The sequence below is a fragment of the Gorilla gorilla genome, chromosome 17, assembly GCF_029281585.2.
Source record: "Gorilla gorilla gorilla isolate KB3781 chromosome 17, NHGRI_mGorGor1-v2.1_pri, whole genome shotgun sequence".
In the NCBI taxonomy this organism is placed as follows: domain Eukaryota; kingdom Metazoa; phylum Chordata; class Mammalia; order Primates; family Hominidae; genus Gorilla; species Gorilla gorilla.
This window is the reverse complement of record NC_073241.2, coordinates 58,060,185-58,348,542: the sequence shown is the minus strand read 5'-3', so window position 1 is coordinate 58,348,542 and position 288,358 is coordinate 58,060,185. Positions and strand designations below refer to the sequence as shown.

The 288,358-nt window shown below is 35.2% G+C and overlaps 1 pseudogene; it reads right to left on the bottom strand.

The window, feature by feature from the left end:
* Positions 1–42,675: 42,675 nt before the first annotated feature.
* On the bottom strand, positions 42,676–42,773 carry LOC115931468 (uncharacterized; annotated as a pseudogene).
* Positions 42,774–288,358: the final 245,585 nt, after the last annotated feature.

Genomic DNA, 288,358 nt, shown 5'->3' with positions numbered 1-288,358 from the left:
CTGAAACAAACCACTCTGTCTAGTTTTCACAGTCATTCTTCTGTTTCAGTAATGCCTGTCAAACTCTGCAAGTACTAAAGATGTGCTCTAACCTAATGGCTCTACCACTTTTAGTTTAAAACATTAAAAATTATCTGATGAGAATACTTTTATTAATAATTTATTATCTAGTGGTATTACAACGCAATTTGCTTAGTCTTACCCAAGGGAAATCTGATTCCATACATTTGTGGGGGAGCTAGAAACTCTGGATTTCTGATAAGCCGCTCTGGTATTCTGATGCCTGTGGTTCCATGATCTCATTCCCTAAGAAACTCTCCTAAGCCTCTATCCCAGTAGACCACTGCTTTCTAATTTCTACCATTTGCATTTTTCTTGGTCTCACATCTCTGTCTCCAACTTTTGCCTATCTTTCAGTGTTTTTCTACTCCAAATCCTCTCCCTGAGAGCAGAGGTGATAATCAAATAATAACTGGCAAATTCTCTGCTCTGACCAATCAGAACACAGGCTACCCCAGTCAGAATAGATGTCAGCAGTAAAGAACAGAACTGCTGTGCTGTGCCTACCAGCTAATATCAGGCTTCAAGGAATCTACCTGGAGCTGTCATGTTTCTGTAAACATTAATTTGCATTTCTGTAAATATCAGTTTGTATGCAGTATTTTTTTAGTAATTTATTGAGATAAAATTCACTTACTATAAATTCACCATTTAAAGTATTACATATAATTGCACATAGTGTTTGCCATCTGATGTTTTACTGATTTGTGAATGTGTATTGTCTTCACTAAAATATAATTTTAATTATTTTTTAAGAAGACGTATGTCTTCTTATCTAGAATTTTCAATTGTTACTTAGCTAGTTCCCTCCACCTAGTAGATGTTCAGTGAACATATTTTATTGAATGATTGAGTAGACAATGTTGATTCTTAAATACTCAAGTTATTTGAGTGTATAGCTATGTTTCAATAGTTGCTATATTCAGGGGTGTAAATACATTAAAATAGAGCAACAATCACAGCAATTTTTTTAAAAAAGCACATTGTTGACTAACCTTATAGATGCAGGCTTATAAAGATTTAAATAAATCTGGGAGCAGAAATTTTACTATTTTAATACAAAGCAAACAAAAAAATCAAAAATAAGAACACTCGATACATACATGTACACATAATATATAATAAGGATATAGAGTATTTTGCATTTCTCAACTGAGAATCAAACTGAGTAAGATATATGCTCCTTCTAGTCAGTGTCTAAAGCAGACTCTTTAGACATGTTGCTATATCACAAATCTTCTGGAAATATCAATATTCCAACATAAGCATTCTCAAGAAGCCAATTTTGTTAGGATGCCCACACAGCATTAAAAAATATACCTCAGTGAGCAGCACTGAGAGAAAAGATAATATATTTTGCAGTTTAACAGTTATTTTTTCTTTCTTTACCAATATTTTAAGGTAATTTTAAGACTGAACTATTTGGTGTACACACTTTTAAATCTAGGACACATTTCTTAATCTCCATAAGTCTGTTCTTACCAGTTTTTCTAGTTATAACTCTGCTGTCAAGTATACTTTATTCCACTGGGACTGAAATCCTCTACACAATCTGTGTTAAAAAATATTCATAAATCATCTAAAACACAGCTGCCTATATTTCAGTCAGGCATAACAAAAATACTCCAGGCATAGCTTATATTTTTGTCTCTACCAAGTTAAAAGAAAACAGGGCTAATCAGAGCAAGTCAATAAAGTCTGTCTTCTGTGTCACTAGCTCCACAATGTTTTTCTTATCAATACTTATGTTTTTTCCTATCAATATTTACTTCTCTCCATCATTCAGGTCTTCAATTTTCTTCACCCTTTATCACTACCCCTTTGTCATATCTGGTAGGGATATAGTTGTCATTTAGGTGGTAGAGAAAAAGAATTTCAAACAAAGACCATTGTTTTATCTTTGGTTATGTAGATTCCTTGAATGAATATCTGACCTACACACCCTGAAGATGAATGCTTTAATCCTTTTAGGGCCATGCACAACAATGTAGATTTTCATATTAAAAAAAAACAAAACTCAAGAGACTGAGTTTTGAAATTGTCGGGCTTTGGGTTATTACTGAAAGTTCAAGGAGTATGGAAAGAGCCCTGTATCATTTCTTTCAGGGCTTTTTCAAGTTCTGAAGCATGTCATTTCTTAATTCAATAAATATTGTGTCAAACAATGTTCCTTCATTAAGAATGTAGCGGTGATTATGATACACAAGGTCTCTACTGTTATTTGGTTTATAAGATTAGAAAGGAAATATATCTTATGAAAGTAAATGAATATGCAAGATAATTTCAAATATGAATGAGTGCTATATTGATACCCCTCCGTGGCCCCCACCCCTAAATTAATGTAATAAATTGCCTTTGAGAAGAACCCAGAGAAGAAGCGTGAGCATTTTACACAGAGTAGTCAAGAAAGTTCTTTCTATAGGTGGTGACATTGGCAGTGAGCCCTGTGTAATGACGAAGAAAGATAAGTAGTTCAAGAGAATAAAGAGGCTTCCTTTCAGAAGTTCTATCTTGAGGAACAGCAATTGCAAAAGCTTTAAAGGGAAATAAGCTCAATATATTGGAGAAATAGCGAATAGGTCAATGTAGCTCAAGCATAGTGAATCCTGGGAAAGATAGAATGATAGATGTTGTGGAGCAAAGGAAGGGAGATATCTTGTAGTATCTTGTGAGTCGAGATAAGAAATTTGGATTTTTATTATCTAACTAGGATGACAAGCCATGGAAAGGTTTAAATTAGTGAAATAGCATAATCTGATTTACATTTAAAAATATTGCTCAGATTATGTATGGAAAATGTATTGCAGGTAGGGGAGTTGGAAACAGGAAGATCAATTAGAAGACTATATCCAGGTGAGAGATGATGGCTTAAACTAGGATAATACAGTGGAGATGAAAGTAGAATATGAGTGAAATACATTTAAGATCTGCCAAAAGATGGTTCGATAGCTTTAGAATCAAACATACCTTGGCTTGAAGCTTTCTCTAAAACTGACTATGTATGGGACATTGAACAAGTTATTTAATTTTATGACAGTCTATGCAGGCAGCTCCTCAGTTATGAACAGCACCAACATGTGGTAAATTGTAAAATTGATGAAAAATTCTTTTCGTCCCTGAATTTATGGCTTGTGGTGTGATTTTGCAGGTATTTTTATCAAGAGGTGGGACCTGTTTCTTCACCTCCTGACTCGGGTTGGCCATGTCATATTTATTGGCCCAGAGAATATTAGCATTATGATGTGAGCAGAGACTTAAAACCTTTTGCACAATGATGTTTTCTTGCTATTAATGCTGTTTGGATCCCTGCCACCACCACATTTGACAAAGCCACAGCTAGACTGCTGTTTGAGGGTGACATGTGGCCTAGCCACTTCTGTCGTCACAGCACACAGCCATTCAGTTCCCAGCAGCAGTCTTCCAAATGACTAACAGGTAACTCTATTGAATGAGTGAGGTTGGTCAAGACCAACAGAAGAACCACACAGTTGATAACAAATTGATAACCCATGGAATTCATGAACTAAATAGTTACTTCAAGCCATTAGGCTTTGGGGTGGCTGGTTAAAAGCAATTGGTAACTGACACACAGAGTCACTGAGAATTAGGGTAGGAGATGATTCAACACTAATTAGAGTTTGTGAGTAGAAACACTGAAGGTGTAAAATTCTCCATGGTGATTTACAATATTTGTCAGAAGACAACAATAAATCATTACATTGATTGACAGTGAAGGGAAATAGCTCATCTCAATGCTAACAGAGACAAATAACATTCCTTTTTAAACATGTTCCATTTCGAACATTCCTACTCACTTACAAATTCTCACTTACTGAATCTGAAGTTTGAGGGTACTGAGAAGAGTAGACACATACTATAGAATGTCAACCTAGAAACCATATAAGAAATGTTATTTACTGTGACTATTTAAATTTATAATAAAACATTTTAGATTTCCATTTTTTCTTCTCAAAGTTACACGAACCAAAATTTTCCACCACTCCTTTTTTCAACTGCAATGGAAAATATGTTTTTTGACATGAAAACTTTTGTGGATTTCTCTGGAGGTTTACCTTTTATAAATAAAATTCTACTTCTGGGAAAATAGAAATGAAACTTCAGAAAACCAACTAGCTAAATATCTTTCACCATAGAAACATTATATTAATTCTACATGTCTATGTATGCTTTTGTGTAATTCCTTGATATTACAAATATACATCAGAAACAGAAAGAATGGCATCTGGATTTCTCGATCTAGACATTACCTATTATTTTGGCTTGAGCAAATCGTTTATCTGCTCTGCTTCTTTATTTCACATCTGTAAAATGAGAGTGTTGAGTTACATTCTCTAAGGTACTTTTTGCTTCACAGATTCTATGATTTATGATGCAGCTTCTTATTTTTAATTTTGTAACCTCTAACATATACTAACCATTTAATTTGACAATGCCACTACTCTCACATGAGTGTTTCTTGTTTGTTTATGTAATTATATGCACATAAGAAGACTCATTCATTAAGTTCCCATCTTCTTTGTGGCTGTATGCAGTGAATGACCCAGATATCAGTTTATCTCCTCTGTTCAATATAAGCCTCTTCCCAATCCACATTATGTGGTCACCTGTCCGCAAAATGCAACCAAGACTGATCACCACAGGCGCACCTTCAACCTTGATATTGATTTACCATCTTGATTTATAAAATATATCATGGTTTCCAATAAATGTTATTCAGCTGTGTTTGATTGCTTCAATGGCTGAAGAGTTTCCTTACTGATTTCTTTTAATGGCAATCACATTAAGCATCCCATCTATTTTAAGCAATTTTTTGGAACACGTGAATAAGTTTCTTGCATTCCATTCTTTAAACTATTTTTATAAAGGAACAAAAAACTATAAAACCATTTTTGTGATATAATATTTTGATTCTTGTATTACTTTGTGTTCTTGAAAAAGTTAAATTGTCCAGAGAGAAGAGTAATTATGATATAATACCAAATAATTGTTGTGGGCTTCTTAACTAATGTTGTCCCTAAAAGTGATAATAGATTAGCAAGCACAGAGACAGAATAGGAGACCTGTTGTTAGGCCTGATTTGAAAGGGTTCAAAAACGCTAATCAAGATAAAATAATTACATCAACAGCTCAGTTTACAATGTGGAATTTTCTTTACTAATGTAATATATTGTTTAAAGCATTTTCTCAGAAAACAAAATTAAAATGCATTTATCTAACCTATACCATTAACTAATGTACCATATTAACCAATTTAAACCTAGTTTTTAATAGCATTTTCAAATAAACTTTACTTGCTGGACATTCAGTATGATTTAATAGTTATTAAAATGGAAGAAATAAACTTGATGAATTAACGTCAATGCACAAGTTTATACATTAGGAGTAGAAATTTGGACTGGCAGTTTAGGCCTACTAAGCAAAGTAAAAATCTGTGCAGCTGGGGGCAGCAAAATGTGTATAAACAGACCTTTCTTATGGAATGTAAGTAAATCTAAGGGGTGGCAAAGCTCACCCTGGGATCTTCTAATTATGCATCTGTTATTCCAATGCTCAATCCCATCCAGGATCTGACTCAGAAACCCTAGGCTACAGTGGTAGCATCTGTGTCTTTGAGGAGCTCCACAGAAGATTCAGAGATTCACCCTAGCTTGAGAGCCACTAATACGGACAAATTACGACAAAGGAGAGGAAAGTGATCCAAGACAAATAAGACTCTGAGACTAAGCAAAAATTAAGCTCCTTATTAACTAGTATCTTCGTGTGATCTTTGCAGAAGCAACTGCAGTCACATGAACACTCTTACCACAGCAACAAGATGTTAAATAGAAACTTAAATGAATATCAAAGTGCAGCCAGAATTATTGTCTTAGTCTGTTTTGCACTGCTCCAACAAAAATACCTGAAAGCAGATAATTTATAAATATAAATTTATTTTCTCACAGTTCTAGAAGCTGAGAAGTCCAACATCAAGACACAGGCAGGTGGCAGGTTTGATTGTCTGGTGAAGGCTGCCCTCTGCTTCCAAGATGGACCCTTGTTGTTGCATTTTCTGGAAAGAAGGAACACTGTGTTCTCAGATGGCCGAAAGCAGAAGGGTAAGTAAGCAGAACACCCTGTGAAGTCTCTTTTATAAGGGACTTAATCCCATTGAAAAGGAAGGAGCAATTTTGGCCTCGTCATCTCTTAAAGGTCCCACCTCTTAATACCATCACATTGCTAATTAAGTTTTATCATCTGAATTTAGAAGAGGACACATACAAACCATAGCAAGCAGGTCATGGATACGAAGAGAAATAGATATTGTCAAGAAGTAAATATGAGTTAGTAAAAATAAAAAGAGAGTCTAGTTAGAGGTGTTTTACATATGTGTGTCTGTGTGTGTGTGTGTCATATATAAATTAGGGAAAATTAGATCAGTGGAGATTTGTGCTTTTTAACCAAGCACAAATTTAAATTTAGACAGTAAATGGTATAAAATTTTAAGAGATGGAAATCAGTGGGAAGTGTTCTTAGTTAATTGCTTCTATTTTTATTCAGGAAAACACAATTGTCATACCCAAACTTGTTACCCAGCACATAGAATAAGAGGTCTCTCATTTAATTTCTGGACCACACCAACTATCTGAACAGACATTTGATACTGCTCCTTGTGCTCAGACAAAAAAAAATACTTTTAAAGATTAAGTTGAACATTATTTTGGTCTTACTTTCTTCCCTGTAATTCCATGTCTCTCTCTTTTGTATTAAAGATGCTATCCAATTATATTTCCTATCTCATTAAGGCTTTAGAGGGACATTCTCAAATTTCCTTACCAGAGCTATTACAAAGTAACCAGCATGAGAGACTGCAAGAGAAAACGTAAGCTATAAAGAACTAGAAAATACCTAATGCTTAGTTCCACTGCCTTGTAAGTTATAACTTACATAAATTTCCTGGGGCAATTGCCTTGCTCTGCTGTGGTTTCCTACCCAGGTTGCTTTCCAAATTCATGTTCAGAAGGAAGCATTGCAATTTGCAAATGGCCAAGAGGCCCCAACCCTGATTCTGTAGGATTGTCCCTTGCTGAGTGAGCTTTGACTAGATGGCAAGCATTATGTTAAGTGATAGGTAAATATTTATATGCATGACAACCTTACCAGGGAGGCATAATTGGTATAATTTGCCAAGGATGTGTATTTACAGCCTTGTCTTGAAACATGGTTTGAAACTTCTCTATAATGTTGCCTGGGGCGTGGTGATAGGTTTGTTCTGCTCTCCCTCATTATTTCTATATGTTTTGTAAGGAAGTGCAGTATATCTCACTGTCAGCCATTACAAGATTGGAAGCTATTGAAGGTCAGAGATGTAAACTGTGCTCTCTCTTTCATACATACTATTATATAGTAGGTGATGCACAAATATTGAGTAATTGCCACCAGCCTCCTCTTTCCTGTCATAATACTAATTGCATCCAGGACTGTTCAATTCAATTCAACGAACATGTATTGACAACTTCTCATTTTGCTGGCATGAGACCAGTTTTAACTTGAGCTTTCTGCCCCAAGGCAAATTCTAAAATATTTCCCCAAATTGAAAGTAAAACAGTATCAGATCCCTTTGCCAGTGATCAGCAGGAGCCAAGTTGGAATTAGTAGCAACAACGAGATCAGCCCTGAGAGTCAAGAAAATATTGCTGTCTCTGAATTGAGATTTTCACTCTGGCGTTACTTCAGCTCACCACTCATCCAGGCAAACAAAACTAAGCCAAGGCATTAGATTGGCTAGAACTGCAGCTTCTGGACCGAGTCTGGTAAAAAGTCCCCATTGCACATGAGTAAGTGAATGGCACTTATATGGTGAGATCTCTGATTATTTACTATTTTTTTTAAAACTAGGCTTATCTATTACTAATTTGTATATTCTTGGGCAGGATTTTATCTATGAAAATGAATATTCTTAAACGATGACTGAAACCCAGTGACTGATTATTGTGATGTTATCTTTTGAAAAATCTGAAATTACTTTCAAAACCAGTTTATAAGCCACATAAAATAGGTAAAACAGACACATCTTTTGTTATCAACCATGCAAGAATATCAGTTTTCTTGCTCTGCTATAACAGTTAATTTTTTTGTTTGTTTTTGTTTTGTTTTAATTTTATTATTTTATTTTATTGTTCCATAAGTTATTCGGGTACAGGTGGTAATTGGTTACAAGAGTAAGTTCTTTAGTGGTGATTTGTGAGATTTTGGTGCACCCATCACCTGAGCAGTATGCACTGCACCATATTGTAGTCTTTTATCCCTTCCCCCCTCCCACTCTTCTCCTCAAGTCCCCAAAGTTCATTGTATCATTCTTATGCCTTTGCATCCTCATAGTTTAATGAACATTGCCATGCTTGATTTGAATCTGACTTGACAACCCTGGCTGAGAAAGAATATCTGACTGTTAAAAAGCAATAACAAGAGCAAAAATATTCTCAAAATACATAGATTTGGAATGTATAATTGTATGGGTTTTTAGTGCACAGACATCTATTTATCACTTAACATTCATAAAGGTAGGTAGTGCCGCCCGTAGAGACAGGAATGATTAGAATTTATTCAGACAATATACAAACAAGAAAACCAAGAACAGAATTAAGAGAAAAAATTAGGAGAAAAGGAAAATTGAGTCAGTTTAGCACAAGCCCATAAATACAGAAAGCCATAAGTTAATGATTCTTATGATCATGATAACATCTGTTAAGTCCACGAGTGGGGAGGTATCTCAGGAAAAATACTACAACTGACTGGGATTAGAAGCAGGGCATAGGAATAATTTCTCAGGGACTCAGTGAAAGATACCCTTGTGTAGGCAACAGGTTAGACATGTTTTGATACAAGGCTAGTCAGTACAAACATGTAAAAGTGGTTACAAGGCTACCGATGAACAAAAAGGTTAAGATGAAGCCGGGCCACTATGCAATGCAGACTAACAAGAGTCATCCCAGACGCATGGGAGGAATTATCTGAAGGCACCCAGATCAAAACTTTTGGCCCTATTCTCTCCTTCTGTGTTTGTAAGCAGTGTGACCACACCACCCTATTTACACCACTGCTTGAAGCTGATATTCCCTTTCCATTCCCAGCCTCAAGACCTGTCATATCCAAACTGGATAACTGTAATCTCCTCTCCCTTAGGCTTCCTAGTGTGAGCAGATGCTGTGATATCTCAAATTGTTATTTGTTACGATCAGAAAAAAATACATAGTTTACGAAATATTCTTTGGTAAGAAGAAATAAATTCCATGCCTTTTTCTTTACCAGTGAAAAGTTATGTGAAAGCTAGGACCATTAATCAGTTTAACTTGAGAAGATCTCTGCTATCTAAAACCTCATCTCTCAAGATCTGAAATAACCTTAATTATGGATGGGATAGAAGTAAACATAGCCTATGCATAAGTGTTCACAGGAATGCTGGATCTGAGAGGAAATGAAAAGTAGTCACATTCGACATTTATTAAGATTCTACTATTTGCATTGAAAAACATCAAGATGAATGATATATCATTCCTGCCATCAAAAAACTTCGCTGTAATTGAAAAAAAAAATTTAAGTCCAAAGTGACAAATGGCTTCAGCTAACGGATAATGAAGGTTTTATTAGCAAGTATATGAAAAAAAAAAAAAAAAAAAGTGGACTTAGACTTTCACAGTTTTCAGAAAAAAAGCAGTTTCAAAATAAGGAAATAGCAGCAAAATATCAGATTACTATATGCACTTATTTTTGAAGAAATATTTCTTAATTACCTTGCATATGTTTTACCATGGCAAGTAATGGTCTGGGGCTAGCTATGATACAGGGCTGAGATATTTGGAGAAGAAAAGAGGGTTAATAGACAGTAACCCAGAAAAGGAATTTAACAAATTAGGAAAAAATAATTTTTAAACAGGTGTTATATGGTCAAATACTTTTAAGAAATGCAACATACATTATTCTTGTATTCTGTTGAAAATGTAATGCATATAACCATTTAAAATTCTAGAGAAATCTTGAATAAACCAAATAGGTGTCTTGGTTCCAATGTATTATTTGAACATAAAACAGAGCTGCTATTTTTTTCTTTTTCTATTTATAACCTATGAAACTAATTTATGCAGAATACATATTTGTTGCAGAATACTCCTGTAGCTGTTACAAGCAGAAACTCTCCTTCAGTCAGCACAGCATCCACATCCCAGGCTCACTGCTGATTAACAGTTTGACCGGGGAAAGTTTCAAAGCCTTCAGCTTTTGTTCCATTGCCTTCCAAGGGTATTAGTAGCATCTACCTCAGAGGTGTTATGGGAATGAAACGAGATCAAGAGAAAGGGTGCTGAGCTCACTTCCTGTTAAAGTGAACACTGGTCATTCTATTAATAACACATGAAGCACTAACTGTTATGTTAATGAAAAAGTATGTGAAAGTTTTGTAGAAGACTGGCACTCTATAAATTACTCAGTCTTTTATATTTGTATGGAACAATAGTGAGGAAGCCTGAACAATGGGCTAGAAAACAATGAGCTTTAGTCTCTTTTCTTCAATCTCCTAGAACTCTTTGCCACTCCCATCCTCTCATGTACACATTGCCTCCTATATTTTATCATACACTAATATAAATTATGAACTTAGAGCTTCTTCATTGACTCCTTTCCTCAACAACTCAAATTTTAAACAAATTCCTACCATGTGCCAGCCATTGCATTCACAATGCCGAGGACAAAAGCAACAAAGAATTAAAATATTTTAAATCCTCCCAACCCCATAAAGTCTTACCATACCAGGAAATAATGGAGTGAGCCCTCGTGCTACATTCAGGATTCCCTGAGTTGAGACAGCTCTTGCTATCATCAGACTTGAATCTTGGGAAAGCTATTTAGTCAATGTGAGCCATAGATTCCTCATATAGAATATAAAGCTATCTACATATATGTTTCAAATTCATAACACATGACAATTTCCCTCTGCTTCTCTTACTATGAAAATACCAAAGTTGATTTTTTCTTAAAAACTAGTGCTCTGATTACTGACCAGCAATACTACATCTAAAAACTCTATACTTAGAATATAAAATTAATTCTTTAAGTCAAAATTTTTAAAAAGTGTATATTTGGTTCTGTATGATGATGGTACTATTTGTGGACTCCAAGGGTTGCATTGTATTTTGCAGCCTTTACTAAGCTTCTGAAATGCAGTGTAAATGATTCATTTTTCTTTGAATTTCATAGCATCTGAACTAACACCGTACACTTCTGGAAATCTTTGATAAATAAATGAGAAGATTTAGTAAAATAGAGATGATCAAGAAGGGTTTTTCAAATTGAAAAGATTTTTTGCAGTTCTTTTTATCTGTTTATCCTGCCATAAACTTTCTATCTTGTAATAAAAGTTGAAATGCTGTAATAACTTAAAGAATATTCAAAGTTATAATTCAAATTTTATCTTGGAACAAGGTAGTATACAACAAATAAAAATGTTATTATTTTTAGAATACATTTTTTAAACTCTAGCTTTATGCTATCTTATTTAAAAAATAATCATGTTTCTGTCATTGCCCATTGTTAACACTTACAATTTTACTTTTAGTTGTGAATTAAAATAACTTCTTTCTAGTAGAAAAATAATTTATTCCTTTAATTCTTACATGAATAAAATTCATTAATTATTTGATTAAAGACATTTGAAGGTGATGAAAAAATTAAGAACAACAATAATCATAGCTCTCAGATGCTGGCATCACACTGTGGTTATTCAATATACATGAGCCCTGGGAATTATCAATGTTTGTATTAAGAAAGAGCCATCAGAAAACATTGCATTTCTGAATTCCTCTTCCAAAATAACGTCATTTTTCTATATCATAAAATGAAGATGTGTTATAATAACAAAACTATCTCAAAGTAATGCTTTATACTTGCTCAGTAGGTATTTGACTTTTAGTTATAATCAATATCACCTGAGAGAAGGGAGCAATTTAAAGAACCAAACCAAACTTCTTATTTACAGATTAGGCCCAAAGGGATTGCCCATATTCTGATACCTAGTAGGCTTGACACTGAAATCCCTGTCTTGGTTGCAGCCTTCACTGCCTATATGCTATGTTCTGCTGCATCTTTTGATTTATAGCCCTTTGCATTTAAACTTTCTACCTGTAGATATATTATTTCAGATCATACAGTTTCCTATGCTTCAGGTTTTCATTTACATGGCTATTAAGAAATAACATATTTCTCATTTAGCATTCCCCATTGGTAGAACTCATAATACTTCCCATTTAAATACAAACTCTGTAATAGCCAAAATATTTATTATAGAAAAGCCACTTTCTATTCCACTCAGATATTATATTCATACATGGCGGGTTTTCTCCTTAGGCAAAAAGAGTTAACAATTCTGATAGAGAGAATGCAATTTAAAGACCATTTAAAGTGATTTAGCTTTTTTTAATGTTCAGTTTAAATATCAAAGGGGAAAAATTCATTCCCCAAAACTAGTATTTTAATTAGAGCAAATTGAGAATTTTGTTCCAGCTATTAGGAGAGAAGTTCCTGTAAATTGGCAATAATGTGTAAAAACTTTCCTTTTGCAAAATAAGTATGTCATTCAATAATAGCCCAGAAAATGGGCTGAATTCACTAAAATAGCATCCTCCTGTGTCTCTTTGCATCTCCTTATCTCTCTCTTTCTCTCCCTGTCTCGGTCATTGTGTCTCGCTTTCAATCTGTGTCTTTTTCAGGGCTATTTCACCAACTACTGTGAGCTGATCATGTACAAAGGTGTGCATAAAGTAAATGATGTTCTTTGGTTCTGCAAAGAAATGAAGTCTGTCTGTGACTTTGAGCAGTGTGCTATAGACTGGCAGCTTGCCATCTGGAAAAACTGACACTTGGCTCCCCTGGGCCCACTGAACAGCACTGCTGCAAGATAGCATTAGTAGCTGACAAAAATGGAAATGGGAGGCACAAGCTACTTGACACAAATAAAATGGCACAGTCAGTTTACTTGTAAAGTACAGGGGAAAAATAACAGGAACTAATGGCATTTCAAAGAAGTTTTACAAGGCTGGGCACAGTGTCTCACGCCTGTAATCCTAGCACTTTGGGAGGCCGAGGGGGGGCAGATTGCCTGAGCTCAGGAGTTCGAGACCAGCCTGGGCAACATGGTGAAACCCCACCTCTACTAAAAATACAAAAAATTAACGGGGCATGGTGGCACGTGGCTGTAATCCCAGCTACTCGGAGGCTGAGGCAGGAGAATCACAATCCCGGGCGGCGATGGTTGCAGTGAGCTGAGATCGCGCTAGCCTAGGTGACAGAGCAAGACTCTTGTCTTAAAAAAAAGAGTTTTATTCAACATCTTTCCTCAAAGAGACACTTTGAGAAATTCAAGCGAGTGAAACTTTTTAAGTTTTGACTTGCTTTAAGGAACAAACTGAGTTTACTAATGAGTAATCTAAACTGATCGGTGTATCAGTGTAGGTACAGTACATTGTAGCTAAATATCACATCAAGAACTGTGGGTAATTCATTTTTTCATGTCTACCCTGAAACATAATAAGCACTTAAACTTTGATTAATTGATTGATTTTCTTTACACACTTTTTTTTATCTTTCGTACTTCTAAGCAAGTGTAATTTTTAATGATTTGCTTTTCGCCAAAGATATAACATGAAAATATTTCTTTTAAAATATTTTCAAAATAATAATTTGCCTGTATTTAGAAAATGTAATGAATCCACTATTTTCTTAAACCAAAAAAATTATTTGATAATCAAATTAAAAGTTCTATCAAATACCACAAAGTAAACATTGCAAAGCTTTTTGCCTAATTAATGTCATTCAAAATTTGCTTATTTCCTGCATTTTATAAAACATTCTCATGAGTAACTGTTGTTTATATTATTAAATTTAATCAAACCAGCAAATCTTTTGATTAAATTAAATGCTCACTTCAAGTAGGCAAAAATAGTATATGAAATACTATATAATATAAAAATGTAGAGTCTGGAGTTTACTTCTGGGCCCCGACATTAGGTACGTTTATTGTTTTATAATGCTTCAAAGTTTACAAGTCATTTAATAATATCAGGTATTTACTGACTATATGTGGTTTTCTAAATGCTTATAATTCATTAAGTTAATTTTCCCCATGATCTTATGAGAGTATCAATAGTATTATAATTAACTTCTAGAAAAAATAAAATAAAAGGTTAAAGTAATGCTCCTAAATTACTTCAAGTATAGGCAGAAGTCCAAGCCAGGTACTTTGACTCCAAGTCTTAATTCTTTCTATTAGCTCTATCTTCCTGCTGCGCTCTTCTCTTTTTGCATATAATTTTTTCACTTGAGGCTCACAACATTATTGTTGTTATCATTCACATTTTCTAGCTGAGGACACAGGAACAGACATGATGAATTTTTTCCCAATTACTCTGTAATCACTAGTAAGTGGGAATAAGTTGAGAGGCTCAAATCCAAGCTTGGCACTATGTGTTCCCCAGCTTTCCATTTTCCTGGGAGGGACAAGGACAGGAAATAGTTGTATTGTGCTTTAGAAAATCCACTTTGGCATTGACAGTGAGAAGGAAATAGAGACACAAATTCACTGAGAATATAGAATCAGCTGTATTTGTCAATGGATTGAATGTGTTTCATGAGCAAAAAAATTTAAAGATTATTTGCCACAACTGTTAAACTGAGACATGAGTATAAAAGAAATTTTTAAACAATCAAAAGAACAATTTTTTGGTAGAACCTAATGGAAGCCCATCATTGGTGAGATGGGAAGACATTATATAATTACTATAAAATAAATGTTGATGACATTCCTGGCAAAGGCAACTACTTTGTTGACTTACTTGAGGTGTTGTTACGTGTCTCTTCTAGAGCTTCATAACTTGACTTTCTAAAAAGTCAATATTACTTATTGAAATGAACATTGATAAGGAAATAACAGCCTTGGATTTGCATTTCAGTTCCGCTGCTAATTAGCTTTGTGATCTTTGTCAAATTCCTTTGGCCCATTTGGGTCCTCATTTTCTTATCTATCTATGTAATGAGGAAAGTACAGCAGGTGACATGTTAGACATTAAATTTGTTGGCATTTTTACAATGAAAGCACTGGAAATTGTTTTGAATTTTGTTTTGTTCTGTTTTGTAATATTTAAAATTAAAATATAAATATAAGTGGTCTTATGTTTTTTTAAAGACTCATAGAATCTGTGTTTCTTTAAAGCTACCAGGACCCTTAGATGTAACAAAATAAGTAATCATTCTCAAAGTATAATTGTAAGCGTGCAAAAAATTTCTATGCTTCCAAATATAATCTCAAAGTCTTGGTCACTGGACAAAATGCCCATATTTGAGTCATTCATTTTAGTAGAGATTGTGTTAACAAAGAAATTCTCAGGTTAGGAAAGAGGAAAGTAAGCTCCAAATAAATAGAGTTGCAAGTTAAAAATAGGACACTAAAGTGAGTGGCAATAGCCTAAGGCATAAGAAGAAGGGTATTACAGAAGAAATGCATAAAAATCGAAATAGCACAATAAAAACGCAATGCAGGTGGTACACAAAATCTTCCCGGAGGTGGCCCTGAATGTATTTAAATCCAGCAAGAATGGAGTTCACTATGGACAAGGGCAGCATCAACTGCAGCCATAGCCTTGCTCTATTTGTTGCCTGTACAGTCATCAACTCCTTTTCTATCTTCACAGCACTTAACGTCTCTTCAGGTTAAGAGTAATAATATTTGAAGAAAAAATGTTTAATCACGCTATGGACAATCTCTCTGTACCCTCAAAATTCATGTATTAAAGCCCTAATCCCAAATTGGGTGCTTTTTGGAGGTGGCATGTTTGGGAGGTAATCAGGTTTAGATGAGGTCATGAGAGTGAACCCCCTGTGACGGGAATAGTGTACTAATAAGGAGATGAAGGGAACGGATCTCTCTTCTCCTCCATGTGAAGATAAGTGAGAAGATGGCCCACTGTGAACTAGGAGGGCCCCCACCAAGAACCCAGCCATGCTGGCACCTAATCTTGGACTTCCAGACTTGAGAACTTTGAGAAATACAGCTATTGTTTAAGCCACTCAACCCATAGTATTCTGTGACAGCAGCCAGAACTAAGATAGATGAGGAATTCATTTTTACTCTATTTCAATACTTAATATTTAGATCACATGTTTAATACATTCCCTACTTTCTGCAACTCTGAAGCAAGATTGAAAATCACCATGTATTTTAAGAGGTTTAGAGATAATTCCACAGCTCTCTTGATAATCTCTCACAGTAAGGTGTTACAACAGAGATAGAAGAGGTTTTGGATTTACACAGACTTGGATTTCATTCCTGACTTTATCAATTAGTAACTGTGCAATGCTGGAAACTATACTAAGCTGTCTAAGACCTAGTTCTCTTGTCTAGTGGTCGTTTACATAGAGTCCTGGTGAAGAATAATCTGAGAAACATAAAATCATTCAAGCAATGTCTTCTCCATCCAAGTTTTTACTAATGCTATTAAATTTTACAACAAATCTATGAGAAATATGAATCCTATTTACACATCCTTTACCTTTTTTCCCCAATTAGCATAAAAAATAAAAATCAAATAATCCTCTCATTTCTCTGAAAAAAATATTTCCAAAGAAGCCCTACTTATCTTCCACATTTTTAACAACTATTGATTTCTTGGGGTTCACATACATATACATGAGTATGTATAAAATGAAGTGAATGCCTGCTGCATATCTTACCTTGTACTTCCTGGTTATTATTTTTATAAGTGAAGAAGAAAAAAATCAATTTAAGAGCCACAAATACTAATCTAAAATATCCAAATCTTCAAGAAGTACATGCCACAAGATGATGTTTTTCACTCCAAATCTAATCATAAGTTTCCAATCTACTATGCACTTTAATAATGTTGTTAGGTAAAGCTTTGAGGATGATTTCTAGCAGAAGAATGTCTAATTCGTTTAAATTTACTTTGGAATTCACTTTTACTTATGTTATTCTTTCAGTTTCATCTTTAAAATCATTTATAATGGTAACTTCATACCGAAAAATGAGAGCACTTATTGTTCCAAATAACATTACACACTTTATATTAAATAATGACATAAATAATAGGTCATTTAGAAACACAAGGAATTTTAGTGACTTTTCCTGGCTGGAGATTTGCTCCATTCTTCAAGCTCTGTAAGAGTTATATGTAATATTTTATAAATTATTTCCATATGTAATTTGTATTATTTTGATGTTCTACATCCATACAATCTAGTGGAACTATTACTGCTATGAAAAACTTAATTGATAAAGTCTGATACCTCTTCACCTTTAATTTGGTGGTCGGTAGCCTTAACGGCATGTGAAAGTCACCTAGGAAACTTTTAAAATACAAAGGCTCAGGCCACACCTCGTATCAACTACATCAGAATCTCTGGAGGTAGGATCTATTTTTAAATCTCCTATAATAATTCCCATTATATAGCCAAAATTGAGAACCATTAGCTAATTTGACTCCACTCTGCTTACTTCATCTTCCCCACACTACTTTAATTAGGCAATTACTCCCTGCCTTAATCAAAAAGAAAGAAGCAAAGATGCAATGAGCCACTCAACAGATAGTAGAGGTCCTAGTGCTTAGAAAAGTAAGATCCAGTCCTTGGAAAGGTTAGATCTTTGCCAAAATCAGCTGTAGATTTATAGTGACTGAATAAGCTGCTTAAATATATAGGATTATGGATATATTGGATTTTTAAAAACATTTTGTAACGCACTAAAAGTAACTATTAATGAAAATTTTCAAAACTGATGTTATATATTTTTTTATTGATATATAATGTATACATGTGTGAATATATGGATATATATTGTGTGTATATATATCCATATATACACACAATATATATCCATATATTTACATATATATACACACATATATATCCATATATACACACACACACACACATATATATACACACACACACACACACACACATATATATAGGATCTCTTTTTTTTCCTAGAAAAGTTTTGCTCTGTCACCGAGGCTGGAGTAACTGGGACCCATCCACCAAGTAGATGGGACCACAGGTGTGTGCCACCATGCTTAGATAATTTTTTTGATTTTTTGATAGAGATGGGGGTCTCCCTATGTTGTCCAGGCTGGTCTCTAACTCCTGAGCTCAAGCAATCCTCCCAACTTGGCCTCCCAAAGTGCTGGAATTACAGGTGTGAGCCACCACACCCGGCCATAAGTATATATTTCTAACATGGAGTTTACATAATAAATCAGTAAGTATATTTTTATGTGCTTGATTTTAAGACACCAGAATATTTGAAAACAGCCTCTAAGTGCTGAATACCTTGTGACAATGACTTTGAAATATAATCTCCTCACCTCAGGTTAACTCAGTATAGTACAATTTTTCTTTTTTTTTTTTGAGACGGAGTATCTCTCTGTCACTAGGCTGGAGTGCAGTGGCACAATCTCGGCTCCACTGCAACCTATGACTCCCGGGTTCAAGCGATTCTCCTGCCTCAGCCTCCCGAGTAGCTGGAATTACAGGCATGTGCCACCATGTCCAGCTAATTTTTGTATTTTTAGTAGAGATGGGGTTTCACCATGTTGGTCAGGATGGCCTTGATCTCCTGACCTCGTGATCCACCCACCTCAGCCTCCCAAAATGCTGGGAATACAGAGATGAGCCACTGTGCCCAGCCAGTATAGTAGAATTTTTTAAGAAAAGGACCAAAGTTTGAGAGGAGAACCTTAACAAAGACGGAGTAAAGCAAAAGATAAATTTGAAATATGTAAGGAAAACACAGATATAACACTAGATATACTTCCTTGTATATTTTATCATTTTACCTCTGTCCTGAGATCACCATTTCAGGAGAGCTGCTACTTACTTCCAGAAAAAGTAGGTAAGTAGTAAGGTAAGTATTAGCTAGTAGTAAACATCTGTCAGAACTTGGACACAGTGAAAAGGCTAAGGCCAGAAATTCCTCAGTTTTTAGCTTCATGGGCTGCTGCTAGGACTAGATCATAAGAAAACGTGGTTTTGTGGGGTAGTGCTTTTTTGTCATTATGTAAGGGCTGGATCTCACGTGAGACCTTAAAGTCCCTCCTGTCTCATTTGGATTCTAGCTTAAGGGGCTTTCCCCAGTACTTTTCTCCTTGAGTTGTGCCATTGTTCATTTCTGGCCTTCCATGGGCAGTGGCCATCACTCTCCATCCAACACATCATTTCCCCCCGCTGGCTGTAACACAAGCTACAAAGAGACAGTTTGATCAGAGGTCATGTGGAAGTGATTAAAAAGACATTTACTTATGCTCCTATCTCTCTAACAGCTTCCCCTAGTAAAGTAGCATAAATGCTCATGCCTAGAATAGAAATCGTACACTTGAATATAATCAGATTCCCTTTACCTTGGGGATAGAATGAGCTTGAACTTGCCCAGAGTTTTGAATGTGCTACTAATAGTATCTACTTTAGCTGTAAGTTGATTTACTTTAATAACACATATGGGCAGTGTGAGAAGAAAGAAAGGAAAATAACCCAAATTAGTAAGATATGCCTTCATTTAATGCAAACAACAAAAACAGAAAACATTCGAGAAAGGTAAATTATCTCTTTCCCACTTGAGCAGTCAATTATGAAAGGTTGTTCTTGTAACATAGATGACAGTTTCAATCTATTTCAACCCAACAAATATAAGTTGAAAAATACAGTGTGTTCGATATTAACTTGAATAATATTGCTATGAATATTAATAGGTATTAATATGAATATTATTAATATGAACATGATACTAATTAAAAAATAAGCCTGCCCTTGAGGAGCTTTCAGTATTGTGATGCACAAATAATTGTATCTCTTGGTGAAGTGGGATATTGAAGACATTTTAAAGGGAATACAATTTAAGAAAAGGGACTATTAAGTGAACCAACTGTAAGCATCAGTAGATTGAAACATCCTGCTGTGGCTAACCTCTTAAATTCTCAAAGGAATGCTGAAGATGTAGAATCCAGGTAGACTTGTTTTCACAAATACCAAACTCATTTAACATGCATAGAGAAAGCTTTCTTCATAAAAGTTGAATGTGCTTTATAAATTAAGTGGCAGACAATCTACAAGATTGCAGTGAGAAAGCCTGAGTTCTTTCTGTAATCAAATCATTTTCTACCAAAGTAAGAAAAGTTTGTCTTTTCTTACTTATTGAAGGATGACTCAAGGCCAAATACTACCTTCCTTGTTGACAAATCACTAGGTATTTAGTCTGGAATAGGGTCACTGAATGTGGAAGTTACTTTAGTTTCTAGACAATTTAATTGAAGAGAAGAGCCTACCTTTCCAGTAATGTTTTCTTGTCAACCACTCAGTAGCAGCATTTGAAATTTGATTCCATTTTGGAGGTGGAGTTAAGAATTATTTTTAAGGATTAGAATTTTGAATTAACTTATGACCTACAAAAATGTGCTTTAATTTTGGTATAAAGGAAAGAAGGAAGGAAGGAAAGTATGTTAATTAAAAACAAATTAAAAAAAAAAAGCGTAGATTGTAGGAAGAGTTCTGCCTCTACCAGCCAATTCTTGGATAGGTCTCTGGTCATATGTTGAGATTACCTGACATGATTTTTTGTTAAGTACAAAAAAGATTGGAAGGTAGTTAATATTGATGGAACATATTCTAGTTCCAAAGTAAAAGTCATCCTAACTAAAGAGAAGGTAGGCAAGGCAGGGGCCCGATAGCAACAGCTGAAAATTGTTCTTACATTAACTTTGTAAGAACAAGGTAGGAAAGAATGACACAAAATATTGTATGACATTAACAAAAACCACATTGATTTCTCATCTCATAAGCTTATTCCCCTAGGCAATACATTTATCCCAAATATTAATTAGGAGATTCACAGCATGTGAATATAAATGTAATGAGGTAGACTGGGGGCTCTGTGACAGAAATGGAGTGGAAATGGCTCTGTTACATCAAAGGAAGAGGGAGAAAATAGGCATATGGGGCCCTAAAAGATATCCTGATTTTCAGGAGCCTCTACTGCAACCCACCTACTTCAACAATTGCCAGAAGATGTGGCAAATATTGCTTGCTTGATAAGCCTTAAAATATATCCCTGAATAGCCAGCGTGGTTATAACTCCGAGTCAAGAGAGTCCTAATACTAACAGCTCAAGCTACACAGCTCAAACAGTATAAGCCACTTAACATTTGCAACACAACATTTTAAGCAATGAGAAAGCATTGTCATGTTGCTCAATAGAAGGCAATTATTTGCAATGATGTGAAATCCTGAATCTTTTGCTTCCATTCAAGACCAGAGGTATAACAAAGAAGAAAAGTCCATTGTTTCAGGGAACGATTGTCTCAACGCACAGGTGATTCTAAAGAGCCTAATCTGTAGTAACTGCCCTATGAAAGCCTTTTTCCAACTGCTGCAAACTGCAAGGAGAAACGGGGCCAAGTTTTGTTTGCTATTTCTAAAAATGTCTCACAGCTCTGAGAGCTCTCTTGTTCTGATATCATTCCTTCATTTAATCAGCAGCCTCAGTGGACATACATGGTGCCATTTCAGCTCATGTCTTTCCCATTTGATATCTGACGGGTCTGAACTTCTCCATAATCTCAAAGAGCCAATAGCAGGACCTGTCATCCAGGCAGCGAAACTATGAGTATTTTAGCGACTATCACAGAGAACCATTATTTGTCCAGTGACAGAGACTCATGACGAATGTTTCTGAAATGACACTTGAGATGACAGGGGGTGAAAATCCCCAAGTCAGAGACCGTAGTTCTTGGGGTCTCCAGAGCAGCATCATTGTCAGTTAAACTGGGTATGTGCAAAGATGTTGCCACATGGACAGCCCACAGATCAATTTATTATCACAGGCCGTGAAACTCACTTGTGGCGAAATCAATATGAAACTTCAGGCTCCCTGATAAAGAATCAGAGACAATTTTATTTACTCTTTAACTTTGCAAATGTTACCTTTAAGTCCAATGAGGAAAAGCATATGTCAGACTTTTCTATGAAGTTATACAACAAAAATAGTGTCCAAGTCATAGTTAAGAAGTAATCTATTTTCAGTGCTAACGAGCTCAACATTTTAACCTGATGCTTTGATAGAGAAATAAAGGTAGGTTTTAATGATGAACAAAATAATGCTGATAGATTAAATGTCATGTGGCTCAAAAATGGAAGAGATCTGAAAAGTAGCATTCATGTAAAAATAAAGATATTATGCTGTTATTTTACACTCATGATATTCAAGTATTTTAATCACTGCAAAATAATTATAAAGTTTAAGAAAAGCATATTGCAGGAAGTGCTGATTTCTGAGAGTAGCCTGTCATCATAATAGCTTGATTAAACAATAGCAAAAAGTAACAATAACTATTTAAAAGTCAATGTTTGTTTTGCCAAGCACTATGCTTAGGGATTCTTCTGTGTGTGAGTGTGTGTCCATGTGTGTATAAATCTTTACAATAACCATTTAGATAGACACTTTAATATCATCATTTCACAAAGGAAGTAATTGAAGTACAACAGACTAATGGCACAAGGATGCAAAGCTAGTAAGTATTGAGCCAATAGAGGAACTCAGGCAACCTAACTCCAGAGCAGGTGCTCATAGGCATTATGGAATACTCAAGACATTCAGAAAGACCCTTTTCCTTCCTCAGGCAACTATAAGAATTTTGTATCAGAGCTTAAATATTTTGGGGGGCGCATTACCTGTAAAAATAGTCAGTTCTTCTTCTAATGGCATCTGATATCACTTTCAAAAATGCTACTGTAGCCAAAATCATACTATGCGTTAGCTTTATAAGGGCCTTGAAATTGCTGAACTGGTAATAAAATTGAGAGTGTTCTCTAAGGCAAAACGTTTGTATCTAGGACAAACACTATTACCAACTTAGCTAATTCCAGAAATATTCCAAACAATTTTCAGCCAAACCTTGGTATTTTGTATTTCTCAAAGTTAATTCCAGTGAAAATTAGCAAAAAAGGGAAGGAAAAGAAATAAAAACATCAATTTGCTTTAACAGCCTTTGTAATCTCTCTCTCTCACACACACACACACAAACACAAAGTGAATCTAAATTCAGGGTTGATTTGGCAATGCTACTCAAGTTCCATTGCTCAAATTAATCTATATTGATTTACTATTACATTACTGCCCCTTTCACTTTGGAGCTTATGATGTAATTGCACTTGTTTACTAAATTAAAAGCAGTTTTCACAGAGGTGATGTTTAGAAAACAGATGGATTCATACCATACAAAAAGCACTTCCATGTATTCTGGCATTCTCTACAGAATGAATGAAGAACTGACCATAAAATGCATACTATTCTATGTAAAAACAAATCAACACACCTCCCATAAGGCATCAGCCTGGATTTGTGATCAGAGGATTTCCACAGAGCAAATCATCCTTGCCATCTTGACATGAGTATTAGGGGCATTTGAAGAGAAGTATATCAGTTTTCTTACAATGCATATTTCTTTATCCAAATGTCTGGCTTTCTGCTTAATACTACTGCTCCCAATTTTATAAGAAATTCAGACATTGGATATTTTTCTACTACAAAAAATGTGATGCTTTAAACACAGCTGGCTAGTAACATATGGAGATGAAAGAACACTAAGCTATAATCAAATTTATATCTCCTGTTTATTAACATAAGGTTATAGCTGAGTGGAATTTAAAATCCTAAAATCAAGAACATATTTACTCTGAACAAGGAAACGGAATAGAAAATTTATAAACTTGCTTCTGTTGGTATTCCCAATTTTCTTTAAAAGCAAAATTTAGCCACAGGTATGTTTTGCTTTATTTCTTTTCCCTTTTTTTTAGGTAACTGGGCGAAGTACATATATGGAATACATTCACTGGGGTATGGCTTCTTTCATAAACGACAGTGTTCTGAAAAATATAACATTATCTCTCTTATGAAAAATTCCCAAATTTTTATTGGAAGCCTGGATCAAATGTGTGTGTGTGTGTGTGTGTACACACATACTTATACAGATACTTCTATTTATAGCACACATTTTATATCTTTATCTATTGTTGAGTAATTGTGAAAAATAAAGGGTTTCATTACCTATCCTTAAAAAAAAAACTGATTTTTATTTGCTTTCTTTTCTCCTAGAACCTCAGGCCAAGTGTTCTTGACAGCTCATCCACAGACTCCCACTGGTAAAGCAGCATGAGGATGGCTTCTGTTATTTTATTTCAGAATTTTTTCCTGCAGTGGCATGCCAGTACCAGCTGAGGATCATGTATGCAATATTTGCCTTCTTTCATCTTCTACCTAGGATGGCTTTAATTCTCTTCGAGGAGAATTTATTTTAGTTTTTCCCAGTAAGAGAATCCACTTCTCTTGCCCATATTCATAAATTATCATTAAAAATTAAACTTGGTACAATAAATATTAACATGGTTCCAGCTTCTCCATTGTTACGCTCAGAATTCAGTTCATTGGCAGGATCTAGGCATAGGATCAGTCCAAAGTTGGGCCAAGGCACAAGGAAGGTTGCACAAGTTTAGAGCATCATTGAGAATCCATATGGCATCAAATTCTGACCATCAGAACCAATCATTTTAGTCAAATTGCTGAGACACAAATTAAGTCCAGGAATTGGTAGATAATATATTTCCTCATATATAGGAACTAGACATAAAAATTCATATAAATTTCTTCAACATATTTTGTATACAGAATAAGGTAAGCAACTGTATATATGAAATTAGATTGGGATTTTTGTTAATTGCAAGCATAGTTGAATTCAAGAGTATGTATGATGTATCCAACCAAATCAAAAGGAAACTAAAGCCATTATTCATTCATTTATGCAATATGTGCAATTATTTGTTTCATACAACAAATATTGTTGAATATTTACTATATATAGAAATGTTGCCTTGTACAAGGTGGCAAATATGACAGACATTCTTTTTAGCAAGGAAGACAAATAAGTTATTACAATGGCAGGTGGTAAGTTTTAGGAAGCACATGGGTCGTGAAAACTCTAGAATGTCTATACCAGAGAATATTACATAATGCTTAAGATTTCCTAATTACCTTAGGAAAAGAAGGGGAAAAGAATGGTATATGAAGTAGAAACAGTCGTTTAAAAACCCAGAAGCAAGAGGGAGCTTGGCAAATCAAAAAACTAAAAAAAGTCAAACACAGCTGGAATAGAGAGTGTGGAGACGAAAATAGGAAGATATCAGTGGGAAGAAGGGATGAGTAGAGTAAGACCTGGAAAGAACTCATAAGCAAAATTGAAAATTTTTAACTTTATCTGAGGAGTCCAGGAAACTTGTTAAACTGTTTAAGCACAGACATGAAACACACAAACAAAAACCACTAAATGTACACCAGCACTGAAATAGGGTTCAAATTTATACAAGGGCATGGAAACTAAAATTCTAAAATGATGATTATTTTTTAAACAGCTCTCAAGTCAGTGAAAGCCCTGGATTATTTACAGGAAAGTAAAAACTCAAAGCAAATTTACTCTATAATTAAAAAAATAATAACTAAAAATTAGGCCAAAATGTAAAAAAACCTTAAAGCACACAATGAGTGTATCTAAATGAGTGAGAAGCAACAAGCATAGTAACCTGTAGGCTACAGTATAACAACAGCAGTTTTGAAGAAGACTATAAAATACGTATATTTAAAGTTACTGAAGAGACGAAAGAAAGATCAGAAACCATAAAGACATCTTGTTAAAAGGAGAAAAAAAAAGCAAGCTTAGAAAAGAATCATAAAACATTAACTTGTAGAAATGAAAAAAAATACCTTTGCAATTAAACATTCAATGGATGAAAGCTAGAGCTGAAAAAAGTACCCATAATGCAGCACAAAGAAAGGATGATGAAAAATATGAAAGATCAGTTAAGACATAGAAATTGGAATGAGAAGTTAACACATGGGTTAAATATGTGGCCCAGGAAGAATAAAAAGAAATAAATAGAAATAATTATTATTTAATGAGAAAATTGCTGAGAATCTCCCAGAAATGTTGAAAGTCCTAAATATTGAAAAACCGTGAGTTCCAATAGAATCAATAAATATCAAGTAAGACCTACACCTATTGCAGTGAAATTATAAATAGTTTAGAAAAGAAGAAAATATGAAGAGCAACAAAATAAAAATTACCTCAAAAGAAGAATGCCTGAATTGAGAGGAATTTTCCCTAAAGCAACAAGTGAGGTCAATGGAATGCTATCTTCAATGTGCTTCAATTGTAAAAGTAGAATATAATACCTTATAAATTATCATAAAAACCAAAGGCAAAGTGTATTTTCAGACCAAAGAAAAGAGCCTATGCATTTACTACTCATATAAACATTTAACAACTAACCATAAATTTCTGAAAAAAAAGGAAATTAAACCCAGCATGTCAAGGTATTGCACTAAAAGCAAAGGTGAGGCAATTATGAAAACCATGGATCAGTAAAATTTGCAACTAACTGAGGACATTAAATTCATGCATCTAAAGTTTCTGAAAAAAATATTACAGAGGAATATAGTCAGAGTTAAAATGTTCTCAAGTCTGTGTATTCTTTGTAACAGAGGGAGAAATGCTTGGCATATTTTAGGTTTAATTCAATTATGTAGGTTCAAGAATTATACTAATTGTGGGGTAGAAATAGACTGTATAACCTTTTAGTTAGCAGAAAAGGAAAAATTAAAAAAATTGATAAATTCAATTTTTTATGTGATGAGCAAAGAAAGCTCATCATATACAGAAGATAGAGCATAAGAAGAATTAATTTCAAATAAATTTGGAACTCCAAATTCCAAATATGTTAGTAATCATGACAAAGTTAAGTGAGTTAAATTGGCCACTAAAAAGGCATAAATTCCCAGACTGGATTTTTAAAAATCCACTAGGTTATATATAAATGTCACATTTAAACATAATGACACAAAAATTGAAAGCAAAGGGATGGAAAAGTATATCAGACATATACTGGCCTCCCCCCAACAACACAAAACAAAATAAAAATTTAGACAGAAATAGTAATGAAAATAAAACAGATCTTTATTAAAAGCAAACAAAAGAGCAAAGAAAAAACATATTTAGTGTAACCAAACAAACCAAGAACTAAGAAAATAATATTTCTGAACCTCAAGGCCTGAAAAACATAGGCCACCAAATAACAATAAAGGTGAACACGGAAATGTGCATGGCAGTCCCACTTCTGAGAACATACCATACAGGAATCACTACTCAGGCATACAAGAAGACACATACAAAGTTGTTAATGATAACAATGCTTACATGGGATTGAAAACAGTCTAATTTCCCACAAATGTGAAAATGGATAAATAAGAGATAAATATTTGTAAATTGGAAACCAAATTTGAGAGGGAGAATGAATAACACACTAAATCTGAATGTCAATGAGTAAATTTGAATAACAATGTTGAAGAAAAGTATATTCATTTTGATATTTCTATAACTTCAAAACACATAGAGCACTGTAAATTGTTTAAGGATGCAGACATAGATGGAGAAGGGAAGGGAAGAATATACAACAGCTTCAGAATGGCTATTATGCCTGAAGAGAGGAAACTATATTGAAGATGACTGACAAACCACAGAATTCTCGGCTGAACATTTTCATTACATCTCACATTTGGACAGACAGCATTAAGACGTTTTATAAGCCTTCATGCTCAGAAAATCTTACCTTATCAGAGAACTAAAGTTAAAACAAACACTAAATTTCTTTAATCTTTGCCTTTCCTGAAACTAATCCCAAAATAGCCAATGAGTAAGACTCTAGCAGTAGTCAATGAAATGCCTCAGGACTTATAATATTACATCAGCTTTCTCACAGTATCAAACTGATAACAAATTTTATCTATCAGTGACAATCCCACTTGCTTTAAGGGGACATAAACATTGAAATCTTTAGAAGTGCATTTATTGCAAATCTAATCTAAAATAGTTAATTTAAAGCACATTTAAAGAATAGTGAATGTGTTTTCATTTAATGTTTGGTTTCAGCATCCTGGCAAAAGATGAGAAAAGAAAGAGGAAAAAAGCCTTGATCTCTAGTTCTCAGGCAACCAGCTTGTTCCAAAAGGTCTTTGTTGTTAAATAATGTTCAGCTCAACACAGCCCACAGATTCTAATTAACAAGAATCCCTTGACAAATGGGGATAAAATTGGCCTGCTCTATGCTTAGAGGTGTAGAGTTATTTGCACTGTATCTTTAAACAAAGTTTACAGGCCAATGGTTTGGTAGAATTCATAGCATGCTTTCAAAGTTTTAGTATTGCAAAATTTGTGTCAACTGCTGATTTTTTTAAAAGAATGTGGTAGTACAGTTCTTTCTAGCTTTGCTCTGCAAAAGCCTCACCTGGGAAGGGTCGCAAAGCGGCACATGAACAACCAAGGCTTGCTGATTTAATTAATACTAATGTGGAGCTTTAGGGGAAAAGGTTCACAATGGATGGATTTTTCTGCTGACTAACTTCGTAGTTTTGATTGATTTTTTTTTTTAATCTAAGAGGCTTTTGAACCAACTAGAAGTCCTTCATAATTTGGCAGACCATGGAAGGAGAGCCTCTAATCAAATTTTCCATTTACACCTTTGCCCAGTACCTACAGGTGTGGAGATAGGGGAGAGGGGAGGGGAGGCACAAAAGTGTTCTTCTGGAAAGGCATCCAAACAAAGTGTTGTCAGAATTGCAAGCTGCTGCAAGTGAATAGAGAGCATCATCAAGTTGGTATTATAGAAGCTTATCTTTTGACATTTATATTATGTCAATTTCATTCTTTATTAGACTAACATATTGGTCTGTTGAGAATTATTTCATTCTATCTGACTGTTATGCCCATGAGGCATAAATTTTGTTTAGGTTATTATTATATCTCCTGGCATTCAACATTTGTGGGGTTAAATGGAAAAGAAAGAGAAGGAATAGTAAATAGTGAAAGAGGAAAAAGGAAGGAATAATGACAGAGAAGAAAAGGGAAGGAAGGAATTGTAAATAAAGACACTTGATTCAATGTTGTACACGTTGAATTAGAAGGATCTGAGGAAGACCTAAAAAGGTGCTTAGCAGGAAGCTGGCAATGTGTGTTTGAGCACAAGAGGGAACTACAACTATTTATAAGACCAAAGACCATAAGAACAGAGGTGGACGGAAATTACAAGAATGAAATGGTCATCCAGGAAAACTATGGCATGAGAAGAGGCCTGTGAATTGAAAGCCAAGCAAACATTCATTTAGTAGATATTTACAGAAAGAGAAGAGTGAAGAAGGTGATTAAAGAAATTTGTCATTGTTTCATGGAGCACAAGAGAAAGAATGCCATACAAGTTGTCATCTTGAAAAGCAGAAGCCTACTTTAAGCTTTAAGTCACAGAGCAGAAAAATATTGATGGTAGTGGTAATGGTAGATAAATTGGAAATATAAATCTAAAAAGGTGGAAGTAGGATGCCATAACAAAGGGCACACGAGCAACTGGGAATTAATGGATGCCAAGTATTATAAGGCACGAGGCGATGTAAGGGAAAGGTGATAATAGAACCACAGTAGTCTGGGCAGATCATATAGTTCACTCTGTAGCAATGATTTTATCTACTTTTTAGGGGTTCCATCATCTTAGCATGATGCAAACATTTCTATCTTTTTATTCTGAAAGGAATAGGGAATCCATGTAACTCACAGAAACTAAATTTTCTGTATTCTGTAATTCTGTAAATTCTGTAAATTCATGTAACTCACAAAAAAATTTAGTTTCTGTGAGTTACATGAATTTATCTCACAGAATAATGATGTCTCACAGAAAACTGATTGATGAACAAAAATCAATTCAGGCAATGTCAAATGAGTTTATTTCAAATTATTCACAAGACTAAGACATTACTTATAGCCAATATACTAAATATATACTATTTACATATAGATGTGTTGGTAAAATATGAACATAATTACCTCTTACTATTGGTATGTGAAGTGTTTATGTAAAATTAACATAACAAACGTGATATGAAGGAGAATAGTTATTTTCCATAGGTGTCCTTATTTTTAAGAAAATAGGTTCAAAACTACTATAAGCTTTGCTTGGGTCAAATAAGAAGTAAACAGCTATCTTAGTGTTTCTGGGCTGTGACAACCTTAGACTGGGTAACTTACAATAGAAATCTGTTTTTCCTAGTTCTGGAGGCTGGGGATCCAAGATCAAGGCACTTACAGATGTGCCAAGTGTCTGGTGAGGGCCCACTTTCTGGTTCATAGATGGCACCTACTCATGGCATCCTCACATAGCGGAAGGGTGCAGCTAGCTCTCTGGAGTCTCTGCCCCGATAGGCTAATCACTTCCCGAAGGCCCTACCTTCTATACTGGCACATTGGGCATCAGGTTTCAATAAATGAATGAATTCTGAGGAGACACAAATATTCAGACTATTCATAACACCAGCCTTTGCTGATTTTTAGTTTACCTCACCCAAGTTTCTTTTATTATTTCCCTAAACATAAGTTTTTCCATAATTATCATGTTAAAAGTCAATTCTGTGCCACATAAAAGTTTGAAGTCAAGGAAGCATCAAAATTATATATTTTCCTTTTTATCACTAATTAATAAAGCATTAAAATATCCCCCTAATCAAAATAACATGTGTAATATATTCTGTTGTGCTTCACTGTAATCGGCAGAGGGCTTGGCTGTTTACATTCTATTCCCTGGGTGATACTCTCACTTCCTCTTCTGATGGGCACCACACAGCCCTGCTCCATGACATCCCAGCTATCCTTCTTTCACTGCTAAAGTACCTGCTCCTTATGTCCCTATAACCTGGTTGGATTTCTGGCCACAATCCTCTCATCTCTGCTGCCTTTCATCATCTGTGCTGCCCCCTGTACCAGAAGTGTGTGTTCCCTATTCTGCCAGCAATGCTTTGTTCATGCCAATCCTTACTCCTTTCCCACTCTTGCCTCTAGGTAGCAACCTCGATGCTTCAACAGCATCCTCTGATTACCTCAATGAGTAGTCACTTTTTCCTTCTTCAAGTTTCTTCTCCACTGACTGTGTGTCTCTTAAAACAAAAAGATAGAAAGGCAGGGAGGGAGGGATGCAGGCAGGACCAACACCCATATCAACACTGTGAGTAATGTCTTGCACCTTTGCTGTGTGTGGATTGTGTCTCAGTTGTCCTATTGGATTAAAAACTGGAGAGCAGAGGCCACTTTCTATACATCTCTGTACTCTGAGATTTGCCTTAGTAGATGCTTTCAGAAGCTTTTAATAACATTTGTAAATATGGGGAAATTGACAGGCAAAACTTTCTTTCACTTTTTCTTTATGACACTTTTATTTTATTTATAAATCATAAAATGAATTCATTTACTTATTAATTATGTATTAAGCATCTACCCCTTGACAGTACAGCCTCATATTGGGGACATAAAACTAAAAGAAGTAATGTTAAGTTTATTGTGATAGAAGTATTGCAGATTCCTAGGGCCGTCACAGGAGAGGTATATAAATCAGACTAGGAATTTAGGTGACTTTCTAAACCAAGCTGGATCAAAAGCATAGCATATGCTCAGAACTAGTAGCAGAGAATCATATATGTTATTGCACAGTTGCAAGTATGCTATTTATTCCTTTACTGTATTTCTAATAAGTATGTGATTTATTTAGATTGAAACAATAATCCTAACTTTACATTTCTACTTCCTAAAACAATTTCTTTTTCTCTTTAAACTGACAGAAAGATTCCTGCCCATACAAAAATACATGCTATGATCTAGCTTTGATTAATGTTTGCAGCCTTTTAAAATACATTTTTACATTTCACAGTAGCTATTTCTAAAGTAAAAAAATGCTAAGAATACTTGAATCATATATTCTATTAAAGCTATTCACAGTATGGTAACTAAAAATTGAAATAGCTAGTACAAGATTAATGTACATTTATCTACCAAATTTAATTCCCTATTTATCTTAAAATCAGAGCAGTAAAATGTATACATATTTCTAAAATTGATATTACATAATTTTTACAGTAAATTATAATTTTTTGACAAAGATATGTGAAGTTTACAGTTTATTCCAAAAAGAGTTCTTTTTTTCCCATAGGTTATTGGGGTACAGGTGGTGTTTGGTTACATGATTAAGTTCTTTAGTGATGATTTGTGAGATTTTTGGTGCACCCAACATCCGAGCAGTATACACTGCACCCTATTTGTAGTCTACCATAAAGAGTTTTAACAGAGTCCCAGAAATGGTGATGATAAAAATATTTAATAGCATGCTTCACGAGAAAAATGTTAACCAATCAACACTTCAATTATGTTCTTACATTCTCAAATTAGTATAAAATTAAATGCTGAGTCTTTTTTACTGCTCAAGTCTTGACAAGACAAAGGCCAGGTGTCATTATCCACAACACTGGATGAGGAAACTGAGATTATTATCTTGAACAGTTGAAGTCTTCAATTTTCTCATAGAGTAAAAATAGAGCATTTAGGGCAGAGCTGTAGTAAACCATAATTTTAATATAGGTAGTGTTCAAGGTGAAAATAAGTTTGAAATAAAGAGATTGGAGTTGGGCCAATGAATTTTTATTTGGAGTGAATCTATTTTTGGTAACCAGGAAGCAGTAACTTAGATTACATATTTATATGGAATGGTTTCAGGGATGATTTATGGAGATTATGTAGGGAGTGGTATAGCTGTAGATGAGATAGTTAGTTATTTGTAAGACTGAAATGAATTGTTAGCCAGTAAAACTAATATTGGAAGTCCTTATAGGTTCTATAATCTAACCATTATTTTATTATTATTATTAAACTATTTGCTAAACATAAAAAAAGACAAGTTCAAGCTGTGAGAAATACAAATTTATATAATAAATAGGCTCATAATTTAATGAGGATGACCCTACCTTAAATAAAGGGGGATAAATGTGAGACAAAATAACCATAAGATAAGACCATAAAAGTGCATGTTACTGATGTAATCCAAAATCCCTTGGAAGTTCATTGGAAAGACAGAGCATAAGCTAGAGCGGACACTTATAGCTACCAAAAGATGACATTGGTTCTTGGCCTTTGAGGCAGATATGGAAGATAATGTAGTAAGGTAATAGGCAAATAGGATTTAAAAAATTCAAAAACTATATGAATGGATTTGAGTAGATGAATTTGAGAGGATTTTAAGGAATGTATGAAAGATAAGACTGAAAATATATAGTGGAGCCGTACTTGAAGGTCCTTAAGGATCATGTTCAAGCATTTGGATTTCCTTTATTAGGCATGGCTATTTGGGGAACAAGCAAAGCATGATTAGAATTATGCCTTAAGGAGAGTGGCCTATCAGCAGAAATTGAAATTGGATTGGAAGAGAAGCAGTGCTGAAAGTGGGGAAAATACCTGGCAGCCACTACAAAACTTAAGAAAAGTAATAGGGCAGAGCTTTACTTCTGAACTTTTCTCTGAACTTTCTCTTGCTTAATCTGCTTCAGTAAATCCTTCTAGTAGCTTCCATTTTTTTAAAAAGTAACACCTGTATATAACATCTCTACCATTTACAACAGAGGTTCTCATTCTTGTATGTATGTAGGCATCTAGGAATCTTTTGTAAAAAGGCATACTCAAGATCTCACCATCAGGAATCAGGAGTTCTAGGGTAGGATTTATGGAGGTTTTTTAACAATTCCCCGAGCATTTTTGATGTAAGTGACCCTGGAATCATAACCTGAAATACATTGCCTTAAAGAATTTAAGCGTTAAGTTTTTTTCAACTGGATATTCATTATAGGAAGCCTTTCAAAAATAACCAGTTGAAAAAAGTTCTTTGTTATTGAACTTCTGACCTACACTATTTAAGGGTAAAGTAAATTGAATTTGATTAAAATATGAATAAATTATTAACTCAGCCATCACATATAATAAATAGGAAAATATTTATGAATTGCAAAAGCTTATCATTGTATATTACTTACTGTCCTAAAATAAAAAATTAGCTTGTCTCTGTGGAAATACAAATTTTTCTTTTTCTGCTTTCATCATTTTTCTTAGGAACACAGAAAAATGTAAATTCTTGAAGTAAGACTTGGAAATGGATGCTGTACACTTGGCAACAAAACCATTGAATGCTTTCTGTGCTGGATTTTAAAACAATACTGAAAAGAAACACCACCCCCACCCCCAATGAATTTTAGCTCACTCCTTTTAATTCGCATACACTCACAACTCACTTGTAGTGGGCACTCTCAGTGTTCAGACCAAAATGCCTCAGCTTCTAAGGGCTTTACTTCTTTCCACTTACACTTTCAACTTGTTTTGGAGGAATGTCCTTGAACTACTAGAGCTGCTTTGCCGACCACTGGTGGGAGCCACAAGTGCCTGGCAATTTATGTCCCTCCAGGGTAGCTTTTAGCCAAGGACTGGTGCAGAATTATAAAAGCCTAGCTCCCTTGACTGAACTGGGGACAAATTCTGAGGCCTGATCTATACTTCACAGCTTCCCTGTACAATCAGGTTGAGACTGAGACTTTGCCTGAAATTTTACCTTTGCTTGGCTTCTTTCAATATCAAGTGCTGCTTTCTCCATTCCTACATGGGTTTCTCCAGGAAGCATTTTCTTAATAAATAACATATAGCTGATTTCTTATCTTAGAGTGTGAGTATAAGGAACCCAGCCAAAGTACAATATTCACTGTACTCTCTACCAATATCTCATCTAGAAGAAAACATAAATAAATAAAAAGACAAGTGCATCAACATTTTGGTGTTTTACTGTAAATATGGAATTCTTAGTCAGAAAGAGTCTCTGTTCTTACATTGAAAGGACAAGGATTTATTAGTGAAGTTTGAATGGAAAAGGTATCTTATTATTGTGTTTACCAGATTCAGTGTACTCCTATGGTTTAATACTAAAATAGATTTGGAAGAAGTTGCAACATGCTGCCAACTAAACCCCCAAATGTCCTAATATGTTTGATTGTTTGATTTGTCAGTCTTATTGTCTATTTACCCTGGAAGAGTAATAATTAAGAAAAGGAACCTATTTGGAAAGGGAAGTAGTAGGAGAGTCAGGTGATGTTTACAATTTTGTCTGCAGACTTCTTTTTTAATTCAACATTGAGTGAATGCAAACACTTTGGAGATATCACATTGAAACTTTGTAGAAGGCTACTAGATCTAATTCCTCAAGGTACCATTTGATTTTAGTGATCAGAGTATACTTATATCAAGCCCTGTCACTGCAATAAATGCACTTCTCAGAAAAATTGTCTGATGAAATAATCATAAATTTTAGGAGTATATATGATCAATGCAATATATGATCAATGCAAATCTTTCAAAAATACTCATTTTTCAGCATATGCTTTAATTTTTACTTAGGTCTTCTCTCAAATAAATCACTTTTTTTCACTCTACCCACAAGTCTTATTCTGGCTAAGCCTAGAGTGGATCCTTCCCCTTATGCAAAGTATTTTAAGTATCCTGACATCTAGTGCTCACGTATGCTTTTTTTGTCCATCTACTACTTCTTTTAAATTCCTGTCTCTTTCTTGGATGCTGACCTTCTGGAATTTATCTATCATCTTGACACTAACTTTTTTCCTAATGCCTACTTGGACTTACTTGCTACCGTGGTACATGTATATATGTATATACCAAAGTAAAAATTTGCATAGAATCTACTTAATTCTCAGTAGGCCTTTACCCAAATATCATGGCTACCCTCTTGATAACTGTAATTTCCAGTCAGACACTGTGCCATTGCTTACAGCTCAAGACCAGTGTTTTCTAAAGTGAGATCTGTGCCATAACTGGTATTCGAGGATAATGATAGGTATTACATGAAAAGAAAAAATGTTGAGTGAAAGATCCTAATATATAATGCATTGAAAAAATGCTAGTTTAAACTAAGTAAAATGCTACAAGGCATTTCAAATATGTAACACAATAATGCAAATGTTAAGTCTTCAGTAGAGAAATAGACTTACTTATGTATTCTATTAAGTAATCAAACCCCCTTCCTTATCTTTTTACAGTTTTATTGAGGTATAATTGACATGTAATAAAGTGACATACGCATACTCTTACAAAACCTTTGCCACAGTCAATTTAATTAATGTATCCATCACCCCCAAAAGTTTCCTTCTACCCACTTAGAATCGCTACATCCCACCCTTCTAGCCCTCACATCCCTGGGCCATAATTGATCTGCTTTCTGACATTTTAATTTGTATTTTCTAGAATATTATATAGATGGAATTATTTGGTATGTTTTCATTCATATCTGGCTTCTTTCACTCAGCATAACTATTTGGAGACTCGTGTATGTTTGTATGTGGATCAATAGTTCTTTCCTATTTAGTGCTGTGTAGTATTTTACTGTATGGGTAGTTCACAAATCTTTATTCACATGTTGATGGACATTTGGGTACTTTCCAGATTTAGATTATTTTTAAAAGGCAAAAATTTTCAAATTTTTAAAATATTTTTATATAGATGTATACTTTCATTTCTCATAAGTGGAATGGAATGAATGAGTATATGGTAGGCATAAATTTAATATTTTAAGAAATTTCCAAACTATTTTCCAAAGTTATTTTAGCAGTTTACATCAGCAAAGCATGAGAGTTCCAGTTGTTCCATGTTCTTGCCAATACTTGGCATCATTCGTCTGCATGATTTTAGACGCCATCATAGGTATATAGGGGCATCTCACTCTGGTTTTAACCTGCATTTACCTAATGACAAATTATGTTAAGCACCTTTTTATGTGCTCATTTGCTATCTGATAAGGTTTGGATATTTGTTCCATCCAAATTCCATGTTGAAGTGTAATGGTGGGGCCTGGTAGGAGGTGTTAGAATCATCGGGCAGATCCCTTATGAATGGCTTACATCATCCCCTTGGTGATGAGTGAGTTGTAGCCATGGTAGTTCACATGAGATCCAGTTGTTTAGAAGAGTGTGACACCTGCCCATACCCCCTTGCTCTCCCTCTTGCCGTATAATACCTGGGTCCCACTTTGCTTTCTGCTATGAGTAAACGCTCCCTGAAGCCTCACCAGAAGCTGATCAGATGCTAATGTTATGCTTTCTGTACAGCCTGAAGAACCATGAGCCAAATAAACCTCTTTTCTTTATAAATTACTCAGCCTCAGATGTTTCCTTATAGCAATAAAAAGCAGCCTGATACACTACCCATACACTTTAAACATTTTTAAATTGACAAATAAAATTGTATATATTTATCACATACAATATGATATTTTGAAATATATATCCATTATGGAGTGTATAATTGAGCCATTTATCTTCTTTAATGAAGTATCTTCAAATTTTTTGCTGTTTTTTATTGTAATATGTGTTTACTTATTGAGGTTTAAGAGTTATTTATATATTCTGCATTCAAGTCCTTTTTTTTTCAGATATGTGATTTGATAATATTTCCTCCAAGACTGTGGCTTGTCTTGCCTTTTCATTCTCTTAATAGTGTCTTTTGAAGAACAGAAATTTTTAATTATAATAAAGTTCTATTCATCAATTTTTTTCTTTTATTGATTGTGCTTTTGATATGATAGATAAAACACCCTTTCTCTAAACACATAGTTCTCAACCATGGGAAATGTTTCCATCCACAGAACATTGGCAACGTCTGCAGACACTTTTGGTGTCACAAGAGGGACACGATAGGCATCTTGTGGGGGGAGGCCATTAATACCAATAAATGTGCTATGACACACAGGGCGGCCTCCTGCAATAAAGAATTACACAATTCAATAGTGAGGCATTTGAGAAACTTTGGCCTAACTCAAAGTTATAAAAAATATTATTTTATGTTTTCTTTTAAAAATTTCATATTTTTAGGTTTTATATTTATGTCTGTAATGTATTTTGAGTAAAATTTTGTTTATTTTTAGAGATATGAATTGGAGTTTATGTTTTTGCAAATAGATATCCAATGTTTTCAACACTATTAATAGAAGAACTATAGTGTCTCTGCCGAATTACCTATGAATCTTTGTTGAAAATCCGTTGACCATATGGGGACTGGTCTATATCTGGACTCTATTCTGTCCCTTTGATCTACATGTTTATCTTGACACAAAATTGTGATTGCTGAAGATTACAGTAAGTCTTGAAATTGATAATGTAAGTTATTCTTTTCAAAGCACTTTGGCTATTTATCCCTAAGGATTTTATATTTCTCAATGCTAATGTATGTTTGTGTTATTTCTTTGATTTCTTTTTTTTTTTTTTACTGTGGTAAAAGTTACCAAATTATAAAGACCATCAACACTATGAAGAAACTGGATCAACTAATGGGCAAATAACCAGCTAGCATCATAATGACAGGATCAAATTCACACATAACAATATTAACCTTAAATGTAAATGGCTAAATGCCCCAATTAAAAGACACAGACTGGCAAATTTGATAGAGTCAAGACCCATCTGTGTGCTGTATTCAGGAGACCCATCTCATGTGCAAAGACATAAATAGGCTCAAAATAATGGGATGGAGGAATATTTACCAAGCAAATTGAAAGAAAAAAAAGGCAGAGGTTGCAATCCTAGTCTCTGATAAAACAGATTTTAAACCAACAAAGATCAAAAAAGACAAAGAAGGGCATTATGTAATGGTAAACGGATCAATGCAACAAGAAGAGCTAACTATCCTAAATATATACGCACCCAATACAGGAGCACCCAGATTCATAAAGCAAGTTCTTAGAGACCTACAAAGAGACTTAGACTCCCAAACAATAATAGTGGGAGAGTTTAACACTCCACTGTCAGTATTAGATAGATCAACAAGACAGAAAGTTAACAAGGATATTCAGGACTTGAACTCAGCTCTGGACCAAGCAGACCTAATAGATATCTACAGAACTCTCCACCCCATATCAACAGAATATACATTCTTCTCAGCACCACATCACACTTATTCTAAAATTGACCACATAATTAGAAGTACACTCCTCAGCAAATGCAAAACCATGGAAATCATAACAGTCTCTCAGACCACAGTGCAATCAAATTAGAACTCAGGATTAAGAAACTCACTCAAAACTGCACAACTACATGGAAACTGAACAACTTGCTCCTGAATGACTACTGGGTAAATAACAAAATTAAGGTAGAAATAAAGAAGTTCTTTGAAACCAGTGAGAACAAAGACACAACATATCAGAATCACAGGGACACAGCTAAAACAGTGTTTAGAGGGAAATTTATAGCACTAAATGCCCACAGAAGAAAGTGGGAAAGATCTAAAATCGACACCCTAACATCACAATTAAAAGAACTAGAGAAGCAAGAGCAAAAAAATTCAAAAGCTATCAGAAGACAAAAAATAACTAAAGTCAGAGCAGAACTGAAGGAGATAGAGACATGAAAAAACCTTCAAAACATGCGTGAATCCAGGAGCTGGTTTTTTGAAAAGATTAATGAAATACATAGACCTCTAGCCAGACTAATAAATAAGAAAAGAGAGGAGAATCAAATAGACACAATAAAAAAAAGATAAAGGGGAGATCACCACTGATCCCACAGAAATACAAACTACCATGAGAGAATACTATAAACACCTTTATGCAAATAAACTAGAAAATCTAGAAGAAATGGATACATTTCTGGACACATACACCCTCCCAAGACTAAACCAGGAAGAAGTAGAATCCCTGAGTAGACCAATAACAAGTTCTGAAATTGAGGCAGTAATTGAGGGCCTACCAACCAAAAACAGCCCAGGACCAGATAGATTCACAGCCAAATTCTACCAGAGGTACAAAGAGGAGCTGGAACCATTCTTTCTGAAACTATTCCAAACAATAGAAAAAGAGGGACTTTGCCCTAACTTATTTTATGAGACCAGCATCATCCTGATACCGAAACCTGGCAGAGACACAGCAAAAAAAGAAAATTTCAGGCCAATATCCCTGATGAACATCAATGCAAAAATCCTCAATAAAATACTGGCAAGCCAAATCCAGCAGCCCATCAAACAGTCAAGCCAAAAACAATCAAGTCAGCTTCATCCGTGGGATGCAAGGTTGATTCAACATATGCAAATCAATAAATGTAATACATCACATAAACAGAACCAATGACAAAAACCACATGATTATCTCAATAGATGCAGAAAAGGCCTTGGTAATAAGAGCTATTTATGACAAACCCACAGCCAATATCATGCTGAATGGGCAAAAGCTGGAAGCATTCCCTTTAAACACCAGCACAAGACAAGGATGCCCTCTCTCACCACTACTATTCGACATAATATTGGAAGTTCTGGCCAGGGAATTCAGGCAAGAGAAAGAAATAAATGGTACTCAAACAGGAAGAAAGAAAGTCAAATTTTCTCTGTTTGCAGATAACATGAATGTATATTTAGAAAACCCCACCATCTCAGCCCAAAATCTCCTTAAGCTGATAAATAACTTCAGCAAAGTCTCAGGATACAAAATCAATGTTCAAAAATCACAGGCATTCCTATACACCAGTAATAGACAAACAGAGAGCCAAATCATGAGTGAATTGCCATTCACAATTGTCATTCACAATTGAATAAAATACCTAGGAATACAACTTAAAAGGGATACGAGGGACCTTTTCAAGGAGAACTACAAACCACTGCTCAAGGAAATAAGAGAGGACCCAAACAAATGGAAAAAAACATTCCATGCTCATGGATTGGAAGAACCAATATCGTGAAAATGGCTGTACTGCCCAAAATAATTTATAGATTCAATGCTATCTCCATCAAGCTACCATTGACATTCTTCACAGAATTAGAAAAAACTACTTTAAATTTCATGTGGAACCAAAAAAGAGCCCATATAGCCAAGACAATCCTAAGCAAAAAGAACAAAGCAGGAGGCATCATTCTACCTGACTTCTAACTGTACTACAAGGCTACAATAACCAAAAGAGCATGGTACTGGTACCAAAACAGATATATAGACCAAAGGAACAGAACAGAGGCCTCAGAGGTAACACCACACATCTAGAGCCATCTGATCTTTGATAAATCTCAAAACAAGCAATGGGGAAATTATTCCCTATTTAATAGTGTTGGGAAAACTGGCTAGCCATATGCAGAAAACTGAAATTGGACCCCTTCCTTACACCTTATACAAAAATTAACTCAAGATGGAATAAAGACTTAAACATAATACCTAAAACCATAAAAACTCTAGAAAAAAACCTAGGCAGTAGTACTCAGGACATAGGCGTGGGGAAAGACTTCATGACTAAAACACCAAAATCAATGGCAACAAAAGCCAAAATTGACAAATGGGATCCAATTAAACTAAAGAGCTTCTGCATAGCAAAAGAAGCTAGCATCAGGGTGAACAGGCAACCTACAGAATGGGAGAAAAGTTTTGCAATCTATCCATCTGACAAAGGGCTAATATCCAGAATCTACAAAGAACTTAAATAAATTTACAAGAAAAAAACAAACAACCCCTTCAAAAATGTCCAAAGAATATGAACAGACACTTCTCAAAAGAAGACATTTATGTGGCCAACAGACATGAAAAAAAGCTCATCATCACTGATCATTAGAGAAATATAAATCAAAACTACAATGAGATACCATCTCACGCCATTTAGAATGGCAGTCATTACAGGAAACAACAGATGCTGGAGAGGGTGTAGAGAAAAAAGAATGCTTTACACTGTTGGTGGGAGTGTAAATTAGTTCAACCATTGGGGAAGACAGTGTGGCAATTCCTCAAGGATCTAGAACTACAAATACCATTTGACCCAGTGATCCCATTGCTGGGTACATACCCAAATGATTAGAAATCATTCTACTATAAAGACATGTGCACATGTATGTTTATTGCAGCACTATTCACAATAGCAAAGACTTGGAACCAACCCAAATGCCCATCAAGGATAGACTGGATAAAGAAAATATGGCACATATACACCATGGAATGCTACGCAGCCATAAAAAAGGGGGAGTTCATGTCCTTTGCAACATGGATGAAGCTGGAAACCATCATTCTCAGCAAGCTAACAGAGGAATAGAAAACCAAACACTGTATGTTCTTATTCCTAAGTAGGAGTTGAACAGTGAGAACATATGGACACAGAGAGGGGAACATCACATACAGAGGCCAGTCAAGGGGTTGGGGGTTGGGGGTTGGGGGAGGAATAGCATTAGGTGGAATACCTAATGTAGGTGACAGGTTGATGGGTGCAGCAAACCACCATGACATATGTATAGCTATGCAACAAACCTGTATGTTCTGCACATGTATCCCAGAACTTAAAGTATGTAAAAAAAAAAGATACATAACTTAAAGTTTACTGTTTTCACCATTTTAAGTGTACAGTACAGTGACATTAAGTACATTCACATTGTTGGGCAACCATTACCACCACCCATCTCCAGAACATTTTTCATCTTCCCAAAATGAATATCTGTATCCATAATGCAATAACTCCCCATTCCCTCCCTGACCCAGCCCCTAATAACTACCTTTCTACACTGTATCTCTATGAATTTATCTATGTCAGGTACCTTATATAATATTTATCTCACACATATGTAATGCTTCTCAAATTTTCATGTCATTCTGGTGCATTCTAGTCTACTCTGTATTATTCCAATATTAGTAGGTGTACTGTCAAAGTGAGCAGTGTTTTTATTTTTTTAGAAAATTTCTTATCAGTCATTGCTAGTCTATAGAAACATAATTGATCTTTGTCTATCCACCATGTATCCTGTATAATTCAGTATTTGCTATTACTGTACATAGTGAATTACAGGACACATATCTTGTGTCCTGTATCATTCACTGTTTTCTTAACACTTAATAAAATGACCATATTTCTCCATTGAATTACTTACACATCTTTGTTGAAAATCAATTCACTATTCATTCTTATAGGCTGTTTTTGTAGAGTCCATCAAATTCTCTACATATATGATTAAATCACGAGAAAAATATTATACTTCATGCTTTCCAAAAGGAATGTCTTTCATTTGCTTTTCTTGTCTAATTGCATTGGCTAGAACCCCCTTACAATGTTGAATACAGGTTCAGGGCTACAAGTGCAGGTTTGTTATATAGGTAAACTTATGCCATGGAGTTTGTTGTACAGATTATTTTGTCACCCACATACTAAGCCTAGTACCCAATAGTTATTGTTTTCAGATCCTCTCCCTCATTCCACCCTTCATCCTCAAGTAGGCCCCAGTGTCTATTGTTCTCTTCTTTATGTTCATGTGTTCTCATTATTTAGCTCTCACTTATAAGTGAGAACATGTGGTATTTGGTTTTCTGTTCCTGTGCTTGATTGCTAAGGATAATGGCCTCTAGCTCCATCTATGTTTTCACAGAAAAACATTATCTCATTGTTTTTTAGTGTTGCATAGTATTCCATAGTGTAAATGTATCACATTTTCTTTATCCAATCTGTCATTGATGGGCATTTAGATTGATTTCATGTCTTTGCTATTGTGAACAGTGCTGCAATAAACATACATGTGCAACCCTAATTTCAGACAAAAGAGACTTTAAAGCAAAAAAGATAAAAAAAGACAAAGAAGGGCATTACACAATGGTAAAAGGCTCAATTCAAGAAGCGCTAACTATACTAAATATATACGGACCCAATACAGAAGCACTCAGATCCATAAAGCAAGTTCTTAGAGATCTTCAAAGAAACTTAGACTCCCACAAAAGTGGGAGACTTTAACACCCCACTGACAATATTATACAGATCATCAAGACAGAAAATTAACAAAGATATTCAGGACCTGAACTCAGCTCTGGATCAAGTGGTCCTGATAGATATTTACAGAACTCTCCACCCCAAACCAACAGAATATACATTTATTCTTCTCATTGCCACACGTCACTTACTCTAAAATTGATCACATAATCACATGTAAAACACACATCAGCAAATGCAAAAGAACTGAAATCATAACACTCTCTCAGACCACAGCACAATCAAATTAGAACTCAAGATTAAACTATTATTGACATTCCTCAAAGTTAGAAAAAACTATTTTAAAATTCATATGGAACAAACAACAGCATGAATAGCCAAGACGATCCTAAGCAAAAAGAACAAAGCTGGAGGCATCATGATCCCCAACTTCAAACTATATTACAAGGCTACAGTAACCAAAACAGCATGGTACAAGAACAGATGTATAGATTATTGGAACACAATAGAGAATTCAGAAATAAGATTGCACACCTACATCCATCTGACCTTCACAAACCTGACAAAAACAAGCAATAGAGAAAAGATTCCCTATTTAATAAAGTGTGCAGGGAAAACTGGCTACCCACATTCAGAAAATCAAAACTGGACTCCTTTTTTACACCAAATACAAAAATTAACTCTGGATGGATTAAAGACTTAAATGTAAAATCCAAAACTATAAAAACCCTAGAAGAAAATCTAGGCAATACCATTCAGGACATATGCACAGGCAAAGATTTCATGGTGAAAACACCAAAAGCAATAGAAAGAAAAGCAAAAATTGACAAATGGGATCTAATAAACTAAAGAGCTTCTGCAAAACATAAACTATCATCAGAGTGATTGGACAACCTACAGAAAAAGAGAAAATTTTTGCAATCTATCCATCTGACAAAGGTCTAATATCCAGAGTCTACAAGGAACTTAAACAAATTTATAAGAAAGAAACAGCCCCATTAAAAAGTGGGCAAAGAACATGAACAGACACATCTCAAAAGAAGACATACATGCAGCCAACATACGTATGAAAAAAAGCTCATCATCACTGATCATTAGAGAAATGCAAATCAAAACCACAATGAGATACCATCTAATACCAGTCAGAATGGTAATTATTAAAAAGTCCTTAAACAACAGATGCTGGTGATGTCACAAAAAGAGAATGCTTTTACACTCTTGGTGATAGTGTAAATTAGTTCAACCATTGTGAAAGACAGTGTGCAATTCCCCAAATACCTAAAGGCAGAAATACCATTTGACCCAGAAATCCTATTAGTAAGTATATAGTCAAATGAATATAAATCATTCTATTACAAAGATACATGCATGTGTGTATTCATTGCAGTAGCAAAGAAATAGAATCAACTTAAATGCCCATCAATGGTAGACTGAATAAAGAAAACGTAGTACATATACATCATGGAATACTATGCAGTTATAGAAGGATATAAGATCATGTCCTTTGCAGGGACTTGGAAGAAGTTAGAAGCCATTGTCCTCAGCAAACTAACACAGAAACAGAAAACCAAATACTGGATGTTCTCACTTATAAGTGCGAGCTGAATGATGAGAACACATGGACACATTGAGGGGAACAACACACAATGGATCCTGTCGAAAGGGGGATGGGGGAGGCAGAGCATCAGGAAGAATAGCTAATGGATGCTGGGCTTATACCTAGGGATGGGATGATCTGTGCAGCAAACCACCATGGCACATGTTTACCTATGTAACAAACCTGCACATCCTGCACATGTATCCTTGAACTTAAAATAAAAGTTGAAGAAAAAATAATTAGAAATTAAAAAGTCAAGACTTTAAAAATCGCTCAAAACTATGCAATTACATGGAAATTAAACAACCTGCCCCTGAATGACTTTTTGGTAAATAATGACATTAAGGCAGAGATCAGGAAGTTCTTTGAAACTAATAAAAACCAAGATCCAACATACCAGAATCTCTGGGATACAGCTAAGGCAGTGTTAAGAGGGAAATTTATAGCACTAAATGCCCATATGAAAAAGTTAGAAAGATGTCAAATTAACAACCTAACATCACTACTGAAAGAACTAGAGAAGCAAGAGGAAATCAACACCATAGCTAGCAGAAGACAAGAAATGACCAAAATGAGAGCTCAACTGAAGGAAATTGAGACATGAAAAAGCATTCTAAAGATCAACAAATCAAAGAGTTGTTTTGAAAAATTTAATAAGATAGACAGTCTGCTAGCTAGACTAATAATAAAGAAAAGGAAGAAGATCCTAAAAAAAACCACAACTAGAAATGACAAAGAAGATATTAGCACTGACCCCAGAGAAATAAGAATAACCATCAGAAACTACTATGTACACCTCTATACACACAAACTAGAAAACCTAGAAGAGATGGATAAATTCCTGAACACGTACACCCTCCCAAACTGAGCCAGGAAGAAATTGATTTCCTGAACAGACCAATAAAGAGCTCTGAAATTGAATCAGGAAGAAATAGCCTGCCAACAAAATAAAGATCAGGACCAGATGGATTCACAGCTGAATTCTACCAGACATACAAAGACGAGCTGGTACCATTCTTACTGAAACTATTCCAAAGAATTGTGGAGGAAGGGCTCCTCCCAACTCATTCTGTGTGGCTAGCATCATCCTGATACCAAAACCTAGCAAATACACAACAAGAAAGAAAACTTCAGGCCAATATTCTTGATGAACATTGATGCAAAAATTCTCAACAAAATACTTGTAAACCAAACCCAGCAGCATCAAAAAGCTAATCCACCATGATCAAGTAGGCTTCATCCCTAGAATGCAAGGTTGGTTCAACATATGCAAATCAAACAATGCAATTCATCACATAAACAGAATTAAAGACAAAAACCACATGGTTATCTCAACAGATGCAGAAAAGCCTTTTGATAAAGTTAAACAACACTTCATCTTAAAAACTCTCAGTAAAGCAGGTACTGAAGGAACACACCTCAAAATAATAAGAGCCATCTATGACAAAACCACAGCCAACATCATACTGAATAGGCAAAAGTTGGACATATTCCCCTTGAAAACAGGCAGGAGACAAAGATGCCCTATCTCACCAGTCTTATTCAACATTGTATTGGAAGCCCAGCTAGAGCAATCAGTCAAGAGAAATAAAGTGCAACCAGCTAGGAAGAGAGGAAGTCAAACTATACCTGTTTGCAAATGACATGATTCTATATCCAGAAAACCCTACCAACTCGGCCCAAAAGATCCTTCAGTTGATAAACAACTTCAGCAAAGTTTCAAGATACAAAATCAATGTATAAAGATTACTAGCATTCCTGTACATCAACAATAGACAAGCCAAGAGCCAAACCAGGAAGGCAATCCCGTTCACAATTGACACAAAAAGAATAAAATGCCTATTATTTTACTAATTATTGATCCAGAGAAGTTAAATCTTTGACTGTATTTGTGGATTTTACTATTTCTCTTTGCAGTTCCAACAGGCTTTTTAAAATATGTTTAAAACTCTGTTAACATTTAGGGTTGACATTTAGGGTTGTTATTTCCTCTTGGTAAATTGATTTCTGTAGCATTATGAATTGACCTTATTTATCCCAGATGATAGGTTCTGTTTTAATAATCTGTTTTGTTTTAAACAAATGTAGCTAATGCAGATTTCTCTTAATAAATATTTATGTAGCATATATTTTAAATAATTTTATTTTAACTCATTTATGTCTTTATATTTAAAGTGGATTTCTTGTAGACAGCACATGGCTCAGTCTTTCTTTTTAACCCAATCTGACAATCTGTTTTTAATTGGGGTATACAGACCATTTAAGTGTAATGTGATTACTTATATGGTTGGATTTAAAGCCATCCATCTTGCTATTTCATTGCTGTTTTTTTTCTTGTTCCCTCTTTTCTTCATTCCTTAGATGACTTGAGCTTTTTATTTAATGATAATATTTAATTATCTAAGCTGACTTTTCAATTATTGTAACCTTTTGTTGTGTTATGTTAGTGGTTGCTTCATACTTTGATATATATCAAATCATATACCAGTTCACATATAATTTAATAACATTACAACAGTATACTTCCTTTACTCCTTGTTGGGACTTTATGCTACCATTGTCATATATTTTAATTCTATACAATTTATAAACTTCACATTATATTGCTATTATTTTTTGTTATACAAGTATTAAAATATGTTAAATTAAAGAAAGGATTTTTTTCTATTTAATCATGACATTACTGTTTCCAGTGCTCTTCATTTGTTTGTGTACCTTCAGTTTTCCACCTGGTGTCATATTTCTCCTGTTTGAATGACTTCCCTCCACATTTCTTTAGAGATAGTCAACTGGTAATGAATATGTTCTGCCTCTGTATTTCTGAAAGATTATTTTATTGTCATGTTTGTAAAGTATTTTTGCTCCAAAATGGATTCTATGTTAACAGTTTTTACATTCAGTATCCTAAATATGTTGCTCCATTGCCTTTTGGTTGCATTTTTTCAATGAGAAATCTGTTTTTATCCTCTTTTGTATTCTTCTGAACATAATGTATCCTTCCTCTGGCTACTTTTAAGATTTTCCTCCTTATCACTGGTTTTAACTAATATGATGATGACAAGTTTGGTGTAGTTTTATTCTTGTTTTATTGCGATAGGGTTTACTGTATTTTGGGGTCTGCAGGTACGTAGTTTTAATCACATTTTAAAACTTAGCCATTGTTTATTCAAATATTTCTCTGAACTCCCTCATGCTTCTTCAGGGACTCCATATTCATATCTATTAGGCTGATAAAGCTGTCCCAGAATGCAATGAAGTTCTATTTAAAGTTTTTGTTCCTTTTTTTGTTCTTTCCCTTTTGAGTACATCCTATTACTATATTTTCAAGTTTGCTAATGTTTGTGTCGCTACATCTAATATGTCATTAATCCTATCCAAAGTATTTTTCATGTCAGACACTGTAGTTAACTCTAACAGTTGGCTGCAGGGTATTTTGACATCTTTCATAGCTCTGATTAACATATTCAAAATTTGTCTAGCTTCTTAAATACATGAAACAGTAATAATTATTTTAATATTCTTATCTATTAATTCTCTCATCCATATCAATTCTGGTTTAGATATGATTGTTTAATTTTCCTCCTCATCATGGAAAATGCTTTATTGTATCTTTCTATGTCTAAAAGCTTTTAGTTGGATAAAAGATATTGTGTGTGGGATTAAAAAAATCTGTATATATATTACAGTTTTGTTTGGGAGGCAGTTAAGCTGCTTAGCAAAAGTGTGATCTTCTCTGGCTTTTCTTCTATGCCGTGTCATGAAGAATCAGTGCAGCATTTAGTCTAACGTTAATTATTCCCACTACTGAAGCAAAACCTCTGAGATGACTCTATCCAATGCAATATGAGTCATGAGGTTTAGAAAACACTGTCCACTCTGGTACTCTCACCTGTCGACTCAAGCTGCCTTGTCCTTGCCAGACTCTCAGCTATATCTTTTTAGCTAAAAGTGACCTCCTAGCTCAGCCTGAGTTTCCCATCATGTGCTGCAGCATTGAAAGTTTCCTTAGCTGATATAAACAGACACGTCTCAAAAGAAGACATTTATGCAGCTGACAAACATATTTAAAGAAGCTCATCACCACTGGTCATTAGAGAAATGCAAATCCAAACCAAAATGAGATCCATCTCACACCAGTTAGAATGGTGATCATTAAAAAGTCAGGAAACAACAGATATTGGAGAGGATGTGGAGAAATAGTAAGGCTTTTACACTGATGGTGGGAGTGTAAATTAGTTAAACCATTGTGGAAGACAGTGTGATGATTCCTCAAGGATCTAGAACTAGAAATACCATTTGACCTAGCAATCCCATTACTGGGTATATACCCAAAGGATTATAAATCATTCTACTGTAAAGACACATGCACACGTAAGTTTATTGTGGCACTGTTCACAATAGCAAAGACTTGGAACCAACCCAAATGCCCATCAATGATAGATTGGATAAAGAAAATGTGGCACATATACACCATGGAATACTATGCAGCCATAAAAAAGGATGAGTTCATATCCTTTGCAGGGACATGGATGAAGCTGGAAACCATCATTCTCAGCAAACTAACAAACACAAGAACAGAAAACCAAACACCGCATGTTCTCACTCATAAGTGGAGTTGAACAATGAGAACACATGGACACAGGGAGGGGAACATCACACACCCGGGCCTGTTGGGGGGTGGGAGGGGGCTGGGGGAGGGATAGCATTAGGAGAAATACCTAATGTAGTTGATGAGTTGATGGGTGCAGCAAACCACCACATCACCTGTGTACCTATGTAACAAACCTGCAAGTTCTGCACATGTACCCCAGAACTTAAAGTATAATAATAAACATTTAAAAAAAAGAAAGAAAGTTACCTTAGCCAATACTCTGGAGTAGTTGTGCGGCTAACCTCTCTTGTTTCCTGTCTCTTGGAGATTTTGTGACCTGATTGCCAATATCTTGAGAATTATCATTTCTTATATTTTGTCTGTTTTTCTATTTTAAAAGTTGCTTCAGGTAGGAGGGTAAATTTAGTCCCTGGTATTCCACCTAGGTCAGAAGTAGAAGTCTTCTTACCTAATAATCTTAATATTCCATGTAACAGACCAAACTAAACATTCCACTGGATAAAACATTGGCCCCTAAAAAACCGCTCCTTTAATGTCCATTATCATAGAATGCATAGGAGCTGAGAGAGTAAAACAGTATTGATAAGGCCTTTAAACATCATGGGTGTTTATGAAGCTCTTCTTACATAAATGTATTAACTTAATAAATACCCATGAGTAACATAAGTTACATCACATTTTAATGAATAAATCTTATTTTTCAGCATTGATACTATAGAAAGACACTCCTACATGTGTGTTTATAATGAAAATATATAGAATAAAATTTATACCAACATGAATAATAAATTTTAATTTAGCTTAATGATTTTTCTGTAATGTGAGCTGAAATTTTAGATGATCTGAATTTTGCTAAGATCAAGAGAATGTTTAGAAAGATAATAGGCACACATAGATTTCTTACAAGTATCAAAAAACTGAAAATCTTAAAAAGTAAAATATTTTAGGAATTTATAGTAATGTATAAAATATAAAAAAGAAACATAATTTTAAGAATTTGATTTACAAATTTTGATATTAAGCATGCAATACAAAAAAGAACTCTAATGTCTATTCTTTGTAACACTAGAAGTCCCTGTAGACATTAAAAATAAATAATTAAAAAAATAATATTTGCAATATATTGCTGAATCTTCAGTAATTACATCAGACAATTATCCTTGGTTTAGCTTCTATTAACAACAAATATGAGTTATACAGTTAGAGTATTTTTACGATCTTGGATATCTTCATTGATCTACATTGCTATAGCAAATGCTATAAATTACTCACTATAAATTACTATGGCAAATGCAGCTCAGGAATATCATACCTTTATACTTGACTTCATTATTTTCTAACAACTTATAAAATCAACCACAATTACAGAAATTACAAAATTGTCAGTTATAATCTCTTTTAATAATCTTTTTTAGTTAATGTTTTCTCTTTTAATTACCCCTTTTAGTTGGTAGCATTCCACTTACATAACTGAAAACTAAAATTTAGACAATTTAAAAAATGTGTTCCAGGTCATACACCTATTAATTATTTGAACAGTTATTAATATGGTTTCTCTGTGTCCCCACCCAAATCTCATCTTAAATAGTAGCTCCCATAATCCCCACATGTCATGGGAGGGACCCAGTGAGAGGTAATAGAATTATGGACGTGGGTTTTCCTGTGCTGTCCTTGTGATAAAAAATAAGTCTCACAAGATCTGATGGTTTTATAAAGTGCAGTTCCCCTGTACATACTCTCTTGCCTGCTGCCATGTAAGACATACCTTTGCTCCTCCTTTGCCTTCTTCCATGATTGTGAGGCCTCCCCAGTCATATGGAACTGTGAGTCGATTAAACCTCTCTTTCCTTTATAAATTACCCAGTCTAATGTATGTCTTTATTAGCAGCATGAGAATAGACTAAGACAGCTATATAAACCTAGTTCTTTTGTCCAAGATGCCAGGTATGTTTCTTCTAAGGCACTGATTGAGTTCCCCATTTTCAAAAAAATTATGCATCTTTATCAGTATAAAAGTATTGCAAGAAACCTATTTTGTGCACTCCATTATAAGTATATATACCAATATATTCATGTATTATGTTATTATAAGATATACAAAATAAAATTAAAACAAATGTGACAGAAATAAAAATTTTAAAATTTCTTATATAGCATCTTTCCTCTAAAGTAGATTTTCCTGCATAATCTGTAGAGTACAAGTTTCTCATTTGGTCGACCACTGCTTAGGAATGAAGGAGCCAGCACTTGTTCAATGTGCCTCATTGGGGTTGTGCTGTTACATTAATTATTTCATGTCACCCTCATAAGAAATCTGTGGGCTAAAATGTATACCATCTTATACATTGTTTATTTCAAACAATAACTTGAACAGCAAAAAGTTATTAGGTAAAAACTGTGATCTACATAAATTATGGGCATTTATTAATAACAATGTATCAATATTGTTTCATTAATTATGACAATTGTATGATACTAATGTCAGCTCTTAATAATAGAAGGTATCGGAGATGGGCTATATGAGAACCTTCTGTCCTATCTTCACGCTTTTCCTGTAAACATAAAACCATTGTAAAGGAAATAAATTTTATCAAACAAAATTAATCAACAACTACCATATGGTTCCTTTAATTACTATATTTCATAAGAAGTCCTAAAAGAAAGAGTGAATAGAAAACAGAAAAATACAGTGTTTCCCTTTTAAACTCCTGGAGGAGGAGGAGGAATGTTTCTAGAATGCAGAGTATACGTAAAAGCACAAAATCTCAGAATAACAAAGATGAAAATGTTTTATATAAAGCACAAAGAAAAAAATTAAGTGTGTGGATAATTGAGAATCCTAATGAAGTATGCAAAGGAAATATACCATAACAAATGATAAAATTGCATGAGCAAAGTATTTTCTGACTTATAAATTGATCTTGAAAGTACTTAACAAATATCTTTATTGTGTGCCAGTTACACATACAAAGGTCAACAGCTAGAAATATCAAATAAAGATCTTGGATTACATAATGAAGAAGTTAAAACTCTATAAAAATCCAAGCAGAAAATAGACTTTGAAAAATATACAATTAAATTAAAGAGAAATAGAAATGTAAAACAGGCTTCTTTTTTAAAATACCAAATATTTTGAAACCCCAGAATTCAGTAATCACTCAAGTAGTCTACATGTAAAGTAAATAAATATGTTTACGAATATATCTTTCTGAGAAAGAAAAAATAATGTTATTATGCACAAAAGTATAATTTCAGTTTTTAAGAGAACAAAATAGACAAATAATGAAGTAGACATCAAAAGCAGTTTTGAATCAGGTTAATATGACTAATTTTTATAGGTATAATAGTAGTCTTATTAACAAATTTGTCACAAATTATGGAAAACAATATTTTCCATATTGTGAAAAATTAATAGTGTATAAAATTTTAAATTATATCAATAGTTATAAAAGAGTAAAGGACTACAAACTCAATTGTCCTACTTAGCAAGAATTAATAATTTTCTCCTTAATTTGTATAATTACTTAGATGCGGATTAAAGAATGATTTTGAATTACTTTATTTAAAGAATTTTAAGTATTTAAACCAAATTTACAATACATGTAGAAGCTATAAATGAACAGAATATGTTACATAAGAACAAGCAAAACCAAGGTAAATAAAAACAAAATTTTAAAAATCAGTATACAACTAGACAGAACTAAACAAAACAATTAAACAAAAGACAGAAATAAGGTAATAACACTCAATTTATATTCTATAATTTATTTATTTACTCCAGAAAACAATATGACCAGCAGTATTTTCTTCATTTTACAGAAGATGAACATAAAACATCAGTGAAGTTAATCTAAAAAAAGTCCATGGTAAATGGCAAATCCAGAATTTGAATATGTGTGCATGTATGTCTAATTTAATCAAAATGCACTGCTGCCAGCCATGACTATTTCTAACTGAAAATTAATGTAAATGGTTACAATTCAAATTTAAATATAAAATAATATAAATTTAAGTTATAACTAAAATTCAGGAGTAAGCTACATATAAATGATAACCCTAAACAGATAGTGCATTACATTAACACTTTCAAATAAACAAAGATGCAACCCACATCATATGTCATTAGGGAAAGCAAATTAAAACGAGACTGAGATATCATTATAGACTTATTAGAATGGCCGAAGTTCAGAACACAGACAACACCCAATGCTGGTGAGGATGTTGAGTGAAAGGAGCTCTCATTCATTGTTAATGGAAATGCAAAATGGTATTGTTACTTTGCAATATTTCACAAAACAAAACATATTCTTATTATACTATACAGCAATTACACTTGTTGGTATTTACCCAAAGGAGTTGAAAACATACATTTTAAGTTGAAAACATAAGCCCATCCAAAAACCTGCACATAGATATGTATAGCAGTTTTATTCATAATTGCCAAAACTTGGAAGCAACCAAGATGACCCTGAGTAAGTGAATGAATAAATAAGCTGTGGTACATCTGGATAGTGGAATATTATTCAGTGCTTAAAATAAATGAGCTATTAAGCCATGAAAAGATATGGAGGGACCTTAAATGCATATCACTACATAATGTATGGTTCTGACTATAATAAAACATTGCAGAAAAGGCAAAACTAAGGAAACAGTAGAAAGATCAGTGGTTGTCAAGAGTTACGGGGAGGAAAGAATGACTTGGTAGAGCACAGGGGATTTTTAGGGCAGTGAAAATACTTTGGATGATAGTATAATGGTGAATATATGTTAGCATATATTTATAAAAACCAATAGAATGTACAATACCAAGAATGAACACTAATGTAAATGATGGACTCTGGGTGATAATTACATGTAAATGGAGGTTCATCAGTTGTAACAAATGTTGTATGACTCTGGTTGAGAATGTTGAAAATGGGAGAGGCCACACATGGTGGGACAGGAAGTATATGGGAAATCTCTCTATCTTCTGCTTAATTTTGTTATGAACTTAAAACTTCCAAAAAAGAAAACATCTATTTTTTTAAAAAAAGAAGGGGTTTCCATAGTGATTAAAATAAACTAAAATGGTGCTATAATGTCAATATTGATTCCCCATGTAAAGTAATACTAGATTCAAAATTATGAAGAATAAGGTATTCTTAATATCTTCTTTTAAATACATACATTAAAAGTAAACACCAAAATTGAGAAAAATGTTTTGAGACTACATCATATGTTTAAAAAAATGTGGCAGAAACACACATAGAAATTAATGGCATTGTCTGCAATTTTGTCATAAAGATTATAATGTAATTCTATGAATCATTAGAAATCTAAAAGTCAAAAATTAAATTGCCACACAGATAAAATTACAACAATAATTATTTGATTTATAAGTGGAAACATGATTAGAAGGTCTGGGAAACAGGGTATATGAATAGGCTGTGGCCTTGTTTGTGCCTCTAAATCAATACTTAATCTGTAGGGATCTGGAAACACAGTCACAGAAACAGCTTACTGGGTGGAGATGGGAAAACACGGAAATACACATATACAAGTTAGTCAGTCAAAGACAGGAGATTACTTTATCTATCTTTGGGGTTTGATGCCTAATTAAAGTACAGATTGATTCTAACAGAGAAAAAAATCTCTCTATTCCAAAGCTATTTCTCCTTGCACAAAGCCAAACACTTCCCAGGAAATTACTACTTCAGAGACAAAATGGATTTTGCCATGTATTTAAATATTTACACTTGTTTTGAAACTAAAGAAATTGATCAGTAATAAGTACCCAGCTCTACCTGTGCTGGTATATAGAGACCTTTCTCTATATAAGAAGAAAAAGAAAACAAATCCAGAAATATAGTAACCTTCAGCATTGAAAAGAATAGGACAAAATGAGAATAAGAGCAAAAAATGCTCTGTAAGAATAGTCATGACAAGAAGAAGAAGATAATTATTTTTGTTTTAAGAAAATTAGAAAGTATATTTCATTGGTAAATCCAGAACTGGTTCTTATGAAATGGAGTAGTAACAAAATGAGGAAGTTCTTGGAAAGGCAAATTACAATTGCAGGTTTTTGTTTAAAAAGCAAACAGTAATAAATTGAATAAGGCAGAAAAAATAATTGAATTAAATAAATGAGAATTCCAGGAAAGTCTCATAATTCCAAGCATAATAAAACAAAAGGAGATAGAAGTTAGGAAGAAAATGAGGAGTACTAATTTAGGAAATCTTACATATAGGATTTCAAATGGAGAGAATGGGGCTGAAAATGGAGGGAAAAATGAATAATCTAAGAAAAAATATATTTTTAAATTTCTGAGTATAAGATATTTAAATCTTTATTTAAAAAACACAGTAAATATCTGTCAAATAAGTCACAGTCTGTAATATTTCTAAATTGCATGAATACAAAAAAATTATAAAACCATTCAGACTAAAAAATAAGATTATCCATGTAAAGAAAATACATGAAGACTAATTATTTACATAATTAAATCTTAGAAGAAATGGGATAATTTCAAGCATATATTTATTCAGAAGACATGTCATTTACATTATCTTTCTGAAAAAAAGTATATTTTAAAAAGTAATTATATTTGCATTTCTTTGAATAACACTGCACATATTTGTGTCCCAACTAGACCTTCTCTTCTATGGCCATGCCTGTGCAAAACTCTTGCCAATATTACGAATAGATTTTTATCTTTCTTGTATAGACTTGTTAGAGGACTCCCACATTTGATTGCCCAATGTGCAGTAACATTCCAATACGCTGAAACAACAGGAGTTGCAGCAGAGAAAATGTTTAATAATCAAAAGGCAACTGAGGAGATGGGAGGAAATCTCAAATTCACCTATTTGAGTTTAGGCCTGGGTTTTTAACGGTTCGTGATGGGTAGGAGTTTGAGGCATATGGGTCACTGATTGATCAGAGCATGTAGGATGAAATTATAAAGATGAAGACTGCATTCTTGTGCTGAGTCAGTTCCTCCTCTGGTGTCTTCAGACTAGCTGGTATCCACAAATCTGTGGGAATGCAGGATCTGGAAATCATCTCAAATGAAAAATCTGAGTTTTCTAACATTTAAGATGTTATTTATAGAAACAATTAAGGTAAGTTAGTGTCTCCTGACAGAGTGTACATGACTTTCAAGCAGTGAGTAACTATAAGAAAGTGAGCTAAAGGGAAAGCTGGCTAATGCTTAGCTATGTTTCTATTCAAGGCTTATGCTTTTGCTAAAATGTAATAATTAACTTTTATTAAGTTCATGAGGAATGGTTTCAGACTTGTAGAAGTTTTTTTTATATTCTGGAAATATTTTATACATGTTGCAAAAGCGGCACGGCTTTACCTGTTTTTATTGTATACTTTCATACATAAATTTTTTTTTTATTTTAAGGAGGTTGCATTTAGCAATTATTTTCTTTATGATTTTGCTTTTCTACCTGTTAAAAAATCATTTCTCCGCCAGGCACAGTGGCTCACACCTGTAATCCCAGCACTTTAGGAGGCTGAGGTGGGCAGATCATTTGAGGCCAGGGGTTTGAGACCAGTCTGACCAACATGATGAAATCCCATCTGTACAAAAAATAAAAAAGTTAGCCAGGTATGGTGGCACACGGTTGTAATCACAGCTACTCAGGAGGCTGAGGCATGAGAATGGCTTGAGCCTGGGAGGTGGAGTTTGGAGTGAGACAATATCACATCACTTACTCTCCAGCCTCGGCAACAGAATGAGACTGTCTCCAAAAAACAGAAATCCATTTTTTGAGGTTGCAAAAAATATTTTGTTATATTTTTTCTATATTGCCTTCTTAAAATTGTAAAGATATTCTTTTCATATTTATGTTTTTAATCTACCTGGAATTTATTTTTGTGCATGATGTAAAGAAGAAATTTAATCTCGACCTTTCTCTTTACATAGAGATAATTATGTATTCCAGGACAACATGATAAAAAGTTCCCATTGGTCCACTTCTTTAAAATATGTTATGTCTTTTCTCCATTTGTTTCTGTGTCTCTTCACCAACACTCTACTCTCTTGATTACTATACTTTTACCAAAAATCTTCATGCCTAGTAGGGCAAGTGTTCCTCTTTAAAATTATCTTAGATACTTGTGATTCTTTGCACTTTCATATAAACTTCAGGTTAAAATAATAAATATAAATAAATACATATACATTTACAACTACAAACACACATTGAATTTTGATTAGAATTGCATTGAATCTATAGATAAATTTTGAAAGGATTTATATTTTTTGATTATTGAATATTTCAAGCTATGAATATGGTAGATTATTTAGTTTTTTGTTTGTTTGTTTGTTGTTTTGTGTTCATTGAACAGCTTTTGTATGGTAAATTCCTAAATAACTTGTATTTTTGTTATTTGAAACAAGGTTTTTTTTTTCATTTTTAACTTAATGAAAATGTGTATAGAATGCTTCTGCTGTTTGACTATTAAGCCTGTATCCAACAGTTTGAGAAAACTCAGACTGTATTCAACAGTTTGATGAAAGCTTATTATTTTGGTTGTTGATTTTGTTTCCAATCTGCATAGGATTTACTTATTTGCTTCTGCACCAAACACCCAACATTGAAAGAAAATGTGGTAACAGTCATCTGCGTCTTGCTCCTAATACATAAGGAAATGCTTTCAACACTTCACTATAAAATATTGTGTTTACTTTTATGTAGATAGCCTTTATCAAATTAAAGGATAAAATAGTGAGACATTTCTTTAAAGTAACACGAAAGCCAGAAAATAAAAAGACCAGTGAATCATGAGTATTCATGCTTTTGCCGAGGGGGGGAAAAAAAGAAACTATGTAGTTGCTATAGTTACCACTTTAAATAATACATTATTAAAAATTGTTCTCTCATTAATTGGCTTTCTGGAATAGTTGACATATCTCTAGAGAGCATCTGTTAAGTATAGGTTACACTAGCTTAAATAGTATTTCCAAAAAAATGACTTGTCAAAGTCTCAGAGATTTATTTATGCTTAAAGTCATATCGTTTAATATCTAGCATTTCAAGTCCTCGTTCCTAAATAGGTGGGTCCTACCACCATAATAAAAGTTGAAAACAAGGAGGGAAACATCACACAAATTCTAACATCTTTCTTTAGAAATTAATATTTCATATACTTATTGATTAAAAATATCTCAAGGCATCAATTTATGCCTAATTAATTATTTACAAGATACTGGGTGCAGTCCAAAATCTAAGATTTTACAGGGGGTGTATGCAACATTTTGAAATGAAAAAAATATTTTTTAGGTTAAAACTTGTGGTCCACAGGAAGAATTACTAAGTATGTGTAATCCCTGAAGGAAAAACATTAGAAGTAGAAATTATACTTGCCTTATTAAAAAAAATTTGGCTATGTTACTACTAATTATATAAGTGACAGCAATTGTCACAATTTATATCTTTAATAATATATAAGCAATCTACTTTTATTAATCTCATTCTTTAGATACTTCTCTCAGGAACTCTTCTGTTACCTTCCATTGTTATTTTCTATGTATAGGGTGTTCATGAAATGGAAGCTAAGTAAGTTGGTTATATAGAAATAAACAAAAAATAACTTTCTGGAAAAATGGTAAATTAAAATAATTTGCTTCCAGATACTTTGTTTCTTACATTCGGTTCCTATGACTCTTCACTATAGTGGATTTCCTTCCATATTTTTTTTTATATTGTCTGTTGATTCTTTACAACAATCCCATCTCAGTTTTTAATTTGACATGGTCAGAGTGGGTTTCTATTTCTCATAAGTAAAGGAAAGGAAATGAAAGTGCTTCTGGCAAAACACCATCTACAATACTTATATAAATAATTTGCCCATTTTGATATTATCGATATTTTTATATATCTCAATATAATAATATTTAATGGTGCCATAGAAACAGAACCACTTATTTAGACTAAAAATTACATAGATAATACATTTTTAGTTATCATATAAGTAAATAGTGTAGTATCTAGTCAAGCTTGGTGCTGAGATAAATAACTATACCACATAAATTACTTTTAAATAAATAAATAGTAATATTTATCAGGGAAAAGCATGTATAATGAGTGTGATAGAAACCAGTTGTGTTCATTTAATCTATTTGGGTGCATTAATTCTAAATACGCTTTAAAAGAAATTCATGTTCTAATTAGTCTCCTGCAACCCATTATTATCTTTGACTATTGCATCTAAAATCCTGAATTATAATTACTATTGCTAAGGTACTTACCAACTTTTAAGTTTGTTTAAACTCTTCTCAATAATATATTGAAAGTGCCTTTTTTAAGTTATCATTATCTTTTTAACTTAAGTTCCAGGTATTCATGCCACTTCATTTTGTCTAATTCAAGCAGCCAATAATGACAATGATTTTTTCCCCCATCAAGAATTCTCCTACCTGATATTTTAAAGTGCCATCCTTTATAGATTTTCTCCTGATTATTATCAGCTCTCCACTGACCTTTACCCTTCTCGAATAAGCAAAGGGCTTACAGTAGTGCGTGAATTATAAAAAGCATTAAATAAACTTTCACTATTATTAGTAGTACTACCAGCATTTTCTTTCTTTCTAATAAAGATGAATGCCCTTCAAGCACAGAAATTTCTCCTATTTGAACTTTGAAACCATAAATACACCATCTTACTTTCCAAAGGAAAGCCCATTCCATTGTTATGTGTCCCTACTCTTTAAAAATGAATAACAATTTTGCATTTATTAAATTAAATTTAATCCCCTTCCAATTTTGGGCTCTGGTCCTAATTATGGACTCTGGAATTGTGTATTTTTTTAAAGTAATCCCTTTCTCACATTACACATTTCCTTTATTTAAAGACAGCCATCATGATACTTCTGAATATTCTCCAGTTTAAACACCAGTAGTACATATGTATTTTCTCATTGCGTGTCAGAAATAAAACTGACAAGACAGAAATTTGGCAGATTGCTTTAGAAAAATGAGGCTGCAGCAGATATCTGAAGAGTGGATTTCCTCCATCAAAGCAGTATCTTGTTTCTGCTCTTCTATCTCTATTACAAGCACCATGCATTTTCCTTTTTTTTGCTTATTAGTTTGTAGCTATCTCCCACATTGCTGTTAATTTAACCCTCACCAAAATTCTTTCCACTTGCTTCCACCTCTGATTTTTAGAGTATCCAGTCTTAACATTCTTCTTATTCTTATTATTTTATTTTATTTTATTTTTTGAGATGGAGTTTTGCTCTTGCTGCCCAGGCTGTAGTGCAATGGTGCGATCTTGTCTCACAGCAACCTCCGCCTCCCGGATTCAGGAAATTCTCCTGCCTCAGCCTCCCAAGTAGCTAGAATTACAAGTATGCGTTACCATGCCCATCTAATTTTCTTTTTCTTTCTTTTTTTTTTTTTTTTTGGTACTGATGGGGTTTCACCACGTTGGTCAGGCTTGTCTCAAACTCCTGATCTCAGGTGATTCGCCCGTCTCGGCCTCTCAAAGTGCTGAGATTACAGGAATGAGCCACCACACCCAGCCTTTCCTATTAATTCTACAGAAATCTACTAGTCTCCTTTTACATTATAGTCTTTCTTTTCTTTAAATTTTTTGGTTATATTTGTAGTTTTCTAAAATATCCTGTCTTTTAAATTTAATTCTACTACTTTCTTTCCTCTTGCCTTGTCCCTTATCAATGTAATAATCTTTTGATTGACAGACAGCTTTCTTTTCAAATATATTTTTCTTCAAGGTATGTTATAATTTTTGATTATTTTGTGAATTCTCGTATTTCACAGGTCAAACCATGTTTTCTGAAACACAATATGTGAATTCAACTAAAGCATGATTGAGCAAAAGAAGCTTCTAAAGTAATAGCATTTCACATTACCCACCCCAGAGTTATAGATGACTTCCACAGAGCAGGTAGTATTTATAAACACAGCTGTAATAGAAGAAATGATAAGTAAGATATTAGTAATTTGAGTCAAGCAGGTGTGTTTCGTTTCAAAACAACCAAATATAAGCAACCTCAAAGCGGCAAATAGGTTGATTTTCTTTTCAAATTTAAGTTCAAATTATTTGTTTGGAATCTGAAATTAACTTCTCCCAAAAGAACCATTCCTGTATGTGGCAGTTTGTTTCTGCAAATCAGCTCACAATTTATGTTTAACCTATTTTATAAAGAAAACACTGTAAAATTCCAAGAAGCAATAATAAAAAATGTATAAAAATTGTCCAGTCACAAATTTAGTGAATACATTAAACCTAAGAAAATAATAATTACTTATCTTAAAGGCCAATATTGAAAGAAAAGATTGACAGGTGGTCCATTTTGCTGGTTACTATGTATAATACAAAAATATTTAAGCCATATAGATACACCTGAAATGTGCTTATCAAATTTTGAAATCATTAAGGAGCCAAGCAGATCAGCTTAGCAATAAGAATTATGGGGCATAAAAAGCCGTGTAACATAGTCCCTCCTCACTGTTGAGGCAGTGTAGGAGGTGAGGCTTGGCACTCTGTTATGATATAAGAAAAAAGAATCTATGTGGTAGCAGAGAACTGAAATGGAAAGAGAGGAAAATTCCACCAAGCTTGCTGACTCATGGCCAACTATATAGGCTGCTCTCCTACAGATGGTTAAAGCTCCATAAAGAAAGGATGCATGAAGTGTGGGAGGGTTCTCCAGGGCCTGGAATCAGCATCAGAGTGGCAACTAAGAGTCTAAGTAACAAGGGATGTGGAAAGAGGAATCAAGTGTGAGAAAGAAGAGATGTATTCTCCAAGCTCAAGGTGCCTACCACCTACTAAGAGGATGGGCTAAAGTATTAATGATGATACCAAGGAGTAAGCTGCCTCCTGTCACTAATTAGACCCCAATCACAGACCATCATATATAGAAATTAAGAATACATTTTTTAAAACATAGAGGCAGTGTGGCATACAAAAACAAAAACAAAAAGGAAAAAACAGTAAGAATGTCTCAAGACCCAGAGCTAATTTTTACATGTTGTGGTATTGAGCATATTTCTCTTTTTTCTCTTAACCTCTGTTTGTTCCACAAAATATGGCTAATTCTGCCCACTCAGTATAACTTACAGTTATGAGATTCAAATAAGACAATAGAAGTAAAAATGTTTATGATAAATTGTAAAGTGCTAAAAAACATACAAGGCCATACATTAGAGGAAAAAGTAATTATTTCTGATAACCTCACTGGATAGTTTTTGAAAAGTGAGCTCCCTTATTTGTTTAAAATACAAATCCATTTATTAAAATGATTATTATATAATAGACATGTTTAGGCATACATCTATTTTATAAGTAGGATTTCTGACTGCAAATATATAAGAGAATGGTACTCAAGTTAAAAAGCGTACTTTTGTTCATCTGTAGCATTCCTAGTTTCAATTTGATTGTTTTAGATACTAAATATTAGCCATAAATATTTGATTGTTTTTCCAACTCTCCAATATCTTCACTCCACCCAATACTCTACTTGCAGACCAGGCTGAACTCAGTTTCAGAACTATTCTTGACTAAATCAAGAAGCAGCCTCAGTACATCTGTGCCTCATTTAGGGGGTCTGGCATTCCCCCACTCTTCTTCAACTGGCCAGAGGCAGCTTCTATGTGGTTTCTGGGACACAATGCCGTGGGGGGGCCTTCCTGTTGGCTCTACAGATCTGAGGAGCTTGTCTCTCCCATTCACTGACACTTTCAACCCCTGTTTCAAGTGCACTCTTCATTACCTGCATCCAGCACAGCATATAGTACTAAGCACTCAATAATTGTCAGTTTCCTTCCTGTTCTTCTACCTCACCTTCAGATGAGGACTAAAATCCACCTTACTTGCCAGAGATCCTCGAGACTATAGTTTTACCTTAAAACGTAAGCTTTAGTCTTGTTATCTTTGTACAAAGTTCTCGAGCCTGTTTACCTGGAAGGCAATAACTGAAAACACAACCTAGATTTTTGATACTATGTACAATCCCTGTTTTTCCATCTGTAACCCACATAATATTTTCTTCTATATGAACCAAACTTCATAAAAATTACACTTTGTTCACAGGTCCGCTTGTCTGAAATTCCATTGTTTGGAACCCCAATCATTTGGCAGGTCTAACGTCAGCCCCTCCAATTCATCTTCTCAGTCTTTTCAGAAAAATCACCATGCCCACAATAAATTATTAGATATAATACCCAAATCCAAACTAATGAAATATATATACACATGCATGGGTATACATATGTATATGTGTATATACATACCTATATTTATATGCATATACATAAATATGCATATAAGTACATATATTCATATTATATAGTTACAGGTCTTCCTTTTTTTTACAAAAAAACTCAGAGACTATCGTGAAATGTAGTATAATTGCCATTTAAGAGAACCTGAAGATTTAAAAATAAATATTTTTAAAATCTGTTGACCCTTAGAAGAGTTGTTCTTGGAAAAGGACCAAGCACAAACACACACTAGGCTTGGCAATAACTAATGCTATCTGCCTGTCATTTTTATAATAACCGAAATTGAGTGAATGTGCCTTTGCAAGGAAACAATGATGATGGCATATTTCTACAAAGGGCAAATATTTGTAAAATTGTTATTTTGAAATTAGTGAACTTTGGCTCTTCATTTTTATATTCGATATACATAAAAATCTGGAAATGTCATAGCTTCTCCGAAAGTGCTTTCATAGCAAAAATTAATTGTTTTGCTATATATCTGATAAACGTAATGTTACAAGAATGAAAGCTGTCTGAATATTTTACATAGATGTAGCCATCTGTTACATAGAACACTATGAGCTCTATTAGTTCATGAGCTTAGTCTGAATTGTTTTAAAAATAAATAACTCATATATTTAAGCAATAAGTTCAACAGAAATACAAGCAGAGAGAAAGTATTAGAGAACACTAAAATGGTTGTGTCTTCACTAGGCAGTGGCAGTGATTTATTACAGGGCTCCGTCAATCTGAAGACCTCTAAAGATGGAGTCAAAACTCATCTGTCTTCCTGGTAGATAGAATGTGAAGCAGCTTAGAAAAAGGCAATAGAGAAGGGCAAGGTCTGTGGTGAACTGGAGAATGCACACCCCATCTAAAAACAGTTTAAAGAGATTTATTTGGTTGGTTGTTTATTTGTACATTTATTCTCACAAACATGAACACAGAGACACCCATCTCAACTGTTCTGACCAAACAAAATGTATCTGTGAGCCAGATTTGACAGATTTGCAGCAAAATTAAGCAGCAAATATCCAATGGAAAAACATATCTAAAGTAAAAGTATAGATCCTTTTAAAAAATTGTTTTATTAAGATCTACGTTAAGCAGTAAGTTCTGTTAGATTGTGATATAAAATTAATGATAAAAATACTGTTATTTTTACTACAGAAACAAGAAAAAGTTGAAGAAAATACAGAAAAAAATTATCAAAAGTGTTTACAAGAGTCATTTTGTGATTTGATCTAGCCAATATATTATAGGCTTGCAACTCTCCTTTCTTGAATCTAAACACATTTTCTCATTAGGAATAATTTATGAATGTATCAAAATAGCCTTATAAAATTATCACTAAATTGTGGTGCCATTTCTTGAAGCATTACTGTTAAGAGAAATTACATTTTAAAACAAGTATGCATGTGTGTGTGTGTGTGTGCACGTGCATGTGTGTATGTATTTATTCTGCAATTCCAAAGGAAGGTTTATTCAAAAAGTATAAAAAGTAACTATTATTTCTATCTCTCAAAAAAGAGTGTGAATTATTTGCTAGCTTACAGAATTAAATAGAAGATAAAACCTTTGTAAGTTGTAATTATGGTACTTTTTTTGATATATTACTGTAAGGTTCAACAAACTGAATGTTATCTTATTTCAAAGATAAAGTAAGCTTTTGAGAAGTAAGAAGCAGTTTTAAGTTCACATAGTGAGTAGAGAAATGAGTTCAATTTAGAGTGTGATTTTCCTTATTTCAAAGCACATACTTTTTACCTATTTTGACTACCTTATAATTTTGTCTGTGGTATGCACTATATTAACATTTGTGGTGAAATTTTTTTTTCCTATTTCAGGTTGAACTAAATTAGCTATCATTAGCTCAGACAATAGGAATATTTTTGGTTTTAATACGTATTATATTCCAGGTTTAATTAATTGAACTTTATTTGACTCATTATTTTGTCATTTTTGATAATTGTTTAAGTCCATGTATTTCTGAAAAAAATACATAAAAATAATTAACTTTGGAAACCAGAAAACAATATTTAGTGATAGGATTGTGTGGAGGCTGTTGAGGAACAGAAAGGTTGCCTTCTCTAGGGATAGACATGTCCAATTCAATGAGAACTTCCTCACCTCATCTGTGTGTAAGCAAGGCACAAATATTGAAACAAATATATTTGAACCAATTATATAGTCAGTTCAGAATACTGGAAACAGCCACCCTTCTCTGATGACTTTTATCTTTAGAATTCATATTTTGGGCTCAATAAAAAATAATTATTTTCTCTTTTTTTTTCACTCTGAATACAATCATACCAATGTCTCTCCCATTTTATGACATAGATGCTGATTCCAGGTGGTTAAAAGCAGAAGGTAGCTTCAGCATTATGTTTAAATTATATCTCAAGAGCTGCACGAAAGGGATTTTTTACCTCTACCAAATTAAATCATCTTTGTTAGTTACATGTGACCTCTCTCAAATTCTTTGAGAATAGCTAATTGTGAAAGGCAAAAAATATATGTTCAGAGAGATTTAAAAATTTTAAAGCTCTATAGGAGTTTATGAATTTTAAATATAAACAATTATATGAGGATAACTGCAAATAAATCAGTGTGTTGTACTGCATTTTGAGTAAGGAAACATTGAGTTGTGCTAACTTTTCTTTCCACCTTTACTTATATTTGTTTAATTAAGAGATGAGTAACAGTCCTCTCACCCCCAAAGAAATATCGGTCTCCCAAGACTGTCTGAATGAAAGTTTAGAAATTTATAAACACACACACACGCATACTCTTCATTACCTGCATCCAGCATACGTGTGTGTGTGTGCATATACGTGTGTGTGTGCATACATATATATCTCTTTCCCAAATCCTCTTGGAGACTCTTCTGTGCAGAATACCTTCAAGCTTAATTTCCAAAGTACCAAAACAGATATAAACAGGTAATTGCCACATAATATTAGAATGAATATTCTAAAAAAATAATTACAACCTAATTAAACTATGTATTTCTCTCCTAGGTCAACGTAATTTAAATAGAATCAAGGAAGGAAGTAAATGTGTTCAATTCTCACATCAAAACCACCTCACAGTGACCACTCAGGTGTGGAATTTTCTAATTAGGAAAAGTGCTCCAGACTAAGAGTATCTCTCTAGGAAAAAGAGTAAGATAAACAGCAGATATTTCTCTTCTATGTACTTTGCTATTGCCATAATGTTTAACTAGAAAAATATATGAGCTTTGAGGTCTGAGTTTGATATGTTTATGAATAATATGTGATTAATTACATTTAAACCTGAGGTCTACTTGCTTTCTCAATTAATAAATATAATTATATGCCTCATAATGATATTTTAGTCATCAATGGACCTCATAATCTCATATACGATGGTGGTCCCATAAGATTATAATACAATATTTTTACTGTAACTTTTTTTATGTTTAGATGTTTTGACACACAAATACTTACCATCATATTACCATTGCCTACACTATTCAGTACAGAAATGTGCTGTGCAGGCTAGTAGCCCTGGAGCAGTAGGCTATAGCCTATGCCTAGGTGTATAATAGGCTATACATCTAAGTTCATGTAGGTGCACTCTATAATGTTTGAATAACGACAAAATTGCCTAATGATGCATTTCTATAATGCATCTCTATACAGCAACTGTCTTCTGCAGAGGCCAGAGCACTTACAAACCAAATGTGTTATCAATTAATGTAAGCTGCATATTTAACAGCATTACTTTATTTAAACATTCAATATTTTTCTTTCTAAACAAATTATTTTAACTTACTAGTGTTGATATTCTTAATTATATTGTCATTTCAACATGGTTAAATGTTTTATCTTACTCATTTAAAAATAATTTTTCCTACTCTACACCAATTTATATTTGAAAATAATTGTTTTACTATACATCACATGGGTAATAATCTTTATTTATCTAAAATGTAATGAATAAATAACTTCTCATTAACAGATTAAGAAAAACAAATTGAAACTTTTCTGTAAGTATTATTTAAATAAACAGGTTAAAGAAATATACCCTTTAAAAATAAGGAAGTTAATATGTTATATATTCAATGAATATCCTTGTGTAAACTTTAGAAATGCTGTTAATACTTTGCAAAATATTGATTTATAGACCATTTGGGAAAAGGAAGGGATGATTTATTATTTATTTATCAGAGATGGAGATAGAGTAGCATTTTAGATATTTCAGAAATGGTTTTCCACTTGGATGGTAAAGGCAGTGAATGAAATTTGTGATTGTATTTTTTTGCATTGAGGCACTATGTGCTTTATTTTTAATTTGGTGCATAGAAGCATAACTGCACAAGCACTTCTAGTCACCAATCATTTTTGTGATCTGTAATGCAGTAATACATTTTAATATGAAGGAAGGTAAGGAATTAGGGTTACCATTTCATGTGCCTATATGATTCATCAGTTCCTGTGAAAGGAAGTGGTGTGAATAAAAAGTAGCTAAGAAGTGAATAAAATAGCAAAGGGAAGAAGGAAAGGATTCAAGAAATAGAATTAGAAAAGACTTTTAGTGAAAGAAAGCAAAGCTAAAGTGGAACTGTAGCAGGAACAGAGGTTCATTTAGTCTGAATTAAAGGCCCTTAACAATTTGTGGAAACTCACATCCTGTCACAGACTAAATATAAATGTGTCCTCAATTTATTAAGTTATATATATATATATATATACACACACACACACATATATATAAAATATGGATATTATATGCACATATATGTTTATATATCACAATATCTATAACCAATTAATAAATATTTTTGAGCTCCTATTATAAATAAGACATTGTCCTAAGAACTAAGGATATGCTTGATGAAAACAATGAACAGCTAAAATAGATGAACAATAAAAACCTAAACACCTAAAGGCAAAATGGATGATGAGTTTTCCAAGGATATCCATTAGAACTAGACAAACATTTTGAAGCGCTGTGTAGAATTAAGAAGTAATTTTGGTATGTAACATTTTTCATTTAATTTCTACTTTCCCTTTCAGTTAAAAGTATAAATTCCACAATAAAAGCTACCATCTTAAGAACTCATTTTGTACTGAGAATCTGCAGAAAATTATGGACTTCACCTACTGTTCTCCAGAGGATATTGTTTCCTTTATATCATAAACAGAGGATTGCTTCTTCATTGCCAGATCTCAAAAGAAAAAGAAACTGGTCTTTCTAAGGGCATGGTTTCATAATAGTCAACGAGAAAAATATTAGCTAAAGGAATTGCTGCTTTTTGTAAAAAGTTTTTCAACTTTAAAGTTTCTTTATTTAAAAAAAAAAAAATCCCTTAACCGCTAGCTAAATCTGGAACACTTTTTAAAAAAACCTAAGGATCTTCAATTACTATAAATTTGGAAGACCTACAGAAGTCATTGTACATCATTTTTATGCCAATAGATCAACACAACACTGTTTTACTATTAAAATGCATTCTTTAAAATCTTGTAAGTTTAATGTTCATCAAAGGGGAGGAAAAAATTATTAGAGTTTTATCAATGTCTTTATAATAAACCCAAATAATTTTTTTAAAAAAACTGTGCTAAACTCTTCTGAGAATTAGTGGCTGGTTCATGCCAAAAAATGGTGATATGTAAATTTGTGAAATTTGTTTTAGCTTTCCATATTTGCATCTTATGTAACCAATCACACACAGACATTGCTTTTTCAGAGTGTAATTTGTAATTCAGATATAAAATCAGTGTGTTCTAATAAATGTTTAATAACTGCAGCTTAAGGCAAGGAGGCTGATTTTTAATGTTTATGTAGGGCTAATACTCCCAGCGTGGCTAACCTGAAGTCACCAAGTAACATCACTGGTAATGCTGTTGGGAAGAAATGCACACAATCCTAAGTCACTAGGATTCAGCACAGCACTGGCATATTTGATCTAATATAAGTTGCTGTCCAACATCATTTTAGGAACCACTAAACAAGAAATAATGCTGCCAACTAAACTATGACAAATACAAAAAAAATTATTTGACTTTTTTTATTATGCACTTATTGAAAAAACTCTTCAAAACATCCTCTGGCCCCAGAAGTGTTTCCTATCTGCTATTCAAATTCAGAGAAAGAAAGAGACATAGAGAGACAGAGACAGAGAGAGAAACAGAGCAAAAGAAAGAGACAGAGAAGAAAAAAGTCAGGATGGGTGTGCTATCACAGCCTATCGACACCAGATCTAAGTTGCTGCCCCCCGAAATCTTGGTTGCCTTGCGATGTGCTTGCCTTGTGTAAAATTCATTCCAAGGATGTTAAGGCTCATGCTTTACAGACAGGGGTTAGTACAAAGGGACTGCATTGACCAGACCAGGGAGGTTCAAAGTGGAGAGGGGCAACTGCCTAGCCCTTACCTTAACAGTGGCTGGGCTTCCCCCTTGGGGGAGTCAGGGTTGGCAGCAGCAGATATCAAATGCAAAGTAATTGTAAGACACCATATCACAATTTCAGAGTTGTTGAAATCTGAAAAACATAGCCTTGGAATCAATAAGATATGATGTATTAAATGCAGCATTATTGATAGCTAAAAATGAGAGAACACTTAATATGTACAAAATGCTCTGCAGATATTTTAATTTTCTTTGCATTAAAAGCGTACTTCAGAGACTTCCAGTTTCAGGTCCAGCATGTAAGCAGCATGGAAGCCATCACTTCTGACTTCACAACAAGAAAAAAGAAGCAAACTAAAAATTAACAACTCTTCAAAGATTCATCTGAGAACTGAGATCACAGAGCAAGCCACCGCCCCAACAACTGGAGAGAAAGACAAGCAAATACAGAGAATCTCAACTTATGGGAGCAGAAGCCAAGGAGGAAGAAACTCCGTGGGAACCAGTGTCGAGGTAAGAAAACTTAAACTATAATTGATGAATTGCTGGAGGCTTGGTGTGGACAAGTCTGAGAATTAAAATCTCCAAGGGAACCCAGTGAGTTTCACTGCCAGAGGCCCTACGAGGAAGAAAGTAGAAGGCAGGCAAGAGAGAGAGGAAAGGTGAGAACAGAGATGGTAAAATTGGAAAAAAAAAAGGAAGGAACACTATAAAATAAAAGCATAAAAATAAATCTGTTGCTGATTTAGAACACCATTCTAAAATTTTGGATCAACAATGTGCTAAACAACTGCAGCATTTGTGAAATTAGAAACAGTCTTTAAGGTGAGAGCAACCAATATCCATTTATTTAGATAAATTATTATTTGAGTAGCAACATGTCTTGTGTGCAAAACCTTTCCTATGTGTTCAAAGGAAATGATAATGAGAAGGAAAAACTAGGGCTCATTTCTTTCCTTTATTTCTACAGTAACTAACATCTACATGCTTCAGATTGCAAAATGAGATTACAAGGCAAATAGAATATTTTTCTCCTATTAAATAGTTACAGCATTGAAACCTAAGAAAACTCATATTCTAGGGGAATGAAACCACAAAAAGGAAACAGAAGCATTCACTCAGACTGCATAGACTCAAAACACTCTGGAAAGCAATTTAATCTGAAGAACATTTAGAACCTTGATTAAAGTCATTGGTTCCTGGCCATCACTGATACCATTATATCAGTGAGTCCAGGTTCACCGTCAGCCACATCAGAACAATACTGCCTTCAGGGAAATTTTAACACCCATCCAGTTATATCCTAAAACAGTTTCAATACACAGACTTCAAAATTATGATGATGAATATATGAAAACAGAAAAAGTATATAGCACATTGATGAAAGAGCTCCAAATTTTGCTGTCAGCTCCAAACCAATGAGCAGAGACAAACTGCTGTGCCCTAAGGAATTGCTAGAATAGCAGATAAAAATAGGAGAAGAATAAGCTTCTTGAGAAAAGCCTTTCTAGAACAAAAAGTTTAATGTTATTCTTATGTTCATCTCTTTTGCACCGTTGTTTAAATTGCACAAAAGTGTTAAAGATTGTTTTTTGTCTCCCCACCCCAACTTAAAACAGTTCTCTTTCTCTTCAAAATGTCACAATGCCCCCAGGTTAACAAATATACAAATATATGAGTATCCAGTGTATACCACAACACTATGATCCTTTGTTAATTAGATGGAATTTAAAACCACAAAATATAAAGAGATAAATGAAAACAGCTTCATGTTTAGATATATATCTCCTTCTAAGTATATCATAAAATTAATTACTTCAAGTTAGCAGATGGATCAGGTTAAAGTCATAATTTAAGTTTAAGGCCAACATCAAAAAGGTGAGGAAAGAGGGAAGTCTTGTGTGTTAAGAAATAGACATTGCGAAATAAAACACTATAGATTGTTGGAGCCAGGTTAAGTACACCTAATTTTGGCCTAAATCAGACTTCCAAGAACAGTTTTCTAAAACCTGTATTTATGAAAATGATTAAACACTTATTAACTAAATGTGCTTCTCCCAAAATCTATAATAAATAGGTCAGTAGTCAAGATGTGAAAAGTAAAGGACTGTGCTTATTTCATTAAAAAGCACGGTCGTGATGCAAGCTCGAGGCATTGCATTGTATGGAAATAGCATCCATCACTGCCACATCTAAACACAGGAAAAGAACAAATAAATAGACTCACTATGCTGGATGGGATCCTGATAATCCGTATGTTTCCACCAGCTTTCAGCTGTGCTGAGCTGCATTCTTACCATGCTGCAGGGGAAAATGTTTACCTTTTCTTTAAAATCTATGGTATACCAAAGAAAAGAATAAATCAATCTGTTGCCTCTCCTCACACTACTTCCTGGCTTTTGACAAGTCATATTTAGGAAAATTGTTTTAAAATTCTAAATTCAAGATTTTTTTTTCTGTATGCAACCCATGTTCATTGTAGAGAAATTTTTGTTTCATGGTTTGCATAATGGGCCTAAGAATAACCATAACACTTTGGAAGGAACTGAGTTATTTGAATTGTTAAGCATTCACCATTGATGTGTGACTAGGTCAACTCTAGATATAAAGAAAACACTAACAGACTGAATCTTTGCTTGGACTCAGAAAATAGTTTGCCTTGTTTCTCTGGATATCTGAGTAGAAATATTTCCTCACGAAAAGAAAAATATAAGATTATTTCAGAAACAAGTCAGAAAGGATTCTCCTTCAGGAAATAGAGGGACAAGAAACTGCTGAAGCCAGGGTAATATTTAAATGCTACATACTCACTACATCTAAGCAGCCACTTTTGAGGATAGATGCCTTCCGCATCAGAACATATGCTAGCTCAATGCAGCACTGACTGCACCAGTGGATGCCAGTTGATATCCTGGCCAGATCATTGGTTCCAGGATAGCCCAGTTTATCACTTGGATGGGACCAGATTAGATACCAGCCCAGCCAACATCAAAGTCCAGTGGGATTGATGGACACTCACCAGTACAATGAAATCACTATATGCAGGTTTGTCTCAAAGCTCTGGATTGCCCACCTAAATTGCTTGAGGTGCGTGTTACAAGTGCAGATTCCTGAGTCTTGGTCAGACTTTCAGAATAAGAAACTATGAGGCTTCTTCCAGGAATATGAGATATTATTATGCATTCTGGATGATTTTGATATTTGCTAATTTAGAGAACAAGTGTACTATATGTATGGATCAACTTAACAGACATATTCAGGAACAAAGTTTCCAAGTAAATTATCTCTGTAGAGAAGAGTAATTGGCATTATTTAAGCAAAACTGACATAACCATCACATAGCCAAAAGAAGCAAAGAATATGTAAGTGTAAGAATATCGTTCTATGTTAAAGTGACAATAATAAAATTATATTGTGCTCCCTAAGTATTTTTCTATATTTTTCAAGTTATTAGATACTTCCATCAACTCTCTGCTTAGTATGATATGTTTCCTAAATTTCTAGGTAGAAACTTAAAGCAATTAAAATATTTACTCAATTACAGGAATATAACTAATGCATGTAATTTAAGTTTAATCCTTTTGCAATTCTCTGTGAAACTGAAAATAAATAGAGTGTTTTATTAAGAATTCATCTAATTCATGCCACCACATCTGGTGAACAAGAACTGTCTAGTCCCTGGACATATGTGCTCTGTTATAACACTGGTTAATTCATACTAGAGAGAAAAAAAAGATTCCTAAAGTTCTATTTCCCTGTTCTGATTACATACATTCAAAGTAACTGCACAGTTGCAAATTCCAAGTTTTCCAGATTATTTGATAGTGGGAAAGTCTGTGTAGTGAAGGAAATGTTTATAGGTGTGAAAGTGGTTAATCTCCAGTGTAAAACTCTTAATTGGCATTGTCTTATACAACAGTCTCCCATGAGATTATTTTGTGTTGACTCCATTATATTGATTGACATTCAATAGCTGGGCAATAATCATGTTTTCATACCTCTTGTCTAGAGTAACAAGTCCATTTGATGACCCGAGGAATATACTGCTTAAGAATGATTTCTACTCATCACTTCGTATCCCTAGATGGCATCACTAACTCTTCACTTTCTCAATGCATTATCTCTTCCATTGCTCAATAAATTTGTAAAGGCTCCAATAATAAAAATCTTTAACATAATAATATCAAAAATATCAACTCGAAAATAATTGCATGGGTCCCTGTGCTAAGGTACCATTAATGATATAATAAACCTTTTCAAAAGGAAACCATTCCTTTTCTCTTCTACTTTTACTTTAGCACCATGTTACTTGTTTCTAACATGTTTTAATTTTTCCTAATTTTGATTTGTGGAAACTTACTGTAATATATTTGGGGTTTTGAGATGCAAGCATCAATTTATTTTACTATCATCCTGTTTAGCAATAGTCACATGTACTTCTTAAACAATGTAAGAATATATATCTCATCTGTCCAGCCTAGAGTAATTTTCTTTTCTCACCATGATGCACTTTAATATTTAGAATCTACCAGCTACTTTTAAAATTTATTCATTCATTGATTTTTTTTCCAGTAAACATTCATTCATTCAGTAAACGTATTTAGCACTTACCAGAATAGCAGGTGCTGAAGATTGAGTCAAACTATTGGTGAGGACTTCCTTTTCTGTTAGCATTCACAAAAGAAATAATATTTTAAAACTAAGGGTAAATGCATTCATTTGTTCATTGCAAAACATTTGTTGAGTACTTACAAGACTGCAAACTATTTTCTAGGCCTTAGATACATTGTAGATTTTAGGATCATATAACCTAGGTATTTCTACATCCATGTCTGTTTCTTCAACAAATGGTAGATTCTGGTTATCTCTAAGGAAATCAGGAGATACGGTCCTCTTACATGTGTCTGGTCTCTTGCATTATATAGTATTATGTATAGTATATACAATATTTATATTGTGCTTACATATACTATGCTTTTGGAATGTAGCCTTTCTGATATTTTGCCAGTGACAACCCCTGAAATGTGGGTTCTCATTTAAGGCAATTCAGTATCCTTAGATTCTAAGTGTCAGCTATCCAGCACAAAAGATATTGTATTGGGTATGCTTTAAAATACACAAATGACCTTATAAGAATGTGTCCTAATAGCTATTTATTTCATTCCTGATCTTTCCTTCTCCAATTTGCACATTGCCCATTCTCCACAAAATGCCATACCTTCCTACAAGTGTCTGTATTCCACAAAAGCCTACTGCTTCCCTGGGGAAAATTTAACCTCCTCCCAACAATAGGAAGCCTTTTCTCTTACTTTTTCCTAAATCCTAGGCCTGAAGTTGAACTCAGGACTCCAGTTGTGTGGCAACAATAGTCAATTCGGTCAAGACTTGCAAGGTCTTAAGTGAAACATGAACTTCAACCTATGAGCAGAGTTTCCTGAGAGGAGTAGTTATTGGTAACAACTCTCACATATATAAATATTCGCTCAGATAACACAGTCTCATTTCATATCAAGATTTCAGTTACATAATATAGATATAATGGTCCTCCATTATCGCACAAGGCATTATTAGGTTTTTTCCTGCTCATGCTAAGGCTCAGTGTTACACACACACACACACACATAAAAGTATCTGTAGCTTGCTGATGCTTTGCTCATTTACCCAATTGTACCCGAACAAATAGAAATTGGCTATCTACTGTGTGTCAAACACTGTTCTAGGATCTGAGTATCAATAGTGTCTAGAAGATAATTAAAGTCATAGTCTTGAAATAGATTTGGATATCAAACATAGATTTGAAATAGATTTGGATATCAAACAAGAAGAGTTACAGGCCTCAAATCATGACATGAAGAATTATAAGCTTTAAAAGCAATATAAGAGGCTAAGCCTGAAGAGGAGGCTAAGTTTGTTGTTGTTGTTGTTGTTTTTAGAGACAGATCTTGCTCTGCCATCCAGGCTAGAGAGAGTGTAATAGTGTGATCATAGCTCACTGCAACCTTGAACTCCTGGGCTCAAGTAATTCTTCTACCTCAGCCTCCCAAAGTGCTGAGATTATAGGCATAAGCCACTGTGCCTGACCAACATTTTTTTAATATAGGTATACAGTCCAGCAAGTAAAGAAATAGAAAATGTTCATTAGATTCACTGACCTGAAGATTACTGGTGATGTTGCTGAGAAATGTCTGGTCATGTAATGGAGGAGGTGGTGAAGCCAGACTGGAATAGAATGGAGAGTAATGAGGGATGAAGAAGTAGACTTGGTGAATACAGAAAACTCAGTTTAAGGGAGAAAGAAAGCAGTGGCTATATGGAGACATGTTGATGAATTAGTTTTGCTGTTCTTCTCTTTATTCTTCATAAAAGCTAACTTGTATTAAGGACTTACTCTGTGCCATGCACGCTTAAGCACTGTGCATGGATTATCTTATTCAATCCTCTTAATCACTCACAAAGGTAAATATGAATTTTATCCTTACATTAATAAGTCACAAATGAGTCTACTGCTTACAGAATTGATGCTTGAAATGAAATGCTAGAATTTCACTAATGCGGCCCACAAAAGCTAGCTACCTTAACCACCATACTCTCTCAAAGATAGGTTCTGTGGAGCCCTGCTACCTCCTTATATTGTTTTCTTCTTACTCAAGTCACACATTTGAGCTTCTTGTTCTTGGATTGTATTCTGTGTCTAAGCTATTAGCAAGATAGAATAAGACCCGACTATTTCCTGCCTTAGGAAGGCAGGATTCATAATAAGGAACATTATCTGAGCAGCAGAGAGGTTTTTAGAATATCCTGAGAAGCCACACAATGGGCAAATGGCCTCTAAAGCCCCAAAAGATGTTACACAAAAATAAAGAAAAAAATGACACTATAATACATTTTTTTCATAAAGAAATTGAAATAGTATGAAAAATAAGTATATTTGGAGTCAGAGGATCAAGGATGGGATCCTAAGTCTTCCACGTGGTAATGGCATGACTTCAAAAAAATTAAACATTCTAAGGTTTACTTTCCTCTTCTATAAAATAATTTAAAATGATACGTGAATTAGATGTGCTATATAGGTAAAGAAGAGGAAAAAAACTGCTGATTTTAAAAAAGCTACAGGTTCTGCACTCTAGGGCTTAACTCAACTCTGTCTTCAGTAAGTTTTTCATGTGAATATTTCATTGTAGAGATGGAAAACATGGACTTATTCACGGCTTTTTTAGAAACTGAATACAGGGAGTAACTGCGGGTTAAGACTGTACTTAAGAATTCTGTTTCATAAGCAAGATGTTATGATAGTCTTTTTCTCTGAAAATATAATTATAATAATGTTTTAAAAACTTGCAATGTCTTAAATAGGGTTTGTTAAATGTGCCACGTTAAAAAAAAGAAAAGAAAAAGCCTTCTTATTTGGGGGAAGAGGGCAGGTTGCATCTCAATAACACAGAAGCAGAACAGGGAGAAAGGCAAGGCGGAAGCTCAGTCTAAGGCACAGCACAGCAGAAACAATGCACCCAGGAGCCATTTAGTTTCCCTTTTCTGCTTTGTAATTCTATTACCTTCTATGAAAGATTTGATCGCATGTATTCAATGCACAGCCTTTTATTCAGTGTGTTGTTGTGATTAAAGAGAAAAGCCTGAACCCACCTCTAGCACAAAGCTGACTAGGGATGAGGGCTATGCACGGAGTAGTCATTACCACACAGATGGTCAGGCGAGCTGAGGGACAGACTCAGGAGTCACAGTGAAGGGAAGGGTAACAATAAATTGCTGTGAAAAGACAGATTCTTGCTGCGATTTTTAGAAACAACTCCTGGGGGAACTGGACCTTTTGTGCTTACACAGAATGGGTCTATGGCAGACACTGGCAGTGTCCCCTTAGTCCCTTGGGCCTCACTGGTCAATCTCTGTGCAACCACCTCCCAGCTCCAGTATATTTTGCAGCTAACTACTTGTACCTTCCACTCTCAGAGGACTGGCACCTCGTCCTTACAGAGAGCCACACGTGCAGGGGATTGAGGTAGGTCACCCAGCCATAAGCCCTAGCAATGACTGAAGAGTATGGGAGCACAGTTCCGCTACTTGGTTGAAAGTCTGGACAAAGCCCGGCTCCCCAAGGAGTTCCCTGAGGGTTCCCACTGAGTCTGGGATTCAACTGAACTCAAACGATGGTCTGGCCACCTCATCCCAGTCTGGAGTCTCCTGCTAGCCCCTAGGGAACTTCCTTAACAAATTGCTTGCACCTGTATCCTTGCCTCAGAGTATGCTTTAGGGAGAACTACTCTAAGACCTGGGCTCTGCTCAAGCTGATTAGGAGAGTGAAAGGAAGTTGCACCCATTACTGGAGAACTTAGAGACCTTGGACCCTTGGGATTAGTTAGCTAAAGATGCCAAACCTACAGTGGATATCGATCATCAGATCTCCTTTCCTGTGCCCGCCAAAATACTTGTGTAGAAAATTAATCAGTTCCTGGCTTTCTCTCAATAAAATGGTGATAGTTTGGGGATTGACTTAGTGTTTTATGGTAAGATATCTGCAAAACATTTTTAGGTGCTTTTTTAAATAAGGAATTTTTCAAACACAAATATTTAAATCAATATTTAAATAGATTGTGGATATACCTTATTTCAAAAATGGAAATTGGGAGAATAATTTTCAAAATTAAAAAAGTTAAAAATCCAAAAGCTTCTTATTTTTTATGGTATTTACTATATATTAGTCGTGTTTTTAACTACAGTTCCCCTCTTTTGCATGGTGGCTATCTGAAAATCTAGACATGAGGTCCTAGATTTCAAAAAACGCAAATAGATATTTGCCAAATAAATAGACAAGGCTGATTGTACATCATGGTATATTAAGTATATTTTATTTTCCTCCTCTCTGCCAAAAATTGACTAGTTCTTGTATTCATCATGTTTGAATATACATAGACCAGAATTATATATGTACACCTTACTTTTTAAAACAAATATAGTTATATTAAATAATTTGAAAGCTGAACTTTAAAAGTAATATCCATAATGTACTGCTTCTCTTCCTTCTCCTATTTTCTTTCCCCTTTTCTTTCTTCATGTACATCACCATAGACCTATTACATGTAGATTATTTGAGTGACATAATATTATCCTTTTGCAATATATTAGTTTACTATTACTCATGAACAATCCAATTATTGACAAAAAATATATAGCTTTCATTTCAACCTGATTATCATCCAAAATTACATCTAAGCTTGTCTCTATCACAAATATTTTTAATGTTATTATGTTATGACAAAATACAGTGCTCTATTATAAGCTTCCAGCATCCTACAGAAAATAATGGACATCACTAAAAAAAAAAAAATACAAGTTTTCAAGTTAAAAAAAGGACCAATAGAATTTAACATGTTATAATAGTGTTTTAACAACCCCACAAGTTGTTCTTACATTTTTTAGCATGGTTATAAAGGCAGTTAGGGATTACCTTGGTGTTCCTCTATCTCTTTAGGATGAAGTAAGAAGGAAAGGCACTAGTATCACTATAAGAGGTATACATTTTTTCATACTGCTGCACCTTTGATGTCAAACACTTAATATTACTACCTGTGATATTAAACTTTGGTTATCTCTACCTGTGACATTCAAAGTTAGTGGCCCATGAGGCTACCACCAAAAAAAATGTATTTGCTGGCTTTAGCAGCAGCTCCTGCTTCTCCTGGAAATATCATTTCCTGGGCTGCCAAAATAGTACATATCTTGGTGACAGATAGGATGGACTTGACAATTAAGGCATCAGCTTGCTGGCTTCTCTGATTTCTCTGCTTCTCCTCTGCACATACTTCTCCTCCACATGGCTGCCATCAAGAAGGAAGACCAAAGAGACCAATCTTTACCATATTTTCTGGAAGGCTTTAACTAGAAGTTCCCAAGCTGAAAGGGAATGATCTGCACATGGCATCCTTTGCTAAGACCACCAATGTGTAGAAGAGATGTTAACTATGTTTAAACAGGCTGACACATGTAGAAAAAACTCAACTGGAAATTCAAATAAAGATGCTTCTTGGAGGACAAAAATAACTAAGTCACTTAGAGCCAATTCTTCTAATTAGGATGTCTTTCTCAAGGAACAATTTTGAAACACCTGTGAGTAGAGGAAGCGGTCAGAAACATAACTCCTTTTATTTTCTGCTTCAGTTTATTTTGTAGGCAGAAATATGCCCCCAAAAACCCTAAAAGGAGAAAATATTTACTTTGTTATATTGACTTTCTTAGAGTTAGCAATATGATGCCTGAACACTGAATTTAATATGGCTCATCATTTTCTCTCATAAGATGGAATTACTCAGCTAATTGATTATCTTTTTTTTCAAACATTTTTCTAGCCCACTGGCCTGTTCCCTGATTGTTTCCTAGGGAAAAGTTGGCAGTCATTGATGTATTCTAGAGTAGCAGCTATCAACCCATTGGAATTCAGTAATATTACACTATGATTGTGTATTGATTTAGAGACTACAGTAGAATTACCACTTTTGGGTACATTTTTTTTTTCTGTTGGCAAGAAAAATAGTTTATGGACTTTGGAATAGCACTGTAGCTTTAGTTACTGTTTGAAAATTCAAGAATTACTTTTAAAATATTTATTTACTCTAAAAGGAACAACACCAGTACAAATATTACACAAAAGAAAACATCTGTACCTGAGAAAACTATGCATTTTTATATAATCAAGAAAAAAATTAATATTAAAGGTATCACTTTATAGACAAAATGCAAAATAAAAATTCTACTACTATTGTAGAATTCGGAAAAATTGAAATTTTTGACATTTTATTCCTTTAGACCACAAACACTTAACAAGCACCTTCTTTGGTTTATACAGTTACTCTAAGTGTCAGAGGCACTTGAACGAAAGCAACTTCATCTTGAATAGGGCTTGGGTGAAATAAGGCCGGGACTTGTTGGACTGCACCCTCAGTAGGTTAGGCCTTCTTAGTTACAGAATGAGATGGAGGTAGGCACAAGATACAAGTCACAAAGACCTTGCTGATAACACATGATGTGATAAAGAAGCCAACCAAAACCTGTCAAAAGCAAGATCATGATGAAAATGACCTCTGGTCATCCTCACAGCTCATTGCACGCTAATTATAATGCATTAGCATGCTAAAAGTCATTCCCACCAGCCCCATGTCAGTTTACAAATGCCATGACAACATCTGGAAGTTACCCTATATGGTCTAAAAAAGAGAACCTCAGTTCTGGGAATTGCCCACCCCTTTCCTGGAAAACTTATAAATAATTCACCATTTGTTTAGCATATAATCAAGAAGTCACTGCACATATATTCATTTGAGCAGCCTATGCTGCCCATGACTATGAAATAGTCATTCTTTCATTTCTTTACTTTTCTAATAAACTTGCTTTCACTTCACTCTATGGACTCGCGCCCAATTTTTTCTTGCATGGAGTCCAAGAACCCTCTCTTGGGGTCTGGATCGGGATCCCTTTCTGGTAACATAAGGTTGAGAGATACAAGAATAAATCAAACACAGGTGTCTCCCCCCTACAAAGAACTTATGTACAATCAAGCAATAGAAATGAAAATGGTATACAATCAAAATTCTAGATAGAAAAGGGGAAGAAATTAAGTTTAATTTCCTTTTTTTTTTTCTTTTTATTATCTTTGTACACCACAAGTAAAATCCTAAGGTCCCTAATTGACTGAACAGACTCCCTATTAGCCAAGGGCAGCCCAGAGGAACATGAATAATGAAATTCCTCATTGTAACAGGATGGGAGGTGAGACATGCTTCATCATACTCCCTCTCTTTTAGAGTTTAGGCACAGCTGACCAGCATTAATGTTAAAATGGAGATCATAAGACTAAGAACAGACTCTTTGTTGAAATAAGATACCAATGAATAAACAAGACCTGGGACTATGCAAGGCAAGGGTTAAGTCACACCCTACAAACCATAAACTCTCATAAAATTTTTGTTTTGTTTTGTTTTTAACAACCACATATTAATATAATCTGATTTACTTTCCAGCCTCACTCTGGTATAACATCTCATGATAGATAACAGACCCTGAAGGAAATCAATATATTTTACCCCAGAATATATTTCTTTGACATATTTTGAAATGGCTACAACAAGGCCAGCAGGTTGAAATGGCCATGCAAAGCCATCTTTTGTGAAAGAATTTTGCATCTGTAGAGAATCCTCATTATGTAGCCAAGCTTTTCCTTTCTAGGCCTTTCCCCAATCTAAGAGAGTCTGATACCTTTAAGGTCTGAAAAGTGACATTTACCATCTATTCTCTCTGAACACTGTTACCTGTAAGCCTTCATCTACATAACAAGGGCCTTGGCTCACACAACCCTTAATATTTTAACTCAAGCATTCCTTTCTACTGACTTCAAGTTCTTAGACAATAGCTTAACTGTCAACCAACTGTCAACTAAAGAATCCCCCAAACCCATCTATGACTTGTAAGCCCTCTGCTTTGAGATGTCCTGCCTTTTGAGACTGGACTAATGTACACTTTTGTTCAAAGGAAATCTTTAGCCAAATTAAATTTGACAGTGTTTAATTGAGAAAAGAACAATTCATGAATTGGGCAGCCACCCAAGCCAGAGTAGGCTCAGAGAGACTCCAGAGCAACCACATGGTGGACAATTTATGGACAAAAAAAGGAAAATGACAAGAGAAAATGGAAGTGACGTACAGAAACAGCCAGATTGATTACAGCTTAGTGTTTGCCTTATTTGAACACATTTTGAACAGTTGGCCTCCTTTGATGGGCCAAAACTCGATGATTGGCACATCAAGTAGATTACGGTCTGTTTACAACTCCAATTAGGTTATAGCTCACTATGCAAGAGAAATTCTTAAACTCAAAATATGGAAGAAGGCAGCATTAAGCTAAACTCTGTTTAACCCCCTCCATTTATTGATTGATATATTTTTCTTTTACTTCTGTGTCCCTAAAATGTATACAACCAAACTAACCTGATTGCCCTGGGACCACTTATTCAACACTTCATGGGTTTCTGTTTTCTCTGGACCACAGTCACTCATATTATCTCAGAATAAACCTCTTTAAAATATTTTATAGAGTTTGGTTTTTCTATTAACACTTTCAGAATGGTATATCTCACATGTTCTTTATCGGTAGAGAGTAAATCTTTGCTTACTGGTGGCACAATTAGGAGTTAACCCTGTGTTAAATAGATATACAAAGAATCCTAAGTCCTTGGAAGGAAAATGAATTATACAATGTGGTGTGTTAAAAACCGTAGCAATATCTGAAGTAGATGCATTTAGCAATATACTCTAAGTATTCAACTTGAGCAGTTGGTGTGAAAAATTAGAGAATAAAAGAGTTCCAGAACATACTGTATAACACCATTATGGTATAATTAATCAGTAATACTGATATCTAATAACTAGTGTGTTACTCTAACTACTGGGCAAAAGGAAACCATTATGTTTGTAGGCATGGACATCACTAACCCAAATGTTAGGCTGTTGTTTAGATTCAACATTCCTAAGGACTACTACTTTTTGCCATATTTGTTAAATCCAGATGGATCATTTTGGTTCAGTGTGCCATCCGATCCTTTGTTGTCATTATCATTTTTTAAAAATAAAGATATTTCATTAAAAATTTGATTTGTGACTGACAGTTTTAACTAAACCTCTCACTAAAGGTTTACAACCCAATTTTAATACCCAAATGAAATAAGAACTGGAAACTTGATTAAATCCTAAATTATACCAAAAAAATACTGACAGCCAAAAGGCTAAATCCACTTCACAATGCCTCAAAAATTGTGTCTACTCAAAAGATGTACAAAACATTTACTAGATATCCACAAAATCTAGCAAGTTCTGTAAAAGCTCCAAAGCCATATTTTGAAACAATTTTCATGTACCCAGAAGGCTTAAAGATATATTAAAATTCTATATCAAAATATCATTATTTTATCCTAGTAAACTACTGAGACTCACCTGCTTCAAATATAAATAAGGGTGGTAGACTAAGAGCTTTTACATTGTTGCAGAAAATGTCAAGTTATTATCTGTTACAGAAATTCTAAGACTTTTCACCTTTCCTTGTATTTTTATTCTAATTAGGTTTTAGAAGATTGTTTATTGTATCTATTTGGAGGAATGTGTTTCATGCTGTGTCCTTCATTAAAAAGATTAAGTACTTGATCAATCCTTAACCTCTTAGTGCATCTCATTAGTTTGGTAATTTATTCATCAAAAATGCACTCCAAGATGTGGTGGGATTGAAGAACTGGTGTTGATCCAAAAAAGCATGCTGTGTAGTGCCATGAACCTCATCACTTAGGGTAATGTGCCTGCCTGAGAAAAAGGAGCAGGATTTCATTATAATAGAAGAGGTATCTAAATGTTTATATTTTTCTGCCACAAACCTAAGTAAATCTTTTGAGATTTGCCCCTCTGTAAACTTTTTAGAAGTAAAAATGATTTAGTGCATATAGCATGTGGACAGTTAAATTTACAGAAGCCAAGAATTCCAAAACCTGTTTGAAATCAGCATTTCTTTTTAATGAGTTACTTGTATAAATTAAAGGAATATGAAATAGAATACTTCTCAGGTTAAAGAAACATCATTAAACTGAAACCTTCTTAAGAATTTTAATAGATTAAATTTCTCCTCAATTTAATAAGGGAGTTATATATTTTATATATGACTGTGTGTGTTACATGTATGTGTGTATGCTTGTGTGTGTGTGTAGAGAGAAAGAAATTTATTCCAGATTCAATGGAAACAAATTAAAATTTATACTCACAAACATACATGCATTCATATATATACTTTTAATTAAGTTGCATTATTTTGGTCCTCTTTAATCTGAGGAATTGTATAGTCAGAAATGAATATGTATGAAACACATACACAGTAACATATATACTTTTATTTAAGTTGACTACTTTGAACCTCAATAATTCTGAGGGAGATTATTATCAGGAACCTCAAATCCAGGCTTTCCTAATAACAAATCCAAGTTAAATTTTTCTATTATATCTTAATGCTACGTGGTCCTTAGAATGCTACTCAGCTCCAAAGCAGTATATTTTTAGTATGCCGTTAATCTTTTCTTTTCTCATTTTAGTAGACACATGCCCATCTGCTACTCATCATTCTTACTGGTTTAGCAAGGCAAGGAATGTGTCTGATCTGATTCAAGCCTCACCTTGAATAAAATCTGAGAATCCCTGTGGATATCCAAAAAAAATTAAAGAAAAGAAAGTAGACAGGAGGAAAAAAGAAATAGAGGGAGAAAAGGAAGAAGAATGGGAGGTAGTGTCAAAGACAGGAGCCAAGCAAGTAAGGAAACTGATTTTATTCAAAGCTTTTCCATAGGGAGGGAGATTTAAAAATCAGGGTCTCAGCAGGAAGAATTTGACAAGTTAAATAAAGGTGGGGTGATCCACAGTTGGGATTCTTATTTTTTTTCCAATCAGGGAATTCTTAGCTAAAATAGAAATATTTATCCCTGTGTCTAGCTAGTTTCACAGGGGACAAAAGTTCTAATCTCAGCTGATCATTCATGAGACCATAAAGGGGAAGTTGAATGGTCTGTCTGGTTTTGTTGTCAGGTTGAGGCAAAGTGGGGGAAGGTTGTGTTTGGCCTTATCACAGATAAACAACGGAGCCATCTGCAGATCTTACAGGAGTCAAGAGAAAGGATCAACACGTGGTCACATGGGGAAGTTAGTTCTTCTAGATAATCCATTTCCCATAACATACAAAAGAGGATTTTGGATAAAAAAAAGACTAGGGGGATTTCTTAAGCATCATTGTTTTCCAGAGCATGAGGCTGGCATGAAATTCAACATTATCAGCAGAGAGGCTAGACAGGAGAAAGAAAAGAAAAATTCAGCTTTCTATTTAGGAACACTTCATTCTTTCTCTATGTTAAATTTGGTGAAAATTAAATTCGTGTTATAAACTAAAACTTTCTCTTTGTATCCTCTTACTTATTTAAACCTCTGTTAATTTCCAAAGGGATTTTCTAAATTTACACAGTTAGCTGCTCTGAGAGCCAGGACCAGTATTTGTACTGCCCGACTCCTAATGTAGTTCACATTGCATTACAGTGTGCTTGTAGTCACATTTTGGAAATGAATAGCAATATTTTCTTAATATGACCATTAGAACAGTTTAAAACTAGAGCAGAAGGGCCAAAAAATATCGAAAAGCTGTTTGTGGCTAAAGGACTTAGAGCAAAACCTAAAAATCAGCAACATTACTGAAAAATACGCAACAAAGAAAAGATCTACTATATGTAGCAGTCAGTAAAAAATAGTGACAAAGTAAGACCAAACCAAAGATATTAGCACTTTGAACAGATTAATATTAGCTTCGATTTCCTAAATTCTTGTTTTTAAAGTTCATACAATCTAGCCTAATATTGACAATTGCTCACCTAGAATTCTTCACACAAGAATCTGAATCTGAGGTCAGGTTGCTTTGACAAGAGGTCTAAGGCAGCTAGAGTTCTCCTAAGGGCTTTGCATACCTAGTGCTGATTTGTTTTAGTCAAGCAAAAGAAGGGCAAGGGTGCTCTTGGCATATCAATTTCAGCTCAACAGTGGCCTCTGGGTAATTTTCTAAAGCTGAGAGTCTGAGGCAAAGAAACTTGAATTCTTTACTTTCCTTAATTACAGAGTCATACTTAGGGCAAAATCATACCTGGTCAAAATCAGAAAACCAAAATCACTCACAAATCCCAACATCTTTTAGATTATTTTATTTATTATTGAATTAATTTGTTATTCCTTCACTCATAGGTGTTCTTGAAGACAAGATATTAAAGAAAAAAGAAAAATATTCTTTAAAAATAATATATAGAAACATGAAATATCAGTATGGCTAGTAGAAATGGAAAATTAATTAGATTAACTGCATTGGCATCATGTTTTCATATAATTGATAAGAAGATTAAGCTTAGTTTTCTTCTCCTACTAAACAAAATAAACCTAAACAACTTCCAACTTTCCTACAACAGCAATTTATTAGAAAAAAAAATTGGGGTTCACCTGAGAACTGAAACCATGTTTTTCTGTTCCCATGCTAATTAATTCTGGGACAAAGTATACAATCTTTTATTTAAAAAAAAAAAAAAAAAAAAAAACCCAGAAAACTAAACAACCTAAGCAACACTGAGACCAGGTAAAACTAGCCTAGCTGCTTTGTCCAGGAAATAGTTGGTCCTGGAAGCTTTAACAGTGAATTACTAACAGCGTACTTGTCATTTTGCATTTGAAGACTTTCTTCTTGCTGTGGCTGCCAATCCAAAGCTACTATGTTACAAACTCTGCCAATCTCAAGCACTATGCCGTATTGCATAACCCACCATAAAATCAACAGCCCAGGTCCTAAAACCCTTGAAAGCAACCACTCAAGTCCGGAAACACCATAAATATTCCCCCTCAGGGTTTTCACTTCTGAGGCACAGCTAAGATATTGACAAAGGGGTATTTACCCTACTGTTCTAAGTCTCATTAACTTTGTTTTGTTGAATCAACAGATTTTCCTGGTGATATCTTTGGAGTATTGTCAGCCAATGTAGCAATACTATTTACCATATTTAAAATATCTGAGTCCCAGCGTCAGAGGCGTGTGAACCAGAGCAACTCCATCTTAAATAGAAGCTGGGTAAAATAAGGCTGAAATTTACTGGGCAGCATTTCCAGACGGTTAAGGCATTCTAAGTAACAGGATGAGATACGAGGTCAGCGCAAAATACAGGTCATAAAGACCTTGCTAATAAAACAGCTTGCAGAAAAGGAGCCAGCCAAAACCCATCAAAACAAAAATGGCAATGAGAGTGACCTCTGGTTGTCCTCACTGCTACACTCCCACCAGGGCCATGACTGTTTACAAATGCCATGGCAACATCAGGAAAATACTCTATACGTTCTAAAAAGGGGAGGCATGAATAATCCACCCCTTGTTTAGCATATCAAGAAATAACTATAAAAATGGACAACCAGCAGCCCTCGGGGCTGCTCTGTCTATGGAGTAGTCATTGTTTTATTCCTTTACTTTCTTAATAAACTTGCTTTCACTTTGCACTGCGGACTCACCCTGAATTCTTTCTTGCGTGAGATCCAAGAACCCTCTCTTGGAGGTTTGGATCAGGACCCCTGTCCCGTAACATCAATACTGTTACATGAAATTGGGTATTGTGATAATTTTTTGTGTTGTTAACTTATAATTTTGTATATTTTGAACAGCAATTAAAGTAGTTCAGATTAAAAATTGCAGGTGTTTAATCTGCATTGTTAACTTATAATTTTGTACATTTTGAACAGCCATTAAAGTAGTTTAGATAAAAAAATTGCAGGAGTTTATACAGTTTTAAACTTAAAAACTTTTTTTTTTTTTTCAGATGGAGTCTCACTCTGTCGCCCAGGCTGGAGCGCAGTGGCACCATCTCGGCTCACTGCAAGTTCCGCCTCCCGGGTTCACGCCATTCTACCTCAGCCTCCCGACTAGCTGGGACTACAGGTGCCCGCCACCACGCCCGGCTAATTTTTTGTATTTTTAGTAGAGATGGGGTTTCACTGTGTTAGCCAGGATGGTCTCCATCTCCTGACCTTGTGATCCGCCCGCCTCTGCCTCCCAAAGTGCTGGGATTACAGGCATGAGCCACTGTGCCCGGCCTAAACTTACAGACTTTTACAAAATGTTTATAAATTCTTCTAAACTTTTTTTTATTTGATTTAGCATATCAAATCAACTGCAATATCAAGTCATGTCATGGTCAAGAGGCAATTTATAATACAATGACAATTTTTCTTTTTCCTTTTTTTTTCTCGGCTTAAAAAAATAGCTGTCCACCTGCAAGAGTCTTTAGTTCCATCTATAAATTAATTGCCAAAAAAATCACAGATGGAATTTTCATTATCTTGTGAAGGTGCCCATATATCGAATTGATTTAAAAAAATAGATAAAAATAGTAGCCAACAATGAAAGAAACTGAATTGCCTGTCAATGCATATTTCCAAGAGGACTGAAGATGGCAGGTGACAGGTATGCTATAGAAGTTATTGAGAATGTGAGCTTCACATAAGCAAGAACTTAGTCTGTTTTATTCACTAATATATCCCAAATGTCTTCACTAACACTTGCAATATAGCTCAATAAATACTCAACAAATGAATGAACAAATCAATCATAAATAGTCTAGGCTGGGTGAGGTGGCTGATGCCTATAATCCCAGCATTTTGGGGGGCCGAGGTGGGAGGATCACTTGATCCCAGGAGTTTGAGTCTGTATTGAGTCATGATTGTGCCATTGCACTCCAGCTTGGGTGACAGAACAAGACCCTGTCTCCTAGGAACCAGAAACTTAGACTATACAGTATTTAAATTGTAAGAATCCATCCACTTAAGATAGCCCCATGTCTTCCTGCTTTGGTTCCTGTGCTTTATCAAGACCTGGCCTAGTCTTTATCTGCCCCTTCCTGCACGGCAAGAATTCCCCAGGCAAAGGGGACAGTCCTATAAGAGCCTATGGCACTCCATGAGAGCACACTAGAGAATTCCACACCTTAATAGCCCTTAACTTACTTCCAGGGACTGCAAGAGCTGTATCTCAAGGTACAAATGTGGGGCCTGAGGATTAGCCATGGCCAAAGAGCAGCTCCTGGTGTGGCTGAGGATAGATGGTACCTGTATGTACACGATGTGCTATCATCTCCCATGTTTGCCCACAAACATCTCCTATGTTAGGGAAACATCACCCATGTTTGCTCCTATGTTGCTTCACCCCCTAGAGTGCACACAGACAGAGATAAGAAGGGGTTGGCTATGAGTCGGAGGCTGAGAATCTGGAGCTGGCTATGCCTGTGCTATCATGTACTAACACAAAGCTTTAAAAAATCTGAACATTCTAAATGGGACCTGGCTTCTCAGGACATTATGAAGGAATAGTTATCAAAATAGGAAGATAAATAAAGATATTTTATTTAACAGGTTTTTTTATTTATCACTTGTAAGTGTCAGGCCTCTGAGCCCAAGCTAAGCCATCATATCCCGTGACCTTCACGTACAATCCAGATGGCTGGTTCCTGCCTTAACTGATGACATTCCACCATAAAAGAAGTGAAAATGGCCTGTTCCTGCCTTAACTGATGACACTGTCTTGTGAAATTCCTTCTCCTGGCCCATCCTGGCTCAAAAGCTCCCCCACTGAGTACCTTGTGACCCCCACTCCTGCCCACCAGAGAACAATCCCCTTTGACTGTAATTTTCCTTTATCTACCCAAATCCTATAAAACGGCCCCACCCCTATCTCCCTTCACTGACTCTCTTTTTGGACTCAGCCCACCTGCACCCAGGTGATTAAAAGCTTTATTGCTCATACAAACCCTGTTTGGTGGTCTCTTCACACGAATGTGCATGACATTTGGTGCCGTGACTCGGATCGGGGGACCTCCCTTGGGAGATCAATCCCCCGTCCTCCTGTTCTTTGCTCTGTGAGAAAGATCCACCTACGACCTCAGGTCCTCAGACCGACCAGCCCAAGAAACATCTCACCAATTTCAAATCCGGTAAGCGGCCTCCTTTTACTCTCTTCTCCAACCTCCATCACTATCCCTCAACCTCTTTCTCCTTTCAGTCTTGGCGCCACACTTCAATCTCTCCCTTCTTTTAATTTCAATTCCTTTCATTTTCTGGTAGAGACAAAGGAGACACGTTTTATCCGTGACCCAAAACTCCGGCACTGGTCACAGACTAGGGAAGGCAGCCTTCCCTTGGTGTTTAATCATTGCAGGGACGCCTCTCTGATTATTCACCCACGTTTCAAAGGTGTCAGACGACGCAGGGACGCCTGCCTTGGTCCTTCACCCTTAGCGGCAAGTCCCGCTTTTCTGGGGAAGGGGCAAGTACCCTAACCCCTTCTCTCCTTGTCTCTACCCCTTCTCTGCTTTTCTGGGGGAGGGGCAAGTACCCCTCAACCCCTTCTCCTTCACCCTTAGCGGCAAGTCCCGCTTTTCTAGCGGGCGAGAATCCCCAATCCCTTATTTCCGTGCCCCAACCTCTTATCTCTGTGCCCCAATCCCTTATTTCCATGCCCCAACCTCTTATCTCTGCACCCCAATCCCTTATTTCCACATCCCGACCTCTTATCTCTGTGCCCCAATCCCTTATTTCTGCACCCCGACCACTTATCTCTGTGCCCCAATCCCTTATTTCCGCATCCCGACCTCTTATCTCTGTGCCCCAATCCCTTATTTCCGCACCCCGACCTCTTATCTCTGTGCCCCAATCCCTTATTTCCACACCCCAACCTCTTATCTCTGTGCCTCAATCCCTTATTTCTGTGCCCCGACCCCCCTTCCCGCTTTTCTGGAGGGTAAGAACTCCCAAACCCCTTCCCTCCGTGTCTCTATGCTCTCTTTTCTCTGGGTTTGCCTCCTTCACTATGGGCAAGCTTCCAACCTCCATTCCTCCTTCTTCTCCCTTAGCCTGTATCCTCAAATACTTAAAACCTCTTCAACTCTCACCTGACCTAAAATCTAAGTGTCTTATTTTCTTCTGCAATGCTGCTTGACCCCAATACAAACTCCACAGTAGTTCCAAATAGCCAGAAAATGGCACTTTCAATTTTTCCATCCTACAAGATCTAAATAATTCTTTCGTAAAATGGGCAAATGGTCTGAGGTGCCTGACGTCCAGGCATTCTTTTACACATCGGTCCCTTTCTAGTCTCTGTTTCCAATGCAACTCACCCCAAATTTTCCTTCTTTCCCTCCCACCTGTCCCCTCAGTCCCAACCCCAAGCATCACTGAGTCTTTCTAATCTTCCTTTTCTACAGACCCATCTGACCTCTCCCCTCCTCCCCAGGCTGCTCCTCGCCAGGCCGAGCTAGGTCCCAATTCTTCCTCAGCCTCCGCTCCTTCACCCTATAATCCTTTTATCACCTCCCCTCTTCACACCTGGTCTGGCTTACAGTTTCCTTCCGTGACCAGCCCTCCCCCACCTGCCCAGCAATTTACTCTTAAAAAGGTGGCTGGAGCTAAAGGCATAGTCAAGGTTAATGCTCCTTTTTCTTTATCCCAAATCAGATAGCGTTTAGGCTGTTTTTCATCAAATATAAAAATCCAGCCCAGTTCATGACTCTTTTGGCAGCAACCCTGAGACACTTTACAGCCCTAGACCCTAAAAGGTCAAAAGGCTGTCTTAAGCTCAAAATACATTTTATTACCCAATCTGCTCCCAACATTAAATAAAACTCCAAAAATTAAATTCCGGCCCTCAAACCCCACAACAGGATTTAATTAACCTCACCTTCAAGGTGTACAATAATAGAAAAAAGTTGCAATTCCTTGCCTCCACTGTGAGACAAACCCCAGGCACATCTCCAGCACACAAGAACTTCCAAACGCCTGAACCACAGCGGCCAGGTGTTCTCCAGCACCTCCTCCACCAGGAGCTTGCTACAAATGCCAGAAATCTGGCCACCAGGCCAAGGAATGCCTGCAGCCCAGGATTCCTCCTAAGCCGCGTCCCATCTGTGCGGGACCCCACTGGAAATTGGACTGTCCAACTCACCTGGCAGCCACTCCCAGAGCCCCTGGAACTCTGGCCCAAGGCTCTCCGACTGCTTCCCAGATCTTCTTGGCTTAGCAGCTGAAGACTGAGGCTGCCTGATCGCCTCGGAAGCCCCCTAGACCATCACGGACGCCGAGCTTCGGGTAACTCTCACAGTGGAGGGTAAGTCTGTCCCCTTCTTAATCAATACCGAGGCTACTCACTCCACATTACCTTATTTTCAAGGGCCTGTTTCCCTTGCCTCCGTAACTGTTGTGGGTATTGACAGCCAGGCTTCTAAACCTCTTAAAACTCCCCAACTCTGGTGCCAACTTAGACAATACTCTTTTAAGCACTCCTTTTAGTTATCCCCACCTGCCCAGTTCCCTTATTAGGCCGAGACACTTTAACTAAATTATCTGCTTCCCTGACTATTCCTGGATTACAGCTACATCTCATTGCTGCCCTTCTTCCCAATCCAAAGCCTCCTTTGCATCCTCGTCTTGTATTCCCCCACCTTAACCCACAAGTATAAGATACCTCTACTCCTTCCTTGGCGACCGATCATGCACCCCTTACCATCTCATTAAAACCTAATCACCCTTACCCCGCTCAATGCCAATATCCCATCCCACAGCATGCTTTGAAAGGATCAAAGCCTGTTATCACTCGCCTGCTACAGCATGGCCTTTTAAAGCCTATAAACTCTTACAATTCCTCCATTTTACCTGTCCAAAAACCGGACAAGTCTTACAGATTAGTTCAGGATCTGTACCCTATCAACCAAATTGTGTTGCCTATCCATCCTGTGGTGCCCAACCTGTACACTCTTTTGTCCTCCATACCTTCCTCCACAACTCACTATTCCATTCTCGATCTTAAAGATGCTTTTTTCACTATTCCCCTGCACCCCTCGTCCCAGCCTCTCTTTGCTTTGACTTAGACTGACCCTGACACCCCATTAGGCTCAGCAAATTACCTGGGCTGTACTGCCACAAGGCTTCACAGATAGCCCCCATTACTTCAGTCAAGCCCAAATTTCGTCCTCATCTGTTACCTATCTCGTCATAATTCTCATAAAAACACACGTGCTTTCCCTGCTGATCGTGTCCGATTAATCTCCCAAACCTCAATCCCTTACAAAACAACTCCTTTCCTTCCTAGGCATAGTTAGTGCGGTCAGAATTCTTACACAAGAGGCAGGACCGCACCCTGTAGCCTTTATGTGCAAACAACTTGACCTTACTGTTTTAGCCTAGCCCTCATGTCTGCATGCAGCGGCTGCCGCTGCTTTAATACTTTTAGAAGCCCTAAAAATCACAAACTATGCTCAACTCACTCCCTACATTTCTCATAACTTCCAAAATCTATTTTCTTCCTCATATCTGATGCATATACTTTCTGCTCCCCAGCTCTTTCAGCTGTACTCACTCTTTAAGTCCCACAATTACCATTGTTCCTGGCCCGGACTTCAATCCAGCTTCCCACATTATTCCGGATACCACACCTGACCCTCATGACTGCATCTCTCTGATCTACCTGATGTTCACCCCATTTCCCCACATTTCCTTCTTCCCTGTTTCTCACCCTGATCACACTTGGTTTATTGATGGCGGTTCCACCAGGCCTAATCGCCACTCACCAGCAAAGGCAGGCTATGCTATAGTACAAGCCAGTAGCCCGCCTCTTAGAACCTCTCATTTCCCTTCCATCGTGGAAATCTGTCCTCAAGGAAATAACTTCTCAGTGTTCCATCTGCTATTCTACTACTCCTCAGGGATTATTCAGGCCCCCTCCCTTCCCTACACATCAAGCTCGAGGATTTGCCCCCACCCAGGACTGGCAAATTAGCTTTACTCAACATGCCCTGAGTCAGATAACTAAAATACCTCTTAGTCTAGGTAGACACTTTCACTGGATAGGTAGAGTCCTTTCCTACAGGGTCTGAGAAGGCCACTGCAGTCATTTCTTCCCTTCTGTCAGACATAATTCCTCAGTTTAGCCTTCCCACCTCAATATAGTCTGATAACAGACGAGCCTTTATTAGTCAAATCAGCCAAGCAGTTTTTCAGGCTCTTAGTATTCAGTGAAACCTTTATATCCCTTATGGTCCTCCGTCTTCAAGAAAAGTAGAACGGACTAAAGGTCTTTTAAAAACACACCTCACCAAGCTCAGCCACCAACTTAAAAAGAACTGGACAATACTTTTACCACTTTCCCTTCTCAGAAGTCCGACCTGCCCTCAGAATGCTACAAGGTACAGCCCATTTAAGCTCCTGTATAGATGCTCCTTTTTATTAGGCCCCAGTCTCATTCCAGACACCAGACCAACTTAGACTGTGCCCCCAAAAAACTTGTCAACCCTACTATCTTCTGTCTAGTCATATTCCTATTCACCGTTCTCAACTACTCATACATGCCTTGCTCTTGTTTACACTGCCAGTTTACACTGTTTCTCCAAGCCATCACAGCTGATATCTCCTGGTGCTATCCCTAAACTGCCACTCTGAACTCTTGAAGTAAATAAATAATCTTTGCTGGCAGGGCTATGCTGAATCTCCTTAGGCACTCTCTAATCAGATGTCCTGGGTCCTCCCAATTCTTAGTCCTTTAATACCTGTTTTTCTCCTTCTCTTATTCCATTTAGTTTTTCAATTCATACAAAACCGTATCCAGGCCATCACCAATAATTCTACACGACAAATGTTTCTTCTAACAACCCCACAATATCACCCCTTACCACAAAATCTTCTTTCAGCTTAATCTCTCCCACTCTAGGTTCCCACGCTGCCCCTAATCCTGCTCGAAGCAGCCCTGAGAAACATCGTCCATTATCTCTCCATACCATCCCCCAAAATTTTTGCCATCCCAACACTTTCCCACTATTTCGTTTTATTTTTCTTATTAATATAAGAAGACAGGAATGTCAGGCCTCTGAGCCCAAGCTAAGCCATCATATCCCCTGTGACCTTCACGTACAATCCAGATGGCTGGTTCCTGCCTTAACTGATGACATTCCACCACAAAAGAAGTGAAAATGGCCTGTTCCTGCCTTAACTGATGACACTGTCTTGTGAAATTCCTTCTCCTGGCCCATCCTGGCTCAAAAGCTCCCCCACTGAGTACCTGGTGACCCCCACTCCTGCCCACCAGCGAACAAACCCCTTTGACTGTAATTTTCCTTTATCTACCCAAATCCTATAAAATGGCCCCACCCCTATCTCCCTTCGCTGACTCTCTTTTCGGACTCAGCCCACCTGCACCCAGGTGATTAAAAGCTTTATTGCTCACACAAAGCCTGTTTGGTGGTCTCTTCACACGGACGCACATGAAAGTAAGTATTCAGGTACAAAGCATGCGTGCATCTCCTTGAATGTCACAGGTGGGCCTGTGCCCAACACTCATTTCCTTTATTTGCCCTGAGAATGAAGACATCACAGAGATTCTGAGTGAGTTTAACTCTCTGTAAGATGAGTTTAACTGCACATAAGTTTGAATAACTACTCTTGTTTTCCTTTGATATGCCCTTTTCAGTCTCTTCATGCCTCAGGGGTAAGTCCTCAATTACCCCCTATGAGGTCTTCTTGGGCAGATGCTCACAATTGTGTGGCATTACCTCCACAGTGTTGAAGCTACAGATTCCCAGAAACAACCTCAAGAGAATCTGAATCATCATATGTGTACGGGGTGGGAGTAATGAAGACGAAGTATGTGAATTTCTAGCATGCATCCCAGATGACTCTGTTGCCTATGAACTCTCAATCACATTTTGAGAAACACTATTTTAGGGAAAGTAATAAATGACGATAGTTTGCCTGCCTTAGTTTGTGGCTTAGGCAAGAAGACAGATCACACATATTCTTGAGGTTAACATATGGACCAATTCAGTTCACCAGTGTGAGGCCCCACCACATCTAATACGCAAGCCAAATCCTTAGTTAAAGTCTGTACTTGTCTTGAAGGTCATCCTTGGTCAGCTCTGGGGTGGATAGCTCCCAGGAGCCACCTTTTCCACTTACTCATTGTAAAGTACTAAGAACTAGAAGGTCAATATCAGGGTGCAGTATTTGGAAAGGAACAATGAGGCACACTTTGGGTATAAAGAAGATGATAAACTCTTAGCAATAATTGAGTAGTTAACACTTTTTCTGGATTGTCCCCTGGGTCTTTAGTTTCTTTTAGTCTTTGGTTATAATAACAATAATGAACAACTATGTACAAAACTATGGGATCTGTATGCTCTTAAAGTTTTATTCTTCTTCTCTACATTTCTTAAGCTCATTTCGATCATAGCATCAAAGTTTGAAAATCAGGGTAAAATAGCCTGGAAAATTATCCAACATCTTAGTCAGTGAGGAAAAATTATACAAGAAAGACTCCATCCTGAAACCTTATCCTTTCTTGTTTTGCTTACATTGATTTCTCCAATTTCATGCTAACATGTAACTTTTTACAAAAGAAGAGTATTTGAAAGTATGAGCAAATTGATCAACTTGTACTTGGCACACCTCCTTGTCATGCTTTTGAACATGAGTTTTATTAGTCAAGAGTTGTATTAGTCAAGCGTTTAATAAAGTTTACTTAAAGTTTCTGAAACTTTTTGAATTTTATATATCTTCCTTCAGAAGCCTTGAAGAATATGGAAGCATCAGAATATTAGACACATGATTCTCTACTCTCTAGAATCACTTTTTCTCCTCCTATTTCCTGGTCAGTCTTAGTCATATTTGACCCTCAATTTAGATGCTAAAATAAACTTTTCTGCGGTCCTGTTCCCACTATTAATAAAGAAGTCTTAAAGAATGTCTTTGCTTAAGTGAACTTGAAATTTTCTCCCCATAAAAAATAATATCACCTGACACAGTGTTGGGTACTTAGACATTCAAATATTGAATAGATTTGTACTGAATTCAAATAATATGATTGAGTCTAGGATCACATCACTGCACTCCAGCCTGAGTGACAGAGCAAGAACCTATCTCTAAAAACCAAAAATACCAACAAAAACCAAAAACCAAAAAGAATCTCAATAATTGATATGCAAATTTTATATTAATGTGCTTTCCAATCACATAAATATCATGGATTCTAATTAACTTAAGAAAATTGGGCATCTTAAAAAAATTGAAAATTTGGCTGGGCGTGGTGGCTCACGCCTGTAGTCCCCGCACTTTGGGAGGCCGAGGCAGGCAGATCACAAGGTCAGGAGTTGGAGACCATCCTGGCTAACATGGTGAAACCCCGTCTCTAATAAAAATACACAAAAAATTAGCCGGGTGTGGTGGCAGGTGCCTGTAGTCCCAGCTACTCGGGAGGCTGAGGCAGGAGAATGGCGTGAACCCGGGAGGCAGAGCTTGCAGTGAGCCAAGATCACGCCACTGCACTCCAGCCTGGGTGATAGAGTGAGACTCCATCTCAAAAAAAAAAGAAAAAAGAAAAAAGAAAATTCATATCAAAAATTAGCAATCAATGAGTCAATTGTTGCTGTTTTCAAGAATATTTATAGGTATGTAAATTATATAAATAAGCAAATGTTTTAACTGCTTATTGCTGGCATTACTCAGTTGATATTAGAATTGTCAAATAATTCCTATTGTTGGGCAGACTCATTCTTTTAATAAGCAGAGTAAAATTTTTATTGATTTTTATCTCTGACTTAGAGAAGGTCTTCATTGGAAGATGCATATATTTGAGTTGAAGATGTGAACAAGAAATCTTGTTTCTTATCAAGGTCCTAAAGTTATTCATTCCAGTTATTTCAAAAGTTCATTTATATCAGGCATAATTAATATTAAACGTGGAAATGTATTTTCTGGAATCATTGGCTTGTAATATTTTTAGGTAAATGAGGTTTCTTAAAACCTAGAGGAATATTTTAGATTCTTGAAATAATTTAGGTAGCACGTCTTTTCTTTAATCTGTTTTAACATAGGTATAATTGAAGTAAAACCTGAAATGATGCACACATACCATCAGCAGCACACACAATCTGGAATCTTCCAAATATAGAATAGCTATTTTAATAGCACTACAATGTGTGGTTCATAGATCAAAATTCAAGGAGTCGTTTAGATTTGTGAAGCAATGTATTGTCAGTGATATAGAGCTAGGACAAATATTCTTTCTTCAGTTCTCTGATTAAATCATCTGTTCGTAATACTCTAAATAACTGACTTGCAAGGATCATATTACTATAAATTAAACATTTCCGTTTATGTCCAAGGACACTATTTTACTCAGAAACATGATAGTAAGAATAGTCTCAAATTTTGACAAAGTAATTGTAGTAGGAACTTGACTTGGGTTCCTAGTAAAGATTAGACTATTTCAATACTATTCTCGAAATAAAACCAAATTATGTGCTTTGATAAACAGTCAATGTTTCCAGCATTCCTGCAATATTGCCTTGTGTAATTTATTCTATTGTACACAGTACATTTTTAGGCCTGACTTTAGTAGGTGTAATATGATACAGAAACAAAAATCACTCTAATTTTTACATTAAAAACTAGTTTATTTAAAAGATGACCTGAGTTTTTTTAAAGCTACTCTAAGCAGTTGAAGGCTATCCATACTGAAACTGTATATTAATAGGTTCCAAAGTCTCTTTTTCTATCTGGATGATCTAAGAGCTGTAATAGTCAATAAGGCAATAAAGTGGAAAAGTGCTGTAAATTATTAAAATTTTGTTTCCTACATGGTATATAAATTAAATTAATATTTAGTTCACTGCTGTCAATTTGATAAAAAATCTCTATTCATTTTATGGGATACTGTGAATAGGTTTGACTTCATCCTTCATCCCTTTGATAATCATAAAATGTCATTTTGTTACCTATTTCCTAAGGTTAAACCTATTATGTCTGTCTAAATAAACTTGTATCAATAGCCTCTTTTATGCTCCTCTCTTTTATACAGAAATTAAGTTTTATAAACTTTAAATTATAATAATATTACATATAAAAATTTAAGCCCAAAATAATGATTTTTTTAAGCATGTGTAAGTCTTCTAAGAAGTTAATTCCCTACTGCATACTGTTGGTGGTTTCTTGCAATAGTTTCATAAACATCTTTGCTTTTCAAAGCAGACACCAAATCTGAGTTATGCCTCGTTTTTTAATACAGCTCAGGGACATTGTGTCATTAGTCACTGGCAGGGATGAACGACTATTGGTGCTATAACATCACGTTGACTAAAAAGAGTCATCTACACCTTAACCTTCATTGATGGAAACTCATCAGATTTATGAAGGTATTTCATGTTATATGTTTTTAATAGAACACTTGTAGGAAATTCTGTATCTGCAGCGCTTGCTCCCTCACATCATTCAGCCGTCTGCTTAGTTGCCAACTTACCAGAGAAGCCTTTCTTAACCATCTGATCTAAAATAGCATCTTCTTAACCATCTGATCTAAAATAGCATCTATTCACTCCCATGTCCACCAGCATCCATCTTTCTACTCTGCTTTATTTTTTTCTACAACACTTATTACCACCTAAACTAGTATTTTTTGTTTATTTACTTCCTCAACTAGAATAAAAGCTGCATGATAACTGTCTTCAAAATTGTCTGTTTTCTGCACTTTTGTACCCCAAATTATAGAGCATTGTCAATTACATACAGAGCATTCAAATAAACACTTATTGAACAAATGAATGCATAAACTCTATGAAATATTTCATAATTTTTGGATTTTTGTTTCTCAATTTAAAAAGTTTGGGAAGGGAGTTGAGCACATAGACGTTTTTCTTTTCTTTTCTGTTTTTATTTTTGTTTTTGAGACAGGGTCCCATTCTCTCGCCCAGGTTAGAGTGTAGTGGAGTGATCACACCTCACTGCATCCTCTACCTCCTGGGCTCAAGGCGTCCTCTTGCCTCAGCCTCCAAAGTGCTGAGATTACAGGTGTGAGCCACCATGCCTGACCTAAAAGCTAACGTTTCATTCTGCAAGTAGGTGCCCTTATCTTATCCTAGTGAACACTATACCATCAGTATTGATTGGTTATGTCTAAATTGTCTCCTTGAAAGTGACAGGGAAGCTTTGATTACAGATGGCTAAGGTGTAGAAAAATGCAGACATCCGAATGTTATATGGCTAGTTCACATTCCCTGATTTACTGATGATTAAAATAGGATACTGCATGTGAAAATATGAAATGAAGTGATTGTGTTATACCCTCTAGTGGATGCTATTGGTGATGGGCCCAGCTCCTCCTTACCAACAGGTGCAGTGTTCCCATAGCTGCTGTACATGTTGGCTAATAAATCAGATAACTTCTATCCAGAGAATTTCACTCAGCCAAATATAATTTCAGGAGGCTTTTCCCTCCCCCACAAATTAACTAATGACTGATTGTCAGGGAGTCTGAAAGTAGTTTTATTTGCCTCATGTGGGGCTAACTCTGCCCTATAATTTGAGCTCTAAAGTGTTCCTTATAAGAGAAGACTAAAGCTAGTCTCCAGCTGAGACCACACTTTTATTTCTTTCCTCCTGTCCTGTTCTGCTTTCTTACTCCCAGGCTCTTGTGAATAGCCCCCACTAAATAAATCACCAGAACAAGAATTAGGTAGAAAATTCTGACTCAGTACAGCCACAATCTCGACACTTTTTACTGATTTTCAGTGCTTTGTGTATTGGTCTGAAGTTTATATATTTGCTTGATTATTTTAAGTCCACCTATAATCAAAATTGATTCAAAGCATATGGTGAAGATAGACCTACAGGCCAGAAGCAGATGGACAATAAATCAGATGTCCTGTTAAATCCAGGACTATGTGTGTAGCACTGTAGACCAGCAATTAGCTGAAATTCGCCCAAGGAATTCTGATATAATGTCACCATATATTATCTAGCTTTCTAATAAACTGTTGCAACGTCTGGATCTGTATATAGGTATATCCAATATTGATATAGAGAATGTTGTCAATATTTTAATTACTAGTTCATCAGAAAATACCTTAATCTGTAAATTTCCTTTATTCAGTTTGTTTTAATGATTAACCAATTGGGATACGGATTTCTGGTGCTGTAAACCCCTGGAGCAGAGCCCTGAGGCACTTTGTCCTGGAAGCTTCTGAATAGGATACAATTCTTGTGGCCACGTGAATACTCAAGCAGGAATCCATGTGTGGTATACTCCTGCATAAATTTCTGAGCTTGTTTCTGGTGGATTTTCAAGGATAATTACTTTAGATTATTCTAATATGGTACATATTAAATTGCTCTATATTAAAATTCTTTAGGGGAACTTTTCAATAATAAAAATGTCTAAGTCCACCACCAAAATGTCTGATATAATTTATCTAGATTGTGGCCTAGCACAATATTGTTTTAAAAGTCCCACAGATTATTCAAATTGTTCATCCACAGTTGAGAATCACTTCCCAGGATGGTTTTCTAATCAAAGAGTATGCATGCTAAATTCCCCCATAACAGGAGGTTAGCCCCTCTTACATTGGTAGTACTTTGTTTTTTCAACTTTATCACACACCAATATTTTGCAGTGCGCACTTTAAATGTTCTACTAATTTCATTGTCAAGAATCCCCTCCTATTTACAATAATCGTTCCCAACTGAGATTTTTTTGCTTTTCAGGAGATATTTGACAATGTCTTAAGACATTTTTGATTGTCGCAACTCTAATTGTGCTACTGGCATCTAGTGAGTAAAGGCCAGAGATTCTAGTAAATATCTCACAGGGCACAGCTCTGTCCCCATACACCAAGGAAAGAATCACCCATCCCAAAATTTTAATAATGCCAAGGTTGGGAAATTCTGATTTATGTAAAATGATTATTTCAGAGCTTTATCTTGGAATTTCAATAAAATATGTGACAATATCACTAGTCACAATATTTCTTAAGGCGCTGTGAATGTCAAAATGATTCAAATAAAAGGGATCCCATCACTAATAAAACAGATGAAACTAAACCAACAAGTATTTAATCAGGCATTCAATTATCTTCATAGAATGAAGACTTCCGTGCAACGACCGATGGTACTGTCAGAGATATACTTTCAAAAGTCACTAGTTGGACTGAACGAAAAAAATATTTGGATCTCTCAAATTCTCTGGAGTGTACTTCTACTTAGGGTCATCTCTTTGATTTGATTCAAGATAGAAAGAGTAGAAGCCACTTAGAATGAATCCTAGATAGAAAGTTACCAACATAAGACTCTTCATGTGCCTTCAAGTAATCTTTAAAGCAGATATGTTCAGGTTCCAGCAGGAAATCAATTCATTCATTATTGTGGTAGTGGATTTACGCTGCCTGCTATTTCCTAATCCTTCTCTCTTACTCCTGTAAAGAGTACAGGTCTCAGATGCATACATAATTTACGTCTCCTTGCACTATTTTCCTTGTAGAATGCCACTAACCACCCACCCCAACACCCATGTATTTGTAGTGAGGCTTTTAATTAACTGACTTCCATTCCACTTGCCCCTCCCGGCCACCAGCAAAGGAGTAGGTGCTTGGCACAAGCTGGACCAATCTATTCTACCTTGCAGACTTTGTGAATAAAAACTCATGAGGCAAAAGCCTGAGGCATCAGAAAACTTTCTCTAGGGAGCAAGGTCCTACATCTCCTGCCTAACCCTAGTTCCTGACCCTTTTCTTGATCCTCAAGACCTGTGATTAATACAATTTTTTCCAATAAAAAACATTTGTATATATATGAATCAGCCAGAGCTTCTATAGACCTTTGCACTAGTCATAACCACTGGTTTTATTCTTAGTGGCCCCCAAGCATCTGTAGTGTGCTGCAAGATAGGTAAGACAGAAGCCATTTGCCTCAGGCATCATCTAGAAAAGTTGGAGTGTTCAATTCTACACCAAATTCTTTTTCTCCCCATGGAGAAATTAGAAACTGATTATTATTATTTTTTTTCTCTCTCTTTCTTGCTCTACACTGAGCCAGCGAGCAGGAGGCTTAGTGGATGGCCCACTGTAGTTCAAACTGCTGTTTTTGTTCTCTGTAGGCCCCAAGGATCGAACATGAGCTTGATCTCATCAGAGGCCCAAGGCCAGTGACATAGGAACTAGTCTCTCAGGAAGCACCAGGGAAAGCTAGGATAGTGGGTATATGGTTCAACTCTTTCCCTTGTCAGATGGAGGCCCAGAGGTGGAGGCTTCCTCCTGATTATATAGTACTATGCCAGGGGTAAGGATTGTGATGAGAGAGTATTTCTAATTTTTTCATTGAATTTGATGTGGCTGGTTGTGTGCTAAATGATGCAAGAGGCTTAACTGGTTTCTAGATGTATTCACAAAGAGAATTGATCTGTGTATTGTTATTGAATCAATGTGTCCATGTAGGAATGAACCAGAGTCCTACCATCTTGCTTTAAGGTAATCTGTCAGTTTTTAAGTTATTTAATTTTTATCCTTTGAGTCTTCATTCTAAATTTTCTTAAGTTTGTCTTACAATTCAATAATTTTTGTGTGGTGCGTATTTGAATCCTCCATTAAGATTTTATTTAGAAAATTGTGTTTTCATCTTAATGTATTCTATATGATAAATCATTGATCATGCTACATGATTGTTTCAGATTTATATATGAGACATCCTCTAGTAGTCAGTGGAGAGTCAGAACATTCACCATTTTCCAGTAGTAATGAGGCCACACTGCCAGTGATATCAATTATGGCCATGTAGAGAACAGTAACAGAGCATTCCAAACCCTCACAGCCACTGCTGGTATCAGAAGTAGTCCAATGGTGCGCCAAGAATTCCATCTCCTACCCGTACTAATGGGAGGGCCCTTCCCATCTCTGGTGTTAACCAAGGCCAGTTAGGGATTCTGCATTTCCATCCCATTCTGGATGTAATGAGGCAGTACTCTCCTTCTCCTATAAGCATGAGGCCAGAGAAAGCCAAATAAAATAAATATTTAAATAAGACTTAGAGTCAAACTACACAATACCCGACATATCCAGATTTTAGTAGAAAATAACTTTTCATGTAAAAAACCAAGATCACTAACAATTACTCCAATATCAGAAAATAGCATATTGCTATAGTCTCTACAGAAATGAAGAAAAATAGGCCGGGCGCGGTGGCTCAAGTCTGTAATCCCAGCACTTTGGCAGGCCGAGGCGGGCAGATCACAAGGTCAGGAGATCGAGACCATCCTGGCTAACATAGTGAAATCCCGTCTCTACTAAAAATACACAAAAAATTAGCCAGGCATGGTGGCGGGCGCCTGTAGTCCCAGCTACTCGGGAGGCTGAGGCAGGAGAATGGCGTGAACCCGGAAGGCGGAGCTTGCAGTGAGCCAAGATGGCGCCACTGCACTCCAGCCTGGGCAGCAGAGCAAGACTCCATCTCAAAATAAATAAATAAATAAATAAATAATAAAAATAAGGCAGTACTATAAACTATTCTACACATACAAATTGGACAACTTGATTAACTGGATTAATTTCTTAAAATTGCAAAGAGCCAAACTTATCCAACATGAAATAGATAATTTGAATACATCTGTAACTATTAAAGAAAAATTATTAACAACTTCAAACCTTAAAAAAAGATATCTCCAAGCTCATATAGTCTACTGAAGAATACCATTGAGATTTAAGGAGGAAAAAAATCAATGCTTTTGCCCCAAGAATAAAAATATAGCAAGGATATCCACTGTCACTAATTTTACTTGATATAGTACTGAAAGTTTTTATAATGAGGCAAGAAAAGAAAATAAAAGGCATATGAATCTGAAAAATATTGTCTCTATTTACAGATGACAGGATTGTCTATGCAAAAATTTCTAAGAAATCTAAGAACAAAGTTTTGGGAACTAATAACTGAGATCAACAATGTTAGAGGATGCAAGATCAACACATAAAATCAGTTATGTTTCTGTATACTAGCAATGGACACGGAAACACCAAAATTAAAGGTACAATGCCACTTATCAACCTTCAAAGTAAAAGTATAAATCTAAAAAAAATGTATAGGACTTGTATGTTAAAACTAGAAAACATTGATGAAACAAATCAATGAAAATTTAAATAAATAAAGAGACATGCTGTTTTCAAGGATTGGAAATTTAACGAAGTTGTCCATTCTCCACAAATACATGTGTTTTACAAAATTTCTATCAAAATATTAGCAAAATGTTTTGTTAATATGGACATTATTGTTCTAAACTATACAGTTGGCCCTTGAACATGTGCAGGAGGTTAGTGGTGGCAACGCCCCCCCACACTGTATAGTCAAACATTTGTGTAACTTTTGACTTTCTAAAAATTTAACTATTGATAGCCTAATTTTGACCAGAAGCCTTAGCAAAAACATAAATTGTGTATTAACACATTTTTGTTGTATGTTTTATATGCTGTAATCTTACAATAATGTAAGCTAGAGAAAATAAAACGTTATTAAGAAAACCACTAGGAAGAAAAGATATCTTTACTATTCATTAAGTGGAAATGGATCATCACAAGGGTTTTTTCCTTTGTTGCCTTTGTATTGAGTAGGCTGAGGAAGGGAAGAAAGAGTTTGTCTTGCTGTCTCAGGAGTGGCAGAAGTGGAAGTGGTAGAGGTGGAAGGGGAGGCAGTAGAAGCAGTGACATTTGGTGTAGCTTTCATTGAAAAAAAAATCTCCGTTTAAGTGGAACTTTGCCCAATTGATTTTTGATGAAAGTGTAAAATCAATTCAATGAGGGGAGAATAACCTCTCCAACAAATGGTGCTCAAACATTTGGACTTCTTTAGGGAAAAAAAAGACTAGATGGAAATTTCAAACTTCACACAAAATCAACTCAAATGGACTTAAATGAAACACAGAGAGAGAAGTAGGGGAAATTTGTTAAGATCTAGGATTAGATTGAGTTCTTACACTTGAAGCATAAAAGAAAAAAAACTGGTAAGTTGGACTTTGTCAGTATTAAAATCCTTTGCTCCTCAAAAGACCCTGTAAGGAGGACAGAAAGACAATTCACAGAGAAGGATAAAATGTTTGCAAACCATTTATCCAACACGGGAATAGTGTCAAGAATACTTAGAGAACATTCAAAAGTAAGATGGTACATCCACTGTGGAAGCATTTGTCAGTTACTTAAAAGTTAAGCATACAACTATCATATGACCCAGCAATTGCATATTTGGGCAGTATATATCCCAGAAGAATGGAAACTTATTTTCATGCAACAGCCTGCACATCTCTCCAGATAATTATGCTAAGAGAAAAAAAATTCATCCCAGAAGTTATCTCACATTGTAAGATTTCATTTATATAACAATGCTGAAATGGCAAATTTATAGAAGTGAACAAGTTAGTGATTGTCAGTGGTTAAGATGAGGGGTAATTGTGTTTATATAAAGGCAATAAGAAGGATGATTGTCCTCACACCTGTAATATCAGCATTTTGGGAGACCATGGCAGAAGTATTGCTTGAGTCCAGGAGTTACAGACCAGCCTGGGCAACATAGAAAGACTTCATCTCTACAAAAAATTTAAAAAATTAGCTAGCATGGCAGCACACAAGCAAGTGGTTCCAACTATTCCAGATGCTGACGTGGGAGGATTGCTTGAGCCCAGGTTGTTGAGGTTGCAGTGAGCTATGATTGTGCCATTGCACTTCAGCCTGGGTGACAGATCAAGACTCCTGTCTACCTCTCAAAAATGAAGAAAAAGAAAAAAGGCAGCCTTTAAAGAATTTGGATTATAAATGAAAATGATTTGATTTCCCTAAAATGAAGACTCAGTTTTAAATAAAAAGTATTTATAATACAACTCAAGATTAGTACAAATATACAATTTTATAGATTTTCTAAAAATTTTTTAATATGAGTATTATTAGAAGTATTTTAGTTTACTCTTTAATAAGCTAAATTCCTATCGTTAATGGTAAGAAACTTTCTTAATTTGGTTACAATGAGTAATTCTTCACAACACATTCTTTCAATGATCACCATTCATGAAAATGTGTAATTGATTATGTACTATTTATACTTCATGTAATTGATTATATATTATTTATACTTTGCTGGAGAGGAGTTGATCACAGCCCCAGTATTCTTTTATATATCTCTTAAGTTTGTAACTAAACTTTCAGAAGAGTTATCAATATAAAATGACAGATCCAAAGCAACCACTTGCTATTTGGTAGAGGAATCAGGTAAGATTAAAAATGCGAAGATATATGGTTCTTCTCTTTTTCCTTTAGGGTTTAAAACACTGTTTTTCTTTATTTTTTAGTTTATTAAAGCAAGTCTATATATTAGTTCTGTTTTATTTACTAATATTACAGATGAAAAACATTACTTTTTTTTCTGAGTATTGCTGTATGAAAGAAGGATGTTGCTATTTAAGGAAGCTTCTTATTAGCTTAGTGTTAGTTTTTAGTGTTAGCTAATTTTTAGTTATCATTAATAAAGGTGAGAGCATTTTTACAGTTTGCAAAAGCACATAACTAACAGATAATTGAATAAAAATGGCTGATGCTCCATGAGTATACATGATTAAAACACATAGTAACCCACCGATGGACAGACATGGGAGACAGCTGGTTTTATAATTATGCCCTAAAAAGACCACGTGCAAAAACATAGTTAACAACCCCATCACCCCCCCAAAAAAAAAACAGAAAAGAAAAAGAAAAAAATACTAATGGGGAATACTAAATGGAAGAAGTGAAGCAACAATTTTCTCACATGTTTTAAAGAACCAAAATCTATTTCATTTTTGTTTCAAAGCAATTTTCACAAAAGAAAAACAAAATTGCCATTTGATAGAAAGCATTTATATAAAAGAATATTATTGACATCTGCATAAGGCAAAGCAAATGAAAGTACTTTGGCTACAAGGCAAACCAAATGAAAATGCTTTGACTACAACCAGAGTTTATTTGGTCATCACGAAAAAAATTGTCTTTGGCAAAAATCAGCATGGTGATACTGAATCAAATGTGTATTTAAAGATGGCTGTTTTATACATGAAAGTGCTATAGTCATTTTCTAGTTAAGCATATTGAACAGAGAACATTAAGCATACTAATTGTTAAGAACAGAATAGAGTAATATTTCTATACATATTTGGTAACATATTCTTTTTTTTATTTATTTTTTTAAATTATACTTTAAGTTCTAGGGTACATGTGCACAACCTGCAGGTTTGTTACATATGTATACATGTGCCATGTTGGTGTGCTGCACCCATTAACTCATCATTTACGTTAGGTATATCTCCTAATGCTTTCCCTCCCCCAGCCCCCCACCCCACAACAGGTCCCAGTGTGTGATGTTCCCCTTCCTATGTCCAAGTGTTCTCATTATTCAATTCCCACCTATGAGTGAGAACATGCGGTGTTTGGTTTTTTGTTCTTGCGATAGTTTGCTGAGAATGATGGTTTCCAGCTTCATCCATGTCCCTACAAAAGACATGAACTCATCCTTTTTTATGGCTGCATAGTATTCCATGGTGTATATGTGCCACATTTTCTTAATCCAGTCTATCATTGATGGACAGTTGGGTTGGTTCCAAGTCTTTGCTATTGTGAATAGTGCCGCAATAAACATACGTGTGCATGTGCCTTTATAGCAACATGATTTATAATCCTTTGGGTATATACCCAGTAACGGGATGGCTGGGTCAAATGGTGTTACTAGTTCTAGATCCTTGAGGAATCGCCACATGTCTTCCACAATGGTTGAACCAGTTTACAGTCCCACCAACACTGTAAAAGTGTTCCTATTTCTCCACATCCTCTCCAGCACCTGTTGTTTCCTGACTTTTTAATGATCGCCATTTTAACTGTGTGAGATGGTATCTCATTCTGGTTTTGATTTGCATTTCTTTGATGACCAGTGGTTATGAGCATTTTTTCATGTGTCTGTTGGCTGCATAAATATCTTCTTTTGAGAAGTGTCTGTTCATATCCTTTGCCCACTTTTTGATGGGGTTGTTTGTTTTTTTCTTGTACATTTGTTTGAGTTCACTGTAGATTCTGGATATTAGCCCTTTGTCAGATAAGTAGATTGCAAAAATTTTCTCCCATTCTCTAGGTTGCCTGTTCACTCTGATGGTAGTTTCTTTTGCTGTGCGGAAGCTCTTTAGTTTAATTAGATCCCATTTGTCAATTTTGGCTTTTGTTGACGTTGCTTTTGGTGTTTTAGACATGAAATCCTTGCCCATGCCTATGTCCTGAATGGTATTGCCTAGGTTATCTTCTAGGGTTTTTATGGTTTTAGGTCTAACATTTAAGTCTTTAATCCATCTTGAATTAATTTTTGTATAAGGTGTAAGGAAGGGATCCAGTTTCAGCTTTCTACATACGGCTAGCCAGTTTTCCCAGCACCATTTATTAAATAGATTCGAATCCTTTCCCCATTTCTTGTTTTTGTCAAGATTGTCAAAGATAACATGGTTGTAGATGTGTGGTATTATTTCTGAGGGCTCTGTTTTGTTCCATGGTCTCTATCTCTGTTTTGGTCATATTTGGTAAAATATTCTTATTACAAATGTTTAAATTCATTTACATGATCAGCTTATTTATATTTTTAAGCTTATATGTATAATAATTATAAATTATTAAACATATTATCTTCAATGTCCCCTTTCCATGGTCTCTATTCCTAAATTTTATCATGAAGTGCTGTTTTAAATCATTCTAGCACCATCAAACAGGAAAATTCAAGAGTTTTTAACTAAAGATTCATTACTTTCTTATTTTTCTGTAAAGTTTTATTCCTTTTATTACTCATAATAATTTAAATATAAAACTTTTAAATTTTCTCCATTTTCAAATAATATCCTTTGCAGAATTCCTATTTTTACTTTCGGTTTTTAAATATCAGCAATTCACCTTCAATGCTCAAGCTTTGCATATATATTTTTAAAATACCATTACATTTTGCTAAGCAATCTCTAAAGACACATATAGAAAACTAATTTATGTGTTCTATGAAATTATCCCCAAAAACTATAGTACAAGATGTTAATACTTAATTGGGTCAGGATTATCTCTACCAAATTATCGATGTACATGGATGAACGCCAATACACTATTTTTATAATATTTATACTAATGAAAATTTTATAAAATTTATAATAATGAAAAGTTTTACTTTTCTTCTTGTTTTGACCCTTCATTGCCCCAACTAACACACTATTTTGTATGCCTCTAGGTCTGTCCCTGCCTTTTATTTGGACAACACCCATTATCACAGAAATGTCCTTCATCATCTTTAAACCAATTCCCAAAGAACATCAATTGTCATTTTTCTCTCAAGTTACAGGAAAAGTGAAGGAAATTAGACTAGACTCTCAGCAGGCGAGTACATCATTTTTCAGCTGGTTGATACCAATCTTTTGCCAAATCTTTCGCCCAGCTTTCATATGTACACAGAACCTAGTTTAATAGAAGAAATGATACAAACAATGAGGTGAGACGCTATTTATAAAATAGTCTTTTATTCACTGTCTAGAAAATAGAGCTCCAACTGGAAGTTTAAAAATGGGGTATTACCTCTGCTGCTTACATTGCTGAACAATAATAAGTTTTTATACTGGAAGATAAACCAGAACAACTGAGAATCACTCTTTCTATAGAAAACGTTTATAGAGCAAAATCTGCAGAAGATACAGGGAGAAATTAAGCCTGATTATATCCTCCAAAATGAAAAGGGGAAAATGTTCTAAATCCTACACAAAGAGAGTATGTGGTCAGATAAGTTTAACTGCTGCCGAAAACAATTTAATCAGCCATTCTTTCTAAGATGTCTATATGACTTCTGAGAAACAGAGTACTTTTGAACAAAGATTAAATTGCCTCCACTGTGAGTGGTACCAGCTAGTCATATCCTGATGTGTCATAGAGGACAGACAGGGACTTAAACCCAATACAAAAGGAAGAATATGAAGAAAAAAAATAAAGGAAGCATTGATGATCAAACAGTTAATTGTTCACAGCAGTGATTTTTTTAAAAAATCCCCTTCTACAGCTAAGCAATAGAATGACCCCTAACAATGTGCAACAAAACACCGCAGAAAATTGTTTACCTTGAAACAAAAACGAAGATCATTCATTTCAAAGCAAAACTGCAGCGCACAGCATTCTATGGTAAAACTCAGATAACCATGTAAGCATTAAAGAACAATTCCTTTGCTCAATAGAAGGGGAAAATATTACCTAGAGAGTTCTACCTCTGGCCTACTAAGTCTAAGCATGTATTAAAGGCAGGAGAACTCTGAGGAAAGAAATATTAAAAAGCAGAGACCAGCAATATTTGACAAGAGCTAAATTCTTTAATCCAGTTCCTGTAAGATCCCATTTAGATTTCCACGTGAGACATAAACAGCTATGGAAATCGTTTTCAAAAATTATTAGGTCTACGAAATTTATCTACAGCTTGCAAAATTTGCATTAACCAAGTTCACATGTAACAATTCATATTTATTCTTTCATCCTGCCTAACCAATTCTAACTTCTATAGTTTCCCTCAGAGTGAAAGAACATTCAAATATAGTTTACATTCCTGTGCACAAGAAATTAAGAATGTCTTGCTAGGTTAGGGTACACAAAATATTAAAAGCACATTATGTACTTTTAATATATAAGTACATACATGTATATATAAGTACATACATGTATATACATGTATATACAAATGTGTCCATGTACCTACAGACTAATGTATCAGAATTTGTATTTAAATGCAGTGTGAAATATTGCATACATATACAAAATGTGTATAACTATGTCTATTTATGGTTGTATATGAATATGTATTTAATTTGTGTGTGTGCGCTCGGTATGAGTATGTGTGTATACAGTTATGTATCTATTTATATCTATCTATCTATCTATCTATCTATCTATCTATCTATCTATCTATCTATCTATCTATCATCTATGGAGAGAGGAGTCCATGCCCACTGAATAAGACAAATATGTTTGCTTCTTTAGGTAATATGTTCATCACGATTCTGCGCAGACACTGAGGTTGTCATCGTGGCATCATAAACATTTAAAATTTTAACTGATGACTTGCAGATATACATGTTTATTCCCCTGCTTCCTGATTGATTATATATTGTAAAGAAAAGCTTGCTTTATTTATAGGTGAGCTCTTCAAACATGAGACAATGAAAAATTTTGAGACAAATTAGAAATAAAAATAATAAAACAGCATTTTTTAACCAGCCTAAGTTAATTTTTATGGATCAATTTTCCTTCTCTCACTCCACTGTAAACAGATACGCATATCTCCATGAAGATAAGTAACCTTTATCCAGATAGATCATTATTTGTTACCTTGAGAGGTAATAAGGTCAATTTCATTTATGCCAAAAATTGTTTGTAATTTAAAATTATGTAAGTGGAAAGGAAATAAAGTGATGAGAATAATCTCAAAGGAATTATATAGCAATAAAAATAAACTAACTGTTGATGGATAATGTAAAACACATAATCTTCAGATTACCTAGCTACACTTAGCATATTAAAGTAATAATTTCGAGAGGCAGATATTAAGACAAATATTAACCAACTCGGCATTTCTGGATTGAGAGAGGAAGATAAAAATTTCTTTAAAATGTTTATTGAAGATATTTGAAAATCACTATGAATATATAAAGCAACTAATTCTGACCAAGAATAATGTCTAGCATTCAAGAACTTACTTACCTTGGGCTGGCTAACATTATGAATATCTTAAATGCATTAACTCGTTTAATTTTCACAAGAATCTTGTGAAATGGATATTATGTTTAAACCAATTTCAAAAATAAGACCATTATGTCACATGGATATATATATGTGTGTATGTATATATGTATATCATCTACATTTTTAGGTAAGTAATTTGCTATTGTGTACAGTATTTAATTTCAATGTTTGTTTTTACCTAACATTAACATATACATAAACATTCATACGTATACACACCTACATGCACCAAATCCAGATATTTTCCTGGGTAAGAAATTCATTGTCCTTACTAAGATAATAAAATGTTTTCTTAGTCTCTCGTGAAATTTTTAATGAATGTGCTATACTAGGGCTTCATGTTTTATAACTCTCCATCTAATTCTGGAAACTATCTCTGAACTTATTCCGGATGTATTTAGAATGTACAATTTTATAAGTTTTGACACATACATACATATCTGTGAAACTATCACTATCATTAAGATAATAAAAATATCAATACCCTTAAAGTTTCCTGATATTCATCACCCCCAAATGTTTCCTCATGTTCTTTGTAGTTTCTCCCTCCCAATCCTCCTTGCCCACTTCTGCACAGCCAACTACTGTTTACTTTCTGTCACAAAGTCATTAGTCTTGGTTATTTTTTTGGTGTTCCAACAGCTGTACAGTGATATCTTATTGTGGTTTTAATTTTGCATTTCCCAAATGACAGATGATATTATTCATTGCTTCATATGCTTATATGCTATATGTGTCTCTTTCATGTGTGAGTTTTAAACAGTTTTTTGACACCTTTGAATTTATTATTTAATAACAACTAAATTACAAAGGGCTTTGTATGCATCAGGCACAGTTCAAAGTCCTTCCTTATATATACTAATTCTTTTATTTCTTTTTCTTTTTAATTTTTTTATTATACTTTAAGTTCTGGGTTACATGTGCAGAACATGCAGTTCTGTTACATAGGTATATACTTGCCATGGTGGTTTGCTGCACCCATCAACCTGTCATCTACATTAGGTATTTCTCCTAATGTTATCTCTCCCCTAGCCCCCCAACACCCGACAGGTCCCAGTGTGTGATGTTCCTCTCCCTGTGTCCATGTGTTCTAATTGTTCAACTCCCACTTATGAGTGAGAACATGCGATGTTTGGATTTTTTATCTTGTGTTAGTTTGCTGAGAATGATGGTTTCCAGCTTCATCCATGTCCTTGTAAAGGACATGAACTCATCTTTTTTATGGCTGCATAGTATTCCATGGTGTATATGTGCCATATTTTCTTAATCCAGTCTATCACTGATGGACATTTGGGTTGGTTTCAAGTCTTTGCTATTGTGAATAGTGCTGCAATAAACATACATGTACATGTGTCTTTATCATAGAATGATTTATAATCCTTTGGGTAAATGCCCAGTAATGGGATTGCTGGATCAAATGGTATTTCTAGTTCTAGATCCTTGAGAAATTGCCACACTGTCTTCCACAATGGTTGAACTAATTTACACTCCCACCAACAGTGTAAAAGCATTCCTATTTTTCCACAACCTCTCCAGCATCTGTTGTTTGCTGACTTTTTAATGATCGCCATTCTAACTGGCGTGAGATGGTATTTCATTGTGGTTTTGATTTGCATTTCTCTAATGACCAGTGATGATGAGCATTTTTTCATATGTCTTTTGGCTGCATAAATGTCTTCTTTTGAGAAGTGTCTGTTCATATCCTTTGCCCATTTTTTGATGGGTTTTTTTTTCTTATAAATTTGTTTAAGTTCTTTGTAGATTCTGGATATTAGCCTTTTGTCAGATGGATAGATTGCAAAGATTTTCTCTCATTCTATCAGTTGCCCGTTCACTCTGATGATAGTTTATTTTGCTGTGCGGAAGCTCTTTAGTTTAATTAAAATTTTTTGTTTTCTCTTTTTCAGTTTTTATATTCTTGATGCAGAATTTTTAATACACTGGATACAAGTCCTTTTTCAGGTAAATAATTCATTATTAAGTATGATATTTTGTTTTATTTCAATATCTGATTCTTTGTACCTAACATGAATTCCTTTTTTGTGTGTGTGTATTTATCATGTATCTTGCAAGCTTGCTAAATTCACTCATTAGTTCTAGTAGCACTTTAGTAAATTCCATGTGATTCTCCACAAAAACAATTATCTTGTCTGCAAGTAAACCACCATGGCACACGTATACTTATGTAACGCATCTGCATGTTCTGTACATGTATCTCAGAACTTAAAGTAAATTTAAAAAAAAAATAAACCTAAGCTTACGTCTTTTTTTATATAAATGTATTTTATTTATTTTTCTTATGTTATTGTACTAACTAGAAGCTCTGGTACAATGCGGAAAACAAGTAGGGAGAATAAACATGCTTGCTTTATTGCTAATCTTAAAAGGAACGCAGTTAGTTTTTTCTCATTAAGTATTAATTAGGCAGACACCCTTTACAAGCTTGAGAAGCTTTCCTTGTATTCTTAGTTTGCTAAAAGTGTTGTTGCTTTTTCTTTAAGTCTTGAGGGGTTTTTCTTTATTTTAATTTTGTTTTGGTAAAATGCATTTGCACATTTGTTGAGATGATCATATGGTTTTTAAATTTGATAATGTAGTAAATTACATTGATTTATTATGAAACGATAAACCAAACTTGCATCCCTGGTGTAAATTCCACTTTGTCATGATGTATTATATTTTTTTATATATTGTTGAATTTTATTAGCAAAAATTTTGCTAAGACTTTTTACATCTATGTTCATGAGGAATATTGATCTATGCATTTTCTTTCTTGAAATATCTCCATATAATTTTTGCATTAGTAATAGTATTCGTAATAGAATACTTATTTCTTCTCAATTTTGGGGGGAAAATACGGATAGAACATACATTGTTTATATAGAGGTCACCAGTGAAAACATTTGAACCAAGATTGTTGTTTTTTTAAAAAAAAATTAACAACAAATTATATGTTTCTTATAGATATAAAGCTTTTCAGGTTTTAATTTCTTGTAGAATGAGAGATTGTGGTTTGTACATTTTAAAAAATGTCTTCATTTTACTAATTATATATATATATTTGAGTAAATGTTTTCATAATACTCCTGTATTATACTTTTTAATGTCTGTAAAGTATGTAGTGGTATCATTTCTCTCATTCTTGGTATTTATAATTTATATTTTTACTTTGTTTCTTGATCAGACTGGCTAAATCAATATTATTGATCTTCTCAAAGAACCTGGTTTTGGTTTTCTTTAATTTATTTGTATGTATGTTTTGTTTTCAATTTTATTAAATTTCACTCTAATATTTATCAATTTTTTCTATTGTATAATTGATTTCATTGGCTCTTCATTTTTTTTTGCTTATATCATAGAAACTAGGGCCATTTTCCTGTTTTAAAATAGGTGCTTAGTGCTGTAAATTTCTTAAGTGCAGCTTTACCTGCATACACAAATTTTGATAGGTTGTTTTATGAATTTTATTCCATTCAAAATCATTTCTAACTTTCCTTTGAGTTCTACTTTGACTCATAGATTATGAACAAAAGTGTTATTGAATTTTCAAGTATTTGGAAATTTTCCTGAGATTTTCTGTTGTTGATTTCTAATTTAATTATATTTTATGATAAGAGAATTTCTTTAGTATGATCTGAATTTTTGAAATTCTATTGGGACTCATTTTATAGTCCTAAATATGGTCTATTTTAGTAAATCGGGTTTTTTTTTTTTTTGGAGAACCTAAATCGGTGTGCATTCTGCTCTTGTTGGATGAAGTATTCTGTAATATCCATCCGGACAAATTATTTTATAGCGTTATTCAAGTCTGTTATGTACTTGTTCATTATCTTTTTATTTCTCCTATCAGTTACTCAGAGGAAGATAATAACATCTCTGACTTTATTGGTAGATTGTCTGTTCTCCTTTCCATTCTATGAGATTTCGCTTCATGTATTTTAAAGCTCTGCTATTTGGTACATAAACACTTAGGATTTTTATGACCTTTTATAAAATTTAGTTTTTTAACTCTGATATATTCTTTATTCTAAAGCGTACATTCTCTGATGTCAAAATAGTAACTACAATATTCCTTTAGTGTTGGCATAGTATTTTTTGTTTTTCTTACTTTTCACCTATTTGTGTTTATATATTTAAACTGGATATATTGTACAATTTATATAGAGTTGAATCTTGCATTTCTATCCACTCCAACAATCTCTGCATTTTAATTGGATGTTCAGAACATTAATATTTAATGATTATTGCTATTATTGGGTTTAAATCTACCACCTTTCTATTTTTTATTTAAAGCCAATTTTACTTTATTTCTTCTATTAACCTTTAAATCAATTTTTTATCACACAGTTGATGCAAGTTTATTGTAGAAATATAAGAAAATAGAAGCCAATATTTTTTACCTAAATTTTTCTTGATTTGTGAAAAGTCTGATCTATATTTATGAAAGTCTTTGAGTGCAGTGCTACAGGAGACAAAAAAGACATCATTGATCAACCTGGTTCTTTTACATTCTGTTTTGTGATATATAACAGAAAATCCATGTCACTCTCCCTGGGTGGACTTTTTCATTAGAAATAAGAAAAAAAAAAGCTAAATTATTATGGTTGGACTCTTCAGTTTAATTAACGACAATGAATCAAGGTTTTTATATAAGCTGTCATAATTAGATTTTGCTGCCAAATTTTGAGAGCCTAGAGTAAAGAAAATATATTTTTCTTTGAAGAAATCTCCTTTCTGAAATCTAAAAGTAATACTTTCCAGTTATGGGAAATTAACTATGTACCAGACATTGTGCTAAGTATTTCATACATATTTTATTTAAGCTTCATAAGTAGCTCAAGATAAGTATTACCCACTCTTTAACGAAAAGTAAAATTAATACAGAAAGATGAACTTGTTCCATGTCACAAATCTTTTCCTCTTAACCCTAGGCTAGATTTTTCCTCTTCTTTTTCCTTTGTGTTACTTTCTTTTTCCAGCATGAGCATGGTTCTACTTCATCTAAATTAGAATAGGAATTTCTTCCAATTTCAGTGAAAAACAGATGATATGAAAATAAGTCTACTTCCTGAACACCTGAACATCACCAGTGAAATGTCCTACAGTTGAGCGACTCATGGTGGCAGAGAAATAGATGAAGTGCTTCATCTCTGTTCTAACTGAGGCTGAGCCAATATATTGTTCTGCTTCTGGAGATTATTTATTCCACCTCTCTGGCTAGGCAGTCTGTGGTATGTTCATACAATGAATCCTTTCTACTTGTCTTCATTTCCACCTACTCCCCAGTGCAATTCTACTCAAGTTTATGAATTTCCACATTACTGTTCTTCATTTAATACCTCCTCACAAGTCTATGTCTTAAAAGAGGGCACATATACCCTTTCATCTCCACACTGCTATATATGGAGTCCTTCTTCCAAATCTTGTTTAAATCTTGCAGATAATATTTACTCACTTATTTTTAACAGCTCTGTTGAGACATAATTGATATGCAACAAACTGCACATATTTAATGTATGTGATTTCATGAGTGTGGAGATATGCACACACCTATGAAACCATCACTGCAATCAAGGTAATAGACATGTCCTTTATTTCCAATACTACCCTTGTATGCCCTACCCATTTTTTTAATAGTAAGAACTTTATATGAGATACACTCTCTTAAGAAGAGTGCACAATACAATATTGTTAACTCTAACAATATTGCTATGTTGTACTGCAGATCTCTAGAACTTACTCATCTGGCATAATTAAAATTTTTGATTTTTTCTTTTTGGTCTTAACTATTCCTTCATTCCCTTTTCCCATGTTTGGACTGTGTATTATTTATTATTCAATTTTATCGCCTTTGTTGACTCATCAACCATTATTCATGTTTAGTTGTTCTGTAGGATTTATTGCGCATATCTGTAACTTATCTGAATGTATATTAAATTGATATTATGTTACTTTACATATGCATAACAACTTCCATTTTTCTCTTCCCAGCCTTTGTGCTATTGCTATCATCTTATTTCCACATGCTGTAATCTCCACAATACATTGCTCTCATTTTTGCTTGAAACATTGAATTATGTCTTCAAAATATTTAAATAATAAGAAAAAAATCTCTGTATTTATGAAGGTAGTTATCATGCCTATTGCTCTTTCTTCCTTTAAATCCTGGTTTCCAGTCACTGTCACTTTCCTTCTGTTTAAAGGACTTACTTTAATACATTTTTGCAAATCTGATTGTGATACATTCTTTTAGCTTTTTTATTTCTGAAAATGTCTTTATTTCACTTTCATGTTTGAAAGATTTTTTGGTGGGTAAAGTATTCTAAGTTGATTTTTTATTTCTTTCAATACTTTAAAAATTGTGCTTCACATCCTACTTACATTACCTCCAAAAAGAAATCTGTTGTCATTCTTATATCTGTTCCTATTTATGTGATATCTGTTTGTTTTTCTCTCTGCCTGTTTTAAAGATTTTCTTTACATTCTTTGTGGCTGGCTGTTGCAGTTTTATTATTATATGCCTTGTATAATTTTCTTCATGTTTCTTGAACTTGCAGTTAAGTGATTCATTCACATTCTTGGATCTGTAGATATTCACTTTCATCCAAGTTGGAAAATTGTGAACTAATATTTTTTACAAATTTTTGTTCTACCTATTCTTATTTCTCCAGGACTCCAACTACACATATATTTAGCTTTTTCACAGTTCATTTATGCTTTTTTATGTCTTTTGTTTAATTCTTTGTGTGTATGTGTGTTAACGCTGTGGATTGATTCTGTTTCTGTCTTCAAGTTATCAATTTTTCTTCTGTAGTTTATAATCTGCCATTAATGTCATCCAGTAAATTTTTTTCATCTCAGGTATTAGAAATTCAATCTTTAGAAATCTGATTTGAGACACTTTTATATTTCCATGTCTCCATTTAATATGTCCAATATATCCTCTAGATTTTTGAACATAGGAAACACACATATAATATCCTTTTAAATATTTACTTTTTGCATGCCTGGCAATTTTTTAATTAGATCCCAATCATTGCACATTTTGCCCTGATGAGAGCTGATTATTTTTGTATTCCTCAAAATATTTTTTGGGTTTAGTTCTGGGCTGTAGTTAATTTAAAAAGGGTTTGATTCTGTTGGGTCTTATTAGGCATGACCAAAGAAGCATTTCCTCTAGGATTAATTATTCCCTCCCAGAAGACATAACCCTTCTTAATATTCTAACCAATGCCCAGTGAGTTATAAGGGTTTCCACTCTGGCTGTGGGGAATAAGTACTCTTCTCAGCTTTGTATGATTTGGCCATTGTTCCCTTAGTCCTTTCATGTGGTTCTTTTCACCTCAAGTATTTAGTGACATATAAAGATTAATCAATACTCAAGAAAATACTTGAGGAGAACATTTACAAATCTCTAGAGTTCTCTCTTTATTCAGCTTTCTCTCCCATATTCTGTCCTGTCAATTCTAGCCCCTTTGGCTTCCCTGAACTCTTAGCTTAGTCTTTTCAGTTCTGGAAGACAGATAGTCTCTGCCAGGATATTGCCCTCCCTGGCCCTGCTCCACAGCATAGAAACTTGCTCTAGACATTAAGCTGAAGAAATCATAGCTACATCCTTGTTTGTGTCCTGTCTCGCAGAAATTACTGCCCTTTATTGCTTGATGTACAATTGCTTAAGAATTGTTGTTTCATATACTTTTCTTATTGTTTAGTTGTTTCAAGAAAGAGGGTAACTCTAGTTATTATAATTCCAACTCTGCTAGAAGCAGAAGTTAAATACGTTTACTTTTTAAATAATGAAACTGCATTGTATATGCCATTTTTTCATGTTTCTTTTCACTTGTATAAAATTTCTTTGAAGTTAATCATGTTTACTGATGGTTTAAAGAAGATTTTTAAAAGAAACTATTTCTGTTCCTTTAGAAAAGAGCAAAAATTTTTATAGAGTCTTCCAAAGAGCATAATGTCTGGAAACACAAAACCAAGAGAAAATAAAGATTAAACCTATTAAAAGGTCCATGGATAAACCTTTTGTTTTAGTTTACTGAGACACTTCTGAGAGCCACCATGATCAATAAATGAACATATCTTTGTAATTTCCATATTTTCTCTACAGTCAGTAATTTGGCATGTAAGGCATGGGATCCCTTTCAAGGACAAAAGCAGATTGGCACAAGTGTGATTAGAATCTAATTATTTGGAGTTGCATGGACCAGAGATTGAAGAAACCACATATGTACTATTATACACTTTGAGTTTATTTCAACAAGCAAAAGGTCCTTTAAATGCATTACAACTTCTTCCTGTACATTCATAATACAGGATGTCAAAACTGTAAAGCAGAAGACAGTCATTAAACTACCACTCCAAGTGTGTGTGAATCATGTAAGGGCAGTTCCATTGCAGGAGAGATTGTGCAATGGCTCTGTTTTAAGACACATTAGCGATAATCTTTTGAAGTAAGGAAAACCTAGATATTTTATTTGGAAAAAGCATTTATTTAGCATCTATCTATCTATCTATCTATCTATCTATCTATCTATCTATCTATCATCTATCTATCTATCTAATATGTATCTATTTTCTGTGTTTGATACCTCACTCCTTGGATTTGAAGCCCATTGGAATTGCGTACCTTCAATGAAACAACTTAATTTCTTCATGTTTCTATTTTCTCAATTTAGAATATGAGAAAAATCATCAATTTTTTCAATAGACTAAAAAAGAAAATTGATGGAAGCCCATAACACAATGTTTGGTCTATTTCTTCAATAAATTTTAGCTATGAATTCCTGCTGAAATCTTGATCTTAATCATTACTAATTTTCTATGATTTTTCTCTCTGCCCTGTGTCAGTCCAGAAAGGAAGCAAGTTTTGCTCATTTCTTTGTTTATTTTCATTCAACCGCACTTAACACAAAATTATTTAATGTTAGCATACTTGATTAATGTCTTGAGAAAACAGAAAGGCATTATATTACAGCACTGCCCAGCCAACATTTTTAGAAATTGAATTTTAACTGGTCATAAATATCTGTTACTCATTCTAGCTTCTGAGAATTCTTCACAGGTAGCTATTTCAGAACAATTGCTCAGATCCTCTTCCCATCTCCCATCTGACTGTACCCACACATAAATTCTGCTAATTTCTCACACAGAACAGTCTAGCTCCAACTCACTCTTTCTCTTCAGCCTCATATTTTTGTCTACATAGCTTTATTAAGTGTACGTCTAAATGATTCCTGAAATGGATTCCGTAATTAGCTTTTAACTAATATTTATCTTATCGAAGGAAGGAAGTAGGAAAGCAAGAGAGAGAGGGAGAGAAGGAGAAGAGAAAGAGAGGGAAGGAGAAGAGAAAGAGAAGGAAGGAGAAGAAGGAGAGCAGAGAAGGAAGTCTTGAGAAATCAGCCCACTTCAATGTAAACAAAATCATTTTAAGGAAATCTCTTCATTTGATTCAATATAAATGCTGTGCTTTCTTGCAAAAGGCATCCAGCTCAAAATGATCTTTTTCACTGATTAAAGCATTTTGTCTGAACTTGCTATATGAATTGTCATCAAAGTGCCAAGATGCTGAGCTTCTTCCCAAGTTACCCATTGTATGCGAGTCTTCAGTAGAGAACACTTGATAATAATGCTTTTCCCAAACAACTCATTGCAAAAAAGAGCTGGATCATCTGACCTCTAAGGTCCTTTTCAACCTTGAGATTTTACAAGGCCATGATTTCCTTGTGTGTATACAAACCTCACAGAAAATTTAGAAATTTTATTAGGTCTTATTCAAATTCATGGAAAAGGCTAAATCAATGCTGAGTTTTTAATATTTCACTCAAATGGATTTATATGCAAATGTTAGCATAGACGTAGCCTGTCTGTATTTATTGACTTGATGACTATTATCTATGTGGACTTCTTTAAAATATTCATTATCATATTATCTAAAAGAGCCCGAAGTGTGAAGACTATTTAGGTTCAGCATTATCTATGAGTGGGTGTATTTGTTTCATGTGTTTAGAAAATGATCATTTGAAGGCTTACCGTAGTTCTTGGAACACAATATGTCTCCTTGAATTCACCTTTCAAACATTAAAATAAAGACACAGTTACCTGGTTTATCTTGCCCTGGTTAGGATTCTACCAGCGCTGCAGTATTGGGTATGCTACATTTATTTATGTCTTTTCCCGGGGCTTCTTTCACTAACTGTTCATATTTTTCTTTCTTTGTTATTTTGTGCCCTGTCGCATAGCTCAGTCAATCAGTTATTGCAGTCAGGGCTGATGCTGCAGGATTCAAACAAAGGCCCACTAGCAACAAAAAGAAACAATGGCAAGAGCAAGCTGTAGTCTGTATATCACTGGATCAGCTGATCAATCCATGATTGAATTGTTTTTAAATGTAAGTCAATTCAAGAACAGGGCTCAGAGATACATATTTGAAGCATGAAAGAAAGGGAGAGGTGTGGTTTCAGAAGGGTTTTCTTCATAACGGTGTTAAGCTGACCTTGCATTTACAGATAGAGGATCAGGGAAAGCTATACGAAATTGTGAGCAGTATGAATAAGTGCTGTTTATAGGATGCTGTTTTAATACCCTTGCTAAAGCTGAACAATAGTAAGAGACAAAGCTCTGAAAAATGCATGCCTTTCCCTGTGATTGATCCTTTTATCTTCCCATTCCTGCAAGATGATAAAAAGCACTTACAGGGCAAACAAGCATTAGTGCCTTTATTTTCCTCAAATATGAGAAATCTTCCTTATTTAGAATTTTGCTATTAAAGCATTCACCATAGGATGTTATTTTTCTCCTAGTTTAAAAATAGAAAAGAATTTAAGACTGTGAAGTGAAAAGCTGACTTTTGTATAGAAGCCTTTCATTTTATTTGTATTTGTAACTAATGAACTCATTCTTGGCATAAGGGTAACTGGAACGATGGTAAAAGTAAAATAGACTTTGAAGGAAATGGGCTTGGTTCAAATCTAGATAATATTAGATGAAAATACCCAGGACCAAATAATAAATGGGGAAAAGTAAGTGTTCAGCCTACATTGATTCCCACCACTCTTGTTTTTACTTTGCTACTTCTAGGCTTCTCTATTAAGCCATAATTCCATCATTGCACATTGTATATTGAATGGGAAAAATGGTATTTATTTAATATCGACATTGTATCGAATAGCGACCTAAATGCTTGTCACTCAATTCTTGCAGCTATTTCTCCGGATACCCCCACCTTCCTTGCTCAAGAAAACTGCATTATGGAATCATTAATAACATGCTCACTGCACTTGGCTTGTAAGTGCCAAAAATGAGGTGTGAAACAGATATGATTAAATCCAAGGATTGTGTTTCTCTACCTCAATGATTCTCTCAATGTTAGGGCAAATCAAAATTCCTTGGAGAGCTTGTAGAAAGACAGGTTGTGAGGCCCCATCTCCAGAGTTTCCATTCAGTAATCTTGGGTGGGACTGGAGAATCTGTATTTCCAACAATGTCCCAGGTGATGTTGATGCTGCTGGATTGAGCACCACACTTTAAGAATCACTGCTCAACACTGAGCTGCCTCTCATCAGAAAGACCCACTTGGGGTATTTTACATTTTACTGTGGACAAGATTTGCAATTCAAGGCTAAATGTTTGAGAATCATTTGAAAGATGAAATACTACATGCTGATGAATTAAATTTTATTAAATTCTTATTTCATATGCATCTAGAAATTTGCATGCTATGGGGATTAAAATAATGAATAAAATATAATCCTGGTCTTCCAAGAGCTCATCAACTAGCTGAGATTACAGTCATAGATAAATACTTACATCTATCATTAGAAAGGCAAACATCGTAAATGCTTTAGCAGAAGTCTTTTTAAAAATGTACTTTGGGAATATGAGATAGGAAATTCTTCCTTAAAAAAATTGCAAAACATCCTTACATGCAACTGGTTTCACGCTCATGCCACTTTCTCCTGTCTTTTGCCTTCGGATGAAACTAAATATACTCCATTTACTGTGGCTACATCTTCAAATCCCACTTACACCTAAGTCACAAAATAAGACTTTCACATCAAACACACTAGTAAAGTTGCACTAGGAAAATTCACCACAACCTTTTAATGGCAACACCTAAGAGTGTGAAAACACCTCTTATGTTTCTGCAGCATTAGACATGATTGATCCCTCTCTTCCCTGTACTCAACCACCTTGGCACAGGTGACCCCATCCTCTCCCTTCTCCACCCACCTGAACTTCTCAGCTCATTCCTCTTCGTTGGAACAAAACTACTCTTGCCTCCATCTAGTCTTTATGAATTTTCCCTTGGCTCTCATACCAACCAAGTCACCCTCCATCCTATGGAGGAATGATTTTTATTAAAATGCAAGTCTATTCATCTTACTCCCCTGCCAAAAAACATCCATTGAATCCCAGTTGCCTAAAGGCAAACAAGGCTTCTAATCATCTGCTCTGATTCTCCGTCTGATTCCTCGCTGCTGTCTCTAGTTTCCCTTCTGAAAGCTGCACCTAAGCTCAAATCATACTTGCTAAATGAAAATACCCATAGGCCCTAAAAGGGGCCACACTATGGTATGTTCTATGGCTTTAATCATTCTTACTTCTCCTTAAGAGTCCCATCCTGGAACTGCTCAAGTCCAAGATCTCCTTTCCTAAACACGTTTTCCTAACAAACTCTGCCACTTGAAGAAATTATGTAACCTTTCTGTTTTGCCATCAGTACAATGAGGATGATAGTATTGACCTTACAGAATTCTTATATTCTGGACCTAACAGTGCCTGGCAGAGCATGTCATCCACAAATGGTGGCTACTGTTGTGGGACTCTATTTCACCAGCCTTCTGTCCTGTGGTGGAGAATCTTCAGGTATTCTATCAAATCTCCATATAAGACTGGAAGATTACCCATCTCTAGCAACTCATATCTGTTTTGGGGGACACTATAGACAGGGCCAGCTACATATTTGTAAGGCCCAGTGCAAAACAAAAAGGCAGGACTCTGAGAGGGGCAGGGAAATCAATATATCTTTTCATGGCGGGACTACTTCAATGCACAGATGACTGAAGACCCTCAGGAGATTGCAACCTCTGCTCTGGGGACACTCACCAACCTAGATCATGGGTAGGTGAGAGCCAAACCCTTGTGGAAGCACAAGGCTGGAAGGAATGGCCACTTTCTTGCCCTACCATCAAGAGGCCAGTGGCAGTGCAACCATGCCCTTTTCACTCTCTGCTTGCCAATGCCCAGCCTCCTCCAAGTGTGGAGGACTACGATGGAAGGTAGGCCTCCCCCCATACCGTTGTGTCAAGAGAGAAGTTTGGGGAAGAGTAGCCTGGGTCAAGTGGGCATAAGGGGCTATGAAGCAGGTCTCAGAGAACCTTTTCCCAGGGAGGAGGTCGGAGGCAACATGTCTGGTGAGCTGAAGCTCCAACTGCCCTGAACATGCTCCCTAGTCTTACCAGGCTTCACGTCCAAAACACAAACTTAAAAATAAAATTATTAAGAATTTGCAAAAGGCACTGCAAGCATGTGACCTTTCTGAGCACAGGCCTCCAGATACTGCACTGCTTGAATGCCCATGAAGAATGCCCTGAGCATGTGTATCCCCAACAGATGAAGAAGTGTGTCTCACTCTACGGACCACACTGAACTGAATCCTGAGAAACATGAGACTAGTGCTTCTGCTCAATGATGAATGACCAACATGCAGGCATCTGTGAATTCTGACCTCCACTCTCTCCCTAAAAAACAGGTGACAAACAATCTCATTGCATAGAGGAAAGCCATGTAAGATAGCAGTTCACACAGTCAAACCAGCTCCTCTGAAAGGTGGGGTGTGCAGGCCTTGGCTGTTTTATTTTGTGGCTCCCCAGCTCTGGGCATAAAAATTATTACTCAGTCTAGAGTCTGGCAGTCTCCAGATGCTCGTTTAGATTCTTTATATATCCATATAAAAGTTTTCAGTTTTCTTTAGGCATAATTAACAAATAACAATTGTATATTTTAAGGTATTTAAAATGAGGTTTAGATATAACCTTTATGTTGTGAAATGATTACCACAATCAAGCTAATAGACATGTCCATCACCTCATTTGTTTACCTTTCTCTCTGTGTGTGTATGTGTGTGTGTGTGTCTAGTGAGAACACGTAAGATTAATTTTTTTTTTTCGAGATGGAGTCTCACTCTGTCCTCCAGGCTGGAGTGCAGTGGTGTGATCTCGGCTCACTGCAAGCTCAGCCTCCAGGGTTCACGCTATTCTCCTGCCTCAGCCTCCCGAGTAGCTGGGACTACTCCACCACCATGCCCAGCTAATTTTTTGTAGTTTTAGGAGATGGGGTTTCACCGTGTCAGCTAGGATGGTCTGGATCTCCTGACCTCGTGATCCGTCCACCTCGGCCTCCCAAAGTGCTGGGATTACAGGCATGAGCCACCGCACCCAGCCCACTTAAGATTACTTTCTTAGAAAATTTCAAGTACCTAACACATTCTTATTAACTACAGTCATCATGCTGTACATTAGCTCTCCAGAACTTACTCATCTCACAGCTGCAAAACTGTATCCTTGGTTTAACACTTCATCTCCCTCCCTCCATTTCTGGTTATCATCCTTTGACTCTTTTTCTATGAGTTTGACCACATATAACTGAGATCACGTAGTATTTGTCTTTCTGTGTCTGGCTTATTTTGCTTAGCATGATATTCTCCAGGTCCATCCATTTTGTTGAAAACATAGAACTTTGTCTTTTTTAAGGCTGAATAATATTACATTGTGCATATACATAAGGAGTGTGTATATATATAGTGCGTGTGTGTATATATATGACATTTTCTTTATCCATTCATCTATCAATGCACACGGGTTACTTCCATATCCTGACTATTATAAATAATGCTGTAATCAATACATATAAGGATTGCAGAGATTTCTTCAAGATAATGATTTTTTGGAGCTATATATATACACACACTCACACATAAACATAAACATGTATATATACACATGTATCCCCAGAAGTGACATTTCTAGAAATATAATAATAATATTTTAAAATTTTTTAGGGTGCTCCATAATGTTCTTAATAATAGCTGTGCCAATTTACATTCTTGCCAACAATGGATAAGGAAGGTTTCCCATTTGTCTACATTTTCAAAAATGTTTCTTATCTTTTGGCTTTTTTGATAATAGCCATCCAGTGTGAGATGACATTGCATTTTGATTGAAATGCCCTTGTTAAATAATGACGTCGAGCACCTTTTCGTATACCTCTTGTACATTTCTTATGTCTTATTTGGAAAAATGACTGTTCCTATCCTTTGCTCATTTTTTAATCGGATTTTTTGATTATTGAGTCGTAAGTTCCATTTAAATTTTAATATTAATCCCTTGTCAGATGTGATGGTTAATATTGAGTCAGATATATGATTTGCAAATATTTTCTCCCATTCTGTGTCTTGCCTTTTCATTTTATTGATTGTTTCCTCTGCTCTGCAAAAACTTTTAATTTATTTCTAGTTTAGTTGTTTATTTTTCTTCTCTTATTGATTTGGTTAAGACTTAAAATAACATATTTAATTGGCAATTATATTACCCCTTATAGGAACATCCTCCACTTTCCATCCCTGACCCTGGGTTGACTTATTATTTTAATATGCAATTTAACTGTACGTTTTTAATAAAATCTAAAGTTAACCACTTTCTTTACTGTATTCCCAAACATTAAGTGGCATTGTTTTCATTCATTTTTTAAAAAATGATTTATTCAGAATTAAGTCATTACATTCCTCAATTCACTGTAAATCTTCATAGGTACAGTATTACATTGAATCTTTCTAACCTAAGATACACATGGCTGAGTTAATCACATTGTCCATCTTCGTGAATAGACAAGAGGCTTCTTCTTTGCTTCTCTCTATCCTCTATCACTGGGTTGCTTTGCCACCAGCTTTATGCTTCATCTCTCCCCTCTTTTTTTATACTAACAGATATCCACACTAATAAATTTAACATGTCCTTTGATTCAGTCTTACATATATTTAGTACAATATATGTTAACACTTGAAAAGCACACTATGTTTTAGTAATATTTTGTGTATTTTAAAATAATTGTTCATTGTATTTCCAAATTCTAATTTATTTCACTTCATGTTGAGGGCTTCAAAATTATTTATTTTATTTACATACTTCTGCTTTATTAATTTTGCCACAAATTTCACTATTTTAATTTACACTTAATCCACACTGCTCAATTTTCCCTATGTGGATTATTTTTCTTTTTTGCTGATTTTTTTATTGCTACTTTTTAAAACAAACATTTTATGACAAAACTCTAAAGCCTTTTTACCAAAATAATATTTATTCTATCTTCATATTTACATAGTACTTTATGCCCATAATGATAATCTATTTTTAAATTTTCCTTGAAAATTTGAAAATATTATTTCATTGTTTTCATTTTAACTGTTTATTTCTGTAATATATTAAATATAGATTACAAATTAAAAACACATTACATATTAAATACATACAAGAATATTTATAATGCATGTGTAGGATAAAATGCATAAAAGCTGAGTGAACAGTAATATATTCACTGCAGTCTAAGAAATAGAAATTTAGGTGTAATTAGAGCTTTATACCTTTCCATTCAAAAGATATGCAATCCTGACCTTTGTGTTTTTCATTCCTTTTATTCCTACTTTGTGGGGTTTACTTCATATGCCTACATTCAATAATGTTTTAAATTTTCCACTATTTTCAAATTTATATAAATGGTATTAGCTGTACTTGTTAAGGACTTCCATTTTCACCCCACTTTATATTCCTCGGAGTCATCCATCTTGATTCCTATAGATGCACATAATTTATTTTCATTATTGTGTAGCATTCATTGTAGTATTGCTGTAAAATGTATTGATCTATTCTCCCATTGATTATGCTGTTTTCAGGGTTTTGGTTTTACTTTGTTTTGACAATGAAAGCTGTTATAAATATTCTTGAGCATGTCTTCTGAGATACATTTGGAAGGTTTTTCCTGGGTAAATGCCTAGGGTGGATTGCTGGATCAGTGTGTATGCCCATCTTCAACTTTGCTGGATGACGTTAAGTTATTTTTCAAAGTGATTTTACTCATTTATATTCCCACCAGCAGAATTCTTGTTGCTCACATGCTCATCAACACTTTCTATTTCTTGACATTTTATTTTTTATTAAACTGATGATAAAATTATATTTTACTATAGTTAACTTCTACTTTGCCAGTTAAATATTTTTAACATTTTTCGTTGGGGCTATTCATATATCCTCTTATTAGAAGGCTCTGTTCAATTTTTTCACATTATGTATCTTTTTGTTAATCATTTTTATAAAATCTTTAAAAATCTATATTAAGCTATTATAAAAATATACATATATGTGTATGTAAGTACATACACACACAAACACATTTGTATATTATGAATGTCTTCTTCCACTTTTTGATCACCTTTTGGTCTACTGGTTAATATATGTTAGTAATTTTAATGTAAGTGAAATGCTCAAACTTTTAACTTATGTTTTATGTCTTTGTATTTGGTTTGACGAAATCATTTTTCCATTTCAAGTTTATATAGTCTACTGTGTTGTCTTATGAAGGCATTACAGTTATACATTTCACAATAGAATCTTTAGTTCTTTTGGAAATGGATAACAAAAGAAGGATGATATAGCGTTCTAATATAATTTGTCATATAAATAATCAGTTTTACCAGCACTGTTTATTTAATAGTTCATCAGTTCTACAACTAATCTTCATTGCCATCTTTGTCAAATCGAAATTGTCCAAATATATATGAATGTATTTCTTTGTACTCTACTTTCTCATTGATCAATTTGTCTTGTTTTGCCCCAGTACACAATTTCCTTGTCAATCTCACTTAATAAACTTGGATATTTGGTATGGTAAGGCACTGACCTTTTTTTCTTTCTCAGGAGCATCTACGCTATTCTGTACCATTTGTTCTTACATATAAATTGTTAATTTATTAAATTTCATTTCAATTTCCATTACTATATTTTGAAATTTTTATTAGAATGAAAGTGAATATATAAATCAATTTGTGAAGCATTTGCAATTTCAAAATAGTGTTTTTTTCTCTTTATACGCATGGTACATATTTCCATTTATTTAAATATTTCCATTTTATTCATTTGGACTTTGAGTACATCTTTTGTGAGATCCTAGTTGATGAATACCAGTAACATAATTTTTTCGATGACACATTGTTTTCTCTGGTATAAAGAAAATCAATGATCTTTAAATTAACTGTGTATTGATAATTTGGCTAAACATATAAATTTTAATGATTGATCTGTAAATCACTGTGGGTTCTTTATATACATAATCATGCTATCTTTGAATAATGAGAGTTTTGTTTTCCTTTATAATCATGTAATTTTATTATTTTCTTGTTTTACCATACTGATTAGATAGCAATCTTTCTTGATTTTTCATGAATATAAAGAGAATTTAAAAATATATTTCACCCTTACACATAATGTGTGTATAGGTTTTTGTGGCTGTCGTTTATCAATTTTTTCTATACATATTTACCAAATTTTAAAGTCATAACTGGATGTTAATTTTTACTGACTATGATGTTTTCTACATCTTTTGAAATTACTAAAAATCCAGGAATCAGTCCTCACATAAATGGTTCAATGATTTTTTAAATAAAGAAATAGACATCTCAGTGAAACAAATTATACTAGAAAAACTGGATATCCATATGCCCCCAAATGAACTTCCATCTGTACCTCACACTACATAGAAAAATTAACTAAAAATAAATCTTAATGCAAATATAACATCTATAATAACACACCTTCTGAATTGTGCAAAGTTTTCTAACATATAACACCAAAAACACAGGATACAAAGGAAAAAAATGATGTTCTATTGCATTAAGAACGTATGCTCTTCAAAAGAAACTGCTGAGAGAATTAACAAACAAGACGTAGATTGGCGAAAACACTAGCAAATCACACCTGCAATAAAAGATATGTCTGAGCTCAGAAAAGGCTATAATAAGAAAATGAACACCTTTTAAAGAATAGACAAAAGCTTCAAGACAAGTCACCAAAGACAATATATAGGTGGCAAATTAGCATATGAAAAGATGCTCAACCTCACTAGTCATTAGAGAAATGCAAATTAATACCACTATGAGCTACCAGTACACACCAATTAGAATGACTAATATTTAAAAGACTAATCATTCAAGATTGTCAAGGATGTGGAGCAAATGGAATTCTCTTGTACACTGCTGGTGGGAATATAAAATGTATAACCACTTCAGAAAACAGTTTGGGAGTTTCTTAACATGCTCAGTTAAACCCTAGCCTATGACTTAGCCATTTAGCTGCTAGGCATTTACCCAAGAAAAATGAAACCATATGTCCACACAGAAACTTACACATGAATGCTCATAGCAGCTTTATTTATAATAGGAAAATAAGGAAAAGAGCCCATATATCTGTCAACAGATAAATGGATAAGAAATATCATGTTATATCCATAAAAAAGAGTATCACTCAGCAATAAAACAAAAGGAACAACTGATACATGCAACAATGTGGATGGATCTTTAAATAATTGTGTTAAGTGATAGAAGCCTAACAAAAAAGATCACAAGTAGTATTATTCCATTTACATAAAATTTAGAAAACACAAACTTACCAACAGCGATGGTTGGTTGCTTAAGGGGTGAAAGTCAGGAGGGGTAGGAGGCATGGTTTACATGAGAAAACTTTTGAGGGAGATGAATATGTTTATCACTCTGGTTGTGGTGAGGACGCCACAACTGTATATATGTCTCAATTTATCAAATTGTACATTTTATTATGTGTAGTTCATTGTATGTCATTCACACCTCATTAAAGCTGTAAAAATAAAACCACTTATTGGTAAAATATGGAATGCTTTTACTCTAAAACTGAAAAAAGAGCGAAACATCCAGTTCTGTGACTTGTATTCAACATTGCACTCCTGGCTATAGCTAACGGCAACAAGGAAGAAAATAAAAGTATTTCTGTGTAATTCAGTGAAGGAAGGCAAATCTTTTCGTTATATGGTGCTGAATAAATTAGATAGCAATATGAGGAAGAAAATGAACCTTGACTATTATTCACATTGGACACAAACATTAATTTGAGGTAGATTAATTAATTTGATTAATCTTAGTAGTATTAAAATTTGAAGAATTGTAAACTTCACTTTATCAATATTAAAAACTTCTGCTCCTCGAATGACAAAGCTAAGGAATAAAAAGTAGGAAACAGAGTAGAGAAGAATATATTTGCAATGCATTTATCTGACAATAGACATGTATCCTAAATATACAAAGATTCTTGTAAACCAGTGATAAAAAGATAACCTTTTTTTTAAAATAGGCAAAAGATTTAGAAAGGCATTTCACAAAAGATAACATATAAATGGCCAACAGGCACGTGAAAAGATGCTTAACAATTATTGGTCTTCAGGGATTTGCAAATCAAAAACCACAGAAACTATTAAGCACACGTTAGAATGGTTAAAAAACGTGAAAACGACGTAATATCTAACGCTAGAGAAAATATGGGGTATCTAGAAAACGTCCGTAATTTTGGTAGCAGTGTAAAATGACACAATGTGTTTATTAAACATACACTGACTATAAGATTCAGCAATTCTACTCTCAGTCCTGTTTCAACCAAAAGAAAGAAACTACGAACAATTTGTCCAGGGAAAGTTTAATATAAAAATAATGAAATATAACAAGAGATTATAAGTAAAGAGAACTCTAGCGAATACAGGAATAGCAGATAGAATAGGCAGCCACTACCCTCAAGGGCCAAGCTAGAGAATTCAAGAACCTCAGGAAAAGGTGCAGTCCAAGCTCACTGGGCAAAGAGCGGAGGTTGCTGTGTCTGTGAAACCCGCTGGAAATCGACTCCTTGGAGCTGGTCTACAAACTATTCTCAAGGGTGCTGGGGAAAGCTGTTCCTGGAGCGATGTCTCATTGGAAGTACTTGCCTACAAAACTGTCCAGGGCAAAATGGCCAGGAAAAGGTGTTGGTTATTGGGTGCTGCTGCCTGTCATGTAGGGCAGGAGTTGGATGCTTTAGCTCCATGTGTTGTAGGAGGTGAAGGCTGGAGAGAAGTTGTCCACAGGTAGAAACCTGCTAGAGGCACCCTCTAGCAACCTCCCTTCCTCCTGCAATGTGTTCCTGGCGCCCTCTATTGACAAACTTTAACATCGTGTCAATTGAAATGACTGAGATCCATTTTCGCAAAGCAGTCTACATTTATGAATTTGGAACTGAGAGTTATAAATCAGTAGCCGGCACACATTCCCAGCTATTTAGCCTATAAAGTAAATTAAAACTTACATTTATCATAATAACTTTTAACACAGATGTTTATTACATATTCATTCATAGTAACCAAAACAGGGAGAAAAACTGGAAATAACAAGAATGTTAACTAACAGAAGACTGGATAAACACAATGTGGGATATTTACACAAAATCATACTAGACAACAGGAAGGTACCACATAATAGACGTGATAACTTCAAAAACATGTTGAGCAAGGGAAGCAGGATGCAAAGCAATACGTATTGTATGATTCCACTTACATGAAGTCACAGAACGGGAAAAACTAATCTTTGGGGCAAGAAATCAGAATAGTGGCAGAGGCTGGATCAGGAAGGGTGAATGGGAATTAACTGCAAAGGGGCAGAAGGGAACAATTTAACGTGGTAGCAGAGTTCATTATTTTGATTGCATATTGATTAAATGACTGTATACAGTTGTTAAAACACATCAAACTGTACCCTGAATATGTGTGCATTTTACTCTTTATAATTTTGTGACAATTAACAAAATCTATAGTACATCTGAAAAGATAGCCTGAAGAGTTTAGATGAAAATTGCTAACTAAAGTTGTAAGAAACAACAACAAAAATGTATACATTCAATTTTTTTCCTTACTGAAAAATTCTGACACAAAGAACTTTAGTATGATTCAGTATTATTTTAGTTTTAGGTCACACAGTTTCATGTCAAAATGCAACATGAACAAATTTTTTTAGGATGATTGAAAAAACTATACTGTGTTCTATATCCACTATTATGCAGCCTCTCTCTCTCTGTCTCTCTCTCTCTTTTTTTTTTTTTTTGAGACGGAGTTTTGCTTTTGTTACCCAGGCTGGAGTGCAATGGTGCGATCTCAGCTCACTGCAACCTCTGCTTCCCAGGTACAAGCAATTCTCCAGCGTCAGCCTCCCAAGTACCTGTGATTAATGGCATGTGCCACCATGCCCGGCTAATTTTGTATTTTTAGTAGAGATGGGTTTCACCATGTTGGTGAGGCTGTTCTCAAACTCCTGACCTCAAGTGATCCACCCGCCTCAGCCTCCCAAAGTGCTGGGATTACAGGTGTGAGCCACCATGCCCGGTCCTGTAGCCTCTCTTAATTGCTAATTTTTAGTGGTTTTTATATCACTAGAAACAAAGCAAATGGGCACATGTATGTAAACAATTTTTATTTCTGTTGAAAGATTAATGTTTTAAGCCTTCAAACAATAAACAGCTAAAAGGATTTGCTAACAAATTCAAACTTCCCTAAAATATGAAGCAAAGTAGAACATGGGCCACATTTGCACTGTTTTTTAGTTATGAGGCACGATAAAATGAATCATAAAGGTTATCCCATTATTGTGACCTATATAACACACTATTGCCAAGGGAAATAAAAGGGAGTTTAATCTATTTGAAGGTATAGTCGATGAAGAGTTTTTTAGAAAACTGTTAAGCTGATGATAGCTATGAATAATTATACAGAATAAATTTATTAGAGACAGAGTCAGCATAATTTTTACAATATAATAATATGGCCATTAGAATTACAAGAATCTGTCTAGCACATATTTTTAGAAGAAAAATCAACACATTTGTTGAACTCATTTGCTGGGCTCAATTCCATTTGCCAATGTGCACATTGCCAAGACATGTTTTTGTAGAGTAAAACATGAATAAAGGTGGGCTATGGATATAACTGATGTAAGTAAAGCAGTAACATCAAGTAAATGTTTGTTTTTATGTCAAAATAAAACAAGAGTTAGAGTGGAGATGAAAGTCTTGATATTCTTGTATTTTCTATCTTTGTTGAAATGTGTGACCGTGATCAAGGTTTCTGTGGTGACAGGCAAGAATATTATCAGAGTCATGATATAGATACATTGCCTCTCATATATCTTTTTATTATTTAATATAATCATACAAGGATATGCATGAGGAATAAAGTTACAGCTATAATTAAAGAACACAGCAAAAACTGTGTACCACTAGCAGACTTGTGAAGGTACAAACTTGCCAGCCTAGAAAATGCTAACAAAGGTACTAGTATTCTGTAAAGAAAAACACAAACATTTGCTACTATTATTTCTATGTGTCATTTGGTTATTTTTCTTGCTTTCTATACCATTGTCTTTTAGAACTTATAGCAAAACTTGAAGATGTCTATGTTGAACCCCTGTAATGGAATGTAAATTGATTTCAGTAAATTAGAATGTGTATTTTATATGAAAGGTTAAGTGAGATCCACATTTTGCTTTTCATTTTCAATAGATATTTTCAAATATGTGAGCAACTGAGTGAAAAAGTATTTGTATAAATGACATGTCTCTATAGGTTCTTGTATTATTATAAGACTTTTTTGGATTTTGGATTTGTATTCTTAAAAAAATCATGAAATTATTTTTTCAAGCAAAATCTAATTTTTAACATATAAATATTCTGTATTAAAAAGTTACCATAGAAAAATCCATATATGATATTGAATAGTTATTTTAATATTCTTAGGATTTTATGATATCACAAAAACTCAAAGATGATATTCTAAATGTGGAGCATTCAAATACTATTATGAGGACAAAAATAGGGGAACTCTAAATGTTATGCTAATGAAGGAATTAAATATTTCAAGATTCTTATTAATTCTTTTTAGTAAACACAGTTTTATATAAAATTTATTTATTCCCCGATTACATCATCATCATATCATCATCTTGGTATAAATTAGCAAGGAGATATAAAATTACATAGAAATCATCATAAACAAGTTGCTTGCAAATACATTAAAAGACGTATAGGCAAAAACCTCAAAAACCATGACTAATATGTGATATTTAACCTGTTTCTGCTGTATGCCATAAAAACCTCCTTTGAGATTTACCTAATTTTAGCAATCAACCAAAAGACACTACAGGAAAATGGAAAGTTGAATTGCCTTTCTTGGCCTAAAGTATTATTATCATTAATATTTGTAATATAATAATGTTTTTAATCCACATTTATTTTCTACCCTCAAGTATTGTTATTGAAATGTGTATTCTAAAGCATTTGCCTTAATTGGGTATTTACTATTCATATTAAAAAGCGAAATTTGTATTTAACATAACTTGTTCTTAATGAATTAATACTGACTCCAAGAACTCTGTACACTCTTTTCTAAAGGTACTCACAAATAATCACTTCAGTAATTTATTCTCAGACTGGCTAGCCTTTTGCATAGTTCACTTTTCCCTAGTTTCAGAATCCTTTTTTCTTCTTTTAGGATTAATGAACAGTTTCACATTGTCAGTTAATACATATATATTTTTCTGTCTCTTTTTTCCTTTCTCCGAACAGTCTCTAGGATTAAGAATATTCACTTTCCAGTTACATCTTTTAACTCTTCCAGTAAATTTTGATTCATTGTATCTGAGTCTTAAGAATTGAAATGATTTTAAACTGCCAATTTTTTTATGATCTCACATACCTAAATATTGAATTTTCTCTTGAAGGTACTTATATTGTTTATTATTTGTAGTATTATTATTATTATATAAGACATAAAACAGGAGTTTAGTATTTCTACAGTTCTCCTGTGATATCTTTTTTTTTTTTTTTTTTTTTTTTGGACGGAGTCTCGCTTTGTCACCCAGGCTGGAGTGCAGTGGCGCAATCTCGGCTCACTGCAAGCTCCGCCTCCCAGGTTCACGCCATTCTCCTGCCTCAGCCTCCCGAGTAGCTGAGACTATAGGCGCCCGCCACCACGCCCAGCTAATTTTTTGTATTTTTTTAGTAGAGACGGGGTTTCACCGTGTTAGCCAGGATGGTCTCGATCTCTTGACCTCGTGATCCGCCCGCCTCGGCCTCACAAAGTGCTGGGATTACAGGCGTGAGCCATGTGATATCTCTTTTTAACCTATGCTCCTCTACACACTCTTTTAATAAATTATTGTTGTTCTTCTTCTTATTATTATTATTATTGAGACGAGGTCTCTCTCTTTTGCCCAGGCTGGAGTGAAGCGGCGCGATCTTGGCTTACTGTAACCTCTGCCTCCCGGGTTCAAGCGATTCTCCTGCCTCAGCCTCCCGAGTAGCTGGGATTACAGGCACCCGCCACCACCCCCAGCTAAATTTTTTTTTATTTTTTATTTTTAGTAGAGATGGGGTTTTGCCATATTGGCCAGGCTGGTCTGGAACTCCTGACCTCTGGTGATCCACCTCCTCGGCCTCCCAAAGTGTTGGGATTACAGGCATGAGCCACCACACCTGGCCATAAATTATTTTCACCTTCTTTATGATTCTTCCTGTGGAATCATACATACTTAGAAAAGCATTCTATTTATCTCAAGCATCTTCTTTATTAATTTTATTATAGATAACATTAATTATTGATTCAAGTTGCATTCATTTAAGGAACACAATTTGATCAGTCTTGTGAATTGTGTACAGTCATAAAAACACAACCATAAACAAGATACAGAACATTTCCATTCCCCACGAAAGATTCTTCATGCTCTTTTTAAAGTGCAAAGCTCATCTGTGTCTGGAACCAGTCACTGATTTGCTTAAAGCCACTGTGAATTGTTGTGTAACTTACATAAGTTGAACAAAATAGCATGTACTCTTTTGTTTGGCTACTTTGATTAAGAGAAATGATTTTTAGATTCACATAATAGTATGTTTATTATTTTATATTATGGAGAAATATTTCTTTGTATGGCTACACCACATTTTATTTATCCATTCCTTTGTTGATGAGCATTTGAGATGTATTCAGTTTAGGGCTATAATTTTAAAATTCTACAAATGTCTCTGTGAGGACATATATTTTCCTTTCTTTTTGGCAATACTTAGGGATGGCACCACTAAGTCATGTGGTAAGTGAATACTCAACTTTTTTAGAAAGAGTCAAATAGTTTCCCAAAGAGGTTGTATCATTTTACATTGCCATTAACAGGATATGAGGTCCAGTTATTTTACATCTTGACCTTGCTTGCTATTGTTGGTCATTTTAATTTGAATCATTTTAATGGATCGATAATGGTAACTCATTGGGTTTTAGTGTGCATTTTCTTGATGGCTAACGATGTTGAACATCTTTCCCTGTGCCTATTGGCCATTTATATATCTTCTTTTGTAAAATACCTGTTCAAATCATTTGTCTATATTTTTGGATGTGGCATTTTTTCTTATTACCATTGAATTGTCAAGATTCCTTAAATATTCTGGATGCGTATAAATGTCATAAATATATACATAATATTTTCTTTATAGAATATTCTCATTTTTATTTTAAGGATGTCTTTGAAGGAGAAAATATTTTAATTTTAAAAAGTCAAATTTATTATTTTTCACTAATGATTTATGTCTTTTTTTTTTGAGACGGAGTATCGCTCTGTCCCCCAGGCTGGAGTGCAGTGGTGCCATCTCAGCTCACTGGAAGTTCTGCCTCCCGGGTTCACGCCGTTCTCCTGCCTCAGCCTCCCGCGTAGCTGGGACTACAGGCGCCCGTCACCACGCCCAGCTAATTTTTTTGTATTTTTTAGTAGAGACGGGGTTTCACCATGTTAGCCAGGATGATCTCGATATCCTGACCTTGTGATCCGCCCGCCTCGGCCTCCCAAAGTGCTGGGATTACAGACGTGAGCCACCGTGCCCAGCCTATGTTTTAATTGTACTATTTAAGAAATTTTGTCTACTCCAAGGAAACCTAGACTTTTCTTTCTATATTTTCTTTTTCTTAACTTTTATTTGAAGTTTGGGGTACAAGTGCAGGTTTGTTACATAGGTAATTTGTGTCATGGGGGTTTGTTGCACAGATTATTTTACATCCTAGGTATTAAGCCTAATAGCCATTAGTTATTTTTCCTGATCCTCTTCCTCCTCCCACCATTTACCTTCTGAAAGGCCCCAGTGTGTGTTGTTCCCCTCTACGTGTCCAGGTGTTCTCATCATTTTGCTCCCACTTGTAAGTAAGAGCATGAGATACTTGGTTTTCAGTTCCTGTGTTAGTTTGCTAAGGATAATGGCCTCTAGCTCCATCCATGTCCCTGCATAGGACACGATCTTGTTCTTTTATGACTGCGTAGTATTCCATGGTGTATATGTATGACATTTTCTTTATCCAATCTATCATTAATGGGCATTTAAGTTGATTCCATGTTTTTTCTATTATGAATAATGCTTCAATGAACATACATGTTCATGTGTCTTTATAATAGAGTGATTTATACTCCTTTGGGTGTATACCCAGTAATGGGATTGCTCTGTCACATGATATTTCTGTCTTTAAGTCTTTGAGGAACTACCACAACATCTTCCACAATGACTGAACTAATTTAAACTCCCACCAACACTGTATAAGTGTTCCCTTTTCTCTGTAACCTCTATAGCATCTGTTGTTTTTTGATGTTTTAATAATAGCCATTCTGACCGGCGTGAGATGGTATCTCACTGAGGTTTTGATTTGCATTTCTCTAATGATCAGTAATGTTTAGTTTTATTTCATATAATTGTTGACTGCATTCATGTCTTCTTTTGAGATGTGTCTGCTCATGTTCTTTGCCCACTTTTTAATGTTTTTTTTTCTTGTAAATTCATTTTTCTTGTAAAGTTCCTTATAGATAGATGCTGGATATTAGACATTTGTCAGATGCATAGTTTGCAAAAATTTTCTCCCATTTTGTAGGTTGGCTATTACTCTGTTGTTAGTTTCTTTTGCTGTGCAGAAGCCCCTTAGTTTAATTAGATACCATTTGTCAATGTTTGCTTTTGTTGCAATTGCTTTTGACATTTTCATCATGAAATCTTTGCCTGTGCCTATGTCCTGAGTGGTATTTCCTAGGTTGTCTTCCAGGGTTTTTATAGTTTTGGGTTTTACATTTAAGTCTTTAATCCATCTTGAGTTAATTTTTGTATATGGTGTAAAGAAGGGGTCCAGTTTCAGTCTTCTGCATATGGCTAGCCAGTTTTCCCAGCACTATTAATTGAATAGGGGATCCTTTCCACCTTGCTTGTTTTTGTCAGGTTTGTCAAATATTAGATATTTGTGGATGTGCAGTCTTATTTCTGGGTCCTCTATTCTGTTCTATTTGTCTGTGTGTCTGTTTTTGTACCAGTGCCATGTTGTTTAGTTACTGTAGCCTTGTAGTGTATTTTGAAGTCAGGTAGCATGATGCCTCCAGCTTTCTTCTCTTTACTTAGATTGCTTTAATTATTCAGGCTCTCTTTTGGTTACATATAAATTTTAAAATAGTTTTCTCTGCTTCTGTGAAGAATGTCAGTGGTAGTTTAATAAAAATAGCATTGAATCTATAAATTGCTTTGGGCAGCATGGCCATCTTAACGATATTAATTCTTCCTATCCATGAGCATCGAACGTTTTTCCATTTGTTTGTATCATCTCTGATTTATTTGAGCATTTTTAGTTCTCCTTGTAGAGATATTTCAGCTCTTTAGTGAGCTGTATCCCTAGATATTTTATTCTTCTTATGACAGTTGTGAATGGGAGTTTGTTACTGACTTGGCTCTTGACTTGACTGTTGTTGGTTTATAGGAATGTTAGTGATTTCTGCACGTGGATTTTGTATCCTGAGACTTTGCTGAAGTTGTTTATAAGCTTAAGAAGCTTTTGGGCTGAGACTATGGGGTTTTCCAAATATAAGATTATGTCATCTGCAAACAGGCATGGTTGACTTTCCCACTTCCTATTTGGATGCCCTTTATTTCTTTCTCTTGCCTGAGGGCCCCGGTCAGAACTTCCAATAAAGTGTTGAATAGGAGTGGCAAAGAGGGCATCCTTGTCTTATGCCAGTTTTTAAGGGGAATGCTTCTAGCTTTTACCCATTTAGTATGATATTGGCTGTGGGTTTCTCATAAATGGCTATTATTATTTTCAGGTACGTTTCTTCAATACCTAGTTTATTGAGAGTTTTTAAGAAGAAAAGATGTTGAATTTCATCGAAGGCCTTTTCTGCATCTATTGAGATAATCGTGTGTTTTTTGTCTTTAGTCCTGTTTATGTGATGAATCACATTTATCGTTTTGCATATGTCGAATCAACCTTGCATCCCAGGAATGCAGCCTACTTGATTGTGGAAAAGCTTTCTGATGTGCTGTTGGATTCGGTTTACAAGTATTTTGCTAAGAATTTTTGCATCAGTGTTCATCAAGGATATTGGCCTGAAGTTTTCTTTTTTGTTGTATCTCTGCTAGGTCTTAAAAAAAATCCTATCTTTAGTTTTCTGATATGGTTTTGCTCTGTGTCCCCACTCAAATCTCACCTTGAATTTTAATAATCCCCATGTGTCAAGGGCAGGACCAGGTAGAGATAATTGAATCATGGGTCAGTTATCGCCATGCAGTTCTCATGATAGTGAGTGACTTCTCACAAGATCTGATGGTTTCATAAGAGGCTTTCCCCATCACTCAGCAATCATTCTATATCCTGCCACACTGTGAAAAGGTGTCTTCTGCCACAGTTTTAAGTTTCCTGAGGCCTCTCCAGTCATGTGAAACTATGAGTCAATTAAACCTCTTTTCTTTATAAATTACCTAGTCTCAGGTATCTCTTCATAACAGTGTGAGAACAAATATAGTATATTGGTACCACAGAGATTGGGGTGCTGCTATAAAGATACCCAAAGATATGGAAGCAACTTTGGAACTGGGTAACAGGCAGACACTGGAACAGTTTGGAGGGCTCAGAAGAAGACAGAAAAATATGGGAAAGTTTGGAACTTTCTAGAGACTTTTTGAATGGCTATGACCAAAATGCAGATAGTGATATAGACAGTGAAGTCCAGGCTGTGGTTGTCTCAGATGGAGATGAGAAACTGACTGGGAACTGGAGTAAGGGTCACTCTTGCTATGCTTTAGCAAAGAGACTGGCAGTTTTTTGCCTCTGCCCTAGAGATCTGTGGAACTCTGAACTTGAAAGAGATGTTTTAAAGTATCTGGCAGAAGAAATTTCTAAGCAGCAAAGCATACAAGAGGTGACAGAGTATAAAAGTTTGGAAAATGTGCAGCCTCACCATGAGATAGAAAATAAAGACCCATTTTCTGTGGATCAATTCAAGCCAGCTACAGAAATTCACATAAGTAACAAGGATCCAAGTGTTTTTCACCAAGACAATGGGGAATATGTCTTCAAGGTATGTCAGAGACCTTCACAGCAGCCCCCCTCACCCATCACAGGTCCTGAGACCTATGAGGGAAAAATGGTTTTGTGGGCCAGGCCCAGGGGCCTTCTGCTCTATGCAGCCTCAAGACATGGTGGCCTATGTCCAGCTGCTTCAGCTCTAGCTGTAGCTAAAAGGGACCAAGGTACAGGTTGGGCCATTGCTTCAGAGAGTGCAAGCCCCAAGCGTTGGTGGCTTATACATGGTGTTGGGCCTGCAGGTGCACAGAATTCAAAAATTCAGTTGTGGGAACCTCCACCTAGATGTCAGATGATGTATGGAAACACCTGGATGTCCAGGCAGAAGTTTGTTGCAGGTGTGGAGCCCTCATGGAGAGCCTCTGCTTAGGGCAGTGAGGGAGGAAAATGGAGCCCCCACACAGTCTCCACTGGGGCACTGCCTAGTGGATCTGTGAGAAGAGGGTCATTATTCTCCAGACCCCAGAATAGTAGATACACCAACAGCTTGCACTGTGCACCTGGAAAGGCCCCAGACACTCAGTGATAGCCAGTGAAAGCAGCCAGGAGGAAGGCAGTACCCTTCAAAGCCACAGAAGCAGAGATGCACAGGACATGGAAGCCCCACCTCTTGCATCGGCATTTCCTTGATGTGAGACATGGAGTCAAAGGAGATCATTTTGTAACCTTAAGGTTTAATGACTGCCCTATTGGATTCGGGACTTGCTTGAGTCATGTAGCTCCTTTGTTTTGGCCAATTTTTCCCATTTGGAATGGGCGTGTTTACCCAATACTGGTACCCCCATTGTATCTAGGCTGTAATTAACTTACTTTCGATTTTAGAGTCTCATAAGTGGAAGAGACTTGCCTTGTCTCAGATGAGACTTTGGACTTGGACTTTTGGGTTAATACTAGAATGAGTTAAGAATTTGGGGGACTGTAGGAAGGGCATGATTGTGTTTTGAAATGTGAGGACATGAGATATGGGAGAGGCCAGTGGTGGAATGATATGGTTTGGCTCAATGTCCCCACCCACATCTCACCTTGAATCCTCATATTTCAAGGGTGGTACAGGGTGGAGATAATTGAATCACAGGGGCAGTTTTCCTCATGCTGTTCTTGTGATAGCAGGTGAGTTCTCATGAGAGCTGATGGTTATATCACGGGCTTACCCTTTCATTTGGCACTCATTCTCTCTCCTGTTGCCCTCTGAAGAGGTGCCTTTCAACATGACTATATATTTCCTGAGGTTTCCCCAGTCTTGCAGAACTGTGAGTCAATTCAACTTCTTTTCTTTATAAATTACCCAGTCCTGTGTATTTCTTAATAACAGTGTGATAATGGACTAATACATTTTCCACTTAAGTTTATGGCCTATATTTAGTTAATTTGTCTATGTTGTGAGAGGTAAGAATTTAAATTTAGTTTTTCCCTTATGGATATTTTGTTTTTAAGATTTCCTTTTCCCTGTTGAATTGTCTTGGCATCTTTTTAAAAAAATCAGTCGATAATATATGTGTGGATCTTCTTCTGAACTCTCTACACTCTTTTATTGACCTATGTGGCTCTTTTTTTCTCATAGTACACCATTTTATTCATGTTCTTCATTTTTTAAAAAAATGCTTAAGTGATTCTAAATTCTATGGAATTTTATGATCACGTTTTCAATTTCTACCAAAAACACTGCTGAATATTTTATTGGGTTTGCAATGAACCTTTGGATCAATTAGGGGAGAATTGTTATCTTAAAAACACTTGGCCTTCCAATTTATGACCACAGTATATGTGTCTACATATTTATTATTTGATTCCTTTCACCAATGTTTCATAGATTTTGGAAAGAAATAAAGGCCTACACATATTTTTTAAGATTACCATCAGGTATTTCAAAAATGTTGGTGCTACTGTAAATAGTACTGTATAGGCAGTCCCCAAGATTATTCCCAGGTTCAGTGATTGATGAGGCGGACTCTCAGGACACAGCATATAGTTGTATCCAGGACTGTGATTTATTACAGAAAAAAATGTATAAAGCAAAAGGAGGCAAGGGAAAAGGCACATGGGAGAAAACCAGGCACAAGCTTCCAAGAGTCCTTTCCTGGGGGAATTACAAAGAATATGCTTAATTCCTCCAACAATAAATTGCAACAACCATGGATAAAACATTGTGTATCAGGGAAGCTCACTAGATATCAAATACACAGGGTTTTTATTGGGAGCTGATCATGTAAGCACCTTCTGCCTGGAATGTACCAATTCTTGACTCCCAGAAAGAAAGCAAATATTCAATATGAAACATATTGTTTTCAGAAGCAATTTTGGTCTTGTGAATAATGCTTCTCAGGAAATGATGGGAACCCTCCTGGAATCCAATTTCTCAAAATTTAGACAAGAGCTAACATTGCAAATAGGTCTTTCTAAGGATAAGAGTCTCACATCTGCTGTGTTAACTCATTTTTGCACAAGTGGTTTTAAAAATTTTTCATGTTTCAATTGCTTTTAACTAGTATTTACTAATACTGTGACTTCTACGTAATATCGACTTGGCATCCTGCAACCAAGTATGGCTCACTTATTAGTTCTAATAGGTAATGTTTATAGATTCTTTGGAATTTTCTATGTCATATATAGACTATGAGAATCATATTTCTTTTATTCAAATTTGCACATCATTTTATGATGCTATCTGGATAAGGCCCAGTATTTTCACCATTAGTATTGTGTTAATTGTAAAGTCATTGTCAATGTGCTTTATCAGGTTGCGGAAGTTTCTTTCTATACCCAGTTTGCCAAGAATTTTAACCCATAATGAAAGTTAGATTTTGTCAAATAGATTTTCTATTGAGATGATTATATATATTTTTTCTTCTTTGATCGGTTGATATGGTGAAATACATTGATTGATTTTTGAATATTGAGCAATCTTGCTTTCTCAAGATAACCCTATTTGGTCATAATATGTTATTTTTTAATATATTTCTCAATTAGATTTTCAAATATTTTGTTACGGATTTTGGCATCTATATTTATGAGGTTTATTGGTATGTAGTTAATCAGGACCAGAACAACAATTGATCTAGGACTAATTATGCCCCACTATAAAGTAAGAACTTTCTGGGTATCATCTTCACTGTTCAGTGAATAATGAGGCTCTGTAGTCTAGGTACTGGGAAGAGGGATTATTCTCAACACTTTCTGTGAGCACCAAGCACTAGTCTCTCTAACCTTTGTCAATGGTTCTTACCCTAGCCTTTGGTATTTTTCTCATGTATGCACTAATTAGTACTCTCTTGTGCTCTTAAGATAGATCCTCTGCAGTTCTTTGGAGTTTTCTTTCTGCAAGTTTCTCCTTGAATATTCTCTTCAGCAAACTCTAGCTCTCTTTGGTCTTCTGCAATCTCAGTTCCATATTCCCACTGGGCTCTCCTTGGCTTACTCCTCCTTGTACCCCTCCAAGAAACACTATCAGAGTGCTCACCTCACTTGCTTCCAGTCTTTCAGGGATTATTGTTCAATACCTCATTTTCAGTATCTTAAAAACCATTGTTTCACAATATTTTATGTTATTTTTCTTTGTTGTTTCAGGCAGGAGGGTACATCTCGTCCCTGTTTCTACATCTGGGTCTGAAGCAGAAGACCCAATCTAGTTCTTAACGTTTATTGTAAGTGGATTCTAAATCATGTTCTTCTCACTTAATTTAATTTCTACAATATTCGAATAAAAATATCAAAAGTAGAACTAAAATACAGATATTACATACCTCTCATCTGGTTTCATTTTATGATTTAGTGGTAACCAGCCTTTTACTTTCCTAGTATCAGCACAAATATTGAGCTTATTATTCTCCCATTGCCAGTTTGGATTAAGTTTTAGGAAACTCTTTAGTTACATAACAGATATCTCATCAAGTGAGCTGAACTATATCTTTGCTGAAGGCATCAGTTTATCTTTCCTATCACTCACTAGGATGTGATGATCTTTGTGAAATACTTAAAACAAATTAGAGAAAGTTATTATCTACACTTCTAAGTCCTGTATTGCTATTCATACATTTCATTCGATATGAATATTTTTAGGATAAATATATTTATATTATTAATAAAAGGTATTTTCTCTAGAGTTCCTAATAAAATAAAACCTAAAGACATCATGTATATGTTAAGTAAAGCAAAAAAAAGCCAAGCTATAAGTTCAATTCAGCAGAAATAGTAATATTCCCAGGAGACACTTTTTAAAATAATAACAAAATATAGGAAAACTCAAAGATTACATGTGGGCAAATAAACAAATAAATAAAAGATACTTTTTGTATGTGCTGACAAAAATAGAATGTTAATTATAAAATAAAACTGTATAAAAATGGTTCCAAATAGTTTTTAGACCAATTCAGTAGCCCCGCCCAAGCCCATGTTTTACTTTCATAATTAAGTTGTCTTTCATTCACCATTTAAAAATAATATCATTTACTTCCAGTTGTGCTACTCATGTATCAATTCATATTTGTACTTCTAAGCAGAAATATGAATATCAAGACTTTCATTTCTAATCATATGAAAGACTAAATAACATAATATTTCTCCCTCAGAAAACAATTTAAAATGCTGGATAAAATATTCTTCTTGCTTTGGATAGGCACCTCTGGCCCATAATAATAAATAGGGTTTCTAAATGAGATCATGTGATTACTTCACATGAAAGAGGTTATTTAAATTACTAAAACTTTCCATTTTATACCCCAGAGAGTTACATTGCTTACATGACATTCTCCAGGGACCCATTCTCTATAGTTTCTGAATCTAATTAATCTTTTAGCCAAGGATATGTTGCTAAAGGCATTCCAGAGATCAAGTCTCTATCCCTGAGAATATATCATTAGACCATTTATTTAAATATCTGATTGGCAAGATTAGCTAGATCATTTTCTTTCTTCCCATTTCCCAGTAGCATCCCCTCAATTCTCATAAAGAGCATGAATGAATCATAAACTAGCTGTTAATTTTTTAAATTGTATTTTTTATTTTTTATTTTCTGAGAGAGTCTCACTCTGTCACCCAGGCTGAAGTGCAGTGGCATGATCTTGGCCCACTGCCACCTCTGTCTCCCAGGTTCAAGTGACTCTCATGCCTCAGCCTCCTGGGTAGCTGGGATTACAGGTGTGTACCACCATGCTTGGCTAATTTTTTTTCTTTTGATTTTTAGTAGAGATAGGTTTCACCATATTGACTAGGCTGGTCTTGAACTCCTGGCCTCAAGGGATCCACCTGCCTCGGCTTTCCAATAAGCTAGCTGTTTAACTACTTCCTAAAATATATCAACTCCATAGGAACATATATCAGATATAATGCAAAGTGGGTATGGTAGAGCATTTTAAAGTTTGCTTGTATTCGTAATTTTAATGAATAAATAGACCCAAACCTGTTTCTATCTAATGAACCCTCAGAAAAGGCTGACAGGGTCAGTCAAGTAAATGTTACCTCTACTTCTCTATGGCTCTGCACATTGTATCCTCACTGGACCTTGTGTCTTTCTGAAAATTGTGTCCTCAGTATTCCACAAATGTACAAAAAGCTTTCTCAAATTCTCAGAACATTATAAAATATGTAAATCCTTCTACTAGTTATTTGTGTATGCAACAAGATCAACACACCATAAATGCTTTCTTTCATACAACTCACAAATGAATATCATTTTTTCATCTTAGATCTCAGTTGAGTTCCCTGCCCCTCTCCTGAGAGGCGTATTTTCCAGTATCTGATTCTCATCTCATGTACGATTGCTAAATATCGTTCAGATAATTTTCATATTCTCTGAAGTCTATTTTCCATGACACAATTCAATATATATTAATTAAGAAATTAGGTACATTGTACAGAAGAGAGGTGGAAATGCTTTCTAGGAATGGAGGAAAAATCAAGATAAAAATGAACAAAAAAATCTAGGTTTATGAGGATTCAGAGTTTCTAATTATAATCTAGAGATCAGGAAAGGCTTTGCGAAAAAGGAAAATGTAAGCACACTTTGTAGAATAAGTAGGATTTTAATGGAAAGAGGAATCAAAATTCCAGGCAGATTTAAATGTGTCTCTGAATGTATAAATCACTAAGCACAGGATGTAATCTTGGAACAATAAATAGTATGGGGGGTTGTGGTGGGAAATAAAGTGGTAAAGTGATAAGATGGTGGAGAATCATAAATGTCAGTCTAAGGAGTTTTGGCTTTATTTTGAAGTTATGTATATTTACCAAACTATCCTGAATAAGATGAGCCTTCAACAGTTAAACGTTAGAATTCTCATTTAAGGAAAACAAATCAAAATAACATTTGTTGAGTGCCAATCAATGTCCCTGGCACTTACATTTATTCTAACACATTTAATCCTGGCCCTAATTCTATGCTGGAAGTGTGATATATAATTTACTTTCTTAGAAAAAGCACTCATAAAAGGTTTATCACTTACTCCAAGTCACATAAGCAGTAAGTGGATAAAATTAAAGTTGCAACCTATAGAGCCATAAAAACTTTAAGGAGGCTTTAGCAGCAATTCAGGTGAGAGATAAGAGGAGTCATAACCAGGGGAATTGTGGGAAAGTTAAGGAGGTGATAGCTTTCAAGATATTCCAGGATTTTCATTAATGATGCTTAGAGGATGAGGAACAGTTAGAAGGCACTAAAATGTCTCTTATGTCTTTATTATTGTTGTCCCAGGTAATGCAGTAGAAACCCTGGCTTGTCCTGAAAAGTGAGCTTTGCCAAACCCCACTGCTGTTGACCAAGCTCTTTACCCACTTTGGACATATCTGGAGTAGTTGTTGTAAGGATAGGAAAATATTCATAGTTTGGAGTACTGTGTGCCTAACAGGTGACACTGAATAAGGCAAACAATTACCATTAGGAAAGGGCTGCTTAGTTGTTCATCCGTTCTCTAATCATCAAACCTGGAGGAAGAAAATATTACAGTAATGTAACCACAACCTAGTTGCCCACCCGTATTCACTCCATGACAACTATTTCTCAAAACTGTAGAAGATACATTATGCATTTTTCTAGTTTTTAATTACTGAACTTGTGGTGTGGATAGTTTGCAAAAGTAAATAGATTTATTATGTAGGGATAGGACAGGTGACCTGATCCCCTTTCCCCCTTTAGGTTTTAAACTATAAAAATTATACAAAGCAAACTGATGATCAAATGAAAATCATGGGATATGTTAGTGATGGGACAATGAGGTGACCATAAATCTAAAATTAAGGTTTAATAAAGTCAGATCTGGGAAAGTGGATGGGATCGAAGGCTAAAATGGGAGTCTCCTACTCCCTGCCTAAATAAACATTTGTTCATGAGGTGTCACCTCACACCTGTAAGAATAGCTTTTAGCAAAAGGACAAAGGATAACAAATGTTGGTGGGGATGTGGAAAAAAGGGAATCCTTGCACAAAGTTGGTAGAAATGTAAATTAGGCCAGGTGTGATGGCTTATACCTGTAATCCCAACAATTTGGGAGGCTGAAGCAGGCAAATCACTTGAGGCCAGGAGTTTGACTCCAGCTTGGGCAACATGGCAAAACCCTGTTTCTACTAAAAATTCAAAAATTAACCACATAGTTGGAGCTCACTTGTAGTCCCTGCTATTGGGGAGCCTAAGGCATGAGAATTGCTTGAACCCAGGAGGTGGAGGGTGCAGTGACCTGAGATTGCATCACCACACTCCAGCCTGGGCAACAGAGTGAGACACTGTCTCAAAAAAAAAAAAAAAAAAAGAGAGAAAAAAAGAATTTTAAATTACTATAGCCATTATGGAAAATAGTAGATGTTTCTCAAAAAATTAAAAATAAGAAACTTCCATATGATTATAGATTCAGCAGTCCTACTACAAGGTATATATGTAAATACAATAAAAATCAGTATGTCAAGGAGGTATCTGCACCCCCATGTTCACTGTAGCATTAATTCACAATAGTCAAAATATAGAATAAACCAACGTGTCCACGAACAATTGAATGGATAAAGAAAATGCAGTATAGGTACACAATGGAATACTACTCAGCCTTAAAAGAGGAAGATCCTATCATTTGTAACAACACGGATGAAACTGGAGGATATTATGCTACGTGAAATAAGCAAGGCACAGAAAGACAGGTAGGTAATTTTACTTATATGCAGAATATAAAAAAGTTGAACTTATAGAAGTAGATCGTAAAATGGTGGTTAAGAGGGGTTCGGGGAGGGTGGGGTGGAGATGGGTGGATGTTGACCACACAGTACAAAGTTTCAGTTAGACAGGAGAAATAAGTTCTGGAGCTCTAATGTACAGCCTGGTGACTATAGTTAATAATGTATTATACACTTAAAAATAGCATAGATAGTAGGCTAAATGTTCTCAGCGAAAAAAAAAAAATGAGAAGTACGTGATGTGATGGATATGCGAATTAACTTGATTTAATCATTCCATAATATATGCATATATCCACATCACTTCATACTCCATTAATATGTACAATTTTCATTTGTCAACTAAAAATAGATATTTTTTTTGAGAGAGGGCCTCCTCTGTTACCCAGGCTTACTGCAGCCTCAACTTCCTGGGCTCAAGTGATCCTCCCACCTCAGTCTCCTGAGTAGCTGGGACCATAGTTGTGCACCATCACATCTAGCTAATTTTTAAAAATTTTTTGTAGAGACAGAGTCTTACTTTGTTGCCCAGGCTGGTCTTGAACTCCTGGCCTCAAGTAAATCTCCTGCCTCAGCCTCCCAAAGTGCTTGGATTACAGGTGTTAGCACTAAAAATCGATATTTTTTTAAAATCTACATTTGTGCACACACATGTGTGAATAGTTGGGTGCACAGCACAGATCTTGATTTACCAAGCTCATTCTATCATATATTGATTTGCTAGAAAGGAGAGAGAAACAAAGAGAGAAAGAGAGACAAAAGAAATTGTCGGTTTCCCTTCTCACTTATGAGACTTTGCTCATGTGATCCTCCTGCAAGGAAGAAGGAGAGAGAATAGAGCCAGCTATGTTTGACCACAGGCAAGTTAAGTGAAAAACACAGCATGGTATGAACAAGTAATATTTTGCTGTGATCCATACACTCACATATCCCTTAGAAACCTAGGTCTCTTAATCTTACAGATATTATAGTTAACACCAGGCAGCTTATCTTGGCTTAAGTAATAAGGAGTTTTAGGTGCTCATGCAACTATGAAGACTAGCAGTCAGGTGGATTTAGTGTTGATATTATTCCATAGGTCTATGTTGTCACTAAGAATATAGCTTATTTTCTTACTTCCACTCAGCTTTTCATGGGTTCAGTTATGCAATAGCCATCTTCTTTTGTGGTTCCAAGATGGCCACCAACAGTTTTGGAAACTGCTTGACTTCTCATCCATATGCAGAGAGAATTGAAGGAAGAGAGAGATGCCAGAGAAAAATCAAGATGGAGATGAAGAGGGCACATAACTGCACATAGGTCACACAGTGATTCTACTCTTGGAGAACAGTGTCATACCAATTACTAAATTAATTCTTATGATTAGGAGAAAGCCGTTGCTTAGATGTTATTACCAGGTTCACTTGACCCCAAACCTGAAAAAGAGTTTAAAAAATATGCTGATTTGTTTAAGCCAGAAATGTTCCAACCTCGGAACTGGGTGATCTCTCCCATCTGAACATCAAGACTGGAAAATGCAGGGTTTTCCGAAAGGAGGAAGTGGAATGGGTGCCAGCAATATTAACTAGAGTGTGCACTGCAGCTAATTAACTTGGATTCGTGATGACTCACTTCTCTTGTGAGGGGAACCGAGAGACCCAAAATGTCCTCTCAAACATTCTCCACTTGTAGAGAGGAAAATGGAAACTCTAAGGGGCCATGAGATTTCCTTCCCTATCCAATAACTAATTATATTTTGTCTTAAGATGTAAACAAATATGATGTGCTACATTTTTATGTAGGAAAATAGTTTTGTAGCAGTTATATAGTAATGGTAGATAGCAGTATGCATGCGTTATCTTTAGATTGAAAGTTAAAGAATAAAAATTTAAAAATTAAGAAATGCATAGCTATGTGCACTACATTGGCCAAGGACCATAGGTAATTTTTTATTATTCAAAGTAATGTCAGTTTGTTAATCTTTGAAGCAATTCTACATGTCTTCATTAAATTTTCATTGTAATCTATGTAACATTTATGTTTCATAAATGTCAGAAAATGGTCTTGCTTCAATTTGTGCTTGAACTTTCTACAGCCAACAATTTTCTCTACCAACACCTACTAGAAAATAACTTCATCCCTAAATATAACAAGCTTTTCCCTTTGGTTTGTATTTTGTTTTATGACCCAATTAACTTTAAATTAAGTAGGCTTTATGATGAAAGAACACCATCAAATTGGCTTATAAATAATGTTATAAATAGACTCCCAAAGGATGAACAATGAAATCTGTTACTGCAACCCATTTTAAAAAACCAGCTCTTATGAGCTTGATATAAATGGTTTTCTTACCAGTTGGAGACTGCATTCTATTTGCAACAGTCCAAAGTGTGATGGACAATTAATTTTACTTTTTCCTCAAAAACAGGAATTTTTCATGACGTGTCGTGAATATGTACCAAGTCTAACTCAGACCTTTGGGGACTGTGGTATGAGCAATCTCATTAGTCTTCAGTTTTATTTATACTGTATACTTTACATCAAGAGCAACTATACTTATAGAACTTACTTTGGAAGAAATGTCTCTACCTTTAGAAAGAAAACTTTTCAGTACATAATTTTCTAAGTAAAATTTACATATATATACTTAACGATTTATAATTTTTTTTTGAGACAAAGTCTCTTTCTGACACCCAAGCTGGAGTGCAGTGGCACAATCTTGGTTCACTGAAACCTCTGCCTACTGGGGCTCAAGCAATTCTCATGTCTCAGCCTCCTGAGTAGCTAGGAATAAAGGTGTACAACACCACACCCAGCTAATTTTTGTACTTTTTTAGTAGAGAGAGGGTTCCGCCATGCTGGCCAGGCTGGCCTCTAACTCCTGGCCTCAAGTGATCCACCTGCCTCCACCTACCAAAGTGCTAGGATTACAGCCATGAGCCACCATGCCCGGCCTAAACTTTTTATTTTACAATAATTTTAGATTTACAGAAAAAAATGTTAAGATAAAGCAGAGAGTTCTTATATAGCTTACACCAAGCTTGTCCAACCTGTGATGCATGGGCCTCATGCGGCCCAGGACAGCTTTGAATGCAGCCCAAGACAAATTTATAAACTTTCTTAAAACTTTGAAGGTTTTTTGTGATTTTTTTTTCTTTCTTTCTTTTTTTTTTTTTTTAGCTCATCAGCTATCATTAGTTTTAATGTAATTTATGTGTGGCCCAAGGCAATTCTTCTTCCAGTGTGGCCCAGGGAAGCCAAAAGACTAGACACCCCTGGCCTACACCATTTCTCCAGTTATTAATATCTTACTTTACTATGGTACATTTGTCACAATTAATGAACTAATATTGATACATTATTATGAATGTGAGTCTATAGTTTACTTAGTTTATACCTAATATCCTTTATCTCTTTCTGGATCTCATCCCAAATACCACACACATTACATTTAGTAATTGTGACCCCTTAGGCTCCTCTAGGCTCCAACAGTTTCCTCAGCCTTTCCTTGTCGTTGATGGTCTTAATAATTTCGAGGCACAGTGTATTTTGTAGGCTGTCTCTATATTGGAATTTGTCTGATAATTTCCTCATGACTAGAACAAGGTTACAGATTTGCAGAGGAAGGCCATAAAGTTATACATGACATTTTTATCATATTAAATTAAGGGTACATATTCTCTATATAAGTTTTGACTTCATATTGACCTCAATCACATGGCTGAAATAATGTTTGTCATGTTTTTGCATTGGTAGAGTTATTCTTTTATTTCTCTTTTCATCTTGTACTCTTTGGGAGGAAGTCACTATGCATGTAAAATGAAAGTTTTATTTCTGCTTTTCCAACTTATATATATTTTTTAAAAAAAGAAAATTGGCCTTATTTTACCAGCTATAATCTCAAACAAACGGAACTGGTAAGTGTGGGCAACTTGTGTTGTTCAGAACCTCAGGTAGAAAGTTTTTAATATTTCATCCTTAAGTATCATGCTTTCTTTTTTAGACATACTTTCTTATTTTTATTTATTACTTATTGCTATAATTTATAATTTATTATGTTGATATACCTTATTATTCATTATTATATATTTATTATTTAGTTATTTTTGATATACTTTATTCGTTATATATTATTTATTATTTTTATATACTTTATTAAATTAAGCAGCTTCCTGATGGTGTCAGGAAGTTTTAAATTATAAATAGATATTTAATTGTTACAAAATTTTTGTTCTATATCTATGGATATATTCATATTAATTTTTTAATTTATTCTATATATGTGATAAATTACATTGATTAATTTTTCAATTATGAAAACCATTCAATTTTTAACATAATTTTAATTCAGCTTAATATATAAACTTTTTGAATTTTATTTTCTAAAAATTCAATTACTAGTTTACTTAGAATTATCCTCTATGTTCATCAGAATAATTGGCCTAAAATTTTCGTTTGAAAATAATTTGGGGCAATCTTATAAAGCAAGGTCAGTAGTATTTCCTCCTTTTTTAATTCTTTGGACAAGTTTGTAATATAATCTTATATATTCCATAAATATTTGGAAGACTTACTACTACAACCATCATCCATCCTAGAGATATTACTAGGTGACAGTTTTCAATGATGAATTCTATTTATTTAATAGTTAAAAAAATTACTTTTTTTCTTTGTGAATCAATTTAAGTAAGTTTTGCACTTCTTGGGATTTGCCCATTTTATCTAAATTGTCAAATTTATAGCATAAGATAACATAGTATATGTTTTTATGTCTTTAAAATTTATGGTGATGTCTCCTTTATCATTTGAAATTTGGTATTAGTTGGTCAATTTCTTTCTTTTTTATCAGGTGTTCAAGGAGTTTATCAATTTTTATTAGCCACGAATATGAGCCAATATTTAGTTTAGTTGATTTTCTTTATTTTACACATATTTTCTGTTTCAAAGATTTATGCTCTTACATTTTTCCCTCCTTGTACTTTCTTCATTTTAATTTTAAAAAATAATTTTTTCAGATACACATAGATTCTTGTCCTTTCTTCTTTCCTAACACATGCATTCATGGCTATGAAGTGCTCCCAAGCATTGCTTTTGTTGCCTTTTTTTTTCATTTTGACATATAATATTTTATTACCACTCGCTTTAAAATATTCTAAAAATCCATTGCAATTTATCTTTTCGCCTATAGCTTATATAAAAATATGCTGATTTCAAAATATTTTGGAATATTTACTAGAGATGGGGAGCAGAAAAATAAAGCTCTATGTCTCAGGGACATAGATAAGAGAAGAAACCATCCTGGGACATACCATTAGTTTTCCTTCAACTGAAGGAAGGACAGAATCTCTAAGAAAGCCTCATTCCTGAGTCCCAGAGACCCAGTGCCTGCTTAAGACGGAGGCTTAAACAGAACAACAGAATACACGTCACGACTACCACTAGGCTTACAGGTGTTGTGTAACAGTAACACTTGTCTACTCATGGGACAACAGAAAGAGCATGTGGAGACTTTTTCTGAGGCCCAGGTGCAATGAGAAGACCTAAAGCTAAGGGTGGAACTCAGATGGAGAAAAATCATCTGACGAATGAGCCCCGTTATCAACACAAGATAAAAGTGGATACAGTTGAACCGTGTGATAAACTGATGGTAACAAAAGCAGCAACAAAATCCAAATGTAGATGAATTTTTGCTTAGATTGAATCAACTCCCACCTAAAGACCTAGCAAAAGTTGAGGAATGCCCAATTACATGTAGTAAATGGGTTGAAATGTATTAATATAAATTATGCAATGATTTAACAAAATAAAGGTGGAAATAAAGACAATTTCAGCTAGATAGCAACTGAAAAAATTATCATTACATCTACAACACAAGTCAAAAAGTTTAAGATGAAAAGAATATAACAGCAGATAGAAAACTGAATATGGAGATAGATCAAAGAACATCAGAAAGGAGAGAGGAAACCTAAAAGGAGAAAGGGAATGCTATCTGTTGAGAAGAAAGTAATCACTCCCCAGGACCTCTGACAAGAGGAGGGGTTTGCAGGGAGACAAGAACATAGCCCTTAGATTTTATTTGCTTGGCACCGGGAATCTGTGCTTTTTATATTCGATGAGCCACTTAGTATGTTTCTTCCATTTTCCATAAGGGTCCTGCTTTAAATTACGCTTAAAAAGATATTAAATAGAGCTCGTCAAAAAATGTGCACAGAGACTGAACTCATTTTAGAGCCACGGGTTCATTTTCTGCTTTACCCTAATGCTTTATTATCTATTCCTGCTGAGAACCACAACGTCATGAAGTTTTTGTACTAATTGTTTTCTTCTTTAGGCTTGCAAAAAATAAGTCATTACCTAAGCGAATCTAAAATATCCTTCTTATGAATAGATCCATGCCAGAGTTTTCCTTTTGGTCCCTTTTCTTTTTTTTTTTTTTTTTTTTTTTGAGATGGAGTCTCACTCTGTCACCCAGGCTGGAGTGCAGTGGCGTGATCTCGGCTCACTGCAACCTCTGCATCCTGGGTTCAAGCAATTCTCTGCCTCAGCCTCATGAATAGCTGGGATTACAGGTGCCCACCACCACGCCTAGCTAATTTTTTTTTTTTTTTGTATTTTTAGTAGAAAAGGGTTTCACCATCTTGTTCAGGCTGGTCTTGAACTCCTGGCCTCGTGATCTACCTGCTTCAGCCTCCCAAAGTGCTGGGATTACAGGTATGAGCCACCGCGCCCAGCCTGTTCCCTTCTCTTAAACACAGTTTTACTAAATGTTATCTGCGTCTATGATACCCAAACTGTACCTGCTTTCCTTAGACAGTTTTTAGTACATTTCAACTTTCTTGGCTCTGTTGACCTTAACTCACTGAGTTTGTCCTTTTTGTGTCAAAAGTTCCTGATCAATTATTAGGTGAAAATTGTAAATGACTCTAAATTAGTTTGAAATTACTCATTTTGACATGAAACCCTGAAAGTAATATGTAAACCTTATCATTATAATCATTATTATCCATAAGTGAATATATACAAATTCTTTCAGAGCACGTATGAGCCCTGCTGTGTTAAGTGCACTAACATCATCCTTTTAAAAATCGGATGTCTCTATTTTTGCTAATATATAATCTTCTTCCTTAAAATCTGAAACCCAATTAGTTTAAGATCTTTTTCCCCTGCAGTTCTTCCCTCTTCAGATCTTCAAACAACTTGTTTACTTTAAAATTTATTTACTAGAAATCACTACAAAAACAAACACAAAAAAGAACTTCTAGAAGATAACTAACCCTATGTTTTGGTAACTGTTGGTGAGCATGCATGAGTTAGAAGAATTTTATTATTTATTTGTTAAATATTAACGGACATTTTGTTTTCTATATTGATTTGGAGAGTGAAATAAGATAGACACTTGCATGTAGGGTCAGGTCTAACACTTTATTGTACTCTTTTTGAATAATAGATTTAAAAATACACTCATGTTGTAGATTTAAAAGTGAGATGGTAGGAATCTATTTTTTTTTCAAGAAAGTTTTTACAAAAAGATAGCTTAACCTGAAAAACCCCGTTTTCCACCTCATTTGGGAAGAAGGGTAGAGCGCAAATAATATTTCTCCAACCTATGCTGAACGCACAGCTGAAGTCACTTTGATTTGTTAATAAAATATTCTGTAGCTTTCAAGTAGCAAGAGCTCTTTCTTGACCCCAGAATTTTTTACATTTTCCTATTATGTGGATTGACTGTTCTGATAGACCGAAGTGACTGATGATGGCTGGGTCTCACAGGGTGGGAATGAATTTGATTGTCTGTGAATTGGGAGAGAAATGAATACTCAGAGCAATTGTCAGTTACGTTTTCGGCATCACATTAGCTCCAAATCCAATAAAGCTTTGAAGCCTCTAATAATTTTCAAATGGTCATTGAATGACAGTTTTAACTAAATTGAAGTGGTAGAAAGACAAAAATGAAAGTGATAGGAAAATAAAAGGTCTTGGATATTATTTCTGATCCTCATCACTTTTATTGTCTAGCTCTGCACCAGAATGTAATGAAACATTTCCATACACAGAAAGGGTTTCCTACAAATGTACTGGAGATATTTCCCAAAATGTCTTCTCCAAAGGACTTAAATATAGTAGAGATAATATGTTAATAATAGATAGTAAATAGTTTCTGAAACATACCTATGCATGCATGTATACTCATGCCTTGATAAAAGTATAGATTGCCTAGTTTTTAAAAATCTTTTAATAGGAGAGATTTAAAATATTAGGAAGCATTCAGTCATAAAATATGACATGGTATGGGAGAGAGTAACAAGAAAAATTACTATCCAGACTCTCCCAGGAATGAGAACTTGGCTAGTCACCAAAATGTCACGACAAAGTCACATCAGTTTTCTTGGTCCTTTCTAACTCTCTGATCACTTTTGTGTTTACTGAACAAATTTCAGCTTATAATTTGTCTTCAAACATAAATTGGTACACAAAGTATTCTCAGACCACTAAACATGAAAGATCTGGTCCATTCGGTAACTACAATTCTTACTAGATATTCCTTAGTATCTTAATTTAGACAATAGTCTGGTGTATTTGGAATCCATTGAAAGAATTCTCCTTGAGCACATGGACACAACTGAATTTCTGGACATGAAAAGTAACAATCATGTCTTAGATTGTTGTGATTCCAACAAGGTACTGCAACTCTATAAGGCCGTGCCTAAGCAAACATTTGGCATCCTTTGATTTTTGTCAGGATATTATCACAAAATTCTTATTTCAAAATTCTCTGAAAATCTACACATAAATTAAGGTCACTCTAGCCTCTTAAACATGTCTTTCGAAAATATTTCCCCATATTCTCACATACATTCCCCAAAACTTGATTTTAAAGCATTATAATGTATATGTGTGAGAATCTACATTTTATCAATTTTATGAATAACTAAGACAGCACGAGTATACATGAATGCATATGTATGTTTCAGAAGGTGAAACACAAGAAAGAGAGAGACAGAGAAACTATGATTTGAGCAACCTTGAATATCTATGCCTCCAACTGTCGTACACACCCACCACAACAGTACCAAGTAGGACAGACAGAAAAACAAGATATATGGGCTCAAAGGAACACTGATATATAGTAAACAAAAATACAAATCAAATAAAATAACTCCTTCTTATCAACAAAAGAAGAGGCAGGGGGTAGTGAGCCATCGAGTCAGGTAGTTCCATCAAGAGGTGAGAGAGTACAGTGTAGCAGAGTGGTTAAGAGCACAGGCTTAAGACTGAGATTGTCTGACTTGCATCCCAGCTCCAACCTTGGAAGACTTATCAAAGCTCTTTTTGACTCAGCTTCTCATCTCTGTGATAGGGATGACAATAGTGCTTCCATGATGTTGTGGAGATAAAAGGAGTTTGTATAGTGAGAGCTCCTGGCAAGTAGTAAACATTTAATTACAGTTAGTTCTTATTATGGCGATAGCACATCCTAGGAGTTTGCAACTCTTAAAGGCACCAGGTTACAAATGACAGATTTAGGTTATTATGAAAGCTGCTGCTTTCCTGGAAAAATTTGGAGTCATCTTTGTTTAAAACAAATAAACAAAAACCATAATAGTTAATAGTAATAGTGAGGAGAGTAAAGACAGATATTTCTCTACCTGAAGATCCTATATGAAAGCATGGAAATCTACATACAATTGCTTATATGACTAGGAGATTCTTAATAAGAAGCTCCCTTTCCCCACCAAACTGTGAATGTCACCAGTAAAAAACACTATATTTCCCTTACTTAAAGGCTCTGTATGTATCTGATAGAACATACATTAACTTAGGTTTTCATGTTTTTTGTGCTCGTCAATAAAATAAAATATTAGTATTCTAAGGTCTTTTCTTAGAGTAAACTTTAGATATAGAAATGTTGTCATAGCAGATATTATAATATTTCTTTGATATTTGTGACATTTTCTTGTAGATTACAAGATTCTCCCAATACATAGAACAGTAGACATATTAATGCAGTCCAGTTTCTTTCCACAAGCAATCTATCATCCAAAGCAAAATAAATGACTTTCAATGGGAGATTTAATCATAAACCAAAGAGAAATGGAAGCTTTAAGGATAAGATTTAAAGAAAAAAAAAGGACTCCATAGCTGGAGAGGAGAATAGGGTATACAAAAGCGTATCCTGCCCAATTTTGTGACCCTAGATTTTCCGCATAGAGAGGTGGTGACCAAGGAATTGATCACTATTTGCTACTCACCATCTTTACCTTGTTAAATTCAAATTATTTGCAGCATAATCCCCCATGCTTCCCTGGAAGCTGATGTATCCATGGCAGGGACAGAGTAGCATTTTTTGAATATCAATAGGCCAAATACTAACTCTTTATGAATGAAAGAAGGAACGATCCATGGAGCATGAAGGGAAATAAAGAGATGAGAAATCCTAAGATATTCCACCGTCAATTATACCAGAAACACCCAGATAAAAAGTCAAGTGCATCAGGGGTCCCCAACCACTGGGCCATGGGCTGGTACGGTCCATAGCCTGCTAAGAACCAATGCACAGCAGGAAGTGAGTGGCAGGTGAGCAAGCATTAGTGCCTGAGCTCTGCCTCCTGTCAGTTCAGTGGCAGCGTGAGATTCTCATGGGAGTGCAAACCCTATTGTGAACTGTGCATGTGAGGGATCTAGGTTGCATGCTCCTTATGAGAATCTAATGATACATGTAATGTTCTTGAATCATCCCCAACCCCTCCCCCACCGCCCACACACACACACACACACACACACACACACACACACATCTGCAGAAAAAATGTCTTCCATGAAACCAGTCCCTAGTGCCAAAAGCGTTGAAGACAGCCGAAGTACCTATTTACCCAAGCATGGCTACATTTTCACCTCTTCTGCCCCTGGAACAGCCATGACAATGCCAGGAACTTACAATTTCTTTTAATATTCCTATTTACTTCTTTTCTGAGGATTTCCTATGTTAGGTTACAATTTTTTTTTTAAAAAAGGACTGAAGAACTTAAAGTTCTTTACACATAACCCATAAAATTCTGATAATCATGTCTGTGTACTTTCTTATATAGTGTGTAACTGCTCATTTTAATAAGAACTTTTCTGACAAACATTTAAATGTTGTATTTGCAGCATAATCATGGGGTTTTAATCTCTATCATCCCTATACCCTGCTTTCCCACACTGGTATTATTAACACCAGTCCAACACACGCCAGCAAAGAAGAAAACAATCCCATTATAGGAGTCACCTCCCAAGAGTATCCTAGTTGCTGACTCCTGGCCAGACTCTCTTCCATAAAGCAATTGATTGTCAAATATTTATTATTTGGTTTCAAAATCTCCCCTTCGCCAAAGTATAAACTTTTTTTTTAACACAAAAGGCCTGTATTTTTTTTCTAAAGAACCTTTAGAATCTTGATTGTCTATTAAATTATTTTTCTGTTTTGAAAGGCTGTTGCTAAAGTTGCAACCCCATATCGAAAGGCGAAAGGCCACTTAAAACTTCTACTTTGCCAGTTAAGTTAATGAACGGAAAGAGAAACCTGCCCCTTATGAAACATGGTTAAAATCTGATATAATAAGTTTTTCCTAAAGACATATGAATTTTAACAAGCTACTGAGTTTCACCTTAGGTCTTCCTTTTCTTTAACCATAAAAAGTTTCTTCTATCTTTTTCTTAGCCAATTTACTGGTATTGAACTAAATAATGTGTGTTTCAAGTACTATGTGTAAATTAATAGGGAAAAGTCCCAGGTTAAACTGGTTGCATGTGTTGTTTTAAGAGAAATTTATATTGTAAATAATAATTTTTATTAGAAAAAAATGGCATAGAACCAGTTAGCATAACTTCTGAATAGGGAGCAATGTATGCCCCAAGAATATGCTATTTAGTGATAATAATGGCAATAAATTACCATTTGCTAGAGTATATATTACATTGTATCTTTTATCTCACACATATTTGTATATTTCAAGCCCCTAAACTTGCATAATATAGAAAAACTGACATTCAAAGCAATCTTTATGAATAGTTTTCCTGTTTCATAGCTTCCAGGTAAGAGCTTCCATCAGCTGCAGAAAAGTCTTTGTCAACAGAATCCACTTGATCAAAGAGTTTTTGTCAGTTATTAAAAGAGGAAAAATCCACAAATTTGTGACTGCATGTTATTTCTTCCATTTTCTGTTTGCAGCTTATACACTTTTTATGCTTTCAAATTGTAAGAATAGTTTAACATTGTAAATACATTTTTTGGCACATCATTGAGGGAGCATTGGGTACATTTGCATTTTTTCTGTTCTTTAGAGGTTCATTGATGATTTTCATCACTCGCGATTCACCTAAAAAAAGTGTAGCCTTACCTTTGCCTCTACAGTTGTTTATCATTTCTAGAAATTTAAGTTACCTACCTCAGAATGATTTACTCAGTAGAGTTAAATAACTGTCTTCTAGTTCTTTTCACCATATGCAAAAATGCTATTGCGTTTAGGTAACAATCAGTTTGCTTAAGAAGATCCCAAGACATTTACAAAATGGAAATAAATTCCCTTTTCTGTGGGTGAACTTAAAATAGTAGTGTGATATGGGAGAAAGATCTGAAAGCTTTTTATGGCTACTTTTCTATAAAGTAACTGGAATAAAATAAGGTGCTATGTAAGGAAAGTAAAAATAATCACTCAAGAAAAAAATTCCTCAATTTTTTCTTTAAAAAACTAGCATGTTCTTTCTATTTTGATCGTGACAGTATTGTGGTAAAATTTGATGACTTTGATACAAAGTTTTCCATGTGACTTTAAAATAAATCCTGATAAACTGATTTGCAATTTATTTCAATGGTGCATTCAAACATCTCATTTTCTAAACATTATCATGTAGTACAATTATTAGAGAGAACCTAGCATCAGAAGAGTAAACTGTCTTCTGTAGGGTTTCCATGATTACTGTGTGATTGAATCTGCTCTAGGTAAAAACTGGCCTGTTTCACAAGTCTTCAATATTTCCCCATAACTTGAACAATTCAATCCAAGCTGCTGAACATGGATCATGACACCACGATCTGTTCTGCATGTTCGGTCTATGCACTAGTCATATCTCTATCCTCTGTCATGTCTAAGCTATTTTGGTTCTCAAAACTCACTGTATGCATCACCTCACATCATTTTCACACATGGTTCCTCTGCCAAGTAAGCTCTTGGCGAATTGTACCTATCACTGTTATTATTTTAATTTAAAGTTTTTTCCTAGCAAAGCAACACATTTTTTTTTATTTTTTAAAAAGTGAAATTATATAGAAAACAAAAGATTCCCCTTTTCCTACCTTCCACACACCCTCAACTCTTGATTCTTGGAGTAGGGCCAGCTACATAACTGGTAGGAACCTGAGCAAAATGAAAATATGGGCCTCTTTTTCTAAAAGAAGGAAAAAAAGGCTGTTAAGGGTACTCAGATAGAAGCTGTTGTTCTTTCTTTTGTGGTCTCTCAACTTCTGGTATTTTATTTTGGTTATTCAATGGCATTTTATAGAAAGAAAAATTAAAAATGTAAATTGCTAGCATGAACTTCACCATTCATCTTCGTATATTATGCAATGGCAGTATTAAACGCATGTACACAGTCACTTACATTGTCCCAATGTAATTACATAATACTTTTGTTAAACTAATAATGTTCCATATTAGGACTTTAAATCTTACTTGCTGCTGAGCAAGGTAGTATGTTACAATTACATAATAATTTCTTGTATAACTATCTGGTTTCATTGGAATTAATAACTACCTTACTTATGTGCCTTTTTCTCCTAATTTAACTCCAGAATCTTCGATACAATTTTTTCTTGACTTGGAAGGTAATTATCAGTAAATTTTTAAAAACTGGAGCCTGCATTTGTAGCTCTCTAGATTTGTACACATTCTCTACGACTTTCTACTAACATTTTCTTGGAATTCTTTTTTCCTCCTGTGTTGAATCCTCTGTTTGCTGATCCATTTTTTCCTTTTATCAGATTATAGTACAGTAAATGCACCAGTGAGTTCCTGAAAACAATATGGGAAGTAATGTTCTGAGATCTTGTACTCTGAAAATATCTTTTTTCCCAAAATTGATTGGTAGTTTTGGTAAAGAACTTAAGATTAGAAATCATTTTCTGTGTGAACATTGAGGACAACAATCCATTGCCTGCTAACATCAGATGCTGCAGTTAGAAATACAATGCCTTTCTTAATACCAGCTGTTGTAATAATTATTTTCTCTCTGAGGACTTTCAGGATGATAGTGCTTTTTTTTTTTTTTTTGGTCTTTTGGAATTTTAAAGATGTCTTTCTACTATTTTCCTGCCTTCATTGCTTTTGACAATAAATCTGCTGCCATCATTATATTTGTTTCTTTGTACATAGCTTGTCTTTTACCGTAGCTGTTTTTAAAATCTTCTCTGTATTACTGGTATTGAGAATTTTGATTATGATGTGACTCAGTCTAGTTTCCCTTTCTTCCCCCATGTTTCTAGAGCTTAGGATTCATTGAGTTTTGTGGATCTGTGGTTTTTAACTTTTCACCAAATATAGAAAATTTACAGCCATTATTCTCCAAATACTTTCTCTTCTCCCCTACTCCTTTCATAAATTCCAATTACATATATCTTAGGCCACTTGAAGTTGTCTTATATCTCACCAATGCTGTGTTAATTTTTTAATTTTTTTCTCTATGCTTATTTTGGATAGGTTCTATTGCTATATTACTAGGTTTGTTGATCTTTCTTCTGCAATGTGTAATCTGTTGTTAATCTCATTGAATGTATTTTTTATATCAGCATTTTCAGTTTTTACTTTTATGAGTTTTTTTGCCTGTCTCTCCTTAACTTTTCAAATACGTAGAATACAGTTTTAGTAGGTATTGTGTATGTGTGTGTGTGTGTGTGTGTGTGTGTGTGTGTATGTTTTGTTGTTTCTTTTCTTTTCTTTTTTCTTTTCTTTTTGAGTTTGGGTCTCACTCTGTCATCCAGGCTGGAGTCCCATGGCACAAACATAGCTTACTGCAGCCTTGAACTCCTGGGCTGAAGCAATCCTCCTGTCTCTGTTTCCCAATTAGCTGAGACTACAGGCTTGCACTACTATGCCTGACTATTAAAGAAAAATGTATAGATAGAGTTCTGCTATGTTGTCCAGGCTGGTCTCCAACTCCTGGCTTTAAGCAATCCTCCCACCTCAGCCTCCAAATTAGCTGGGATTACAGGTGAAAGCCAACACATCTGGCTAAAATTGTTGTTTTAATGTTCTTGTCTGCTAATTCTAATATCTTATGTCAGTTCTGGGTCAGTTTTGATTGATTTTTCTCCACCCTATTGGTCCTTTTCCCTAATTTTTATGCCTTTCGTCGGTTGCATCACCGTGGGAATTTTACCTCGCTTAAATGCTGGATACGTTTGTAATGATATAAATATTCTTAGTCTTTTTTTCTGAGATATGGCTTAATTACTTAGAAACAATTTAATCATTTTTCTTCTTATTTTTAGGGTTTGTTAAGTGAGTTTGGAGCACGGCTCAATCCAGGGCTAATTACAGCTCATTACTAAGTCAAGATACTTCTACATACATTATTCAGTTTGCCACACATCTTGAGGTTTTTCAGCCTGGGTGGTGAAAACAGGCATTATTCCCAGTCGCATGTGATCTTTGGACATGTCACATCTAATGCTTTCAAGGGATGTTTTCTGGGCTTCAGATCGTTTCCTTGCACGTATGCACTAACCAGTACGCAGCTGATCGTGTGAGGGCAACACTCTGTGGATTCCCAGCATTCCCTCTCTTTTTCAGTCCTCTGCCCTCAAACTCTATCTGGATTGTTTTCCCAAGATCCTCAGTGCCTTTTGTGCAGTCAGGTAGTTTGCTGGGAGCTCTACCTGAATTCCTTCTCCTGTGCCAGAGCCTAGAAACCCCTCATGACAATAGCTGGGCTTATTATAAGGTTCATCTCATTTGTTTCTCAATTTGGGGATTGTTGTCCTTTGTTGCCTGACATATATTGTCTTGCCATGCATTATTGCATATATTTTGCTCATCGTTTGATGGTTTGAAGCAGGAGGGTAAATCTGTTCTTTGTTACTTAATCTTTACCAGAATCAGAAGTCCCACATATCAGCTCTCATATTCTTCATTCTAGAGAATTTATTTAGTTGTTTGGGCATTTTCTATACTTTCTCTCTCTTTTCATTTTCATGGAATCAATGTCTTATTTCTCTGAGAATTAGTTTTCCTCTATTTCGTATCTTGCTTCTATTTCTTCCAAGTTGCTTATATTCCTCTTTATTTCTCTGGGTATTTCTCTTTGATTTGGATGGCAATTTTTTGTATTTTTAGCAGAGACGGGGTTTCACCGTTTTTGCCAGGATGGTCTCAATCTCCTGACCTCGTGATCCACCCGCCTCGGCCTCCCAAAGTGCTGGGATTACAGGCATGAGCCACTGCTCCCAGTCCATGTGAACCATTTTTTAATGGCTTCCTCCTCTAATAGCTTAGTCTTAGCTTTAGTTGGTAAGCAAAGTTAGTTAATACTTATCAGTTTACTTTTAACATATGGCCAAGTCATATGTTGAAACTCAACTGTCAGTCGTTTAATTTTTTCCCTCAAGGGTTAATGCTTTTCTTAGTCTATTTGTACTACTAAAATAAAACACTCTAAAATGAGTAGCTCATAAGCAGGAGAAATGTATTTCTCACTATTCTGGATGCTGGGAAACCTAAGATCAATGTGCTTGTAAGTTCGGTGTCTGTTGAGAGCTTGTTCTCTGCTTCACGGATGGAACCCTCTAAATATGTCCTCAGAGGGTGAAAGGAGCAAGGCACCTCTCTGGGGCCTCTTTTGTAAGGGTACTAATCCCATTCATGAGGACTCTGCTCTCATGGCCTAATCAGCTCCCAAGGGCCCTATCTCCTAAGACCATCACCTTGGGGATTAAGTTTTAACATATGAATTTTGTGGGGACATAAACAAATCATACAGATGCTTTTTTAATGCTATATTGAAATCTGTGCGAAGTCTTGTGGAGCAGCGAGCTAACTACTTGTAATTCATTGAAAATAATTATCTGGAAGTAATGCCCAGTTTTCAGCTCTCACTTTTGATATCCTGTAATCAAGAGCATCTACTCTATTGGAAATTATCCAATTCTATGTTCTTTAATGAGTATATGAGAAACTACATTTCCTAGCCTCTGTACATTTCTAGTCAGTAAAATGTGATATGTACAATGTGTGGCACATCTAGGCTCAGGTAGTAAAATAACCCTGAGTAATTCTCCAACCTCTATCGTCTCATGCTTGGGAAACCAGCAGATGGCCCAGCATCTCTCAGACTAGAAGTCTGAATGACCATGTGGAACAAAGCCCTTCTAAAAACCTACAAGGCCTTTGCATGAGTGAGAAATGTAAGGTTACTTGCTAAGCTGTAAGAGTTGGAGGTTATTTTATATGCAGCTTAAGACTAGTTTATGTTGACTCATGAAACTGTGCCCTATAGGGTTAAGAAAATTTGGTAATGAGCAAAATTTCTTAAGCTTGTCTTAGAAGACAGCAAGAATAAAATTCCTTTTATTTTCAACAAAACTAGCTGACAGGCTGAGTCTGGTTGGAACCAACATGACTGACTGGAATCTACACTCAATGAGTGACCTTTTGACATCATAGAGCCAAAATTTCTTCCTCCAGATCAAGCTAATGCTGCCATTTTCTGAACATCTGACATATGAAGAAGCATGTAAGGGTAATAGCTCATGCCCAAGGAGTTTTCCAAATTCCCTTTTCTTTCAGCCAACCACTGTCCAGCCCTGAAACCTACCCTCAAATATCTCCCTTAAATCCATTGTGGCAAGGCTCCTATGCGGAGACAAGTTTGAGCCTGACTCCTGCCTTCTTGTTCAGCTGCCTGGTCATAAGACTTTCTCTCTGCAAAAAGCAGTGCTTCAGTGTTCAGCTTTCCATTGCATGTGGAAAAATGAACCCAATTTAGTTTGAAGGCACTAACACTCTGACTCGCAGAAAAAGGGTGAGTTCCCATAGCACATTTACTTTCCTTTCTTTTCCTTTATCACTTTACATTGGTAACTGTCTATTTCCGTATGTGTTTTCTCCACTAAAGGCTTTTTGGAGGCAGGGGTAATGCCATGTATCCAAAGTTATTCAGCATATATTGGCTGAAGACATGAACGGCAGGGTTTAACTCTTTCAGTGTAACATGCTGAGTGTAATTGATGCTTATAATCATAACCACATGTGTTGAGATAATGGACGCACATTAGCAGTAAAAATAACATATAATAATAAAATTTCAGTTTTATAGAATATTTGGGAAAGATCTCTCTTTTTTTTTCTTTGGCTTCTTCTAATTCATCTATATAGGTAAGATTTATTGTGCACCTAGTAATGTGTCCTGGCCCTAAGAATAAGGGAGCATATTTGAATTGAATACCAGGACTGATAACCTTAGCTGAGATTTAGGAAAAATGGCAAAATAGACTTCATTAAAAAAGAATATATGGCCATATCTGTTCAACACTTGCTGGAAAGATTATAAATGCTACTTTCTGTATTGGATAGATTATGTCCAAATACTAATGTATTTGTCTATGAGTTAGTTGTCTAAAAGCATTACATAGGGGTAAATGTCTAAACATATTAGTTCCAAAACTGTATATGGTAGAGTTCTTTTTCTATTTTCTTCTACCCCTTTTTTATGTTCTCACTCATGGAAATTAACTTTTACTCCAATAAAATAAGCATTTGTTCCTCAAGAAGCATTTATCATTATGGTCTGACTGGTAAATTTTGAAAACTATGTTTTGTTTCAATTGTTTTGATTTACCTTCAATATACGAACCCAGAATAGCCTTAATTAAGCTATATATCATAATTTCTTATATTTTTCTTACACATTAATATATAGTAAGTACATGCTATGTGCAGGTCACTTTTCTAAGTGCAGGAGAAACAAAAAGGGAAAAATAAAGTAAAAATATTCTATCTCATGAAGCTTGCAATTCTAGAATATGAAGATTAAACTGTGGCAAGTGCTATGGATAAAAAGAAATCTGGAGAAGAAACAATAGAGTACCAGAGGATAACAATGATGATGCTGAAGACAAGGACAATGAGGTTGTTAATGATGTTTTCCATAATTTGATACTCTGAAGTCTTGGAATATGAATGAATATCTAATAGACTTTGTAGAGTATTGAACATAGATTCATCAGAAGGAGCTGCAGTCTATTTTCCTGAGACTGCTTATCTGCCGTCTTTTTTGATGTCTGTTTTTAAAAATCACGATAAATAATAGGTGAAGTACAATGACTCCTGGGTGGTTCCTATGAAATATACAATCTAAATAATGTGTTTTAAAAGCATTGGCTTTAAAAAGGAATATATACATATGTATGTGTATATATATATATACACACATTTATAGTGTATGAATATACATACATACCTACATACATAAATACGTACATACATGCACATTCATTGTATGAGTTATTTGGAATCTAAGTAATTAAAATGGTTAAAATGAGTTGGTGTTAAATCCAGAAACTGAATTCACATTTTTAAATTTCAGCTAGATATCAAGTACAACTTACACACTACTGAAAAGATACTGTCTGAATACTGCACATGCTATTTACTGTTATGAAGTAAATATTTTTCAAGTTATATAAGTTTTTAGCAGTGTCTGCTTTTTTAAAACTTTAAGTGATCAAAATCTGGAAGAATAAATTCAGAGATATTTCCTTTCAATTATTATATTTCTGCATGATTTGGTAACATGTCTTTTTGGAACACAAGTTTTGACCTTAGGAGATCTGATATTTGTTTTTAACCTGCTGATTTCTTGACTGATCTTACCCAAGTCACATAACCTCCTGCTTGAGTTTCCTCATCTGAAAAACAGAGATAAGAATAGTCTCTTGCTGTTACCAATAGGATCAAAATGTGAGCAGCTTTAAAGCCTTGGTATAGGGAAGAATCAAACAACAGTAATACCATCGGAAGACATAGTAACTCTAACCTGAACTGGCACATGGGTTACTTGCCCTCTACTGCCAAAGCAATTTTGTCCCACAAGTCACAGCTGTTACTTAAAGCTTGACTTTTTCAAAGGTCAAAGTCATCTGTTATGTTCTGCTGCGATCCCACTCTTATTCATTCTCTGCAATTTTAAGCTCAGTAATAGAATCAGGTAGGTAGAGGAGAGTACAGCTGCATTATTAGTAACAAAGTTGGCTGTGCATTCTATCTTCCCCAGGTCCTTCTCTGTCCCACCACCATTCTTCGTCCAGCATCTATACACTCAAATATACAGCACCTCTATACCCAAATGGGCAATTAACTATGAGATCATTTGACATGTGTCAACTTATGTGCTCAGTCTGTGATATACATGATTGACATATGTGTTCCTTTTACTTAGAGAGCTTAGAGTCAAAGTGGGGAGACAATAGTAATGTGTGAAACAGCAAAAAGTTGCCCAGGAATAAATTCTAAGACTCTAAACTGGGTGACAACTGATGTAGGCATTATCAAGTATATCTTGTTATTAGGTACCAGAACAAAATATATTGTTAACCATCCTACTCAATCCCTTTGAGTTAGTACTACTCATATTATTCTGTACAATTACCCTGTTCTCCATTGCCACTTCTTCTTATGTCTATAAATACACTTAAGATCTTCCCAACTTTCCAATTTTTACATTAAATTAAAATAATTTTAAAATATACCTTCAGCTATTATCATTTTTTTCTTTTCACAAGTTTCTAAAATGAAAATTCTAGATAACAACAGACTTGACAGCTTTCTTTTATTACAAATATTTTTAACACCCAAATTTCTATTTAAAATAAAATGCACAGACAATAACCTTTGTATAATATATATGTACTTTAGAAATCAACACAAAGCCATACATGTAAGAAAAATAAAAAAATAACAAAAGTATAATAAAATAATATACATTTTAGTTTGAAAATGGTTATACATGACTATTCATAGAAGATACAATGAAATAATATGATGCTTACACCTGTACATAGAATATTTATTAATGGAACCACTACAAATATAGACTGATAACAAATGTGTTGCACTGAAGTCTTAAACATTAACATTGCTATTAGGGTTGTGTTTTTTCTGAAATGGTGAACACTTCTTGGCAAACAGAGTAATAAGTTCTGTTGGTTTACATGATGGTTGCCTTCCTGGAAAATATGTATATATTGAAACTGTACAAAACCACTTTTTATTTATATATTACATGGAGTAAGGTGTTAAACAAACAAAACTCAAAAGTTTTCTTTTTTTGATTTGGTTTTCTTTTTTAACTTTGTGAATATCCAACAGATATTTCAGAAGCTGGTCCTAATGTAGAAAAATCATTCGTCATATGGTACTATCCTGCAAATTACTAAATGTCTAGCTTCCCTGACTCACCTCTCTACTGAGTGTCAGAAGTACCTTCCCATGACTGGGAAACCATTCATGCATTCATGTGCATCCAAAGTGTTACCTAGAGAGCAATAATTTCCCACTAGGAATAAATTTTATAAAATGCACCATTTATATGCTTCCCTTTTTATTTATTTCTTAACCCAATGAATCTGGTTCTAGTCTTCACCATTCTTGTGTACTATTCTGTGATATAAGCCATATTCACTTAACTATTCATTGTTTTATTGCTAGAAATATGAGTTGCTTTCAAATGCTATAAATTACTGCTACAAATATTTTCATGGAAATTTTTTCATTCATCTCAGGAATCTCAGGATTAAAAGAAATGAAATTTCTAGGTTATAGAAAGGTGTGTAATTTTAATAAAAATTTCCAGATATTTCCAGAGCAGTTGTATTTCACTTCCATAGCAAAATATGAGAGCTGCTTCACATATCCATCATCATCTAATGTTTTCCATTTTTTTACCTTTAGGCAGTCTAATAAATATGTAGCTGTATCTAATTATAGTTTTAATTTGCATTTTTCTGAATACCAATGATTTAAAGAATGTTTTGATATATTTATTGATCACTTGTATGTCTTCTTATTTGAAACTTCTATTCAAGTCTTTGCCCGTTTTTAATTGGATTGTGTGTCTTACTCCTCTTGCATTCTAAGAGTTCCTGTTTATATATTCTGTACACAAGTCTGATGGATACATGTATAGCAAATATTTTTCCCAGGCTGTGACTCACCTTTTAACTCCCTTGTTTTTACTATATATAATTAAAGTGTACACCATTCTGTTATGGTGTATACATTTACATAGTGAAATGACTACTATATTTAAGCAAATTAACCTATTCATCACCTTGCATAGTTAATTTTGTGTGTGTGGTAAGAGCATAAAAAATCCACTCACTTGGCCAGGCGCAGTGGCTCATGCCTATAATCCCAGCACTTTGGGAGGCCGAGGTGTGCAGATCACTTGAGGTCAGGAGTTCAAGACCAGCCTGTCCAACATGGCCAAACCCAGTCTACTGAAAATACAAAAATTAGCCGGGCATGGTGGTGCATGCCTGTAATCCCAGCTACTCCAGGGGCTGAGGAATGTGAATCGCTTGCACCTGTGAGGTGGAGGTTGCAGTGAGCTGAGATTGCACCACTGCACTCCAGTCTGGGCAACAGGACAAGGCTGTCTCAAAAAAATAAAAATAAAATCTACTCACTTAGTATATTTTCAGTATACAATACAATTATTTTCAGCTATAGTTTTCATGCTGTACATTATGTCTCTAGACTTATTCATCCTACAGAAATGCAAGTTTGTATTAAGCAACATATTTCTCTCCATTTCCCCCACTTTCTGCCCTTGGTAAGCACTTTGTTCTTCTAGTCCCAATACAATAGCACGCTTACCATGATCACAAATGGCCTCCATCTGGCCATACCTAATATATATTTTTTGGTCCTTTTTCTAATCTTAGCAGCAGAGACTTTTTGACACTTTTGTCTATGCCTCTCCTCTTGGCACATGGTTGTTTTTCTATTTTGTTCCTTCATACTTTGTTAATTTCTTATAATTTTTTTGTGGGCATCTAGATAGAGCACATGCAATAGATTTCAAGATGGTTCCAATTTATCCCTTTCCCCTGAATTCACAGTCTTTGCTGTATAACTGTGTTGTGCTTTCTGATGTGCACAGGCTGAGTTGCACTGTCTTTTGACTCTGTACTCAGCTGCGTGACTTACTTTGTCCAGTGGAATATTAATGAGATGATACAAGTGGAAGGTAGAAATTGGTTTGTACATTGGGATTTGCTCTCTTGTGCTTGCACTACTGTCAAAGTTTCATACCTTGGCTACTCCATGGGTCCCAGAGAAAGAGTGAGGAACATATGAGCAGAACCATTTCACAAATGTATATGAGCAAGCCCAGTCAAGTTTAACCAAACCCAGACTAAATAACCTGAGGCCTACAGTCATATGAGAAATTAATATTATTTTTATATAAACCCAAGTTTTATGCTGGTTTATTATGCACCAATAGCCAACACCAGTGGTAGTTTTGTTGGAAAATATTATTAACCAGGGATTTAATTAATAAATGAATAAATGAAATTGCATACAATATAATTATATTGGATTAAATTGAATTAAATATAGTAGCATGATAAAAGAATAGGCACAACCAGGTTCTGCAGTCTGGATCAGAGCCACAAACTCAAATGCCTACAAGACTAGAGAGAGAATATAAATAACCAAAGTTTCTAGTATTAGAAAAGTGAGCTGCTAAAAAAAAAAAAAAACCCTAATAGACGCAAGAAATATCATCTTCACTTTTTCTGAAATATAATGTATTAATATGACAAAAGGTATTTTTTGGAACTTTTATCTTAAATTCAAAATAGAAAAAATATGTAGTTAATTATTCACTTTTATAGTTTATTTTCAGTTGGAATGGGAGACCTAACAACTTTTATTTTATACCAAGATGTCATTGTATTTCCCAATTATTTGCATGGCAAGGCTTAAGTATATATCCTTGAATTTTTTTCTAATATAATTCACAATGGAAAATAGCTGTTTGCAAATACAGATGTTATCCATCTGTGTGCGCGTGTGTTTAAGGTAACTATTCTAGACATACGTGTAAAAATGTACTATAAATGCTGGCCTACTTGGTTTTAAGACTCCATTACATTGAATATTAACAACATCAGATTCTAGTTCTTTTCTTTGTATCAATCTGTTCTCAAGCTGCTAATGAAGACACATCCGAGACTGGGTAATTTATAAAGGAAAGAGGTTTAAGTGACTCACAGTTCAGCATGGCTGGGGAGGCCTCAGAAAACTTGCAATCATGGTGGAAGGGGAAGCAAACATGTCCTTCTTCACATGGTGGCAGCAAGGAGAACTGCCAAACAAAAGAGGGAAAAGCCCCTTGTAAAAACCATCAGATCTCACGAGAACTCACTATCATGAAAACAGCATCAGGGTAGCTACTCCCATGATTAAATTATCTCCCACTGGGTCACTTCCATGACATGTGGGGATTATGAGAACTACAATTCAAGATGAGATTTGGGTGGGCACACAGCCAAACCATATTACGTATTTATTCAATCAACTACCAATATTGATGATAAAAGGCTAACTAAACAATGTAAATTAATTTTCACTAAGTCAGAAATAAGAAAATCTTCACTGGATTTTTGTCTTGAGGTTCACACTATTGGAATATAGTTGGTCCATTTGCTGAAAACTGATTTCAGCAAAACAAAATTATTTCTATTACATTTTACTCAATGAATTTCTCAAAGATACAATTTCACCAGGAATTTTTGACTCCAATAATACTTGTGTAACTGATTGTTGATAACCGGCTAAAATTTATTAAAAAGAAGATTGGTTGTATTTATTAAAAAGTCTAAATATTTGAGGAAATGTTTAATAAAAAGATGGAGTTTCCTCTTGGAGACATAAGAAAGTCAATTTTTTAATTGGGTCAAGACCAAGTTTCCTGAACTTCAGAATCAGAACGGCAATAGAGAAGGAGCTTAATGCAGGTAGAGCCAAGTAAACATGAGGCCAGAGTTTCATTATTACTCAAATCAGCCTGCTCGAAAATTTAGAGCCTAGGGTTTTTTAAGGATGGTTTGGCAGGCGGGGGGCTAGGGAATAGGCAACGCTGATTGATTTGATTGAGGATAAAATCATAAGGAATCAAAGCTGTCCTCTTGCATTGAGTCAGTTCCTGGGTGGGGGACATAGGACCAGATGAACCAGTTTACCAGTCTTTGTGGTGCCAGCTGATCCACCAGAATGTAGGATCTGGAAAATATTTCAAACACCAACCTTGGGTCTTACAATATTAACGTTATCCATAGGAGATACTGGGGAGATTAGGAATCTTGTGACCACTGTCTGCATGACTTCTGAGCTATAATTTCTAGTCCTGTGGCTAATTTGTTAATTTTGCAAGGGTAGCCAGGTCCCCAAGCAAGGAGGGAGTTTGTTTCAGGGACTGGCTGTTGTCACCTTTGTTTCAAAGCTAAACTATAAACTAAATTTTTATCAAAGTGCCCAGAAATGTTCAGATATGAGCAAGGGCAGCTTAGTGGTTAAAAATAAGATGAAGATGTTTAGATTGGATCTCCTTCACTGTTATAATTTTCTCACTGTTATAATCTTTGCAAAGGTGGTTTCAGTGCCCCCTTTTGGATTTCACCACATCTGTTCCTTAAGATGTGAGTTATGGAGATGGGAAAAGATTGACTACTGCTCCAACTTCTTCCTGTTGACAGGGGAAGTAGTTGTGCTAGAAGTTGACCCTAGGGTAAGAGGAATGAAACTGCTTCACAGCTGTCTGCATGTATTCAGGAATGCCTGGTTTGTGTTTTAAGGCTTGCATTACAAAGATGTTAGTACTCTTGTCCACAGTTTTAGCACAGCATTTAATTAAACAGCAGACTATAAGATAATGAGTTCTAATATAAGAAAAGAAAGTCATAACTTTGGAAGTTCTTGTAGAATTGATCTAAAGTCCTAAGGGATTTAGGTGAATAGCCTCAGAGATCAGTCAGACATGGGGTCACTAGTAGAGAGAGATTTGGGTTTAAAATTGTTAGAAAGACAAATTGGGATAAATAGAAAAGAGCAAATTGAAATATATCATCCCATATCTTAAAGTTGTTTACTAGTCATGAGAAGAGATCCGTTCAGTTAAACAGCTATGTACCATTTCAGGAGGTGGCACTGCAGATGGGCTAGGCCTCTATACATGATGAAGGCAAACAGAGTTTTAGTAGGAGGCATTTTTTATGGAAACAAGAAAAACAAAAGTTAACGTTGGGCACAATCTATTCAGATGTTAGACTAAAAGCATCTTTAGTTATATAGGAGGAAGTCAGTGGCAATCTGACATAGTTTTCTCATCTATATCACAAGGAATAAGCTTTAGCTTACAGAAACTCAGGAAAAATATAATAGTAATTTCACTGAATCCAAGTCAGAAAAATAGAAGAAAAAATTGAAAGTGTTAGTTTGGAGACTTTAGTCCTGAAAGAATTCAAGATTCAGTCCAAATTGTAGAAAATAATAGAAAAACTAAAAAATAATGGACAAGAGTATAATATAACCACAGCTGTAATGCAGTTTTTGTCTGAAACATAATTTTTCCCTCTCCAGTCCTCATTTTTACTAAAGGCAAATCATAGTAGGACACATTTTCTGGCAAAATAAGTTTTAGTCTTATTATACTTGGCCTGATTATATTCATAAAATGCAGCAAGACTAATTATTTGCCATATAGGCTTTTTAAATTGGCTTTGCTGGAACTTTCTTCAAAGGAATCTCAGATTAGACATTTTAAATCCTTGAGCTCAACCACAGATTTATCTGTTCCTGCAAATACTTGTATGAGTTGGGTGGATTCCTCTCCCCTTCAGGTCTCAAGATAACTTAATGCTGCTGGATATGTCCAAAAGCAACATTCTTTGCTTACCATAAGTCAGGAACCCTGTACAGGGACTGCATAGACAAGGTATAGGGCAAAAGTTTTCCCATGGGGATTGTATTGGCTCTATAAGTCACCTTTGTTTCCTTAAGTCAGTCTGTTTATATCCAAAAGCATGCCATTTCCATCCAAAGCCTTGGGAAAATAACTAATGTCTCCAAATGTGTCCTATTACAGAAGAATAGAGATACTTAACTGCAGTTATGTAAGAACTATACTGTCATGAATTAAGTATGCTTACAAATAGTTTTTAAATTCTAAAGAAATTAAGTAGAAAAAATATACTTCCAATTTTGTTCACAAGAGTATATTTCACTCAATTTTTAAAAGCCGTAAATAGCTCAAAAGAAAAATAAAGATTTTTTTGATTCTGAAACACAAAACAGAAAGTATCAGTGTTTTAAGCAAAAAGTCATAAAAACATTATTTCAGTCCTTTGTTAGTCCATGCAATCAACTCTTGTTTCAATCAATATTGGGCTAGCAGTCCATATGAATATATTATGAATATATTAGTTTTTTATAAGAGTCCTAGAAGCTTTTTTTCTCTCTACTCCAATCTCACAATCTCAGAATTTATCAGAGACCTACATTCAAGAGTACTTACCGTAGTCTTATAGCTGTTTATAAACTGCCTTTTAAAAAGCGTAAAAACAAAACAACAAATGTCTGTGGATGATAAGAATCTTAGGACAGCCACAGTTAAAGCTGCAATTAACAATAAAATCTCTTTGGCACACAATTATTTAACATAAAAATTATAATTATTACTGGTAACATGTACTGAGACATATATACTGAAACATAATATGATATCAGACATATGATATCATAGGAATCTTATACAATTTTGGAATATATATTGAAAACATTCATATGAATGTAACTCAAAGGAAATTAAATGCCATTTTCTATTTGACAATGCTTTGTATAGAATTTTAATATAGCAAATAAGCCAAATATGCCTCTTTTGGGCTTCAGAGGAATAAATACTTAAAAGTTAATGAGGTCAAAAAAAGACTTAATTTAGAATTTGATTTTGCAATGTTTGTCAATATCAAAGGTTTAAAATGCTTGACATCACAAAATAGGATCACAAGTCATTTACTTAACCAAAGTGATAAATCAAAGAAAATTTCAAAAAGGCAAAAATCTTTGCTATGATAGAGGGAAGATTCAGATTTCCAAAGGAGAACCAATAAAGACCACATGGAGCCAACTGAATCTATTTCTTCTCTCTCCCCTCTTTTACTTTCTGTAGTTTATTCAAATGGTAAACAAAAGTCTTTTATTATCTCTCACTATTATACAGAAATCTTTTTTTACATAAAAATCTTGTTTAAAAGGAAAAATCAAATTTTATCTTAGCATTAGTATAAAGTGAATGTGAAACCCAAATTTAATAAGATTTTTTAAACAAATCTATCCCATCTTAATGAGTTTGGCCATAAGGTAAGATTTTCATAAACCTCTTAAAATACTTTACAATTTTTTTGTTATAGAGCAGATAAATGCTCTAAGAAAACCTTGTTAATACATATGGGCCCAGAATCTCGACCTACATCCGTGTGCTTTTATTTCAATGTTCAATGCATTAAAAAACTAAATTTCTTTAATTTTTAGCCAACTTGTTCACAAACAGAATTCATTTATAGATTAATTTTTACAAACTTTTTACAGCTTGTTTAAAACTTTAGTTTAAACCTATCTTTTTTTTCACTTAAAGCAATCCTTAAATCCTTGAAACCAGCCAATTTTTAAAATCACGTTTTCATGCTTTTATCAATAGCACATAACTTTATTTTTAGTATAAGCAATTTTAATTATGTACCAAGTGTAGAGCCTAGGACACTGGACAGAACTGCAGGTAATGTCTGACTCTTTCCAGCATGGCTAGGGGGCATGGATAACCCCACACGTCCCCAAGCCTTACCTACAATCACAAGGCTCTAAAGGAGGCAAGTGAGGAGCAACTATCAAAAGTCACAGAAGCAGTTTATAAACTGAAAGCACCCAAGCTGCCTAATTCAATATCTGACCTGCCTAGTAGAGTCCAAATGTCTAAATTTTAAAGACTTTTGTCAATAATTGTAAAACTATTTTTATTTACTAAAGATTATTAAAGTCACTTGAGCTAAAACGCATTTTAGTTTCTATTTTTCTGACAAAATATTTTATGTAAGTGCTTTTTTTTTAAAGCCAATTAATTACAGCACCTTTATATATTTCAGTAGGGAAACATCACACACACAACCTACACAGACAGACAAAAGATTTTTCAATTGCTAGTTTTAAGCTTCTCTTCCCCATTTTAGACCAACAGTCTCTTGAATACCTGCTCCCTGCCATAAACAGTTCCCAGCCGGGCAACTCTAAATCTGCATTTCTGAAGAGACAAACTTAAGTGAAATAAGATATAGAATTTATATTTTATGCAAACAAAGGAAAAATGGCGTGAGTGAAAGTTCAGGTGAGATGGAGAGGAAAAGCAGACACCCTTACATATGAACATTTCCTTAAAGAAGTAAGTTAATTAGATTAATGGCTTCAGGGTAGAGCCTTTTAAGTAACAGGGCCAAGAAAACATACAGTTTTTAGGGCCTAAAAAGCAAGCACAGCTGGACGGCAAAACAGATACTAAAAATCAAGGATCCCATTTTTACATCAAATCCTGGATCCCCAAAATGAGAGGAACAGTAGGGGACCAGACTATGTAATGCTTTCACCACGCATTTCATTGCAAGGATATTCCCCTGAGGCTAGTGGCCAACCCAAGGCCAATCAGCTCATTCTGTAATCAGCTCATTTCCCATAGGAGTCTTATCTCTTAGTAAGGGTGTAAGGACATTTCTGTACCTTCTAGGTTACCAAAAGCATGCTTTTCTGATTTAAATGTGCCAAGAGCTGAGTATCCCCCCCATAACTGGCATTAGCAACCCCAAAAGTTATATCTCCTGTCTATTACAAATCATGTCTAAAAGTCCTTTTATAATGTAAATAAATTTCTGGTCCACTTAAAAGTCAAAAAGATTAGATGTAGGAGGAAGGAGGGACAGATAGAGGTAAATGGAGAATTGGGCAGAATTCTACTGACTGAGAAGTTTTTACAGAGGGAAGGAAGGGGCTTTAAAACAATATCTTTACGCATATTCCCCAATTATCAGCCTTAATTAAATGGTTTTAACTGCAGAGCTTTTAAAAATTCTTTTAAATTTTTAATTACCAGATTTTAGCCAGGACAGCTGATATTTTCGGCTTTTGAACTTTACCAAAGGTAACCTCCTATGTGAAATTATAAAAACCTTAACTACAATTATGAATTAACCAAGGATACATGAGGTGTCTCCAGAGACGGCAATCAATTTTTACAAGATTGAGAATCACCTGAAAGGTAGCTCAAAGAAAGGAAAATTTAATACAGGAAATCAGAAGTTGTCACACTAATACCAAACCAGAGAAGAATCATTTCCTGAGCTGAGAATTGAACCCAAGTTCCATTGTGAAAGGGCCAAGCTTTAGCTACTGAGCTACCACATGGAGCAGTTACCATTGTTCTTCCCAGGAGTCTAGGGTACTCATTTTAAGCTTGCAAAGGATTTTAACTGCTTAAGAAAAATTTTTAGGCTAGCCATTACATGTACCTGAAAATTGCCACCCTCCAGTTAGCTGAGATCAAGAGAAAGTACTCCCATACGGTCACAAAGTCAAGTTTTCAAGGATATAAAACAAGATGAGAGGAAAATCTCTTTGCATTTTTTATTTCGAGGATATGCAGCAAAATTTGTAACTGACCGATCTGCAGGTTTGGCTCAAACAGCAGGCTTACAGGGGTCCTAGCTATCCTATCCTGTGGTACCCCTCTTTATAACAGAATGACACAGAAAGACAAATTTATAGCACAAAGGACACCAGATTTGCTACAGCCTAAGACGAGGCTCACAAATCCATTTTCCTATTAATCAAAACCTTGCAGAGGAGACAAACAGTGATTTTTACCATTCACTCAATCTGTTTGCACAGAAAGAGAGAGGCCAGAAGTCTGGTTGATAAGACATTCTTACCCTTTTGCCAGCATGCCAGGTTTCTAGGTTCCCTTTCTCTACAGCTTCTGGAAGAATACAGTGGCTTTTGATGACCCTGCTTCCTGCACCATAGCTGTGGGGACCAAGTTGTGTTACAAAAGAAAATCACCTTTTTCCATTCTGTTGAACAATAGGCAAAAGTCCCTCAATTTTATAAAATGCTGCCCAACAAGGCTGCACAGTGGAACTGAATTAACATTTCCCGTTCCAGCCAGAGCAAAACACACGTGATGGAACATAGACATTAGTCACCTGGCTCAGTGCCCAAATATCAACCTGGCAAGGCTCAAACTTCCCCATATTGACCCCTATAATCTTGGATCCACCCAAAGTATGGAGAGATGACCTCCAAACAGGAGTTTTAAAGGGCAGTCTCCGGGCAAGATGGAAGAACAGATGAATCCCTTAATTAGGCCTGTTGAGCTTCCTACAGAACTCACTGAATGTGACCAAGCAGACAAACTAGGAGAGCCTTCTGGACTTCACCAGCAATTCCCTCAGAGATCTCCCCTCCATAAAGAAACACACACAATGGGGCCGGGCGCGGTGGCTCACGCCTGTAATCCCAGCACTTTGGGAGGCCGAGGTGGGCGGATCACGAGGTCAAGAGATCGAGACCATCCTGGCTAACACGGTGAAACCCCGTCTCTACCAAAAATACAAAAAATTAGCCGGGCGTGGTGGCGGGCGCCTATAGTCCCAGCTACTCGGGAGGCTGAGGCAGGAGAATGGCGTGAACCTGGGAGGCGGAGCTTGCAGTGAGCCGAGATTGCGCCACTGCACTCCAGCCTGGGTGACAAAGCGAGACTCCGTCTCAAAAAAAAAAAAAAAAAAAAAGAAACACACACAATGAAGCAAAGACAAACAGAAGGCCTTTTAAACCAAGATTGCAAAAACCAGATTCCACACAAGAAGAGTATTCCTCCAAACAAGTTCCCTATTCTCTGTCCAATTATGGAGTAATCTCCTCAAACCAAGGCCCTTTCTACAATCTATGAAGAGTCAAGCAGTCACCATGACAGGCCTAGAGAACTAGCCAGTCCCTATAACAGGGCTACAATTCCTCTAGGGAGGCCAACAGATCAGGAGAAGGAAGGAGGTGTTGGCAGCCCCTGGAATATTCACCAAACCAGATTACAAAACATCTTCCAGGATTATTTCTCCACTACAATTAAATCTATGATCTATGGGTTGACAGTACGCCACCAGTAGAGACAGTGCTAGAGGTAGACCTTAATCTAAAAGAACTAAGCAGCTGCTTGGGTTGGCTTCCACATCTGCTGCTAGTGAGTGGCTGCTGAACTGTGGCAGGTAGCTGCAAGGGGCTATCCCAGACAAGCCCCCATATTTGTAACCACCTAACGGGTTCTTCTTGCCTCCTGCTCCAATAGAGCCAATTTATTAAGACATGGGACTTGCAATAGAGAAAGAGTTTAATACCCGTAGAGCTAGCTAAACAAGAGAAGAGAGTTATATTATTACTCAAAGCAGACTCCCCCAAAACTTGGAAGTCAGGTTTTTTAAAAAATAATTTGGCAGGCAGAGGGCTAGAGTAGGGGAATGCTGATTGGTTGGATTGGGGATGAAATCATAGGAAGTCCAAGCTGTCCTCTTGTGTTAAGTCAATTCCTGGGTGGAGGCCACAGGACAAGACATGTCAGTTTACTGGTCTAAGTGGTGACAGCTGATTCATCAGAATGCAGGGTCTGAAAAATATCTCAAATGCTGCTAATCTTAGGTCTTGCAATGGTAATGTTATCCATAGGAACAATTGGGGAAGTTAAAAATCTTTTGGTCTCTGGATGCATAACTCTTGAGCTATACTTTCTAATCTTGTGGCTAATTTGTTAGTTTTACAAAGGCAGTCTAGTCCCCACGCAAGGAGGGGAATTGTTTCAGGGAGAGAAAATGGTCATCTTTGTTTTAAGACTAAATATAAACTAAATTTCTCCCAAAGTTAGTTTGGCCTACACCTAGGAAAGAACAAGGGCAGCTTGGAGGTTAAAGGCAAGATGGAGTTGGTTAGGTCAGATCTCTCTCACTGTCATAATTGTCTCACTTGTTATAATCTTTATAAAGGTAGTTTCAATTTTAATGTTTTATCTTAGGAATTTGTGAAGATAATAAACGGAGTTAGGCACCATGGTCTTAAAAACGTGGCCACATTAGATTTAATTTTTGTGTCAAACCTGCTGTTACTGTGAGAAGAGTACCAGTATTTTCTCTTACTCATTTTAACCAACTAATGATCAAAGAATTCTTTGTGCACAATAAATATTCCATTGCCATATATGGTGCTTCTCAAAAGCTCCATGCCAAAATGTTCATTAATTTTTATTACAACAGGAGAAATCTGAAAAACTAGGTGGCAATTTTAAAGTCTAATTTTTAAGTAACTACTAAATAGCAATTTTACTTTTTCTCTCCCTTTGTTCAGTCAGTCTTCTCAGACATATCTTTAGTAAGTTGAGCTAGAGTATCCTGTGGTATATTTATACTTGCAAATGGCTGCCACATACCCTTTTTGCTACATCCAATAGACCCTCAATTAAATTTACAATCTGTAACAGTTTTTGATACTATTTTTATGTAATAAAGTCCTAAATTTATAACAGCATTTGACATACAAACAAGTCTTTAAAAATCCACAAAATATAAAAATAAACCTGAATAAAATTCAATTTTTATTAGTTCCCTGAATTTTTTTTACTAGTAAGTCCTCTTTTCAATATTAGTTGCCACTCTTAACGATGTGGTAGATATTATTATGTATCTTGGTGGTATTTTAGAAGTAGAATCCTTTTTAATATAAAAACTAAATGTTATTTATACAAAAAAGTACTTTCTAATATTTTTCTTGAAGATGGAAACTGTTTATTTTTTTCCTCACTTTTGATCTAACATGTGGCATGAACTAGAGAAAATGTCACTTTAGTAGCAGTAGCTGCTATTCAGCTCTAGGTGATAGTTGTCCAGTATAAACATTGCTCTTGTATTTGTCATATCTTCTAATTTTCCACCAAAATCTAGAAATCAGGATTTTGGTATGCAATCTCTCATTTTTTAAAAAATACCAAATTTCAAATTTTAAAAATTAAAGCAAAACACTACTGGTTAAATGATACATCTCTTTTGACAAGTCTATAACCTTCAGATCAGCAGTTTTGACCTCTGGTATAGATGCACTGAGATTTTTCTTAGTTATGATACATTGGCCTTTCAAGGGGAGATTGTGTGGAAATAAATTCTCAAAGTTGTCTTGTGTTATTTCCTTCCCGAACAGATATTTCTTTTGTAAAATTCATTGGCTGACTAAAACTAAATATAAAGCTTAATGGATATGTAGCAACTTTTTTAAAAATAGGGTGACTTTTCCACTAAAATAGACTCCTGATCCACAGCTTAGCATCATTTGCAAGCATAAAGGATATCTTTATTTTTCTAAATCAGGCCCTTAAGAATGATATTCAATAATGGGAGAATCACTCCATTCTTCATTTACAAGTTAATTAGCATAACAAAGCTGCTTAATGTGAGAGTTCACAAAGCTCTGATTAATGCATGAATCCTTACCTTTTACAATGAGACTTATTTTAGCAAACAATATCTATAAGAAAATTCCTCTCTCTTTCTTTAGAAATATTAACTCTTCAGATACTGTCATTTTACTGAAGAACTGTAAGTTCAGAATAACAGTATGACATTTGCTAGGAGTCCGTGTTTGGAGAGAGGCACAAGGTCCTTACTTCATTTAAAAAATTTATAAGTGATACCTCTCATGATTGGTGCTATAGTGAGATGTTCAGTTCTTACATTGCCTTTTCATCCTACAACCAACCCAGGATTACCTTCCTCTCACTTAGCTTTTTGCTAGTTAACTAATAATTCCTATAATTTTCAATAATTCCTATGGCTATAATTTTAATACTTCCTTTAGTTATCTCTTTAATAATTTCTATATTTATAATTACAAAGTGCTTAAAAATTCACTAATGTTTCATTAGCTGTGTATGTACACATAAAATACTCAAATCATCTAAGTTTATGTTGACTAATGTGTGGTTCAGGATTCAGGCTTTTTTTCTTGCAATTTTTTTGGGGAAATGGAAAAATCTTGGAATAGAGTCCAAAGGTAAACCCAGTGTTGATGACTTGACATCCATAAGGTCAATGGCAAATAATTCTATTTATTTAATGCCCATATTAACACTTTATATCATCTTTGTGTGTAAAGATTTGAAGTCACAAAATTGAGGAAGAAAACACCGTCCATTTAAAAAATTTATTTGAGTGTGACTTTGAGATCATATCTAACTGACTTGCCAGAAAATTTCATATCCATTGTTATGGTCACTGTCCTTCTTTCCCTAGGGTCATAAAAGAATTTAGGGGCTGGGCACAGTGACTCACACCTGTAATCCCAGCACTTTGGGAGGCCAAGGCGGGTGGATCACGAGGTCAGAAGTTCAAGACCAGCCTGGCCAAGATGGTGAAACCCCATCTCTACTAAAAATACAAAAAATTAGCCGGGCGTGGTGGTGGGTGCTTATAATCTCAGCTACTCAGGAGGCTGAGGCAGAGAATTGTTTGAACCTGGGAGGCAGAGATCGCACCACTGCACTCCAGCCTGGGCGACAGAGCGAGACTCCGTCTCAAAAAAAAAAAAAAAAGAAAAGAAAAAGAATTTAGGAAACTTGTCTGGATATGGGAGAACTAGGGAAAAGCCTCTAATCATTATGCCTTCAGGGATATTCTCTTTTTCTAAGCCCACATGGTCACTTACATATGGTCACTTAAAAGCATATCACCATGGATGACAAGGGGCTCCTTTCTGGGAAGCCTATGACCAGTCTAGCAACCAATCCTCTCACAGACCTCATCTTTATCAGGGGGTTCCTCCAGGAACAGGACTCTTCAAGGCCTATCTCCTTCTACTCCCATTCACCACACCCTAAATCCAGCTCCCTTTAATATCATCCCATCCAGGAATGAGGCTCCAGAAAATAAAGCCTAGAAAAATAAGAGTGTCTGAGAACAACTTGTGCTTCAGCCGAACAACAAAAATCCTTTAAGCCGAGAATTTATGAAGAACCTGAACTCCTTAATAGAAGCAGGTAGAACGAACAGAAATTACAACCTCCAGAATCATCTCATTGCTCTATTTCTTTTTTTTAAAAAAAATTATATATATATATATATTTTTTTTTTTTTTTTTTTTTTTGAGACGGCGTCTCGCTCAGTCGCCCAGGCTGGAGTGCAGTGGCATGATCTTGGTTCACTGCAACCTCTGCCTCCCAGGTTCATTCTGTTGCCTCAGCCTCCCTAGTAGCTGGGACTACAGGCGCCCACTACCATGCCCAGCTAATTTTTTGTATTTTTAGTAGAGATGGCGTTTCACTGTGTTAGCCAGGATGGTCTCGATCTCCTGACCTCGTAATCTGCCTGCCTCAGCCTCACGAAGTGCTGGGATTACAGGCATGAGCCACTATGCCCAGCCTAGGTTTCTTAATAATAATAATAATGCCATATAACAGTTAATATTATATGATCCAACTTATATCAATGTAGGCTACTAAACAAAAATTGCCTAATCCTAAGACTATTTCACAGAAGACATATACCAATGTTTAATTGGCTCACAAATTCATATTCAAATGAGGAGGTTGCAGAGTTTAGAGATTTGGATTTAGAATTGGCAGAATTTGACTAATTCTTGCCCAGGCTATTGATTATATATGTTTGGATAAAACATCTAATCCCACAGTTGTCAAATTGTATGTTGTGACCATGCAATTGTTTTGTGAATCTATACGCAACAGTATTTTGCCTTCATTCTGGAACTATAAAATAACTTATGTGTAGTTATTTTTCAGATGCTTATAAATTCTCTTGTGATTGGTAAAAATTCAAATTTATGGAAAAGCATTAATGAAGGCATGATAGCTTTCTTCATTATTCATTTTTTAAATCTATGAATAGTGAAAGTCAAATTACATTGGGAGCAAAAATTGTCTGACTTTTTTGACATTAAAAGTAGATGAGGAAGGCCAATGCTTATACCGCAAGAACTTTTAAAAAGCCAGGATGTTACAAAATGAAATCACATTTTTTTTTTCTGAGATGGAGTCTTGCTCTGTCTCTAGGCTGGAATGCAATGGCATGATCTCAGCTCACTGCAACCTCTGCCTCCCGGGTTCAAGCAATTCTCCTGCCTCAGCCTCCCTAGTAGCTGGGACTACAGGCACGTACCACCAAGCCCTGGCTAATTTTTGTATTTTTAGTAAAGACAGGGTTTTACTATGTTGACCAAGATGGTCTCGATCTCTTGACCTAGTGATCTGCCCGCCTCAGCCTCCCAAAGGGCTGGGATTACAGGTGTGAGCCACCGCGCCCGGCCAAAATCACATTTTTAAAGTCATCAAAGAGCTGTGAGAGCAATGACTACTAGGTGAGCTATAATTACAGAGAAAAGAGAATCACTCCAGGTGAGCTGATGACTGCAGGTGGTTTTAGCTCTCAGAACATTTGCTGATTCTTGGTGTGGACTAAGGATCAGCCTTAACCTGGGCAGGACTCTGCTGAGAGTAAAAGTGGAACCAGAAAAGTTTTTGTTCTTCCATAAGACTGGGATGGTAAATCTGACACTTGAGAAAACTTAAATTCAGGGATATTCGCTGAGTTCTGGTGCACTGGGATAGTATGAAGAGCTCAGCTGAACTCTTCCTAAAAACAACTCCTTTAAACTTTCAATGATCAGGAAAACAAACACACACACAGACACACACACACACACACACACTAAAGAGAGGGAGTGTGTACTTCATTACGTGGTTGGGCACACCCACAAATTTTTTTCAAATTTTGAAACTGCCTAGGACAAGAGGCTGGATAGCTAAGCTGAAAACCACTGAAGGTGCAAATGATGTCTCCTAGTATTTTAAAGCTCAGATGAGAAATACCATGGAAGGGCCTTGTCCTACAACACGGTAGTTTTATCAAAACCACCATCCACCTCCAACCCAGCACACTTCCTGCCTGGATTGAACTGATTAGTCACTTCCCATCCTAGCTGCCTAACCACAAAAGGAAGATATCCTCTCTGGTGGAAGACAACACTATCTGAATCCTCTAAGATTCTTTTAGGTACAAAGTCTCAAGTAATATAAAAAGCAAATTTAATTCTTAACAGGAAACAAAAGACAACAGAAACAGAACATACATGATCCTGTGAATAATAGTCATCAGACAAGGTCATTAAAATAGTTATAATTAATGTGCTCCAAAAAAAAAAGGAAAAAATGAATAAGAGGAGAAATTGAGGATTTCACTCCCGAAATAATTTGTCCAGTTTTACTGGTTAAAAATAAAAAGAGAGTAAAGAAAGAAAGAAGGAAGGAAGAAAAAAGGAATGAAGGAAAGAGGGAAGGAAGGAAGGAAAAAGAGGGAAAAAAGGAAGAGGGAAGGAAGGAAGAGGAAAGGAAGGAAGATGAAGGAAAAAAGGAAGGAAGAAAGGAGAAAAGGAAGGAAAGAAGGAAGGAAAAGAGGAAGAAAAAAGGAGGAAAGAAGGAAAAAGAGGGAAGGAAGGAAGAAAAAAGGCAGGAAGGAAAGGAGGAAGGATGGAGGGAGGGAAGGAAGGAAGGAGGGAAGGAATGAAGAAAAGGAAAGAGGAAGAAAAAAGGAGAAAGGAAGGAAGGAAGGAAGCAGGGAGGGAAGGAAGGAAAGAAGGAAGGAAGGAAAAGAGAAGGGAAGAAAGAGATAGGGACTGTGTGCTTCATCTTGCAGAAATGTTTGGATCTCATGCTGAGTAACTTCCATTTCCATCCTTATGCACTCTCCAATATTCTCCTGCTCTTTGCCTTAGAGTGACTTCCACAAAAACCATCAGCTGAGCTCCCTTAAAATCTAGGCTGATTTTGATGGTTGGCATTACCTGGAATGCATTAGGTTTGATCACTAGGGGGTTCCTATAGGAGAGTGTATATCCACTTTTACTTTTCATGATCTCTAACCTCCATCCCCACCTGGGAGGGGTTTTAAATGTTTCCTAATTATCCCTCCTACCATGCAATTTAATAATAATGTAATTTAAAATTTAATTTAACTTTTTCCAGGGCCTCAGTTCTAGTGGTGAGAAACTGTATTTCAATAACCATTCAATCCCAGTCATGGTTGTGGGTTCTCCCTGTTGCAGCCCCAGGATGCTTCATCATCCCTTGCTGTTCTGCCAATTATCTTATTAAAAATTCTCATATCATTGGACATCTGACTGACAGATCTGAATTATTGCATCATGTTATTAAGTCTTAGAAGAGTGCACTTACAAAAAACAATGACCCTGCATGGCACTCAGTAGTTATCCAGGACCTTGTGAGATTACATTTTTTTTTTAACTTTGAATGAGGGATGGAGGTATAGTGGCCTGCGTTCAGAGTAATCTTTGTAAAGCCTAAGGCTGATCATGCAATTCCTCTATTTTAATTTTTTCAAAGCACCCATCACAACCCTAGCAGGATTAAATTCAAATCCATTTGCTTTATATTTAGAAAGAAACATAACCAGACTACTTCTTGGCCCTCTGAATTTATTTTGCAATATTTTTTGTATTAGTTATTCTGAATGACATCTACTTCACTCCCTCAAGTGTCTCAGACAATGCTGTCATTCCTACATAAAAGGTTTTCAAATCCTCCTTTCCCTGTCCTGTGCCTGAATAATTTCTTTTTGTCCTTCAAAAGTCAACTCAATCTTCCCTTGCTCCAAGAAGGCTTTGGGTTACCTGCACCCCACCACATCTATTTTTTCCCATCTACTAATATCAGATCCTGAATACATGGCTATTACAGCATCTATTACAGTTTATCACTTTGGGTTTATCGTCTATATTCTCACTAGCTTATTAGTTCCTTGCTTTGGGGACTGCATCTTAGTTGAATTACCTATGCTTAGCAACATAACTGTCACACAAGAATAGTTTCACAGATGTTGAGTCAGTGCACAAGTGACAAAAGAGACTAATACATTGCTTAAAACTCCAAAAATATGAAAATAGATCAATCCTCCTTCACAAATTTCATGAACAGAAATCAATCTCAAGGCTTCTTTGTCCTATTTTGCCCAGATTCCTCTGAAGTAAAGTACAAGCATATGACATTCCTAAGCATTGACTTGTTCATGAAAAAATTCTCTTTTCCTATGTATTGAATTAGGCGGACAACCTAAATTTAAACTAACCATAATTTCCTTCTAGCTTAATCTTTTAAAGCACAGTGCTTTGTCATAGGTAGGGCTCCTTAGGAGTAGAGTCTGATGCTTTGAGATTTGACTGATTGAGCAGTGCTTTTATTAAGAACAATTTTGAGGGACCAAAGAAAGCCAAGTGCGGGCACAAGGCGAGGGTAATTGTGTGGCAGTGAAAATAAGGGGTTCATCCTTTCCCACCGGGAGCTCTGAACCTGGGGTTGCCCATCAGAGAATTTCAAATCAAGGTGAGGGGCTTGGGTCTTTGTACTCTACATTTCCAGTCACTGACTGTGAACTGCCCTGGGGAAGGGGTATCACCTTAGGTGAGGAAGCTCCCTTTGATGAGGAATAAAGTCCACAGTGGCATGCAGCCGTAAGCTATCAGCAGCTCACCTGGTCAGCAGTCCAGGATGGATTCCTCAACCCTGGGAAGAGACTGGGATGATAAGCCCCAATATCAACTACAACCCACCTTTTGTGATACTTGGATCTACATACCTTGCTGTAAATTCACTCCATCTGGGAGCAGCTTCTCCAGGATTTTGATTGGTTTTTGGCCCTCAGGAAACAGTAACGGGAAGGTCAGTAGGATGGGTGTTAACTCGTGATGTTGCTGCTGGTGTGAAGTTTGGAAGTGGTTTTCATTTTCTCCCCTCTCTAAATCCTGTTTCAGATTTCTCTCACCTTTGATAGAACCCATACCAATATGAGCTTACCTAGTGGATCATCCAGACCCTTACCCCTGAGAGGTCTGGACCCTGGTTATGCAGCCATTCTATTTTTTTTTTTTTTTTATACTTTAAGTTTTAGGGTACATGTGCACATTGTGCAGCTTAGTTACATATGTATACATGTGCCATGCTGGTGCGCTGCACCCACTAACTCGTCATCTAGCATTAGGTATATCTCCCAATGCTATCCCTCCCCCCTCCCCCCACCCCACAACAGTCCCCAGAGTGTGATATTCCCCTTCCTGTGTCCATGTGATCTCATTGTTCAATTCCCACCTATGAGTGAGAATATGCGGTGTTTGGTTTTTTGTTCTTGCGATAGTTTACTGAGAATGATGGTTTCCAATTTCATCCATGTCCCTACAAAGGACATTAACTCATCATTTTTTATGGCTGCATAGTATTCCATGGTGTATATGTGCCACATTTTCTTAATCCAGTCTATCATTGTTGGACACATTCACAATAGCAAAGACTTGGATGCTATTCCAAGTCTTTGCTATTGTGAATAATGCCGCAATAAACATACGTGTGCATGTGTCTTTATAGCAGCATGATTTATAGTCCTTTGGGTATATACTCAGTAATGGGATGGCTGGGTCAAATGGTATTTCGAGCTCTAGATCCCTGAGGAATCGCCACACTGACTTCCACAATGATTGAACTAGTTTACAGTCCCACCAACAGTGTAAAAGTGTTCCTATTTCTCCACATCCTCTCCAGCACCTGTTGTTTCCTGACTTTTTAATGATTGCCATTCTAACTGGTGTGAGATGATATCTCATAGTGGTTTTGATTTGCATTTCTCTGATGGCCAGTGATGATGAGCATTTTTTCATGTGTTTTTTGGCTGCATAAATGTCTTCTTTTGAGAAGTGTCTGTTCATATCCTTTGCCCACTTTTGGATGGGGTTGTTTGTTTTTTTCTTGTAAATTTGTTTGAGTTCATTGTAGATTCTGGATATTAGCCCTTTGTCAGATGAGTAGGTTGCGAAAATTTTCTCCCATTTTGTAGGTTGCCTGTTCACTTTGATGGTAGTTTCTTTTGCTGTGCAGAAGCTCTTTAGTTTAATTAGATCCCATTTGTCAATTTTGTCTTTTGTTGCCATTGCTTTTGGTGTTTTGGACATGAAGTCCTTGCCCACGCCTATGTCCTGAATGGTAATGCCTAGGTTTTCTTCTAGGGTTTTTATAGTTTTAGGTCTAACGTTTAAATCTTTAATCCATCTTGAATTGATTTTTGTATAAGGTGTAAGGAAGGGATCCAGTTTCAGCTTTCTACATATGGCTAGCCAGTTTTCCCAGCACCATTTATTAAATAGGGAATCCTTTCCTCATTGCTTGTTTTTCTCAGGTTTGTCAAAGATCAGATAGTTGTAGGTATGCGGCGTTATTTCTGAGGGCTCTGTTCTGTTCCATTGATCTATATCTCTGTTTTGGTACCCGTACCATGCTGTTTTGGTTACTGTAGCCTTGTAGTATAGTTTGAAGTCAGGTAGTGTGATGCCTCCAGCTTTGTTCTTTTGGCTTAGGATTGACTTGGCGATGCGGGCTCTTTTTTGGTTCCATATGAACTTTAAAGTAGTTTTTTCCAATTCTGTGAAGAAAGTCATTGGTAGCTTGATGGTGATGGCATTCAATCTGTAAATGACCTTGGGCAGTATGGCCATTTTCACGATACTGATTCTTCCTACCCATGAGCATGGAATGTTCTTCCATTTGTTTGTATCCTCTTTTATTTCCTTGAGCAGTGGTTTGTAGTTCTCCTTGAAGAGGTCCTTCACATCCCTTGTAAGTTGGATTCCTAGGTATTTTATTCTCTTTGAAGCAATTGTGAATGGGAGTTCACTCATGATTTGGCTCTCTGTTTGTCTGTTGTTGGTGTATAAGAATGCTTGTGATTTTTGTACATTGATTTTGTATCCTGAGACTTTGCTGAAGTTGCTTATCAGCTTAAGGAGATTTTGGGCTGAGACAATGGGGTTTTCTAGATAAACAATCATGTCGTCTGCAAACAGGGACAATTTGACTTCCTCTTTTCCTAATTGAATACCCTTTATTTCCTTCTCCTGCCTGATTGCCCTGGCCAGAACTTCCAACACTATGTTGAATAGGAGCAGTGAGAGAGGGCATCCCTGTCTTGTGCCAGTTTTCAAAGGGAATGCTTCCAGTTTTTGCCCATTCAGTATGATATTGGCTGTGGGTTTGTCATAGATAGCTCTTATTATTTTGAAATACGTCCCATCAATACCTAATTTATTGAGAGTTTTTAGCATGAAGGGTTGTTGAATTTTGTCAAAGGCTTTTTCTGCATCTTTTGAGATAATCATGTGGTTTTTGTCTTTGGCTCTGTTTATATGCTGGATTACATTTATTGATTTGCGTATATTGAACCAGCCTTGCATCCCAGGGATGAAGCCCACTTGATCATGGTGGATAAGCTTTTTGATGTGCTGCTGGATTCGGTTTGCCAGTATTTTATTGAGGATTTTTGCATCAATGTTCATCAAGGATATTGGTCTAAAATTCTCTTTTTTGGTTGTGTCTCTGCCCGGCTTTGGTATCAGAATGATGCTGGCCTCATAAAATGAGTTAGGGAGGATTCCCTCTTTTTCTATTGATTGGAATAGTTTCAGAAGCAATGGTACCAGTTCCTCCTTGTACCTCTGGTAGAATTCGGCTGTGAATCCATCTGGTCCTGGACTCTTTTTGGTTGGTAAACTATTGATTATTGCCACAATTTCAGCTCCTGTTATTGGTCTATTCAGAGATTCAACTTCTTCCTGGTTTAGTCTTGGGAGAGTGTATGTGTCGAGGAATATATCCATTTCTTCTAGATTTTCTAGTTTATTTGCGTAGAGGTGTTTGTAGTATTCTCTGATGGTAGTTTGTATTTCTGTGGGATCGGTGGTGATATCCCCTTTATCATTTTTTATTGTGTCTATTTGATTCTTCTCTCTTTTTTTCTTTATTAGTCTTGCTGGCGGTCTATCAATTTTGTTGATCCTTTCAAAAAACCAGCTCCTGGATTCATTGATTTTTTGAAGGGTTTTTTGTGTCTCTATTTCCTTCAGTTCTGCTCTGATTTTAGTTATTTCTCGCCTTCTGCTACCTTTTGAATGTGTTTGCTCTTGCTTTTCTAGTTCTTTTAATTGTGATGTTAGGGTGTCAATTTTAGATCTTTCCTGCTTTCTCTTGTGGGCATTTAGTGCTATAAATTTCCCTCTACACACTGCTTTGAATGCATCCCAGAGATTCTGGTATGTTGTGTCTTTGTTCTCGTTGGTTTCAAAGAACATCTTTATTTCTGCCTTCATTTCGTTATGTACCCAGTAGTCATTCAGGAGCAGGTTGTTCAGTTTCCATGTAGTTGAGCGGCTTTGAGTGAGATTTTTAATCCTGAGTTCTAGTTTGATTGCACTGTGGTCTGAGAGATAGTTTGTTATAATTTCTGTTCTTTTACATTTGCTGAGGAGAGCTTTACTTCCAACTATGTGGTCAATTTTGGAATAGGTGTGGTGTGGTGCTGCAAAAAATGTATATTCTGTTGATTTGGGGTGGAGAGTTCTGTAGATGTCTATTAGGTCCGCTTGGTGCAGAGCTGAGTTCAATTCCTGGGTATCCTTGTTGACTTTCTGTCTCGTTGATCTGTCTAATGTTGACAGTGGGGTGTTAAAGTCTCCCATTATTAATGTGTGGGAGTCTAAGTCTCTTTGTAGGTCACTCAGGACTTGCTTTATGAATCTGGGTGCTCCTGTATTGGGTGCATATATATTTAGGATAGTTAGCTCCTCTTGTTGAATTGATCCCTTTACCATTATGTAATGGCCTTCTTTGTATCTTTTGATCTTTGTTGGTTTAAAGTCTGTTTTATCAGAGACTAGGATTGCCACCCCTGCCTTTTTTTGTTTTCCATTTGCTTGGTAGATCTTCCTCCATCCTTTTATTTTGAGCCTATGTGTGTCTCTGCACGTGAGATGGGTTTCCTGAATACAGCACACTGATGGGTCTTGACTCTTTATCCAACTTGCCAGTCTGTGACTTTTAATTGGAGAATTTAGTCCATTTACATTTAAAGTCAATATTGTTATGTGTGAATTTGATCCTGTCATTATGATGTTAGCTGGTGATTTTGCTCATTAGTTGATGCAGTTTCTTCCTAGTCTTGATGGTCTTTACATTTTGGCATGATTTTGCAGCGGCTGGTACCGGTTGTTCCTTTCCATGTTTAGCGCTTCCTTCAGGAGCTCTTTTAGGGCAGGCCTGGTGGTGACAAAATCTCTCAGCATTTGCTTGTCTGTAAAGTATTTTATTCCTCCTTCACTTATGAAGCTTAGTTTGGCTGGATATGAAATTCTGGGTTGAAAATTCTTTTCTTTAAGAATGTTGAATATTGGCCCCCACTCTCTTCTGGCTTGTAGGGTTTCTGCCGAGAAATCCGCTGTTAGTCTGATGGGCTTCCCTTTGAGGGTAACCCGACCTTTCTCTCTGGCTGCCCTTAACATTTTTTCCTCCATTTCAACTTTGGTGATTCTGACAATTATGTGTCTTGGAGTTGCTCTTCTCGAGGAGTATCTTTGTGGCATTCTCTGTATTTCCTGAATCTGAATGTTGGCCTGCCTTGCTAGATTGGGGAAGTTCTCCTGGATAATATCCTGCAGAGTGTTTTCCAACTTGGTTCCATTCTCCGCATCACTTTCAGGTACACCAATCAGACGTAGATTTGGTCTTTTCACATAGTCCCATATTTCTTGGAGGCTTATGCTCATTTCTTTTTATTCTTTTTTCTCTAGACTTCCCTTCTTGCTTCATTTCATTCATTTCATCTTCCATTGCTGATACCCTTTCTTCCAGTTGATTGCATCGGCTCCTGAGGCTTCTGCATTCTTCACGTAGTTCTCAAGCCTTGGTTTTCAGCTCCATCAGCTCCTTTAAGCACTTCTCTGTATTGGTTATTCTAGTTATACATTCTTCTAAATTTTTTTCAAAGTTTTCAACTTCTTTGCCTTTGGTTTGAATGTCCTCCCGTAGCTCAGAGTAATTTGATCGTCTGAAGCCTTCTTCTCTCAGCTCGTCAAACTCATTCTCCATCCAGCTTTGTTCCGTTGCTGGTGAGGAACTGCGTTCCTTTGGAGGAGGAGAGGTGCTCTGCGTTTTAGAGTTTCCAGTTTTTCTGTTCTGTTTTTTCCCCATCTTTGTGGTTTTATCTACTTTTGGTCTTTGATGATGGTGATGTACAGATGGGTTTTCGGTGTGGATGTCCTTTCTGTTTGTTAGTTTTCCTTCTAACAGATAGGACCCTCAGCTGCAGGTCTGTTGGAATACCCTGCCGTGTGAGGTGTCAGTGTGCCCCTGCTGGGGGGTGCCTCCCAGTTAGGCTGCTCGGGGGTCAGGGGTCAGGGACCCACTTGAGGAGGCAGTCTGCCCGTTCTCAGATCTCCAGCTGCGTGCTGGGAGAACCACTGCTCTCTTCAAAGCTGTCAGACAGGGACATTTAAGTCTGCAGAGGTTACTGCTGTCTTTTTGTTTGTCTGTGCCCTGCCCCCAGAGGTGGAGCCTACAGAGGCAGGCAAGCCTCCTTGAGCTGTGGTGGGCTCCACCCAGTTCGAGCTTCCCGGCTGCTTTGTTTACCTAAGCAAGCCTGGGCAATGGCGGGCGCCCCTCCCCCAGCCTCGCTGCCGCCTTGCAGTTTGATCTCAGACTGCTGTGCTAGCAATCAGCGAGATTCCGTGGGCGTAGGACCCTCCGAGTCAGGTGTGGGATATAGTCTTGTGGTGGGCCGTTTTTTAAGCCGGTCTGAAAAGCGCAATATTCGGGTGGGAGTGACCCGATTTTCCAGGTGCGTCCGTCACCCCTTTCTTTGACTCGGAAAGGGAACTCCCTGACCCCTTGCGCTTCCCAGGTGAGGCAATGCCTCGCCCTGCTTCGGCTCGCACATGGTGCGCGCACCCACTGGCCTGCGCCCACTGTCTGGCACTCCCTAGTGAGATGAACCCGGTACCTCAGATGGAAATGCAGAAATCACCCCTCTTCTGCGTCGCTCACGCTGGGAGCTGTAGACCGGAGCTGTTCCTATTCGGCCATCTTGGCTCCTCCTATGCAGCCATTCTTAAGTGGGTTTAAACAAGCCTTATCATTTTGCCAGATTTATCGCAAAAATTTTAACAAATTAAATGTTAAAGAGTTAATACTACACCATCCCCTAATCCACTCACTTCCTTCCTTTCCAAAGTTACTCATTATCCTATATTTGAAATCTCACAAGCACTTGCATATTTTCCACTCCAACTTACAGGTCAATACCAGTTTAACATATATACTCATTAACATGCAAGAAATTAGTATCCAGAATAAATATTTGCATCAATAAGCAAAAAAAAGACAAACTACTCAATAGGAAAGGAAGATAAAAAAGGTAATTCACAGAAAAATGAACCCAAATTGCCAATAAGCATATTAAAAACTCTCAAAGTAGTAATCAGGTGATTGTATATTCAAAGTACAATGAGTCCCTTCCTATTGTTTTTTTCCTACCGATACACTTGGACTGTGAGTTAAACATACTTGGCCTTTTGCTGACACATTTTGGCAATAAAGAAACCTTGTTTCTTGAACTAATACTACTCCAGAAGAAGAATATCTAAAATTATTGCTTTTTTCTTTTTTGATATTTAAAAATACAAAAACTTTACTTTTAAAATGCTCATTTTATTTCAAACGGTTTTCTTTTTTCTTTTCCTATATCACATCCTTTGTGTCCAAATACTCATAAAATATTTTAATTACTGTATCACGTAAGTATATGTATTGATATGTAGTTATGTTTCCTCTCTTTTTAAATTATCAGTTGTATACATTAACCGTTATTTTTACTTGCAGGATGATAATAAAACTAACATTTGGTCAATTTTTTCTCTCTTCTACTTTAAATTGAAAACTAATCTATTGCTCCTCATTTAGCATAATATTATTTCTAGTAAACTCACATTTACTCTTTCTTACTTGAAATGGGGAACATTAGTAGAACCAAAAAATATTTTATGTAGTTTTATAGGAGAATCTCCATGGTGAGCACAAAGAGGGTCCAAGTGGAATTGTGACCTCAGAGGTATGTGCCGTATGTAGTAGAAACAACTTTGGGTGTGATTTCAAAAGTCATTACATTTAAATTAAATTAATTACAAGTAATTTTCCAGAGAAAATTTAGTTAATGATAAAGCATCTAGTGAGTTGAGTTTGAATTTTTTTTGAATCACTGTCATGATGAGTATTAAACCACAGTCACATAGAATTGAATGTGTGCACAATCAGTACACTGACCAGATATTAACACTGACCTTAAAAATCCAGCATTCAGCCGGGCACAGTGGCTCACGCCTGTAATCCCGGCACTTTGGAGGCCAAGGTGGGTGGATCACCTGAGGTCAGGAGTTTGAGACCAGCCTGGCCAATATGGTGAAACCCCGTCTCTACTAAAAATTCAAAAATTAGCCAGGTGTGGTGGCAGGCGCCTGTAGTCCCAGCTACTGGGGAGGCTAAGACAGGAGAATGGCTTGAACCCGGCAGGTGGAGGTTGCAGTGAGCTGAGATTGTGCCACTGCACGACAGCCTGGGTGACAGAGCAAGACTCCGTCTCAAAAAAAAAAAAAAAAAAAATCCAGCATTCGGCTTTGCAAGGAAGCCAGTACCAGCCCTGGGTTTGTGTTACTCATTTTAAGCAGCATATGTAGAACTTTGTTTTCTGTCTGTTGCATCCATATCAACCGCAGAACACCTACCTTTGTTTAATAATCCAGTCTCTTAGCCGCATTTCTTATAATATTGACCTTTTCTCAGCTAACAATAGCAGTTTATAAAATCCTCCTTGGATGTCCCCCTCACAGTCTTATGATATAAATTAAAAAGATGGTATTCTATAACGCACTAAATCAATATATGTTGAAACTCAAAATGTCAAATAAATAAGAAAAATCATTATCCAAAATTGGATATAGAGAAGGGAGAAATACTGAAGTACAAATTAAAAGCAATATGCAAAGTTTTTGGAATTAATTGATTGATTGACTTTCAAAATCAGTAACAAAATAAAACAAAAAATAGGGTTAGTACTTAAAGTGTTTTTCACTTTAATAATGCAAAATTCTTACATTCTGTAGAACTTTGACTATTAAATATCCCTTACAAGAATAATAATTTTATTTGGAATATCTTTTTTTGTAGCTTTTCTTTTCTTAAGAAACTGTTCTTCCTACATTTCTATTTAACTTAGTATTATAAGCAATTCTAGTTTTTTTTTCAAATTTTATAGCTTAGGTTGCTGATTTCATGATATAAGAAAGTCATCAAATATCTTTGATTTATAAAGAAAATAAAGATTCTGCTTTTATTTGTATCAGTATGTACAGACATAGGCAAATTATTAGCAAGGTTTTTTACCTATGTTTTTAAATTTAATTTTTAAATTGACCTTTCAAATTTATATCTTATAGTCAAGAAAAATGTCATTCAAAGAGGTTACATAACTTGCTGAAATTTATAAAACTAGATAGTGACCGTTTCAGAATTCTAAACCAAGTTCTAACTCCAAAATTGATACACATTTTGTCTACTCTGTTCAATATCCACTCATTAAGTGTACTTTAAAGCATAGAGTAGTGTGTGGTCAATAGCAGCACTATTACATAACTTTCTCTTGCCATTTGGGGCATATTATCTTGGATCTCAGAGAGACTAAGAAGAAACATGAACAGTTTATGTCATGGTCCCTACATGGCACCAGAAACGGTCCCTACACATTAATCATCAATATAATTCTTCTCATCTCCTTAACCTAGTGGTATGTTTCAGTTAGCCAGAAATGCTAAACTTATAAGTTACCAAATTCCAGTCTTAAGAGGACTGTATTAAAAAAAAAAAAAAAAAAGCCAAAGATGAAAAAGTGTACATGGCTGAATATAGGTAGTTTTCAAGAGTGAAATCTTAAATTGTGTCTTCTCTTTAAAGCAATTTGATTTCTATTTTTTAATTTAATTTGATTTGATTTCATTTGGCCTCTTTCCTACCACTGAAATGAGAGCATAGTCTTGCTTTCCTCTCTATTGGGCTGCAGAATATTTGCGTATAACCTTTAATTACTTTCACACTGGCATTAGTTTTCTACTTATGTCCCAGCTTTCCCCATCAGATTACTGGCTATTTAGCAAGAAGTATTCATCAATGACCAGACTGCTCAGGGATAGGACTCATAAAACAAAATAAGGAAACTAATAAAAGGGCATTGATTCTCTATCCTATCCAAAGATAGGTCACAAATTAAGTAATAAAGCACACATTGCTGCTCATGACATTTCATTTCTGTGGAGGTGAAGTTAGCAATGCATAAACCATAGGCAGATGCATTAATCTCACAAACTCACAAACTATCTAGATAGGAAACCTTATGTTGACAACTTGATCTTTATTGCTACTTTACCACACCTGTTATAAAAATTTGTATTGCCAATAAATTAAACCTAAAGGCAACAAAGGGAATCTACTGGAACTTGCAGTTTGGCACAAAGCAAGTCTTTATTTTGTTGTTTTGGTTTATTACATTTTAGTGACAACTTTGTCTCTCCAAATTCTGATTCTCCTACTTTCATCTATTCATACAACAATGAATAAACAGTGGTTCTTAAAATTTTCCCCTGTCCCACCAGCATTTCTTCATATATTTTGGTACTGAGGAGGGTAAATCTCAGGAAAGAAACATCTAGAAAGTCATCTGAGAAACCAGTAATGGTTGAGTGTTCTCACAAGATGGTAATGGTTTTTTTTTTTTTTTTTGGCAGATAAATGCAGAGGTTGGGGTGGATAGCCTCTCAAGCAGAGAAAACATATACACATAGTGGCATGATAAAACAGTGTGCGTTAGAATGACAAATGTTTCAAGATGAGAATGGCTTTGGGGATCCAAAAGATAAGTATCTGAAAATATATGTAGGAGTCATAAAATGCAGTGGACTTTTTTGCTCTTCTAATAAGAGGGTAGTTTATTCTGTAAAAGACAGGGAGATATTGAAGGTTTTTAGCCAGGAAGTGAATTGGTGAGAGTTACAAATCTGGCTTCTGGAAGCAGTCTATCTGGCTTCAAATGCTGGATTCATCTCACTAGCAGTGTGACCATAGGGAAATTAATTACTATATGTACATCAGTTTTCTCATCTGAAAAATACCACATATGGCTGTTGTAAGGATTCAGTTTTTTGAATTAAAATACTAAAGTATTTGGAGAGGTTCCTGGCGTCTAGTGAGTGTGGTATAAACTTTTGTTATTATAACAGTTGTTATCATTTTAATCACTTAATACTCAATATATTAACCCCTTTTTACATACAAGGCATTGTAATATTCAGACCTAAGAATAAAAAGATAGGCAAGACAAATATGTGCCATCCGAGAGCTTAGAACATATAAACTGTGTAGTAATAATGACTAGAATACAGGCAAACACCAGGGGCAGCCAGGGCTGAAAGAGAACAGCTATTCTTCCTGGAGGGGAAAGGAAATTGTTTTTTTTTCTTTTCTTTAGGTGAGTCTTAAAAATCAATAGATGCTTCCCACACAGAAAAATGGAGAGGAAAGAATAATGCAAAATATGTCATGTTACTCTAGAAAAACTTATCTTGTTTGATGATCTGCAAATTGAGTAGTGTGGTCCTAGTTCAGGGTGTATGAGGGAGTCATTGCAAATATTGCAAACGGGAGGCAGGCACCAAGGATTTGATAGCCCAGCAAATAAGTTAGTACTTATCTTTAGGCTCTAAGACATATTTCCAGATCATTAGTAAGGCCATGGCAAGGCCATGGACTATTTTAGGCATTAAAAGTGTATATATATTTTTTCTTTGATAATAGAGGCATATGAACACAATGTAAGTAAAACTGCAGTATATTAGCACTTTTTGTATATTTAGTTGAAATACCTAAGGAAAATCATTCGAAAATCAAATTGTCTCACTTATACAGTCACATGAACCATGCTGGTTAGGTCCCTAAAAGAATCACCCGCTTTATTTAATTTTAAATTTATATAATGGAAGAAATACAAGGAAAAAGAGAATAACAGGGGCAGAAGAGAGATGACAGAATTGTAAAGGGATATAGGGAAGGAGATAAGGAGCAAGGGAAGGGCTGGGCATGGTGGCTCACGCCTGTAATCCCAGCACTTTGGGAGGCCAAGGCAGGAGGATCACCTGAGGTCAAGAGTTCGAGAACAGCCTGGTCAACATGGTGAAACCCCCTCTTTACTAAAATACAAAAATTAGCTGGGCGTGGTGATGAGTGCCTGTAGTCCCAGCTACAGGCTGAGGCTGAGGGGGAAGATTCCCTTGAGCCCAGTAGGCAGAGGTTGCTGTGAGCCAAGATTGCACCACTGCACTCCAGCCTGGGTGACAGAGCGAAACTCCCATTAAAAAAAAAAAGAAGAAGAAAGAGAAAAAGGAAGGATAATCAGAATAGATAAGTTAACACAATTCAAATGAAAAATTATAAATTATATACTGAAATCTTCCTGAGCATAGCTGAAGTAAAATGAATATTTACTTGCATAATCGCCACAGTGCAGCGTTCTAGTGCAATGATGCTTTCAAAACAGCATAGCAAAAGATGCTTTCAAAACAGTAGTTCTTGAGTACAATTACTCCTCCAATATCATTTCTCTTTAACTGAGGAAAAACCCCTGATGATTACATATGTCATATAAGATTACATATGTCATATAAGATTAATTTTTTCACCTGTAACTCACTTCCTGATGAAAATGTATAAGCAGAATTACCACCCAGTCGCCTAAATAGCCACAATTGACATTTAATACATTAAAAATAACAACAAAACTGGTAAAAATGCTTTCCAATTCTATCGCCGTTGCCCCATTCAAAAGATCAGACCCACCACATTATGCTACTGTTTCTTTATTAAATTCTCAGGCTTCTTGCAAAACCATTTTCCTCTCCTCTTCCTTATCCTCCTTCATTATTAACCTCTTCAGACGACTTTGTGTAACCCTTAACAGGATATGTCAAAATGGAAGCACTGAAGTGCAACTGTGCAGTGTTTCTAAGGGGACTCATCTGACACAACTAATCAAGAGTCGTTGGTCCACAGTCTGAGGAAAATTTTAAACCAGTCATTGAGCAGCAAAGAAACACTGCGCTAAAAATCTGTTTTAAATTATAGTGCATGGTTGGTGGTTGATAAGAAAGGGCTGACTTTCTTTTTCCTAAATAAAAGCTTTTTTTGTGAGGTTGCAAGCTTTTTTTTTTTTAACTATTATTGATGTATATGAAATGCCTTCCTATATTGTAAAATTTTCTTTAGTAACCAAATCAACTGACCTAACACAGCTGTATTAGTCTGGCTATACGATTAGGCAATCTGAAAAACATAAGCAGTAACCAAAACCACTGTGACCTGATAAAGTAGAGTTCATCAAAACAATTTATCTGGGAAAGCACAACACCTGTATCTGAGAGTTCATTTTCTCATATGTATGCCAAGAAGAATGGAATATAAACACAGAAGCAAAAATCATAGAGCAAATAGAGGATCTAATCTTTGTATAACTCTAGAATCTTCTCTACTTCCTAGGCTTTGTAGACATGCCGTGGAAACTAATTACACTGAGTCATTTACAATGTAATTGATGATCATGGGGATAGTGCACTTCTCTGGTACTGATAAACATTTGTTCTGCTATTAAGAATCATTAGCACATTTTGTAATAATAATAATCATTGCCAAATTTTCAATGACATCAAATCATAAGTGGGAAAATTCAGATATTCAGGAGATTTTTGTTGTTTGTTTAATACTTGTGACATTTGCTTGTTATTTTGGCTTTCAATTTACAAGGTCAACCCTCCTTGGGAACCTTGCTAATTCCTCCTGAGATGAATGCTTGCAATTTGCAGATTTTCCACTAGAAAGAAAGAATGACTGCTGATTTTGTCAGCTGGGATCATCCTGCTAGATTTCCTTCAAATGAGAAAATTGAGAGAAGTAATACTAGGCACACTAGTCCTGCTTTGGAATTCTAAGTCAGAATGTATTTTTATTTTTATTTTATTTATTTTATTTATTTTATTTTATTTTATTTTATTTTATTTTATTTTATTTTATTTTATTATTTTATTTTATTTTATTTTATTTTATTTTATTTTATTTTATTTTATTTTATTTTATTTATATTTTATTTTTGAGATGGAATCTCACTCTGTCATGCAGGCTGGCCTGCAGTGGGGTGATGTCCGCTCACTGCAATCTCTGCCTCCCAGGTTTAAACGATTCTCCTTCCTCAGCCTCCCGAGTAGTTGGGACTACAGGCATGCACCAAAATGCCTGGCTAATTTTTGTATTTTAATAGAGACAGGATTTTGTCCTGTTGGCCAGGCTGGTCTCAAATTCCTGACCTCAGGTAATCCGTCCCCCGTTGGCCTCCCAAAGTGTTGAGATTACAGGCGTAAGCCACCGCACTCAGCCCGGAATGTACTTTTAAAATCAAGACTCATCTTAAAACTTCTCTAAACATGATTATTATAAACATATCACCCAAGGTATACAAATGTGGTCTTCAACATTTTTTTAATTGACATGTAGTACATATTTAAGGAGCACAATTTGATGTTTCAGCACATATATATAGCACAATCATCAAATCAGGGTATTTATCACATCTATCATCTCATGCATTTATCATTTCTTTGTGTCAAAAACATTCAAAAGCCACTCTTCTAGCCACTTTGTAGTACACAGTAACTTCCTGTTAACTATCCTCACCCTCCTGTGCAATAAAGTACCTAAACTTTTTACTCCTAATTGTAACTTTGTACCCATTGACCAACTTTTCCCCACCCTCCCATTTCACTTCCCCTCCCCAGTCTCTGGTAATCACTGTTCTATTCTTTGCTTCTGTATCACCTCTTTTTTTGTTTGTTTTTAGATTCCACATATGAGTGAGATCATGCAGTATTTGTCTTTCTGAGTCTAGCTTATTTCACTTAACAGTAATGTCTTCCAAGTTCATCCATGTTCTCACAAATGATGAACCTCTTTTATGGGTGAATAGTATTCCATCGTGTATATATACCACATTTTCTTTACCCATTCATCCATTGTTCGACACTTGGGTTGATTCTGTATCTTGGCTATTATAAACAGTACTTCAATAAACATGAAAGTGTAGTTATCTCTTTAACATACTCATTTCATTTCCTTTGGATACACACATAGTAGTGGGATTGCTACATCATAAGGTAGTTCTGTTTCCCATACTGTTTTCCATCATGGCTGTACTAATTTACAATCCCACCAATAGTGTTTAAGTGTTCCACATCCTCATCAATGCTTGTTTTCTTTTTTCTTTTTTTTTTTTTTGATAAAGCCATTCCAATTGACTGAGGTGATATCTTATTGTGGTTTTGGCTTACATTTTCCTATGATCAGTTATATTGGTCATTTTTTCATGTACCTGCTGGCCATTTCTATGTCTTCTTTTGAGAAACGTCTATTAAAGTATTTTGCCAATATTAAAATCAGGTTTGTATTTTTTTGCTATTAATTTCCTTATATATTCTGGATATTATCCCTTTATCAGATGTATAGTTTATAAATATTCCCTTCTATTCTGTAGGCTGTTTCTTTACTCTGTTAATTCTTTCCTCTGCTGTGCAGAAGCTTTTTAGCTTGATGTAATTAATTTGTCTATTTTTGGTATATTGTTGTTCTGTGCTTTCGAGATCTAATTTTAAAAATCTTTGACCGTCCCAATATTGTAAAGCATTTCTCCTATGTTTTCTTCTAACAGTTTTGCAGTTTGGATTTTACATTTAAGTCTTTAATTCATTTTGAGTTGATTTTTGTATATGGTGAGAAAGACGGATCTAGCCTCATTCTTCTGCATGTGAATATTCATCTTTCCCATCACCACTTATTGATGAGACTGTCCTTTCTCCAGTGTGTGTTCTTGAAACCTGTGTTGAAAATCAGTTGGCTGTAGGTGCATGAATTTATTTCTGAACTCTCTCTTCTGTTTCATTGGTCTATGTGTCTGTTTTTATGCCAGTACTATGATCATACTGTTCAAGTTACTAAAGCTTTGGAGTATATTTTGAAGCCAGGTGGTGAGATGTTTCTAGTTTTGTTCTTTTTGCTCAGATTTGATTTGGTTATTCAGTCTTTTCTTGTTCCATATGAATTTTAGGATTTTTTTTCTATTTCTGTGAATAATGTTATTGGTATTTTGACAGAAATTATATTAAATCTGTAGATTACTTTCAGTAGTATGGCCATTTAAACAATATTAATTCTCTAATCCATGAACATGAGATATCTTTCCATTCATTTATGTCTTCTTCAAGTGTTTTAGACAATGTTTTATAGTTTCCAGTATATAGATCTTTTGCTTTCTTGGTTAAATTTATTCCCAGGTATCAGTTTTTTTTCGCTATTATAAATAAAATTGTTTTCTCGGTTTCATTTTCAAATATTTCACTATTAGTGTATGAAAACACTGCTAATTTTTATATGTTCAGTTTGTATTCTGCAACTTTATTGAATTTGCTTATTAATTCAAAGAGTTTTTGTTGGATCTTTAGGATTCTATATATAAAATCATGTTATCTACAAACAGGGACAATTTGACTTCCTCCTTTCAAATTTAAATGCCTTTTATATTTTTTCTTGCCTAATTGCTCTGGCTATCACTTGCAGTATTGTGTTGAGTAGGAGTAGGAAAGGTGGGTATCCTTTTCTCATTCTAGTTTTTACAGGAAAAGCTTTAAGCTTTCCTCACTCAGTATGACATTAGCTGTAGGTTTGTTATATATCACTTTTTTTTTTGTATTGATATGTACTTTCTATACCTAACTTATTGAGAGTTCATATCATGAATGGATATGGAATTTTGTTAAGTGATTTTCTGTGTCTATTGAAATGTTCATATGGTTTTTGTCTTTCTGTGATGTATCACATTTATTGATTTGTATATGTTAAGCCATCCATGTATTCCTGAGAGGAATCACACTTTATCATGGGGAATCATCTTTTTAATGTGCTGTTGAATTCAGTTTGTTAATATATTGTTTAGAATTTTTCATCTATATTCATCAGGGATATTGGCCTGTAATTTTATTTTAATTATTGTATCCTTGTCTGGTTTTGAAACCAGGGGAATGTTGGTCTCATAAACTGAGTTTGGAAGCACCCCCTCCTCTTTAGTTTTCTGTAATAATTTGAAGAGTATCAATATTAGTTCTTTAATGTTTGATAGAATTCAGCAGTGAAGTCATCAGGTCCTAGGCTTCTTTGATGAAAGACATTTTATTACTAATTTAATTTTCTTATGATTATTGGTCTGTTCTGATGTTCTATTTCTTCATAATTTAATATTGATAGGTTGTATGTATCCAGACTTTATTTATTTCTTCTATTTTCTCAAATGTATTGGTGTATGGCTGTTCACAGTAGTCTCTTAATGATCCTTTGCATTTCCGTGGTATAAGTTGTTAGGTCTCCTTTTTCATCTATGATTTTATTTATTTGAGTCTTCTCTCTTTACAAATGTGATCTTTTTTAATCAAATAGTCTTACTGTCAGATAAGCACTGATTAAAACCATTAATTCAATAGCTTTAAGTACCTTTACAATTAGAATTAAAATTTGAAAAATATAAGCAATATATTCTTAAAAACTAGTATGTAAAATTCTAAGTACATTTAAAGAGTTTAAACATTTTTCTAACCATTATATTCTCTAGGTTATAAATAGAAAACTCCACTTGAAACCTAGAGAACATTTCCATCTGTCAAGGTCTGAAAGAAAAAAGAACCTTAGAAAGCAAAAACACATAAACTTTCAGGTAAACTTTGACACTTCAGTGATTTAGAATAGCCTTTGAACAAAAGGCCTGAATTGGTAGCTTTAGAATTTTTAAACTTAGGTGGCTTCATCTAGCCTTCAAATCCTCCTGATATTTTATCCAAAATAAGATACTGGTTAGTGTTCTGAACATTTAAAACCTCTTTGCTTATCTGGCACATTGTATCAGGAGAAATTCCTTACGAAATAATATAGAATTACATACACTAAATAATATAGAATTGCTTAGTATTGTATATAGTTGAGTATTCCAATTAAGTCTACCTCACTTAAAAGAGGAAAATGAAAACACATTCTGAACACATATCTGCAGACTTCATGAGTGTCCTTTGTTTCCAACCAGTATAGAGAAATGTATTTTTAATTTATTGCCTTAAATAATGTCTAAATAGCATTTATTCAGCATCCAGTGGTGCAAATCTGTCTTTTTTAACCTTAACATTTTAGTAAAATGCATTTAAACAGAGACTTTTGAAAATTTCAGAAAAACAGGAATTCCTTCACATCTTTGACAGGTTGCCAACTGAAATTAAAAGAGCAAGAAATAACAGTACAAAAAGAGTAAGCTTGTGTATAAAAGTCTTTCTATATTTTGAGGTTATTTTAAATTGTTTTTAAGTATTTTATTTAGGAAGCAGTTCCATTATTTTAATTTTTGCTTTGACTTTTCTTTGTGAGTAAGGAATGTGTAGCAAGATTGTGAGATTTCCTGTTCCTAGTTCAGACAATTAGACTCCTTAACCAATTATCAGCACACAATGTCCATATTATATTCAATTCTTGTATTTAGGGAAGGGGACCTAGTGTACATATAAGTGCATGAGAGGAAGGCATTTTATCCCCTCAGCAGGGAGAGAATGTAGGTCTCTGACTCTGGAACAAATACAGTCATGGTAGACCAAACACTATTTCATAAGAACTATTTCATAGGGCTTCAGCTTAATAGGAAAGTGTGGGGTGAGGAAAAAAAGGGAGTATGTTCCTATGACATATGCATCTTTGGAAGATGTACACAATAACACAAGGAAGGAATATTTTAATGGAATATCCTTCTTTGATTCATTCATTCATTTATTCATTTCTCCATTTACCAGGCATTATGCAAATGATACAAAAGAGTAAAATACTGCCTTATCCTCAAAACCATTATCTAGTAATCTAAAAAACAAATCATACTGAGTTAAATGAACTATTAAAATTCAATATAATCACAATAAATTCTAAAACAGTAATCTTTTAATCCTCTGCCCTACAGCTTAAAACTGATCTCCATATGCTTCAGATTGAATACTTATTTAAAGAATTGTTAAGTGAGTCACTGAGTGACTCACGCACATATCAAAATAAAATAGCAAAATCCATTGAAGATGGAGCTAAATTATCCAATTTATCCAGACTCTTCATTCACCTCTAGTTAATCCAGACTATCTGCCTATGAGATAGTAATACTAACATCTTATTTTTAATTAACAATCAAACCCCTTCTCAAAAACATTATAAAATATCCACAGGGTAAAATAATTCAATGTATTAGCTTACCGTCAGTTTCTAAAGGTGACATATTTAATGCAATATATTTTTAGCCATTCATTTAACTATATACATATCGTAACATTCATTAAATACAGTGGTAGGCACGAAGATAAATAAAACACCATTTATTCAACCAGTAAGCTTACTTAGAGAAATGTCTTTTCAAACTTGAATAATAATTGAGCCCCTTTAAAAATTTACATATTTTTGAGACTATGTGCATGGATCCCTAGAGTTCTAGACATCCCAGGATGAGAGAAAGTAAAGTCCTTAATATAATACATTAGAAAGGGCTAACCCAGTCACTCCTGATTGCTACTGAGGATCCCAGAGAATCTCTGAACTCCAATTTCCTTCTATGTAAGGCGAAGCTACTAAGATCTACCTAATGCCACCTCCAGATATTCACTGAGTCCTCAAATAAACATTATGTGATGTTATACCCATTTAACAGATGTAGCACTTCAGGTACAGATAATTTAAATGGGGTTCAGAGTTACACAGGTGATGAGTGAAAAAACAGGCTGTTGTATCTTGCCACTAAATACTAAAGTATTGAAAATAAATTCTTCTTAAAGTATAAAATAGAATTACTTTGTGAAGCATTATATTACCATTCATTATTTTATCCTTGTTTCCAGCTATCGTTGGCATTTCATTTTGGAGAAAGACTTACATTTAATTCCTTTCATGAATATGTTTCTATGTGATTCATACACCATACTAGTTAGGCGAAACTGCTGTAACAAGAGATCCCAGAATAAAGTGACTAAAAAAGTTAGGTTATATCTCTTTCAAATTGCAGTTCAGAGGGAAATGGGCCAAGGCCAAAGAGGCAGATTCACCATCCTCAGCATGTAGCCTCCACGTCAGGTCCAAGTTTCCTCTGTCTCAGCTACAGGAAGGGGAAAGGGCCAGTGGGGGCTATATGGCCAATTATTTTAAGGGTAAAATTGAAGAATGTCATACACCAATTTTACTCAAATTCCATTGGTAAAAACTGGCAAAAAACTTTCAACACAGCAAGGTACAAAAAGGCTATAAAATACAGTTTTTTCCACACTGGTCTTTTCCAGTGTGGATACAACCCTTACAATGAAAGGAGGGAACAATGGACATTAGCAATCATCTATCTATGATCATTCAATGATAACGTAGTTATTAAATGCCTCCTAGGTATATGCATTATACTATATTCTTTGAAGTTTATAAAATAGTATGGCAATAAACTGTTGTAGGTTCTGTTTTGTTTGGCAAGAGTTATAGTTTTAATATTAAGAAATGAATGCTACTTTGCCCTATTTTAATTTAATATTAAAAAGTCAGGAAGTGAAAATCTCAGACATATCCCGTGAATAACATTAGACCATAATGTTGATTCTTCTGCATAATGAACTGAAGATCCTAACGAGGAGTGAACATTTATTGGAATATTGAAGTCTTCTGGGATATATTAATGAAGATAAATATAGATTTAAATTGTTTCTAATGGGTCTATGCTGATCAAATATTCCTAATGCCAGAGACAAGCATGTGCTTTCCAGCAGGATGTGCAGGAAGTGCCTCCCTTCCTTGGCACTTGCTCCTTCAGCACTGTCCCTGTGTGTGTGCGTGTCTGAACAGATGGCTCCTGCTGCTCTCCACATAACTATTTGCTAATCTTATGGGCTAGAGCTCATTTCTAGTGAGTGCAGTCGCTTCAGGGTTTAGAAACCTGAAAGACTGTAGAATTTTATAGAATTTATGTCAATTTATAGGTCATTGTATGCTGGTGGGAATTTTAGAATATATTATAATATTTATTCATATTTGAAAGAATTCAAAGTGTCATTTTCACTGCTCAGCCTAAAATGGTATATTCTGGCTTCATTGTGGCTCATGACAAAATGAATGCCATGATCCCAGTATTTGGCTTCTGTTAAAAGCCTAAGGTAAAAAGGCAACAATGATTAAAATTAATTTTTGCCTCTTTTCTAAAGATATTTATCTTATCTCTCAAGTTCTTTCTGATACCTGGGCTGTGCACTAGAAACTTGAGCAAAAATTTGATCATTATTTTATTTGTATGATTATTTTATTTGTATGTTACATCATAGCATTTGGTTTTAGAAATTATTGGAGGGGATGAATTACACAGTGTGGCAATCTATAGCACTAAATAAATTAGATATTTGCCCAGTAAATTGAGACAAGTGGAAAAAATACTAATTAAATAAAAAGTTTCCCTGAATTCTCACTTCCCTCAATCAACTAAATGTGTGACCTTGGGAATTTGTTTATCTATTGAGCTTTATCTCCTCTTCTGTTTAAAAGGGATTATGACAAGTATCATGATTATCTCAAGGCATAATTTAGATAATCAACTGAAATAATGTACATTTATTGGCTTTAAATTATACAAATTTACTGAGTGAATGTTATCTGTCAGGAGCTGTACTCATCAAGTTTTAAATTTTTGACTTGCAAATACCTTTGACATATTTACCACAGCATAGTCTAAAAAATGTTAGTTGTATATTGATAGATATTATTGTTTAAAAGTTCTATGTTCAAATAAGTTTGAAAAATTATGTTAAATCGTTAAACAAGTTCCTTATAGTCAGTTCTTCCCAGAGCTGCCAATATATTAATTTGCATAGGGAGCCTCCAAGGCAATATTTTCTCTTCATATTTTAAGAAGCACCTCTTAGAACTATTCTTCTATGGGACAATTTTAGAAAAACTGTGTTTTATTGTCAACTCAAAATAATTTACATAAAACATAATGAATCTTGGGAAAATCTTGTGTGAGATGGAAGTGAACTGAAGGTAAGAATTAAATACATTTATCTCCCAACCTACTCACATATTATATCTACTTTCATTATATAATTTTTAAAATTTTTCCTCATTTCAATTCTGATTGAAATAATTATCTCATTTAATTTATGTATTATTTTCTTATTCTTTTCTCTTATTCATTTTTTCCTGTTGGGAATTTAGAGCTAAAAATGCCCTTTCTGAAAAAATAACATTCTCCTTCCTTATCAAAAACCCCTCGACATCTTTCCCACAAAATAATCATCAGAAGGAGAGAAAACTATGTGTCATATCAGGAAGCTCTCAGGTCATAGAAATTGAAGAATAATATAGCCATCAAAAATTTGGATCGTAGCGATCTGGTGATAAACTACAGAGCAACACTTTGGATTGCCACAAATTCAATTCTTTTAGGCAAGCATGAAATCAGAAGAAGAAAGCTACATGCATTGCTGAGCAAAAGCCTATGTCCTCCAATATTTTGCCAAGGACACAGAGTGCACCTGGAGAATACTATGGAACTGAAGCCAACTCATATCTGCTAGGTACCCACTCCTGGACTGAGCTAACAAAGACTATTCCAATGGGCTTAGAAAATAGAAATCATAGCAGGGAAATAAAAGCTTATCTGGGTGTAACTATTATGTGTTCTGGAATGAGACAGCCATAATCTCTCAAAGTGTAGACTGAAAGTGATCTGACAATTTTTGTTGAATGCCAAAGGAACTTTCCACAGCACCTTATAAGTTGGCCAACGCCTCTAAGGTGAAGTCACCACAAAAGCAGTGAAAAGAATCTTTTTCCAAGCTTAGACATACAAGTAATGCTGTCAAATCCTCTTCTCTCTTGCAAAAGGTTAGCAGGGAAAAATAGATGCAATTACACAGTTCCCTGACAAACTGCTTTCAAATTTCCCTTCTAACTCAGCTCATGCTTTCATAATACCTACAATTACAGAAACGTAGGATTGCAATAGTGACTTTTTAATAGGCAAAACAAATAGTCGCTTGTTAATTCTTATCTTTGACTTTTCATGGTATTTGGTATTGCTAAATTTCTCCCTACTTGGTAAAATAAGTTCTTCTATACACTTCCCTAAAATTTATTCCCCCCCTTTAATATTTTTCCCTTGTTTTCTTGTTTGCTCCTCAAATGCAGAGAGTTTAGTTAATTATATTCCTCATTATCCACATAGTTCACATTTATTTTATTTTAAAGGATATCTCTATTGTGCATGTACTCATACTCACATGTAGCTTAAGTCATTTATTGTTTTATATATTTTTATCCATATTTCCCATTCTCATTCTCCTTAGTTCCCACAGGCAAATGTTCTAATGTCTTTGATATGTTTCATTGAATTTGTATATATCCTTCTAAATTATGTACTTTGACTTATTTATGTTTTTTTATTTAACTGATATTGCATTAGAGATCAAGCACCTGACTTCTTTTTTTTACTTCCCACTAGGTATTTAAGATCCACAAATGTTGTTTTTGTACATTTAATTAGTTCCTTCTAACTACTACATGGGATTCTAGAGAATATCTGTCAGTTTTTGTGAGGTTTTGCTACAATAACAAACATCACCTGGATTCTAGTGACTTACAAAAACAAAGGTTTAAGCTAGGGGTGGTGGCTTATGCCTATAATCCCATCACTTTATGAAGCCAGGGAAGGCAGATCACTTGAGTCCTGGAATTCCAGACCAGCCTGGACAACATGGCAAAATCCTATCTCTACAAAAAACATAAAATCTAGCCAGGAATGGTGGTGTGTGCCTGTCATTCCAGATACTCAGGAGGCTGAGGTGGGAGGATTGCTTGATCCTGAGAGGTCGAGGTTACAGTGAGCCATGACTGTGCTACTGCACTCTAGCCTGGGTAACATAGTGAGACACTATCTCAATAAACAAACAAACAAACAAACAAAAGTTTATTTCTTACTTACTTTACATGTTGTTCGTGTCTCCGCTCTGTCTCTTCTTCACACTGGCATCTAAGCTTAAGAAAGAGCTCCCATTTAGGATGTAGCCATTCTTGTGACAAATCAAAAACAGACTCAGAGGAATAATGCTGCATTTCTTACAGCTTCTGCTTAGCAAGGGTACATGTCATTTCTATTCATATCTCAATGGCCATGGTAAGTCAAATGTCAATGTGTGACAATAAGTGGGTTGAAAACACAATCCTCTCACAGTATAGGCTCAATACGGAGGATCCTATAAGGAGTATTTTGACTATTGTGGGATGATAAAGCATCTATCTATCCCACACGCTATGGGCTTACTACACTTTTATTCATTTCCCCATATATAAGTCTTTAGTTTATCTCTGACTCTCCACTTTCACAGATTATAACTGGTAAATATCCCCTCTTTGCCCCATAAGTATCATGTGAGCATTTCTCTGGAAAATAAACTCAGAAATGGAATTACTAAGTTACAGAGTAAGTACATGATGGAACTAAGTAGAAACTGATTGCTTCAGGAGGAGACCACCAAGGCCCTACTTCACTATCAGCACACAAAAGCACCCAATTTCCTATATGACCACCAACAGTAGTCATCCTCCAACTTTCTAATTTTTGAAAATCTGATTAATTAAGAATAGTAATTCATTGTTATGATGTGTATTTTTCCTATTACCTGTGATTTTAAATACGTATTAATGTAAGGTTTCTTGCTTCTTACATTTTAAATGTTCTTTAGCTCATTCTCCACACACCAGTGTCTCTTTAAGTAATTTTATTGGTTTCCCAGATTTTATCCTTGAAACTTTTTATTTCATCGGCTGCATAATATCTCTAGAGGTTCTCAATGAACTCCTGTACCTTCAACAACCACGTATGTACAAATAGCTCTCATTTATCTCATTCTTTCACTCCCAACTGTTTTCAATCACCTTATGCATAGTTTGTAGAATACTAATTGGTCACTCTAATACAATATTTTTTTACCTCTGGTAACTCTCTGGGGATGGTTTTTCCCTTGGGCATTGGCATTAAAGTTATTTCATAAAACCTATTGCTTATCATATAATTATACTGCATTAACAATATTAATGATTGTCCACTTTAGTAAGGAAAAATATCAAGCTCCTTGGCATAATGGATAAAAACTACATGATCTAGTGACACCTGTCTTAGGAGTTTCTTTTCTGGGCATTACCTAACGTACATCCCACAACCCAGGAATATGGAATACTTGACGTAACCTAAACCAGGGGACAGCATACTATGGTTCACTGGCCAAATCCTACCCGCCACCAGTAAATAAAACCTTATTAGAACACAACTAAGCCCATTTAATTATAGGCTATAATGCAGCCAACAAACAGAAAAAAAGTTCATCATCACTGGTCATCAGAGAAATGTAAATCAAAACCACAATGAGATAACCATCTCAGGAAACAACAGATGCTGGAGAGGATGTGGAGAAATAGGAACGCTTTTACACTGTTGGTGGGAGTGTTAATTAGTTCAACCATTGTGGAAGACAGTGTGGCAATTCCTCAAGGATCTAGGACAAGAAATACCATTTGACCCAGCAATCCCATTACTGGGTATATACCCAAAGTATTATAAATCATTCTACTATAAAGACACATGCACACATATGCTTATTGCAGCACTACTTATGATAGCAAAGACTTGGAACCAACCCAAACGCCCATCAATGATAGACTGGATAAAGAAAATGTCACATATATACACCATGGAATATATGCAGCCATAAAAAAGAATGAGTTCATGTTCTTTGCAGGGATATGGATGAAGCTGGAAGCCATCATTCTCAGCAAACTAACACAGGAACAGAAAACCAAACACCACATGTTCTTACTCATAAGCGGGAGTTGAACAGTGAGAACACATGGACACAAGGAGGGGAACATCACATACTAGGGACTGTTGCGGGGTGGGGGGCAAGGGGAGGGAGAGCATTAGGACAAATACTTAATGCATGAAGGGCTTAAAACCTAGAAGACAGGTTGAGAGGTGCAGCAAACCACCATGGCACATGTATACCTATGTAACAAACCTGCACATTCAGCACATGTAACCCAGAACCCAAAGTAAAAAATAAATTAAAAGGAAGCAATTAAACTAAAAAAATTATGCATTATATACAGCTGCTTGCATGGCACAGCAGTAGAGCTGAACAGTTGAAACAGACGCCATATGGCCCAGAACACTTAAAATATTTCTTATCTGTACCTTTTAAAAAATTGTTTGCCAACTGCTGTCCTAAAACACTATGTTCTTCTACCCCCCAGTGGTTTTTATATACTATTTCTCCTTTCTTATATGCTCTTTACTATCTTTTAAATTTTGTTAATTCCTATCTCTAATCTAAATGTCAAATTCTCAGTCAACTTTTCTCTGAGTTGAAGGATCTCTTTCATAGAATTTAGTACTTTTCTTTATTACTAATTTATCTCATTTATGGTTCTTTCTGTTTTCACTTCTACAGTCTGTGTTTTATTTAAATTTTATCAGTATAAAATAGGACAAGTTTAAATACATGTTATATGAATGAATGAAAATGACAGCTTCTAGAAATAGTTTACTTTGTTGTTGGTTCAAGAAAGAATTCAGTCTCACTGATTTTCCATGTTTTCTGATTCTACATGTATGATGAAACTTAATAAGGATTTACAAAGGATATTCTATGTTCAATGCACTTTTCCACGGTGGTCTTGTTGAGAATAAGGGAGAAATTAGACTGCTGAAATGTCTAAAATTTATGAGTCAGGGAGCAGGAAAGGAGGAATCTCAGCAGAGATGAAGCCCAAATCTCTGCAAAGTATTATTTTAGTCACAGGTGGTTACACATAGAAGTTATAAGATGGAAATAAAACATACAATATAAAAGGAAATATTAGAAAGCTAGTCAGAGCTATTCATTAAAGCAGAATAAAACAATATGTGTGTGATATGGTTTGGCTGTGTCCCCACCCAAAATCTCACCTTGAATTGTAATCCCCATAATCACATGTGAAGGGTGGGATCAGGTGGAGGTAATTGGATCATGGGAGCAGTTTCCCCCATGCTGTTATCCTGATAGTGAGTGAATCTCACGAGATCTGATAGTTTTATAAGCATCAGGCATTTTCCCTGCTTGCACTCACTCCTTCCTGCTGCCCTGGGAAGAAGGTGCCTGCTTCTCCTTTGCCTTCTGCCATAAAGCCATAATTGTAAGTTTCCTGAGGCCTCCAGAGCAATGCAGAACTGTGAGTCAATTAAACCTCTTTCCTTTATGAATCACCCAATCTCAGGTATTTCTTCATAGCAGCATGAAAACAGGCTAATACAGCGTGCATGTGTGTATATGTGTGTGCGTATGTATATGTGTGTGTGCGTTTGTTTCTGTGTGTGCATGTGTGTGTTTATGTGTATGGATAGACAGAGATTTATTATAAGGAATTAGCTCATATGATTATAGAAGATGATAAGCCCCAAATATGCAGGTCGGCCAACAGGCTGGAGAACCAAGAGAACCAAAATTCCAGTTTGGGTCAGAATGTTTGCAGGCTAGTGTGGAACCAGAAAGAGCTGATGTCGTCAAATGAAGTCTACAGGCAGTCTGCTGAAGATTTCTTTCTTGCCCTTTCTTTAATAGAACCAAATGACTGGCTTAGGAGGGGCCTGTTGTTTGATTCTATCAAAGCCTTCATCTTATTGATGAGCAATCTGCTTTACTCAAAATCCACCAATCTAAATGTCAATGCCATCCAAAATACTCTCACATCTCACAGAAACACCCAGAACAATATATATATATATATATATATATATATATATATATATATATATATATATATATATATAGTGTGTGAGAGAGAGAGAGAAGGTCTCACTCTGTCACCCAGACTGTAGTGCAGTGGCTCGATCTCAGCTTAGGGCAATCTCTGCCTCCCAGGCTCAAGCGATTCTCCTGCCTCAACCTCCCAAATAGCTGGGATTACAAGCAGGGGCCACTACTGCTTGGCTAATTTTTGTATTTTTAGTGGAGATGGGGTTTCACTATGTTGGCTAGGCTGGTCTTGAACTCCTGACCTCAAATGACCCACTTGCCTTGACCTCCCAAAGTGCTGGGACTACAGGAGTTAGCCACCATGCCCAGCCCCAGAATGATATTTGACCAAGTAGGTGGGCATCCTATGGCCCAGCCAAATTGGCACATAAAATTAGCCATCACACTAGAATACCTATACTACTATCAGACAAAATAGACTTCAAAAAAAGAAGTAATACCAAAGGTAAAGAGTATCGCTTCATAATTATAAAAGAACCAGTTTATCAAATTTAACAATCCAAAAATATATATGTATCTAATGAAAGAACTTCAAAATACATTAAGAAAAAATAGAACCACAGTAAAGAATATCAAAACCTGAAATCATGATTGGTTATTTTAAAAGTCATCTCTTATTGTTTTATAATACAAATACACCAGTAAATAGTAAAGATAAAAATAATTTTAACAACCCTGACCAACCAACTTGACCTATTAACAGTTTAGGACCAACACAAACAGTCAACTACAGAATACAATGATCTACACGAGGAAACGAAGAGCACAGGAAATGGTAAACATGCAGATGAATAAACAAATAACCGTTTTCTCATTTTTGTTTTTGTAGAAAAGAAAATCAATTATTTAAGCAAAAACAATACACTGTGGGTTTATAATATATTTACAAGAAGTACAAGTAGAATTTATGTAAAAATGGTACAAAGAGTAGGAAAGAGAACATGAAAGGATAAACTTGTAAGGTTCTTGCATTATCTACAAGATCATATAGTGTTATTTGAAGTGACACTGTAATTGAAAGATGTTAATCTCATAAATATTAGAGCAACTATAAAAAATGATATTGCATTAAGCCAATAGTATAAATAAAATAGAACACTAAAATTACCCAGTAAATCCAAATATAGATAGGAAATGATCTTAGAACCTGTACATTTTTAAGTAGCAAGCTGATAGATTTGAATTTAATCACATTCATAACCACATTAAATATACCAGGTCTAAACATTTAATAAGAAAACAAAATTTGTTTTGTTAGATTAAAAAATATATCTTTTCTTAAAAATGACTAATTATAAAGACATAAATATGTTAAAAGTAAATGAATGGAAAAAATAACTATATGAAAACAGTAAGAGAAAGGCATATGTTAATGTTAAACAAAGTAGACTTAAAAGGAGGGAGTATTAGAGATGAAGAGGAATATTATTTTGGATAATGATAAATGGTCTAATTTGTAAAGAAGACTTAACAATCCTCATTGTATATATACTCAGAAACAGAGCTTCAAAATGCATGAAGCAAAAACTGCAAAACTAAAATGAGAAACAGGTAAATTTATAATTATGGTTGGAGATTTTTAACATCCCTGTCTTAGTAATGGATAGAAAAAAAAAATAAAAGGAATTAGATTAGAAGTCAATAGCAGAAAGACTTTTGGAAAAACACAAATAATTGGATGTTAAAAAATACTTGTAAACCAAAAATGAAATCAAGAAAGCAATTTTATTTACATATCATCAAAAAGAATAAAATAACTATGAATCAATTTAACACAAGAAATGCAGAAATTACACTCTTGAAGGTCATGAAACATTGTTGAGAAAATAGAAGTCCAAAATAAGTGGAAAGACAGACTATGTACATGAATTGGAAGACATTATTATATAACAAGATATCACAAAACAACCTACAAATTCGGTGAAATTTCTGTCAAAATCCTAGTTGACTTCTTTGTAGCTATTAAAAAACTGATTCTAAATTTTATATAAAAATTCAAGGGCCCAGAATAGGGAACACAATGTTGAAAAGGATTCAGTTTGAAGGCCTTACACGTCCTGATTTCTAAACTTACTATGAAGCTACAATTGTCAAAACACTATGGTACTGGCATAAAGACAAACGTATATACCAATGGAGTAGTATAGACAGCCCAGAAATAAACCCTCATATATATTATTATCCGATGATTTTTGACAAGGATATCAAGAACATTCAGCAAAACTGTATATCCATATGCAAAAAAACGAAGCTGGACACTTAGAAAACATCATATGCAAATATTAACTCAAAATGGATCAAAGACCCAAATGTAAGAGAAAAACAATAAAACACCTAGAGGAAAACATTGGGATAAGTGTTTCTGGCCTAATTTTTGGCAATTAATTCTCAGATATGACCAAAATTACGAGCAGCAAAAGAAAACACAGATCAACTGAACATCATCAAACAATAACTTCTGTGCTTCAAAGGACATCATGAAAAGATAACCTACTGAATAGAAAACATATTTAAAAATCACATGTCTAGCGAGGGGCTTGTATTTACAATGTATATCAGACTCTTACAACTCTATAATAAAAAAAACCTCAATTCAAAAATAAGCAAAATATCTGAATCAACATTTCTCTAAAAAAGATATACAAGTGGCCAATAAGCACACATAAAATGCTTGACATTATTCATTGGGAAATGTAAATCAAAACCACAAATATAACATTTTACATACAGTAGGATGGTTAGAATCAAAAACCCAAAATAACAAGTGTTGGCAAGGCTATAGAGAAATTGGAACCTTCATATACCGCCGGTGGAAGTGTAAAATAATGCAGCCCTTTTGGGAAACAGTCTGTCAGTTCCTTAAACATAATGTTACCATATGATCTGTCAACTTCACTTCTAGGTATTTACCCAAGAGAAATGAATACATACGTAGGCACAAAAACATGTACACAAACGGACATAGCAGCATTATTCATAATAGCCAAAAAGTAGAAACAACCCAAACGCTCACCAACTGTCCAATGAACACATAAAATGCAGCATATTCATAGAATGGAATACCATTTGGCAATGGAAAGAAACCAGTTATACATGCTACCACATAGATGGGCCTTGAAAACATTATGCTTAGTAAAAGAAGCCAATCAAAAGGGGCTACATATTTAGTACATGGTTCGATTTATACTAAATGTCTAGAATAGATAAACCTATAGAGACAGAAAGTAGACGGTGGTTGCTTAGGCCTGGGAGTGGGGATTAAGGGGTAAGTGCTAAGGAGTATGGGATTTTGTTTTGGAATAATAAAAATATTCTAAAATTGAATCTGGTGATAGGTGCATAATTCTATTAAAAGACATCGAATTGTAAAGTATAAATTTTTAAGGTGTATGGCATGGGAATTATATCTCAATAAAGCTATCAAAAATACTCATAAATCATCTAGGACTTAAGAAGAAATCACAAGGAAAATTTTGAAATATTTTGAACTCTATGTAAATGTAATAAATTATATTTGTTTTCTATATATTTGTGAATTACAGTTACAGCAGATTTTTGAGGGTAAATTATAGCTAAAATATTTATTGTAGAAAAGAAAAATGGTTCAAAATCAATCATCTAATAATCTTCCAATTAGGAAGCTGGAAAAAGAAGTGAAGATTACATCAAAATGTATATAATGGAAATATTAATAAGAATATAAATTAGCAAAATAGAAAATATACAGCCATGAGAAAAGCCAAAAAATATTTTTTAGAAAAACTTTGTAATTGATTATCCTTTAGCTGAACTGATTAATAAAAAGATAAAACGTATAACTCGTATGTAAATTAAGGAGGGGAGATTACTGCAGATCCTAATGTCAGTATAATGAAGATGAGGGTAATTAAAACTCTTCCCACAGTCAAAAACATTTTAAACCAACATGACTACACCTTGATTTCTACCAAACATTTAAGATAGAAATATTAGTCTTACAAAATCTCTTTCAGTAAATAGAGAAAGAGGGAATACTTTTCAACTGATTTTTTATGAGGCAAGTATTATGATATCAAATTTGACAAAGACAACGACAGCACAAGAAAATAAAATTACAGGCCACTTATGAATATTTACTCAAAAATTAAAAAAAAATTAGGAAAGTCAACCCAACAATGTATACAAAGGACAACACAACATAATGAATTTGGGTTTACCTCATAAATGCAAAGTTGCTTTAAAATTAGAAAAATTGTATCAGGATGATGCTGGCCTCATAAAATGAGTTAGGGAGGATTCCCTCTTTTTCTATTGATTGGAATAGTTTCAGAAGGAATGGTACCAGCTCCTCTTTGTACCTCTGGTAGAATTTGGCTGTGAATTCTTCTGGTCCTGGCCTTTTTTTTGTTGGTAGGCTATTAATTATTGCCTCAATTTCAGAGCCTATTATTGGTCTATTCAGGGATTCAACTTCTTCCTGGTTTAGTCTTGGGAGGGTGTATGTGTCCAGGAATTTATCCAATTCTTCTAGATTTTCTAGTTTATTTGAATAGAGGTGTTTACAGTATTCTCTGATGGTAGTTTGTATTTCTGTGGGATTGGTGGTGATATCCTCTTTACCATTTTTTATTGCATCTATTTGAATCTTCTCTCTTTTCTTCTTTATCAGTCTTGCTAGCGGTCTACCAATTTTGTTGATCTTTTCAAAAAACTAGCTCCTGGATTCATTGATTTTTGAAGGGTTTTTTTGTGTCTCCATCTCTTTCAGTTCTGCTCTGAAACCACAATGAGATACCATCTCATACCAGTTAGAATGGCGATCATTAAAAAGTCAGGAAACAACAGGTGCTGGAGAGGATGTGGAGAAATAGGAACACTTTTACACTGTTAGTGGGAGTGTAAATTAGTTCAACCATTGTGGAAGACAGTGTGGCGATTCCTCAAGTATCTAGAACTAGAAATACCATTTGACCCAGAGATCCCATTACTGGGTATATACCCAAAGGATTATAAATCATGCTACTATAAAGACACATGCACATGTATGTTTATTGCGGCACTATTCACAATAGCAAAGACTTGGAATCAACCCAAATGTTCATCAACGATAGACCGGATTAAGAAAATGTGGCACATATACACCATGGAATACTATGCAGCCATAAAAAAGGATGAGTTAATGTCCTTTGTAGGGACATGAATGAAGCTGGAAACCATCATTCTGAGCAAACTATCGCAAGGACAGAAAACCAAACACTGCATGTTCTTACTCATAGGTGGGAATTGAACAATGAGAACACTTGGACACAGGGTGGGGAACAGCACACACTGGGGCCTGTTGTGGGGTTGGGGGAGGGGGGAGGGATAGCATTAGGAGGAATACCTAATGTAAATGACAAGTTAATGGGTGCAGCACACCAACATGGCACATGTATACATATGTAACAAACATGCATGTTGTGCACATGTACCCTAGAACTTAAAGTATAATTTAAAAAAAAATAAAAATAAAAAATAAAAATAAAATTAGAAAAATTGATTAAAAATTTGAACGTAATATGGAGGAAATCCAGGTAGTCTTTTCAATAGATACCAAAAAAAGCATTTGATAAAAGTTAAAATGCAAACATGTTGAAAGCACTCTGCAAAACAAAACTAGAAGGAAATCTTCCCAACCTGATAAATGTTATCTAGCGTGTATACAAAATAGCTAAGAAGACAGACACAAAAGAGTACAGACTATATGATTTCATTTTCATGAAGTTTTTCACCAGGAAAAAATTATTTGTGGTAATGAAAATCAGAGCAGCAGTAATCGAATGAGAACTTTCTGGATTGGGGACTGTTCGATATCTTGTTTGGGGGTGTTGTTTATAGAAGGTATACATTTGTCAAAACTCATTGAATATTTTATTTAAAATCTGTGCCTTTCCTTATGTGTAAATTGTATGTCGATAATTTTAAAATTCATAATTCTATGATGGATGTGTCTAAGCAGAACTTTGTAGAAGGTTTGGTATGTAGATAAAGATAATACATTTATGAAGGAAATATGATAAATCAGTTAGAAACCTTAATTAGCAAGTGCTTCAAAAATAACAGTCTGGTAAAATAGGAAAAATAGGCGTTGCTTGTGAAGAATTTTTTAAAATATATTCTAAACTGAAGTTTGGAAATGATACTGCATAGATGAATGGGCATATCCAAGGCAAGGAAGGGATCAATGATAGTTGTATTTGTAAAAGTTTAACTTATTAAGTAAAAAATTCAAGTAGCCAACCTGCTTGAATATTTGAACAGTATGTTACGGGCCCAAGTTGGAAGCAGCAATAGAAAATAATGGGGAATTACTGAGGAGAAAGATTGATACAGCATATAAGTAATAATTCTTGGAAACTAATGCAGTATTAAGAGGAAAAGAGGAACAGGTACATACAGGCCAATGGCAGCAGAGTGGCAAAATTGTGCAGAATTCTGTCAGTCAGGCCACATCATTTTTTACACTAGGAGCCCTGATTTTCCTTTCTGTGAAAACCTGGTCTCTGTCCATGAGTTTGCTTGAACTGTGAGAAATTAATTCCCATTGCTTGCTGATTCGAGACTAAGTACAAGTTTAGGAAAGGTTTTCTGCTTGTCAATTTCCCCTGCTACGCTCTGTGAAGGGCCTGTGTCTTGGGCATCATAACCTCACTTAGAGATCTGCATGAGGTGCAGAGTTTTTCTGGGGTGTGGTGTAGCAAGGTGCAAAGAGTCAATTTATGATACTTTTATGCTCCTAAAATATCACAGTCAGCCCTATTTGATTTTTATGTACCCAGTGGGAGAGTAAAGGGGATAATGTTCAGAGATACTTTGCATTTAAATGATTTCTTTATTCAAAGAGATTTGCAAATGTTATATCATTAAACAAGGTTCCCTTTGAGAACCATTAGAAGTAAATACAAAATTGTAATGCCTGTTTCACAGTGGGACAATATTATGTGGTTCAGGAAAACAGGCCTAAAAATATGGTATTCACGAGCAGTGCACACTAATCAACATGTAACGATAATAACATCTTACATAGTTTTAGTTCTTCCTTCCTCATTAAGTCTAGAAATTTCTAATAAATGCTTGATCTCTTTGAAACTACTTGCCTTTCTTTTCTATGTGGGGTCAATAACAACCTTCTTTTGTATCTCATAAGTTGTTATGCACATCAAATTAGATAATGCATACAGAAAGAAACAGGGAAAAAAAATGGTACAAATGTAAGAATGAAGGAAGGAAGGACCATTTCTTGTTTTTCTTCCTATTAGCATGTGCCTAACTGGCATAACATCTTGCACAGTGTCAGCCTTTAATACATGTTGCATTATTGTTTTCGGGTAATGAGGTATCAGAAATTTCAAGGCACATAACACTGACTTTTAACTTTAAGCTCGATGATTTTTAATATTTAAAAACATATTATGGTCATTCACTTTATTTTAAAATAAGGATGCTGTGTACTAGTGCATTTATCTAGATTGCTAAACGATGCATGGATAGTTAATGACAGGTTTGGAATTAGATTCTAGATGCTTTTAGGACTTTGCCTGTAGTGCTTTTTAAACTTTGGTTATCAGGGATTTTACTTTAGTTTAAGGCAAGTTTTTCAAATACTTGAACCGTGTAAAAGAATTTCAAGAATAAAGAAGTATCAGCTCAGAGTAGTTAAAAACCAAGCCTCAAGAATGAAATGGTGTGACAAAATGAGAAGATAAAATATTATTGTTTTGAAGAAAAAATATTAATATATACATATCCATATGGCAAAATAAATACTTTTCAAAGCAGAAAAAAATAGTTTTAGTTACATAAATCCAGGAAGGACTAGATAAAGTTTAAAGATCATAGGTAGTGTAGTTGTTGAAGAAAGGTAACATTGTTAAACTTTTGTTGTTGTTGTTGTTAGATCCAACTAATTTGGAATTTTGAAAATCTGGACAGTGCTTAAGCCAAATACAGCTTAATAAATCTGTTTTTAAAATAGGTACATTAAAGATGTACTCAGGCTTTCAGGGCAGTGGCACCATATTTACAGGCCATCCATTTAGAGGTGCCATTGTTTATAAAAGTCCTAAAAGCTCTAATTTGCATGCTTATGTTATGTTCCTTGCTAATCGCCTTTGCTTATGAAGGTAAAATTTTGCTAGTGCATTGTAAGATAAACACTTAATAATGTAAAGTCATAAAAGTATATTTATTCTTAAAAACCTATAATTCAAATTTTCAGCATTTTGAAACCAGCCAACTTCTGCTTGCAGATTACTCAGCATCAGTCACTCAGCTAGCTGAGCAAAGGCAAAAGAAGATGAAGGAGAAGTCAAGATTAGCACATTTGAAAGGCAAAATATTGTCCTTCATCAAATTCAGTTAGAACTCTGAGTGTGGGTCAGGAAGGGGGAAGGGAGGAAGACTTGCCAGCAATCAGAATTAGAGATGTCTAAAGCATAATTGAGAAATCGTAAATTTGACTTTGAAATCCTTGATGAAAAGGCACTATAGGAAACATAATTATTAGCATACTGTTTAATGTTTTAATTGGATGCATTTTGCTGTGTTGTGCCAAAATGATTTTTGAAGTTGATTGCGTTTTTGCCTCCCTTCCTATTCTTTAAAGCTCAGTCAACCTTAGTAAGAGAGAAAAAGGAGGTGGATTACATAAAAGAAGGGAAAAGCTAATGATTTAAGAATGTGTGGTTTTCTCTCACATGAAACATCACTCTTAAGTTTCTCATTTGGGGGTAACATTCCTTCGTTTATAGAGAGAAAAATATTGCATTAGGCAGCAAATCATTATGGTCTTGGGTATTTAGAGAAATTCTGTTTGTTGTGTTAAATTATCCTGGCATCTGTACAATACTCTACTGGCTTTCATTATAAAGGCCTTTAATCATTGATAGCAGTTATTTGTTAAGTGTGGCTTTCATTGTGTTAATATAAGCCAAATTGTTGGTTATTTATTAAAAAGCAGAATAGCCAAAATCTCAATAAAATATCTCAAGTTATTTCATCAGACTTTAATGAGTATAGAAAATATGAAATATTTCTTGAAAAAAAATTTTATAAGTATATTATTTTAGCATGCTGAGTATTTTAATACATAAAATCAAAATAAATTCAATAAAGACTTACCACTTTTCTCATTCAGCCATGAGGATTATCTTTTGCAAATCACTCGGAAAAAATGTAGTCTCAATTCATGCAAAGGTTCTTTGATCTTCATGTAAATAAATAGGCTGCCTTCCTCTCTAAAGATTCTTTCTTGAACATGATTTCTTTCATCAGGTAGTTTGTCTCATCTTTGTCAACATCAAGGTAGTTTGCTTCAGAACTTCAAACAGACATTTCCTACACATTTACAGGAAATATATTAAACACTATAAATGCCAAAACTTCCTCTTGCTTTGCAGGAAGACAGAGAAGGAGACATTTTCTGTTGCACCCCAACTGGTAAGAGGCATGTCCTATGTTGTAGTCATAATATTCTAGACAAACACCAAGCATTCACTTCCTTTAAAGGGAAGAAAGGAAACCTGTATCCCGAGAAAACGAACTAGCTTGACAGAACCTGGGGAGAAAATCAACAGCAGATGACTGAAGAGAAGACCACAGACTCTAAAGACTCTGAAGAGTTTTAAGACTGCATGTTCAGGAAGAAAGTTTACAATATAAAATCCAATGCAATAGTCCCATATGTCAGATATAGTATTAGTTTAGTGTAAGAGAACCGATGAGGATTTGATCTGTTTCTTATTTTTCTAAGCTAGCTCTAATTTGCCTGAGTTCTTTAGCTCCCAGTTTGCTCAGCAACTTTATGATTCTTGGTGCTGTGTGAAATGCATTTTTTTCTGGTCTTTGCAAGTTGACCAATTTCTTGCTGAATGAACCAGCCAGCCAGCTGTGAAGGCTATTTTTCCAGCTTCAGCAGACAGGACATCTTTTTAAATTTTTTATTCAGAAATTGAAGAATTTTTAAAATTGACTCTAAACAGGGATATAGGGCAATTATATTTTTAAGTTTTGATATTTAGATTGTAAGGCAATAATCTTGTTGAGAAAAGTTTTTCCAGTATTTTTTTTGACCATAGCAGAATATGAGTAGCACAGACTAAATTTTATGGAAAAATATATTTTTATTCTGAATCCATCATAATCATATGACAATTGATAATATCTTTCTTTTGCTCAGCACTTATGCTTTTCCAAATGATTCAATATCAAAGTCATTCACTGGCCACCTACCTACTATAAACAAGGTTCCACAGGATGAAAAAGATGCCTAATATTCTGTTCCTGACCTGTAGGCAATCATACTCTTATTGAATAGTTATGTATTTGTCTGAAAACTCAACCAAGGGAGATTCTACCTTCATTATAAAGGTTTATTTTTAAAAGTGTTTTTTATAGATTATTAAAGGAGAGAATACTTTCTAGGTTTTTTTTTTTGTTGAACTGGTGCTGCTTTATAGAGGAGACTGCTTTGACATAAGTTTGAATGATAAGTAGAATTTGTCTGCATAGGTAGATATTAGAGATGTAAGCAATGAAAACAATTTATGTAGAAAAATGAGTATCTACATTGCATCTAAATATGTGTGACAATCGAAACAATGATCTCATGGGGAAACACACTGAGAAGAAGTATTTTCGTGTATATTTTCTAGCATTAGAAAACCAGGGCTGCATCCTGGTTAAGAGCTCAGGTCTAGCATCAGAGGCCTGAGTTTCATTCTCTGCTCACCATTACTAGCAGCATGTTCTAGGGCTAGCTACTAGCTTTGTTAGCATCCAATTCCATAGCTATAAAATAGTGGGTATAATAAGATTTGTTTGTTATTCAAAAACAGATTAAATAAAGCAGTAAAGGGTTTTTCATAACTCCTGAATATAATACAAAGTTAGTAATTGTTTTGCAAAAATTACTATGGTAGAATATTCACTGTATCATTTTTTTGAAAACATGTAAGCTCTAAATTGTGTCATTATAATTACTTGGTATCATATGATCTAGAACTGATATCTTCAGACTTTAATCTATAAATATTTCTACCATAATAATTTGCGACTATGTGATTCTACATTTTTCACCTTCTTAAATTATAAATAGTTCTGATATCTCCAGGTTTTTATTCAAATTAATTTCTGTCCCTGGAATACTCTCCCTCTTTAAAAGGTTGTAAGCTTCCTTAAGCAGAAAGACTGTATCCAGAAAAAGCATTCATACTTCTGCAAGAGGAAAGAGCTCTTGTGGTTTCTTCTGAAACTCTGAAACTCAGAAAGTGAGAAGACCCCAACGAGAGTCTGATAATAGGTTTTGAATTCTCTTTATATTCATCTCGGACTGGTATCTGTCCATTTTGTGCATATTCTGGAAGGCACTCACCTATCCATGCATCTTCTAATTTATTTATTGATTTGTTTATAATAAATGCACAATAAGTATCTTTTATTTACAGAAGGCTCTCACAGACCAGTGTGAGAGACATAAGTAAGCATTTATTTACAACCAGTCACAGTAGATGTTATTTGTTAGAAATCAAGGTGCATTGGAGACATGATCCAATGAATGATTAAAGCAAAAACATATTGTGATGATACATTCATTGTATTGTATGTATTGAAATTTATCTGTAAACTGAAGATATTTTATCTCATAAAAACCTTAATTTTAATCTCCCTCAGTTGAGGAAATCAAGAACTTAATTACTTCTGGTTCTACAGACAAATCGGCACTTATTTATTTTCCTTCTTCCCTTTACTTCTTTCCTCTCAAATTCTATGTCACTGAATTCTACATATTTTCTAATCATCACTATCAAAAACCTCTGCCATCCCAAGCCAATTTCAATCCTCAAAATTACTTCACTTGTAAAAAGAAGCTTTTCCTCTCCTCAAAAATTGCAACATCTCTAGTAAAGATGCACTTTACTCTTGAAACACAATATTTTTCTCTTTTTAATGTCACCAATCTTAATGACATATCACTTTCTTCCAACACAGTGAGTAACATGGAACCATTCTATCTTCACAATCATAACCTAGAACGCCTTCTTTCACACCATAAATTTTTATGTATTCCTTTACTAATCCCTCATGTGTACAAATGTGGTTTAATCCTTGATCAGGACTTCCAACTCACCATGCTCATTTACTGTATCTATCGCATTTATTTTCCTTATACTTAAATCCCAAATCAAGTTTCATTGCAAAATCAGACTTTCTATGTATCCTGTTCTTATGAACAGCTTTCTCAACTGTTTGGCACTACAAATGTCACTGAGCAGTGAGGGTTCATCCTGGCAAATTAGGTATTCGTGACTAGGCACTTGAGTCACATAGTTCTATAAAACCAATAATTCTGTAGTTGTAACCATATGCAAATTATGATGCCAAACTTTAGCCCTTAACTAAATTCTCTTTGGGACTTGCATTTAAGCTGCTATATCAAATAAATTGACAAATTTCAATTATTTTACACAATAAATGTCTATTCCTCACTCATGTAGCAGTCAAATGCAGTTATTGATGTTTGGCAAGTGGCTTTCCTCCACATAGTGTTTCATGGATGCAGGATTTTTCCACATTGCGATGTACTATTCCCTAGTGTCACAGATTTCTCTATTTTCAGCAGACAAAAAAAAAAAAAAAACAGTAGAGATGGTTTGGAAATAGGCACCTTTACTTAACCACCTTGATTTGGAAGTGATATACATTATTTTTACTCAAATTCCACTGGTAAGAACTAGTTACATGGCAGAGAAATGTAGTCCCTTGTTAGGCCGTTTCCTCCTTGCAACTGCCAGGGGGAGCACAAATTTTTTGTGTTATCCAGCTGATTCTGCTATAAAAATTATTTCTTCCAGAAAGTTGTAATGGAATTTCCAGGTTATCAACAATAACCTCTCATATTAAGTGATAACACATTTAGTTAAAAAGCTGTGAATATATTATTGGGGAAATTATGCCTGCTAGTTTCATTTTGTTTAATGAATTTATTATTTTTTCTTTTTTTTAGCATCAAGAAAATGTGCATTTGTCTATTTACTCTTTATTCATTAACTATTTCTTAAGAATCTACCATATTCATGGAATTCTGATATACTTGAGATACACTGGTGATTAAAACACGCAAAGACCATTGCCTTTGCAAGGTTATATTCTAGCAGGTAAAGATGAACAGTAAATAGTAGACATAATAAAAAAAGCAAATTATTTTGAATATTAAGTCATGTTAAATTCTATAGAAAAAGGAAATGAAAAGGGTAATGGGAATGAGGAGTATATGAAGTGCTTATTATAATTTCAAAGTGTTTACCACTGAAAGCCTCATGGAAAGGATAACATTTAAGCAAAGCTGGGAGATGGAGCCTCAGCCACACAGGTATCTTACTAAAGAGAATTCTAGGCAGAGAAAGAACAACCGGGGTGGGGTCTTAATGTAGAAGTTTGCTACTGTGCTCAAGGAGCAGTGAGGACCCCAGATGTCTTGAATGCTGTGAACAAAGAAAAGAGGGGTGGACTGCCCATATTTGTTTATCACAGCACAATTCACAATTGCAAAGATATGGAACCAACTAAGTGCCCATCAAGCAATGAGTGGATACAGAAAGCAGTATATATACATCATGGAATATGAATACTATTCAAGGGACATGGATGAAATTGGAAATCATCATTCTCAGTAAACTATCGCAAGAAGAAAAAACCAAACACCGCATCTTCTCACTCACAGGTGGGAATTGAACAATGAGATCACATGGACACAGGAAGGGGAATATCACACTCTGGGGACTGTTGTGGGGTGGGGGGAGAGGGGGAGGGATAGCATTGGGAGATATACCTAATGCTAGATGACGAGTTAGTGGGTGCAGCGCACCAGCATGGCACATGTATACATACGTAACTAACCTGCACAATGTGCACATGTACCCTAAAACTTAAAGTATAATAAAAAAAAAAGAATGAAACTATGAATTTTGCAGCAACTTGGATGGAACTGCAGGCCATTGTTCTAAGTAATTCAGGAATGAAACACCAGATACTTTATGTTCTCACATAATTTGGAGCTAAGCTATGGGTATGCAAAGGAATACAGAATGGTATAATGGACATTAGAGACTCAGAGTGTGAGGGTGGTAGGGTGAGGGATAAAAAAACTACATATTGGATACAATGTACATTACCTCAGACTTCACCACTATACAAGTCATCCCTGTAACCAAAAACCATTTGTACCCCTGAAGCTATTGAAAAAAAAATAAACACATAAGTAAAAATTTTAAAAAAGAAGTAAGAGGTGGGTTATGGTTCAGAAAAGGAATAAGTGTCAGATCACATAAAGCGTTGTTGGCAGCATTGATGCTTTTATTCTCAGGGCAATGGGAAACCTTTGTAGAGTTTGGAGTAGAGAGTTAAATAATCCTTACTATTGAGAAGGATCACTCTGGCTTTCATGTTGAGACAGACTACAGGGGTCCAAAGGGGAAAGCTGAGTCCAGTTAGGAGATTATTTCAGGTGAGAGATGATGGTGATGTGGAAGAGAATGTTATTTATCCCTCTTCATGTGAATGGAAATTGTGTTCAATATGTGCTTTGTCTGCCAACATTCTTACCTTCAATTAATATTAACACCTTGAGAAAATTTTGATACCCTACCTGTTAAATCCCTGGCCTCCACTTCAAGGTTTCTGTAAGAAACCTAGATTATTCTGAAAACTACAGTGGCCAACTGGCCATCTAGCAGAACTGGGAGGAGCTCTTATAACAGTACTTTGGTTTGGGACACATTATCCTAAAATGAGGAGAGATGGAAATTAATATTTCTGCTGTAATTGAGCAAGAACTTCTTAAAGTACTAAAGATGTGAACTTTAAGAAAGACATTGTCTCCCTCTCCTCCATGTTCAGTTTCAAGTGACTTTTTTACAGAAGGTGTTTAAGAAAACACATACGATACAAAGAAAGAAAATTGCCTATTATCTGGCCCAGGACTTATTACCATTAATATCAATGTTGATACATTTGCTTTGTATATTTTTCTACAAGTATATCTCAATATTTACAAAATTTTAATAAAATGATACAAATAATTTTAATTCCATTATTTTCACTTATTATATTGTGAACATAATACCATTTTCAATGCATATTCTTAAAAAACAATTTAGCATATAAAATTTATCATTTGCCTATAATTTATTTAACCATCACACTGTTGTTAAAAATTAAGGCTATAATTTTTTTTTTTTTTTTTTTTTTAGATGGAATCTCACTCTTGTCACCCAGGCTGGAGTGCAGTGGCATGATCTCGGCTCACTGCAACTTCCAACTCCCAGGTTCAAGTGATTCTCTTGCCTCAGCCTCCTGAGTAGCTGTGATCACTGGTGCCCGCCACTACACCCAGCTAATTTTTGTATTTTTAGTACGGACAGGGTTTCACCATGTTGGCCAGGCTGGTCTCGAACTCCTGACCTCAGGTGATCCACCCACCTCGGCCACCTAAAGTGCTGAGATTACAAGCCTGAGCCACCACGCCCGGCAAAGCCTATAATTTTTATAAACATAAATATACTTTAAATGACACATTTTTCCAAAAATCTTCATATTTTCTTGGAACTAACATTGACTGATTGGGCAAAGGGTACAAGCCACTCATTAATTAGGCAATTGTGTGTTGCAGAAAACAGCTGTATAGTTGTCATCTGCATAGAATCCAATCTGCATAATTTTGGGGCATCTTGCCCTTGGAAATTCAGGTGTTTAATAAGGACTTGTTTCCTACCAGGAACCATACTGTTGAGTTACACTGACGATCCAACAGACTATACAGTTATAAAGAGAGAATATTGCCTATTACCTGGCCTAATACTTGTCACCATTAATATCAATATTGAAGAATTTGCTTTACTTTTCTCTATAATTATCTATCAATATTTACAGACTTTATCTCAGAAATTATAGAGTTTTGTATAAGAAACCTAATTGTGTTCCTGTTTACACCCACACACTCACCCCCATAGCCTGCTCATGGCACAGATTATCATTTTGGAAATAATGGCAGCCCTAATTTCCAAATGGCCATGCAGGCGCCTGGATGTGAGGTCTTTTGCTAGAAAGTTGGTGTGCTCTTATTCCAGTAACTACTTTCTTTTGACTCAGTCCATCTCTGGATTTCCCTCATTTTTCAATTTCTGTTTCTTTTATTTTCTGTCTCTGTATAGCTATACATTTTGTTTCTACTACCATATCTATGTTACTATGAGTCTTTATTTATTGATGTCATGTTATGTAACATCATTTGAGAGAAATTAATTAGATCAATTAGTTATCATTCAATATGGTCTGCTCCTATTGGGCAGATATCTTAAGATAATCTCATTGGCCGTTGGGTTTCTCTAAGTTTAAGGCACTGATCTTTATGGTATGGCAGTATGACAGAATCACAGATCTTCAATCTGAGTGTTTTAGACTCACTTTTAACCAGTCTTAAAAGTAAGCTGAGGGCATGGCCAATTCTTGGAAGTTCTACAAACTCTTATTTACTTTAAATATTTTAATCTCTTTTGACATATTCTCCACTGAAATATTGTGCTAGTTCTTCCTGTTACATCTCATTTTATACTATCTCTTCTTATGGGTTACAAATTTCCTTAGAATCATGTCTAAGAGATCTACTTCAGTTTGAAAGTAATTATTTGGATATTGGAGGTTTATGTATTATGGATCACATTAACCTTCTTCCACAATTTCTTATTCTGAAGATTATTCTCCATGGTCTTCTTGACTACACACAGCAGGCTTAGCTTTTGCAGCTGGATTACATTCCTCATGAGATGACTGAGGATCACATTTATAATTCTCTCCTATTAAATTCTTCAGCTCAGTGTTCTCCAACTTCATTTCCAGTATTCTTCACTCACTCACATGAGAATACTCGCTTCACAAGGCTTCCTTGTGAACTTTGTCTTCAATCATCCATTCCTCCTTTGGGATCATCTTATTCCCATGGTTAACATTATTTCTTTTTCCCTGAATTGCCCTCTACCTTTTTTTTAAATATCCGTCTGTTCTTATATACTACAAACACGGGCAACCAGATTCAGCTATCTTCTATGGCTGGTACATTTCTATTGTTCCTAGATAATTTTCCCCTGAAGCATTGTACCTTGATTGATATTGAAAAAAAAAAGAAAAAGAAAAAAAGTAACATTTGCTACTATATGGTATATTTTGTGGTAAATTCTGTTTTCTTCATAATGCATAGACTGAAAATTAGCTGGCACTCATAGTACAGGTTGTTAAATAGCTCACTTAGGTCAGCATTGTACATAGTAGCTATTTGTGCCTTGTTTCCTTCATGCTAAAGGCAGAAGATAAGAATCATTATTTTAAGAACATGCCATTGGTTACTACTCCCTGATGTGCTATAGTTGATTATCACGACAGGAGACTGATGCTGGTGGCACTGTTTCTGTTTTTTCATCTCAATTATTTTTGAACAACAAAGAAGGAACAATGTTCTGCTGAACAGTTTTGACTATGGCAAAGAATTAAGGGTGATATGTTATCATTATTCTTACTGTGAACAATAATAAATGCTATCACAAAATCTGCATTGCTAATAATACCCTTTTCTTCAACAACTTTTTTCTAATGTATTTGAAACTCCTTATAAAATTCAACTGAGTCAACATCACACCACCTTATAAAGAAAACTTTCCATTAAGTAAAATTACTTCACTAAGTCTTAATCTTTAATATTCCATTCTCTGAACTCACACACTTATGATTCTAGTTATTTTAATATCTTAGTCTCACTGCACTGACTCTGAGACTTCTCCTCTCTGGATCATGCCTTTTTTTCCCCCAAATCCTGGCATTACGTCTTTGTATTGATCTGAGACTTTTAGTAAATATTTCAATCATTTGCTTTTAGGCACCCCATATTTCCCATCCTAGCTCAAAGACTACACTTACAAATTTATATTCACAGTGAATGATCCTATACATTTCTGGACACTGCTGATAGATCCAGGCTTAGGTTTATGGTTTAGGTCAGGGGAGTGTTCTAGTTATCTAATGCTGGAAAACAAGTTACCTAAAACATATGGTATTAAACAACCATTTACTATGCTCCTGTACTCTGAGCGTCGGAAGTTTGAACAGGGCAAAGCAGGAATGATGTGTCTCTACTCCACGATATCTGAATTCTCACTTAGCTCATTTGGAAGATTCCACAGTTGGTGACTATCATCATCTGAAGCCTTATTTGCTCCCATGTTCAAAGGTAAAAGAAAGAAACAGAAATATATTTACTTTTTACCATGTGATATGGTTTGGTTGTGTCTCCAAGCAAAAATCTCATCTTGAATTATAATCCCCATAATGCTCATAATCCCCACGTGTCAAGAGAGAGACCAGGTGGAGGTAATTGAATAATGGGAGCAGTTTCCCCCAAGCTGTTCTTGTGATAGTGAGATCTCATGAGATCTGATGATTTTATAAGTGTTTGGTAAGTTCCTCCTCTGGTCAATCTCCTTCCTGCTGCCTTGTGATAAAGGTGCCTTGCTTCCCCTTCACCTTTCACCATGATTAAGTTTCCTGAGGCCTCCCCAGCCATGAGGAACTGTAAGTCAATTAAACCTCTTTCCTTTATAAATTACCCAGTCTCAAAATTACCCACATTTCCTTATAGCAATGTGAGAATGGACTAATATACCACGTGCTAAGATTTATGCCAGGTAATTAATTTTAACTATCTTATTTGATTCTTAAAATAAATGAATCAGCCTCTATTTACAGGTGAGAAATCTCAAGGCGTTGCTTCCAAGGTCACTTTTATGAAATGGCAGATGCAGCCTCTGTTCTTCCTTTTACAACTGCTCTTCCAATCACCAGTGTCATGGCACTTCATGAATTAGAGCCAATCACTCTGCTGCCTTTTCTAAATCTTTAGGTTTTTTTCAATATTGGTTTCATCCCTCATCTCCTCGCTCACTACTATCTTCAGTTCATTCTTTCTAGTGCTCCTTCTTTGAGAACCCATAAAAACTTCCATTATAGCACTTATATTATTTTCAATTGCTCTTGCACAGATTTATTCCAGTGGGTTTTAGACACATTGTGGCCAGAAATTGTATCTCACTTATCTATAACAGAACCTGCCAATTGATTGCTGCTCAATCGTGTCTGTTGAATGATTTTAATAAAACAGAATTAATATAATATTTCTGATTATTTTAAACATATAACATCGAAGAACTCTTCTCCATTCGGCTTCAAACACCTATCCTCACATTCATGATTCATGAAGTTTTAACACTAATATGATATGGTGATGTAAACATGTTTTGCAAGAATCCTAGCAATGATATGCATAATGCCTTAGATTTGACGGGTTAATCAAAACTGAACATTACTGTTTTTGGTTTTGTCAAAATGTAAACAGAAACCTTTTAACTTAAATTCATTTAAGCTATTGGGAGCAATTTGTAAACACTATAGCTGTATTTGGCATGTCTTTTGGAAAAACTATATTTATTTCAGCTCACATTTAAATCAACAATGATAGTCTTACATGAGAAAACTCATTTCTATTGTTAATGCTATATATGCTTTGATTTAGAGGCAGTGCGTAATTTTCTGTATTTTGTTAATCAACTCGTTGTTACTTTTTAGTTGAGATATATCAATGCTATTTCATTAACTAAAAATGCTTTCTACTTTGAGCATTGAAAAACAGCAAATGAGTTTCTAAGTCATTTAAAGTTGAAAGGAACCTAACAATATGACTGCGTGGAATCAAATGTTCAGATTGATCCTATTTCCCAAATTGGATTTGAAAGATGTAATATATCTTCCCAACTTCCCAAATGATTTGTAATATATGCCACAAAAATTTTAGCCTACTAAACATACTTTTTACAATATTACTGAATGGTCCTAGTACAACTTTGCATCTTCTTAAATCATCAATATTATCAAGTGTTCAGCATGACAAACTCGTAGGAACAGTGTCAGACATTCTCTAACAGTTATATAATGTTCTTGTCACAAGGTGCAATCAAGATCAAAGCCACATACACTGACATGAGTATGTTTGTACAAAGTTAGATACAGAAACCCTGATAGGATAGTTGTGAACACTGCTATTGTCTCCACTGACCCATGTCTGGGTTGGCTGGACAGGTCCCTGAATGATGTACTAGTTTAATCCTTTGCCAAAATATTACCAAAAAGAAAAGCGGGTTTGAAAGCAACTATCCAGGACTGACTTTCAGGACTGCATTCTGGAAGCCATACAAATGGAAAAGAAAACAATAAGAAGTAAGGTCTGCTTCCAGCTGGAACAAAAGTTACAACCAGAGTTAAAGATAAGATGTGGCATTTCCCCAGGCAATGAAGAGTCTGACAAGGTTGAAAGCTGTACAACCCATTGGTCCTTAGGTCAAAAAGAAATTGGCAAATTTTATGTGTGCTGTAAAAAAAATGCACAAATTATTTCTTACAGATTGTCACCTTGTGAATATGTACGTAACCTGAAATGTAAAAGCATTCAGACACATTTGAGTGCAGCTAGTCCAAACATGGTTCAAATAACACTTATAGCAGAGAGGGAAGAGTGGAGGAAAAACATTTTTTTGGAATAGGGAGGGATTTTACTCTCTTTATGAGTTTTGATTTTCTTCACTGTCAAGAAAGCATAAAGGGACCAATAAGGAATTCAGCACAATCCATCAGCCATTTGTTAGATAATAATTATATACATTGCATAGGAAAAGTGTTTTTTGACTTTAAGTGATTATACATATTTATGTATGTTGCACATAAAATAAAATTAACATTGATAATAAGAGAAATGATAAATATTATAAAGTGACTTCATTGGATAAATGACTACAGACTTATTATAAAATAAAGTTATATTTTACCTGATGCCAATTCAACTCTTTGAAAACCCTTAGCTTTCATTTGCAATTAGCAGCAATTAGAATGCCTATAAATAGATCCATGAACTATTTCATGCCTTTTCCTCTTCCCCATATTTGATGACTTCTCTTTCCCTACTCCTTCATAAAGCCTCTTAATCTCAGTTTGATTACTGGAGTGACCCATTCCCTCTGACAACCCACAAAACTCTACTCTACACACACAGTTTGCTTCATCATCATATAATTTCACAGTCCTCCTGCTAGCTACATTCTGAGAAGTGCAAGACACCTGATAATGGCCTTGATGTCAGCTTCACATGTTACTTTATGTTTATTTGTGTGTATGTGTGGGTGTGCATATGAAAATCCATCTCAGCACTGGTAACCATCAAAACCATTTAGCCCTTCATCACCGGAGGCTGAACAAAGGACATCCTCTAGTTTAATGCCAGATATTTGTTTCTCTTCTTTAACATTGTCTTATATCACAATGGCAATAACCCATTATTAACAGAACCATGTTTTCCAAAATTGTCAGGCCATGAGGCCTACAACTCTAGGAAGAAGCAATTTATACAATTTTAGATCACAGATGTTTTTATACCTGCATTTAATTTTTTGATGTATTAGCCTGTTTTCACGCTGCTGTGAAGAAATACCCAAGACTGGGTAATTTATAAAGGAAAGATGCTTAATTAACTCACAGTCCTGCAAGGCTGGGAGGTCTCAGGAAACTTACAAACATGGCAGAAAGAAAAGTAGTTACCTTCTTTACAAGGCAGCAGGAGAGAGTGTGAGCATGTGAGGAAGGAACTGTCAAACACTTATAAAACCATCAGATCTCATGAGAACACATTCACTATCATGAAAACAGCACGCAGGAAATCGCCCCTATGATCCAATCACCTCCCACCAGGTCCCTCCTTCGACACGGGGGGGATTATGAGGATTACAATTCAAGATGAGATTTGGATGAGGACATAGCCAAACCATATCATTTTATTTTATTTAACTCTATGCATATCATTTTGTGCATTTAGAAAAATTATTCTAGAAAAAGTCAATTGACTTCATAACACTGACAAATAAGTTTGTGGCTAGAAAAATGACAACAACCAAAAGTTATGGAAGATGCAAATAAAGTTCCAATGAAGAGTCATAGACTATTTTACAATCCAGTAGCTATGTTCTGGACTTTCTCCCAAGGGAGGTATACAGACAATATTCATGTAGTGAATTGCCGAATTGCCGGTTTTATAGTCTCACTGGTCCTTGAGTTACTGACCCACATAGTGGTATAATAAAAAGTACATTGGAATTGGAGTCAGGAGCCATAAATTTCTTACTTCTCACCCTGCCACTAAACATAATGAATTAACTCCAACTTGTGAAATTATTATTGTGTGATGAGCACTCTTCTAGGCTATTTGCATATGTTACAGGAGAATATTTTAAAATATCATTTGCAGTAATACTGCTCCTACTATCGAGTTACTTCAATTATACTTTGGGATTATCCCTATTACCTCCCCTCCTCCACCAACTACAACCCAAATGGCCACACGTGGATCTCCTTATATTTTTTGAAGAAGAGGACTGCTTTTAAACCTAATTTAGAGTTTGAAAATGGCTGGGGTCTCCTTTTTACCATGTAAAAAGAACTGTTGAGGCATAGAGTCCCAACATGGCACTCAAGAAGTTGTCCAAAAGAATTGCCAAAGATTAAGATTCATTTCAGCTTTCTGTTGCTCTATTCTTATTATTTGTTCATTTTCATAATCAGGCAAGAGCACTCTACATGTAGGAATATTAGTGTCCAAGGCAGGAAGAAGGAAAGAAAGACAGAAAAGCCATGTCAAATTGTTCTTTTTGTTTTTTGTTTTCAGTCAGGGAAATAATAGCTTAACTGGAAGCTCCACCAAGTTGATTTCTACTTATGTTTTATTGGCTATATTTGAAACATAAAGCCAGTCTTAACAACAAGGAAATCTGAAGAGGTGAAATACTGTCTTAACTGGAAAATTGTCACCTTCAATTTTATTGAAGTTCCATTATAAGAAAGAAGTAAAGTATACATATCTTTAAAGCAATTAATACTAGGTGCAATATTGTGGACATAAAAAAAATCAATGCAACGGGATACTTAAATTTAATATTCCAAAGCCAAATTATGAGAGAAAAAAAATGAGTTCTGTGTGTGTGTGTGTGTGTGTGTGTGTGTGTGTGTGTACAGTGCTAGGTTAGATAAAAAGATTTCATGAGGTGAGGAGTGAGAAAGAGGAGCAACATATTATTGAGCGACCTTGAGCATCAACCAGAGAACCATTGTCTTTCTCCAGCATGAAGGAACAGTTTATAATTTACTTACAAGCCGCATCAGTAATAAGCTATATTTCTCTTTACTATCTTTTGAGAGATAATATGTTGAGAAGGACCAACACATTACTACTGGGTTGTCTGGCAGAATGTCCACTTATCTTGGCTGGGAAACATTTTTCAGATCTCCATCAAGCCCACTGCATAAGGTTAACTCCACGTTAATTGCTTAGGACATGTACAACCAGAGCAGTGATTCTATGAAGAGAAGTGAAGACTTCAACATATAGTCAATTGGGATTAGAACCTCATTGCAATTGAAATAAAAGATCTTAGTAATAAAGGTAAAAACTATTTATTTTATGTATTTCAATCCGTTTAAGTTCAATAGTATTTCTTTCTTAAAATATATTTGACATTCCAGGCCTGGCACGGTGGCTCACGCCTATAATCCCAGCACTTTGGGAGGCCGAGGCGGGCGGATCACGAGGTCAGGAGATCCAGACCATCCTGGCTAACACGGTGAAACCCCGTCTCTACTAAAAATACAAAAAAATTAGCCGGGCGTGGTTGCAGGTGCCTGTAGTTCCAGCTACTCGGGAGGCTGAGGTAGGAGAATGGCGTGAACCTGGAAGGCGGAGCTTGCAGTGAGCCGAGATGGCGCCACTGCACTCCAGCCTGGGTGACAGAGCGAGACTCTGTCTCAAAAAAAGAAGAAAAAAGAAAAAGAAAAAAAAATTGACATTCCATTGTATTAAAAATTTGATAGCCTAGTGAAAAAATGACACTCACAAAATTTACACTCACAAAATACTTCTCTATGTTTTCTTCCTAACTAAAATGTACTGATACTTTGCTAGAGCCACAGTTTGTTGACTAAATTATCCCATTTAAAATTTTAGAGCCAGTTAACTTTACTCCCCAAATCTGTAGTTTAATATAAAGTTACTGAAATTATTGACCAAATAATATCATGAAGAAGCATAATATTACATCATTTATTCTAATATTCAAAAACAAATTTCTCCTTCCTTCAAATGATTTGATGATACCAAGAAGTATACCTGCCTTATAGATGACATAAAATAATGTTGAAATAAATAAATACAGAGTGAATATATTAACTCACTCCTTATATAAATAAGGAGATTGAGATCCACAGATCAAAGAGTCTTTACAATACATCTTGGGTTTGAACTGCAGTAGTCTGACCCCAGAATCTACTACCTTAAGCGCTAAACTATCATGAGGACTGCCTTAGTTCATTTTGTGCTGCTATAACAGAATACTGCAGACTGGGAAATTTATAATGAACAGAAATGTATTGGCTGATGGTTCCGGAGGATGGAATTTCAAGATCAAGAGGCTGCATCTGGCAAGAACCTTATTGCTGCATTATCTCATGAAGTCAAAGGGAAAGTAAGAGAAGAAAGAAAAAGGGACCAAACTTGCCCTTTTATAATGAATCCCCTCCCTTAAAAACAGCGTTAGTCCATTTTATGAGGGTGGACCTGTCATGGCCTAATCACCTCCCATTTGACTCCACCTCCCAACACTGTTGCATTGGGGATTACATTTCCAACACAGGCTTTTTGGGGGACACATGGCAGTGGCATATTGGCCTGATAGCCACTTTTTAATTATAGTTGATTTTAATTTGAACCCTAATAGTATATTTTGTTTTTTTAAATTAAAAGAGGAGATTAAGAAAATATCACTTTATCATGATAAATTCTATAGACACTCTTAGGCAGCCTGAGATGTCAGCCAAGTATGCGTTTAAACTTCTCAACTTCCCAACTAGCAGGCTCCATTCCCTTTTATTCATCCTCATGGTACCTTTTCCAAGTAGCTAATGCCCCCATGTTTCCCTCCCATTTCTCAGAGACTCCTTTCCAACTCCCCCCACCCAAAAATCTTCACACATCAAGAACTATGCATAAGCCATGGCTTCTTGGCCAGTCATAATTATCAGTGCCGCTGGTCGTACAAGGGAATAAGAGCTACATACAAACATGTCTTGGGATATCTCATGGAGTTCAGGTCAGAGGGTTAGACATATTCATCACAGCCCTGAGATAATGGGTAGAATTAGAAACTAGTAGAAATTACAAATATGTATATATATTTAGTCTCCAAAGCAGATTACATGTCTAACCCAAGGTTGACAGTAGGGGAAGGGACTGCCTCTGCAGCTGTGAAGTGCCCTGTCACTGATGGCATTCAAACAGTGGCTTGAGCACAATTTGGCAGGTATACTGTAGAAAGAACTGAAGCATTCACATGAACCTACATTAGATGACCTTTGAGGTCCCTTCCAGGCTTGAATGCTCCCTCTAGGTAGTAGTAGAATTTGTTTTCTATTATGGAAATTTTCACTTACAATTTGTACCTACAAAAAGTAGAGGAGTCATGAGTTTTCAAAGTTGGAAGAAAAATAAAATAAAATCTCCAAAAAGGGACAGAGGTGGAACCAATCTAAGACTTGACAATGTCCAAAGTGGGAACAATAGGCTAGAAACAGTTCACTGATGCTCTCTCTAACATGCATCCTGGTTTATTTATTGCCTGGCACAATTATAAAGTCTTAGGATAAGCATTAACACTACATTCTTTAAATAGTGTACTACATTTTATAGATAAAAATGTGTAATAGTGTACTACATTTTATGTAGTACGTTTTATAGATAAAAATGTGCAATAGTTTACTACACTTTATAGATAAAAATGTGATCAGATTCTTGCTAGGTATGTGACCTTATGAAAATATGCTATGGTAGTTCAGTCCCAACACAATGCAGGTTTGTTCAAAACCAATGCCATTACAGGGAAAGAGAGAGAAAGAAGAAGCTAAATATATCCTTTAGTATTATTATTTTGTTCATAAGTTTCTTTAAAACAATACTTAACCTCAAATATCAAAGGAACGTAAGAGTTGAAACCTAAATCAACCCAAATGTTTTTATTTTATTTGTTATTAGACTGTTATCTTGTTTTGTAGAGATTATATCTCTAAAAAATATAACTTGACTACGTTAGTGAGATGCATTTTACATAGCTTTAATGAATTGTTTTCAAAACAACTAGTATTTCATTTTTTCTAGTATAGGATAATATTTGCTGACTGGAATTACAATGTCTCTCTTAGTCTGTTTGTGGTGCTGCAGCAGAATACCATAAACTGGGTTGCTTATAAATGAGAGAAATTTATCTCTCACAGTTCTGGTGGCAGAAAAGTTCAAGATCAAGGCATCAGATGATTTGGTGTCTGGTGAGGGCCTATTTCTTGGTTCATAGATGGTCATTGTTTTCTCCATGTCCTCCATGGTGAAAGAGGCTCATGAGCTTCCTAGAGTCACTTATAAGGGCACCAATCCTTTTCCTGAGGGCTATATCCTCATAACCTAATCACCCCACAAAGATTGTACCTTCTAATGCTATTACCTTGGGAGTCAGGATTTAACATATAAATTTGGAGGGTATGGGGCAACAAATATTTATTCAACATACAGTACTGCCAAAATAGATGGAAAGTAGACAAATTATCCAAATATTAACCAATGTTTTCTCAATTAGTAAATATTTTACATAATATAAATTTTACCTAATTTTTTTAAAGACTAAGATGTGTTGCTTCTCCTCAAAACCACAGAAATCCTTTTAGAAACTCTTACCAAAAATTAACTTTATGTAGTTTAAAGATACCTAAAGTTACAAAAATAGTTATTGTCCAGAAAGACATTGTCAATTAGAAAGTCTAGATTACCTTTACAGCCTGTGGGAGGAATGGAGTATCTTGACCAAGCCTCTTCTATTTGAGTCTCAGCCTCAGTATATTTTCACAAGAAAGTCTTCTCAGGCCTTCCAGGACTCCCAGATAAAGTTATGGCCTCAGGTGACACCTCCATAGCACCCTATACTTTCTATTTATCATCACCAAATGTCTGGTAGAATCTTTTCTTCCTCACCAGGCAGTGAGGACCATAGGAGTAGAGAACTTGGCTGCCTGTTCATCACTCATCCCCAGCCCTTCCTGAAATGCTTGGCCAAGAGCAGGCCCTCAGTAAAGATTTGGGGAATAAATGCTTGATCAAGGCATGCCTCAACATCATGACATTATGGAGAAAGGGTGTTTCATTTAAATTGACGATTGTATTGTCTTGGTGAAAAGGAGTTTTGTTCAAATAAAAGTAAGCAAAAACCCATCTACCTAATTATAACCTACTTTGTATAGTATCCCACTGATAGAAATAAAACTCTGTCAGAAAAAAATGCTCTGTGAAATAAATACTATCCTGTTATTTGGAGAATATGTGAATAAAACTTTCTATAACCAGACTGCCTCATGACATAAAATCTCAGGAAATCCTTCTTTTATTTATTGAGACATGGTCTTGTTCTGCTGCCCAGGCCAGAATGCAGTAGCACGATCCTAGCACCTGGGCACAAGGGATGCTCCTGGCTCAGCCTCCTGAATAGCTGAGATTACAGGTGTGAGTCACCATGCATCGCCATGAAATCACCTTCTATGATACTTTTTTAAGTGAGTGACAAAAGAAAATTTATTTAAGTTTATGCAGAGCTTCCAGTAATATCACCCCAGTGTTTGCATATTTCCAAAGGAAGCATGTTGTTCTCCATAATCTTAGAAAAAAACCTCAATAATCTTCAAAGTACTTGTGGAAAAAAATACCTGTAGAAATATTCTTTTCCAACTAGCATTACAAAATGACTAGTGAGCTTTCCAACCACTAATGAACCAGATCTCAAACACAAAAATATTCATAAGCATCTTTTCCTAAATTCTGTCAATATAAAGCCATTTCTGGCACTCCCTGTCTCATAAATAATCAGGCTTTCTTGATGCCAAATGTTCTGAATGACAATGGCAGTTTCTGGGCTTCATTCTCATAGCTTTTGAACAACATCATTTCTAAAGTGACCTTTTCCTCTTGCACAATTGCCACATCTTTCAATCCGTAAACAGAGAATTCAGTGATTCAGCAAAAGCACATTGAATGCTTTCTATGCACCAGGCACTCTTCTAAGCTCTGGAGTTTTAAAAAAATGAATAAGGCAAGGTCATTTCTATCCCACAGAAAAAGACATATAAATATATAATTGCATTGCAATATGATAAATATTGTGATCAAGACATTTACGGCATTTAAGTAATAGTAGTGAAAGGAAGAAAAGAGAGATGTCTTTACATTAAGAGTTTATAGTTTTCCACCCAAAAGTACCTCTGAAAATTGATATTTTTTATGGAAAAAAATAGCTATATTTCCAAAATTAGCTGTATGTTGTTCATCTTATTAATGAAGAAAACTTTATGCACACTCAAAGAATTTGGAACTCCCATTTCCAACTCTCAGAGTTTCTAAGTTTTACTTCCACCCAGGCAGTCTCAGCCAGAGCGCAACATAGACTGAGCTTTAACCCCCTCTTAGCCTCTTCCTACCCACTAGGCAGGAATGCTGAGAACCAGGTATATGGTGACTCAGCTCCCTTCTGTGGATTAAACTTGTTGGTCTGGTCCATGCTAGGCTTCTGTTAGCTCTGTTCTATTTCAGCTCCATTTTTATAGGTCAACGACAACCTATAAAAAGCTAGAGCTGTTACTTTGAATAGCTTTCTTTAAAATCTCTCTCCTGTGTGCTCTTTCTGGTCTCTGAATATTGGCTGTGTACCCAGATCCTCCTTTCTTCTTTGCTCCTTTCTAAGGACGACTTATCTGGACTTCTGCCATGATTTCTGATTTGTAATCTCTGCCAGACATTGATCCTCTAATTACTCTGCATATTCCTCAAATCACACCAAATTTTTTTAAAGGGGGAGGGTGGGGAAGGAAGAGTGTTTTCAGTTATAGGAAGCAGCATGTTCCCCATATCATTGAAACATAGATATTAGCCTTCTAGAAATAGGAAGAAGTTTAATAAAAGTGAGAAATCATAATTGTGGCTGTCTCAAGCTCATCTATGGTGACTAGATGTATGTACAGACAAATGATTTAAGCTCCATAAAATGCTACACCAATACCAACATTATGATGGGTCATTGTGAGGATTAAATGAAATAATCTATACAGCACCAAAAAATGTAGGTGTTATTCTTTATATTTCATTACCATGCATTAAAAAATATACTGATACAGTAGCACCATTATGTTATAACCTGTTTTTGTTTTTTTTTAATTTTACCTCCACTTGCAATCTAGAATTCCCTTAACTACTTAGTGGTTTCATGCTTGCACATTAATGTTGCCACATTTCTAATTATAGTTTAAACCTTTCCTTACTTAAAATAAAAGGCCATCTACCCCCAAAGTGAAAACATTTGTTCTTCTACTTATGTGGACACTTAACTTGAGAACATGCTAAGAATATAAACTTCAGTCATTACTTTCTTGACATCGATTCCAACCTATTTATCCTGCGCTTCATATCTTGATTCATTTCTCCCTACACCCTCATCCCAGCCCTTGAATCTCTTTTTGGTTTCCCATGTCCCCTACAGTACACTTTACAGTTTACTGTTCCAATACATATCTTTTCAACAGTAAATCACAATCTACTTTGTACTTTCATTTTTTTCTAAGTATGATATATTTATTTATTAAACAATTATGTATTTGGTAGCTGATATAGGTCAGGTCCTATTCAGGTGCTGAGGACTAAACAAAAGCCTCCTAGAACCAATGAACAAAATTATTAAATAACATCAGGTACTGATAATAGCTGTAAATAACAACAACAAAAACTTGATTAGTGGGGTAACCATAGCCAGATTTTGGATTCGTTAACTCACCTCTCATGACTTGAGCTATGTTTTCATCTTAGTGCAAGGACTAGCTTAAATCTGATATTAACGGCCTTAGTAAAAATAACTTCACAATTTAAAACAACTTAAATGTCTAATTTTATTAACAAAAGATGTATATAACCAAACTATTAATTTAATTTTACTTGTTAATTTTATTTTTTAAACTTTTATTTTAGGTTCAGGGCTACTTGTGCAGGTTTGTTATATAGGTAAACTGTGTGCCATGGGGGTCTGGTATACAGCTTATTTCATCACCTAGGTAATAAGCATATTACCCAATAGGTATTTTTGCTGATCCTCTCCCTCCTCCCACCCTCCACACTCTCCAAGGCCCTGGTGTCTGTTGTTCCCTTCTTTGTGTACATGTGTTCTGGTTGTTTAGCTCCCACTCATAAGTGAGAACATGTGGTATTTGGTTTTATGTTCTGCTGCAAAAGACATGATCTCATACCTTTTTGGCTGTGCAGAATTCCACGGTTTATATATACCACATTTTCTTTATCCAATCTACTGTTGATGGGCATTTAGGTTGATTCCACATCTTTGCTATGGTTAACAGTGCTGCAATGAACATACACATTCATGTATCTTTATGGTAGAAGAATTGATACTCATTTGGGTAATGGAATTGCTGGGTTGAACGGTAATTCTGTTTTAGATTCTTTGAGGAATCATCACACCGTCTTCCACAATGGCTGAACTAATTTACATTCCTGCATGCAGTGTTTAAGTGTTCCCTTTCCTATACAACCTCACCAGCATCTGTAATTTTTTGACTTTTTCATAATAGCCATTCTGACTGGTGTGAGATAGTATACCAGTGTAGTTTTGATTTGCACCTCTCTAATAATTAGTGATGCTGATCAATTTTTCATATGCTTCTTGGCCGATGTATGTCTTCTTTTGGAAAGTGTCTGCTCATACCTTTTCCTTGTTTTTTAAAGGGGTTATTTTATGCTCGTTAATTTGTTTAAGTTCCTTATAGATTCTGGATATTAAACCTTTGTTGGATGCATAGTTTGCAAATAATTTCTCCCATTCTGTAGGTTTTCATTTACTCTGTTGATAGTTTCTTTTGCTATGCAGAAGCCACTTACTTTAATTAGATCCCATTTGTCAATTTTTATTTTTGTTGCAATTATTGCTAGCATTTTCATCATGAAATATTTGCCAGGTCCTATGTCCAGAATGGTTGTCTTCAATGGTTTTTATAGTTTTGGGTTTTTCATTTAAGCATTTAATCCATCTTGAGTTAATTTTTGTATATTGTGCAAGGAAAGGGTCCAGTTTCAATCTTCTGCCTATGGCTAGCCAGTTATACTGGCATGATTTATTGAAAAGAAAGTCCTTTCCCCGTTGTTTGTTTCTGTTAATTTTGTCAAAGAACAAATGGTTTTCAATATGCAGCATTACTTCTGGGCTCTCTATTCTGTTCCACTGGTCTATGTGTACGGTTTTTGTACCAGTTACATGCTGTTTTGGCTATTGCAGCCTTGTAGTATAGTTTGAAGTTGGGTAACATTCCAGCTTTGTTTTTGGTTAGGATTGCCTTGAATATTTGGGATCTTTTTTGGTTTAATATGAATTTTAAAACAGTTTTTTTTTTTCAAATTCTGGGAAGAATGTCATTGGTAGTTTCATAGGAATAGCATTGAATCTGTCAATTGCTCTGGGCAGTATGGCCACTGATTCTTCCTATCCATGAGCAAAAAATGGTTTTCATTTGTTTGTGTCATCTCTGATTTCTGAGTACTGCTTTATAATTCTCATTGTAGAGATCTTTTGCTTCTCTGGTTAGCTGTATTCCTAGGTATTTTATTCTTTTTGTGGCAATTCTGAAAGGGATTGCGTTCCTGATTTGGCTCTTAATTTAGATAGTATTGGTGTATAGGAATGTTATTGATTTTTGTAAATTTATTTTATATCCTGAAACTTTGACAAAGTTGTTTATCAGATTTAGGAGCTTTTGGGAGTGACTTTGGGTTTTCTAGATACAGAATAATTGTCACCTGCAAAGAGGGAAACCTTGGCTTCCTCTTTTCCTATTTGGATGCTTTTTATTTCTCTCTCCTACTTAATTGCTCTGGCCAGGACTTCCAATACTATGTTGAATAGGAGTGGTGAGAGAGGGCATTCTTGTTTTGTTCTAGTTTTCAAGGAGAATGTTTTCAGCTTTTGCTCATTTGGTATAATGTTGGCTGTGGGTTTCTCATAGATAGCTCTTATTATTTTAACGTATGTTTCTTCAATGCCTAATTTACTGAGGGTTTTTATTATGAAGAGATATTGAGTTTTATTAAAAGCTTTTTCTGCATCTATTGAGATAATCATGGATTTTGTCTTTCATTCTGTTTATAGCTGAATCACATTTATTGATTTGCATATGTTGAACCAACCTTGTATCCCAAGGATAAAGCATGGTGGATTAGTTTTTGATGTGCTGCTGGATTCAGTTTGCTAGTGTTTTGTTGAGGATTTTTGCATCTATGTTCAAGAATATTGGCCTGAAATTTTCTTTATTTTTCTTCTTTACTTTTTTTTTTTTAATCTCTGCCAGGTTTTGGTATTAGGATGATGCTGGACTCATAGTTAGGCATCAGTCCCCTCTTTTCAAATTTTGAAATAGTTTCAGTAGGAATAGGCCCAGCTCTTCTTTATACATCTGCTAGAATTTGGCTGTGAATCTGTCTGGTCCCGGGCTTTTTTTGGTTGGTAGGCTTTTTATTATTGATTCAATTATGAAACTCATTATTGGTCTCTTAAAGGATTCAATTTCTTCCTGTTCCAGTCTTGGGAGGTGATATGTGTCCAGGAATTTATTTTTTTATTTTTATTTTTTTTGAGACGGAGTCTTGCTCTGTCACCCAGGCTGGAGTGCAGTGGTATGATCTCAGCTCACTGCAAGCTCCACCTCCTGGGTTCCCACCATTCTACTGCCTCAGCCTCTCGAGTAGCTGGGACTACAGGCACCCGCCACCACACCCGGCTAATTTCTTTTTGTATTTTTAGTAGAGATGGGGTTTCACCGTGTTAGCCAGGATGGCTATGATGTCCTGACCTTGTGATCCACCCGCCTCGGCCTCCCAAAGTGAATTTATTCTTTTCTTTTACATTTTCTAGTTTGTGTGCCTTGGGTGTTCATAGTCATCTCTGAGGGTTTTCTGTATTTTTATGGTGTCATTGATAACATCCACTTTGTCATTTCTGATTGTATTTTTGTGGATCTTCTCTCTTTTTTCATTATTAGTCTAGATTGTGTTCTATCTATCTTGTTAATTTTTCAAAGAACCAGTTCCTGGATTTGTTGATCTTTTGTATAGTTTTTCATGTCTCAATATACTTCAATTTAGTTTTGATTTTGGTTATTTCTTGTCTTCTGCTAGCATTGGGATTGGTTTGCTCTTGTTGCTCTAGTTCCTCTAGTTGTAATGTTAGGTTGTTAATTTGAGAATGTTCTAACTTTTTTTATTGGTCTTTATTTACCCAGCTCTGCCTCAGAGAAATGCAGAGCTGCCTCTGACTGAAGTGTCCAGGAAGGGCAGGGTAGTTGTTAAGCTATTAATTTTAAATGGTTCAATTAGCTCATGGCTTGAAAATTATAATCTTAGAAAAATAATATTTTATAACATGTAACAAAAATCTAAATATATACAGACTTGTTTAAATGCAGTTAAGATGAAGGGGAATGCAATTTTCATAGTCTTGAATTTCTAATTATTTCAGCATCTACCCATTTAACCACACTTTGAAAATAAGTATAATTTTTATAATAGTCTATAAGTTTATAATAAGCCTATAAACTTTTTGATCTACTAAATGATAATAATGAATATCTTATAATATTTGCAAGGAGGGCTCAATAAGTTTTACTTAAATTGTATCATTTGATATCAGCTCAATTTAAGAATTAACATTTCCGTTTGTCTATTTCTTGGTTGGTTGATTTATTTTCCAGAGACGAGAAGAGAGAATGGCATTCAAATTTTATTTAAAAGATATTTACTGTAATGAGCATATCTGCCACCTATATTTTGGTTTCTAGTTTCCATTCCTCATTAAAAGAAGCTAGAAATTTTTAAAGAAATCGCTAATTTTATGACTAGGTTAGGGAAGGCACCTGTGCCAGAAAGTAATAAAGTATACTAAAACGTGTGTGTGTGTGTATGTGTGTGTGTGTGTGTGTGTGTGTCTGAAGGCAAGGTAAAAGGTTATAAAAGCCAGCATGAAGAGGCTCTGTCTGTCTAAATCTGGGAAAATATGAGCACACACCAAAATAAAGTAATGGATTACAACCTACTTCCTTGGAACAGAATGCCAATTAATAAATATAGAAGGAATAATGGAGCAAAAAAATTATAATTTTGCAACCATTATAGTAAAAGTATATTCAAGCAAAAAGTATTAATGTCTGCCAGATTGGAGGGAAGGGGTAGATTTGAAAATAAATCTACATATAAATCTACATAGTCTTCAAGTATCTAATAAAAGATTCCTTTTATTAAGGCTAGTCATTCATGGGTAGAACATACATTTCTTAGTACAATTAATTCCCTCAAGATTATAAGATTTAAATTATTCATGAAATGCAAGTTAAAACATTTTACATAGGTCTGTAACTATATATAATATACTAACGGATAGATAAATAATGGATACATCATAAGAAATACATTTTATGATACTTCAAGAAAGCATATAGATAATAATAACCAATCAATTTACTAAACTAAATAGTTTTGCTAATGACACCTTGACTTCAATTTCGACATTTCCAGTTTTGTAAGAAGAATCACATAGACTTCATTACATCTAGTTAAGTTTTCTAAAAGGTAGTACATGCAAAGCTAATGCAACCAATAAGTTGTTTCTTTATATAGAAACTTTCTAGGCTAAGCCTGCTATTTCTATCTTAATTGGTTTTGTATTAATTAGGATAATCATGATCATAAATTATATCAGATGGTTATGTGACATGGAAAGACAAGTTCGTAAGACTCTCTTGGTTTCTGTCTTACCTTTCCTTACTCTTTGTCTCTTAGTCAGCCTTGCCTCTCTCTTCTTGCCTCTCTCTTCTTGCCTCTAAATGTGAGAAGACCTCAAGACTCTCTCAGCCATTCTCCTTTTATTACTCTGGTCTTCCTTTTATTCATCATTATTCATACATGTCACTTCAGTTACCACGTACATGAGAATGACTCAAACCTTTCCGTTGCCATTCCAACTCTCTTTTCTGAGGTTCAATCTTGTAGATGCAGTTGCCTATTTAATAGCTCTTCTTGGATCTTCCAAAGGGGTGTCAATCTCCAACTCTCTTTACTTAAATTGGCTCTTCTGGAAGTGTCTTTATCCCTGTGATTGGTACCACCTACACCTCCACCTCCAGCTTTGACCCCACCTCTCATTCATTAACTTATCTGCTATTGAATAGCCTCTGCCTGGTCTGCTCTCACCCACTCAGGCACCTCTTTCACTCTGTTCTGCACACAGAAGCCTGATAATACAATCCTCCTCTCCTGATTAAAGTGCTTCAACAAGATGTCCTTTCCCTACTTTACGTTTTTGTTTGCTTTGTCAGTGATCAGTTGGCTGTAAATATTTGGCTTTTTCTGGGTTCTCTATTCTTTTCCATTGGTCTGCGTGCCTATTTTTATATCAGTACCATGCTGTTTCAGTAACTATAGTCTTATAGCATAGTTTCAAGTGGGATAATGTGATGCCTCCAGATTGGTTATTTTTGCTTAGTCTTGCTTTGGCTATGCTGCCTCTTTTTAGGTTCCATATAAATTTTAGGATTTTTTTTCTAGTTCCGTAAAGAATGATGAAGGTACTTTCATGGGAATTGCATTGAATATGTAGATTGCTTTGTGCAGTATGATCATTGTTGCAATATTGATTCTACCCATCCATGAGCATGGTATGTGTTTCCATTTGTTTGTGTTGTTAATGATTTATTTCAGTATTGTTTTGTAGTTTTCCTTGTAAAGATCTTTTACCTCCTTGGTTAGGTATATTTCTAAGTATTTTTCTTTGCAGCTATTATAAAAGGGATTGAGTTCTTGTTTTTTTTCTCAGCTTGGTGGTTGTTGGTGTATAGCAGTGCTACTGATTTGTGTACATTGTTTTGTATCCTGAAACTTTACTGAATTCATTTTGTTACTCTATTCACCAAATGGTGCTGGGATAATTTTCAAGCATCATGTAGAAGGATGAAACTAGATCCTCATATTTTTTCTTAAACAAAAATCAACTCAAGATGGACCAAAGACTTATATCTAATATTTGAAACCATAAAGACTCTAGAAGATAGCATTGGAAGAACTCTTCTAGACATTGACGTAGGCAAAGAATTCATGATCAAAAACTCAAATCCAACTGCAACAAAAAACAAAAATAAATATATGGGAACTCATTAATTTAAAAAAGCTTCTGCACAGCAAAAGAAACAATCAGCGGAGTAAACAGACAACTGACAGAGTGGAAGAAAGTATTCACAATCTATGCATTTGACAACGGACTAATATCCAGAATCTACAAGGAACTCAAACAAATCAGCAAGAAAAAAAACCCCAAATAATCCCATCAAAAAGTGGGCTAAGGACATGAATAGACAATCCTCAAAAGAAGATATGCAAATGGCCAACAAACATATGAAAAAATAAATGCTCAACATCACTAATGTTCAGGCAAATGCAAATTAAAATCACAATAAGATACTACCTTACTCCTGCAAGAATGGCCATAACAAAAAAATCAAAAAAATAATAGATGTTGCTATGGATGTGATGAAAATGGAGCACTTTCACTGCTGGTGGGAATGTAAACTAGTACATCCACTATGGAAAACAGTATGGAGAGATTCCTCGAAGAGCTAAAAGTAGAATCATCATTTGATCCAGCAATCCCACTACTGTATATCTACCCAGAGGAAAGGAAGTCATTATATGAAAAAGACACACATGCATGTTTACAGAAGCATAACTTGCAACTGAAAAAATATGGAACAAGCCTAAATGCCCATAAACCAATGAATAGTTAAAGAAAATGTGGTGTATATACACCATGGAATACTACTTAGCCATAAAAAGGAATAAAATAATGGCATTAGCAGCAACCTGTATGGAGTTGCAGATCATTATTCTAAGTGAAGTAACCCACGAATGGAAAACCAAATATCATATGTTCTTACTTATAAATGGGAGCTAAGCTATGAAGACACAAAGGTGTAAGAATAATACAATGGACTTTGGGGGCTCAGGGGGAAGGGTGTGTTAGGGATGAGAGATAAAAAACTAAGCATTGGGTAAGGTGTACACTGCTTGGGTGACGGGTTCACCAGAATCTCAGAAATTACCCTTGAAGAATTTATCCATGTAACCAAAAAATAAAAAATAAAATGTTTCAACAGCTTTCTAATGCTCTCAAGCAGGGTAAAGTAGTTCTTATTCCTACCTCCTTCTCTTGTCTCCTCCATTTTTTTTTTGTTGAATACCTGTTCATCTCTAAATTTCAAATAATCTCCTTGCTGATCAATGCTGCATAATTCCATGGTCCTTTCCCAATATGGTGCCTTTTCTCATGCAGCTCTCTCTTGCTAAAATTCACTTTTGTCTTCACTTAGCAAAACCATAATGTCTTCAGATATCAAGTTTAAGCATCGCATCCTCAGTCTCAAGAAATCCTTCCCCATCCTCCTTAAAATGATGTCCAACTCTCTGTAGATTCTCCAACCATTATGTATCTTTCCTTTACAGAACTTACACAAAATCATTTTAACATATGTGATGGTATGATGATCTTTATTCCAAAAAAAGAAAAAGCCTCTAGATTCTAAGCTCCATGAGGGGAAAAAAAAAGTCTGTGTTTAATCACACTGAATCTTTAGACACAACAGGGTGCTTAGCACATGTTCGGTACTCCATAAATACCTATAAATACATACTGAGTAAATGAATGATTGAATGATCCATGTCTGTTTCCTAAGCAGTCAACCTCATTTACATATGTATTAGAATGAGGACCAAACTGAGAAAAGATATGGAAACAGGTGGGATATCTGACAGAAAGACTATTGCTAGAAGCATTGAGCCACACTGAATTGAAAATCATCAAATTTTCTTTCCACAAAAAATAATATCCCCAAAGATCCTCCTTTCACAAGTGAGGAAACTATAAGGCGCTGGCCTGACTGCTCTAAGTGCAAATCATAATAAGATTTGCTTTCAGAAATTTGTGATAATCTAAGAAATGATAGGCACTGTGCTGTTTGCGTGCCAAATATAATTGAATTCTCCTAACCAGTTATTCTTTTTTTTTTTTTTAATTATACTTTAAGTTTTAGGGTACATGTGCACTTTGTGCAGGTTAGTTACATATGTATACATGTGCCATGCTGGTGCGCTGCACCCACTAACTCGTCATCTAGCATTAGGTATATCTCCCAATGCTATCCCTCCCCCCTCCCCCCACCCCACCACAGTCCCCAGAGTGTGATATTCCCCTTCCTGTGTCCATGTGATCTCATTGTTCAATTCCCACCTATGAGTGAGAATATGCAGTGTTTGGTTTTTTGTTCTTGCGATAGTTTACTGAGAATGATGGTTTCCAATTTCATCCATGTCCCTACAAAGGACATGAACTCATCATTTTTTATGGCTGCATAGTATTCCATGGTGTATATGTGCCACATTTTCCTAATCCAGTCTATCATTGTTGGACATTTGGGTTGGTTCCAAGTCTTTGCTATTGTGAATAATGCCACAATAAACATACGTGTGCATGTGTCTTTATAGCAGCATGATTTATAGTCCTTTGGGTATATACCCAGTAATGGGATGGCTGGGTCAAATGTTATTTCTAGTTCTAGATCCCTGAGGAATCGCCACACTGACTTCCACAATGGTTGAACTAGTTTACAGTTCCAATCAATAGAAAAAGAGGGAATCCTCCCTAACTCATTTTATGAGGCCAGCATCATTCTGATACGAAAGCTGGGCAGAGACACAACAAAAAAAGAGAATTTTAGACCAATATCCTTGATGAACATTGATGCAAAAATCCTCAATAAAATACTGGCAAACTGAATCCAGCAGCACATCAAAAAGCTTATCCACCATGATCAAATGGGCTTCATCCCTGGGATGCAAGGCTGGTTCAATATACGCAAATCAATAAATGTAATCCAGCATATAAACAGAGCCAAAGACAAAAACCACATGATTATCTCAATAGATGCAGAAAAAGCCTTTGACAAAATTCAACAACCCTTCATGCTAAAACTCTCAATAAATTAGGTATTGAAGGGATGTATTTCAAAATAATAAGAGCTATCTGTGACAAACCCACAGCCAATATCATACTGAATGGGCAAAAACTGGAAGCATTCCCTTTGAAAACTGGCACAAGACAGGGATGCCCTCTCTCACCACTCCTATTCAACATAGTGTTGGAAGTTCTGGCCCGGACAATCAGGCAGGAGAAGGAAATAAAGGGTATTCAATTAGGAAAAGAGGAAGTCAAATTGTCCCTGTTTGCAGACGACATGATTGTTTATCTAGAAAACCCCATCGTCTAAGCCCAAAATATCCTTAAGCTGATAAGCAACTTCAGCAAAGTCTCAGGATACAAAATCAATGTACAAAAATCACAAGCATTCTTATACACCAACAACAGGCAAACAGAGAGCCAAATCATGAGTGAACTCCCATTCACAATTGCTTCAAAGAGAATAAAATACCTAGGAATCCAACTTACAAGGGACGTGAAGGACCTCTTCAAGGAGAACTACAAACCACTGCTCAAGGAAATAAAAGAGGATACAAACAAATGGAAGAACATTCCATGCTCATGGGTAGGAAGAATCAATATCGTGAAAATGGCCATACTGCCCAAGGTCATTTACAGATTCAATGCCATCCCCATCAAGCTACCAATGACTTTCTTCACAGAATTGGAAAAAACTACTTTAAAGTTCATATGGAACCAAAAAAGAGCCCACATCGCCAAGTCAATCCTAAGCCAAAAGAACGAAGCTGGAGGCATCACACTACCTGACTTCAAACTATACTACAAGGCTACAGTAACCAAAACAGCATGGTACTGGTACCAAAACAGAGATATAGATCAATGGAACAGAACAGAGCCCTCAGAAATAACGCCGCATACCTACAACTATCTGATCTTTGACAAACCTGAGAAAAACAAGCAAAGGAAAGGATTCCCTATTTAATAAATGGTGCTGGGAAAACTGGCTAGCCATATGTAGAAAGCTGAAACTGGATCCCTTCCTTACACCTTATACAAAAATCAATTCAAGATGGATTAAAGATTTAAACGTTAGACCTAAAACCATAAAAACCCTAGAAGAAAACCTAGGCATTACCATTCAGGACATAGGCGTGGGCAAGGACTTCATGTCCAAAACACCAAAAGCAATGGCAACAAAAGACAAAATTGACAAATGGGATCTAATTAAACTAAAGAGCTTCTGCACAGCAAAAGAAACTACCATCAGAGTGAACAGGCAACCTACAATATGGGAGAAAATTTTCGCAACCTACTCATCTGACAAAGGTCTAATATCCAGAATCTACAATGAACTCAAACAATTTACAAGAAACAAACAAACAACCCCATCAAAAAGTGGGCGAAGGACATGAACAGACACTTCTCAAAAGAAGACATTTATGCAGCCAAAAAACACATGAAAAAATGCTCATCATCACTGGCCATCAGAGAAATGCAAATCAAAACCACTATGAGATATCATCTCACACCAGTTAGAATGGCAATCATTAAAAAGTCAGGAAACAACAGGTGCTGGAGAGGATGTGGACAAATAGGAACACTTTTACACTGTTGGTGGGACTGTAAACTAGTCCTAACCAGTTATTCTTAACCACAGATCAGAAAACTGTAGCTTAAAGGGTTAAACAACTAGTCGGTATTATATGGCTATTAAACAGCATCCTGCTTGTATTTGCCTGTATCCCAAATCATGCTCTTGCGACTACCCTAAAATAGTTAATTCTATTCATGTAATTCTTCTTCATTTTCTTCAAGTGTCTCCTAAAATATAAACCCATTTTATCACTTATTGTCTCATTCAGACATTGCATTTTTCACCAACCCCACATCTAGATACAATTTTCATTTATTTTCTCTCTCGACTCTGGTGTCTGTGTCTTCTGGGACCCAATTTCATGACAAAACACATTCTCCTATAGTATTAGCCTCTTCATAGCATCCTGATTTACTGAAACTTGAGTCTTCCTAGTGGATATTCCTGTTATCTGCTGTCTATGGAGTGGAGGCTTCTTTTTCCCCACTTAAGTGTCTTTTTGTATGAGAGAGAGAGAGAAAAAAAGAAAGAGAGAGAGAGAGACAAAGACAGAGAGAGAGAGAGACTAGATTCTGAGTTGCAGTGGAAAGTGTAATTGAGCTATCTTTTTATTCTGGAAAGGACACTCAAGTGGAACTTAAGATCAATAATATTTGGTTGATCTCCATCCAATTCAATCAAGTTTAAATATTGTATAAAAAAAAGAAGATAGTGAAATGGTATAGGTAGAAGGGATCTTGGGATTCATTTTGTAAGCTCTTTAATTTTCCTCATAAGGAGATTGAGCTCCAAAAAAATCTGATACCTGACAAGTTTAAATAAATAATCAGTGACAGAGCTAGGACTAAACTTTATGTGTACCAACTAATAATGTGTTAAAATAATATTGAGACTTTTTAAAACTCAAGTTAGATTAAACATTTAATACCTTCTCTTGTTTAAACAAACTTTCTTCACATGATGATTTTTTAAAATAAATAGATTAGTTTAGTCAAGGTTCATGACACCATCCCTTCTGAGATCTAAGGCCTATCATTATGTAAATTTTCATATGCTCAAAGAAACACAGACTGATTTTTTTTGTTTTTACTGTGAATTATCTCAGTATTTAATCAGAGCCACAGAATAATCACAAATTTGACTTTTAAAAAAAATTATTCACAATTTATAAAGAAGATAATCTCACTGGGTGTAGAAACATGGACATATTCTTCTTTGTATACTAAAACAAAAACAAAACAAAAAGTAATCCCTGGCATAATATAAGTTTGCCATATAGTCCTATACATTTTTATTTCACAAATGAGTTGAATATTTCCAACTTTATATTTGTTAAAAAACATGGATTAACATATATTATATTAAAATATAATTATTAATTGTTTTTCAGGGGTAGTTATTGGTCGTACTAAATATTCATATGTTTTGTCCATTCTCACGTGACTACTTTTGACATGAAATAGATGAGTAAAATTTGAGAAAGCCTACTGGCCACATGGGTACTGAATATGTAAATTTGGTTTCCATTTTAACCAACTCTAATGAAATCATTGACCATAGCCTGGAAGAGTTTAAAATAACAGGATTTATTGGTGTGACGGGGGATTTTTAGTACAGAATATTGAATTATTTAAGCCTTGTCTACTGAGAGGGTTCAATTTGACAATTGATGGTGCTACTATCATTGACATCACTTATTCTACACACATTTATTGAGCTTTTCTATAATTTAATCAGAGTTCTAAATGCTGAGGAGATAAAGTGACATAAGACCTAGGCCCTGCCCTCATAAAGCTCACAATCTAATAGCTAAGCCAAAATAGCAACCCAACAAGGACAGTGCAGTGTAACACATGTTCTAAGATTAAAGATCCCAAGACACTGAGAGAACCTGGAGAAGGTATGTGGAATTCAGCATGTAGGGAAGAGGAAGAGAGGTGAAGGGAGAGGATGTTGGGAAGAAAAACAAGGGACTAAATAACACAGACTCCATCACTGTTTAATGTGATGTAATCTGCTAGGGAGGATCCAATGTCAGCTGTAACAGGCAGCTTATCAAGCCTGACAGCTGGTAAAAAAAAGTGGTCTCTTGGAAACTGCAATTTAGCAAGATCTAGTGGAGCTTCTCTTTGATTCTATCCTCTTGGCTGTGAGCTGAATTAAGTGTCAAATGTTCAATAAATTTGTTAAAATAAAACATCATTGCCAAGAAGAATTTTTTTTAGCTCTGACCAGTCTTAGCCAAATACTTGAGCACAAGTGTCTCTTTCTTCCATAAATGACAGTTAGGGGACAGTTTAGTGAACTGACTCAAAGAAGGGGGTAATATTGTCACTCAGATGACTGACTCTCTAGTTTTTTTTTTTTTTTTTTTTTTTGGCAATGCTTAAAATAATACTTGGGCCAAGATGTCTGGATTCAAGTGTCTATGGTATTAGCCCAGGTGAAAATACTCTGTATAATATTATTTTTCTAAAATAAAAATGTATATATGAGGAAACTTCAAACAGTTGTCAGAAACATGGAATTAAATGATGAAAATAAAAACATAAACTTTATATATCAACACAAGCTCCATTAAGTTTGACACTTTTGTAAATGATGATACTAGACATTTAGTTCGTCCCTAAAGACTTGAGGGTCTTAGGAATTTAACCATATCAATGTAGTCTTTTTTTACATTGCTAACTGAAGAAAAATGGATGCCCTTCACAGATTTTTTTAAGACTGAGAAACAAACAGAAGTCAGAAAGAGCCTAATTATGACTTAAAGATGAATGCCTAATATGGCTTGGATTTGTGTCCCCAGTCAAATCTCATGCCAAATTTTAATTCCCAGTGTTGGAGGAGGCGTCTGGTAGGAGGTGATTGGCTCATGGTGGCAGATTTCCCCTTTGCTGTTATCGTGTTACTGAGTGAGTTCTCATGAGATTTGGTTGTTTATAAAGTGAGTAGCACTTCCAACTTTTCTTCCTCGTCCTCGGGCTCCAGCCAGGTAAGATGTGCCTCCTTCCACTTTGTCTTCCACCAAGATTGTAAGTATCCTGAGGCCTCCTCAGCCATGCTTCCTGTACAGCTTGTGGAACTGTGAGCCAAGTAAACCTCTTTTCTTATAAATTACCCAGTTTCAGATATTTCTTTCTAGCAGTGCAGGAACAGACTACTACAGAAAATTGGTACCAGGAGTGGTGTATTGCTAAAAAGATACCTGAAAATGTGGAAACAACTTTGGAACTGGGTAACGAGCAGAGGTTGGAACAGTTTGGAGGAATCAGAAGAAGACAGGAAGATGAGGGAAAGTTTGGAACTTCCTAGAGACTTGTTAAATTGTTGTGACCAAAATGTTAATAGTGATATGGACAATGAAGTCCTGGCTGAGGAGGTCTCAGGTAGAGGTGAGGAACTTATTGGGAACTGGAGCCAAGGTTACTTCTGTTATGCATGAGCCAAGAGATGATCTGAAACTGGAACTTTAAAAGGGAAGGAGAGTGTAAAATTTTGGGAAATTTGCAGCTTTACCATGGAAAAACCCATAAAAAGGAAAAACCCATTTTCTCGAGGAGGAATTCAAGCTAGCGGCAGAAATTTGTGTAAATAAAGAGGAACCAAATGTTGATAGCCAGCATAATGGGGAAAATGCTTCAAAGGCATTACAGAGACCTTTGAGGCAGCCCCTCTCATCACAGGTCCAAAGGTTTAGTAGGGAAGAATGGTTTTGTGGGCCAGGTCCAGGGCCCTGCTGATCTGCACAGCCTCAGGACATAATGTCCTGCATCATGGATACTCCAGCTCCAAGCAGCCATGGCTAAAAGAGGCCAAGGTACAGCTTGGGCCATGGCTTCAGAGGGTGCAAGCCCCAAGCCTTGGAGACTTCCATGTGGTGATGGGCCTGTGCACGCACAGAGAGCAAGAGCTGAGGCTTGCTCTCTGTGCACCTGCAGGCCCATCACCACATGGAAGCCACCAAGGCTGAGGGCTTGCACCCTTTGAGGCTCCACCTAGATTTCAGAGGATGTATGGAAATGTCTGGATGTCCAAATAGAAATGTGCTGCAGCAGCTGAGCCCTCATGTAGAACCTCTATTAGGGCAGGACAGATGGGAAAGGTGGGGTTGGAGCCCTGATGAAGTCTCCACTGGGACACTGAATAGTGGAGCTGTGAGAAGAAAGCCATCATCTTCCAGACCCCAGAATGATAAATCCACCGACAGCCTGCAACATGTGCCTGGAAGAGATGTAGATACTCAACGCCAGCCCATGAAAGCAGCTGTGGGGACTGTACCATGCAGAGCGACAGGGGTGGAGCTGCTCAAGGCCTTAGGAGCCCACCCCTTTCCTCAGTTTGGCTTGGATGTGAGACATGGAGTCAAAGAGGATTATTTTGGAGCTTTAACATTTAATGACTGCTCTGCTGTATTTTGGACTTGCATGGGGTCTTTAGCCCCTTTGTTTTGGCTGATTTCTCCCTCTTAGAATGGGGGTATTTAACAATGCCTATACCCCCATTGTATCTTGGAAGTAACTAACTTATTTTTGATTTTACAGGCTCATAGGTGGAAGGGACTTGCCTTGTCTAAGGTGAGACTTTGGACTATGGATTTTTTAGTGAATGCTGAAATTAGTTAAGGCTTGGGGGACTGTTGAGAAGAAAGGATTCTGTTTTAAAACGTGAGAAGGACATGAGATTTTGGAGGGGCCAGGGCCGAATGATATGGTTCGGACTTGTGTTCCTGCCCAAATTGCATGTTGAATTGCTATCCCCAGTGTTGGAGGAGGGGCCTGGTGGAAGGTGATTGTATCATGAGGGAGGATTTCCGTCTTGCTGTTCTCATTGTAGTGAGTGAGTACTCATGAGATCTGGATGTTTATAATATGTGTAACACTTCCTCCTCCTCGCCATCTTTCTCCTGCTCCAGCCATGTAAAATGTGCCTCCTCCAAGTTAGTACAAGCTTATGTTCGTGCAAACAATTTTGAAATGCAAGCATAATTTTTTTCTCCCTTTCCCTTTCCCTTCCCCCTCCCCTCCCCTTCCCCCTCCCCTTCCCCCTCCCCTTCCCCCTCCCCTCCCCCTCCTCTCCCCCTCCCCTTCCCTCCCCTCCCCCCTCCCCTCCCCTCCCTTTCCTTTCCTTTCACTTTTTCTTTCTTTCTTTCTTTCTTTCTTTCTTTCTTTCTTTCTCTTTCTTTCTTTTTTTTTTTTGATACAGGGTCTCACTTTGTCACCAAGGTTGCAGTGCAGTGGTGCAATCTGAGCTCACTGAAGCCTCAGCATCTTAGGCTGAGCTCAGCCCCTCAAGTAAGTGAGACTACAGGCTCATGGCATTATGCCTGGCTAATTTTTTGTGTTTTTTTGTAGAGATGGACTTTCACCATATTACCCAGGCTGGTCACAAACTCCTGAGCTCAAGTGATCTGCCTGCCTCAACCTCCCAAAGTGCTGGGATTACAGGCATGAGCCACCATGTTGGCCAGTTTTTTCATAATATGCATTTTCCATGAAATTTTTGAAGACCTCTCATATTTCATCACCAGCTAATATTTAGGTCCTATCATCCTTTTAAAAGCTTCCTTTTACTTCCATTTTTTCCATTTGCATTCCTAGGATCAAATATATAGCTATACAAAATATATTTAAAAATATATCCTTTTGTGGTCTCGTAAGTGCATGAAAATATCATTTTGTTGGCTAATGGACTTGGATAAAGCCTTGGGCCAGATGTATCCATCTACATATATGAAAATAATCATCACTTCTTCACATATTGTTAACAAGTTATTGATACATTTTCTATGAGCTTAGATTTATTATGAAAATTATTTTTCTATCTAAAAGAGACTTGCAAGACAATTTGGCCAAATCCCTTATTTGATCTGTGAGGCAATTAGAGTCTAGAAAAAGCTGGCATTTATCCAGATTCTTATAGTTAGAATATATCTGAAATACGGCAGATTTCTCTACCCACTGTGCCTATGAACCTGCCACTATAGCTATATTTATAAAAGCCAACTGTAGTGTTCTTTCTTTAAAATATGTACAATCAATTCTTCTATAGTGGTTATTTTGAAAACACAAATTTGTTCCAACACAATTGACATTTTAGAAACAATGTGGGCATAATACAAATTTCATGGTTGTTTATGCATGGTTTTTTCCATGAGAAGTACTAGTTGGTGCAAAAATTGTCACCCAGCTGAAAGGAGCCACATAGGAATACAATCATATGCCACATAACAATGTTTAGATCAATGATAGACTGCATATATGAGAGTGGTCTCATAAGATTATAATGCCATATTTGTACTGTACCTTTTCTATATTTAGATATGTTTAAATAAACAAATACTTAGCATTGTATTACCATTGCCTACAGTATTCAGTACAGTAGCATGCTGTACAGGTTTGTAGCCTAGGAGAAAATAGGCTGCTATAGCCTGGGTCTAGTAGGCTATACCATCTAGGTTTGCGTAAGTATACACTATGATGTTTGCACAAGGATAAAATTGCCTAAAAACACATTTCTCAGAACATAACCCTGTCACTAAGTGATGCATGACTGCACATAAAATGCATACATCTCAAACATCTGCCAGCTACCTAAGTCAACCATGTATCTTATAAACCACACTCATTGAGGTAGACAGAATAGACCCCCAAAATGTCCATTCCCTGATCCTAGGAACCGATGAATATTATGTTATATGGTGAAAGGACTTCATAGATTTAATGGAAGTTACTAATCATTGATGTAATTAAAAAAAGATTATTCTGGGTTATACAATGGGCCTAATCTAATCACATGAGCCCTTAAAAACAGAGCTTTCTCTGGCTAGAGCAAGAAATATGAAACAGAAGGAGAGTTCCCAAGCACTGGAACGGTTTGACATACAGTCACTGGTTCTGAGATGCAGGGACCACATGTATGTACTAGAGAGAGGCCTGTAGGAACAAGGAAGCTTTCATCTAATAGCTAATAGGAAAATTGGGACTTCACCTTGTATCCCTCAAGAAATGGCTTCTGCAGCAACTGGATGAGCTTGGAAGTGGATTGAATCCTTCCCAGAGGCTCCCGTGGAAAAAACCACCTTGCCAACACGTTGATTTTGAAACCTGAAGCAGAGAACCAGCTGAACTACACTATGCCCAGACTTCTGACTCATGGAAACTGCCAAATCTGTGACTAAGGAAAGATGAACATATCTTTTCACATCTGGTGTGACAAGTTTTCATCCAATTTCATACAATTCTCTTTGTGGCATTTCACAATAACTCACAAACTGCAACCTTTCTAATGCCCACTTTCACAGGCAAACTCCAGGGATTTTTAAACATAAAATTTAAACATAAAATGTCGTATTTATTGAATATTTGTGTGTATCTTAATCATTAAACACATGTAAAACTTTGCCACCATTTTTATTATGTTTTCTCCTTTTTTGTATGTGTCATGGATAAAGTTTCTCAGTTTCATGCCCCATTTTTTCTGTAACCCTAGTGGTTTTTATTGTACAATTTTGCCTAGCATGATTAGTTTTAAGAATGCATATATTTTGGTCTCTTTCTCTGTCTCTCTATCTCTCTCTCTCTCTCTCTCTCTCTCTCTATATATATATATATATATATATTACATCTCTCTATAATGTTATAGACCCATTTCATAATATAATATATTGCAATTGTTACATGGAACAATTATGTATGCAATTGTTATATGGAACAATTATATATGCAATTGTTCCTTAGTGTGTGTATATATATGTGTGTGTGTGTGTGTATATATATAATATATATATGTGTGTGTATATATATAAAATATATATATGTATGTGTATATATATGTGTGTGTGTGTATATACATTTGGTATACATACATTTGGTATATATAATATATATATATGTGTATATGTGTGTGTGTGTGTGTGTGTGTGTATATATATGTATAGTTGTAATGCTGTGGCTTCTACTTCTTATGTCTCGGAAATGGGTCCGTTGGATATAATCTGAATTTATATGGTGCTAATTAGTTTCATGACATAATTACGCTATAAAATGTCTCTTACTTCTAGAGCTTCATAGATGCTTCTTCTTTGAAGCAACATTATTGCTCTCTACTTCTTCTTAGGGGAAGCTGTAAGAGTTAGGTGTTTTCCATGGGCTTTCATGTTATCCTATTTATATAAAGATTCAGCTCATCATTCTGTGTATTAATTGCCCATGCATTTTCCTAAATCCCTGTTGGATTACAAGCTTTAAGAAGACAGATACCACATCTATTTTATTTTTTCATATTGGTGTATCAACACTCTGGCTTTTGCTTAACACATAAAAATATACAATCAATATTTGTTTAATGAAAATACTATAAATAATTGAAAATATAAATGATAATTCAACACTATGTGTATTCCTATCTTCTCACAATGTGTATGGCTGAGCAGATATAATAAAATTTTCTTTTAATTACTAGAACCATTTATTTCAACATTCCCTTCTATGCATATTTTAGAATTCTTTCACCAAAAATATGCATCTAACTCTAGTAATAGTTATGTGAGATTCTTCAGGCCGTGACATAGAGCAAAGTATTTGTTGAGATATAGAACATAGAATTAAAATTGTTTCTTATATCTTTAGGTCAGATTCCAAGTATACTATTTCCTAAAGCTTTATAATTGGTAATCATTGTTTAAAGATAAAATTAGCTATATAATTTGGCTTAGTAGTTCTTCTAAGGTGCCTATGATGATGTGAGATAGACAGGCTTCAATTTATGAGCAATCTAGGCAAGGATAGCTTACTCAACCTGCAAATTACTTGCAAAATACATGAAATGTTTATAGCTCTAGTTGAAAATACTATACCAAAATGTTTCTGGGGTCACATTAAAAATGATCGAATGGTTTGAAAACTGTTCATCTTGTAGTTTGTTTCAGGAGAGAAAAGCCAGGTAAACAGTTTGGTATTTTGCAACTGCTTCTTAGTATCAACATGACTAGAGGCCAGAGGCTGGAGAAGAACACAGCATATAATCGAAAATGGAATAGTCCAATCTTTACACACCCATAGCATATTTTAACTATATTCTTTAAAAAATTTACATGCAAGTAGATGATAGTTGATCATATTTGTATGAATTCTATCTTCAGGGAGTAACAAATTTAGAACTGTGTGAGCAAAGAGTACAAATGAAAGGAGAGTAACAGAAGTAATCCCTATCCTTATGGAATTTATAATCTAGTTAGTAGATAATAAAATAATAATCTAAACAGAAGAATAGCCCAGGAAGAACAAGACATGAGAAGGCACTAAACAGTGTGACACAGATGCAGAAGCTGGATTCAAAATTCTATATTTGAGAGAAGAGAATGAGAACACTGAGGACAGGAATAGTCAGAAAGACCACTCTGCTAGGAGATCTCTTTGCTCAGATAAAAACCAGGAAGCCAATGGTTTGTAACTTGGGCAACTGTTCACTGGGAACCCAAATGAGTCTGCCAGCTTACTTTGCATTCATCGAACAACCAGCAGCTCATAAAAAAAACTTTCAGCCATTGCTGACCTTGATTAGAATTGAGGCTGGAGCCAAAGAAAAAAAAGTGAGCTTTCTGTGTTCCAATTCTCTATTACACTCATTCTCTCCAGATCCTGGTTGTGGGCTAAGCTCTGCTTAACCACAGAGTGCAAGAAAGAGATGCAGCTTTTTAGGTATGTGATAACAACAATCATAAATAAGTACAAACACACATATACCTGCAAGCAAATAGAGGAGCACAGATGGTACAAGAGAATCTTTCTATAGGTCTTGAGCCAGACCCCATTACTCTCTGTTTCATATAATGGCCTTGTGCAGTAACTGTGGACCATCACACTGCACAGATGGAAGAGAGAGTTAGAGGGCTATTGAACATGTGAATTTTCCCAGTGTGTCACAATTACAGAAACATCTGTGCTAAATATTTTCAAGCTGATCCACTATAAAAATTGGCAATGTTCAATAGCACTCAATGTCTTCTCTTTCCCTGGTGGGAAAGCAGTCTAATGATTGCATTTGGGACTACAGCATAAGGCATGTACCTATGCAGATTGCTTGCTGTTTAAAGGGGCCTCATTTGCATTATGCTGTTTGTAATGTTCTTTCTTTATCCCTCCTCCTATCTTTTTTGCTTGCAAATGTAAACTGAAAGAGAAATCAAACCATTTGCTGCAGTTGTCATTGAAATGTTTCCCAGGGCTCAATTAATGGAATGACCTAGGCAGGGGCAAGAAAGAAGAGAGCAATAAGGTCTCTTGACATTAATTGTAGACTGTGCTGGCTGTCAATTTTGATTATATTGAAAGAAGTGATTGGCTACATCTGCATTTACTCACAAACATGTAACTTCATTCTAGGAATTTACTAAGGAAAGCAAACTTCATAGCATTTTTAACTTATATGACTTTTACCTTCAAGAAGCTTGCAATCTTAGCCAGTGCCTTGTAAATTTACTGTACATATAAATTGCATGAGTTTCTCACAGAATGAAGATTCTGATTCAGTAGATCTGGGATGAAACCCAAGAGTCTGCATTTCTAACAAGCTCCCAGGTGGTACTCATGCTGTTGGTTTAAAAACTACATTTTGCATGGCAACATTCTGGGCTCCAAGAATGTAAGATAAAAACAGTAAATGCATGATTTGCTCTTTTCACTCACCTGAAATTTCAAATATTCTGTTAAAACAATTAATTGGGAGGCCATAAGGCTGAGGTGACTCCACTGTCCTGGGTTTCTACATAAGCCAACCAAAACCCAACTCAGTATAAATGGAAACTACCGACTAACCTCTAACTAGAGATAAGGTTAGAAACAATTAACACTTTTCTGGGTCAAAGATGGTGAAAGGCAAACCCTGGTAGTCAAAAAAATAAGACAAGTATAATAGAGAAAGGTAAACTGGGCAGGATTTGGGGACTGAATGGAAAGCAACAAGTTGGATAAGACTTCAGTTTTCCAGATGGAGTTTCTAGGAGTATGGTGGTATAATTTTTTTTTCCTTTTTCTTTTCTTTTTTTTTTTTTTTTTGAGACAAGAGTCTTGTTCTGCCGCCCAGGCTGGAGTGCAGTGGTGCAATTTCAGCTCACTGCAACCTTTGCCTCTCGGGTTCAAGCAATTCTCCTGCCTCAGCCTCCCAAGTAGCTGGGATTACAGGCACACGCCAACACGCCCGGCTAATTTTTGTATTTTTAGTAGAGATGGGGTTTCACCATGTTGGCCAGGATGGTCTCAATCCCTTGACCTCGTGATCTGCCCACGCTGGCCTCCCAAAGTGCTGGGATTATAGGCGTGAGCCACTGTGCCCAGTCAGTGGTATGATTTTTAAAATATAATGAAGGTAGGAGGATAGACAAATCATATATACTGAAATGCCCAGTATAATTCTGAAACTAGAGCTTGAAAGAGACTCATACGGATGAAAAAGCTGACGTTCACATCAGATGAAAAGAAGACCTGGACATGTTATTAGGGAATATACCCATATATGTATAGGTAATTGTACAATAGAGCAGTTAAATGAAAGAAAAAAAATGATCCTACTGATTAGATGTACTGATGAGACAGGAGGAAAAAAAGTAAACAAAACAACAACAACAAAATTCTTACTGTTAGTAGAATATTAGAAACGTGTAAGATAAGTGAAAGCAGGTAAGCAAAAGATTGAAGAGTCAGTGACGGGCTGAGGCAGTGGCAGATCCAGATGTAGGATAGCCATTTTGTTGATAGAACTTATCAAGGGGCATGTCTTAAGGCTGTATGAGCACAGCTGGAATTATTACTTTGAAAGAATGTTTAATTTAAATGGCTTCATCATTGTTGGAGGTTTCAAAGGGTCTACTCTCACTTCCCAAACCACCCTTTCCACTGCATTGTTACTTACTAGAGAGAGAGTACTCATGACATTGGATATGATGTAAAATGTATTTTTTGCTTTTTTGAGTAACATCATTCATAATTTATTTGGATCTCCTATTTATTTCCTAAATAGAAAAAATACACTATGTTTAGTTATCCCTTATCTCCCTGGTCAATTCAATTCTCTCCTGTCACTTTCCCTTTTACCCCTGTTGTCATTAAGTATAAGCTGCTATTTAAAAAGAAGAAAACTCTACAACAGGAAACTGAGAAAATTCTCTCCTGGCATTGTAACATGACTTAATCCCAATTTCACCATAAAAATAAATGTTTAAAATGATTATATTGCACTGAATAATATCATACCAATGATTCACTACAGGAAGATCCACATAATATGTAGAATACCAGCCAGGTAAAAAGCACTTCCTATGTATACTATACACAATGTTAGCTGTTAATAAATCTAAAATCATTTAACATTGTTATAACATAGAGAAGTAGATGTTTTACCCCATTTTACAGTTGGGGAAACAAAGCATCACAAAGCTTGAGTACCACAGATATTAAACTGAAGAACCAGGATTCAAATGAAATATTTCTCATGCTATATCTCTAATTCTTTTCAATATACTGTAACATAGACTGTTCATTTTACAGGAACCAGTACAGAGGAATTCTGTACACTACTGATGGCTCTGAATAATAGTAATGTTTCCTTTAACAACAGCAGAGTGCAAACGGAGCAAGTTGGTTACTGCCACTGATGGATAACATAGGTCTGTATCGTACATAGTACATAGACTGGAATGCACATGGCAGTATAGCATCACTATTCTGATGCAAATTCTATGACTTTTCTGTTTGAAAATAAAGAAGATAATGAGAAGCATCTAATGCAGAGCAATTTCATGACAAATTTTCAGCTGGATACCTGGAGGCATAGTACTACAAGGTAGGAAAAAAAAAATCTCTGTTCTGGAATAATTACAACCACTAGTAGGAAATACTATACCCACAATTAGAGAGACCCTCACAAGAGCTTACCTCCTTTCTTGTCAAAGTCTTGTCAAGGAGAGGCTTTTTTGATTCAATAGGCTGTATTGGAGCAGTGCTCCAAAAAGGAATGCTCTAATTTCATTCATTTTTTTTGTTTAAAATAACCATATTTTAAACAAATGTGGTTTACATATATAATGAGAAATAGAATGTGTTGAAAAATAGAGTTCATACTTGATGTCAACATGTATAAAATAATTTTGAAACTATAATCTCCTCTACAGATAAAAGAATATCCATGAATATTTTATCATTCACCATGGCATGCCTCCATTATTATTACCCCTGTACTCTTAAGGAGTTGAAAATGAGTGTGAAAAACTGGTTCCATTAACATTAGGAATTAGTGCAAGTAAAAAGATGAGTAGTTGAAATCAAAGACATTTTAGAATTTGAGATCATGGAAGCAAATTACGACTTTACAGCTTTTTGTAGTGGAGGTGTCAAAGAAAACCAGAATCAGACAGTAGTTAAAAAGGTAAAAACAGATTTTATTCATGAATTTATTACAATATGGGAAAAGAGACCTCAGAATAGAGCTGGGCTTAATTCCTAATATGGCAAGACAAGGGGGGATTTGTAACCAAGGAGCAGGCTGGTGGATGGGTGAATGGAAAATTACTAAGAGGAGACATCAACAGTAGCAGGATTTTGGCTAAACCCACCCAGCAGGATTCTTGCTGACGGCAGGCAAAGGTGATCAGATATCATCTGGGGGATGTTGGAAGATGAAAATTTGATCAGATATCACATGCGATCAGAGAGTAAGGGTGGAGAATTTCTTAAAACCTGACTTAGCAGGATTTTTACTAAAACTGGGAGGCAAGGCAAGGACTAAGACAGAAACCTGAGATTGAGAACTAGTCAAGAAAAGGGCTCAGAGGGGCCTGACTAAAGTTTGTCAGAGTTGAAGAATATCAGAGTTGAACAGATTGAAGAAACTTGACACCTGCTGGTAGGAAAAATCAGCAGTGTGGGTGAGCAGATGGCAAGGAAAAGGTTAGAAAAAGCAGTGACCAAAGCAATTGGATGGACAGACAAACTTTAAGACATGAATAAATTATAGTATTAAGAAGTGGTTTTGCAAGTGTAACAATTGATTTAAAAAGAGCCAGTATGCAATATTTTAAAACTCTAACTTATTGTAAAGTAATAAGTAACTATGACAAAATTTAGATTTTAGAATTTAACAGACTTATCTATTCATCTGTGGTGCACTTAGTGAATTCAAATGTCACAAACACTGAGCCTCAATTTCCTTGTTTAGAAATTGCTAGGAATAATGTACCTAGCATAGGATCATTAACATAGAGTGTGTTCATTTAAGGTCAATTCCTGCCCTCTCCCCCAACCCCAACATTTATTTTAAGCTTATTATATTGTATATATACATTTTTTCCAGCTTATTCCAAATAAATTGTATACCACTTTGTTTTGTGAGAAATTGTATATTAATACATTCCATAGTACAAAATATGCAATATTTAGCCTACCTTTAAATTTTCCAAAACTGACCTAAGAATCAAATTATAATTTTTTAAATTACACTAACTATATTTTCTATCTCAAATTCAATCTATTATATAGGTTTCTAGGTTATAGGTCGGACTTTGCCTTTTAAAATTTTAGACACTCATTCTCTCTTTCAAAAATTTCCACTATAAATCTCCAAGAGTTCTATGCCCTGCTTAGAACACATTTACATAAATATTATTTTAAAAGCATATATTTACTAAGACTTCACTCTGTACAAAGAACTGTGACTGACAAACCTCAAGGATCAAAATTAAATCTGAACAAGGCTTTGCCACAATGAACATCCTCACATTGTTTAACTCTGTATGGGAAAAAGAAAGATCCCATGTCCCCTATCTTCAAAAGAATACTTTTGAAAGTAGCTCATTCAGTTGATGTAGAGGAAATAGCTTCCTTTATACTTTTCTACTTGATTATATATTGTTTTACCATAGTAGCTTGTTTTGGAAATGTACTTTAGAAGTCCAAGTATCCTTACTCTCATTTAGAAATAAAGATAATTCTGGTTGAAGAAAAAATAGAAATAAGGTTACTTTTTTATACTCTTAAGAGTCAGGCAAAGATGTCATTCAATAGAAGGGATTGGACAATGCCACACACTCTAATAATTCCAAATGTTAAAACATCCTAAGCAGGGCCTGAGTCCTGATAGCTTTATGCCAAATCTGGGTTATAGTGGGTTTATCATTAGAGAGAGCAATGTCTTATTCTCCACCTAGTGAGTAACTAGATAGAGGCTGCCCTCCTGAATTTAAAGGGAAATTAATAATTGACACACTACTTTAAGGGTGGCATGGGGGGTTTTGTTTCGTTGAAAAATCAACTCCTCAATCCTCTTAGCATCCCTTGCTCTTCTCTGAACTTTGCCTAGTTGTTAACCTCCTTGGGGGTACTGCAGAAACGGAATGGAATGCAATACCTTTAATGGAAACCTCATTCTCACTAAGACTGAGCAAAAGAAGATTTTAAACTTCTTACTTAACAATTCAGAGTTTGACTCGCTTGGAAGTCATAGCCAAGTCGATGTTAATATTAAATTTTTCATCTAACACATCATTATTTCAAAGAGGGTAATTAATCAATTAAATGATTGGATGTATGTGCATTTATGTAGTTAAGAGACATGGTTACATCTAAGTTTTATGATTTATGTGTCTAAAAGACCATAATCTTTTTGCACAAACACATGTTTATAAAAGGAAGAGAAGAATAATTAATTTATTTTCAAACCAGTACATCAATCCCTGGTGAACAGCCATCTTCTAATACCTGTCTCCAAGTTTTTCTTTTTCTACCAACTATAACCACTGCCAACTTGTCAAATGATGCAGCTTTTGCTTCCCCATGGCAACAGATCCCTGCCCTGAGTGACAGGATTTCCATATTGACAACTGGAAAATGTCCCAAATAACTCTGTGAAGCACCTGGAGTTTAATTTCCCATCTTAACATCCAGAAGGAGTCTTTTTTTATTATTTCTCACATGTTAAAGTGAGGTTATTTATATACCACACAACTGATGGTGTGATGACAGCCAAGCTAAGCAGAGAGTATTTGAAAGATTCAATAAACGTAGCTTCCCTGAAAATGGTGTATTAATGTCGTTCAAAAGATTTGAATGATCTGCTTAAAATAGCTAGGAATTTTAAGACATGCCTGCATTTAAAACAGTGATAACATAACAGCACCTAGTCATCTTAACAACAAAAAAAGGTAAAAATGGAATAATTTTCTATAAAAGACATCAAGCTTTCCATGTCAAAGTTTAAGTAAATGCCAGAGAACAAGTAAAAAATACATAAGCATTTCTGCCACAGAATAGGTGTCTTTTAACAAAAGACGGAGAACCATATTTCTTTCTTCCTAATGGCAACTCTTCATCACTAAAAATAGCACACTAAAAACCTACCAAGTGGAGTGTTTTTGAATAAATCTGAATTATAGTGACCTGAATAAGAGCAAGGAACATTATTCAAAACCACGCACACTGGCAATTCCTGCCAGGAATAAAGTAATCCCTCAGTCACTAATTGTGTGGTGTGTGCGTGTGTATGTGTATGCATGCATGCATATGCCTATGTGTGTAAGTGCACAATTCTATTTGAAAGGTATGATTTTTCTTGACTTAGTATAAAATTCAGTCATTTTTAGAAAATGTAGTGTCATAGATTTCTCCTTGAATTCTGCATTAGATTTTTCGAAAACTAGAAATTAACAACACTGCAATAGATTTTTATAAAACTAGAAATTAATATTCTTTCTTTATGTAATTCCCATAAATGGCACAAACTTGCTTTTCCTTCCATTTAGCTTTGATGAAAAAATTAAACAATATGCTTTTGCCATATAATAATCTTTACTTTTCTTATTTACAACAGCAAAGGCTTTATGGCCATGATTTTGTTCTGTCCTCAGTTGATAGACCCAAGGTTAAGCTAAAATCATTTTTTATTCCTTGACACTTCCTGAAGTCCTCACTGAAAGGTTTAACAACATATGTTGGCCTCTCACCTCTTCTCCCTTTTTCTTGACTGGACTTTGAATCCCCATCATAGAAATCGTTGAGCTGAAGGCAGAGGATGTAATGTTGAGCTCCTTCACTCCCAGATCTCAGTGCTGAGAAGCAGGACAGAGAAATCCCAATGAAAAGAGTGCAAGGAAGTGCATCAACAGCTAGTTCTTCTAGCTAGTTCCTCTTGTGCCAAGGAGAAAATAAAATTTCAATTTTCCCAATTATTATGAGGCATTGATGACATGTGGTTTTTATTTTAACCAATCTTTAGATATTAGCGAAATTTTCTCATAGTGGCAGATAGTTCAATCACCTTTTCTTTTCTTAATAACAGGCACTGAGTGCAGAGTGTGATGCTGCCAGTAGAGTGTCAGGTCTTGACACACCTTTTCCAAAGTGGGAATCATGTGGTGATGGAATGCTCCCACTGAATGATGAACTTAAAGAACAGAAGTTCAACAGGGGAAGACAGTCCAAACAAAAAGGACTGGTCCAGGTCTGGTATGCAGGATACTTTTACATAACATCAGAGATACGGCCAGGCTGGGAAGAGAAGACTGTTCTTCAAGCAGTCCTTGGAGGGAAACATGGAGTTCTTCTGACTGAAGAAATTAAGGGAAGACGAATTCTAGGAAAAAAAGCCTTAAATCTGACCATGGTAGTTTTATGGAAATCACACCTGTAAGGCTGGAACAACTAAGGGAAAACTTTTCTAAAACTTATAAATAGAGGAGACATCATCAAGATTGCTGACTAGAGGTATTCAGCACTTGCCTGCTCCACAAAGAAAGACCAAAACAAAAAAATAGTTAACCACAAGTTAAATAAAGTGTCTAGAGGAGAACACTGAAATTCAGCAGAGAAGTGATGAAAACCCACAGAGGAACAGACTCAGGATGGCAGCATACAGACAGAAGGGAAGGCCACAACTGAGACTGACTTAGAGCCGAGAAAGTCCCCACTGTGGGGAAAAGGTAAGTGGGAGGTCTCCAGCAGTTCACATTGTTACCATGGATGACTGCAATCCTAGCTACAGAAGAGCTCCACAGCCCTTGCAGGTATTGAACTCTGTATAGAAATCTGCCTAAAGACCACACACTGCATTATTCCAGAGGGGGAATCCACACTGGTTCCCTCCACCTACCCACCTAGGCTGTTGCATCACATCATCATTTTGAGAGGAGAGTCACCTCTAGACTACATCCTGCCCCGGGGCCCAGTAGTTCTGACATCGTCACATCCTGGGGTCCTGCCAACATCTCACTGCATTCACTCAGAGGGCTGCAACATTACAACACCACCTGGACCCAGCTATACAGATATGACCCTACCACATGAACCCATGCAGTGCTCTACACCCTGAGGCACAGGCAGTCTAACACAGCAAGGAGGCAGCCCTTAGCACAAAGAAAGCCAACACAATCACGACACAGAACCAGAGAGCTGCCCTCCCAGGAATTGCTCTCATCACCACCAGCAACCACACCCTTCTGGAGATGAAGGTGCTGTGCACTTGTGCGTGCCCCCTGGCATCTCAAAGACTGGCCTGCCTGGGGTCCGCCACCACTGTTGCTGATGACACTGGCTTCTCCAGCAGTGGAGCTGTCATGTGTTTGCATGCACTTCCCTAGGCCCCAAAGACCAGCTTGCCCAGGACCCGCCCTCAGTAAATCTGTGCCACAGACTTTACAAAAAACTGCAGCTAGGCCACTGAGGCACTCAAAGACACCACCGATGTTGATAACAGCCAAATTAATCAAATGGAAAGTATACTATTGTGCCCACCTAGAACCAAAGCCAAAAAAATCCTACACAGCTGACCCTATAAGACACATCTACAGGAAAAAGTCTTTTCCTATGAAGGTCACTCCATAAAATTCAAAACAACCATTCTCGCAGACATATAGATATTAATGTAAGGAAATAAAAGCAAAAAAGCAAGAAAATGTGATACTTTCAAAGGAATATAACAATTCTCTAGTAACATATCCCAAAAATATAAATCTGTGAAATGCATGAAATGCAATTAAAAAATGATGATCTTAAGGAAACTCAGTAAAACACAATGGAACAGTTAGACAATTCAACAAAATCAGGAAAGTAATTAATAATATAAATGGGAAATTCAACAAAGAGAGAGATGCCATAAAAAAGAGCCAAACAGAACTCTTGGAAGTGAAAAGTTCAACGAAATAAAAATAAAAAGTATAATTTAGAGCTTCAACAATAGACTAGATCAAGAAGAAGAAAGAATTTATGAACTTTAAGACACATCTTTTGAAATAACCAAGTCAGATAATAATAAAAAAGAATAAAAAAGAATTAAAAAGTCTACAGTATAAATGTGGCAGCATTGAATGAATAAATTTTCAAATTTTGAGGGCTTCAGAAGCAGAAGAGATGGCAAAATGCATTAAAAAAAACATTGAATAAAATAACATAAAAATTTCCCAAATCTTGGAATGGATATGGGCATCTAGATATAGGAAGCTCAAGATCTTCAAATACATACAACCCAGAAAGGTCCTGTCAGAGGCACATTATAGTCAAACTGTCAAAAGTCAAAGAAAGAATTCTAAAAATAGCAAGAGATAACTGCCTAGTCACATATAAGGAAATCTCCATCAGAATAAAAGATTTCCCAGCAGAAACCTTCCAGGCCATGTGAGAATGAGATGATATATTCTAAGCACTAAAGAAAAAAAAAATTGTTGACCAAGAATACAATACCCAGCCAAGATACTTTTTTCAGAAATGAAGGAGAAATAAACTCTTTCCCAGACATGCAAAAGCAGTGGAAATTCATCACAACTAAACTAGCCCTTCAAGAAATAATTGAGGCAGTTCTATATCTGCAAGTAAAAAGACAATATCTACCACCATGAAAACGTGTGAACGTATAAACTCACCAGTAGAGCAGATACACAAATGAGAAACTAAAATAAATCAAACATTGTGAACAGAAAGAAATCAAACATTATCATTACCAAAAAGTAAACAAACCACCAACCTTCAAAGATAAACAATAAGAGAGGATGCATGAGCACTGTAGCACCCAACTATATAAAGCAAATATTGTTAGAACTAAAGGGGGAGATATACCACACTACTATAATAGTTGGGGACTTCAACCCCTCATGCTTAGCATTGGACACATCATGTAGACCGAAGTTTAAAAAAGAAACATCAGACTTAAATGGCACCATATACCAAATGGATCTAACAGACATTTATAGAACATTTCACTGAGTAGCTGAAAAATATATATTTTTCTCATCAGCATATGGAATGTTCTCTAAGATAGACCATATGTTAGGACACAAAACAATCCCAATGAATTCTTAAAAATTAAAATTATATCATCTCAGAACACATTGGAATAAAACTAGAAATCAGTAATAAGAGGAACTTTAGAAACTATACAAATACCTAAATATTAGACATGTTTCTGAAAGATCAAGGGGTCAATGAAGAATGAAATAAAAACATTTTTTGAAACCAATGAAAATTGAAACAAAACATACCTATGGGATATAGCAAAAGTATTACCAAGAGGGAAGATTATAGCAAAAAATGCCTACATCAATAAAGCAGAAAAATTTCAAATAAATAACCTAATCGTGCCCCTCAAGAAATTAAAAAAAGCAAGAACAAATTAAACCTGAAAAGAGTAGAAGGAAAGAAATAATAAAGATAATAGCAGAACTGAACAAAATAGAGACTAAAAGAGATACAAAATAACCAAAATGAAAATTTGGTCTCTGAAAAGTAAACAAAATCAACAGTGATTAGCTAAACAAACTGAGAAAAATGGAGAATATCCAACTAAATAAAATTAGAAACAAAAGAAGAGACATTGCCACTGACATCACAGAAATACAAAAGACCAGTAGAAACTATTATGAACAACAATGTGCCAATAAATCAGAAAACCTAGAGGAAATCGATAAATTCCTGGACACATACAGCCTACCAAGATTGAGCCAGGAAGAAATAGAACATGTGAATAGACCAATAACAGATAGCGAGATTGACACAATACTACAAAGTTTCTTAACAAAGAAAAATTAAATTCTACCAAACATTTAAAGGAAAACTAATACCAATTCTTCTTAAACAATTCAAACATGTTGAAGAGTAGAGAATTCCTCCTAACTCACTCTACAATGCCAGAATTACCCTGATACCAAAACCACACAGGAACACAACAAAGAAAGAAAACTAAAGTCCCAAATCCCTGATAGACATAGATACAAAACTTTTCAGCAAAATACTAGCAAACTGAATCCAACAGCATATCGAAGAGATCATACATCATTATCAAATGATATTTATCCCAGGAATGCAGTAATGATTCAGCATATGTAAATCCATAAACGTGATACATAATGTAATAGAATGAACGACAAAAAATATGATCATCTCAATAGATGCAGAAAAAGCATCTGATAAAATTCAACATCTCTTCATGATAAAAATTCTCAAGAAATTCAATGTAGAAGAAATGTGCCTCAATATGATAAAGGCAGTATAAGACAAATGCACAGTTAACATCATACTGAATGAGGATAAGCTGAAAGCTTTTCCTCTAAAACTGGAATAAGACAAAGCTGCACATTTTTGTCACTCTTATTCAGAATAGTACTCGAAGTCCCTGCAAGACCAATTAGGCAAGAGAAAGAAACAAAGGGCATCCAAATTGAAAAAGAGGAAGTCAAATTGTCCCTCTGCAGATTACATGATCTCATATCTAGGACAGCTAAAAGCTGCATCAAAAACACTTAGAACTTATAAATAAATCAAATAAAATTTCTGGATACAAAATCAACATAAAATATCAGTAATGTTCCTGTACACTAGCAGTGAATTAGCTGAAAAAAAACAAAAAGAAAGCAACCTTATTTATAATAGCTATCAAAAAATACCTAGATATAAATTTAATCAAGGAGGTGAAAGATCTCTACAATGACTACTACAAAATAGTGATGAAAGAAATTGAAGAAGACAACACGAGAAAAAAACGAAAAGACTTTTCATGTTCATTGATTGGAACAACTAATATTATTAAAATGACCATGCTCCCCAAAAAGATTTACAGACTCAATGCAATTTCTACCGAAGTACCAATGACATTCTTCACAGAAATAGGAAAAACAAGCCCAAAATCTGTATGGGACCCCAAAACACCACAAACAGCTAAAGCAATTCTGATCAAAGAGAACAAAGATGAAGGTATAACACTACCTGACTTCAAAATATACTACACAGATCTAATAACCAAAACAGCATAGTACTGGCTTAAAAACAGACACATAAACCAATGAAATGGAGAATAGAGAATGCAGGAATAGATCTACATATTTATAGCCAACTAAATTTTGGTAAAAGTGACAAGATCATACATTGAATACAGGACACCTTCTTCAAGAAATGTTGCTAAGAAAACGGGTTATCCATATAAAGAAGAATGAAAGTAGACCCTTATCTCTCAACATATGAAAAAACAGCTCAAAATGGATTAAATATTTAAATATATTTTCTGAAACTATGAAATACTAGAAGAAAACATGGGGGAAAAGTTCCATGACTTTAGTCTCGGGAAATATTTTATAGGTAAGGTTTCAAAAACACAGGCAATAAATACAAAAATACATAAAGGAGATTCTATCAAACTAAAAGTGTTATGCACAGCAAAGAAAACAATCAACAGAATGAAAAGACAACCTCTTGAATAGGTGAAAATATTTGCAAATATCCATTTACAAGTGATTAATTTCCAGAACATATAGGGAACTCAAATAACTTATCAAAAAAAAAAACCCAAATCACCCAATTTAAAATGGCCAAAGGATCTGACTAGGCAATTCTCAAAAGAAGGCATACAAATAGCCAACAAGTATATAAAAATTATCATCATCACTAATTATAAGGAAAATTCAAATCAAAACCGCAATGAGATATCATCTCAACATAGTTAGAATGATTATTTTCAAAAACACAAAAAATAAATGCTGGCGAAATGCGGAGAAAAAGGAATTCTTATAAAACTGGTAGTGGGAATATAAATTAGAACAGCCACCATGGAAAACAGTTTAAGAGTTCCTGAGAAAACTAAAAATAGAAATACCATATGATCTAGTAATTCCACAACTTGGTATTTATCCAAAATAAAGGAAAACAGTATATTGGAGAGCTATCTGTACGCCCATGTTTATTGCAGTAGTATTCATAACAGCCAAGATATACAATCAACTTAAGTGTCCATCCACAGATAAATGGATAAGGAAAGTGTGGTACATATATATATATATATACACACACACAATGGGATACTATTCAGCCATAAAAAAGGAATGAAACCCTGTCATCACAACAATATGGGTGAGCTGGAGGACATATGGTAAGTGAGTTAAGTCAGGCACACAAAGATATATACTGTATGTTCTCACTCATATGTGGGAGCTAAAAGTGTTGAGCTTATAGTAGAAAAGAACAGAAGTGTGGTTATTAGAGGCTGAGAAATGTAGCTAGGATGGGAGGATAGGGAGAGGTTGGTAAATAGATATAAAATTACAGCTATACAAGAGATGTAAGTTCTAGTGTTCTATAGCAATATACATTGATTGCAGTTACCAATGATTCGTTGTGTACTTTTAACTCTCTAGAAGACAGTATTTTGAATGTTCCCACAAAGAAATGGTAAATGTTTGAGATTATAGATATGCTAATTACATTGATTTGATCATTTCATACTGTATTGGATGCATTGAAATAACACTCTTGTACCTCATAAATATGTACAATCATTACATGTCAATTAAGAAATTAAAAAGCTATCTACTGTGTCTTATGCTACATTGCTACTCCATTAAAATTTTGCCCATGGTGACATAACAAATCAGAAGGAAACCTAGAATTTTAAAAAAAATCAGATCTTCTCTTGCCAAATCCAGTGTTCACATCACTCCACAATACTACCTCCATTTATTGGAATTATTTTCTGCAAAAGTAGAATGAACGTTCTTCTAAAAAACAGAAAAGCCATATTAGAATCAAACTTCAGTTGCATAATAAAGCATATTTTCATTTATTGGATTTACTTCTAAAATAGTCGATCACCAAGCAAAGTGCCATTGAAAAGGATTGCCAATTACCAAATAATAAATTAGGCAATAATTTTATAATTATCATATTTTCTTTCCTGAATCTTAACCATCATTTACTCAGCATGTGCAAAGTTCAAGAAGACAAGTGCATTATCTGAAATATCATTTTCCAGATTACAATTGAAAAATATATTAATTCCTTATGACTGTGAGGTATCTCACTGTCTTGTGGGCAATCTATTCTGAATATTGACTGGAAATACTCTTATTTGTTTCTATTGAATAATACAATTAAAACACTCTGATTTGTAAAATTTCAATATTAGCACACCCTCTTGAATATGTTACTTAGGCATTTACTGAAGTTGTTCCTTAGACCATTAAATCCTATAGCATTCTTTGTGCTGGGTGTGTGTGTGGGGGGGGACTTATTTCCAAGATCAAAAAAATTAGCAAACTCTGCAAAGTGTTTCACTTTTGAAGAATAAGTATGAACATAAGAATACTGAAAGTTTTTAAGAGTCCTGTAGTAAAGAGATTTATATAAACCACAATTTACCAATTTAGTGTGGCTACAATTTTTCATAACAAATATAAATGTGGTTAATACATGATTCAGTAAAACAATTTAGGAAATACAGATATACAGAACATGAATAGAAGAGGCGAATTATAAAATAAGAAGCAAGGTTTCTAAACAGAGAAAGGTGGACACATATTCATTTGGGATTTTTGGGTTGTATGAAGAGATGTCTGCACTCTCATGTTCGTTGCAGTATTATTCACAAGCCAAGATACAGAAACTATCTAAGAGTCTGTCAAAAAATTAATGGATATAGAAAACGTGTTGTGAAAATCATTTTCCTATGGACCATCATTTGCATTTTAGGTGATGGGAAAAATGGTTACTTTGAAGTTACGCCTTTTGAGCTCTGAAGCTAAATAATGCCCATGGAAGGAACAAAGTGAAATATGAAAAGCTTGTTTCAGGACTTCTTAGTTGGAATTTGGGAAGGATGGGAAATAAAGCGAAGAGGATGTCAATGGAATATTGAGTCTGATATAATTAACAGATGCAAATTGAACCAAAGGGGTTTCTAAGGAGTAGAGAATTTAAGGTGAGAGTTGTCCATAATGGGTTTTGAATGGTGTCTCATGGAAGCTGTGTGTGTGTGCTCTCACGTATATATGTATATATACACATGTGTGTGCTCTCGTGTGTACATATATATATATATATATATACACACACACACGCTCTTCATCAACATCCTGACAGGACGCCTCTTCATCAACACCCTGAAAGATGGCGAAATTGCTACCATGTAAGGCAGCCAAGCACATTACAAACCCTTTAGGTCAGCATTGAAGCCCTTCAAAATATGACCAAATGTATCTATTCACATCACAGCATTACTCTCAAGCCCTTATTCTCTTAACTCTTGCTTATGTAAAATACAAGGCATGCTTTTTGAAATCAGCCCAGATCTAACAGATCTCTCTTCTTCTTAGTGATCTACCAGATATTTTGGTATTTGAATTATTTAAATTGTTTCACTATAATTATTTGTATGTTAATTATTTTTCTGTAAATCTCACATACAATCCTCTGCTAATTTATAAAAAATGTGGAAATAGAGTTAAAGAATAATATTGCTACCTATCACTGTAACACAAGGCTAAGTGAAAAACAAATACTCATGTACACTGTCCAAGCGAACCACATAAATATGTTTAGAGGATAGACTATCTAAATCATTTAAATAAGGATAACATCAAGCATTTTTTAAAAATAACGTCACAAGATTTTTTTTAATTCATTGCTCAAAAAGAATCTTGGAAGGTAAAAAATTCTAGCTATTACAGAAATTTAACTCAAAGGAGGCATGATCACTTGAAATGGAAAATACTGCTCTCTGACATCTTAAAACTACCCAAATGGTATGAAAAATAATGTAGGAGATATGTTTACATTCTTTCTTGCTTGCTTGCTAACTAAAATGTGAAAATTATTTTAATGTTCTATCCTTTTTCTCTGTCTCCACCTAGTCCAACACCAACATATTATATTCTTTACTAGTTATTTTTATTTTGGTTAGAATTTGGATAGATTTTAGTTGAAAATCTCATATTCAATCTTGTCTTTGTATTTTGATGCTGACCTTTTATTTAAGTGACAAATGCAGCCAAGACTGTTGTGTAGTTGGACCAGTTTTGAAAGGACGGCAAAATTCTTCAGGTCCTAGCTGCTTAGAATCTAGAATCTAGAATCACAATAATCTTTTATGAGCTTTAGAAAATAAAAGTGTATTCAGAATAATTATTTCTTTGAGAAAAGTTACATAAAACTATGATCTGCTGTTTGTCCCTCTGAGATAAATTTTGTGTAATGGTTAAAATTTAAGGACCATCACCAAAAGCTGTCTAGGCTTATATCTCAACCATTATAACTTGGACAAAGTATTTAACTTCCCTGAGCCTCCAAAAGCAGCTATGAAAATGAGATTTTCCCCCAGCATTTAATTCCTAATATAATTTTTTTAAAGTTTAGATTTTTTTAAGTTTAAAACAAAAGCAGAAAAAAAATTTTAGCTTTGATGTATGCAACTTTAAACATCTGTCTACTCAAACTTATTTAAGATTCCAGGGCACTTTTTATAATTCTGAGCACAGTCAAACACTCTGAATAATTGTTTCCCTCCCACTGAACTCCCTTTAGAATGTC